This window comes from Ceratotherium simum, chromosome 21, assembly GCF_057802395.1.
Source record: "Ceratotherium simum simum isolate JZ-2026a chromosome 21, ASM5780239v1, whole genome shotgun sequence".
NCBI classification, from domain to species: domain Eukaryota; kingdom Metazoa; phylum Chordata; class Mammalia; order Perissodactyla; family Rhinocerotidae; genus Ceratotherium; species Ceratotherium simum.
In genome coordinates, this window is record NC_141920.1 from 21,632,935 (window position 1) to 21,888,707 (window position 255,773).

At 44.5% G+C, this 255,773-nt stretch overlaps 4 protein-coding genes, 1 long non-coding RNA gene, 7 other non-coding genes and 2 pseudogenes across 19 annotated transcripts; 5 read left to right on the forward strand and 9 right to left on the reverse strand.

The window, feature by feature from the left end:
* Positions 1–3,611: 3,611 nt before the first annotated feature.
* Positions 3,612–41,282, reverse strand: ARHGAP40 (Rho GTPase activating protein 40). The gene is given in 16 exon segments (XM_014787450.2): positions 3,612–4,630; positions 5,652–5,707; positions 7,139–7,308; positions 8,093–8,233; positions 10,253–10,459; positions 12,263–12,345; positions 14,238–14,397; positions 14,793–14,870; positions 15,314–15,405; positions 16,986–17,151; positions 19,476–19,627; positions 20,229–20,304; positions 20,858–21,078; positions 24,177–24,203; positions 24,206–24,378; positions 41,137–41,282. Coding segments are annotated over 16 exon segments (2,040 nt in total). The 3' UTR covers positions 3,612–4,538.
* Positions 41,283–48,894: 7,612 nt separating this feature from the next.
* Positions 48,895–53,887, reverse strand: ADIG (adipogenin). The gene is made up of 2 exons (XM_004430408.3): positions 52,797–53,887; positions 48,895–49,013 (listed from the first exon to the last, which is right to left on the reverse strand). The coding sequence occupies exons 1-2, from the start codon at positions 52,921–52,923 to the stop codon at positions 48,895–48,897; spliced, it is 246 nt and encodes an 81-aa protein (XP_004430465.1). The 5' UTR covers positions 52,924–53,887.
* A 1,432-nt stretch (positions 53,888–55,319) lies between these two features.
* RALGAPB (Ral GTPase activating protein non-catalytic subunit beta) lies at positions 55,320–145,797 on the reverse strand. Of its 5 annotated transcripts, XM_087445281.1 has the most exons (32): positions 145,540–145,796; positions 142,963–143,162; positions 141,701–141,804; positions 132,328–132,543; positions 128,537–128,739; positions 123,874–124,037; positions 122,062–122,248; positions 119,493–119,624; positions 113,906–114,084; positions 112,696–112,844; positions 112,350–112,566; positions 108,657–108,858; positions 105,136–105,303; positions 104,484–104,598; positions 103,685–103,832; positions 101,771–101,835; positions 100,422–100,551; positions 98,531–98,664; positions 93,547–93,729; positions 91,853–92,004; positions 85,651–85,838; positions 83,284–83,390; positions 81,251–81,403; positions 78,809–79,018; positions 74,272–74,430; positions 70,679–70,844; positions 68,112–68,234; positions 66,345–66,481; positions 63,532–63,640; positions 62,641–62,719; positions 59,934–60,082; positions 55,320–59,437 (listed from the first exon to the last, which is right to left on the reverse strand). In XM_087445281.1, exons 4-32 carry the CDS (start codon positions 132,511–132,513, stop codon positions 59,244–59,246), a joined length of 4,488 nt encoding a protein of 1,495 aa, XP_087301407.1. In that variant the 5' UTR covers positions 132,514–132,543; positions 141,701–141,804; positions 142,963–143,162; positions 145,540–145,796; the 3' UTR covers positions 55,320–59,243. The 5 variants fall into 5 exon arrangements, with proteins under 5 accessions (XP_087301407.1, XP_087301408.1, XP_014642939.1 ...); XM_087445282.1 differs by lacking the exon at positions 142,963–143,162; XM_014787453.2 differs by lacking the exons at positions 141,701–141,804; positions 142,963–143,162 and having other exon boundaries at positions 98,531–98,652.
* On the forward strand, positions 72,437–72,540 carry LOC147914221 (small nucleolar RNA U13). Its single transcript, XR_015555702.1, has one exon. It is a non-coding gene; the product is annotated as a small nucleolar RNA U13 (small nucleolar RNA).
* LOC147914222 (small ribosomal subunit protein uS3 pseudogene) lies at positions 93,975–98,505 on the reverse strand (annotated as a pseudogene).
* A 13,722-nt stretch (positions 145,798–159,519) lies between the features above and the next one.
* Positions 159,520–165,666, reverse strand: LOC106801774 (uncharacterized). 4 transcript variants are annotated; one of them, XR_015555591.1, is made up of 7 exons: positions 165,518–165,666; positions 164,733–164,877; positions 163,505–163,657; positions 162,841–162,920; positions 161,587–161,660; positions 159,947–160,057; positions 159,520–159,861 (listed from the first exon to the last, which is right to left on the reverse strand). It is a non-coding gene; the product is annotated as an uncharacterized LOC106801774 (long non-coding RNA). The 4 variants fall into 4 exon arrangements; XR_015555589.1 differs by having other exon boundaries at positions 161,543–161,660; XR_015555590.1 differs by having other exon boundaries at positions 161,543–161,660; positions 162,836–162,920.
* LOC147914223 (small nucleolar RNA SNORA71) lies at positions 160,789–160,922 on the reverse strand. Its single transcript, XR_015555688.1, has one exon. It is a non-coding gene; the product is annotated as a small nucleolar RNA SNORA71 (small nucleolar RNA).
* Positions 162,128–162,260, reverse strand: LOC147914224 (small nucleolar RNA SNORA71). The gene has a single exon (XR_015555693.1). It is a non-coding gene; the product is annotated as a small nucleolar RNA SNORA71 (small nucleolar RNA).
* On the reverse strand, positions 164,051–164,182 carry LOC147914225 (small nucleolar RNA SNORA71). The gene has a single exon (XR_015555690.1). It is a non-coding gene; the product is annotated as a small nucleolar RNA SNORA71 (small nucleolar RNA).
* A 7,475-nt stretch (positions 165,667–173,141) lies between the features above and the next one.
* On the forward strand, positions 173,142–184,489 carry LOC106801775 (uncharacterized). The gene is made up of 7 exons (XM_087444909.1): positions 173,142–173,197; positions 177,003–177,246; positions 177,858–178,002; positions 179,191–179,262; positions 180,980–181,055; positions 183,679–183,779; positions 183,885–184,489. The coding sequence occupies exons 1-6, from the start codon at positions 173,142–173,144 to the stop codon at positions 183,731–183,733; spliced, it is 648 nt and encodes a 215-aa protein (XP_087301035.1). The 3' UTR covers positions 183,734–183,779; positions 183,885–184,489.
* On the forward strand, positions 178,552–178,683 carry LOC147914226 (small nucleolar RNA SNORA71). The gene has a single exon (XR_015555687.1). It is a non-coding gene; the product is annotated as a small nucleolar RNA SNORA71 (small nucleolar RNA).
* On the forward strand, positions 179,834–179,966 carry LOC147914227 (small nucleolar RNA SNORA71). The gene has a single exon (XR_015555692.1). It is a non-coding gene; the product is annotated as a small nucleolar RNA SNORA71 (small nucleolar RNA).
* LOC147914228 (small nucleolar RNA SNORA71) lies at positions 181,666–181,799 on the forward strand. Its single transcript, XR_015555691.1, has one exon. It is a non-coding gene; the product is annotated as a small nucleolar RNA SNORA71 (small nucleolar RNA).
* A 12,720-nt stretch (positions 184,490–197,209) lies between the features above and the next one.
* LOC101396988 (lipopolysaccharide-binding protein-like) lies at positions 197,210–219,952 on the reverse strand (annotated as a pseudogene).
* Between the last annotated feature and the right edge of the window lie 35,821 nt (positions 219,953–255,773).

Here is a 255,773-nt window from a genome sequence, read left to right on the forward strand (position 1 = left end):
TGTGCTAACCCCACGCTGGGGCTGGTGCGGGGTCATCAATCATCATGACGAGCCCCCGGAGAGCGCCGAAGATGAATGGGAAACTGACATGTGATTAAACTAGGATCCTCCGCCGATGGCTGCCGGCCACTACGTGTGCAAAGTTTGCACTGCCAGGCCTGGGCTCCTGGCACCCGCCCAGGTGCCTGCCCCTCCTCCTGCCAAGGTTAAAGAATTGTGCCTCCACCCACACAGCTCCCTGTCATCCGGGCCCTGTTAAGGAGGGAGCGAGGGGTGCGATGGGACCAGCGCACGTGCTGGGAACCATGGGGGGAACAATATCATCGGTCACCATTCAGGCGGCCTGGCCCTTGTTAATAATTAATAGTGGTAATGAGGGCACTGAGTGAGCACTTGCTGTAGGTACTTCAGGTGCATTTCCTCATTTCGCACATCAAACCAGGGAGGTCAGAGTTAGGTCAGGTGGTGAGGGCAACAGGAGGAAACAGACAGGGGGCAAAGAGGGATTCATTTATTCATCTATCCAGCCAACAAATTTTTATTGAGCACCTACTACATACCACCATATCCACAAAAGTGAGCAAAAACCTACATGGTCTTTGTCTTCACAGGGCACAGATGATACAAAACTAATTAAATAAGAAAATTTCAGGTAATGATAAATGCTAGAAAGAAAATTAATTAAGGTGATGCGAGAGAGTAGGAGAGGAAACAAGTTCAAATGGGATGGTCAGAGAAGGCCTCTTGAGGGAAGGGACATCTGGGCTGAGACCTGGAGGTGGAAGGAGCTGTCCACGGGAATAGCGGGGGGGAGAGCATTCTAGGCAGAGAGAACAGCAAGCGTAGAAGCCCAGAAGCAGCAATGAACTTGGTGTGTCTGGGGAATTGAAAGCAGGCTCGTGAGACTGGCTCTGCAAATTGAGGGGAGTGTGGGTGAAGTGTCATCAGAGACATTAGCGAGATGGGCCTCGTGGGCCAAGGTAGGGAGTTGGGATACTATTTTAAGTGGGATGGGATCCCTCTGGAAGGTTTTCAGTAGGAAACTTTCAGTAGAATTGAATTTTTGTTTTAAAAGAGCCACTGTGGCTACGGTACAGAGGATAGATAGGAGGGCAAGAAGGGAGAGTAGTTACAAGGCGTTGAAGCCATTGAGGCTTTGCACCACCATCATCACCATCACGATCTTCATCCCCACCACCATCATCACTAACACCATCACCATCACCACCAGTATCACCACTATCACCATCATCACCACCATCATCACCATCACGATCATCATCACCTCCACCATCATCACTACCACCATCACCATCACCACCACTATCATCACCATCATCAAAGGCATCGAGATGATAGTGGCTTGGACTAGGAAAGTCATAGGAGCAAAAGAGTGAAGTGGGGGGATTGGGGTGTATTTTGGAGTGATGTCCAACAGGACCTGTAGGTGGATTGTGGGGGATAGGGAGGAATTGGGGAACAGAAGCAGCACCTCTAGCTGAATCCCATGGTATTTCCCCCACTTGGATAATCTACTCAGTCTCCCTGCTTCTGTTCTTGGCTCTCCCCTCACTAGCACCTACCAGGTCCTGATCCTGCTTCGGGTAATCATGGTGTGGCTGAGAGAGCTCTCGATTTGGAATTGGACATCCAAGCTTCTCACTCTGTGTGACTTTGAACACATGGTTTAACCTCTCTGAACTTCATTCCTTCATATGTAAAATGGGACTGTGGTAATACCGACCTCATAGGCCTGTGGGGCTAGTGCTGAGCTAAACTCATGTTTCATCCAGTCTGGGCTCTTTGATGGGGCTTCTGGGGAAACTGAGGCCACTCAAAGCTCTTAATCTGCTATAGTTTCCGAATGCCCTGCCTGGCAGTTCCAGGGTTAATGTCAACGTTCTCTTGGTTAAGGGAAACGCCTTCTTTCTGGTTCTGACTGTGTTTGTATTGTGTGAAGCAAGGAAAGAGAGAGGGAGACTGAGGAAGTGACCATCACTAAAACACTTTTAAATATGGATATTTAAGGCAAAATGCTTTGGATTTATGGTCTAAAATAATTGAGCTTGCATCTTGATACCAGATTAACCTGCATTGGAATTGAATCCTGTCACCTATTAGCCATGTGGCCAAGTAGTATTAACTTTCTGAGCCTCAGTTTTTCTGCCTTGTAAAAAGAGAATAATAATAATGCGTCTCACAAGGTTGTTGTGATAATTAGAGGAGTTAATATATGTAAAGTACCTGGTACTTAGGAAGTGCTTAGTGACTGTTAGCTGCCATCATCACTTTATCACCCAAATTAAGACACTGGATTATTGTAAAGATTAAATTTTTGAAGCTCTTGGCAACATCAGCATCATCACCAACACATCACATCACTATCACCATCATCATCATCACCATCACCGTCATCATCACCATCACTATCACCATTATCACCATCACTATCAGCATCACCACCACCATCATCACCATCACCCTTACTATCATCAGCATGTCATCATCACCATCACCATCACCATTATCATCATCACCATCAACATCACCACCATCATCATCACCACCATCACCATTATCATCATCACTATCAGCATCACCATTATCACCATCACTATCAACATCACCACCACCATCAGCAGCATCACCATTACTATCATCACTAGCATCAGCATCACAATCATCACCATCATTACCACCACCACCACCGTCAACGCCTTACAGGGTGAAGCAGGTACCATCAATGTACTACCATCTTCCCTTCAGCACTTCCGTTTCAGTGTACCACGGCCAACTTCTAATTGCCAGCGTCTGCATCTCTTTACCTGGGGGCTTTCTCTGGCTACTGGAACCCACTATGCCTGTGCTCATGCAGCTGAAGGGCCAGGGAACAAACGCCCACCCTCCTCAGATTCAGCCCTCAACCGATGACTCACAGGAGTTGATGAATAGATGTCCCTTGGGTGGGATAACTCTGATGAATATCTTCTACATTGTTTCTCAGAGTTCCCCAGTAGAATTAAGCTCTGGTTGCCCACAGTGGTAACTTGCTCCATCACGCATCCTTTTATGGGCTGCTTCCCTTTCTCTATCTTACCTCCCCACTCTCTTGTGTTTCCTGGGATCACTATTTGCACTTGAATCGTAGTCTCAGGGTCGGCTTCTGGGGGAACTCAAGTGGAGACACTGGGTCATTGTGAAGATTAAACTTGTAAAGCTCTCGGCACATATTAAGGGCTTAATAAATTCATTGTTGAATGAATGAATGAATGAACGAGGCTTCACCTGCCCCGAGGAGACAGACCCGGGATAGGGGAAAAGGGGAAGGGAGAGGCCTGGGACCTTGGAGATGAGACGGGTGGGGAAGATCCCAGAGAAGCTGTCCCTGCAGTGCCCCCATCAGCAACTGTGTCAGGACTCCATCTCTCCCTCTTCTGAGTTCTCTTCCCGGCCCCTCTGCTGGCTGCAGGTTCCAGATGTGGGCAGACCACATTGAGAAACACAGCAAGACGTTCTCATCACCAAGCTCCCATGTTAACTCCCTGGAAGGACCACACCCACTGAGAGCTGGGCTCAGGAGAAAAAAGCTTGAACAAAGTAAAAGTGACATTTAACTTGTGCCTTTAATGTTCAAACAGAATTTAAATATTGTATTACAAAATGACAAGATAGTACAAAGCAACATTTAAAACATGAGAGCTGTAGGGGCCGGCCCGGCCCGGTGGTGTAGCGGTTAAGTGCACGCGCTCCACTGTGGCGGCCCAGGGTTCACAGGTTCGGACCCCGGGCGCGCACCGATGCACCGCTTGTCAAGCCATGCTGTGGTGGCCTCCCATATAAAGTAGAGGAAGATGGGCACGGATGTTAGCCCAGGGCCAATCTTCCTCAGAAAAAAGAGGAGGATTGGCAATGAATGTTAGCTCAGGGCTGATCTTCCTCACAAAAAAAAAAAAAAAAAAACCATGAGAGCTGTAAAGGGAAGTTTTTCCTCCTTCCAGTTCTCACAGGGCTGTTCACGGCCCCAGTGTTTGATCCCCCTCCCTGAGCCCCAGTCTCCTCATCTTTCAAGGGGGCTCAGAGAGGGCAAGGGACTTGCCCAAGGCCACAGAGCTCACCTGGCGTCGTCTCCAGCACTGCCCCACTATACATTGTAGGGCCACTTTCAAAGCAGGTTTCCCGGGCGGGGGTGGGGGTGGGGGTTGGGACTTGCCTCTTGATAGAGGTGCTGCCTTTTTCACTCTCCTCAGGGCTGGGAATCACGGACAAGACTCTGTGGAGGTCCAAGCCCCCACCGTGGTGTTGTCTTCTCACAGGCACGGTGTAGGAGCCAGCTGTCCTGAGGACTGGGGAGCGCCTGGAGTGAGGGCTCTGTGATCGAGGTTCTGTGGGGACGATCTGAGAGGCATCTCAGAGAGCACGCCTTGGAGGAAGATCGAGACCTTCCCCTCAAACAGCTGTGCTCCCACGCTGGGCACACGGGTACAGAGCCCACAGGGGCAGGGGTGTGGCATCCGCGCTGCTCCTTAGAGTCCCAAGGCTTAGGTGGGGCTCCGTTTAATGACCCACTCGCCATGGGGGTTGGCACGATACAGATCAAAGAGGTAGGCATCTGGGTCCAGGCGATGCTCACCTGTGGGAAGCAGGGGCCAAGGAGGTTGAGGGTGGTGGCTGGAAGATGCTGCCACCCTGCCCAGAGCCCATCACCAGGCCAGGGCACGCCCCCCGACCCCCATCCCCCAGAGCTGTGTGAGCCTTAGCTGCTCTGGCTCACAGCCACTCCTTTCTCTGGAAAATTGACCTCCAGATGTCAGATGCCTTGCCGGGGAAGTTATGCCCCCTCCTCCAAGGCACCCCACAGCCAATGACTGACTGATGAAGAGGTAGGAAAGACCAACTCCTGGTCTCTAAAGGGAACCACCTGGATGCAATTTGCGCTCTAGAGCCCCCTTGTGGCCAAGGCTAGACTTCACCCCTTCTTCTTCCCTCCCTCCTCTTGTAAGGCTTCGCCTGAGGAGCATTCCCTCCATGCGTCGCTACTCCCTAAGCCTTGTCTTAGCCTCTGTTCCTTGGCCAGTGGTTCTCCAATGTGGTCCCCGCATCAGCAGCATCAGCAGCACCTGGGAACTTGTTAGAAATGCAGAATCTCAGCCACCTATGTTTAATAGCCCTCCAGGTGTTCTGATGCACCGCTGAAGTTTGAGAGTCACTGCTCTGGAGAACGCAGCTGAGAACAGCTGCCCATCCTTGGTTCCCACAAAGGCAGAGGACTCGCAGAGCTGGACATGTGTTTGCAGAATTCCTTAAGGAATCCACGGCCGTTGACCCAGGAGGAGGTCCACTTCGGCTGCGATGGCCCAGAGGCATCAACTGCACTGGTTTCACTGACAACTGTCACACTAAACAAGACTGTCCTCTCCATGCCTGAGGCCAGCTCCAGGCAAAACTCCAAGCTCCAGGATGGAATGCTAAGGCGTGGCACAGGCTGACCCTTGACTTCACAGCAGGGTTCCATCTGGTTTCATGCGGGACAGAGGCCTGAGGGGAAGGCTCATCCCGAGTTGGACTCTGGCCTCCCCTGGGGCCCCAGTGAACCCTCAAGGTCACAGAGCTCCCAAGGACCTGCTCGGACCCACTGCCCACCAGGGACTTACTGATGTTCCCTCCAACTTCATAGAGGAGGATGTCGACTGACTTCATGGACCCGCTGCTGCAAGACAGAGAGAAGCAAACCGCTGACCTCTCCCGGAGGCAGCGAGACCAACAACTGCTATGGACCCCAGGCCTGGAAGGGGCGGTCCTCACTGATTTTTGGTCCCAGGTGGGAGATGGACATAAGGACCCTCCTGAGGGAGCTGGGGCACAGGGGCAGGGAAGAGGCAGTTGGACCGCACTCGGGGAGGGCCGGCCATGGGTCCCCCACCACAAGACCCCTACCTGCTGGACATCAGAATGGAGGCTGCAAGGGTTGGGGGATAAGGGGTGACAGATGGGGACAGGAGCCTGCTGTGAGGGGCAAATTCTGAGTCAAGATGCATTGTGGACATTGTATAATTATGTATGAAAATTATAATTATCATATAGGTATCATATAATTATCACATGATAATTATGGATATCCTGCATTCAATTCCAGAATCTGTCCCCAATTTGCTGTGTGGCTCTGGGAAAGCCCCTTCCCCTCTCTGGGCCTTAGTTTTCCCATCTGTACAAGGAGGAACAAGACTAGACACTTGCTAAGGACCGACAGTCCAAGAGTCCTTCAAGCCAACTCCATCAAGGAGGCTCCTGAGACCTCAAGCTGTTTCTTGCATCCTGGAATAACAGGTGCATATCACCCCCACTGATCCTCTTTCAGCTGTTTGGCCATGCTACCTCAGGACCTTTGCACATGCACTTTTCTGCGCCTGGAAGCCTTACGTCATTCCCCAGAGTATACCAGGTGCCTTGTTTTACATTCACATTGTTCCCTGTATTTCTTTTTTTTTTTTTTTGTACGGAAGATTAGCCTTGAGCTAACATCCGTTGCCAATCCTCCTCTTTTTGCTGAGGAAGATTGGCCCTGGGCCAACACCCATGTCCATCTCCCTCTACTTTATATGGGACACCGCCACAGCATGGCTTGACAAGTGGTGCGTCAGTCCGCACCTGGGATCTGAACCCATGAACCCCAGGCTGCCGAAGCAGAGCGTGCGAACTTAACCACTACGCCACAGGGCCAGCCCCTGTTCCTTGTATTTCTTATAAAACCTAATACAGTTTGTAACTTGGTGTTTTCTTTGTGGCTATTTGGCTCATATCTATCTCTTCTACAGGGCTGTGAGTTTGTAAGGCCAGGGCCCCTGTCTGTTCTTTTCATTGTGATTTTAGCATTCCATATGATACCTGTCTATAGTAGGTGTTTATTAAATACCTGTGAATGAATGAATGAATGAATGATGGCTGTTATCATTATTATTTGGAGCCAAGAAGCTCTCTAAGAAGGTTGAAGAACCAGTTCTGACCGCCCCAGAAAGGGAAAGGCCAATGGCATATACAAATCCCCTTGATGGCCTTCAGCTCTAAGGTGCCGACCCACCCCTGCACCCCCTCCCTGCTCCCTGCAGGGGAGAGGCTCCTGAGTTGGGGAGGTGCCCCTTACCATGGGAGGAGGCTGTCCGTGTCCTCACTGCCCTCTTGACCCTGTGAACCGGGGCTGAGGCGCTCTGTGAACTGCCTGAGGACGTGGGCCACTTTGGTACCAGCGGTCAGGGGCACCTCCAGGGGATCTTTGATAGGCCAGGCCACCTGGATCCTTGTCACTTTGGGAGTCTGCAGAGCAAGAGAAAGATCCATACACATAGGCACACACGTGCATGCCCGGAATTCAAATGTGTGCACATTATCACACTTACATATGCACTTACGCAAATACCCACGCTAGACATGCAAGATGCACACATACACAGCAGCCGCTTGTGCACAGACTGTATCGTGTCCACATACGTGACGTCCCCTGACGTGTGCAGACACAGACACAGGCATAGAAACATACGTGTGCACATGCGTTCATACTCATACACACAACAGGAGTGCATGCAGTGCACCTACAAACACACGCATACAGTTTCATATAAATACACACCATGCACGATGCGACGCCGGTCAATTTCTCTGTTCTGGACTAACAAGGAGCCCTACCCAGGACTCCTGCCAGGAACACTCAGTATGCTTGGAAGGCCTTTCCCTTCTCCTGCCCCTTCCACGCCCCAATCACGGCACACAGCGACCCCCACTTCCCCAACCCTCGGTCAGGCGCCCAAGGGGCTGCTTAAAAATGGGGCAGGGGAGAGAGCTTGTATAAGTCCCACACCACGCCAGTTTCCCTCTTCCTCAGGCCCCTGTCATCTCCTTCGTTTCTGAGACACCGCCTCCTCGCTCGCTGTGATATGGATGGGGCGCCCCCTGGTGGCCGCAATCGGCAGCGCCGTTCCTGGCGGCCTGGTAGTGAGTACCTGGAGGATGCGAAGGCGCTGAGCCCCAGGTGCCCTCTGGCCGCCCCTGGTCTCTTTCTCCATCCCCCTGGGTCGGGGGTGGGGTGGGGGGTGGCACTCACCGCCTCGAGGCCATCCCCCGCCTTGTCCCTGTCTGCGTGTACCCTTCGCAGCCAGGTCTTGAAGCCCCCGTCGCAGAGCTGGGGGCGCTGGCCACTGCTGTCGTTCAGTTTTCGCACCTGGGCTACCAAGAAAGAGGCGACCTGGCCGGAAAGAATCAAGTTTCAGCAGGGCCATGGGCTGCTGGGCTAGAGGCAGGGTCACTGTGGCCTCTTCCCTGTCCCAGCACCCCACACAGGGCTTGGCAATATGTATTTGTTGAACTTGGGGCTGGCGCACTAGTTTGGAGTGAGGAGGGGGGCCATTTAGCCCCTAAAGAGGGCCATGAAGTAGGGGACTCTGAGAGTAGAGCCCACCCTTGGGCTTACTGGACAGTGGTGTCCCCACACAGAGGCTGCAGGGTCCTGCACCTGCTGTGGGACAGCTGCTCGTTCACACACTCAGACAGGGGTGTCCCCAAGAACACACCTGGAGTGGGCTAAGGCTCTGAGACCCCCAGCCAGCCCAGCAATGGAGAATTCCCAAAGACCCCCGGATCAAGCCATTCCCCTCTGTCGAATCAGACCCCAGCAGACGGAGTCAGGAGAATCCAGACTCTACGGACCCTGATAATAAAGAGCATGTGCCCTGGGCTCTGACAGAACTGGGTTCCATTCTGGGCTTCTCTATTCACTGGCTCTGCGATGCCTGAATGAGATAATCCATATGGCGGAAGGTGAGGGGGAATTCTTCCATTTTACTTTATCTACATCTATGTGGCCTGAAACTTTACAAGAAGGCATTTAAGCATTTCTTTAATTTTTGAAACTCCCTACAATAAAAACTATTAGAATCTAATGTATTTTAGTAGTCACATTACCTCAGAGAGCCGAAAGAGCACAGAGAAGCAAGGAACTATGGGAGTGCAGGCGTGTTCCTGTGTGGGGGAGGGGGGCTTTCAGCAGAGGAGTTGGCTCTTGAACTAGGTCTTGAAGAATGAGCAGAGGGTGCCAGGCTTCTGCCCTTTCTAAAAATGGAAGGGAATTGCAGGCAGAGTGAACTGCATAAGCAAAAACCCAGAGATGTGAAGTGCAGGGTGAGTTTGGAGAACCAGCTGGCATTTGGTGTGTTTAGAACACAAAGGAGTGCCTGGGTGTGGTGGGGGAGAAACTGGGAACAGTCAGAGAGCTTCACTTGCTGGTTTCTGGAATAAAAAAATCTATCCTGATGACTTTAAGATAGGAGGAAGGAAGAGAGGGAGAGAGGGAGAGGGAATGGATGGATGAGTGGAGGGGCAGACGGATGGGGAGGTGGATGGATTGGTTGGGGGGGTGGGTGGGTGGCTGGGTGGATGGATGGGTGGATGGATGGATGGATGGATGGATGGGTGGGTGGGTGGGTGGGTGGATGAATGGGTGGGTGGATGGGTGGTTGGGTGGATGGATGGATGGGTGGGTGGGTGGGTGGGTAGATGGGTGGGTGGGTGGATGGGTGACTAAACGGAAGGATGAAGAGAGAAATGGGAGGAGGAGGTTACGTGTTTCTAAATGAAGTGGCCCGATCAGCAGCGGTGGGCAGTGCTACCTTGCGTTCGTGGGAGTCTGGAGTGCTGGCTGGGTCTTCCCAGTGCTCCTGCTCCACCCGCAACTTTCAGCAGGCCTCGCATGCCCACACCACAGAGGGGTCTCTCCCTACTCTTGCCACTCGCCCTTGCTTTGTATTATTACTCAGGGCAAGGCTCATAGGGGTGGGAAGTGTCTTGGTTATCTGGCTCTGGCTTCTGTCTTAGGCAGGCCCTGTGCTCTGAGCCTCACGGCTGGGGCTTTTTCAGCATCATTAAATCTTTGATGTGAAGGAATTCTTTGTGGGAGCTCAGGGAACACCCATAATCTGGGGCAGACCAGATGGCAGTGCACTGATTGAGAGGTGTGGCAGTGGGGACAGAAAGTGTAGACACCTCTTGGACGCGAAGGCGGGGGGAGGAAGAAGACACCGGCCACCCATAGGACGCAACAAAGGTCCCAGAAGAGACACAACTAGGTATTCGAAAGGACGGTACCCACAATCCTGGATGGCAGGGATATCAGGGCAGCTGTACCCAGAGGAGGACAGGGCCTGTCTGTCCCTGCTACCCGGATGGACATCCCCTCCCCTCCACTCATGCTTGGCCCAGCAGCACTCACCGTCCAGAGCAGATCCTGGTAGTGCACCATCATCTGTACCACCTCAGCTGCCCCCTCTGCCAGCTGCTTCTCCTTGCCCTTGGGGAGTCTGGGGGGCCACCCTCGGTGCAGGAAGAGATTAGGGGCCATCACCGTGGAAACGTTCCACAGCGTCATCTTGTTGCGCTGCTCCCGGGCCACCACCTTCCTGAGGAATTCCAGGAGTGCCTGGGGAAGGGCACAGTACCACCCCCACATCTTAGCACATCCCCGTGCTCCCCACCTCTCCCGAACATCCTGCTGTGCAGCTTGGAGGCACTGGAAAGGAGCCGGGGATGGAACAGCTGCCTGCCGTCAGCCCACCCCAGGACCGCTCTGTGTCTCAGGTTCCTGCTCTGCAAAATGTGGCCCAAACCCTTCCCCTTCCCTGCTCCCTCAGAGCTTAACGAAGCATGCAGGTCAGACTTCAACTTCCAGGCAGAAAAGAGCCACAGCTCTGGAAAGTGGGTCTTTTCCTGGCGAACCCCAGGTCAGCTCCTTCTTTCTGGAGTCTGGATCTGCCCAAAATGCAAAGGAAAGAAAAGGGAAGCAGAGATAACGGGAAGAAAGGAGGAGGAGGATACTAGCTAGCATTTATTAAGTATGCTTTGTGTTCCTGGCCCTTTTGTTAGCGTATGTATTTATCACCTCATTTAATCCTTACACTCTACCATTGTACCCATTATACAGAGAAGGAAACTGTTGCTTGGAGAATGTGCCCAAAGCCACATAGCCAGTAAGGATGAAGGGACGGAGGGAGGGATAGAAGGATGGAAACATACATGGATGGATGGATGGATGGAAGAAGGAAGGAAGGGAGGGAGGGAGGAAGGAAGGAAGGAAGGAAGGAAGAAAAGAAGGATGGAGGGAAGGAAGGAAGGAAAGAAGGAAGGAAGGAAGGAAGGAAGGAAGGAGGGAGGGAGGGAGGGAGGGAGAGAGGGAGGGAGGAAGGAAGGAAGGAAGGAAGGAGGGAGGGACGGAGGGAGGGAGGGAAGGAAGGAAAGAAGGAGGGAGGGAGGGAGGGAAGGAAGGAAGGAAGGAGGGAGGGAGGGAAGGAGGGAAGGAGGGAGGGAAGGAAGGAAGGAAAGAGGGAGGGAAGAAGGGAGAGAGGGAAGGAAGGGCATATATTGAGTACCTGCAAAGTACCACATCTTCTACTCTGATTCCTCATGTGTTAGCTCTTGTAATTCCCGAAACAATCACACAAGATGCTATTATCATCCTCAGTTTACTGAAGAGGAAAGAGAAACTCAAAGGGGCTGTCTCTTCAACCAAAGCTGAGGCACAAGGAGTGGAGGTCCCTGGAGCCCAGCTCTACCTGGTTACAAGGCCTTCCTCGGGGCGTCCTGCGTCCACATCAGACGAGGGGTCCAGTAGACCTCCGGCCTCCTCACAGCCTCACCCTAGAGCTGCTTCTTGGGTTTGACCCAAGGACAGCCAGGAGGGCACTGGGAGCTGAACGAAGGCTGTGCCCCAGCCCCAGCCCCCAGTCCTGAGCACCCCCATAGCACATAGTGTGAGTTCCCCAAGAGAGTGTTTCTCAAACTGGTGCCCCACAGAACACCAGTGCCACGCATGCTTTCTGCAAAAGCGGGAAAGTGCTACAGACCCTAGTCCCTCTCAGAGAGTCACAAAGCCTCAGCACATCAAGGGCTCTGAGAAGTCCTGTAGGAATGAACGATCCTTAGCCTTGTTTCATTAACTCAGTGTTTACCCGTCTTATCAGGGCTCAGAGCCCTTTTCCCCATGACTCCTGTTGGCACACACAGAAGTGATGCCCAGCAGTGCCCACTCCAGTAAGCGCTAGTTCCTTTCAAGACTCATCTGCTTTCTTTAGGGAAAAGTCTCAGGAAAGACGTGGCCATCACTGTTGGTCATTCCTGCACTCAGCACCTGGCAGAGTTGTTGAATGAATGAATGAGCACATTTGGAGCCCTCACTGTGGCTGCGGGCTGAGATGACAGAGTGGAGGCAGCTCGGGGGGACTATTACCTTCAGGGCGTTTCTGTTGGGTTCCGGGAGGATCAGGATGAGCAGGTGAAGGGCCTGCAGGCGCTGCTTCAGGTCGGGGATGTCTGAGGGGAGAGGGGCACCTGGGTCTCAAGGACTCTCCCTCCCGGGGTCTCGAGGCCCCGTCTTGTGGGGGCGCAGATTCCAGAGCTGGAAAGTGCAGGGCCAGCCGGGAGATCCTTCTTCCTAGGGCCTGAGACTGTTCCCTGGGCTAGTGTCAGCTCAGACAGAGCCCCAACTAGTGCTGGTGGTGAGGTCACTCTCTATGCTGTGTGAATAAAAAGTAACACACAAGCGTGCATGCACACATGAACGCACACACGTGTCACACACACACACACAGATGCACAGAAACGCAGTGGATCGGCCATCACCCTCAGGAGGGGAGCTGGACAGCTCACTGTCCTGGAGAGAAGGTTTAAGGAAACCTTGTGTGTTCTGAGGCTTGAAAAGGAAAAGCTGTCCCACACCCGGGGTCAGGATGGCCCAGGAGAAGGGAGGTATAGGTATAGAATTCAGAGAAAGAGTTCACCAGAGCCAGACCAGACCATCAGCTGAGAGCCAGCTGGAGCCTGGAGAAGAGCTGCGTCAGGCAACACAGAGGCTGAGCACCCCGGCTTCACCCCCAGGATCCTGTGTGGCATTCATTCACTCACTCACTCACTCAACAGACATCATCAAGCACCTATTAGGTGCTATGCTCCGGTCCGGGCCCCGGGACACAGCAGTGAAGGAAACGAACAGGTCGCAGACTTGGGGAGCTTATGTTTCTGGGGAGACGACAGGCGATAAACAAGCAAAGAAATAACTAAGTATCCTCAGCCACTGCTTCACACGAAGAAAGAAATAAAGCAGGGCGTTACGATGGGCGGTCTGGGTGGGCAGCTGTCAGGTCAGGGAGGGCCTCTTTGAGGCGCTGACACTGAGCTGACATCAGAACGGCAGGAAGCAGCTGGCCAAATGTGGGGGGAAAGAGGATTTCCAGATAGAGAGAGCAGCAGGCACCGAGGCCCCGAGGAAGGGAAGAGAAAGGGACCTGTCAAAGCTGATGGTGGGGACACAGGGGAACCAGAGGAGAGGGGTCAGAGGCAGAACGGCCTGAGCACGGAGGAGGGTCCTGTGGGCCGGGCAGGGAGTGAGAGTTTATTCCAGGTGGGTTGTGGAGGGTTTCAAGCCGTGGAGTGATGTGATTTGATCTGACTTATTCGAGAAGCAAAGGCTGGAGAGGATTTCTCAGGATCCCTGCCCTGACTTGGGGATGGAAATCAGACTGCCTGAGCCCTGAAGCTTTTTGGAGAATTCAGAGAGAGAGAGAGAGAGAGAGAGAGTGTGCTGCACACCTGGGCTTCCCTCCAGGTCGCCAGTAGGCTGTCAGGCGGGTTGTTTCATTCTTTGGAGAACAATAGAAGTTACTGTGTTTGCACTCTACAGGTTGTGGAGAAGGCCGGGCAGGAACATATATACGCAGAATATAAGGAGAGATCTGTGCAAGGCATTCTGATCCGCAGACGTGCACACAGACAGATGGCATGCACACGCACGTGTGCCCACAGACACACAATTAGATGAGCCTGGTAATCTCAACCCCATGGATATCACGAAGGGAAGAAAACTGGCCCATGTGAGGACTAGTAAGGACTGTGCTGTGCAAAACTTCCCCTCCTCTTCTCCCCCGTCACACTACACACACACACTCATGCCCATACACACACTACACACACACATGCACACACACTACACACGCACACACATACACACACCCGATATGCACCATACACATGCACTCACGTGTGCGTATGCACATGTACACATGCACACGTATACACACACGCACATACACTTCCTCAAGATCACAGGGAATAGGTAGTCCTGTCTTCCCACCACTTCCCCTCTCCAAACAAGGCCAGTGGCATCAAACGCTCTTGTCCCTAAATGCAAAGGGCTGGGGCTCACTCACTGGGCACCACGGTGAAGGCCGGGAGGTACTCAGCAGTGAGCAGAGGCGCCGGCAGCTCCCGGATGAACCTTTTGAGCAAATCGGACGCATCGTTGTGATGAACGTCGTCCCAGCTAAAAAGGCCAGTGTAGAAATCTCTCTCCAGCTTTCGTTCCAGCCCCTGGAGGAAGGAAGGGCACTCATGAGAAGCTGGCCCAAGGCTCCAGTAAAAGGCGCTCCACCACTTCTCTGGGCATCAGTTTCCTCATCTGCAAAGTGGGGACAATAAGAGCTCCCACCTCCTAGGGCTGATGTGAGGATTAAACGGCCTGATGTGTATAAGGCACATAGCACAGCGTTTCACTCAGTATATGTTGGCAGTGACTCCAGGGCCCACACTCCCAAACCCTATGCTCTGTTGTGCCACCTCCATGACCCTCCTGGAATTCCACCACCCAAACAGAGACCAAAGACAGAACACAGACAGCTGGGCACTGGATTCTCTCCCAGCTTAACACACATGTGAGGGTGCTGGGAGGTGCAGCCGCGATGAAGTTGGGGAAGCCAGACTATTACCTTGACCCTGGCCTGGGATCCAGGCACCCTGAGAATGCCTTCCGTGTCCAGCCCTCGCTTCTCCAAACAGGACAGCAGCTATGAGAGAAAGAAACCAACGTTTAAACACACAATCATTGAAAAGTGGGATTCAAACCTGTGTGTTTGTCCCCGTGAAAACCAGGAAGAGGAGAGGGCTCAGAGAAGGGTCTCCCTCAAAGTAAGAATAATAGCTTTCTTGGCCACTTCCATGAGCCAGGCATTGCTCTGAGAGCTTTATTTCCATTTTTCTCATTTAATCTGTAATAAAAGGAGGATACTGTTATTATAACCCCACTTTGCAGATATTGAATGGGAGACTCATAGAAGTTCAAAAATTCATCCCAAGTCTCTGAGCCAGCAAGCATGAGAGCCAGAATTTGGACCCAGGTCTCCTGATGCTCAAGTCCACGCTCTTGTCCCCCAGGCTAGACATCTCCCAACAGTGGCACCCAGGGCCAGCCTCTCACGGGCTACATGAGCCCAATCTGGGGACAACTTACGGCTTGAAGGACCAGTGGGACCTGGGTGCTGGGGAGGGCTCTGCGGTCAGCTTCTAGCAGGGCATCGAGGGGCACGCCGAAAAGGCGAGTTTCTGCGAGAAGTCAAGAGAACGGAAGGGGAATTTCACTTCCTGGCATGACAACTGGGCTCCAACTTGCAAGCTCTCCTGGGCGGCTAGAATCAAACTCCTTTCCCCGCGTAAGGACTGAGTTCTCTGGAGGATGGCTGGGCTCAAACCTCCCCACTGCTCTCGCGCAGAACACTTGGCCTCAGCAATAAGGAAAGCATTAGATGCGTCACAGAGCAGAAAGCCTCAGCTGGGTGAAGGCATTGACAGGAAAGCCTGCTGCTGCCCCAGGGAGCACTGGGTACAATACGTCACAATGGGCTCAGTAGGGGTCTAGCTCTGCAGGGATGGCTCACGTTCCTAAGAAATGTGTTTCCCAGGCCTTCTCACTCAGCCTGCCCTGTAGTCTTCTCGGGCCAACTCCTCCTTCCAAATCTACTCTGCAATTTCCCCCTTCTCCCATCACCTGCCTACCCCTTTCTCCACTAAACCTCTATCCCCTTGTCTGCCTCATCCACCATCCTCTTGTCTTTAAAGAAACAAACAAAAATATCACAATGTGTAGTGCTGACAATGATGCAGTGAGATGAACAGTCTCGCACACTACTGAAGGGTAATATATACAAAGAATTTAAGTATATTCAAAAATAATCTAAGATGCATTCAAATTGTACATGCAGCAATAGTGATTGTGTTTTATAATAGGAAAAACGTAGAAATAATAAATGTCCACTAATAGGAAAATGGTTAAATATATTAGGATATATCCAGAAAAAGGAAAATAGTGCCCTGATTAAAAATCATGTTTTCGAAGAATGTCTAAGAGTTGTGGTAAATGATAATATTGTTCGAAGTTCATTACCCTTCCATGTATCCACACCCTTGGCCATGTGAATTTGCAACTCTTCGCATTAAAGAAGCAGAAAATACTTCCCCACTCCTTGCTAGTCAGCCAGGTGGTAGCTTTGGCCAATGGACCAGTAGCCTCCACGATGCGAGCAGAGGCTTAAAATGCATCGTGTGGTCAGTTTGTCTTCTTGTGCTTCTGCCATGGCCACGAGAACAGGGTCCAGCTCGCCTGCCGGTCCCAGGAGGATGAAAGACATGAGAAGCAGACCCAGAACCAGCCCATGGCTTGGAGCCAAGTCCAGCCGAGATGGATTCCAGCCAACTAACCTCCAGTTCACCCCCAACCATACCATCAAGAGTAAATAATTGTTGCTTTAAGTCATGAGTTTTGGGGGTGCTTGTTATGTAGCATTATTGTGGCAATAGCTGAATGATACAATAACTGGAAAGTGTCTATTGTTCTATAATATTAAGTGCAGAAAGGATATACACACACAGGGAAAAAAAGGAACAAGATAACACTAAAAGTTAATAGTGCTTATATCTGACTTGTATTTTTCCTTTTTGTATTTTTCTCTATTTCCCAAATTTCCTACAATGAGCAGGAATTGTTTTCATACATATATTTTCAAAAAATACATATACCAGGAAGAAATACAGCAGCTAAGCATGTTTTGGTGGAAGATTCCCCAGCGGCTCCCCAGATGAGGAAGCCAGGGCTTGAGCCCCAGGGTTTGAGGTCTGGGACTGCTGACCTGCGGCCTTGCGCTTCCCTGCCTTGCTCCTCTTCAGGTCCAAGCCCAGGACGTCACAGAGCGCGGTCAGCTCGATGAGGGCCAACGCGGGGATCTTCCTCATGTCCTGCGAGGACAGGTCTCCTATCCTCGTCAAGCCAAGTCTGCCTTTGGGGATCCTAAACCTCTAGGGAGGGGAGTAGAGACAGTCACTGAAGTCAAGTGTGCTGTGTGTGTGTCGAGGCTCCACCATCCCCACCCCACCCCACCCAGCCCCAGGGCGGTCAGCGAGAGGAAGAACAGAGCGCATGACAGCAAGGGCTCAACATTCCATCCCGGTTCAAGTCCAAGCTCTGCCTCTGACCGCCTGCGTCACATTCTGAGCCTCTAATTCCCCACCTGTAATCATAAAATAGTGCCTACCTCACAGAGTTTTTGTGAGGGTACAATGGGCTAATAGGTATAAAGCGCTTAGGGTGCCAGGCACATAGCGAGGCCCCAGTCAATGGAAGCTGTTTTCACTACCTGCATTCAAACCTGAGGGGCTGGAGGAGAGGGAGTGCCCCATGGGCCTCTTATCTGGTCTTTTGTGGCTCTCCCTCACCCCTTCGCGGTGCCACCACGGCTCCCATTCTCCTCTTCCTCTGAATAACAATAGAATATTAATTGAAAAATAAAAGATGCTCGACCGCGCCGTCTACAGGCCACGGTAGGGATCTGCAGGCAGCTCTGGGCATTCCTGCTGCCAATGGGTGAAAAACAGCGAGAGGGAGGAACGGATTTGTTTCCACTGCCTGGGGGACTTGACAAGATTATTCCCCAGTGTCCCGTTCGAGTGCCCTAAGAAGGGAAAGGAAGCATACTGTGCTTGTAGGTAATAATATTACGTCTATAATACAGCCTAGTGCTTGCCATATGGGCTATGGAGTCACATTTTCTGGGATCAAATTCTAACTTTACCTGTGAGTTTGGGTAAATAATTTTACCTTTCTGTGTGTCAATTTTCTCATCTGTAAAATGGTGCTAATAACAGTATCTACTTCACAGGGTTGTTGGGGAGATTAAATTACATAAAGCATATAAAACACCATGCCTGACACACAGTGAGTACTCAATAATTATATTACTGTTTTTTTAGTTTATTTACACCGACAATTACTGTCAAGGTAACAGAATGAAATTAAATCATGTATGTAAAGTTCTTGGTATAATGCCTGGTCTGTGGTAAAAGGTCAATAAGTGGTATCTTTAGATTATTAATTATTGTCATCATTCATAGTTTAATGGGGAAATCGTGTCCTCAAAGCTAGAAGATAAGATAATATTGAGCAGTAATTATCTCTGATGCTTTAGAAATAGAAAGTCATTATTTAAGAATTTTATTTGGTGTACTATGGTAATCTGAGATATCACCGGGAGAAACTAGGTACAGAATACAGGGGAACTCTGTACTACTTTTGCAACTTCTTGTGAGTCTAAAATTATTTCAGAATAAAAAGAAAAATTCTATTTGAGTTAGTGAAAGTACTTTCACACTGGAGTAGAGGTTACTGCAGGGGTGGCGACAAATTTCCTAAGCAGTAGGGAGTAATGGTCACTCGGGAGGGCTCTGGGGGCTTCGGTCCCGGCCCCAGCGTCAGCCAGCTCTGTCACTTCTCTCTGAGCTTCACTTCTCTGTTTTCTATCTGTAAAGTGGGGGTGCAATGACAGCACCCACGTCCTAGAGGGATGTAAGGAAAGAAGCCAGTGCATGCGAAGCCTCTGGAACAATGCCCGGGCCAGCGAAGCCCTCGGTGAAATGCTACCTAGGATTATCTAACCACATCAAATGTGGTCATTGAAGAACCTCTTCCTTTAATAGCAGCGACCCCTGTGAAAAACTATACCTGATGAGAGGGGTCAGAACACTGGTTACCCTGCATCAGGGGGGCTTAACTGGGAAAGGGCCTGGGGGAGCCTTCGTGGTAGTAGAAGTGGTCTATACCTTGATCTGGTGGGAGTTACACAGGGTCACACATCAAGCCGTACATGGTAAGTATTTGTGCACTTTACCATGAGTTTTACTTCAATCTTAAAAACCTAAATATAAATGATTATATCCTAATTTGGAAGGAACTATGCCAGGACAATTGCACATTTGGAAAAGAAAAAAATAAGAAGTTGGGTCTCTCTCTCACACCACACACTAAAATTAGTTTTAAAAATAGCTAGAAAAATACACATAGGTAGAGAGTTAGTTTGTTGGATGAGGGAAGACTTTCTAAGCATAAAAACAAAGAAGAGCATAAATGAAAATATTGATACTGTTGCTAGACTCTAGCTCCCTGCTCCCCACTCCCTGACATGGGCAGCCACTCACTAAATAATTGTGGGGCAAATTAAATGAACGAATGATTCAACAACTGTTGGGCTGGGTGCTGGGCAGCATGGAAGAGGTGAGGAGAGTGGGGCAGGATGTGCTGGTGCCTAAGGGTGGAGCCTGGCCCCCAGCCCTCTGGGCGGCGTCCTCACCGGCAGGGAACCCTTGCTCCAGGCACAGGCGCCACCCGGGGAGGTCACGCCCCTCTGCAGGAGCAAGGCAGCTTGTTCCGAGTAGGCAGAGTCCATGTGGAAGGCTTCCTCCCTCCCAGCCTGCGCCTGTGGCCCCTCTGGCTCTGCTGCCACTGGGGAAACAGAATAGGGAAGCAGTCAGAACTGGCTGCCTCGCTACCTCCTCCAAGCCCAGAGCCCCAGGAAGTGATTTCCCAGGCTTGTGCCCTTGCTCAGGCCCAGTAAACTCAGTAGCAGTCTCTTAAGATCAGAGCTGAGATCATGTCCCCAGGAAACAAGCTCTTAGGCTGAGCACTCAGGCCCTTTGCCCCAAGAAGTGATTTCCCAGGCTCAAGTTCAAGCCCCAGGATCAAATCAATAAGCTTAGGGCTCAGGCCCATTGCCCTAGGAAGTAATTTTCTAGCTAAGGCTCATTGCCACAGGAAGTGATTTTTTGGCTAAGGCCCATCGCCCCAGGAAGTGGTTTCCTAGCTAAGGCTCATTGCCCAGAAAGTGATTTTCCAGGCTGAGGCCCAATGGGCCTGATGGGAAAACCCCCCTCAAGGACCCAAGTTGTCCCCCCAGTGTTCCTTCCTACCGTCCTCAAGCAGGGAAGGCAAGGAACCAAGAGGAAGGGGAAATGCTTAGAGGTGTGCACCTTCTCCTCCTTCACAGAGCAGCCCCTTTGTGCTGCCTGGAGCATTCCCAGGGCCCCGGAGAATGAAGGCTGCTTACCTGGAGGAGACGTAGAAGTCCCGGAACTGAGCTGGGTCCATTTCACACCCGAGTCCCCATTCTCTGAAGTCATTTCCTGGGCAGATTGCAAGTGACAGACAATTCCCAGTGAGTTGTGTGGAAGCAGATGAAACTCACACAACCCTGCGAAGTAGGAGCAACTGAAGCCCAGAGATCTCACCCAAGATCCCATGGCTGCTCCGTGGGGGAACAGGCACTGGGACCGAGGTCTGTCTAGCTTCAATGCCTGTTATGTTCATCACAGGTTATGCCACTTCAAATCTATTCCAAGAAAGAAGATGCCCACAGCCTGTCAGGTTACAGGTGCCAGCAGGATATAGAGACGACAATAAAAAGTACTATAATTGCACTGATACCAGTTACACAGAGAGACAGAGCCTAAGCTTTCAGGGCCACCCACGGTCACACAGTAGCAACAGGCAAGTACACATTGGCGTACACAGCAGACAGACCTACCTGCCACAAGAGGACACAGAGGCATGCACGCATGTGTGCAAGCTCACGCCAACCCAGCCCTACACAGAGTCACTGCATCACTTAGGACGTGGTGGCAGCACAGAGGCCCCAGGCAGACAGGGCCTGCATTGACCCTTATGCCACTTACTTACCCCTGAATAGAAGACCCCAAAGATGTCCCTGACATCTCTGACAGGTGCCTTGTATCGTCTTCGGGCCGAGCGGGCATAGCTATCCAGCCGGCGGCACACAGCAGCCACCTGGGTCTGTGTGAGGGTGGACAGGAGCCCCTGGTGATGACTGTCCAAGCCCAGGCCTCCAAGGAGGCCCGACAGGCCTGTGTCTTGCAGCCACCGGGTTTCGGCCTCTCCTTCTGCCAACAGAGAACACCCAGATGAACACACACAGCTACACACTCTGCCACACGCACTAAACAAAGCCACGTGTAGAAACACACACTCACGTGGACGCAAGGAGCATCCCATATCTGATCATGAGACCCACCGACGCCAACCAAACTCTTCAATGGGGAGAAGATCCAACAAGACATCTGAGAATTTGGGGGTATGAATGGCGTTAACCAGGATCTGGATTTAAACCTACGCACCGCACTCCCTTGGCAACAGAGCAGGTTTGGAAACAGAGTGGAAACAGAAGAAGGGCACCTGTGTGTTCTGACTCTGGAATATAGCAAGGAACTCTCTCCGCCTCCCAAATCTAGCAGAAACCACCCCAGGGCCACGTGGGTCCAGCCGTGCAGGACGCGGGCAAGCAGTTGGGGTCCCTTTGGAAAGCCCCTCTCTATTCAAGACATTATTCATGTTGGAATAGTCCCCTCAATTGTGCTTCACACGGACACTGCCGTGGTCCTACAGCAAAACCATTAATCCAAATCATGGGGCATGTTGAGACTGCAGTCCCGGGTCCCACCTCCAGAGACTCTGCCCCAGGAGTTCAGGCCCAGGGCCTGGGAATCTGCACTTGGAAGATCCTCCCCAGATTCTGCTAATACAATGGGGTCTTCAGATCACACTTGAGAACTGGCCTGCGAGTTCTTTCCTTATTGTGGGGGAAACAGATGAAAGTTCGGGAAGGAAGTTGTACACCCGTGTGAGCGGATTGGCGGGGTGTATTCAGTTGTGCTCATTGTTGACCAAGTTAGTCAACCAGGCGCTGGTGGTTCAAAAAACCAAAACTGCTTTTCTGGCAGCCTGGGTTGTGCAGATGAGCCAGACACGGAAGTCTTTCTCCAACCTCTCCTCTCACTTGGGGACCAAACAAATGCTTTTGGGGCAGCCACAGCTTCGTGTGTCCTCCCCAGACTTGTGTCAGCTGGGGGAGGCACTGAGCCTATTGTGATGCCAGGACTTTTTCCCTCCTGCTCACCACGGGGTCGGTTGTGCAGGATCTGGTCACTAAACCGGTGTTTCCTGAAAGGCAGGCATTCACCTACCACCACATAATTCTTCTCTGTGTCTAAGGAGTCCTGTACAATTATCTACTAAATATTTCCCCTGAATCATTGGTCACATTTTTACTTAATCTATTTGAAAAGGAAACTATATCCCAACCATAAATGGAGCATCCGCCATCACCTGCCATAAGTAGAAGTTAACGGGAAAACAATGACTATATTAACATTCCTGGCTCCACGCCACCCAGAAGCTCCCTCTCTCTGTGAGTCTAAAAAAGCTCCTGTTTTCATTTAGTTGTCCCAACAGGCTTCTCCTTTTTCCACCCTGACCCCAACCCCTCTGTTTTGTTTGAAGTTAGATTGCTGGCCGTATCGTGATGCCAGGCGGCTTCCCTGCAGTGGAGGGCATCTCCTAGAACCCCTCTGCTACCACTAGAGATTTGCAGTCCACACCTGGGGATACTCCAGCAGAGACCATCAAGCCCTGGGAAGGTCTGAGTCTCCCAGGTCACCATGCGTTTTGTAAACCATGGGCTGGCACAGCTGAATTATATGCCCCACACCAAGGAGGGTTCCATGTGGAGGCCCTTTTCATTCCCTCATTCATTGAACAAGTGGGATGGAGTACGAGAATGTGCTTGGTCTGTTCTAGGCACGGAGGGTACAGTGGTGAAAAGGATAGACAATGTCCCTGGCCTCGTGCGGCTTACGTTCCAGTGAGGGAAACAGACAGATACACAAGTAAATGCACCGTGTAATGGCAGGTGACTATAAAGAAAGCAGGGCAGGGGCTAGAGAGTGAGGGGCAGGGGTGCTGTTTACAGAGGGAAGTTGGGGACGGACTTTTAGGGGAAGTGACATTTGAGTCCAGTCCTGATTGGAGAGAATAAGCCATGCAGGTCCCTGGGGGAAGAGCCCTAGATGCTGAGAGGGCAGTGAGGACAAGGCCCTGAGGCAGGAATATGGGAGGAGGCCAAGTGGTGGAAGTGGAGAGAGAGACAGGGCGGAGGAGATGGGGCAGAGGGGTGATTGTGTAAAGTCTTGTAAGCAATGACATAGTGGGGTTCCGTGTTCCCAAATTCTTGGATTCTCGCCCCACTAAGAAGTGGGGTCTAATTCCCCGCCCCTTGAAAATGGCTGGACACAGGGAAAGAGGATGCAGCGGAAGAGACGCTGCCCCTCCTCCAAAGCAGGGTCACAACGGCGAGACAGCGCCTGCCTGGTGCGCTCTCTCTGCCTCTCTGTCTCTGTCTCTCTTTCTCCCTCTCTCTCTCTCTCTTTCTGGACTCATTCTTGGAACCCAGTCGCCATGCCGTGAGAAAGCCCAGGCCACATGCAGAGGCCAGGAGTAGGTATTCCAGGTGACAGTCCCAGGTGAGGCCCAGCTGATGTCACATCCGCTGCCAGACACACGAGTGAGAAATCCTTGGAGGTGACTCCAGCCTGGCCACCATCCGACCGTAACTACATGTGAGTCCCTGGGCAAGAACTGCCTGGCTGAGCCCTGTCAACCCCTAGAACAGTGAGATCTAATAATGATGATGATGATGATGATGATTGTCACTTTACACTATTAAGTTGGGGGTGGTTTGTTACACAGTAATAGACAACGGGGACACATGGTTGTCTATTACTCTGAGAGAAATGGGGAGACATTCAGGAATTTTGAGCAGAAGACAGAATTCCACTCGACTGTTAGCTCCGTGGGGGAGATTTTGTTTTGTGTCCACTGTTGTATCCCCAGTGCCTAGAACAGTGCCGTGCAAATAAAAGGCCCTCATAAATATTTACTGTGTGGATTAATCTAAAGGTGGACATCATCTAATTTACATTAATCACATTGTTACATCTGTCTTTTAATAGACCATTTTGACTGCTTCGTGGAGGACAGACAGCAGGGAGCAAGAGTGGAGCAGGAAGCCCAGTAAAGAGGATACTGCAACAGTCCGGGCATAGATATAGCCCTTTCACGTTCTGGTTCTCGTCTGGACCTCTTACGTCTCCCCCTGTACCAGCCCCTCCCCTCTGCTCAGCAGGCCCCAGCCAGGGCGCCTCACCCTCTGGGGGCCGGCCTTCACCCCCCTGCTGTCCTCTTCCTTCAGCTCATCCCTCTGCTGGATCCGCCCCACCTCCATCCAAAAGCCATCCATGGGCGAGCTCTGCGCTGGGGACAGCCGGGGGCCGGAGCACTCAGCAAGGCGCGCTGGTGGGGGGTTCTTCTGGGGAGGCTGGTTCATTGGGCCTGAGGAGGGGCCAGAGCTGCAGCAAGCAGGGAGGGAGGAGGGAAGTCAGGCAAAGCTCTGCCCGTGATGGGGTCTGTCCTGAGGCATTGTGCTTCTCCAGAAATCTGCCTGGGGCTTCTAGGAGCTGAGCGAGCTTCCAGAGCACGTTTCTCAGGGGTGGCAGACATGTGGCCAGTCTCAGCAAATTGACCAGTTTACCCATCTCCCCGTCAGAATCACTCGGAAACCAATGATGCTGCAGAGGACGGAGAAAGGGCCAGACGGCTCTGTTCTTTCCACCTTCTTGGGCAAGGAGGACAATCTTTGACACACACGTGGTAGAGGAAACATTAATAAGAGGGAACTAAACACCAGGACAGGTGAGGACATTACAGTGCAGCCCCTGCCTCATCTCACTGAATTTTTACCCAAAATGTCCTTTATCTCCTGCCCACTCACACCACCTTATTTGGGACTCTGACTTCCACTGCCCTGGTTTTCCTGTTTATAACATGTGACCACTGCATTCCCTCCCCTCTCCAGCCAGATCCGAAGAGACCAAAAGTACCAGACCACAGAGGTACTATCATCAAACGAGCCAACCAGATTCTCTCAAGGTGCTGAACCAAGAGATTGAGGGGTCGGTGTCAGGCACATGAACTGGGAGGCTGTGTGGAAATGGGGGGGCTGAAGCAGCCAATCTTCTGAGAGGGATCCTCTCAGAAGCAGAGAGGGATCCTCTGCAGCCGTGGAGAGATGGGGGGACCTCAGCTTGCTTTTCTAGGTCCCAGTTCCAGCCTCGCCTGGTTCAGCCAGCAGCCGTGTGGTTTTCCTTAGAGCTCCGATTCCCTGCATTTTTCTTTTAATTCCCCTCTTCTGCACAAACATCTACACGCACTATTTGATTCCACTTTGTTCAAAAAATCCCAGGGCCGGCCCGGTGGCGCAAGCGGTTAAGTGCTCGTGCTCCACTGCGGCGGCCCGGGGTTCACCCCCATAAATGATATTCTGGGGCTTCAAATGAGCTTGGGGATAGAATTTCTGTGCTGCTGCCCAGAATCCTTGAGAAATGGTGGATTGGGAGCTGGGACCACATAGACCCTGAGACATATCAGCAAAACATCACAAACCGCCCTGCCACTATAGGGAAGAAATATATTCCTAAGTTCCTCAAATAGGGAAAAGTATATTCCACGAATTCTACAGATATTTGAGCTCAGTAATGATCCCAGGCAAGATTATAGAACAAATTTCTTTATTCCATCTGGAAACAGACAAAAGGCAGAGAAAACAATAAATATGGATGGTCTGAACTGCCTTGTTAAAAAAAGAGTCAATTTGGCTTTAAAAAAAAATCATCCACTGCAGCTTTTAAAAAGCACATATGCCCTAATCATCGGGGAAATGTGAATCCAAACCACAATGTGATATCACCTCACACCTGCTAGAATGGCTGTCATCAAGAAGACAAGAGATGACAAGCGTTGGCGAGGATGTGGAGAAAAGGGCAGCCTTGTGCACCGTTGGTGGGAATGCAAATTGGTGCAGCCTCAATGGAAAATAGCAGGGGGGGTCCTCAAGAAATTAAAAATAGAACTACCCTATGATCCAGCAATCTCACTAGTATTGGTATTTATCCAAAGGAAATGAAATCAGCATCTCAAAGAGATATCTGCACCCCCATGTTCATTGCAGCATTGTTTACAATAACCAAGGCATGGAAACAACCTCAGTGTCTGTCGATGAATGAATGGATCAAGAAAATGTGACATATATATACACACATACAATGGAAATCATTCAGACATATAATGAAGGAAATTTTGCCGTTTGCAACAGCATGGATGGACCTTGAAGGCATTATGCTAAATGAAGTAAGTCAGACAGAGAAATACTGTATGATCTCACTTATATGTGGAATCTAAAAAAGCCAAACTCATAGAAACAGAGAGTAGATTGGTGGTTGCCAAGGGCTGGGGGTGGGAGATAAGGGGAGATGTTGGTCAAAGGGTACGAACTTCCAGTTATGCAATGAATAAGTTCTGCGGGTCTGATGGATAGCAGAGTGACTATAATTAACGATACTGTATTGTACTCTTGAAAGTTGCTAAGAGAGTGAATCTAAATGTTCTCACCATAAAAGAAAAGAGAGAGTAATTATGTGAGGTGATGGAGATGTTAACTAACATTTTCGTGGTAATCATTTTACAGTATATATGTATCAAATCATCACGTTGCACACCTTAAACTTACACAAGCACACATAATGCAAAATAGCAAAAGTTAAAAGTAAAAACCATGGACCAAATATTGGGAAAATGCTAAGAAAAAGGACAAAGATATCAAAGATATTCTTACTTTCAGATTAAGAAACATTCTAAGGGGGAAAAAAATGTAAATCCACAAAGAACCTACGACAGTTAGGAACCTTTATGCACTTAATAGCATAGCAAAAAATAGAAACAAGAGCTGCTAGAAATGTGAGACTGACAGCAACATGCCAGCCTCATCGTTTGCCATTTCCCCACATGCACTTCGCTTTCCACTTGTGAGTTTACAGGTTCTCCAGTCTCTCTCACACCTCCATGTCTTTGCATAATCTGGCCCCTCTGCCCAGGCTGGGCTTCCCCACTCCTGGCCACCACATCCATTTTACGTGAGATCTGGCCCACTCTTGTTGCACCAGAGCCAATCTTAAAATGAGAGCTGGAAAGGGTAGGGAAGGCAAGGCTCAATGTCAGGCACATTGCAGGAGGCCATCAGCGTCGTGGGACGAGGGCAGGATAAAGGCACGTCACAACGTCACGAGTGAGTGGAGCACCGGCGTGGTGGAGAACGTGGCTGCCGTCCCAACGTCCTTTCCACTCATCCCCCGTTGTGTAGTAGCCGTGACCCCACTCCAGCCTAGTCACCGAAACAGGTTCAGGTAAGATCGGGTTAAGATCCACTGTGTGGGTGCCTGCTAACGGGTACAGCGTTTCTTTTGGGGTGACGAAAATGCTCTGAGATTGATTGTGATGGTGGCTGCACAACTCCGTGAATACACTAAAAACTGTTGGATTGTACACTTTACATGGGTGAGTTATATGGCATGTGAATTATATCTCAATAAAGCTATTATTTAAAAAAAAAGAAACAGAAAAGAACCACCATGTGCATTCCTCCAGTCACATGAATTGACTCAAGGAAGGTGAAACTCAGGACTTCTGTTGGGGATTCTGGGATATAGACAACTTGCTCTAGACGTGGCTGAAAAACAAGTCCCACAATGGGGATCCAGGCTTAGAACAAAGTGGATACCATACCCAGCAATAAAATGAAAATCTAAAAACTCCATCCTAGATGATATCATTGAGCAGTGGAATCACAAGAGGGTCACCACACAGTGCATTTTGCACGAAATATCCTCATGTGAGGAGGTAGCGTGGTTTTTAATCTATCTCCTCTTGACAGACGCTTGGGTAGTTTCCATTTGTCAATATCACAAGCTACCTTGTAATAAGCATCCTACTATTTATCACCTGTTCCTTTGTGCCGGGGTAACAGTAAAGAGAGTGCTAGAAGTGGAATTGCTGAATCAAAGGGTTTGTGAAATTTTGACACTTCTTGCCAAATTGCCTTCCTAAAAGGATTGTTCCACTGCATTTGTTTGTTGTTGCTTTTGCAGCCCGGGACAAGGTGCTGATTTTGCTCCTGTTATGTATCTGGCTTCCGTTTTGTGGGGTCCCGTGCCCTGGAGTCCCTGAGGCTGTATTTTGCCCTCAGCTTGAGACCCCACCCATAGACATCCCCCTAACTTCCAGAGGTGTGATCCAGGACCCAGGGCCAGTGTCACAGATGTACAACCTGTGCTGTCACACAGGCCCCATGCTGAGAAGGGCCTCATGCTTGGTTTAGTGCTCCGCTATTGCCATCTTGAAATGCTTAGTAATTTTTGAACAAGGGGCCCGTGTTCATTTTGCATGTGGCCTGTCCTGCCAGCACCTTACCCATAGACCCTGGCTGTGACTTTCTCCCGAGAGTAACGTCCACACACTGAGCTCGACTCCAAGCTAGAAACGCTCCCATCCCGAAACATACTCAAATGTGGTAAAGCAAAGAAATTTCAGGTCCACCAGGAAGAAATCTCATGCCCACAGGAAGAGGCAGGGCACACAGCATCTCCCCAGCAACAACTTGGCCATTTTCCCTGAGCAGAAGCTTCACTGGAGACCAATTCCCAGTTAATTATAAAATTGGCTGTTCTGCTCTATTTATTCTTTTCGAGAAAACTGCTAGTCAGTGCGCCTCCTGCGAATCCGTTTGGTACCCCATGCTGGTGCACAGCTCGGTTCCTTTAGTTGCTTTGCCATTCGCTTGGAAATTACCAGCATCTGTGTGTTTTCCTGACAATTTGAAAACTGTGGTGAGTAAACCAAAACAGAAGTCGTCGATTGTGTCACGGTTTTGACAGCTAAGCGGTGAGAGGGGAGCAGTCATTTCTTTGGGGGAACTTTCTGAGGCGATCAGACAGAGGTGCAGGGAAGAACAGAAATGAAATAAAACCCCAGAGTTCTAAAGGTGTCATTTTCCCAAGTTCACACGTTGCAGTGTGGCAACCAGTCCCCCATTTAGCCACAGAACAAAGGGAGTGCAGCACATCCACGGAATTTGTTCCGAGCTTCATCAACAGGCTGATTTTTTTGTTTGTTTCGTTTTCAATGTTTTATTGATGCCTAGCATATGCGGAAAAGTGCACACATCCTAAGTGTACGGCACAATCAACTGTCTCTAGTTGTAATTTTGTTTTTAAGCTTTTACTGAGCACTGACTGCAGGCCCACTAAGCTACAGATAACCAGAGCCACAAGTTTTGAAGTTCAGAACTTTGGCTCTAGTGTCGCACGGGCCTGACTGAATCCTCGATCTGTCATTATCTGTCATTTACTAGTGAAGTAACTTTGGGGAGCCCGTGAACCTGGCAAGTCTCCCATCCTCATATGGAGACTACGTAAGGCAGCGCAATTTAAGAGCTGCTTCGTTATCGAGCCTCTCTGTGGTCAGTTAGAGAGGTGTAGGAAGAGAGGTGTAAGAAGGCACATAAGGTGCCTGGAACAGGAAGTCCTCCGTGAGTGTTAGTTTGACAAACGTGTTGCTTCTAGGCGCTTCCCACTTAAGACTCAGACAGGACAAGCGACTTGCCCAAGGCTGCCCACTGGTGAGCAGCCTCTAGCGCCTGTCCCGCAGCGGGTGGGCAGAGCCTTCCGAGCCCCGCCTGTGGATGAAATACCACCGGGTCACATGGCCAGGGCAACCCTCCCAGCTGCTCAGAACCTCGCCGAATGCAAAGCGTTTCTCTCCCACACACACACGAGCTCATTCTCCCTCCCGGGACCTGTCCAAGCCCCCTCCTCACTCCCTGTGTGACCGTGGACCTGTCCCTTTCCCTCTCTGGGCCTCAGTTTCCATAAAATGGGAAAACACAGGTAGGGATGGGAGCTTTGCAAGAGGATCTTGAGCAAGACTCTCGCCCTTGGGGTCCAGGCAGGCCCCAAGAATTAGATGACAGTGGGGCAAAAGCAGTTGCCAAAGGGAGGGGCCAAGGAAACTCATGCTGGGCTGAGAGCCTGCTTAGAGAGGCCAAAAGCCAGGATGATCAAGGGACCAGGAATGCAGCACATCAAGAGGCCCTGGTGGAGGCATGGCCGGCCTCCTCGCCAGCTCAGCCTGGCCAAGGCTTCCCCGCACAGTGCAATGGGGCTCTTAGGCAGCCCTTGATTCCTCGCAGAGCGCCTGCCCTTGCCGTCGCCTCCCTGACTCTGATGAAACACCGACAGGTTGCAGAAAAAGGCAATGGCTGCGTGCGCAGCATTCCAGAGTTAAACAGAGGCTGCGTTCCATCCTCACGCCTTGGCATCCTGGGTGGGTGAGACATTTCACCTCCCTGAGCCTGTTTCCTCTGCAAAGCAGGGGCTAATGAGAGCTACTCTCACTGTGAGGATCATAAGAAATGTAAATAAGACAGCTGGTGAAATATCTGGCCTATACTAGGTGCAAAGAAATAGGAAGTGTTGTAATAATAATTATTATTATTAGCAGCATCACCACTATCCTCATCATGAATGTTGCAGAGACTACGAGTTAAGGAGGAGGCTCTAGTCACAAGCACAGGCCACATGGCCATAGTGACAAAGTGATCCTAACACAGGCCATGGAGTAGCTGGCACTGAGCACTAAAACCAGCACGCACTAACATTTACCACGTGCAAGGTGCTGCCCTGAACACTGTCTGGGTCCCTCAACCTGGGACCCTGGGACATTTAGGTTGGATCATTCTATGTCCTGAGGGGCTGCCCTGTGCATTGTAGGAAGTTTAGCAGCCTCCCTGGCCTCCATCCACTAGATGCCAAAAACATCCCTCCCACTTATGACAACCAAAAATGTCTTCAGACATCGCCAAACGTCCCCGGGGGGCAAACTCGCCCACATTGAGAACCACTTCTTTACGTGGAGGAACTCATGTAATCCTCACAAGCTCCTATTGTTGTTATTATCCCATTTTACAGATGAGGAAACAGAGACACATAGAAATTAAGTAACTTGTCCAAGCTCACCTGGCTAGTAAACGGCAAGACTGGACTTTGAACCCAGGAAGTCTGACTCCATAGCCCATGTTCTCAGCTACTATGCACTAAGCCCCTTGTGTAACTTCTTGTCCTTAATTCTGACTTTTTGTGGGGTTTTTTGTTGGCCAGATGCAGCTTGTGGTTGGGGAAGGAATACCGGTGGGCTGGACTCGGTCCCCGCTCTGCCTCTTCCCAGCTGCTCTGACTCTTGAAGGTTCTCCGTCTCATAAGTACTGTTGGGTAATCATAGCGAGATGGATTGAGATAAATCCCCAACGGGGCATGCTGAAGAAGCAAGAGGTGGTCGCTGTCGGGGAAAGGCCAAGCTCTGCTTTGCTGAGTGGGGAACACAGAGGCGGGTGAGAAGCTGTGAGTGAAGAGAAAGGAGAGAGAGAGGGGGATGAGTCGATTGCCAGAGAGGATTGCCACCACGGGAGGAATGGCTGTGTGGTGGGTGACGTGCACTGTCTTTTGTCTTCTCTCCGAACATTCGGGAAATCAACATTACCAGCCAGTGCTTTAGGAGTTGGGTTGTTTCAGAGGCTACACGATGAAATGCTGACACCAGTCTCTCGTTCGGCGAGGGACAAGGACCGTTGAATGCTGAAAGCTCAGAGGAACCTGGTCACACCCAGCGACAACCCTCCCTGACTTCAAAGAGGGCACAGGAGAAGGTGTGAGAAGAGAAAAACAGGGGCATCGGCCTTTCCACGCTTTGGTCCCTGGGCTGCAGGAGGAGGCTTTGTGTAGAAATGCAGAGTTATTTTTGGCCCTAGTGCTATATTTTACAGTGCTTGAAAATGTCTTCCCAACAAAGAGTCTCAAGTTGTGTTGCCCCTCTGTCATGTAAGTTAGTGTGGAAGAGCTTGAATTATTGTTCTCAATGCATTATTCCTCCCCCTCCTTAAGGCCTTTGCCCTGTGACTTTGCAGTTCCTCCCACGAGAGGCAGAGGCTACCGCCCCTCGCCCCCCACCCATTGACTTGGGCCTTGGGCACGCGATGCCCTTTGGCCAATGGAATGTTAGCAGACACAAGGCATGCCAAGGTGTGAAACATGTCTGGGTGGTGGGACTGGCCCTCTTGCACCTCCCCTCATCACGGGGAGAGCGATCCCTGGGTGGCTGCAGCCCAGGCCCCAGAATGAACACATGCGGCACAGACCAGAGCCCAACGAGCAGGAGGAGCAAGTTCAACCAGACCCACAGCTTGAAATGGAGCCCCCCAGCAGAGCCTAGGCCAGATCAGCTAACCCTCAGATGCATGAGCAGGAATAAATGAGTGCTCCTTTAATAAATGATTGCTGTTGAGTTTGGGATCATTTGTTATACAGCAATGGCTGGCAGAGACGGTTAGTGTATTACTGAACAACCCAAACAGCTTAACCAGAGGAGCAGTGGGCCCACTGTCTCCCACTCACACACATTCCCAGAGGCTAGGTGCACATGCCACATGCACACTCCATGTCCCACCCTATCCCCAACCCCCCAGTGAAATGACACATCAGGTTCTGAGTCAAGTGAAGGGTGGGAATCAGGCCTCCGAGAGCAATCTCAGGGCATAGCCAGGTGCACATAAGTGTGCCAGGGAACGTGTAGGTCCATATTCTCCCATGAACATATACATGGCCATGTGTGTCAATGTGGGCTTATGAAGGAGGGTCTCTCCACTGCTGCTCTAGGACTTGCCAGAAAGTCTGGATTCTCCATGCCCACACATGCACTTTCCCATAACTTAGCATATGGCTATGAGGTGGATGGTGCCCCTTTGGATGTAACATGTTTATGCAGTGCACAACCTGAACATCAGTACACAGCAACACTGCCATCTATGAAGCAATCCCTGTGGGGACAGGGTGGAGGCGGGTGGGAATGAGATGCTATAAAAGGCAAATCCTGTATTTACATTTTTGAGTGTCATCTTAACTGAGCTCCTAAAATCCGTATAAGGCAACAACTTTCCCCTTAAGATAAGACTGGCTCATTCCAGCCAGTGTGCTCATTCTTTGAATGGCTCAACAATGCTCACCACATTTCTTCCGCATAATAATCCTTCTAGAGCTGATCTCTGGGTTGTGGAATTTTCCAGCATGCTATTTTGTGTTATAGACAACAAGAATAAAAACATTCTGAAATATAATCGATGTAATTTAGCTTCCTGAATCAGATCTGAGGCTGGGCCAGGGAGAAAGGCACAGCTGTGGGTGCTCCCTTCTGCTGGTCAAGGTGGGTGAGAGCCAGAGAAATAGGAGACCCACTGGGCCAAGGAGCTATATTCTAGGCGTAGAGACCAGTAGTTCTCAACTCTGACTGTGCACTGGAATCGCCCAGGCAGCTTTTCAAAGTCCCAGTGCCCAGGCAATACCCCAGACCAACTGCACTGAAACCACTGGAAATGGGACCTGGGCATCCGTAATGTTCAAAGCTGCCCAGTTGATACTATTGTGCAGCCAGGGCTGGGAGGCACTGCCTGGGAGCATCATTATATGGCTAAGGTTCACAGAATTGCACAGAAGCTTTCAAAAGTGGGGTGGGAACAGATAGATTGCATTGAAATTTCACATAGCACTTCTGGGAGGGGCAGCCTGCATTTTTGAGATGGCTGGGGAAGATTAAGTTACTGCTCATGACCTCTGAGATGACAAATGTTCCCAACCAGATGATCAGGATCGACCAAGCTCCATGTGAAGTAGCAGAGTGGCCACCCCCACTGGATTTGACATTTAAAGTAGCTTGCCATCATCTGAACATGAGGAGGTCACACATTTAAAAATCCTCTAGCTCCAATTTCTCTTGGAAAAAAATCAAAAGAGATGATAGTCCTGGGGCCCCATCCCTAAGTGACAACAATTGGCTGAAGCCAAGTGGTGGCTGCCTCTTCAAATGGGCTTCCAGCTGGCAGTCCATTCCTGCAGAGCTTGCCGGAGAGGTTCTGAACGTTCCGCAGGGGTTTGAGGCTGGCCCTGATCCTTCCTTAGCACAAGGTCATTGACACTAGCTTGTCTCTGCCTGAGTCACTTAATCAGATTATTTTATACGCTGGGCAACATATAGAACTATGTTAGCCAATACGGTAGCCACCAGCCATGAGTGGCTATTGAGCACTTGAAATGTGGTCAGTATGACTGAGGAACTGAATTTTTAATTTTATTTAGTTTTAGCTAATTTAAATTTAAAACTGGATGGTTGATTCAGTTACTAGAAAACTTGGATATGCGAATCTCTCCAACTCGGGTATGTGAATCTGCTCTGTAAATTCTCAGTTCTTGCCCGAGAACTACTGAATGAGAAACTCTGGGGGTGGGGTGCAGTAATCTGGATTTTAAGAAGCCTTCCAGGTGATTCTGATGCACCCATCCAACCCACAGCTTCTGTCGGGGTGAAGCGGGGTGAACCCCTGGGGGCAGAGGCAGGTGACTGAGGTTTGGAGAAGGAGTATGGAAGAGTGGCTGTGGCAGACAGAATACTGCCCTCCCCGCAAAAAGGTGCCCAGGTCCTAACCCCCGGAATCTGTAAATATGTTATGTTATACGGCAAGGGGGGATTAAGGTTGCAGGTGGAATTACAGTTGCTAATCAGTTGACCTTGAGATGGGGAGATTATCCTGGATTATCTGGGTGGGACCAGAGTAATCACCAGAGTCCTTAAGTGGGCAAGAGGTGGGCAGAAGAGTGAAAACCACAGATGATAGCATGAGAGGGACTCACCAAGGGGACCATGGGCTGAGGAAAGCAGACAGCCTCTAGAAGTTGGAAAGTGGGTTCTCTGCAAGATTCTCCAGAAAGGAATGTAGCCCTGCCAACACCTTGATTTTAGCCCAGGGAGGAAGCCCCATTTTGGACTTCCGGCTTCCAGAACTATAAGATAATAAATTTGTGGCAATTTGTTAGGGCAGCAACTGGAGACATTTAACACAGTGGCTAAGGGTCCAGGCCCTAGAGTCAGATGGTCTGAGTTCCGGCCTGTCATCTTGATGTGTGACCGTGGGGAAGTATCTTAGTCTTCCCTCCCCCACCTGCAAAATGGGGATGACGATGGTGATAATGGTACACACAGGGTCTCGAGGATGAAGTGAAGTAATGCGTGCCCATAGTAAGTGCTCCAACAAATGGTTAAAAGCAAAACTGTGTTCCGACTAATGAGCCGCCTACAAACCATCTAAGATGGAGCAACAGCTCTGAGGGACAGAGCAGTAACCAGAGTGGGATGAGGCAGAGGAGAGAAGGTTTCCTGGAGAAGATGATGTTGGAACTCGGTTTTAAAGGAAGAGTCAATGAACGTCAGGGAGGGAATGAGATATGCAAAGCTCACAGGAAGGGAAGCAGGTTATTAAGGTGGTATGTACAAAGGAATTCCGCTGGGTGGATAGGAGCCTGCATTGGGGTGTGATGAGAATGGAGTTGGGAAGAAATAAGGGGTAGTGGGGAACATCTCCCCAAGCAAAATAAAATCCAGAAGCCATAACTGAAAACAACTGAGGTTTGCATCAAAATTTAAAACTCCTGTCTTACAAAAGACATCATAAACAAAGTCATAAGACCAGTAATCAGTTGAGAGGAAATATTTGTAACAAATGATAAAGCGTTACTATCTAGTCTATATAAAGAGTTCCTAGAAATCAATAAGGAAAAAAATACCCTCAAAAAACATCTGATGATAGAAAAGTAGACGGTAGGTACGAATGAACAGCCACTCAAGATAATGCAAATGCTCGATGTGAAAAGATGTTGAACCTCACAAGTAATTAGGGAAATACAAATTAAGACGATGAAATATTTTCAAGCATCAGATTGGCAAACACCAAAAAGATTGCCAACACCCAGGGTTGGCAAGTGTCACAAAAAAGACATTCTCACATTCTGTGAGCATCTGCTGGCCAAGCTGGGTGGAGCTGGCCATGCCTGACGGGAGGGGAGTTGGAGGGCTGGAGATCCCGGAGTTGTGGAGGGAAGCGGCCTAAGCCCTCAGTGTAGGTGGAGCCTTCTCCTGCTTCGCTGTGAAGCAAGAGAAGAAATAGGAAGGCCTGTCAGAAGGGACTTGCCTTTGCTGGTTTGTAAGCAAGAGTCAGCCAGGTTCCTCCCGCAGGCGAGGCCTGGCGAGAATTTGCCCACAAGGGCTTTTGCTGCAAAGCTGGTCGGAAGCATGAGGGCTGCAGCGTGGGCCTGGGGGTTGCAGCCCCAAGGTGGCGGTTTCATGGCGGAGATCCAGGAAGACGTGTGTCAACAACAGCAACTACTAGAATGGCACTTATTTTGCAAATAAAGCAACCTGCTCAGAGAGGTACGGTAACTTTCCCAAGGATAAGTGGAGGATTTAAGACACAAATGCAGATCTTTCTACCACTCCAAGGAGTCAGGAGGCCTGAATTCACTTCTTGCATGAAAACAAACCTGTGCTATGTGGAGTCAGCTCCTAGAGCTTCCCCTTGACGACCGGTGTCTGGCACATATGGTGTGCGCCCTACGTACCGCTCTGTGCTAAGCCCTTCACACACGTTCCTTTCATTTCATCCTCACAACAAGCCTATGAGGCAGGAACTGCCACTTGCAGCCATCTTACAGGAAAGGAAACTGAGGCTCAGAGAGGTTAAACATCTTCCCCAGAGTCCTACAGCTGGTAAGTGGTAAAGCTGGGCTTTGAGATTCAGGCTGTCCTTCTACCATTGATACATCTAAACTGCGTGTGAGTGATTTATTGGGTGCTTGGGTTCACCTATGGGGTGTGTCTGGAGGTTTCAAGGTATATGGTGTCTAGAGAGATCGATTGACATTAACCCCAACGGCAGAGACCTCAGAACGACACAGGAGCTAAATATGAGTTTAGGTGGACTTTGTAAAAGTGAATTATTCCACAAAATACCTGTGTGCAGTTGGCCAAGTCACTTAACCCACTGTTGATTAAGGGAATCTGACTGTTGCACCAGACTCGAAATGGGTCTTCCTGCCTCTCTGTCAGACACTCAGCCTGTGAAAAGATGCCCAACTGCACTAACAATAAAAGAAAGGTGAGTTAAAACAAGATACAATTAGCAAAGACTAAAAAGAGCAATAATGTCCAGTCAAGAATGTCAAGAACATAAGGAAACAAACTGGCACCCACTTAGTGAGTCTGTAATTGGGTACAACCTCCCTGGGAAACCACTTGGCAATATATTTCAAAGTTTTAAATGTATATACCTTTGGGCTCGATTTCTATTCTGGGAATTTATCATAAAGATAAGCGCACAAAGATATATGCCCAAGACAATGCAGTATAGTCTATAATAGCAACCAAAAAAATTTTTAAAAAAGGAAAAGTAAAAGAAACAATCTAAAAGTCCATCAGAGGAGGCTAGTTAACAAAAGTACAGTTCAGTCATAAAATGAAATATCATGCAGTGTTTAAAGAGAACAGTGTACATCTCTATTTCCGTGAAAAATATTATCAAGTGGGAAAGGTTGTTTCATATGGCTACAGGTAGTATAATCCAGTTCACATATATAAGTATAATTACATACATAAATTAGGTCATATATGTTTTCCATATACATATATGTAAATATATCTTTATGAAGCATAAAATCTTATAGGATCTACACTGAACTGCTCACAATTACTATTCTTGTGGGTTGGAGGCGGGAGGGGGGAGTGGATTTCACTTGCTATTTTTTGCACTTTTTATAGCAATCATGAATTAACAGAAAATATGTTTCTATTTGGGAAAGAGGATGGAGGGAATCCCATCAGAGCCATCTTGCTAGGATTGGGTTAGGCTCCTCCCAAGGCAAACACTGCATGATCCTAAGATTGAGTTCACATAGAGAGCAAACTCTGTCCCATTCACTTTACAGGAAGTTCTGTTTGATGACGGCACTGACTCCAGTCACCCCTGCTCGGACCTTTCCAATCAGCATTTGTGCATCATATCACAGTGGACCAGTCTCATATCTTCCTCTTGGACCAGCCTGTGGACATCCCAAGGACTGAGAGAACATCTTATAATCCTCATACTAAATGCCCATCATGGGACTTCACGTAGAAGCAGTGAGCATTTCGTTCATTGAGCAAATATTTCATGAGCACCTACAATGGACCAGCCTTGCACTGGGTGCTGGAGATACATGGGTGAACAGAACAGACCCAGCCTGGCATCCAAGAGCTTACGGTCCTGCTGGAATTTGTTGAATAAATAAATGACTCACAAGTGAGTGACCAGTGAGATGAATGAACTCAGAGGGTTGGGAGAACTGACCTAGTGACTTTGTGAACCGATACACAAGAGCAGTGGCTGGAGCAGACAGACCAGTCCTGTCCCAGGGAAGTGGTTTTCACATTTTTTTGACAGCGGAATCTCTTCTCAATAAACAAAAGAGAGAACAATGATATTATTGTAAACTCATTTCATAAGTTCAATTTAAAGCATTTACGGACCATACAATCTATACAATTTCGATAGACAAAAATATTTGGGATATAACACACTTGAGTACATGAGGTGTTTTTACTAGTCTTTTGATATTTAAAAAATATAATAAAAATTGAATTCAAATAAAATATTCACAGAATGCTGGAGTTTGAAAAACCACTGTTCTAGAAGTAAGAGCGTTGTTTTAAGTAACAAAAGCAATGCAACAAAATTCACTTGGTTATTCGACCAGTAAGTACTGAGCACATCCAATGGGTCAAGCATTCTTATAGTGAATTCAATACTAAAAGCCTCAGAGATCACAATGAACCAAGAGATTAAGGGAGGGCCAGGGGAGGTTAGGGGAACAGATAGGATAGGTAGGGAGGTAGATAGACAGATGGATGAATGGATAATTAGATGACAGATAGACAGATAGATAGATACATAGATACATAGACAGACAGATAGATGATAGTGTGATAGGCTGAATAGTGGCCCCCCCAAAGACGTCCACATCCTAATTTCCAGAACCTGTGAATATGTTATCTTACATGACAAAAGGGACTTTGCAGATGTGATTAAGTTAAGGATCTTGAGATGGGAAGAGTATCCTGGATTACCTGGGTGAGCCCAGTGTAATCACAAGGGTCTTTATAAGTGAAAGAGGGAGGCAGGAGGGTCAGAATCAGAGGAGGAGATGTGATGACAGAAGTGGAGGTCAGAGTCAGAGAGAGATTTGAAGATGTTTGAAGATGGAAGAGGGCCATGGGTCAGGGAAAGTGGGTGGCCTCTAGAAGCTGGAAAAGGGAAGGAAACAGATCATCCCCAGAGCCTTCAGAAGGAGCACAGCCCTGTTTTTTAGGATTTCTGACTTCCGGAACTATAAGATAATAAATTTGTGCTGTTTTAAGCCAGTAAGCTTGTGGTGATTTGTTACAACAGCAATAGGAAACTAATACAGACTAGACAGATAGACCGACAGACAGACAGATTGACTGATAGATATGCAGATAGGCACATCTTTGGCTTATCAAGATCGAATCTCAACAAAATCACATGTTCCGAGTAATTTTTGCCTGGGATGGGACAGAGTCCCCATGCACAGGAGCTCAGAGAATATGCTGAATGAATGAAATGATCTCCCTGAGTTTCCCTGCCTCTTCCCTGAGCCTAGAAGTTGTTCCCGCATCAGGGAGTTCTGTGGCTCAGTTGTTCTAGGATCAGGGTCCCCTACTCCCCAGGTCTGCTCTCCACGGTCAGGCCACGGTCAATCTTCAGGTCCTGGGGTGGAAATGAGTGGGGCAATGGGGCTCCCCTGCTGTAGGCGTGTTCTGAGCTGCAACATTTTTGGAGGGCAGTTGAGCAGGATCTATCAAGATTCTAATTATTCCTTTCAAACCTTTAATTACGCTTTTAGGAATGAGTTTTACCCACACAAATCCCCAAAGACGTCCATTGCAGTATTGCTTAAAATGGTTAAAAAAGGTGTGGTATATATATACAACAGAATACTACTCGGCCATAGAAAAGATGAAATTGTGCCATTTGCGACAACATGGATAGACCATGAGGATATTATGCTAAGCAAAATAAGTCAGACAGAGAAAGACAAACACAGCATGATTTCACTCATCTGTTGAAGATAAACAGACAAACAAACAGATAGATACCAAGAACAGATTAGTGGTTACCAGAGCGGAAGGTGTGGGGGGAGGGCGAAAGGGGTAAAGGGGCACATATGTATGGTGACGGATGTAAACTAGACTTTTGGTGGTGAACAGGAAGCAGCCTATACTGAAGCTGAAATATAATGATGTACACCTGAAATTTACACAGTGTTATAAACCAATGTGACCTCAATAAAATAATTTTTAAAAAATTGCAACCAGTCTAAATGTCTATTAGCCAGGAACTGGTTCAAATTAACCAAAGAACATCCATAAAGTTGGATTATGGGAGATCATTAAAACGAATGAGTCAGATCTATATGTTACTGGCATGTAAAGACGTCCACAACATTAATTAAGAGATAAAAGGAAGCCTAGAGGCACGTGGATAGCGTGATCCTATTTGTGTAGGACTATACAAGTATAGGTTTACATACATCAAAAAATTTTCCCAAGGTATACGCCAAAACTTTAACTGTAGTAGATTCTGGGAAATAGGCATACAAACTTTCGAACTGTTTGAATTCCTATAATAATCATATTGTAATATGCTGTAATCATAGTTGGGAAAAATTACTTTTTAAAAATTCTGGTCTGGCTGTCAGAGACACACTGAGCAGGATGGAGGGGGGACTGTTGTCACCCGAGGTGACCACACGGCCACACTGACCCAGCTGAGACTCCACAGTTTAAGGATCTGAATCCTGAGCCCCAAATCACCCCTGGGGTCCCTAATACTCTCTACATCCAGAGGAAGGGGAAACGGCACACATTGGGGGTCACTCACATCTCTACAAATCGGAAAATCAGTGACCCCGCAGGAGGCCAGCAGCAGGAGCCCAGGGTAGTGTGTGTCCCAGGAAGGGCCTGGGTTTGGGGTCCACGGACCAAGGTTTGAAATACACACCTCCACCACTCGGCAGCTGGTGACCTTGGGCCATTTACTTGCCCTCCCAGAGCTTCTGTTTCCTCATCTATAGGATGGGAGGGGAACTCCTGCTTCACAGGGATGTTGTGAGGACTGAGTGAGACGACATTCACCCCTGGCACAGAGCAGGTCCTCGACTTGGTCCCCTCACCCCTGGCCCTGAGACACCAGTGGCCCAAACCTCCCCTCTCCCATCCTGTGAAGCCTGTACCTGCAGCCCAGGTCTGCCCGGCGCCGGGCACAGCGCCCTGGTTGTCTGGCGATGCGGGCCCGCGGGATCCGGGGACACGGTGAGGCCAGGGAGAAGGGGGCCAGCCTCTCCATCTGGGCGGCAGGGAGAAGGGCAGGCTCTGCCATGGGCTGGCACCGTCGCGGCTCCCTGGTCAGCTGCAGTGCTGCTGCTGCCTCAGGGCTGACTCAATTGGCAATGAGCACAGGAGGAAGGGTGCAGGGCCTCTGTGGCACACCCAAGTCCCAGACACCCCCACGCCGGGACAAATGTCCAACCTCCTTCCGGGTGGGGCTGGCTCAGCCAGGGCCACCTGCAGGCAGACACAGACACACACACAGACACACACACTCACCTCTGAGCCCCGCCCACCCTCCTGCACCGCAGTGAAGTGGAAATGGCACCTTTAAAACCAGTCATGAAATATTATTCGTATTGCCCTTGTTATTACCTGCAGCCATCTGATTTTAAATAAAACTGAATTAATAAAGTACGTGGCTACTGTGGGTGGAAAAAAGCAGCCATGACCCACAGGTCTGGCCTGGCCACTCCCTCTGTGCCTTTGAGCAGGTCACCCGCCTTCTCTGAGCCTTGGTTTCCTCCTCTGCAAAACGAGGATGGTGACATTTGCCAGGAAACAGGAAAGTAGGCAAACAGGAGTGTGTCAAGGGTGTGAAAAGGGCAGGGCTTGGGATGGGGGAGGGGGATGCTAAGGGACCAGGAAACAGGAATAGCCAAATGTGGGGGTCCAGAAGGGCCTCCCTGGGAATTGACATTCTGCCTGGAATGTGAAGGAGTAGGAGCTCGGCATATACAAAGACGTAGAAGTGGGGCATTTAGGGACAAGTAAGGGACATTCCTGCCAGCTTCTCTGGCTTGTGTCCTACTCCCCATATCTGTTACGCACCAGGAGTCCCTCCTCTTGCTCTCTGGCCAGGAGAGAATGCCATGGTCTTCCCCCAGATTGTCCTGGCCCACCCTGCCCTCTCCTAAGTCTCTGAGTGTCAGTGACCCTCCTAGGCAGCATATTTGCCTTTACACTAAGAAGAGCAGCCCCAGGGTGCTCCTCAAGGAGGGGCCCAACTCCATGGGTCACCACGGTCTGCTCTGGCCTGGGAGAAGCAAGAACTGGAGCCCAATAACTGGAAATATTGCCCCACTGGAGCCACAGTGCCCAGGACTATGCATGGCCCTGGTATAAAAAGAAGGGACCCCACAGGACAAAGGGTCCTCAGGAGCCCCAAGTCTCAAGCTGTCACTGGCTCTCACATGCAGACTGGGGCTGTGCAGATGACCAACTGTCCACTTTTCTTGAGCCTCCTCCTGAGGAGGAGACTCTGGAAGCATGCCACCAGAAGGCTGAGTATCTGGGGCTACCATGGGTGCAGAGGTCCTCCCTCCCAAAATGTAGGGTGAACTAGGACTGAAAGTGGGTGAAAAAGCACATGGGGAGCTATAAGGAGCTTTATGGGAGAAACACAGTAGGTAGTTAATAAAGGTTGGATGGATAGATGATGGATGAATATGGATGATGGATGGATGGATAGATGGATAGATGGATGATGGATGGAGGAAGGATGGATGGATGATAGATGGAGGATGGGTGGATGGATAGATGGAGGATGGATGGATGGATAGATGGATGGATGGAGGAAGGATGGATAGACGGATGGATGGATGATGGATGGAGGAAGGATGGATGGAAGATGGATGGAGGATGGATGGAGGATGGATGGATGGATGGATGGATGGATGGATGGATGGAGGATGGAGGATGGAAGGATGGATGGATGGGTGGATGGGTGGATGGGTGGATGGGTGGATAGGTGAAAAAGTGAATGGCTGTGTATGTGAATGTATGAGAGCATGAAGGAGTGAATGAATGAATGAATCAGCGAGCCATTAGGTGAATGGGTGGATAAATAAATGAGTGAATGAATAAATGCATGCTGGAGTGAGTAAACAAGTTAGCACCTGAGTAAATGAACTTCTAGTTCAGAACAGAAAACCTAACTTGTTATCACTTCCCTTAGGTGTAGGGAACCCCTGGAAAGAAAGCAAGAAGGGAGAGAGAGTAGCCTGAATCTTGAATAAGCTGCACTTTCAAGCTTCCTTAGGAAAGTACCACCTCTTGGCTTCCTGGAGAGCCGTGTGTACTCAGAATGAAGTGTGCCCGAGCTCTGGGCAACATTCCTCAGCCCCATTGGGGCCTGTTCCAGCTCTGGAGTATCGGCCAGGCCGGTTAGGTCACAGTGGAGTGACTCAGACCTGGCAGCCCTGCACCCTGACAGCCTGCAATCCAGCCCACCCACTCAGTGTTTTTGAGATACGTTTATGCCCCTCAGACCCAGAAAGCTCCCTAGGGCTGCGTGCTGTGTGCTCAGCATTTCCTCCCTGCCTTTCTAGCCCTCCACGCATCTCCCACTGCCCACTAGAGCACTGTCCAACCCAGTGTGATGTAGTGGAATCTCAGAGGCCTGGGGCAGATCCTTAGCTCTGCCATTTAGGCTGTGTGACTTCAGACAAATGCCTTAACCTCTCTGAGTCACAGTTTCCTCATCATTTAAACGAAAATCTTGCCCGTGTCGAGGGGTGGTTGCGAGGATTCAGTGGGATAGTACATGCCGAGCACCCAAACTGCGCCTGGCACAGGATGTACACCAAGCACCTATTTCCAGGCACTCAACTTTTTCTTTTGGCAGCAATTTATGGAGCATTTATAAAGTCCCAGCCAAGCACAGTGCTCAGAGCTTACACGCATTACCACATTCAGTCCTCACGAGGAGGGTGTTAGGGGTTGAATCGTGTCCCCCTCAAAACATAGTGGACGTCCCAACCCCCAGGACCTCAGAATATGAGCTTATGTGGAAATAGGATCTCGGCAGAGGTAATCAAGTTAAAATGCAGTCATCAGGGTGGGCCCTAATCTAATGACTGGTGTTCTGATAAAAAGGGGAAATCTGGACACCGAGACAGACGCACAGAGGGAAGACAGCGTGAAGACACAGGGAGAAGCCGTGTGAAGATGGAGGCAGAGATTGGAGTGATGTTGCCACAAGCCAAGGAACATCTGGAGTTGCCAGAAGCTGGAAGAGGCAGGAAGTTCTTCCCCTGCAGGTTCAGAGGGAGCTTGGCCCTGCCGACACCTTGATTTTGGACTTCCGGCCTCCAGAACCAGGAGACAATGAATTTCTGCTGTTCTAAGCCACCCAGGCTGTGACACTTGGTTGTGGCAGCCACAGGTAACGAATGCAGAGGGATTGGCCCCATTTTGCAGATGATGACACTGAGGCTCACAGGGATGGTGGCGGGAGGGTGAGGGGCTTGTGCTTGGGATTCCAGGGTTTAGGGGTGGAACATATGGGCGTGCCTGGGGGATGTGTCGTGACAAGGGGTCCAAGACTGTCAGATGGGCCCTGCATCACTGCCCCTGCAGCTTCCCCACCTTACCCTGGTGACTGTCCTCCCAGCCTCCCTGAGCTCCTCGGGCTGGGGAGACATGCGCACTTATTGTTCTGAGTTTGCTCATGTTTCCTACATGCATCAACAGCACAACCTTAAGTTGCGTTGTTCCAGTCCAGGAAGAGCCAGGGGTATTACTGTGGATATTGAGAAACACATCTCAGGTAAGAGTCAGAAAATTGGGCCACTTCCAGGCTGTGTGACTTTGGGCAAGTTACTTAACCTCTCTGACCCTCAGTTTCCTCATCTGAAAATAGAACTACGACCCACCTTACAGGATAGTGTGGGGATCAAATAAGATAAGGCATAGGAAGCACTTAGCACTGGGGCAGGCACACAGAGGCAGGCACTCGGCTACATCTGCTGTAATGGGGATGATATCTCTCGGGAAGCCTAGTACTGGAGGATCACAGGGTGTGTTTACCAGACAGACAGACACACACGTCTCCTAACAGGACAAAACGCCAGACAGGGGCCCCAATCCATACCCTCAGAGGCCCAGGGTCTCAGCCCCCGACCCAGAGCAGGGAAGGCATCTCCGCACACTTCCCCACCAGCTGCCATCCAGAGCTGCTTACCGGCCAGGGACCCCGAGGAGCTGTCCCCCCAGCCGTCTGACACAGGTGCTCCCAGGAGCACGACCAGACGTCCTCCCCGCGGAGCCCGAGCTGCAGAGCCTCACCATGCCCACTTCCCCGCAGGGTCTGAGCTCCCCCAGGAGGCTCCTCTGGCTCCTCCAGAGTGGCTGTGGATGGGACGGGGGCTAGGGGGCTGGCCTGGCTTTTCTAGGTCAGCACAGAGGGGAACAGTGCCCCAGCAGCCCAACAGCACAGGGGGTAGCGGCCGACTTGTGCACGGGACTCCACGGAGCAGGCGGTTGGAGAAAATGCCAGACAAAGGCCAGAGAAGCTTCAGCAGCAAGGGAGGCTCGTTACCAAAAGTGTCTATTCAATGCCAGGAAAGTTCCCAGGAAAACGCAGCCTTGGCAAAAGCACATCAGCCAGAACAAAGTGTGTGTAGAGAAGGGGGAGTGTGTGTGCACTCATGTGTGTATGTGTTAGCAGATGTAGGGTAGGGCAAAGGTTGGAGAAACAGGCACTTTTATGTACACTGTTGGTGCCAACTTTTGGTAGGGCAACTTGGCAATATCTGCAATATATCAATGCACAGATCTTATATTCAACATTTTCTCCATTCGGAACTTATCCTCTAGATAGAAGCACACTTGTGTGCAAAGATATAAGTTCAAGGGTGTTTGTTGCAGCCTTGTTGGTAAGAACAGAAACCTCATCTTGCAATTTCACTGGGGCTCAGATCCCAAAGGGCAGCTCTCTATACCACACAAGGAACTCTGACTTTAGCCCAGGGACACTAGGGAGCCATAGAGGGCTTTAAGCGGTGGGGGGGACATGTTCTGATTTGTGCTTTGGATGGATGGTCCTAACAGGGCAGAAAAAGCAGAGCTGGGGAGATCAAAGGCTGGGAGACCAGCTAATAATTCAGGCTCCATTCCCTCTCCTGTGGACCTTTTAAAAGGCTCATGGTGGCTGGTGGGATGTGCGGTGGGAGAAAGAGGGGACAAAGATGATACCCAGGTGATACACAGGAGGGCTCGTCCCCTTCTCCAGCCATCAACCCTGCTGCCTCTGAGTAACAATGAGGGGCAAGGACAAGGGATTTCTTCAAAAGTCAGAGCCTTGTCTCTCCCAACACTCCAACCTGGAGAACTGGCCAGTGCATCAGGCCGGGATCTGGAGTCCTGGGGCCTAGGTTCAAATCCAACTCCACCAGTGTGACTCTGAATAAGTTACTTGATTGCTCTGTGCCTCATTTTCCTCATCTGTAAAATGGGGATAACCAAAGACCCTACCCATAGAATTCTTGTGAAGGTTAAAAATGATAACGTGTGTAAAGCACATAGAAAAGTGTCTGGGACACAGTAAGTGCTCATTAAATGGGAGCTGTTCTTATCATAACTAGGCATATGGTAGACATTCTGTAGATATTTACATAATGAATATTTGTTATTAAAATCAACCTGAAGGCTCATCATGGAGTGAGTTTGAAATTAGGGAACAAAAGTTCACAGCAAGACCCCCAGCCCTTTGAACAGATGGGAAAGTCAGGGTTCCCACAGAGCATCGGGGACACACCCGGGCCCCACAGCTTGTTGAACAAACGGACTTGGTCAGGCCCAGCAGGTTTGTCAGGGGTCTCCTGAGCACAGGAACCCCCCCATTTCTTTAATATGGACCCACAGCCTCTGGCCCAGCCCTGCCCTAGGACCTTCTCTGAATTCAGTTGGCCAACTTCTCCTCGTGTGCCTGCTTACATCGTCTTCACAGACTTGGGCTCCTCCCCAGGGGCCTGGGAAGGTCGTTGATAATGGAGACTAGCTGGGTCCTCTGGAGGCTTTCGTGTGTCCATCGATGGAGGAGATGGGTTGGGGGTCCCAGGGAAGCACCTCACTCGCCAAAGTCCTCCTCCCTCCCTGGCGAGAGTTCCCCATCCACTTCGGCCGTTGCCGCTGCCCAGCTGACTCCAGGAAAACCAAGCTGGAAACAAATGGAAGGTTGGGTCTAGTGGTGACCACGGAATGAAAGAGTGAGAGAGGGACAGATACGTGACGGGGTGGTAAGGGCTCTACACACAAAGGACAGAGTCCTTGAGTGGAGTCTGAACATCTTCTCTTACCCCACTAATTGTACACAAACAGGACAGGCTACATAATTTGTGGGGCCTTTTAAAAATGAACATATGGGGCCCCTTGTTCAAAAATTAAGAATTTCAAGACAGCAACAGCAGAACATTAAACCAAGCATGGGGCTTTTACGAACATGGGACCTTGTGGGGCTGCACAGGTTACAACCTGTGAAGCCAGCCCTGCACCCAAAACTCTGAGTGTATGCACGTGTGTGTTTTTCTGGGGAAATGGCCCACAACCAGGAAAGGTTAAGAATCAGTGTAATTGAGATTAAGTGAGGGTCCCTGCTTCTTACACCCACCTCCTTTCTCCACTCGGAAAGGCAGGGGCTCCAAGTGGTGACCGACAAGGGCACGGAGTGGGGGATTAGTGACATGTTGCATGAGCAGACTTCGGAGTAGGGCAGGCCATAGTGACTGTGGGGACAGAGAGAAGTGGACGCATGAGAGATGGAGTCTAGGACTTGCTGATGGACTGGATGTGGAGCAGGAGGAAAAGAAAGGCATGAAGGCTGACTCCCAGGTTTGTGGCTGGAGCAACTAGACCAATGAATGGTAGTGCTGTTCACAGACGTGGAGAAAAGCTGGCAGAAGATCAGGTATTGTATTTTGCTTTGTTGGGTAGCAAAAGGAATCAAGAATCCCATTCTAGTCATAAAAAGGTGTCAAGCAAACAGATAGAGCTCAGAAGGAGGACTAGAGTGAGATACACATATTTTGGGGTCAACGGCATAGAAATGGCATTTAATTCCATTGGAATGGATGAGGTCTCCTAGCTTTTCAATGGACGCTAGAGCTCTGTTACTTTGGGCAAAGTATTTCTCTGCACTGCCACTCAGAATTCTCATTTGTAAAAAGGAGATAAGAATAATATCCTCTTTGTAGGATTTTATAAATTAGCTTGTGAAAGAGAAATGCTTAGCATAGGTCTTGGTATCTATTAAGCACCCAGTGAATATCAACCATTATTATTATTATTATTATTATTAATATTATCACGTCATTCCTTCTACAAATATCTGTTGAGCCCCCATTGTGAGTCAGGCACTGCTGTGGGTGCTTTGGATACACCAATTATCGAGTATGTCAGAAGGTGGTAAGTGTTATCTATAGCAAATGAAAATGTTGAGCAGGGTAAGGGGGTCAAGAAGTAGGGGAGAGGTTGCAATATTAAAGAGGATGGTCAGGGGGCCCTACTGAAAAAGTGACATCTGAGCAAAACCTCAGAGGTGAGGGAGTACGCCAAGTGATGTCTGGGGAAGAAGGGTTCCAGGCAGATGGAACAGCCAGTACAAAGACCTTAAGGAGTGTGGTAGAAGGTGAGGTCGTAGAGGTAAAGGGTAGGGGACCCTTGTAAAGAAATCCTTCGTGGCAGAGGTGGCTGGTCTTCCAATATGGCAAAAACAGGTCTCCAACACAATGAGACAGAAGGTTCTCCAACATGGTAGACACAGCCAGCTCTCCAACATGGTGGAGGGAGCCAGCTCTCCAGCATGGCTGAGGGAACAGACCTCCAGTATGGTGGAGGCAGCCAGCCCCCCACACCATAGAAGGGCCTCACCTGGCAGAACAGGCTCACCAGCAGGGCCTCTCCTCCTCTTGGCTATGGAGTGTCTCCTCCCAGCAAAACTTGGTTGGGGCTTTGCTCCAGGGCTCCCAATCAAAGCATAAATCTGAGTCATTTTCCTCTGAATCTGTGGAGGTATGAGAGGCTTCTTGGGTGGTCAGATCTTGTCTCCTCCCCATGACCCAAAAGGAGCCCCCTGCCAGGCCTGAGTATTCCTGCAGCCTTGTCTGCGGCCAGGGGGCCAAGGCAGAATCATGACACATGGGACAGCTCTGAGACCTCGGGAAGACTTCAGTTCCTTGAATAGTGACCAGCGATCAAGAAAAAAGGTTGTCCTGTGACTCAGAAAGTGGCCATATCCACCTACTAAACAGAGAAGGACCCTAGAGGTGAGCAAATGACCTACCTGCACTGGGTGTGGTCCAGAAGTGGGTACTAAGGAGATACAAACACAACCATCAATCCATCCATCCATTTGTCCACCAGTTCATGCATTAACAAATATCTGAGTATATAAGCACAATGCTTTCCATTGCAGCACTGTTCTGTGGTGAAACACACACAAACAATAAAACACCCTGGAAACCATGTGTGTGTCCATCACAAGAGAACACAGTCTGGTTCACTGAAGTGTGGCACACTCACACTGCATGGAGACCGGGCCCATTCATCCCATGGCATGTCACGAAGCTGTCAAAATGACTGTATTAAATCTGTATCTTTCAACTTGCAGGATGTCTATGATACATTACAAGCAAGTTGCAGAGAAATTTACATGGCAAGATCCCTTTTTTTGAAAACAAAGAACACCCCACCCCCTCATTTTTTTGGAAGCCTACATGTTATTAAATGTACATGAGCTTGCTAACACGGCTGATCCAGGGAAGGCAAAGTGAGAAAGGACGGGGGGCAGGGGTTATTATTTTCTTACTATATTCTTGTTCCAGTGGTTGCAGAGAAGTAAAGGAGGCTGCATAGGGCCCTCAGATTGCAGACCAAGAGCAGGAGATAGAAAAGGCTGAGCCTCAATTTCCTCATCTGTAAAAAGGGCATAACAGCCTCTTCTCTGATGAGGGCTAACTGAGGCAGGACATACAGAACAGGCGTTCCACAAAGTTGGCAGTTACTATGAGCTAAAAACCAGTGCAATGGCTTGAAGGGACTGTTCTTTACTAGAGGTAGAGATTGTTTTTTGAACATATACTATGCGCTAAGTGTTTTACAGGCATCTTCTCACTTAATCCTGTTAACAACTTCCTGAAGGCAATCGCTGGTATTATTCGTATTCTACAGATGCGGAAGGCTCAGCAAGGTGAAACGTCCAGGGTCACAGCCAGACAGGGGTACTGCTGGACCCCATCAGCCTCCCGGCTCCACAGTTCTGCGCAGTTCCCAATGGGTGCACTTGTTTGAAGACAGGGAATTCAAAGGGAGCTTCAAATTTAACATCTCGCTCCAGGGACCACCACAAGGGAGAGCAGGACCCTCAAGAGGCATGGCCTGCTGTGTCCCCTCCTCTGTTTCAGCCCTAAACCCATCTCTTCGGAGGTTTCCCTTCTTCCTTCTGCAAATTCCTTTCCAGTTGCAAAAGGAAAACATCCTTGGCAGACCATCTTCCCCTTGAAGGGCACAATGTGGCTCCATCCTCTCTCCCCGTGTCACAGCCGGGGATGAGCGTTGTCCGCACTGCCAGCTTCCCCAGAGCTCAGCTGCCCAGGATCTGTCTTTGCCTCAGTGCCAGCCTCACCAGGCAGCTCCCTTCTCCTCCCCATTTGCTCCCCCCTCGACTTAGGGAAGCGCGAACCCTTGGGCCACATGGCACTCGCCGCTCAACTCTCTGCCTTCTGGGGCTTAAAACTGACCTGCTGAGCCAGGCCAAGAGGTCCTGGGGCGGGGCTATCAGAGCTACTCTTGTCTGCTTTTTAGACGGGATTCCAGGCCAAACTGATTCCAATAAAGAGATCCACAGCAGAAGAGAAAACCACAGAACGGGGTGTCCTGAGCCCCAGCCCCCAAACCCTGGCAGGCCCAGACCCTGGGCGTGGGCCAACTCCCGGCACAGGGACAGAACAGACACGACGATACGGAGGGTTCCAAGAAGACAGGGAGCCTGAGGGAGGACCACTTGCCTCACTTTAAGGATGGTTTCTCTTCGTTGCAGAATTAGCAAAAGGACTTATTTCAAAGTGCCTTGTGAGATGTTAATGGGTAAACAGCCTCTCAGGACTAAGTCCGAGAAGGACTTGGGCAGAGCAGGTTGTGGATGGCTTTTGAGCAGCACTCCAAGAATGAATTGCTGGAGGAGATTAATGCCTTAGACCTGAGGGAAGGTGTCTACCCACTTCCGGAGAAGCCACCCAAAGCCACTCCTACACTTCCACCCACCTGGACGAAACCGACACTGACCGGGTTATTTCTCAGCCTACAAGCACCTGCTGTGAGTGTATGCATACTGTGTGCCCTGCCCTGACGTGCATCTCTCCACAGCCCCCAAGGGGTCAGCACCATCATTGTCTCCACTTTGTAGATGAGAAAACAAAGGCTCAGAGAGGACGCGCCCAAAGTCACACAGCTGGTAGGAGGCAGAAGCAGGACTGGACATCAGACGATCGGTACTTCACAGGTGTGTGACCTTGGGCGGGTTGCTTCTCCTCTCCAAACCTCAGTTTCCTCAATTGTACGATGAGGATTACTTCACAGGGTTATTCTGAGGACTAAATGAAATAATGCACCTCAAGAGTTTAACACAAGGCCTAGTACACAGTGTTCAAAAAGCTATTATTATGAACTATGAAGAGCAAGGCTGAAATCCGGGCCCACGTCTCCCAGACTCCAGAGACACGGCTTTTACAGCCACTGCACAGACACGTGCTCTGACTTCCACCAGCCACCGGCCCAATGCCCGAGTTGTGCCCCTCAGGAAAGGCTGTGGCCCACCCCGAGAATATGAGGAGAACATGCTCTAAACAAACGTTTTCTGGAAGCTCTAGCCAGGAACTCCCAGTAACTGCACAGCCACCAGCCCCCACATTTCAGATCATGGGGCAGATTAGGGGGTGAACTGCTCACCCTGTCTCAACGCCATCTGACCAGAGCTGGCAGCACACTCAGTGCCCTCCTTGCCCAGCTGGCCAAAGGTCATGGGGCTGAGGAGCAGGAGGTGGGAAGTCAAGCGATCCCCAGAAAGAGGCCCCTCAATGAAGAGAGGGACCAGGGAGGCAGGACACCTGAGGAGCAGAGTGTCATTCCTGCCACATGGCCAGGCTGCACTCAAGGCCCATTGACCCCCAGCGTCCCTCGCGGCCAGCTCTGCCCTGCCTCCTGCTCCTCTCAGTGGCATGCTGAGCTCAGGACAAATGTCAGTTGACTTCCGTGATCCTGTGTCCCAGAGAAACCCAGATCCTCCCTGATGTGTGGTCTGAGCAGAAAACAGTATGAGCGGTCCCTTGGCACCTGTGCCGTGCCCCATCGTGCAAGTTGTTTACTGCACAAAAGCACTGAGCTGAAGAGGTGAGAGGGACTGAAATCCAGCCCATGTTCTGCTCACCGAGCCTTGTGCCCTGGCTGCATTCACAGAAGGGGCACCTTTTACTAATTCATCTGCCCAGAGGGGCTACCTTTCTGATTTGTACCAAAGACCTTATGTACTAGCAGTGGCCCTCAGGGGACACAGATGTGCACACACACATATCGCTTCCCAGGCAAACTCAGGGATTCTCTTTTGGACTCTAGGTTAAGAAACTTTAAACTACCAAATCAATCCTGTTCTCTTACAGGTGGCCGCTTGTCAACTCTGAGCCAGCAGTTCAAATGCCTGAAGGAAACCCCTCTCTCTGCAGTCGTTCCAGGACCCCTGCCCTATCTGACCCCTGCCCAGCTCCAGGATTAGGGCTCAGCCAGGGCGGCTCACCTTGGCTAAGTAAGAAGCGTAGCCAAACGATCAACAAGAACAACAGCAAGGCCACAGGCAGGCAGAGCCAGAACACCAGGAAAGAAAACGTGAGGTCGTTCACCAGTGGCACCAGAGGGTACTTCATGGTGCATGTGTGGCTAAGCGGGCCAGCCTGGGCTGGGCTAGCAAGGCTGCCCTGGGACCTGGCAGGCCGGGCCACGCTCTGCTGTCAGCCCAATTGTGACTAAGCCTGTGACGTAACAAGGAAGTCACAGTTTTCTTCAGGCGAAAGGAGAGCTGTTTTAAACAAATAGGTGAGAGCCAGGGCAGTCTGGCTGAGAACAAAGCCCAGGCTTCCAGGCAGATAGGCAGGCCTGGGTTTGAATCCCTGCTAAGACATTACGGGTTCATGTGACACCTCCTTGATCCTCTTGTAGGATGGAAATGATTCTTACCTCACCAAGCTGCTCAAAGTAGGGAAAAAAAAATGATGGGATACAAATTTCCCCCAGGTGAGTGTTCGTATATTTGAGGTCACAGATTCCTCCAGGAGCCAGTCAGCTCCCAGGTCACATAATTCAGGCTACACGTGCTCACAATTACACTTTGTGGGAGTGGTGGGGGCTGAGCAAACTCGATGGAGCTTGGTGCATCTAAAGCAGGCAGGCTGTTGTAGCTCCAGCCAGTAACTGCTATGTGGGAAATGGTCCAGTATGGCCAGATCTCCTGACTTTTCCAAGAGAGCCAAAAAAATCTGGATTTTTATGTGAAATCTCCCAATTTAAAAATGTTGAATCAAACCTTGTTAAAACATTGTTGGCTAACCAAAACAAGTCGGCTAGGCCAAATTGGGTCACTTGGCTGCCATTTAAAAACCTTCTAGTCTAACACACAGTAGGTCCTCAATAAATGACTATTACTTAACCCAGAAGCTTCTGCACCTCTCCTTATTAGGGTTTTCAGTGAGGGGCTTCTAAAACTTTAACCTTGTTCCTTTATCACCCAAGTGGGCAGAACATCCCCAATTGCCAAACTTCTCTGCCCCTCTCACTTCTGTCATGCATTCATTCACGAAGTAGTTAGTAAACTTCCATGTGCCAGGCCCCATAGCAGGAAGGAGGCTCTGGACCTCTCAAAGCCTGACAGTCCCCGAACTCGTAGGAGACTCGGGCCAGACTGTGAGCCTGATGGGTGCAGGAAGTCCACATGAGGAGCAGCTGCTGCTTGTGGAGGGGAGTCAGACAGAAGCATGGTATTCTCTACGAGGGTACTTGGACCACCTGCCTCAGTCACTGGCCCACAGGTAGGTGGGGGCTGGAGGCTACTTATGAAACCTGCCCATTCCTAAGCTCACCCTGCTCTACTGAGTCAGAACCTCCAGGGGGTGAGGCTTGGGACTCAACACGTTAATGGGCAACCAGTCTGATGAGACTTGATTTCGAGACCAGAGAATCTCATGGAGGACAGGTTGGAAAGTCAGGCAGACCCAGTTCCAGGCTCGGGGAGCAGCTGCAGGAAGTGGGTGGCAGACTTAGAGTAAGATATGGAGTGGAAGGACCCCCTTATAGGCAGACACCAGCCCAGGTAGAAACGCAAGTGGGGCCAGCCCCAGAAAGGCAAGCTGAGGCTTGGAGGGCCAGTGTGTTTAGAGGGAGTCTGAGCCCAGCTGTGAGATGACCAGAAGACCCAGAAGAGGAGGTCTGGGTAGATGGTAGTAGAATGTACATCCAAGAAGCACAATGCCCTAGTGGCCCAGAGCCAAGGCCAGGAGCTGGGTGGTCTGGGTTGGGGTTAGGGGTGATTCTTGGCACTGGGTCCTGAAGGGTCAGAAAGAGCTGAGCAGCACAGGTGGGACAGGCTTGAACACATTTTCTTGCCAGACCCCAAAACAGGGCCACTGTGCAGTCAGCCCAGGGAGAAGCTTCCCTGGCCACTAGGGCCCAGCCGGAGGTCCTATGGTGAGCAGGCAGAGCAGACGTGGACACACAACTGCAGGAGAGGCAGCTCCCAGCCCTGGCTTCAGGGCCAGGCTGGAGGGGGTGGCTTTCAGCAGAGGCACCCACCTAACTGTTTCCTCAAGTGGTAAAACCACCCCACCATGTGTAATCTAGGCAGTAAGGTGCTAATCTGGCCCCATGGAACCCTCTGCAGCCAACCCTACTCAAAGGGGTGGTAGACAGATGACCTCCTCAGCATCTCTCCCCTTTCCTGACTGGCCAGTCCTGGCAGAGCTCAGATTTTCTGCAGGCAGAGAGCACAGCTCACGTTTGTGTATTCCCAAGACAGAGAGAGCCAGCCAGCCCGTCGGCAATTGCTAGCTTCTGTAGGGTGGGCCTCTGTTGGCAGTGCTTTAATTATACAAGCTCCTTCTAGCACAGAAGGCCAAATTACTTTTAAAACTCTACAAAACCAGGGTGAAAATTCACATATCTAAATTATGAAGGGCAGCCAAAGCAGAGCCGATACCCCCAGGGAAGGGTAAATTAGGAACACCCATGCAGGAGTCAATCCCCCGGCCTATAACCAAAAGCACACACGATGTTATTAGATAAGAATCTCCTTAAAATTTAATTGACTAAATGTATTACATTCAATATTCCATGGGTTTCTTCTGGACAAAGGATCGGCATAAATACAAACAAGCCTCTGGGCCTTCTTCCCTAACCAACAAAGAGAAAACACAGGAGGCAAGGGGACACAGGGACACCTTCATATTTACATTTCGCCTTTACTTTACAGTTCAGTGCCAGAAATATTTACAGAAAATACAATAAGAAAAAGATCATGTCTTGGCAACATACCGAAATTCATACAAATTGTGTATATGAATTCAAGCAAATAATGATACTGCTTATGTTTTAGCCACAACTGCCAAGCCCTTCAAGAAAGATGTTCTTGGTCACTGCAAGAGACAAGGGCTTGGGAAACTTGGTTTGCTTCAACAAATAGTTACTGGGCGCCTACTATTTGCAAGGCACTGTGGAATCCCAAATTATACCTTTTCCCTCACCATTAAAAAAAGAAAAGCATCTGAAGAATATGAGTTGATACTCTGAGAAAAACACTATACAGTACATGGCTTCTTTAGCTACCAAGAACCCACAGTTTGATTCCACATTGAGCGGGTAGATTACCTCCAGTCTCTCCATTTCAAGAAAAGAGGCTGTCATGGAAACCCTTAAAACAGACCATCGTTTCATGTAAACATATAAATCAATTCTCTTTAGGAAGATATAACCTGAATGGGTTTTTAAATGCTGAATGGAGAACTACAGCCAGGAGGAGTGTCAAATTACCTCCAGTAGATTTTTTACCATCTACCACGAGACACGTCTTTAAGCAAGGGTGATTCCCACTTTGAGTAAAGTTCCACCTTCCAATAGAAACCACTACTCTTGGAAGACTCTGCCTTTCTAAAAATCACTCTGCAGAGCCTGATAAACGCTTCCTCAGTGTATGTAGAAAGTAACCATTCATGAAGGCCTCACACACACAACCTATAGGCAAGTGACATTACTGGCCAAAGATGCAGGTATTTTATACTTATAAATGAGTCCAGAGGAGAATGGGCTGTCTTGAAATAGAGGACCTAGAAATGGAGGACAGCATGCACGCACGTGTGTGTATACATGGCCAAGGCAGGAGGGGGTCAACCTACCACCTAACTATTCTTGTCAAAGGGCCAACGGACAGGAGGGGGTCTTAGGAGGAAGCACTGGACAAAAGAGACAGCTCGCTGAACGAGAAAAGGCAAAAGCCCTCCTCACTGTCCTCAGTGCTCCCAACCAGAGAGGAGGAGGAAAGCCCCCGTTCCCCAAATGTGAGAAGGGACTATGAGAGGCTACCTGCCTCTGTCCCTTGGGTAATGCTTTCCTTGTCACCAAATGCCACACTCATACCCCTGGTTCATCTGTCACATGCAACAACTAAACTGTTTAAGCCACAGACCAAAGTGGTCCTGGCTTCCTCCCAAAGGTTATGAACATGTGCTAGCAAATTTATCAAGTGGACTATTACAGATTATTATTAAGGACTAAATATGCTCCTCCAGCATTATTCTACTCAAAGTGATTTTTAACAAAGGCAGTTGGGTGAACTTAGTGACTACGAACTCAAACCTACACTAGTGAAAGGGTCCTTACCACACTCCCCTTTTAGGCAGATGTTATTTTGAGCAGAAGGAACCAGCACCTGACAAGTATACGTACCCCATATTCTGTTTGTGCTGTACTACACACTGGGGTTTCATGCCTTCGGGAGCTGCACAGTCCTGAATCCATCCCTCCTTCCCTAGGAGACCACAAAGTCTTCCAGATCACAAACCGCATTCAACACAGTTGTTCACTTATCAAAGCCATTAGAATTAGAAAGAGTTGCCTGAAATTAGAGCAAACTGAAGGATCAGGAAGCCTATCTCCAACACATACACCACCATACATTCTGCTGACAGTAAAACCAGGCCAAAGGTAAAAATTTTATCTGAGGAATCACACTGAGGAAGTACACCTACATCAGTTATTTTTAACCTCTGGAATGTTATGAGTTGCACACCAATTTATAGCCTTCTTTCTTCACATTTACTAGAACAAGGACCCATTTTTCCCTTGAAATGTCAATCTAGAATTTTCATGCAAGTTGTTAAACCTCACCTTATACCTGCTGAGCTACTAAAACATTTTTAGGGTAGAACTTGCTAATCTTTATCATATATCCCCCTCCCTCCATGCTACCATCTGGAAACATCAGTTTATTGCCCAGATTAAACATAAAATCAATTACTGAATAATAATATACCCTGAATGGAAACTGGAGTCATAGAAGAAGTAAGTTACCTTTACCTGAGCTTAAAACAAACATGAAGAAGAGGGTATGGCAAACTGAAAACCAAAAGCTGCTATGCCCACATTTCCTGCTCATAGATGACAAAATACATACTTCTGGAACAGAAATATCTGCAAAGGGACTTAGGTCCTACACTATCCCTCACTCCCTAATTATACTACCAAAACATCAAACCAAACAGACCACTGTAGCCCTGACCTACGGAGTCTACTGACATCAGAATTCAAGTGGGAAATCACCCCTTATATAACTGTGATCACTCCACTTTGGACTTTAAATGTCACTTATTATCTTAACATAAAATAATGTGAATAAAGAAGAAAGCACATAAGAATAGGAGAAACGAGCAGTGTATACTCTAGCACTGTAACAGGAATTCTTGTAAGGATGTTCTGGGTCTGGCCACCTTAAAACATTTATCCCTAGCAGAAAAGGAGCAGCGAGGTAACAGAAGTATTTCCAAAACCCAGGCAGGGATTTGTTGTGCCTTCAGCTGGCAAAGTCCAGAAAATATGACAACAGCCATTTCTAACAGCAGCCACCCGAGGAGGTGGTCACTAATGTTTGTCAATTATGATGAAATCCAGTAGCTCTCCGGGAGAAATCTGAATTAGGAGCATTGAGAGGCTATTTCCTGAATCCCAAATTAGAATCCTTCATAAACTCCTGCAGTTTCCTGCTTGGTCCTGAAATAAGCGACAATGAATGAAACCAAATAATTTTCAACCCTCATTGTGAATTTACTTTTCTTAACCAAGAAAATTTCTTGGTAACCAAGAAATTACCAAGGAACTACAAATATTTAATCTGTTGTTATGTCATCAAGCTAGATAATATTGGAGAGAGTGGAGGCATCACTACTGTCTCATAACTTTTAACTCCACAGACTCTATTTGTATCCCCATGAAAGGACAGGGCCATGCCTCCACTTCAGATATGTTCCTGGGCTGCCCAGAAACTTAGGCCTTCAGACAGATCTATGCAGCGATGAGAATGAAAGCTTTCTGAAATGTGCAGAGAAAATACGAAATATTTTAATGTCAGACTTCTTATCTGAGCAGAAAACATTTATGTTCTTTTCTGTCAGTTTGACAGTTGGACGACAGTTGGATAACAAAATGGACCTACGAGTGAGCAGAAAGTTGAGATTTCTTTCCTTTTCCTCCATGCTATCAACATGAGTCTTTAAATGTGCTGGAAGATTCTGAGACAGGTTTTAATTTTGAACACAACCTCCTAAAAAGTGAGGTATAAAACTATCTTCAACTTCTAATCTGCAAATTTGATATTACCAATGCACGTGTTTAACTGAGATGCATAAAAGCCTTTCTCTTCAAAAGGCTGATATTTAACTAAAATTGTCCCTTTAAAAGAAAGTTTGTGGCTAAAATGTATATCACCATTACCAGCATGAATATGATTGTGTCTGGGAGCCCATTTCACTAGAAAGCCAAAAGTCTTCTATCAAATGGGTTTATAACGTGTTTCTTCTATTCTGGTGATTAAACAGTAAGCTCTTGGGAAGTGATTTGTTTTTATTTTTACAGTGATCACCTCTCAAATTGTTTTGCTTTGATATTATAGCCCCAAACTGTAGTTCAACAATCCTAGACAGACAGTGGTCTAAGAACCGCAGTTCTTGAGTCCAACCTCCTGGAAAAGTGAAGTATAAAACTCTGGCTCCAACTGCTTGTTCCGGTACTTGTTGACAATGTCGGTGATTTTCTGTTTCCGGCGGACATGTGGTGGACTGTAGGAGTCACTCTCCAGTCTCTTTCTTCTACAAATATTAATTACAGTCTGCCTCACCATAAAACCTTGAAAACAGAGGGTTTTAAAATCAATGTGAATAACCAGTCATCTAGGTGAACTATACAGTATTCAGGAGAACTATTCTCTGCAAACTCAAACTATTTCATTCCATTTGCAAAACTCCCCATAGCCGGAGAGACAGACAGGGATTTACTAAGATAAAGCTGTCAGACAAAACACATAATGAAAGGAAAAACAGAATCAATGTCTGGTCTGACAACCCATTTCCTGCTTTGGATTACAAATAGCTATCTTCACTTCCCCATACTGGAAGTTTGTGAATTATAGTTCTAACTTGTACTTACTAGATTAGCACTGTTCAAAACAGAACAAAACATGCTTCCTTTTTAACAAAAACCGCAGCATTTTCTACATGTGGGACTTATTAAGTATTATCATCATTTCCGTACTTCTACTTCTTTTTGGTTCATAAAAATGTTAAAGAAAAAAAAAAATAAAGTGACCTTAACCGTTCCCTTCAGTCACAGATGAAGACCTTACCGAGTGCTCGCCTGCTGACAATCATCCCGTCCACAAGAGGGATGACCATGTTAAATTTTCCAGTGGCTCCTTGAATTTTTATCCGGAATAATCCAGTGTTTAAAGGGTGGATGAAGATGACAGGAACTTCTTTTTCAAGAGTGGTAGATCTGAAGGAAAAAAAACTTCTTTTTACCCCAGACACTCAAGAGTTGAAGTCTCCCATGTGTGATATAAGAACACCAAAGGGACTCATTGCCAGGCAGTGTTTGCGAAGAGCCAAGGGGTCAGTCTGCTCAAAATCCTCTTTCTGGGAGCCCATGTTGAAGTCCCCCCATCAACATCTGACCCTAAATGCCCATCACTAGGGTCAGGCTTTTTAAGCTGACAAAAAAGGGGCTAAAACCGTGCTTAGAAAACCACTGGGGACACGGAGTGGAAGGAACGGCTAGAGAAATCTGCTGTGGGGGGCTATGAATCTGCACCCAGCTATGGGACTTTCACTTAGCACTTACTTCCTCTTTCTTGTAGGGAACAAAGTGGGGCTGGCCAGAGTGCAGGGAATTCCACCACAGTCAATGCTAGCATCTCAGAGCAGAAGTGGGAGTACAGCTTAGGCCCACTACGGGAATCCCTGATATAATTTTTTTTCCAGGGGTTGGGGGAGGAGGTTGGGAGGGCCATTAATCTGGGCTGGCTGCAAGTGTCTTCCTCAGCAGAGGCGATAAATGGCTGCATCTTGGCAGAGCCAAAGCCCTCAAAGCCTCTGAACAAGTAACAGGTGCTTAAGTCAGCAAAGGTACCTTTGGAAGGCTGATTACACATCACGCATCAGGGGTGTGCCAACACATCTAGAGGTACCCATGCTACTCTGATGCTACATGTCAGCTTTTTTTTCCGGCAAGACAATGAGCTTTCTCTTCTATATAGGTAAAGCGATTTTGGCCAAAGTAATAGTGAATTAATTTTTCAAGACATTAAATAAAAATCAATCCTATACTAATTCTGTCCCAAGGAAAACTCTAACCTTTGCTAATCTACCAATAAAATAGAAATTTTACAATCTAACTGTATTAGAATTTTTGACCTAAAAAGATTAAAACAACACAACAACAAAAAACAGTACAAGATACTTAAAACTAGTTCCAACTAGACTAGACTTCTCTTCCAAACTAGTTCGAGAAAAGTCCACCTCATGAAAACTATTATAGTCTATTCAGCAAGTCAGTGTCATGGAGAAAAAATGGAAAACAGGACTGTTCTGGATTAAAACAGACTGAAAGAATTAATACCAGGTGCAAGGTCCTGGAGTGGATTCTGGTTTGAGCAAACCAGTTGGTAAAGGATATTTTTCAGGGAAAATGCAGAAATTTGAATACAAACTGGTTATTAGAAATTAAGGAATTGTTACTAACTGTATTATTGTGATAACATTATTATTGTGATAACATTATCTTTATCTATTTGAAAAGTGTTCTTAATTTTTAGAGATGTATTACTGATGTATACAGAATGTTAGGATATGTGTAATTTGCTTTAAAATACTTTAGCATAAAAAACATGAAAGTTTTAAGAATGATTTACCCTCTTCTAGAAATTTAAAAATATGATGTTAAAATGAACCATCTTTACTGACTTCATTTCTAAACAATAATCTAACAACATTAGACTAAATTCATCTTACATGCAATATGAATCAGATCATGTAAATAGAAAGGACTTACTCAAAGTTAAAATATCAAGTTTACCTTGATATTAAGGATAACTGTAATGTGGGAGATGAGATTAGCATTTGGGGTCAGAGGGCTGGGTTCTGATTGCTTTCTCCTTCATTTGCTGGATGTGTGACATTGAGGAATAACCTCTACGAGCCTATTTTATCCCATTTGTAAAATGAAGATGATAATTGTACCTTTTGAAGTTATTTTATAGTATTTGTTTAAACCAAAAACAAGCAAGCAAAAATCCTTTAAACTATAAAAGCTACACAGATACATTGTTACTATTCTTGGAATCATTTTTTTTAATCCTTTTTGTGCATGTACAGCTAAATTAGAAATCTTAACATTATAATAAAGTTGGTACAGTCATGCGCAGCATAATGACATTTTGGTCAACGACGAACTGCATATACGATGGTGGTCCCATAAGATTAGTACCATATAGCCTAGGCGTGTAGTAGGTTATACCATCTAGGTTTGTGTAAGTACACTCTTATTACGTTCACACAATGACGAAATCGTCTAACAACGCATTTCTCAGAATTTATCCCCATTGTCAAGCGATGCATGACTGTATTACATTTTACTTAGAAATATTTTTCCATTAAATAGCCCATGTGATGAGGATATTTTAACTGCTATCTATCCAGAATGTTTTGGCCAATTTAATTCCATTATTTCTATCTAACATTGCTACCCTATTATCACAGTCTTCATTAACACTTAATTGCCTCCACTTCTCCATTTTTCTTTTTGCTGCAAACAAATGGAAAACAGTATCTAATTATGTCATTTAAAAATCCTTACTCATTTGATCACCTTGTGCATTTATCTACAAACTTCTTTCTTTGATTCTTTTTCCCAATTTTGTTTATTTCTTATTGCCTTCGTCCCTTTTGTTTCATTAAAAATCTTTATTTCTTGATTAACTGCAATCAACATATAAAAAATAGGTTTCTCTATGCTTAAAGACATGCTGATAAAACTTCAAGCACATAAGAGTGTACCTCAGAGAAGTGCTACTATTTGCAGTAGTTTCCACACCAGTACTGATTTCTGTCATCAGATCTGAGAGGGGAAAATTTTCTGGAAGAAAATAATAGCATTACAATTAATATCACTCTCTTATTTCCTAAACAAATAATAGAAAATCTAATTTCCTAATCTCTTTACATAGGCAGGCAACAAATATGTGGATTGTGCTATCCTAAAATATATAATCCTAACTATTCCTCACAAATAAAAAAAAAAATTTTCCCTCAAGACACATTTTAGCTAAGTTCTTCTAAAGCAGAGAGGTTGTAGGGAACATGATCTATAGTCTTTGAGGGCTTTGGAGGGGTTGGAAAGCAACTATCACACTTTCCCCCCGACTCTGAGCTGGATGAGATTCTAGGCTAAATACGCACCTCTAATGCTCTCATGTTGCTTACATAAACATCATGAGAAACTTATCCATAGCAGAATTTCTGAGGACAAATTAATCTTTACACTAAAACGAGACAGGAGAGTTCATGGAAAAAGGGTGAGGGAAGTGCTCCCCCTGCCCATTTCCAGAGGTCCTAGGGTGACTGGGAGCTACATACAGTGGGACCAACTGACAACAAACCACAAACTGTCATACCAAGAAGAGCTCAAGATTTTGTATCCACTAGTCTCACCAAATCTTCATTACTATGAAATAAGTGCCATGAGTGTCTCCATTTAACAGACGAGTAATCTAAGGCTTAAAGAAATTAAGTGAGTAGTACAGCTGGGATTCTAATCCAGGTTTGCTCAACTCCAATCCCAGTTCTTGGCCACCATACCATGCCTATGCTGCTGCTCCCTTTAGACATTTAGCAAGTCACTGTCATTCTATTATAATTTTATTTATGGACAAAGTCCTTATACAATACCTATATCATCATAGCGTTCTACCCAGACTACAGAAACTCTTGTCTCAGGTCCAAGGGGAGGCACAGGGCGACCCTGAGGCAGCTTCTTCATTCTGGAACTAGGACTGAGCTACATGAGGCAGAGAAAAGCAGAAGAGAAGAAGAAAATAAAAGAACTGGCTTAATAAAACTACAACCATACATTCATCAAGCTGCCCAGTGACAATATCAGGTCATAGGAAATCACTTAGAAAAAAGGGTGAAATATATTTGCAAAAAAGCTCTTCTTCGGCTCCTCTGTTTATCAAGTCTCAATGTAGAAGAAGGAAATGAAGGCCTAAAATCCTCAAAGGAAAAAAAGGTAAGGAATACTGAACAATTATAACTGACATTAATAAAAATTAAATTTGCATGCAATGTCTTAATGAGAGCTTAAAAGGATTTGAGTCTATCTCCATGGCCAGAAAGCAGCAAGCTTTCCCCGTCACAGCAACATCACTGATTTGCCTAGGGATCCTAATCTCTCAAACGAGCCATTAGGAAGTTATCCCTTGTTCTCAGACGAAATGTTTTCTACTACAATTTAGGCCCCCAAAATTCCTTTTACTTGTCAGCAGAAAAAAAAAAAAAAAAGAGTTGGTTAGGTCTTTGCTATCACACACAGTTTGCTTCTGGCTTCCCTGCCCACCTAATCAGCTTTAAGTTTCTTTGGAAAGCTAGCAGGACCATGTGGCTCCCATTTAGCAAACTGGCACTCTGAGCTTCATCACTTTTAGGGGATGAAACAGAGCTGAGTTTATGCTAAAGCCCTAAACAAAGCTATGTGTACAGAAGGGAGAACCCCATACTTGAATTCTAAAAATAAAACTGCTTTATTAGCAGAGAAATATACATATCTTGACCAGATGACCAGAGACCATGGCAACCCCCCTCCCTCTTGTTTCTATTCTGGCATTCACAGAAAACGACTGTGACCAAGAGTCTTCCCCAAACTAGCTACAGATATCCAGCCACACTCAGAGACTATTTTCTTGACATCATGGCTCCTAATCAGCTTTGAATCTCTGACTTCCTCCATCTCTGACTTCCAGCCCTAGATTTAAAGGGCTCCTGTGATTATCTCAGGCCTACCTGAATAATCTTCCTATTGACTAACTCAAAGCAACCTTAGTTACATCCACAAAATTCCTTTTGCCATTATCAGGTAACATAATCACAGGATATCTCATCATATTCACAGGTTCCACCCACATGCAAGGGGAGGACATTACACAAGGGCAAGAGTCTTCGGGGGTCATCTTAGAATTCTGCCTAACACATTGACCTTTCCCCCCAAAACCTTGCTAAATAAACTCACTCAATAGATATGGTAGATTTTTAAAAATAGATTCCTCAGGGTTTTCTACATACATGATCATGCCATCTGCAAATACATACAGTTTTACTTCTTCCTTTCCAATCTTTATGCATTTTACTTCTTTTTCTGGTCTTATTTCCCTGTATAGGACCTCCACTACCATACTGAATAGAAGTGGTGAGAGCAGACATCCTTGCCTCGTCCTCTATTCAGGGGAAAAGCTTCAAGAACAATGTATAAGGTATCAGTATAACATGAGCTGTAGGTTTCTAGTAGAGCTGTTTCAGGTTGAGGAAGTTCCCTTCTATTCATAGTTTGCTTAAAGTTTTTCTCATGAATGAGCGATGAATTTTTGTCAACTGCTTTTTCTACATCTATGGAGATGATATGATTTTTTTTTAGTTAGCAGTCTGCAATAAAAACATGGTGCTTTAAGAGTTGTCATTCTTTGGATTTTAAGGAGTAACTACGCTGGCGTTCAGAAAATGAGTACGAGGGCAGCCCATCACTGACTATTAGATTTGACTAAAATCCCACATTACTACCCAACACTGACTTGTTCATCTCCTAACCATACTCTGCGAAACCTTTTGGAATACAGCAACTACGATTTTCAAAATCAGTCTACTTCAGTGAGTTTTATATAACTTTTTTCCCTAAATCAATTTTAAAGGTGAAAACCTCTCCCATATTCTTTTAGGCATATACTTATGTTAATAATAAGTATTAACAAATTTATTAACAAAAAATGTTAATAAATAATTTTCACTGTATAAGGAACCAAATTAAAATCCTGTACAATGGAAAAATGGCTTCAGTCAAGTTTACACTTCTTTCATCTTTTTTTATTATTTGTTCTAAATCAATCTTCTTACACTTATGAACTGATCCTGTACTCTTGCTATCACCAATTGGTCACTTTCCGGTAAGGATTAAGAGATAACATGAGGGGAAAACACAGATAAAGACAAAACATCCACCAAGAGGGTAAGAAAAAAATATAAAAGCAAAATGCTCTCTTCTTGTAATAGCCGCTGTGTGCCTCGCTCAGCGTATTTATTCATACACTGGGCTATTCTCCCAAATGCTACCATTTGTATATAGTCAGACTTGTTTAAGTTGAATGTTGCATGATTAAAGATGTGAAATGGATAGAACTGCTGTACTTTTAGTGGATATTTCAGGGACCAAATAAAAACCCAGGCTTGAGAAGGAATGTGTGAGAGAGCCCAGCATGGTAGCATGGTACCAGAATGGCTAAGTCAAGGAAAACAACAAAGGCTGTCTTAGAACGAACTATTTGTTGCAAACTGAAAAACAGAAAATCTTGAGAATTTGATTGGAAAAAAAAAAAGATATTAATGAATCAGTACTGTTATAATTACTCTCTGGGTTAAAGTTAGCTTTTCAGGCACGATTTTATAATTACCCCCATTTCACTACAAATTTTTGGAGATATATCAACAAAGTGACTTACCCTCTGTGAGGCATTAAGATTGTCTGTGTGATTAGGGAAAAGCTCAAGTGTCAGGGATGGCTGTTTCAGAATTCCTGGCATAAGGTCCATATTTGAATCACTATCTTGGTCCGAGATGTTACTTTCCAGTGAATCACCTATAGGTTAAAGAAAATAAATAATTATACCTACTACTTCTTTGGAGCAAAAGTGTCTAAACCAATTATATTAATAGTTTAATTTGAGTCACTTAAGCAAAGCATTGCTTCTAGAGCAAGGTTTGACAAACTTTTTCTGTAAAGGATCAGATAATAAATATTTTAGGCTTTGCTGGACATACAGGTCTCTATTGCATATTCTTCTTCATATTTTATTTACAACCCTTTACAAACGTAAAAACCGTTCTTAGTGTTCTGAATCTGGTCTCTGTGCTGTGGTTTGCCGGCTCCTGCTCTACAGGATAGCTGAGGTAAGAGTAGAAAACATCTGACTTTTCAGATGTAGAATATAATAAAAGCCATCTGTTATTCTCTGAATTACTCTGACTATATATTCAATATGTAGCACAGTGCCAAGTAGCACTGGGGCACCCCAAAGCTACAGAGGAACTGGTCTCCGTGATTAAGTATGATCTAGTTGAAGACAAGCACACAGAGAGTTATGAAAAACAAAAACAAAGGAAGACAAATGTCAAGAAACAGGAGGAGGTTGAGCTGGAGCAGGAGCACAGTTGGTACAGAGGATGTGTCATGACAGGAGGCGAAGACCCAAGTGTGGGAACTACAGTGCAAGGAAAAGGATCTAGCTCTGGGAGGACTGGGTTGGTGCAAACAGGCTGGGCCAGAGACACCAGGCAGGGACTCAGCCCACAGAGGACAGATGGAGCCTGGCTTCTGGAATTAGGGTGGCAGATTACAGCCTTGACATGAAGGCAAACAGCTGCTAAGATACTGATCTAGACCGTGGAAGGCCCCTCCTGCCAGGGACACAATTGGCCCCAGAGTATGAGATAGGGAGGGGCCTAGAGTGAGAAATCAAGAGTCCAAGTACAAAGATTAGGAGGCTGCCAAGGTGGGGCACACGAAAAGTCATTAGCCTAGAGAAGAGATCGTGAAAGTGTGATATGTAGCACCCCATCCTACAGATGGTCTCACTGAAGAAAAAGGTGAAGTTTTCTACCTACTGCCTGTCAGGCACAAAGAAACAGGCTTAATTTGCAAGAAGCAAAGGTTCTAGGCAAAATAAGACTATGAGTTCAGACAGAGAAGTAATAATCACCCCTGATCCTTAAGAACAGTCTTGATCGTCGTCTTTTCTAGGCTGCTAGAGTTTCTCCTGACTGACGTTAGAAAAATCAGCCAGATGCCATCATTAGAGTCTTCCAACTGTAGGATTCCCTGAGGTTCCATATAAAAGCTCTCACATGGAAATAGGGAAGTGGGTGTGGGCTCACTCATAAGTAAAGAAAGAAATGAATAAAGTGGAAAACAGGGCTTCTACATATTGGTTAAATAATTATAGAAAGACAAAAAATGGGTTGAAGTGGGTCTCTTTCACTATTTAAAAATTATTATCAGAGGGTCAGTCTGCTTGTCTTTAACTACTTTCCTTAAGAAAGTTAAGAGAAGCCAACATCCTGTACCTTTGCATAATCTAAAAGCTATCATGTCTTAGAAGCTGAGGAATACCTTGGAGAACTTCAGAATTTCTCCCAATGCAATAATACCGCACAAACCAGTGAATACAAAAATAGATCCTAAAACAGGACCATACGAAAAATGCTCTTACTTAAGGACTCCACAGGAGAAGGAACAACAAAAGCTATTTCCGTAAGGGCATCAGCATAATACAGCACCTTCTTCTGTCCATTGAAAATGCTAGCCCCAACATCTTCAGAGGAAATCACTTCATCTGGGAATGAGAAACACTACATTATTGCTCCAAAAAGTGGGAAAAACCAGTATCATCCTGCTTTGTGAAATTTTAACTGGTTAATAAAGGGATAATAAGTAGAAGGCAGGTTTCCAACAAGAACCAATTAGTATGTTAAGAATGAACTATAAATGTTCATTAAATGTCTTTACTCTAAATTTAAATCATAAAATCTTAATTTCATAGTTTCTCAAACTACTCTAAATCAGACCACTTCTGATCAGCAGGGCCTTTAGTTCATCTGTATGTGGCAGATTAAGGGAACAGTCTTTTTGGAAGAGGTAACAATTAAAAGGAAGAAGATCACCACGGTCCGTCTGAAGGTGGTTGGGACAGGTGTCTGTGTATGTGCTCCTGCTTTTATGGCATTCCTGTCCCTGGTCTTTCTCTACCGCTCCTCAGTTCTGCTTCTGCTCCATTTTCCCCAACGGTCAGTGATATAATATAAAAACGTACAAGCAGTTTTAGTAATGGTATTTGCTCTAAGCCAGCAAGACTGAATTAACAAAAGTAACATTCCTGAGAGCTAGTATAGTTCTCAATGAAAATGAACACAATGTCCTACCAGTAATATACTAAAGACCAACAACCTGAAAAAAAATTGGGGGAGGGGAAATGAATAAGGGGTTCTCAGGAAAGAAATAAAAATATGAAAAGATGCTGAAACTCAATCATAATTAAAAATAGAAAATTTCTCACCCAACAGATTGGAAGACACCTAAGGCTGGTGAAGATGTGGCAAACAGGAAGTTTAGACCAGAGGTTAGCAAACTTTTTCTATAAAGAATCAGGTAGTAAATAAGGCTTTGCAGACCACATGGTCTCTGCCATGACTACTCAACTCTGCCACTGTAGCATGAAAGCAGTCACAGACAATATATAAATGAGTGTGGCTGAGTTCCAATAACACTTTACTTACAGAAACAGACATGCGCTATAGTTTGCTGACTGCTGGCTGAGACACTAGGAAGGCACTTTGTATGTACTGTAGTAGACACTGTGGTTACTGCCTCACACCCACTCCACCCTCCCCTACTCTGAAGCAGGCATGAATTGCGGGTGGGACTGACCCTTCATACCAGCTCTACCTTGTCTATATCTCTCTATCAGCGTCATTCCATCTCTCTTGCCATAGCAACAGGTTCAGGGTGGTCCAATCACGGCATGTCTCAGAATTTGGGGAGTAGGGAGGTTCTGAGACCCAGCTAATCTCTTCTCTTCAGGCTAGTGTGGTATATGAATGTAAAGTCTGGATCTGCCTTTTTCGCACTGTGAGAGAAGCCAGGCTGGGGACAGAGAGCCAACACGTGGAGAGCAGAACTAAAGGAAAACTGCAGAGAAATAGAATAGGAGTGCTGCTCAAATGACAACAAAAATGTACACTCATCTCTGGAATTTTCAGTTATATAAGGCAATAAATGACCTTCAAAATCTAAGCCAGTTTGGGTCAGGTTTTCTGTTACCTGCAATGATAAGCATCCAACTCATATTTATCAAACTGAAAAATGTGCATATCCTTTATCAATTCTACTTATGGGAATTTAGTCTATAAATACAGTCAAGCACATATTAAAAGATAGGTGGAAATTAAAATTAGAGTATATCCCCAAATACTTTGATTCAGCCTTGGGTGAAATAAAAAAAAACTACAGGTCACAAGTCACAACAGTATTTAATGGGAAACCTTGATAGAGTATAATCTTGTTGACAGAAGAACTCTGATAATTCAAAGCAATGGACACAGGCATTACCCACTTCAGAGAGAACATTAACTTTCCAGTGACTTTGGGAGCCCTCAGAACAAAGAACATTAGCCAGGTGGGGCAAAGTTCTTAAGTTTAAATTTATTTCTTGCTCTGGTACTTGTTATCCTGATTATGGCTCCTCAGGAGGATTTGTAGAGATGGGCATGAATCTCTCCGAGATATTCAACTGTTTACTACAAATGTTTTTATATAATATCCCAAGAATGTAACCTTTAAGGATAGCCACAAAGTCTATAAAACACACCTGTTAATAGAAAACTGTATTTATTAGACAAAATACACTTCTCTTAGGAAACTGTATTGTTATAGATAGCCTAAATTTATTATAATATTGTTATAGAAAATGGAATGTTTACTCACACTATAAAAAAGGAACTTATTAACCCTATGATAACTAAGCCATTAATTTTATATTAATTAACTATCATTATATATACACACACACACACACACACACACACACACAGAAAATGTCTGGAAGAATACACAACTATATAAAGTGATTTCCTATGAGGTCTAGGATTAGGAGAAGGAGACTTTTCCTTTATATACCTCTGTTCGTTTGTTTTTTTAATAAGCCTACAAAACTCATAATAAAGGGGGAAAAATGAAGAGTAACAAAACAAGAAAAAAACAAATGACCATTATAAGTTTTACCTTGTTCAGGTCCTTCACCATCATCACAAGTGTTAATAGACCAACTGGTGGAAACATGTCCAGTCCAACCAGGGTGTTTGCCCACATCTACTGACCAGCCAAGGGAGAGCAAAAATTCTAGGAAATGTGGCTGAACATTTCTGGAAGACTCCACATTCTTTAGAATCTGAAATATATACCAATCATAAGCTATAATAAGCATACCAAAATAAATCTTCATAAAAATTGTTTAGCTTTGACATGTCTGACAAATCAAGTCCAAGCTCAGAATAACCTTGCGAATATACCACTTGTTAAAAACTCATGCTTTCGAGTTAAACAGATTTGGGTTCAAATGCTGGCTGGGCCTTAGGCAAGTTTCTTAACCTCACTGTTTCAGTTTCTTCATCTGTAAAGTTTGGATAATTATGACGGTTGTGAAGATTAAGTGAGATAATGCAAGTAAAACCCTTATCTCCCTCCCTAGCAAAACAATTATTGAACCAGATATGTTTGCAAAAAGTAAACAAAAAACCCTATGCCCCTGCCTTCACAGAGTTTACTATCTGATTAGTGAGAAACATTACATAGGTATGTGATTATTTAATTACAAATCTTGACAAATGCTATAAAAAGTACAAATCTATTGGAGGGGTGGCCTGGTGGCGTAGCGGTTAAGTGCACGCACTCCGCTGCGGCGGCCCAGGGTTTGGATACCAGACACGCACCAACGCACTGCTTGTCAAGCCATGCTGTAGCAGCATCCCAGATAAAGTAGAGGAAGATGGGCATGGATATTAGCCCAGAGCCAATCTTCCTCAGCAAAAAAGAGGAGGATTGGCATTGGATGTTAACTCAGGGCTGATCTTCCTCACAAAAAAAAAAAGTAAAAATCTATTAAAAATTCAATAAAGATTAGGTATAATTAACAAATGAGCATGAAAACATCCTTCTCTTAGTCCAAAGAAGAGAATGTAACCATTCCAGAAAAAAATGAAGTGACTAGACGGTTCTCTCCTCTTCACTAAGTACTAAACTTAATACCTGGGCTTTTTACTGGCCTCAGAAAGAAAAGTCCCTTGTTCTAAAACAGTGGTTCTCATGGCAGAGATTTTTCCCCCCAGGGGACATTTGGCAATGTCTGGAGACATTTTTGTTATCGCAACTGGTGGGGTGCTGCTGGTATCTCGTGAGTAGAAGCCAAAGATGCTGCTAAATGTCCTATTTACAGGACAGCTCCCATAATAAAGAATGATCTGTCCCCAAACAGCAATAGTGCTGCTCTTGAAAACCTTATGCTAAAGGAAGGAAAATCAGAAATCCTCTAAAAATTAGGGAGAGAGTAGTGTATCAAAATCACCTAGGGAATTTCTTAAACATAAGATTGTCTTAGCCCACTCTAGACCTTCAAAATCAGAATCAGCAGAGGCAGGATCCTGGAATTACTATTCTTAAAAGCTCCCCCAAATGACTGTGACGCAGCCAGTCCAGAGATCACTGATATGGTTCATACAATGCTAATCTACGTCAAGGTGTGATGAAGTCAAAATATTGGGTGTCACATTTATTACTCTCAATCCACTGGGCACCACTGCCAGGCTATCATCTCTTAAACACATTATCTCTTAAACACTTGTCTTTAGAAGTGTACCTATTTAGTGCACCCATATTCCTTCATATTCTTCTAAGTGCCAGGAAACTGATTTGACAGCCAGCTCCAGTTTTCTTCCAATTAAAATTTTTATTCAGAAGCGAAACTTTTAAATAAACAATTTCTCGATCCTTTTGTAGTTCATAAGTGTGATGATTGGGTGTTCACACTATTGTGTGAGATGTGCCTCCCACAAACCTTGCTACGATGTCAGCACATTACCTGTCTGATATAAAAAAATAAAATAAAAAATAAACAATTTCTGAAAATTTAGTCAAGATGCAATAAGTGAGTCAAAATCAACCTGCAGGCCACTGGCTGGCAGCTGGAAATTAATCTAAACCTCCCCTGTAGCTAAGGAAGGCAGGTTTCAGCCATTCTAAAGGAGGCCTCAGAATTTTCATTGTTTCCTAGTGACCCTCAGTCCCTAGAAAGCTAAGGAAACTGAACTGGCTTAAGAGTTACTTCAAGGGTTTGTGTCTTCTTTTATAGGAAGGAGAAAAATGGCCCCATTATTCTCATACGAACCATGCGTTAGACCTCCTTCAAAGCTGATCCCCAACCCCTGCAATTAACCCAATTTTGCTGAGGTTCTTCCAAAAAACTTGAGTCCACCAGTCTCATCTCTGGCTACCATCAGCCCACCAGCTTCTCCCAAGCTCCAAGCATATCGGATCCCATAATAAATTTTGTGAAGACGGAATTCTCTCTTACCTCCAGTGCCTTTATACATCCTATTACTTTGTTAGTAACAATCTGCTTCTACCTTTTTACCTATCATCAATGCATACCTCAAACACCAGCTTCAATGTCTTTTCCTCCAAGACACCTTCTTAAAATCAAGTTAAGTTTTCCTTAATTAGCATGGGTCCTATAACATTCTCCTATTAGCACACTTTACTATGGTTGTTTATTTAATCATCTGTCTTCCCCTCTAGACAGAAGTTCTAGGAAGCCAGAAACCTTGTAGATTTTGTTCATCACCCTAACTCTGGCACATAACCAATACCAGACACTTAATAAATATTTATTGATTCAATAACATGAAATGAGAAGAGCTTTCTCACAAATCAATCTCCTATTCTAGCAGCTCACTAATAATTGGAAACAGTGCTTCTAGTATAAAAAAACATTTTGTGACTTTGGTAAATTTCTTAAGGTCTGCTCAATTTGATTAGATAATGGTCTTACAGTGATTACAGTAAAATTTCAAGATCACATAGTCATAGTGCCCTACACATCTGAACACTGTATTTTACAAATCTTCCTTTGGCCCTTTCCTAGTGGCAGTTGGTAACTATCTGCTTATTCCATGTTTCAACTATTCATTTCCAACAGACACTTCAAACCTCTTGCCATTTGCTCTGTTTTCCATTCTCACCTACCTTATATTTTTCTTCATCCTTCTCCTAGTCTTTTTGTTACATGTATCCAACTGTGTTTTACTTAGTCTTCTGTTTTTATCTTTTACTTAATTTCAGGCGTTATTTTCCCCACTGCACACCACGCATTCCTCAACTGAAATTTGCCCATGAAATGACCTAAAAGGTGAGCTCCTCAAGAGGAAAGACTGTTGTTCCCTTCTATACCCTGGCACACTGAGCCACAGGGAAGATGTTTAGTAAATATTTGGTGCTGTTGTTTTACTCTTTTTAAGCAATCAGGCCTAGCTTTAGCTTTGGTGGTTAACCTTCTGTATTTTAGTTTCTTTTCTCCTCTGAATCTGAATTCCTTAAGTGGAAGAAAGACACGCTATAGCTCCTCTCTAAACCACATTCACGGAGAGTCAAAATACTCAGGACTTTTAGCATCATAGTTTTCATTAACTCAGTTTCTGAACTGGTTCACAACAAGTCTTTAAGCATCAAGTACAACTCATCTCCCACTATGGATAAGCACAAGCCATGTAAAATTTTTTATATTTATAGCATAAAAAATTATCCCCCGAATCCAGAAATCTTACCTCCTGGTTTGTTTTCTGACCTGGCTTCATATAGAAAATAAAAACTGTATCAAAGGGACGACATGGCAAGAGGTCCAGATATCCGATGTCATCAAAAAATCCAGGTATTGTAGAGTCAAGTGCAATAAGGTGAGGAGGTAGACGACTATTTGCAGGTTCCTACCACCAAAGAAAGCAAGTAGGTTATCTCTTTTCACTATTCTAATTATAAAAGCAATACTTGCTCATGGTTTAATTATCAAGTGGCAGGAACAAGCACAACCATAATCTTAAAGGAACTATATATAATATTCTTGTGTACTTCCTTTGAGTTCTTTTATTTGCCTTTTTTTGTTAAAGACAACTGAGATCATATTATGTACATAATTTTGGTTCTGATTTTCTCTATATCATACTTTCTAGAAATTTTTTGAATGCATTTTTTTCTCATTCATTGCTGGTGGGAATGCAAAATGGTTAAGACAGTTTGGCAGTTTCTTGCAAAGCTAAACATAGTCTTACCACGCAAGATAGCCGTCGCACATCCTGGTATTTACCCAAAGGAATTAAAAACTTATGCCTAACAAAAACCTGCACATAAATGTTTACAGCAACTTTATTTATAATTGTCAAAACTTAGAAGCAATCAAGATGTCTTTCTGTAAGTGATAATAAACTGTGATACACCCATACAATGGAATATTATTCAGCAATAAAAAGAAATGCGCTATCAAGTCACAAAAAGACATGGAGGGACCTTAAATGCACATTGCTAAGTGAAAGAAGCCTCAGGGCCAGCCCAGTGGCGTAGTGGTTAAGTTCACGTGCCGCGCTCTGCTTTGGTGGGCCGGGGTTCGCCAGTTCAGATCCTGGGCGTGGATCTACACACCACTCACCAAGCCATGCTGAGGTAGCATCCCACATAGAGCAACTAGAAGGATGTACAATTATGACATACAACTATCTACTGGGGCTTTGGGGAGAAAAAAAAAAAAAGAAAAAAAGGAGGAAGATTGGCAACAGATGTTAGCTCAGGGCCAATCTTCCCCCTCCCAAAAAATGTCAATGTTAAGTGAAAGGAGCCAATCTGAAAAGGTTACGTACTGTATGATTCCAACTATATGACATTCTGAAAAAGGCAAAACTATGGAGACAGTAAAAAGATCAGCGGTTGCCAGGGGTTGGGGGAGGCGGAGATGGAGGGATGAATAGGCAGAGTACAGTGGATTTTCAGGGCAGTGAAACTAATTCTGTCTAATACTGTAAGGGTGGATACACGTTATACACTTGTCAAAACCCATAGATTTGTACAACACAGAGTGAACTCCAACGTAAACTATGGACTTAACAATGCATGGATATTGGTTCATCAATTTTCACACATGTACCACACTAACACAAGATGTTAATAACAGGGGAAACTGGGGGAGTGGGGTAGGGAAGGGGAGACGGTATATGGGAGCACTCTGTACTTTCTGCTCAATTGTTCTACAAACCTAAAACTGCTTTAAAAAGAAAAATCAATTTTTTAAAATGCATTTTTTTGTTTTGTTTTCCTCTACTCCCTTATCTTCTTTGAGATCTGATCTTGCCCAACAAGATTTTGCCATCCGTGGTATTATTCAGGAAAGCATCCACTAGAGATGGCAAGGATTACTCGTTTTACATTAGCAAGGATTATGAGCCTGGTCTTCTAGTCTATTACATAACATTCCTAGCAAGGGATGGGGTAACATCCTATAACCAAAGACATTAATATTCCTGCAGTCAAACAGAAGAATATTTACACTAAGAGAAATAAGTAAAGACTACAAATAGCCTTGTGTCAATTCAGGTCAGATTTTGCCACTAAATGAATTTGCTACAAACGTACAAAAAAACTTCCGGTTTTCAGTTTTTACTTTGAAATCATGGATAATGAATTGTGGACCTGGAGCATGCTGTAATAGACCTTGTAGGGAAAAGCCTCCAAATTTTCCTTTTTTTTTTTTTAAGTAAGCTATTTCATCAGCTTGTTCTTCTGGATGATCTTCTAATCCAGGAACATAACATGCACATATTTTCTCTCAATTATTTTTTAAAGTTTTTGCCTCTAGGTTTTGTAACAGTTTGTTTGGGTAACTTTTGTCACTATCACAGCTGTAAATGGGGTATTTCTGCATCATATTTTTAACTGGCTATTACGGCTACAGTCATTAATTTGCATTTTTTTGTGTGGTGTTCTTAACACTCATTTATTTTAAACATTTTATTGATTCTCTTATAGTTGTCTAATTAGAAGTCTCATTACCTGTGAACTGTCTTCTTTCCAATGGTTTTTACCTCTTATTTAGTTTATTTTAATATTTCATTGACTTTCCTCATTTCGACATTGTAGTATAGTTATGGTAAGACATTACCAATGGAGGAAACCTCTCTGCAATTTTGTTTTTTTTTTGCAACTTTCTGTTAATCTATAATTATTTTAAAGTAAAAAAAATTTCTTTGACTAAAAAATTCTCAGTGTTAAATAGTGGTCAAGGTAGATATCCTTTGCCTCTAATTTTAACAAAGGGTGCTTCTAGTTTCTCACAGTGTGCCATTTAATGAGATCTACATTACTAGTCCTGGTTAAGTTTTTGTTTTGTTTTGTTTTTAATCAGAATGAATATTGTTCTATTGAATATTGATTTATTGTTTTACTGATTGATCTGCTAATAGGATCAAATTACTTTCTTAATAGCCTTACTAATATTTCTCAATAACTAACTCTCCTTGAGTTCCTAGAGTAAATCTTACTTGGTTGTGGAAGATAATTTGCTTAACCTGCTGCTGCATTCAGTTTTACTAGCATTCTCCTTAATATTTTTGTACATACATTCAAAAGTAAGATTGATTTATACCTTTTTTGTATGTGTGTGCTATCAGGTTTAAGTTATTAGAGAGAGATGCTAAGATTCATAAAATAAACCAGGTAACTTTCTGACTTTTTCCTATGTTCTGACACAGATGAGAAAAAAGCATGAGAATTATTTTCTTGAAAGGCTTAAAATTCTCAACTAGCATACATAACATGAATGGAAAATTACTATCTCAGAGACAGTGCTATTAGGGCTCTTCTTGTCTCCCTTCAGTCCTCAGGATATAATAATTTTCCTCTAGTATATTTTTATCTACTGCTTCTATTCTGTTCAAATTTCTCCATTAGGAATATTACTAATCATTTGTAGATTGTACCTTTGTTCCTTCTTTTTCATATTTGCCATTGTATTTCTCATTATTTTCCTCTCTCCTCACTTTTCTTCTGCATTTTAAAAGTTTTTATGTTATACTCCCCATCACCAACTCAGTTTTCTACAATGTAAAATATTTTCCATCTACATGCTTAAATCCAAAATCAGACAGCCATGTTCCCTGCTTTTCTAAAAAGTTAAATGACCTTTAATCAAGTAGATGCTAGGGAGTAAGGGCAGGGGACAACCTGTGCAATAAGTAACTTGTTGCCTGGCAATCTTCAGTTGTGCTTTTCAAAAGAAAGAGGCCTTAGTACAAACCCCAAATATACCACAAGCAAGCTATTTCACATTTTTGAGCCTCTGTCTCCAGATATGTAAAATAGGGATAGCATCACTTTCCTTATAAAATTGTTTTAAGGATAACGGAATTAGGAATAATGGCAATATTCACCTTACAGGTCTGCTTACTTTGTGTTAAGTACTACACGAAGCATCTTACATGACCACAATGAGATGGATACATTTATCATTCCCATTTTATAAATGAGGAACTAAGACTCAGAAAAGTAGGGCAACTTGCCCAAGACCATATAGCTGGTAAGTAGTGATGCCAGGACATAAACCTAGATAGTCTAGTCTGATCTTAGAAATTGGAGACCTTAGAAGTGCCTGGTTCACAAATACTTTTTCCTTTTTAAAAGTGGTATGAAAGAGCAGAGCCAATTGTAGCCCATACTTTTAGTAATAAATTTTACTAGGGGAAGATTTTAACATTCCTTTTCTAATTATCCATAGATTTCACTTATATATGTGATATGGGTCCTACATTACCCAGGAAAATTCAGAGCTGGATATATTATCAAAGCAGTCTCCCCAGAAAGAACTCTGAAAGCATTCTGGGACCAACTGTCATGGACTCACAGTAACCTATAGCACCAGAGAATTTCATTTACTTGCATGCAGAGTTAAGAGTTAACCAGGTTTTTTTTTTTTTTTTTTGGTGAGGAAGATCTGCCCTGAGCTAATATCTGCCACTCCTCCTCTTTTTTTTGCTGAAGAAGACTGGCCCTGGGCTAACATCCATGCCCATCTTCCTCTACTTTATATGGGACGCTGCCACAGTATGGCTTGACAAGCGGTGTGTCGGTGCACGCCTGGGATCCGAACTGGCGAACCCCGGGCTGCCGCAGCGGAGCGCGCACACTTAACCGCTTGTGCCACCGGGCCGGCCCCCAGGTTTTTTTTTTTTTTAATTCCTTCTATCTTCATAAAAATGTTTTGGCTATCATCAGCTGAATGTTAATTTATGAATATATTTTCTCACAAAAGTTTAGGAAAATTACCTTCAATGCTTCTAAGGACAAAAATCCAAAGTGTGAAAGGAAAAGGCGTGCTGTTTGGAATTCCTGGGCAGGAGGTGGGGGCTTACAATCTGTAATTGGATCAGGAAAATTTCTCTTCTGCAATGCTTCCTCACTTTGTTGTTCGAGGTGTATTTCATAAGCAATCTGCTGGGCCATGCCGTTCCTTAATTTTTCATGTCTCTCTTCTAACTGAAATAAACCAAATATTTCATTTTTTGGAACTATTACAAATGTAATAGGATTAATCTTAATTTTAAAATGAAAATAAAGCTACATGCAACAAAGTAAATTAAGATAATTTTCAGTGATCAACGAGTTTCAATTCAATACGCAGTATGCAACCAAGCAAACATGTTTCAAGGTTAAGACAAATACCAAAAAAAACTCCCCTATAGCCTCAACAATTGCTCCTTCCTCTCCTTGCTATAAATGAAACCATTCTCTATCTGCTTACCTTCAAGCAGGCAAGAAAAAGGGAAGAGTTGTTGCTCTCACTCCCTCTTCCACATCACTGTCTACCTTCACCCTGCAGTGACCCTCTCATGTTTTGAAGTCCTCATCCATATGGATTACTCCACTACATTCTCGGAAAACTCACCCTGACCCCTCTACTTCCCTTCTGATCCTAGTTTAAAATTCCATCTTTTTTGGTGAGCAATGATCCTTCTAACGACCGGGCTTAAATTTCTATCACTTCCTCAACCATCACAACTTTGGCCATCCATGAGCACATTTTGTACCTCAGAGGTGCTCTACTTTCAAGAGCTACAATTCTGAAATTCCCTTCTCCACTCAGAAGCCCCCTTCCTGCAGCTCTCCCACACCTTCACTCCCCGAGCTGTGCTTTCCCTTCAGTTTGAGGCATTCAATCCCTCTCTGTATTTTCCCAGGCCCTTAGCTTCCTCCTGGTTTCATCTACTTTCCAACCAAGCCTAAACCCCCAAATCTAACATCTTAATACCCTCTTTTATGCATATAAATGCCTGTGTTGTTCCTTATTCTTCCATATTCTCACCTGTCAACCTCCAACACCATTCAAATTTTTTACTTATGCCTCCAGATTCCAAGGACTTTTGAAGAAAATCAGCAGAGTAAGTTAAGTAACTTCACTACAGATGATGCTTCTTAACCTCAGCTAGGCTGCCTGGCAATTTTAAGAGCCAATTTTGATTCCCTATTTCACTGCTAAGAACTAAGATTAAAATTTACATAAGCTCCTTCAATTTCCCTCCTTTCTACCTTTAAATGTCTCTGAACTTTCACCTACTCTCTCCTCTCTCGTCTTACCCGAAGTATCTCTTTTCTAGACACAATCACATAGACTCTTGACCCTACTGCCTCCAAGGCTTTACTCTATTACTTATTTCCCCAGTCCATCTTAACAGTGTTACCAGATGCAGACCCTTCTCCACTGGATCCTTCCTTTCAACCTCTAAGCATGTTCATACTGTTCCCATCCTTGAATTAAAAAAAAAAAAAGAAAAAACTAGTCTTGCTTTCCTTAGCGAGGCTACTTCCTCACACTATTATCCAGTCTGTACCCTTCCCTTTACTGCTAACAATGTACTTTATATTCACTGCCTCTCATTAACCCTTCACTACCTAGCCCCTTATATTCTGCCCCTCACTTGAACACTCTTTTGAACCTGCTATCAAAGGTCACCTACATTTTCATGCCAAAATCCAGGGGCCTCTTCTTAGTGCTCCTTCTCCCGATCTCACTAGCACTTAATAGTGCAGGCGGCCTCCATTCCCACCCTTCTGTTCTCTCAGGCCCTGACATACCCTCTGTCCTCCACTTCTTAAAATTCTTCTCTCTTGACCTAAGATATCAATTACCTCATCTAATTACCTAAATTAATCTAAAGCTAAATAAACTTTTCCCATCTTCCCAAACCTGTCCTCTTGCTAACATCCATATTTCTTCTGTAAATGGCACTGATGTCTTCTCACTCAAGCTTGAAATGTAAAGTTCTTTGGCTCTTTTCCTTCCCTCATCAATCCGAGACTACCTGGATCTACCTCTACGATACATTCTATATATTTAAACTTCTGCTATCAGTGAGGTAGTCCTTCCTTTTCCCTGCCTGGATTGTCACAGTAGTCTCTGCAATGGTCTCCCTTTTCCAAATATCCTCCACTAGAGTCTGATCATCTCACCATACTACTGAAATTACCTAGACCAGCCCAGGCAGCTCAGCAACACCTCTCTCTAAGACATGCAGTTACTTTCAATCAGCCACAATCTATACTTGTAAGACAAGTAAGCTACATGGTAACCTCCCAGATAACAGAGATCCAGGTCATCTTATGAATCACCTCTAATAACACTAGAAGAAAGGCAGTGTTCTTGACCATGGAAGTTGTTTAAGAATGTTTATAGTCATTCCCTTAACAACAGCTAACAATAATTTTTCTTACTTCTTCAGTGACGATTTCATGCAAATCTGGAATGCTCAGATCTGCTTTCACAAAAGGAATCTTATCCACCTCTTCTGGAAATGGTCGATGTTTCACAGTATATTTAAATCCAACATCATTTTTAGGAACTGGACGAGGTTCAGGCACAAAAAGCTGTTAAAATAAAGCAAACAACATTATATTTATTACATCTGGTGCCATCTATGATGACATGTATTTCCCTGGTCTCTTAGATGCCTGTGTTTCCCTAGGATTACATAACACAGAAACTCAGTAAGAATCTGCAAATACGACTGCTAACAGTAAAGGTAAATAATCTAGTGTACTCTATTTTATTTTTAGAAAAATGTTCAACTTATTCTAGATTTTGTGACTGATAAATGGGTTGTCAACCTCTACTGCTCCAGGCCTGAATCTTCCAAATTAAGTGGTAAGACAATGCATAAGGCACTTCAGAGCTTAAGGTTCAAACTTCCTTCTTCCCCAAGTGCTCTCAATCATAATAAAGTACAAGTTCAGGCACACTGGGCATCTCTAGACAGTGAGTTCAACCTTAGCATGGCTTAACTGAAAGAGTATGGGTGCCAAATCCAATTCTTCATGGCTCCAAATCCCTGCTAATATACATTAACTGTGTGATTTCCATTTTCACATCTGAAAAATGGAAATAACCTATCACAAGATTATTCTAAGGATTAAATAAAATACATATGGCACATATTAAACCATCAACAAGTTTTAGTTCCTTTCCTGATTTCCTTCCTCCTCAATCTTTGATGCTAACTTACTGGCTTACAGTGATGCTGACAGAATGTGATCTGCATGATGCCACTAAGAAAATAGAAGTGTGCTCCTCATAGGGTGATAAACACATCTGATCTAACAGAGACATCTAAGATTTTAAATGATTTTAGATACATGCTCCAATGTTGTGGGCTTCTCTCTTAAATGCTGGTAAAATTTTATTGTCATATTTTAAAGAATTTTTAGTAACGTAAGTAAAAGCTTAACAATGTGATAAGTGAAAATAGCAGTATATAAAAATGACTCAAATTCTATTTAAGTGTTATTGTGTACAGAAAGGAAATAAGATTGGAAGGAAATCCACTAAAATATTAACAGTGGCGATCTACTTCTGGAGAGTGAGAATAAAGGTGATTTAAAATTTCTTCTTTATTATCTGAATTTTCCAACTTTCTCCCATGAGCAAATTTTATTCACATAATTATAAATGTAATGAGGAAAATAAACTGTACCAAAACACAAAAGAAGATTTTATTAAATTATACAGCATATTAAAAAAAATTATAGAGCACATTAGCAATTATACAAGAATAAATCATATGAAACAATCTGAAACTAAGTCTTATTGCCAGAGATATCAAAGGTCTGGCCAAATTTTTTTCATATATGGTGTGTACCTGAGTTTTACTATATTTAACATTGCATGAAAAAAATTGGGCCCACTGTTCAGAACAGTAGTCCTTAATCATAAGTGGACATCAGAATCATCTAGAAAACTTTTTGGAAATACACCTGCCTTGAACATGTCTTTATTTTTTTATTTTTTATTTTTTGGTGCGGAGGACTAGCCCTGAGCTAATATCCGATGCCAATCCTCCCCTTTTTTCTTGAGGAAGAGTGGCCCTGAGCTAACATCCATGCCCATCCTCCTCTACTTTATATGGGACGTCGCCATAGCATGGCTTACCAAGCAGTGCATCGGTGCACGCCCGGGATCCAAACCTGCGAACCCCGGGCCGCCGAAGCACAGCGTGCACACTTAACCGCTTGCGCCACCGGCCAGCCCCGAACATGTCTTTAAAGAGTAATTCAGTGGATCTGAATCTAGGGTCCTAAGATAATACTGATGTGAACCCACTGACTGAGAACCTGACTGGGATGAAAAATATTTATTTTATCTGTGATTTTTGTTGGAATGTTATTTAACCTTTAAATCATAACACACACACACACATGCACACACAGCCGCATTCATTCCTAGTCACTTCCCTGTAACTTCTGATGGATACCTTCTGATTTGCTTTTGCTCCTCTGGGTAAAAGGCAAAGCTGTTGTGCCCAAGCAAGTCTTCCAGACATTCCCCGGACCAGCACAGTGACAGAGGGGAAAAAATCATCTAGAATAAAATGTTGGTGTAAAAGTTTTTATTTCAGACAACCACCATTTAAAATACACCTGTTGTTCCCTGGAGAGCCTCTAATAATCAAAGTCCTAGCACAGTGTCATCCTTTGTGTACCACCTCTGTGGTTTCTGCCATATCCATGTACAATAAGAACTATTATGTTACTTTATATCAACCACTTTCTTTACTTTTTTTTGAAACAAATTTATTTTAAAAGGAAATTGCATATCTCTACTTTACATGAAAAACTATGAATTTTGGTGTGCTAATTATATATTTTTTAAACACATACTTAAAAACATAAAATAATGTTCACTAACATATCGACTAACATCCTCTCACATACCGCCAGTGGTACACATAAACATTTTTGGCAAACACTGTCATAGCAAATACTCTTTAACTTCCAATGTTAAAAATGACCTAAGTGCAGGAAGATAGACTGGGTGCTTGCAGTGCTGATGTTACATTCACCCATGCCTTTCTGTACTGCTGTCCACCATAGGCAGGCACTATTCCATCCCAGCAGAAGTTCAGGGTCAGGAGATAAAGAACTCAGGATGTACTTCCTGAGTAACCCAGATCCTTCTCATTCCCTTCTTTTGTCTCTGGTGTAACTTGTTCAAATGACTCTCTCTCACTTCTTCTGTTATTAACTATTACAATGAACTATCAAAATGTCCTTGTAAATCTATAAATTCCAATTGTTTATCTTTTTGGTAGACTTCCGATGAAATAAAATTACTTGGAATGAGAGTGGGGGAGTCCTAAAAATCTAGAGAAGGGTTGACACTTACTCCGGGAAACCCCATGGGGATACTGGAATTTTACAGACTCCTTAGCAGGTGGCTTTGGAGTAGGAGGCCAGAAGAATCATGAATAATAGGCACAAGCCAGGGAAGAGAGTCAAGCAAGCCCTAGGTGTGGAGTAGAGAAGGAAGAGGTGCCTGCAGAAAAGACGGGACCACCACGTTGGAGATGGGCAATAATAAAAGGCCCCATCTATTTCATATTAAAGTCACTATTTTACCACAACACAATGGAAACCTGTGATGGTATTCATTCATCCCTGAACTACAGGGAAATGTCTCACTTTCATTTTACGAATTTATAAGGTCCTACTCATATATACTCAACATAATTTGCATGGGACTCTAGGACCCTGTTCACCTTTGCAAAGGTAAGAAGGCAAGTCTTTAATTACTGAGAAAATCCTATCACTGTGGGGAAAGATAACAGAAAGGGACAGTATAAGGTTCAGGAAATTTGGATTCTAGTCCCTTCATACCATATACTTCTCAAGTAACCCTGGACAAGTCACATACTTTCTCTGAGCCTCAGTTTCTTCACCTGTAAATGAGGGAATTGTACACTAGGTGTTTCCCTGGGTCCCTTTATGTCCGCCGACAGGTTCTGTAATCTTCACTTTCCTTTAACTTCCCAGCAATAAGGATCTCTCTGAGAACATGCTTCCTTTACATATTGACTAATTCCAATTACCATCAGGAAAAAGTGTACTTTGAGTACTCTGGGTTACAGCAGTAATCACATACCTTGAGATGGTTTATAACTGGCATGGTCAGATCTGTATCTGAAGATGAATACTATGGTGGCAGCAAGTAGGATGGAGGTAAGGGTAAACAAATTTTGTAACTAGAAGGTGGGGGGAGGGGGGATCAGACCAGATAGGAAGCAATTGCAATAATCTAGGTAAGAAATAATAACGCCCTGCATTTGGATGTATGGGGAGGGATGCAGAGGAAAGGAAAGATTCAGTAGTCACTGGGGAGGTGGAAACTTGGCAACGAATTACGTAATGGAGTAACAGGAAGGAGCAGGCAAACATGACTCCTCAAATTTCCAACCTGTTTAGGTGGTACCAATAACCGAAAGAGAACAATGTGGGCTGAGGGGCAGGACCCAAAGTTCAAGAGGAAAGAAAGAGGGACAATAATTTTTATACACAGTAAACCACAGAAAACATCCCACTAAAATACACTTTTTATAAAACTATAGAGTTTTCTGATATTTCAGACACACATAAAGAACCTATAAAAGAGTCTCTTTAATATGTATATCCCATTATCTGACCCTCTATTTTTCAGCTATTACCCCATAGCTAGAAGTCTTTTTGACAAATGCAAAATTACTTAGAATTTGCAGTCTTTCCTTCCCTGATCTTGGGACCAGCCTGCTAGTATTGATGAACACATCGATTTAGAAGTGGACAAGGCCCAAAGTGCTGAAACTTACTCTGTTCGTTTCCAAGAGGTTGCTCCAGCATTGCCAGGATGACACTGTTATCCAGGACAAAGTACCGGAAACTATGCTTGTTTATGGTTGGCAGCCTGGAGTATTTAATCAAAGTGGTCTCATTCACCAGACTACAAGGAGAGGCAGGACCACTGGGTGAAGGAAATGCGCCAAGCAACTGCATTATACTATGGAGAATGGAAAAGATAACAGTTAATGCCCAAAGTAAAATCTTAAGTTTACCTCATTCATCAATGTGTCCTTCTGCTCCTCTGAATTTTAATTGACCACAGCCATGCCTCCACTTTATAGGTCAGATTTATTCCCTGTTGTGGATGCTGTGGTGAGCTATCCAGATTCGCCCCTCCAAGACTAAAAGATTCGTTCCCCCAGATGCAGGCAAATGGTGGCCTCAGCTTTCAGCTGAGTCCGTCTCCAGGACTTGCCCTCAGCCAACAGGAACCACTTCACCCAAGATCATAGCTTCCTCCTGGGGAGCCAACATCCAGTGAATTGCTGATGCAGGAGTATAAAGTCCCAGCCCCCTTGCTCCAACATGAGAGAACTCTGAAGGGCCAACCTAGCTCCTTTGTTAGCTCTTTGTTGCACCTGCATCACAGTTTAGTTCTTCCCTCTGCTCAATCCTGCTTCCTTCATTCCCCCATAGGGGTTGATCCTGAGAGCACTTTCCAATAAACATCTTTTTTTTTTTTTTGAGGAAGATTGGCCCTGAGCTAACATCTGATGCCAACTGTCCTCTTTTTCTTTTTTCTCTCCAAACCTCAGTACATAGTTGTATATACTAGTTGTAGGTCCTCCTAGTTCTTCTATGTGGGACGCCACCTCAGCATGGCTTGATGAGTGGTGAGTAGGTCCGTGCCCAGGATCCGAAGCAGCGAACCCCAGACCGCTGAAGCAGAACACGCGAACTTAACTGCTACACCACCCGGCCAGCCCCTCCAAAAAACTTCTTGCAAGCAAATTTCTCTCTGAGAGTCTGCTACCCAGGGAACCTGACTAACCACACTTCCAAATCATGAAGCTCCTAGAGATATATTTAAAAATTCTGTGTGCTCCAGGTTTCAGGAGTATGCTAGCTAAAGCATTCTAGACCTAGAAAAGGACCCAAAGATCAGCCAAACCCCTTTAATTTTTCAGATGAGGAAAACTCAGGCTCAGAAGAGATAAGTGACAATTAAGAGACTAGAAACCAGGGCCTGCTGCCTTCTCACTGTGTGGTCATGAGTAGATATTATCCTCATTTTACACATAAGGAACTTGATGCACTAACAGTTACATCTCACAGAACTGTAGTAATTATTAAAGGAGAATATATAAGAAAAAATGCTTTGTAAACTGGAATTCAACTGATCAAGCCTTAATATTCAGAAATGTTTATATCCATAGAGATTTCTGCATATATTCAATGAATAACAACATATATAGCACTTACCATGTGCCAGGCACTGGTCTAAGCACTTTACACACACTATTTTTAGTTATCATAACAACCCAAGTACCATTATTATTCCCATTTTACAGTGAAGAAACTATAGCACAGAGAGAAATTATCTTGTAATGAAAACATAAAAGATTTTATCTTGTGGTTTAATACCACCCGACCCTTCATATGCAACTCATTTGGAAAACTAATATCCCCAGCACTGCTTTTATCATCTCAATCCCCAGCTTGAGTGGCCTGTCCCTTTCTCTTTCATTCTAATGCTTGAACCCAAATATCTCTGATAATGGACGGCAACATTGCTCAACAGATCTTTTCCTTCCATTTTCTCTTCTCCTATGAGGATTATCATCTAAGAATTTCAAGGACCAGGAGCATTTGATAAGTTCAGGCCTAAAGATTTGTGGAAAATAGGTAAAATACCAGGAGACCAGTAATGGGAAAATGTGGCTTTGGTTTTCTAAAACGGGATAGAGATGAACGTCACACAGCATACAGACATGTGACCTTGTTGTGTTCCACGCAAGATTCTAAGACATTATCAAATAGGTTGCTGGCAAGGCAATAGGTCACTAAGATCAAATCATAGCAGCCTAACCACATTTTCTCTTCTTGATAGTGACTAAACTGGAAAGGCAGAGAAATATCTCTGAAATCAAGATGAAAGTATTTGACAGGGTATCATGATAAACTTGTAGACAAGATTTAAAATTCCCTGTGAACCTGAAGGGAAATCTCTTATGATATGCTTTGTGAGTCTATCTCTGTTGAATATTTTTATCAGTGTCTTTGATTAGGACACACAGGGCAGGCTCATTAAATCTGCAGTTGACCAAAAGTTGACCTGCAGAGTTAATATATCAGAGTAAGAGTTGGGATTCAAAGGATCGTAAAAGACTAAAAATAATGAGGTAAATCTTACATAAAGAAATTTCAGGGCCAGCCCCGTGGCTTAGCGGTTAAGTGTGCGCGCTCCGCTGCTGGCGGCCCGGGGTTCGGATCCCGGGCGTGCACCGACGCACCGCTTCTCCTGCCATGCTGAGGCCACGTCCCACACACAACAACTAGAAGGATGTGCAACTATGACACACAACTATATACTGGGGCTTTGGGGGAAAAAAAAAAGGAGGGGGATTGGCAATAGATGTTAGCTCAGAGCCGGTCTTCCTCAGCAAAAAGAGGAGGATTAGCATGGATGCTAGCTCAGGGCTGATCTTCCTCACAAAAAAAAAAAAAAGAAATAAAAAAAAAAAAAGAAATTTCAGATTTAAATGTAAAGTTCTGTATATTACATTCAAATATTCCCACACAAATAAGTACAGGATAAGAAAGACAGATGAAAGATAAATGCGGGAAAAAAAACTCAAAGATTTTAGTTGACTTAATGCAAATTACAGGTTCTCAAAAACCCAACGCAGTCTCCAATACATTTTAATGAAAATGTCTGACTCCACTGCAGATCCTACTCTACAGAGTTTAAAGGTCATCGGACCACATCTACTAGCATATTATACTCAGTAAATGATTTTTAAGAGGTACATAGTCAAGCCTACACCATTGAGGGGAGAATGACCAGGATGATAAAGGTATCTGAATCCTGTCATATGAAAAACAGCTGAAGGCACTGGGAGAAATGAATCAGAGAGAACACGAGCATTGTCTTTAGACGTTGCTACTGCTTGGAAAAAAGGATTTCACTATCAAAAGTCTGAATCAGAACCAATAGGTAAAAGTTAAAGTGGAGAGATTTCAGCTCAATGTTAACATCAAGTTTTAACAATTAAAATGAAATGGGCAACCTTGGGGATTAGAGCATCCCAAAATTAGAGGGTAAATAACTTCGTAATATGTCTTAAAGGTGACTTAAGCAGAAGAGCTGCTGAAATGACGTCCAAACATCCTAAATCTGAATTTATATTACTACACGAAAGGGAAAAAACCCAACCAGCTAATCTGCACTCCATAATTGTCTACTGTATGCTCAGCACTGTGAGCGGTGTGATGAGGGAAACATGCCTCTCTCCAGGTTGGGGAGACAACACTAGCACGTATCAAATATAACCAGTTATGATCATGACAGTATAGAATTCCATGCTGTGCAGAAGGGTCAGACTGAATGAGCATACTGGTGCAGAAAAGAGTCATCATTCAGAAGCAGAATAACCAAGTAAGGTCCCATGGAGGTAGCTCGATTTGATACGAGCACTGAACAGTGGAGGATGTGGCTGAGGGGAGAAGAGGGAAGCCCTGAAACCCAGGGGAGGCACACAGATAGGTATAAGCATGCCCAGTCCATAGCCACAAGTGGCCTGTGAGGCCCGACTATGGCAGAAGGGATGTGCTGGGAAAGATCAGATAGTTCGAGTGGGGACAGAATAACAAGGGCCTTGAAAACCAGACCAAGGAGTTCACACAACATGGCAGGAAACAGAGATCTATTCGGTTTTCAATCACTCAAGCAGGGGAATTAAAATAGTGCCTAAGAGTGATGAGTTCAGCAATAGAATGCAAGATGATCAACAGGAAGGCTAAGAGATTGAAAACAGAGAAATCAGGGGGCCAGCCTGGTGGCGTAGCAGTTAAGTGCGCGCGCTCTGCTGCTGGCGGCCCGGGCTTGGATTCCAGGGGCACACCGATGCATCGCTTGTCAGGCCATGCTGTGGCAGCGTCCCACATAAAGTGGAGGAAGATGGGCACAGATGTTAGCCCAGGGCCAGTCTTCCTCAGCAAAAAGAGGAGGATTGGCATGGATGTTAGCTCAGGGCTGATCTTCCTCACAAAAAAAAAAAAAAAAAGTTGAAAACAGGAAAATCAGGCAAGAAGTGAGAAAGGTCTAGAGGAACAAGCTATCTGAGGTCAGAGGGGATGGAGGAAATACTTTCAAAAGTAAAGTCTATTGTACTTAGTCACTGGCTTCATATGGGGAATGACAGATAAAACAGAGATAAATCAGAAAAAAAGCCAAAGTTCTATGTTTGCATAACTGGAAAACAGCAATGATACTGACATAAAGCTCTAATTGTGAGGGAACAAAGAAATTTGGTTTTGGACGTTTCATGATGACAGTACTCTTCACAGGGAACTTTTCAATACTGCAAACTGGAGATAGCCTTTGTGGACTTGCCAGCAGAGACAAGACACATGAGCCATCTAGGTAACTACTGGTTAGGCTGGGGGAAGCATCCCAGGGCTCTCTACTCATTCTGAGCACATATCTAATCCTCACTGTCAATTATATTCTCATAGGAAGGTCCCATCCAGGCTAGGACGGAGCAAACTTATTTTTGTATAATGCAGAGTTCCCAGTGAGAAATGTCCTGCCCCTTTCTCTCCACATCTGTCTTACTCTTCCAAGTACACATCAAGTCTTAGTTCTTTTATAATGCTTTTAATACTCCAGCCCACACTTGGTCTTCTCTCTGAAATTTTATTATTTCTAGTACTCATTCACATTTTTATGATTTTCTAGCTATTAGCCAAACCTCCACAAAGTCACCAAAAGCCCAGTATTAGCACAGTGAGCAGGACTAAACTAAAGCAAGTACACAAGTACACTTCTAAAACTTTACTGAATGACCTAAGCTCATGAGGAACAAAAATAAACCCAACTTTATTGTGCACACTCCAAGTTATCAACAGACCACTGAACTCATAAAAGATTCTGGGATCTTGGTAAGGGCTGACTTACATACAAATCTTCAAGCAGTCTTGCCTACCACTTTACTAAAAATACCAAGATGAGCCAACCCAGAATGACTTGACACTTCTTCCTGCTTTTATGTTTTTCTGGGTCTTCATCCACATCTATCCTTTCATAAGCCCCATCCTTCCATCTGTACTGATTCTACCTAACCTTCTCCACTTACTTTTTCCTTTCAATCCATAAATGTGCCTAAACTGCCTTCCTTCCTTCCTTCTACTCTTCTCAAAAACTCTCTCAACTCGCAGCTACTTTTTCAAGGTACCAACCTGTCTTCGTCCCTTCACTATCAAAATGCTTGAAACAGGAGTCTTCTCTGGCTGCCTTAACCACCCTGTAATCTGGCTTATAGCTCAAACTTTACCCATCCTCTAAGAGGCAGGTCCAATGTCATTTTTCCTAGGAACCTTACTTTGATTTTCCCTTATCTGGAAGTATTCATTTCCTCCTTCCAACTCTCCAGCATTTTATTTGTACCTCTTCTCTTAGAGCACTTATTTTTCCACCTAATATTACAGTTATTTGTGTTCATATCTTATCTTCCCTATTGGATAAGAAGCTCTTTGAGGGTGGTGATTGCATCTGATTTAGCTTTATGATCCTATTACCAGTAAATAAGAGGGAGTTCATAAATCTTGGATGAATGAACCTATAATATGTAATATAAATGGTGTAGCAGAAAATACAGACCACTGAGCTAGAAAGCAGGAGACCTGAGATGTGTAACCACAGACAGATCCCGACTCTGGATTTAACCATCCAAGTGAAAGGGTGGAATAAGGCTCTCCAAGATCCTTTCCAGCTCTAACATGATATGACTTGAATTAACAGCAACCAGCATTACAAAACAAGAACCCAAACTCTCGGCCCCAAGTTCCTGGTTTCTTTTGGTCCAAAAAACAAGACATCTTCTTTTTGGAGAAAAAGTATCCTAAAGGGGTTATGTCGCTTAATGCTGACAACTGGGGAGATGAAAAAACAAGGATCACAGCTAGCCCATCTAATTCCTAGGCACAATCCCTATGCAGTCACTTTCATACCATGTTAGGGTGGCTTCAGCGGCATCCTTTACCCTCATAGATGCAGGGTTTGGCTCCTTATCTCCTTTGTACTTGACCTCTTGCTCACTGTTCTTGGATTTACTTCCTGAAATACCCAGTTCCACAATCTCCAGTACTTCCTTAAGACAGTCCTAGAAGTAGGAAAGGCAGATCAGTTTTTGTAATATACCTATTTTATAAGAAGACAAGAAAATACATAAAAATGCTAATGATGGTTGTGTTTTGGTGCTGGGGCTCTAGTTTCTCATTTTCTTTAAGAGGTATATATTAATTTCATAATAATATAATAAACTTTGCCCCCCCCCCCCCCAATTCTCTTTAAAACTAAACCTGATGGGGCCAGCCTGGTGGCGCAAGCGGTTAAGTGTGCGCGCTCCGCTGCAGCGGCCCGGGGTTCACCGGTGCGGATCCGGGGCGCACACTGACGCACCACTTGGCAGGCCATGCTGTGGCGGCGTCCCATATAAAGTGGAGGAAGATGGGCGTGGATGTTAGCCCAGGGCCAGTCTTCCTCAGCAAAAAGAGGAGGATTGGCAAAAAGAGGAGGATTGGCAGATGTTAGCTCAGGGCCGATCTTCCTCACAAAAAAAAAAAACCTAAACCTTAGTGTTCAGAGAGTTAGATAATAAGTAACGATAAATTCCATTCAATTCTATCAGTCACAATTCTTGTAAAATTACCATGTACTATAAATCATGGAAGCCCAAGTGAAAGAGATGTAACAGTAATTCAGTTAAACCCTGATGGTTTAAAACATATTAGATTATCCAAAGGGAAGTTTATCATTTACTGATATTTTTAAGCAGTTTCTGGTATCATAACTTTTGAAGCCATAACGAAAATGACTAAGATTTAATCAACAGTATTATTTTAAAAACTATATAAAGCTCTCTCTAAATATTCAATGAGCCTGATATCTTTTTTTTACACTGTGAATACTTTATAAATGCCTGCCTCTGCATTAAGAAAGGTATTACATGGAACAATGGCAGGGAAAGCAGCCTAGATATCTGTGCCTACTTGAAGACGGAGAAATGTGTGTGACATGAAATTTTTTAGATATAAGCAACCTTTACAGACAAGCTGTGCTCTAGGTTTGCAGCCTGGCTATCAACTGCCCTTCTTGGTTTGGTGAAGGATGATCAAAGTGCCTACTGGCCATCTCAAGGCTACCATCCTTTCAAGAAAGAACATTCTTGATAGTTCAGATAAATTAGTCAAGACCCCATCTTTCAAAAGAACTTCTCTATGAGTTAATTTGCAAACAAATATAAGCACAATGACAGTTTTTGAGTTGTGTTCAAAAGCACAAGTGTTCTACAGAAATATAACAACTATGTTCAGTATAAAGTAGACAGTACTGTATTTAAATTTAGATATTTTTTTTTTTTAATTTTATTTATTTATTTATTTTTTCCCCCAAAGCCCCAGTAGATAGTCGTATGTCATAGCTGCACATCCTTCTAGTTGCTGTATGTGGGACGCGGCCTCAGCATGGCCAGAGAAGCGGTGCGTCGGTATGCGCCCGGGATCTGAACCCGGGCCACCAGCAGCGGAGCGTGCGCACTTAACCGCTAAGCCAGGGGGCCAGCCCTAGATATTCTCTTTTAAAAGACATTTCCCCCATATACATTTTTGTTTCTATTTACTGCTTTAAGACCTAGTAAACTAACCTTCTCATCAAGCATATCAGGGTGCTCTGTCAGCCAGACACAGAGACACTGGAAAGCTGCCACTATCATGGAGTGCAGATCCCGGGAGTGAAGAGGAGCTGGCCGACTACACTGGTACACAATGTAGCTGCATACAGAACTGATGGCTCGCTTCCGGTCTCCTGAGTCAACCATCACCTTCACCTGAGCATATTCACATGGGGAACATAGTTAGCTGGGAAATATTGCACCAATTTCAAAGTATCTGTACTGAGGCCCAGCCTTTCGGAGAATGTGACACAGCACTGGAAGCCTTGCTTTTTAAAATATTATTTATACAGAGGAACAGAATATTTCAGATGTACTATCATACAATACTCTATAAAAATAGAGGGCATTTTTCAAACTCTAAAACAGTATTTCATTTTAGCATACTTTTTCATGCCCTAAAACCTAAACTCCTGGGGTGCACCTACTCATTATTGCCAGAGATCAAAAGAACAGCTGGCAACAGAACATGTACACATTTCTTAAGCCCCCTAACCCAACCTCGCAGTAATACTCTATGGACTACAAAGATCTGTGCAGATGCTCAGACATATAATTAACATACAGCAAACTACAGATATTTCAAGTGCACAATTTGATAAATCTGGGCATAAGTATATACCTGTGAACTATCACCACAATCAAGATAGCAGACATATGCATCACCTCCCAAAATCCCCTCCTACACCTTTGTAATCCTTCTTTCTACTCCTTTTTGCCCCGTCCCTAGATTACTGCTGATCTGCTTTCTGTCACTATAGGATAACTTGCATTTTCTAAAGTTTTATATAAATAAAATCATGTGGCATTGTACTCTTTCTTTGCGGGGGCGGGGGGCGTCTGGCTTCTTTTACTCAGCATAATTATTTTGAGATTTATGCACATTCTTGTGTGTATCAACTGTTCCTTTTTTATTGCTGAGTAGTATTCCATTGTACGGCTATACCACAATTTATTTATCCAGTCACCTGATGACGGACATGTGGGTTGTTTCCAGCTCCTGAATATTACAAATAAAGCTGCTACGAACATTCATGTACAAGTCTTTATATGGATATATGCTCTCTTATCTCCTAGGACTGGAATGATTGGGTCATATGATAGACGTATGTTTAACTTTTTAAGGAACTGCCAAGCTGTTTTCTAAAATGGTTGTACCACTTAACATTCCCTTCAACAATGTATGAGAGTTCCAGTTCTTCCACATCCTCACCAACATTTGGTATAGTCAGTCTTTTAAATTTTAGCTGTCCTAATAGGTACAGAGTGGTATTTCACTGTGGTTTTAATTGCCTTTCCCTAATAACTAATGATATGGGGCATCTTTTCATGTGCTTATTTACCATCTGTATATCTTTTTTGGTAAAGTGTTCAAATCTTTTGCCCATTTTTTAACTGGGTTGTCTGCTATATTATTGAGGGCTTTTGTTGTTATTGTTGTATTGTCTTTTTAAAAGATTTTATTAAAGGTCTTTACGAAGCAACATCCAGACTCCAGATTCAGTTGCCAAGAAGACCCGGTAATGCAGTGGGGACTAGGGCTAGAGCATAGCAGGCAGCTCTGACTTCCTAACCTTCTGTCCCGAGATAGAGATGGCAGATAGTATCTCATCTTTAGAGTCAATAATGCTCACATGGTCAAGCAGGGGCTTCTTAGGGCCATTCTTTTTTTTTTTTAATTTTTTTATTTTATTTTTTCCCCCAAAGCCCCAGTAGATAGTTGTATATCATAGATGCACATCCTTCTAGTTGCCGTACGTGGGACGCAGCCTCAGCATGGACGGAGAAGCGGTGCATCGGTGCGTGCCCAGGATCCGAACCCGGGCCGCCAGCAGCGGAGCACGAGCACCTAACCGCTAAGCCCCAGGGCCAGCCCCTTAGGGCCATTCTTACTACTTGGGTCCCAGGACAGCATGATCTTCACTTCGACGCCCAGCATACCCAATCTGAGCAGCACATGGTACAGGGCAGTATCAATAGAGTAGTTAATAGAGTCCCCACTGTGGATCATCACACCATCCACAAACTTCATAGATTCAGCCCCCTGTCCTTGGAGTTTCCCTGACACTATGACCTTGTAGACCCTGGCCCCACTCTCCATAATGAACTGCAGCATCCCATAGCAGGCTCTCTACACGGCAAGCCCTCCTAGGAGTTTGTAATGGAGTGACTCTATCTGGGCAATGGCACACAGACCCACCGTGGCCACCTTTTCAGCATATAGTTCTACACAGATCCCAGGGGAGCCAAACTTCTTCTGAACTACATTGGCCAACTCCCAGACCCACTGGTCCTTCTCACCAAGAACATTCTGCATTCTGGAAGCCAAGGTAATGATTTCTGTCCTGGCTGGTATAACTCGGACCTCACCTCCAGAGTAGCCATCTTCAATAAGCCTCTGAGGAGGAACTTGTTCAGTTTAGCTCTGAAAATGCCATCAATAACAAACTTCCTCCTCTTGGAAATCTGCACCACCATACTTCTGCTGTGCATTGCCAAAAGGAAAGGCTATTATTGAGTTTTGAGAGTTCTTTCTATAATCTGGATGTAAGTCCTTCATCAAATATATGGTTTGTAAAGATTTTCTCCCAATCCGTGACTTGTCATTTCATTCTCTTAACAGTGTTTTTTGAAGAATAGTAGTTTTTAATTTTGGTGAAGTCCAATTTAATAGTTTGTTCTTCTGTGGTGTAATGCCTAAGAAATCTTTGTATAACCCAAATCTTTGTACAACCAACAAAGATTTTCTTCCACGTTTTCCTCTAGAAGTTTTAGAGTTTAGGTTTTACATTTACAATCTACAATCTACATTACAGTCTACAATCAGTTTGGGGTTAATTTTTGTACACAGTGCAAGGTGTGAGTCAAAGTCCTTTTTTTTTTTTGTATATGAGCATCTGATTGTTCCAGCACCATTTGTTGGAAAGATTATCCCTTCTCCTTTGAATTACCATTGCACCTTTGTCAAAAATCAGATGTCCATATATGTGTGGATCTATTTCTGGACTCCCTATACTATTCTATTGATCTATTTGTCCAAGCCTATTCCAATATCAGACTGCTTCGATTACTGTAGCTTTATAGTAAGTCTTTTTTTTTTTTTAAGAATGCATTAGTCCTTTAAATTTTTATTTATTTATTTATGTATTTTTTCCCCCAAAGCACCAGTAGATAGTTGTATGTCACAGTTGCACAGCCTTCCAGTCGCTGCACGTGGGACGCGGCCCCAGCATGGCCGGAGAAGCAGTGCGTCAGTGCGCGCCAGGATCCGAACCCGGGCCGCCAGCAGCAGAGCGCACGCACTTAACCACTAAGCCACGGGGCCAGCCCTATAGTAAGTCTTGAAATCGGGTTGTGTTAGCCCTTTATCTAAAAGGCTAGGGCAGCACTCCATCTAGGGCTAATTATTCCTTAATACTCAGAGTGTACTGAAGGTCACAGGAAACAGTACCTTGCTCTCAAAGACAGTGTGGTCCTGCATGTCCCATGAACGGCTGTTCTTACTTTCTGCATCAGTAACTGCTCCTCACAAAACTACGGCTATTACATCTATCCCTGAGAATCTCTGAGCTAAGCTCTAAGGGGCAGTAAGAACATCCCAGGTTTTCTTGCCTATTTCGTCTCTCATCACTTAAGTAAGTCAAAGTCTCTGCTCACCTGTGTCCCCACATCTGTAAAACGAAGGACTTGAACTCTATCATCACAGACAATATCACCTACGTGTGTATATCACCTTTTTGTCCACAAAGCGTTTTACGTATTTCATTTCATTTGAGCCTCACAACACCAGGTGTTACACGCAAGATAATCCTGCCCATTTTCCAGATAAGAAAACACTTAGACATTAGCGAGGATGTGGAGAAATTGGAACCTTCATACATCACTGGTGGGAATGTAAAGTGATTCAGTCGTTGTGGAAAAAAGTTTGGTAGCACTATTCACAATAGCCAAAAGGTGGAAACAGCCCAAATGTCCATCGATGGATGAATGGATAGACAAATTGGTGTATATAAATACAATGGAATATTATTCAGTCATAAAAGGGAAGGAAATTCTGACATATTCTACAACATAAATGAACCTTGAAAACATGCTAAGTCAAAGAAGCCAGACACAAAAGGTCACATACTGTATGATTTAATTTATATGAAATGTCCAGAATAGGTAAATTCACGGAGACAGAACACAGATTAGTGGTTGTCAGCGACTGGGGGGAGGGGATACCAGGAAGCAACTGCTTAATGGATACAAGGGCTTCTTTTTGGGGTGATGAAAGTGTTTTGGAACTAGATAGAGGTGGTGCAAGTACTAACAGCCACTGAATTGTTCACTTTAAAAAGGTTAATTTCATGTTGTGAATTTCACCTCAATAAAAAAAAGAAAATACCTGGAGAAGTGCAAATGGCCACCCAGCTCTAAGGTTCCACAAAACTGAAATAATAGCTGTGAAAGAAATTTGAAAGTATAGCCAATTTTCACTTATTTCTGATAAAGGAAGATAGAAAAGTCAAAGAGAGTCCTAAATGGCATATTTTAGGATAATCACTCTTCACAAAAAGAGCCCCTTTTCTTCCTTTACCAAAGCTATGTTTGTTTATTAAAATTAGATGATCCTATAATGACACAAAATGTCACGCTGAAAATTTAAGGGCATTATAAGCAAATACAAAATCAATAGGTATTCTATTATTATGTGCAAATAAATAAAAAGCAAGTATTGAAATGTTTTCTGCAATTTAACAGCAAAACTATCATTCATACTCTTTGAATGTATTTTAAAAAAGTAAAGTTCATTTTCTAAAGTCTCACTTGGAGGCTCATTTCTGCACACTTTGGATATAAACTATGTTTGAGTATAACCAACACTGCAATACCCACACCAAGAGGTTGTGAGAAACAGAAAAAAGAGCCATGATCCAAGGTCACTGGGCTAAAATGAAAGGACTGTCCTTCTCACCTTTGCCAGGCCAGAGAGGAGCTCTAGAGCTGCCAGCGATATGCTCATGTCTTGCCGCCACTGGGAATTGAGTCTTTGGGTGACGAGATGAATGCTGCGAATCAGGAGCCCAGCAGCTGAATCTGTATTAAGAGCTAGGATATAACCCCAATGCCACATCCCACAGGGAGGGAAAACAACTAAGCATTAGTAACGAGAAGCATAGCATTCCACCAGGCACAGACCACAGCAGCCACAGTGAGCATGAAGGGCACCCACACAGTGCTATGCTCCCCGCCCCACTGGCCTGAGCCATCAAGCCTGACTGAACAACAGTGCAAAGGGCACACACATGGGACCAGCTCCTAGCTCTCAGCTCAGGTACTTTCACACAGACATCCACTGGGATTTGGCAGTTTCAATATCATTCTTATAACAATGTAAATCTTCAAATTTCTAAATTAAAGAGTTACATTTTCAAAAAAAACAAAGAAAAGGCTATCAATTATTTCCTTGGAATTTTATAGAGGAATAAATTCAAATTTTAGAATCCCCTCAGATGCTGGGAATTATCCGAAAGCATCTGCTGAAATTATTTTCAGGGTTTAAACCATCAAAAGTCACATGTAATGCCTTTTTGAATACATTTTAATGTTTAACTCTCTAAGACTACTTTAATACTTCTAAAAGAAATTAAATAACCAAATCATTGTACTTTTATTTGGCCTCCAATTCTATATTTAAAAGTAATTACTACTTAGCTAATAATAAATTAGGACAAATTAAACTGAATTTATAAAAGAAGCTTTAGGGACATTATACCTGTCGATCCTATCAGAAAGACGGCAGTGACAACAGAAAAAGGAATGATCATTAAAGAGAGACATTCATGCGACACTAACACAAATCTGGATTTCATAGTAAAAAATATTTTACGACATTACAAGCAGAACTCACTAACACCAGTTCAAAATGCTGAAACAAACAATAATCACTTCAAACATCTATATTAGAACACATACAATAATGCCAAAATTTCTTTAGTATAAAAGTGTTTTAGAAAGCATGAAAAAACAAATTTTCACCAATAGTATACTTAAATCCACGAAGATAATAACAATTTAAATAACTTCTTTATAAATGCCATATTTAAATCTGTTGAATATCCACATAATGACCTTATGTATCTGACATGCTCAAGGATACTTATGGCAAACTTAAACCACAGAAACATGCCTGGACTCCTAGGCTCATAAACTCTCCAGATGATTAAAAAATTAAACTCACATCTGAGAGTCTAGATTTCATTCCAGTCTAGTTGGATTAACACTCACAGATTCAATACACATTAGTATATGTGTATAAAAACACAAAGGCACCCAGAAACTTACAGAACCCCTAAGGTAAGTGCCCAGGGTAAAGGACATCATTGAATAGGATGCTCTGTTGGCAAACGTTTCCTTAAATTATAGGTTTTAAACACAAAGACAGATTCTCCTCTGGGTTCCCATATAATGCATATCCCATCACCCACCCTTACCACACCGCAATAACTGATGTACTGGCCGACTCTGCCATTACACTTTGAGACACAGCCCACATCCTATTTGACTCTGTATTATCAGTACCTAGTACAGAATCCAGACATGTTTCCTAACTATCTATTATAATCTTTTGTAAAATCTTAATAAACTACCTGAAATCTAACTACTAAAAGCTATAGAGCTAAATTTAAAAGATTTGTTTTCTTTTTAATTATTTAGACTAATAGCCTCTCTATTACACTTAAATACATAAAAAATCATGAACATTAAAATTCTTTTTAAAAAATTTTTGCTTGTTTGTTTTGCATTTATGGGCATTAAAAGTTATTCTATGAACACCGAATTTTAAAAGAACAAACATGGCCTACCATAGTCTCTTAGGAGAGCTTGAGCAGGTCTTTCACTATCGGGAGTTGTGGGCTCCGTGCTTCCACCACTTGCTGAACTAATACCACTATTAGTGCGACTATGACTCTTCAGGTTATTTTCTCCACCACCCTAGTCAAATAAAAATGAATCAAACATCTGATGGCTATGACCATAGTTTACAAGTATAGATAGAGGTCAATCATTAAAAGGCATGTTGATAAAATGGAATGTGCCAACTAAACAGCACAAACTGATACACAGATAAAAATTGACAAGGGATTAAAATTGCTGTGATGTTTTTGCATAGACACCATCTACTGCAGGGTAAGAAAGGTCTGATGATTACAGGTGCCCATTCTGGGGTCTTCTTTGCTGCTGTTTATAAAGGGCAGCCCAGGACCTTTTCCATCTTCACTAGACTTCACTAGCTAATGACTCTGGGTCCTTAAAGAAATATCCTAGTGCCTCTCAAGCAAAATTCAGAACAGGAATACAATCTTAAAAAAACAAAACACAAACAAATAAGAGTAACTTTAAAATGTATTTATATCATAAAAACAAACAATAAAATACTATGGATGATATAAAGATTAACTCCTATATGTATAGGGGCTAACACAGGTGTCTGTTAAAGATTTCCTCATTTTTTTCCCATATAAACACAATTCATTATAACCAGATCAGCTGATTATTATTAGCCACCTACTGGGACGTGAATATAATTTCCTCAATAATTTGATCGCCCATCCTACATCCACCCAGCTCACTCCAGTATATTCTATTAATTTCCCCACTCCCCTGCCTCTACTCCAGGTATAGAGATCTTATCTTGAAGACAGAAGCAGGGGGCACTGGGAGTCTCTGGGAAGCTTTTTTGATTTAGAAGCACTGGTGCTTTGAGGAACCTTCAAACTTTGGTCTAGAGGGACTAGAAAGAGCTGTTGAGATGGAAAAGAATAAACTAGGTGCTTGCTTACAGCCACCACTAGATCTATCAGGAATGGAAGGAATTATGGAGTAGGGGGCTTTTCCTACACTATTCAAGCCAGCACACTAGCACAACAAAGGAAGCAAGAGCTTTAAGTAGACACTGTCCAAGAATAAAGACTGCATTTAGCTGGAATTTCTCTCATGCAAAATCTCTCAAGGACCTGACATACAGTTGATGAGCCAATGAAAGATAAGAAACCTCAAAATGTATGATATTTTAAAATAGAATCCTGAATCAATGAGCTGAATTTACAAACAAATGCCTTTAAAAATCACGACGACAGACATTTTGGAATGTAATTTACATAAAACTAGAAGTTGATATTCTCTGACAGATTACATGTGGCATACTTCTTACCATCTCCATTTGGCAACCAATGGCTTCTAAAAGTGCTGAATCTTGAACAATATTTAACATTGCCCCTGCAACAGAAAAAAAATGCATTTTATTAAATACATGACAAGAATATTAAAATGGCTAAAACATCTCAATTAACAGCAGAGATAAGAATATGATTCTAGCTGAGTATTCCTGAAATTTACATAAAATTACCAGTAAATCCAATGATTGGTCAGAAAAGATACTCTTTAGAAATGCCCTAATTCTAATCTGCCCCCAAAGTCTTAAAACTACATTTTTCTAAAATAAATTTGAAAGTCAAACTTTGCTTTATATAAAAACATGACCACTATCAGATATTTTTTAATTGCTGTGAAAGACTAGGTGTAAATATCTCAATTTCAAAGATAATACAAACTAAGAAAATATCATGGAATACTTTTAAAACCAGATTCTAATCTTTTAAAAATAAAAATAACAAAATAAAAATCACAGCTATATCTTTCTGATTGACTTCTTTTTAAGAATAACTAAAGCCACATGGTTCAGGGCTTGCCCATGGCTGCATATTCTGAAGGCAAGCCGCATGTATTTATCAAGAAACTTATAGCCCTAGAAAGGATAGGACAGAAACAATATGGTGAGCCTAGCACACTGCTTCTCATTCCCGTGGGAGAGTACTCTTTTCCACAATGAATAGAGGACAGACACAGCTTTGCCAATCTACAGCAAGAGTAACAACTGACTCTTGAACGTACATAGGGAGCTTTTTAGGACAAAAGTAAAGCAAAACTACTCTATCAACTGTAGAAATCATCTGATTTCAAGTGATATGTTATTTGAATAACCTAAAACACTACAACGTGGAGCCTCTCTCATATCGAGATCTAACCTCTGTTCCTTCAACTCTTTTCCAAAAGGAAAGGATTTACTCTTCCCTATTTATTCCACCTTCTCAGTGCATAACATACTATACTTCCTGAGCACCCACTCCAACCACTACTGCCATCACCAATTCTTTGGCCATATCATTTCCTCTCCTAGAATGAAATCCTAACTTCATTTCTGCCTATTCAAATCCTGCCCTAAAAGATACATATTAAATCCACTTCCCCCTATGAAGTCTTCCTTGCTCTTTCAGTTTCTTCTCTCTCAACACTGAAGACACTCAAAATGACATGCAATCAGCACCGCCTTCTGCTGTTATCTGACAATTTTGTGAGAGTATTCCAATCTCTGCAATGAGACTTGCTCAAGGATAAAAGCCATGCCATTCACTTCTCTAGTACTCCCCCCAGAGTACTTGTACCTAGGACCATGCCCTTGGCTTCAATGAAAAGCCAGGAGTACAGTGAGAGACAGATGCACTAATCAAGCTGAGAAGTGAAGAGGGCTTAAAATATGGCAGTGGCCATAATGATGATGAACCAATTAAGACAGAGAATCAGTACGATTAGGAGACCAACAGGAATCAATAAGGAGAATAGGAAGAAGCAGAGCAACAGCTACTCCTCAATTTCCTCTTGGCAGAGTGCTGACATGGCTTCCAGAACTAAACCCAATTCAAAATATTTTCACATGTACGTAATGGGCAGGAGGAAGAAGAGGCAGAAGTAAGGAGGGAGGAAAGGGAAGAGAATAGAGGGGAGGAGAAGCAGGGGCAACAGGGATAGAAGGAGAAAGGAAGGGCAAGAGGGTAAGAGAAAAAGAACACAAATAAAACTAAGGAAAAATGACCCACCAAGACCACTGTAACGCCTTCCTTCCCTCATCTCACCCCTTTAAATTTTTTCACATATAAATTCTGCTTCTGATTCAGAATAAGTAGAGCTATATTAGGCTTAGGTTTCTATCACTGATCCCCACATCCTCAGCAGGCCTGGGGTCAACTGTATCTGGGTTTTCACTTACAAAAAATGTGTGAACACAAACCTAATATCATTTGAGTGTTGTTGGGGTCCGTTTCCGTTTGCAAGGCACCTATTAGTATATTCACAAGTCTCAACTTCAGGGACAAAAAAGTTATTGGTTTATCATAAGAAGAGCTGTCATCATTACTAAACTTTCCTTCCAGGACCACCTACGGAAGAAACAAATGATATTTAACATCAACTGTTGTGATACACTATGCCCATGTAGGAACTGCTTGCTACAGTACACAAAGAAAAGATCAGTCTAACAAGCAAGGCTTTCAGTCTGACTAATATTAGCCACTGTGCTATGTCTGTCACTAACTCACACAACACGTTATCAGATGTCACAAGCCTTTCACCACTGAAATGGTAGGCTAAGGCATGATGGCTGACTGATAGAAGAAATACCAGAACAAATCAACTTTGTTGATTCACTCAAAATAATATGAAAAATGTTTTTAAAAACTCCTATTCCACTTTTTTTGTCTCTGTGAGGAAGATTAGCCCTGAGCTAACATCTGTTGCCAATCCTCCTCTTTTTGCTGAGGAAGACTGGCCCTGGGCTGACATCTGTGCCCATCTTCCTCTACTTTGTATGTGGGACACCTACCACAGCATGGCTTGATAAGCAGTGCATAAGTCCGTGCCCGGGATCCGAACCTGCAAACCCCGGTCCGCCAAAGCGGAACATGCGAGCTTAACCACTATGCCACTGGGCCAGACCCAAAAGCTCCTATTCCCGTTTTAAAATATAATTTGACTTGAATTAGCACACAGAACAGAATACAGACTATAAAAAAACTTTAATAAAACATTACCTCAGATTTGACTGTGCCAAAATGATGTGGGAGGGGCAACAAAGAAAGTAGGATATTAATGGAAGATCTTCTCAATTCTGTTGGATTTACATAGCTTTTGAATTTTGAGAGCTCTCTGCCAAAAAAAAAAAAAAAGCTGTTAGTATTTCCGAACTAAAGTATGTTTTTAGCTATTGCCAAATATACATTATGCCAATTTTTCACCATATAAGTACTAGGTTTGGTTCCATAAAGACTGCAGTACCTACTTTCCACTAAGTTTATATTCTGCAATTTGTATGTGTGTGTGTGAATCTCTATGTTAAACTGTTATGGAATTAAACTAGAATCGGACTGAATGATTGACTGACTGATTGACTGACTGATTTTTAAATGTAAGACCTACTCTACAAAAGTAGGATCTCTGTGCTGAGGTTGCTCTTACTCCTCTAGATCAGGCCAAAAAGGATTCAACCCACTCATGGACAAAGCAGAATGGAAGCAGTTCAGGGATGAGGTGGGTCTGGATGTTCTATACTCTTTTAATGTGGCCTGAGACTCCTTGGGCTATGAAAACAATTGGACAGGATAAATTAGGAAACTGGGGAGGCAACACCAAAACAGACCAGGCCAAACCCGACAACTGATATACTAGTACAGAATGATGGCTTACCTGTCAGGCAAAATGGTTTCAAGAGCTGAAATAAAGTAAGGAACCACAACATCAATCCCTTTCAAGTCACAGCAGAACAAAGGAGGGGAGTTTAGAATAACGCTGGCCAAGACAGGATGGCACACATAATCATTTATCTGCAAACCTTGAATTAAAAGCATGTAAAATCTAGGAAAGCAAGAAAAAAATTTTAAACAAACTGCTGATCAATTGTTTTATAATTATTAATATTTTCTACATAGTCATCTGAAAGTCTATTTCCACTCTTCATTACTAAAGGTATTACATTAATACCCTTAAAAGGTATTACTGGAGTTAGAACAATTCAGAATCAAATACACTAAGAACCAAATTATCTTTCCTAATGAAAAGAAAGAAAAGATTCACACCTATTACACCTTGAAGTTTTAAGCCTTGCAACTCAAAGTTATAGGTGCTTGCAAATGAAGCAACCGAAACAAAACAAAACAAATGGCTGCAGTAATTATCAATAAACTGGAGGAATTACTGAAGTGAATTCCACATCAGTAAAATTTTGCAGCATTTCACAATTCCTAAAAAAAACAGTGTGTGTTGTGTCTTTTTTCCCCTTCTCCATTATTTTTGGGCGGACAATGAAAGGAAGAAACCTCATTCGACCCTGCATTCATCATGATATGAAGGTCACTCTGTATAAGACTCCTTTTAGGAATATACTTGAGTATACCTTACTTTTAACCTCCACTCCTAACCCCCAATCAATTAAGTCTTCAATCTTCCATCTTTGAGAAGCAGCTACATCAGTATACTCTTCTACTACTGTAAGGCACTCTTCTCTTCTCTGTAAAACTCTTCAAAAACAACTTTCTCACCTCCTGGTCACTGCTCAACCCATTTCAATCTATCTTCTTGCCCCAGAAATCAACTAAAACCAGGTTAGCAAATAACTAATGGCCTCTCAATCACTAAATCCAGAAGACATGTCTAAGTCTACTCTGCCTTTTTAAAGCATTCAGCCCTTTGATTACTCCCTTATTCTCTCTCTATTCTTCTCTGACATCTAAGGTTATTTCCTTTAACAGATGCTCTTATTCCACTGGCCTCCTAATATTGGTGTTCCTCGGGCTGCCAACCTTAGTTCTCTAAGCTGTCTCTTCCACTAGCCTGGCTTTAAACACTACTTAAGCCACCAAATATAATCAAATCAGTCTCTAGCCCTTACCTCTCAAGTGAGCTCTAGATCTATTAGCCAAAAGTGTACTGGATACCTGACGGCAGTACTGATTACTCCAGTACTCCCTGTGCACAGTGTCTGGCACAAAGTAGGAACTTAATAAATATTTGTTGATAAATATCCCACAGGCATCTAAAATTCAACAGGTTCAACACTAAGCTCATCATTGGCCCCCTCACAAATCTGCTCTTTCGGTTGGTCACACTACCACCCATCCAGTCTTACGGGCCAGACAGAAAGCTCATGGTCACAGCCTTCTCCCTTACTACTATTGATACCATGTGGCATATCCCCCTAACCACAGTCTCCCTCCTGAGAAACGTGCCCCCACCACAAGGATACCAGCACCCCATGTGACCCACCTTCACAGCTATAGCTAACTAGACAAAAGGCAGACATCTGATTAATCAGATCATCTTTCCCAGGAATCTGAATATTAGGATTCAGAGACACTAATTGGCCCTGCTGGTCACCTAGACCAAGGCCACGGAAACTGGGAACTTAGAAGTATACTGCAGGGGCGAGCCCCAGGGCGTAGCGGTTAAGTGCGCATGTTCCGCTGCTGGCGGCCCAGGTTCAGATCCCGGGCACGCACCAAGGCACTGCTTGTCAGGCCATGCTGTGGCGGCATCCCATATAAAGTGGGGAAAGATCAGCATAGATGTTTGCTCAAGGCCAGTCTTCCTCAGCAAAAAGAGGAGGATTGGCATGGATGTTAGCTCAGGGCTGATCTTCCTCACAAAAAAAAAAAAAAAAAAAAAGGGGCCAGCCCGGTGGCGCAAGCGGTTAAGTGTGCGCTCTCCGCTGCGGCAGCCCAGGGTTCGCTGGTTCGGATCCTAGGTGCGCACTGACACAATTCTTGTCAAGCCATGCTGTGGCAGCGTCCCATATAAAGTAGAGGAAGATGGGCATGGATGTTAGCCCAGGGCCAGTCTTCCTCAGTAAAAAAAGAGAGGAGGATTGGCAGATGTTAGCTCATGGCTGATCTTCCTCACAAGAAAAAAAAAGAAGTATACTGCAATACAAGAAAATGATCTGCAGAGACGAGAAGAATGAAGCAGTTCTAGGAGGCCATGAAGACAGAGAAACAGAAAGGATGAAAGTTGTTTCGGTCCTTGAACACTTTCTAGTTCCTGGTTCCTGCCCTTTGTGAGGCCCTACTGCACATCTTGACCTTAGAATGTATTAAAAAGCCCTAGTTTCTCATGACTAATCCCCCTTTTGCTTAAGTCACACTGAGAGGGTTTTCTGTTACTTAAAGCCAAGAACCTATAAAGATATCCCTGATTAGTTCCCTGCATGTACCATTCTGTTTCATATCTACATGCTTCTGCACTTTATCCCCTCATAGAGTCAATTTAATCCTCTCTCATGAGAACCTAGTAGGTACACAGACACCTGAATGCTCTATTGATATTAACATCTCTTCACTAGCTGTGTGAATGATCAGTTGAGGAAGGCAAAATAGAGTCAAGAAAAATAGAAAGCCATTACAAGTTAATTTAGGAAAAAAGTGACAAAGCCTTAAGTGTCATGGTGGAGACAGGGTGGAGAGATTAGAAAGAGGATTAAGATTAAGCAGAAAGGCAGGAGTTGGTTGACCAAATAAAGATACAGAGGGAAAGAAGAGGAGTCTAAAATGACTCCTAGTTTCTGGCCTGAGCAACTGAAGGAATGGCAGAACCATTCACAAAGATTGGTTGAAGTCATAAATGTGGATAAGATGATCCTATCCAACTTACTAACACAGTCTAAATATTGCCCATCCTTTATAAGTCCAGCACAATCATCCAATCCTCTGTCACTATTTCCTGAACGGTCAGGGTTAAGTGTACGCTGCTTGTTCCCCTGAATGCCCACAGCACTTTATCTGTGCCTCTCCTACCCCACTTCCTATTATTTCTGGATCATTGTTACTTGTGCACATGGTTTTGCTCACTCAAGAAAATAAGCTCCTCAGAGGCAGGATTTACAGTTAACATCTCTGGACCATCTACAGTGTCTAATACTGTGCTAAAAGTTTATTAAAAAATTAGTGTGGTCCTTCCAAATCTCTCCATAATTAATAAAAGTCAAATACGATGGAATAAATAATACTTCTAAAATAAAAAAGGTCTTAAGGATCTCTATCAAATCTGATAAGGCAGGTAAAATGGAAGAATTTAACTAAAAATTTTAATTACTTACAGATATTTGCAGGTATTTCAAACCAACATTTACTTATCAATTCAGCCTACCAAGCATGCTACAACAGAGTTTCACCATCAAAACTATATAAATGGAAAAATAAACAAAAAAATTCTAAGACCTGGATAAATAAGCTGGCAGAATCTCTTCTCCAGTCTTCTTGCTACAAAAAATCCTACACAGTGTCCCACAAGCCTCAGCTCTTCCTGCTTCATAGTTATCAGGAAATTCACTTGCATCAAACATAGGATTGGAAACCATGGTGTCTGTGGACATTTGTGACCCTTTCCGTCGAAACTCCATGCTAGCTTGTGTTGTAATGGCTGGGGAGAGAAAAGGAGGGTTTTATTATATTTGTCAATATGCAAAAAGGCTCATGGGACCCTGGACACAAAGATCAAATGTTGGTGTCATTAAATAGCTACTTGAATAGAATCCAATAATGCTTTTGTTTAGCAACTATGTCGATTTTTTTTAAAAAAAGGGCTGTCTGAAATCTTCTTTGAAAATGGCTAACAATTAATTTACAATGGTATTGTCAGTTTAACAAATTCTACAAGAAGCATTTTTCTACTGAATTTTTGATAAGCAGAGTACATTTGTATATATCTGTATGTGAATACAGATATACAATACAGAATTTGGCCTTTCTATTATTTATTCTGTTTTTTTCCTCCCCCTATAGAATGATGCTTAAACATTAAGAAAAATAGCTACTGTAATTTACACATTACCCCAGACGGACATATCATAACTGAATGGGCAATCCCATGCCAGTCTGTATACTTTTGGGAGAGGGCAAGGTAAAGATGAGAAATGGGTAGGGAGGAAGAGAGAGCATTCCCACCACCCACCCAACTCCAAAACACACACCAAAGAATCGCCCCACCAAGCAAAATGAGAATGAATTTTAACAACCACAGACAGCAGCTAACTTGAGGTTGATAAATCAGAAAATTGGATTGGTAAGAAAGATTATCATGGTCATTTGTTGTCACTGAAACAGAAGCCCTTCGAAAGTTGCTTTTATTTTTAACAAGATTTCACAGTGTATTGAAAAATCACTCTGAAATCTTTTATCACTCTACATGAAATGTTTAAATTATTTTGTAATAATAGATTTAATAGAATGCAGAGTTAAGCATAAATCTTTATGCAACTTCCCATGAGCCAATTTTAGTCCTGAATAAGCTATCCAGCAATAATACATTTGAAAAACACTACATGCAGAATGCATACAAATCAAACACTAAATCTGTATAAAAATAAGCTTAAAGCTTTAAAAAAAAAAAAAGCCAAAACACAGTTAGTGCAAAATCCTGGAATTCATGACATGACCAGACTAGTGTACAGAAATAATGGGACTGATTCAGGCAGATTAATTTGCTTTTGCCAACAATCTTCCCCATTCAAAACACAGAAAAGTATTTTCCTTCCCAAGTGCAAAAACTACAAGAGACAATGACAATCAAATTTTTTAATGGAATTATGAAAGAAATAAAAACATGACTGCAATTAAGGAGAAGCTTCTGGTTCCTACTTACAAGATTTATAAGAAAGAAGAATTTGGATAAAAGATGCTGCAAGATAATAGAAATAAATGGAAACAAATCAAAGGACAGCAGTAATTATAAAATACTTTAAAGATGGTGAAATTTTACAATAAGTTAAGAAGCTTTTTAGCTTTTTAAAAGTTAGATTAAAAGCTTTATGATACCATAAGCTAGTTCAAAAACATAGGAAATTGTGCATTCAGATCCAAAATTATGATTTTTGTATCATGCAAAACAATGAACAAAGAAAATTACACAACTACAAAGAATTGAGGTTTTGAACTGCCCAGAACGTGCATTAAAATTTTAGTTCATTAACCCTTCCCAGCTCAATGTTACTTTTACAAAGCACAGTGTACTGACATGTAAATCTAAAGCTAACCAGTTCACAGAAGCGATCATTTTAAGTTAGAGGTGAACTGCATGGCAGAATTCCTTGATGGCAGCCAGTACTTAGAAAACAGACTAACAGTGTTAGTATTCCCAAACCTCCCACCACCCCTACACCTCAAGAGTGGCACCCAATAGCACTCTAACTCATTCAGCTATCTGGACACCTCCTATCTCCTGGGTAATGTAACAGCATTTCTCATCTCGGAACATGGCAGGGGGAGGAGTTTCTATCCTTTCCCCACCGAAGAAAATGGTAAGAGTTAAAAATAAGAATTTGTTGCCCACACACAATTTGAATTCTGGTTTCTACCTTTTGGCACAAGACGGTGAGCAAAGCTGTTACAAACTCCCTAGAGAGTGGGAAGATCTGTAAGTTCCCTTTAAGCAAGCCCACCAAGGATGCAGCAGGTTGAGCCATTCTGGATTCAGAGGTTTTAGTGTCAACAGCTTGATATCAAAAGTTACACTGTAAGAATTGCATCTTAATAAAAATAAAAATAAAAATATGACTGACTCATTCTAGAAACTACAATACAAATTAATAAATATAAACAGAAATCTCAAAATATAAGGCACATAAACATAAGAAAATATAAGCCGAAAATGCTTTTTAAAAGTTTTCATTTAGTCATAGATAAGTACATTTCCTTATCCATAAGTAAGCACTACTTTCAAACTTGTAAATAAAGACAATATGGAAATGGTAGAATATAAAGTGTCTGAATTTGAACAAAATAAACAAAGGAATCCCTAGACTCAACCATGCAATCTCAAATTATATTCCTGAAAATGTCTTTATATTCACAACTTTTCTAAATTATTTAAAAGATTTATAAGAACATCCAAAATAATTGTATGTGTATAATGCTAACAGACATAGACCTTAGTTCTGAAATGATGCATAATAGCTAAGAATGTATTTCTGAAAGCGGAGACCCTTGTGGCCATTATATTAGTTTTATCCTTGGAATTAACAATCTTCCTAAAGATGCATAAACTAATGCAATTAGGCATCCTTTTATCTCAAGCTATTTCCAACCCCAGTGGAAATGTGCTTTCTTACCAAACAACCAATACACTCATTGATGCATACAGCACAGTGCCTGGCACAGAGTAACTGCAGCTCAATAAACACTAGCCATTATTAGTCAGCTCTATAAGACATGTCATAAATATTCAGTACATTCTGCACTACCCCACCCTCCCATCCTGTACCCTAGCCACTACTTCCAAGTATAATGGTAAGATGACAAAAATAAATCAGATTTTATTTAGACAGAGTTTCATCATTTCTGTAATAAAATCTAAATGAAGATATCAGGGTTGAGTTATTAATTCTCCAACAGTCTTATTTAGTAACAAAGCAAATGGTATATTTGAAAGGATGCTCTTGAAATAAAGTTCTCTAGACTAAAATCTAAGAGCTTAGAGTCTTTGTGAAGCAGAAATTTTCTGATATTTATAGGTACTAATGAGTGAATGGTTGTCAAAATCTAAAAACACTCCTTGCGAATAAATTTCTGGTCAAAATCTTTAATTCTTTATATCAATATTATTATCCTGGCTGACATGAAGGTAACTTCCAGGTCACCTACTGAAAGGAATTTGATTCAACAAAAAGTGGCTAACCTGAAGTATGTCCAATAAAACCAGACAAAAGCCAAACCTCACAGAACATACATAAAAAGGACAGGTAGGAAAACTGCCAAAATTCTGTTACTTCAGCTGGAAGGGGTTAAGCACAAGACACTGGTTGGTCAGAGACAGAGAGCTTTTTAAGAAACATATTAATCTTGCAGGTAGGAAAGATTAAAAAGAAAAAAAACAAAAGGAAAAAAATGATAACATATTTCTTGAGCAATATTTACCAGTCATGCTGCTGTCTCTGTTTATCCCATTATGAAGTTTACAGTGAACAAATGCTGCATCAAATAACCATGATCCAAAGAGATTCAAGATGCTGTTAACCTTTGGTCTCTGAGGGGCAGGTAGTGGCCGGGGTTCTGAACTAGTCTGATTTGGACTTGACAGAGGAGAAGTGGAGGATGTCTGGTGCTGAACTTTCGAGGCATGAGCAGTACTAACCTATTAGAAGAACACAAGAATATATCCACACTCATGAAAAGTTTGAAAAAACAGCAGGACTTTTTAAAAAGGATGGCAGATTAAAAAGCCAACTTTATACGGCATAATAACGGTGATGAAAACTCTTACTGTGCTGGTCTTCATGGTGGCCTTATTCACAGTAACAGCCCGGTGCCTCCGGTTATGTGGTGGGGTGGTATTGACAGCAGTGCTTTGAGGCATACTTAATCTATTCACGGGTGTTGGAGGAGCACTGTCTGATCGGGGTCTGGAAATGCCTTTAAAAAAAGAAAAATGGAATTAATCTTCATAGTTCAAAATATATGGTCAGAAAAATCTTCCTCAAGCAACACCAATGAAGGCTCAGGACAGACTACAGCAGAGACGGCTAGCTGCCTCCCAATATCCATTTGCCCTTTCTCCCTGAGCTACAGAACACAAATTTTAGCTGGACATGGCTACTCAGAATAAACAACTATATTTTCAAGCCTCCCTTACAGCTAGATGTGGCCATGTTCTGACCATAGAGAAGGGGGTGACTATTGGAAGGGTCTTCCAAGGAATCTCCTTAAAAGGACCAATCAAGTGTAGACTCTCCTTCCTTCCTAATTCCTGAACAGGCTAGTTGGAACTCATTCAATCAACACAGCCCATGAGTGAGTGCACAAAGGATGGAGAGCCACAAGACTGGAAGGGCCTTGGGTCCTGAGAATAATGGAACTGCTATAGCAGCCCTGAACTGCCCAGCCCCGGGCTTAACACGTGTGAAAATAAACTACCTTGTTTAAACCACTGGTATTTTTGATTGTTATGTGGTAGCCAAACGTAGTTTGAACTAATACATTACCTATGTAATATATTAACAAGTGCACAGAGGAGGTGTTTTAGAAAATGATAAATATTAAATATCACTATCTTTCAACAGGTTAAAAAAGTTCTGACTTTTCATATTCCTAAAGTGTGAAAAAACAGTGGTTCACAAAAGGTATAATTTGCTTCCTAATGATACACATAAGAATGATACCTAACGCATTTTAATCTGTATTTTGTTACATTACTAATGAGAATAAACACTTTTGTCTTTTGTAAATCATTTATTCATATCCTTTGTCCATTTATCTACCAGTTTTATTCTTTTTCTTAGCATTGATTATTTATATAAACACAACAAAAACCCTCTAGCTACTACATTTGTTGCAAATAATTTTTCCTAGTTTGTTATTTGTAATCAGATCTGTTCATCTTTTTCTTTGGGCTTTTTGTAATAGTTTCTAAAACTAGACTCTGGAGTCATCTATATTCAGCTCTTCAAATGTCTTGCAACATACACAAAATTCACCTAAGAATGCATCCACCAGACAGCTGATTCCACGCATGGCACGAAAAAATATTTGAGGCAGATGTTTAAGGCAGGGATACTGATTCAATTCTTGTGGCATTCCGCTCACATTCAAGAACTGTTCCTGAAATTTGGGAGTAGAGCTTATAATGGCTGGATTACTCAAATCCACAGGATTACTATCAAAAAGAGAGAGAAGAATTAATTATACATTTAGAAGTTTCTTTAGCAATAAAATGCACACCACCTAATATAAGAACAGGGCTGTTTGTGCCTATTTCGTTGATTCAACGAGGAGACTGACTCTGTATTTAATAGGCTAGGGACTCAAACACCAACACTTCTTTACAGAAGATCCGCAGTGTGTTTACATGAACTTACTCTGCCTATTCAGAAAAGGAAAATCAAAATAAGACTAGAAGTTTTTAATTTTTTAAGAGTATACATGGACATTTTTCTAACATATTTGCAATTAAGCGATGGAATGGTAAAACTATGAATAAATCAACAAGAACCCCAAAAAGAATATTTTACTTTAATATTAACTTTTCGTATGTTTTAAAAACTATTTGAAAATCAGGATTAGTGTTTGTGTTCAGGTGTATGTACTAAAACCACGTATTTCAAAACAATGTATCTGGGCTCGAGTCATATTTTGCGTATAAATGATTTTATCTATTTCCGTTAAAAAACAGATTTAGGGGTCCAGCCCCGTGGCATAGTGGTTAAGTTCACGTGCTCTGCTTCGGCAGCCCAGGGTTTGCAGGTTTGGATCCCAGGCACGGACCTATGCATCGCTTATCAAGCCATGCTGTGGCAGGCATCCTACACATAAAGTAGAAGAAGATGGCCACAGATGTTAGCCCAGGGCCAATCTTCCTCAGCAAAAAGAGGAGGATTGGTAACGGATGTTAGCTCAGGGCTAATCTTCCTCACCAAAAAAAAAGAAAAAAGATTTCTATTTCTACTCAAAATGGGCTGCTTAGCTGTCTATTAAATGGCCTCTCCAATTCAAAGTAATATTGTTAATCAACCTATAGCCAGTACCTGGAAAGAATTTCTACTAGCTACAGGGCCAAAAGAACTAGGCTGAGAAATACAAATAAGTGTATTTCTCTGCCCTTTGAAATCTCGTTTTCCATCTACTCAGACTCTTAATTTCAAGTAATTGCAAGTGGGGACAGGGCAGCATGTGTGCATGTATGGAAAATGGGCTTCTAGTATTAGTACACTGTATCCATAGAACTGTAGTCCATCATGTGGGGTAGAGAAGATAAGAAGTCTCTAGTAGCATTGCCTGCTAGGGGTTGTAGTTCATCTTTCAGAAATCAGAAAAACAGGCACTAAGGTTGCAATGGACTACACTTCAGTCCAGCAGAGCTCTGCTAAATTCATGTCTATTTGATACTGAAAACTGAGGCGAGAAAGGCTTATAGCAGCTTCTCTAGATATAAACTTGAAATGATTTTACTGGCACTCAAATACTCAGAGAAAAGATTCAAGAAAATAAATAAAATTCAAAATGAGAACGGGTAACAAAGAATATGCATCAGATAACAGAACCTGCCTTCCTGCAGCTCCCAATGCCCTGCGTATCTGACACATTTGGAGAGCCTGTTAAAAATCCAGATTCCACCTAGATTTACTGAAACAGAACCTCTGAGTGGGGCCTGAAGGGCAGGTGGCCATGCACAAACAAGTCCAAGGACAAGCATTTGAGAATAGTAGCATTCAAATCAACGGCAATATTTTTTTTCCTGGAAAAAGATAAAGCATTACCATACACACAAAATTTTGGTCCCTGTCTCCCCATCATACTCAGCTCTCTTCCCAAGAAATTTGCCAATGACCATAGGAGCCCCTTCTGAGTAACCTTCATAGACCTGCCTCCCACCCAGCCACAGCTCATTTAACCAGTGGGGTAAAACGTCCAAAAGGAGTCTATCCAGATGTCTGCTAGAGACCTACAACTGATGCAGCCTAAATAACAAAAATAATTTGATCCAATTTATCCCTTGCGAGAATCCCAGCAAAGGGAAAGCCTCAGTAAACTTAAACGGTTAGAGTTGGAGAGTCACACAGCATCACAGCTATTTACAGTTATCATGGGGCTGTGTGTACCCCAAAGGCAAGAGGAAACAGGGGCTCAGGGGAAGCCTGAAGGAGAAAGAAAACAGTTTGTACGCACAAGAGAAGCAAAAAAGCCAAGAGAAAAAGAGCCAACAGATGACAGAGCAGCTTGTCCCAAGGCTGCCCTGATCCCTCCTCATCATGAGCACTGGTTGTTCACTGCTGCTTGGAGCCCGATGAGACCTCTCTATCATCACACAACTACTCCTCTTTTTCACCTGTGCTTGCTTAAGCAGGTTCCTATTCCTTCCATCCAAAAGAACCCTGACTAAAATACTCAAATCTTTCAGCTCAAGATGGAAGATCAAGCCTGAAGAGATTAGTTAATAGTAAAGAAACGGGAAAACATTATCCAAGAACTAACCCTCAAAAAAGATTCCAGGACTAGAGTTTTACTGGTGATTTATTTCAAACTCTTAAGAAACATAAAACTTTCATGCGACAGAGCATAGAAAAGGATAGGAAGTTTCTTATTCTTTTTTAAGTTACCAAAACATAAATTAGCCAAAAACTAGAACTAGAGACAATTTGGAAAAACATCAGAAGAACAGCATTCCATAACCAAGCAGAACTTTTCTCTCAGGAATGAAGGATGGCTCAATATTGCACAATAAATTAATATATCACATCAATAAGTAAAAGAAGAAAAGCCACTTAATTGCTTAAATGGATCCCAAAATACAATTTGAAAAAAAGTTCAGTACTATTCTTGATTTTATATATATTTTTAAATTTTACATTTTGTAACTGCTTAGGAAACCAGGATAATAAAAAAGAATAAACATCTACTATCAACAACCAACATACCACTCAAAAATTCATGTAGTAGAGACATTCCAATGAAAATTAGAACAAAAAAAGGATGTCAAAACAGTATCATTTTAAATCAACAGTGTTCCAGAAGTCCTGATAACTGCAGTAAAATAATATACAGAAATAATTATAACAATAATGGCAACTTTTCAAGCACCTACCACATGCTAGACAGTATACTGTTTTACACGGTTTTTCTTCAATTCTTATAACAAGATGGATACTATTATTATCCCCATTTTATAGATTAAAAAGAGACTGAGACTCAGAGAGACTACACTGTTAGCTCAAGTTCACAAAGAAAAAAGTAGTAGAACTACAACTCATGTATAGGTCTTACTGCAACCAAAGCACTTCTAATTAATCACCATGTATGAATTACTGGAAAGGAGACACGTCTTATTTGTAGATATGTGTCCATTATATTAGAAATCTCAAAAGAATCAGTGAAATACTCAGAGCTCTTTTAAATTCCCAAATATAATATACAAAAATAAAGTAAAAGATTTTCTTTACAGCAATAACCATTTACAAGATACAATAGCAGAAAAAAGTTAACCTTTCACAACATCAGCAATACCTAGGAACAATGGTAAAAGAAATATGCAGATCTTTATGAAGAAAACTACAAAACATTTCTGTAAGACATTCAAGATTCTAAAAAAGAAAAATACATGGGCCAGTCCCGTGGCTTAGTGGTTAAGTGCGCACACTCCGCTACTGGCGGCCCGGGTTCGGATCCCGGGTGCACACCTACGCACCACTTCTCTGGCCATGCTGAGGCCGCATCCCACATACAGCAACTAGAAGGATGTGCAACTATGACATACAACTACCTGCTGGGGCTTTGGGGAAAAAAAAAAGGAGGAGGATTGGCAATAGATGTTAGCTCAGAGCCAGTCTTTCCCAGCAAAAAAAAAAGAGGAGGGTTAGCATGGATGTTAGCTCAGGACTGATCTTCCTCACACACACAAAAAAAAATTAATTAAAAAATTAAAAAAGAAAAATACATACTCTTAGAAAGGCAGACGCAATATATTAAGATATCAGCTTTTCCTAAATATAAATATAGGCTTAATACAGCTCTCATCTTTGGCAGTCTGGCTAGCTGTTCACTAGTTTCTCTTTTCCTCCTACGTTGTCTTGCAATTAAGTGTGGTGTGTGTCTGAGTTCTGGCCAATGGAATATGCATAGCAGCAATTTACTTCACTTCAAGGCCTGGTCCATAAAAACCTCCCACAAAAGTTTCCTTGCTCTCTCGTCTCCACCTTCTAGCCAGATATAGAGGCTCCTGCTTATAAAGTTGAGGACCTAATAAACCCACATGTTGAAGAAGGCAGCACCTCTGCCAGCCTGTGCCCCTGAACAACCATGTAAGCAGAGCCACTCCGTACCCTAGACTTTATGAAACTTATACTGTACTAAGCCAGTAAGATTTTCAGGTTCATCTGCTAAAGCAGGACATGTTCCTTACCCTAATAAATACACAATCTAAACCCCAAAAGTTTTTGTGGGGTTTTTCTGTTTGCTTGTGTTTCGTAATTTTTCAAATTGATTCTAAAATTCATCCGAAATGTTAAACAGGTAAGAAGAGATAAAAAAAAATTCTAAGAAATGGAAAAAGGGAAAAAGACATTAGGCCTACCAAATATCAATAACTATTATAAAGTTCAAATAATTAAAAGTATGAATCTCATATAAGAATAAATGAAAAGATTAATGGAAGAATACTCAACCCAAAGACAAAACCTGGTATACATTAAAAGGAACTTAATGTCACAAAGGAAACAAAGTCAGAAGACATAAGAGGTGAATATCTACCTGACCAAGAACACAGAAAGACTTTCTAATTGTAAAGGAAATAGAACTGATCACAGAAAAAGACAGATTAAAAAAAAACCTGAAAGATGAAAAACACAAACTACAATCTGAAAAAAAAAGATAGAAAATGGTTAACATCCCTAATTTATAGAAGGTCATACAGAGTAATTTAGAATCACTAACACACAAACAGAAAAATGAGGCTAATCAAACCAGAAAGAGAAGATATGCAAAGAAATGGCTTAAGAATCACGATAGTACACAACAGAACAAAAGTTCCACAGAGCACAAAGATGGGGCTAGTAGACAGAATGGTAGGAAGTGATGAAACAGAACTGAATAGAATTACCATAAAGAAAGAGATAGCAGGAAGCAGCAATTTATCCCTCTCTGAAATTTCAGGGTGTATCCCTCAGTGAAATTTTAAACAAGGCTACTAGAGGTCCTCAGAGCCAGAGTGACTAGTCAGTGCTGGTCACAGAGAGGAGCAAGGCAGTCTTCAGTCCCCACAGAATGTGACCAAGTCCTGGGAGAAATATCATCATTCCTGCTGCCACAACAGGCAAGAGAACAAATGCTTCATCTACCCCAGGGGACAAACTCCTAGAAAGTGCAGACCAGGAGCAACTGATGATAGCCTGACCCTGCTAGGACAGGGAGAGCAGGAGGCACTTGACGGAGATGTGCGCGTGGTCCAATCTGGTTCCATCTGACGACGGTGCTTAGCAGCCACACTCTGAACTCCAGCAAGAGTTACAGCATGGTTCCTGCCCTAAGACACTTACTGGATAAAGAGCACATGAAACACTAAAATAACAGTACCTTAACATATGTAAAAAGCGAAACCATGTCTGTGCAACACACTCATTATCCATTTCAGGAGGGATCAGACTGGCATCTTCATCAGGAACTTTAAATGGAGGAAATGATGGACCATATGTAAAGCGTAGCAATCTAGAAAATAAAAAATGCACACCCCGAAGTTCATTTCCTACCAGAATGAAAGATACACTTCAGCATTAAAATATAAGAGAAAATAGATGAAATGTGTATTATATCTCATTGAAGTGAATAAGACAAATAAAAAGACTTGTTTATAAAATAGACAAACTAGAAGGGGATTTCCAGTTTTGTAGAAGATTTAAAAAAATTTTTTAAGACTTAAAAAATTTATATATTTAAATAATTAATATTCATAATTTAGCCACATATTTATATATTTATATTTTATGTTATAGAATTATGTACTATACATAATTTTATAAATTTACATATTTAAATTTCCAAATTTTAATTTATAAATTAAATATATTTACATAAATTTTAATATTATATATAGCTTTATAATATATGTAATATGCAACATACTATTTATAATATAACAATTTTATAATATATAAATTACAAATCATATAAAATTACAACATAAAATTATAAATTTTTATATTTTGTTATATAATTTACAAAAAATATTTATTTATAAACACTTACAAATAAAATAAATACTCAATTAGTTAAATAAACAGATATTTATATAATTATAAATTTAGTCATATAAAAATTATAGTATGAATAATTTATTTTTAAAAAAGTCCTCCCACTGCAAACTCCTTCAACACAATTAAGCTATAATTTATTCATAATAATATCTGCTATATAACTTTACATGAGGTTTAGAATTTATGGTGTACCTTAAAAGTAATTCAATTCCACAATTCAATTACTTAACAGTAATATTCCAAATGTATTAAAACTGTTCAAAGACCCTTGACTCAATTATTCTACATCTAGGGATTATATCTTAATGAAATAACCAGAAACACACAAAGACTATGTATAAAGTATTCATACCAACAATATTTTTGAAGTAAAACATTAAGAACAACATAAATATCAAAACAGGGAAATTACTAAATGAATTTTAATTCCATTTATATAATGAAAACCTACAAAGCCATTAAAAATATGATCTCAAGATCTATTTAAGAATGAAAAAAGGCATATATAATTAATGTGACAAGAATCAGACATCAAATGGAAAAAGCAGATAATACTATCTAGAATAATCTCAAATTGACTTTTTAAAAAAGAGAACTAAATGGAAAAAAATACATTAAAATGTTAACACTGATTATCTGTAAGTGATGGATATTTCCCCCTACATCTTCCAAATTTTCTATCATAAGCATGTATTTCTTTTATAATCAAGATAAAAAGAAGTACTATTTAAAAATAGGTTCATAATACTGACATTCACCAAGATATACCAGAATCAACAAAATATTCCAAACCTTTACCTTTTAGTTTAAATGATGATAAAGATATAAACATTTTATTAGTTTAGAAAAACACCAATCTACCTTCCAATATACAATACCACCTACAAATTATCTGTCTCCCCCCTCTACATCTTCCCCCAATCAAACCTGAATTAGATCAAGTCTCTAGATCTAACTACCAGTTGACAGGAAATACAGGGGACAGAGGAAAATGTTAACAGAACTAGGACATAAGCAGAAAAGTCCAGAATGTAAAATACTCTGTAAGACAACCCAGTTTCTTCAACAACAAAAAAACAGCAAGGAAATAAAAACGAAAGAACAGGAAGCTATAGTTTAAAATAAGGGTAAGAAACATGTCATGTCTGACATGCAATGTCTGAACCTTTGTTTTCTGATTCAATGGAATCAACTGTAAAAAGAAAAAAATTGAGACATTCAGGGAAATTTGAACATTGAATTGCTAACCGATATTAAAGAATTGTTAAACTTTTTTTAGGTGTGATAACGGTACTGTGATTATGTTTAAGAATAATCATCTTTTAGAGTTTAGGTATTAAAATACGTAGGGTTGAAATGAAAAACAAGTCTGAAAAAAATGAAGCCTAAGAGTTTACTCATAGAATAGTGATGGAATTATACATAAATGGTAAAATTATTAACATAAAAAACTGCCTACTTGCTTATAACGTAGCATGTTATAGTATGGTCCTGTTTCTGTAAAATTATGTATCAACATATATAATAGGATTTTTGGTGAACTTAACTTTTTCTGTATACCTTTGTATGGTTTGTTTTTTTAAAATGATGAATATTTTAACAATCAGAATAAGAGTAGGATTTTGGTGGGAGAAGAGTTAGGGCACAGAATTTATCTGCTTCTCCAAGATACTTGCTTAATCTGAAAGGTCTTATATTAGACAGGCGCTAGCCAAACTGCTATATCTATTTTTTAAAAGTGGCTTGATTCTGTATCTAAAGTACAGTAATAACAGACGCAGGATACAGGCTTTTTACAATGTATTCCATGAATCCCAGAAAAACACAGAACTAGGGGAAAGCTGCCTAAGGCCAGATGGATGAAGGAAAGCAAGTCAATGATGGTAACCTACCTTGAAGTAAGCGCACAGATGACCTTGCTCCACTGCTCCACCACTGCTGGGTGGTGCCTCCAGTTAGCCACCATCTCCTTGGCTGTTTTCCAATATGGAGGAGTTGGGAAGCACCGAGTACAAGCTAGTAACCAAACCTCAAAGAGAACACCAATCAACTTCTCTGCTAGATTCTCAGCAATGCCACCTTACCAATAAAAAGAAAGCACATCTTTGGTATACTTATTTTTAAAGCAAAATTTTTAATTCACTGATTTGGAGAATTGGTCAAAAAATTAAAATAAATGCAATGTTAAGTTTTGAATAGTTTGAATAAGTTTCAAATAACCATTTAACAGTAAGAATGAGAAACTATTCGTAGGCGCTCCTATGAAGGAAATCATGGATCAACCAATGATCAAGTGGAAAGTTTTCAAGTTACTCTGTTCGGTTCTTATCAAAGATAATCTTCCAGCAAGTAGGACAGGAGCACAGAGGGAAGAAGGGAAAAGATGGGTGTCTGTGATGAGTGACTGCTATGAGTCAGTTTCTGTGCCACGTATTAACACACATGACTTCACATAATCCTCACAGTAACTCTGCAGGATACGTATTTATAACACCTATTACCAATTATCAATTAAACCTATTCTGAAGATGAGAAAACTTAGGTTCAGGAAATTTAAGTAACTTGCCCAAGTTCACACAGCCAGTAAGTGAAGGGATCAGAACAAACAGCCAAGTCTTTCTACCTCCAAACTTGGTTACAAAATGCTTCAGGTATTTGAAAGCCACCCTTAAAGGGAAAGGGAGACAAAGAAGAGAGCAAAAGGACTGGTGCTGGGCAGGACAGAGCCTCAACCATGAAAACAGAGCTGTTGCTCTGTTCTGAGCCCTGGAACTAGGAAGAAAAGCAGTGGTCTGTACTCTGCATAGCTCCACAAGGCAAACTTCGGACTAGTACGAAAAGGTATAAGGATGCATATTTCAAATGAGCAAAAATAAAGTTTCAACAATAATGAGCCCCAGAAGGGGATGAACTGCCTGCTTTGTGTTGCTATGATTCCTGGCATAGGGAGTGTGTAGCAGAGTGCCAACGAATTAATGACTGGCCAGCTATCGTCAATACCAGATAGGTATTCCTATTATGGGGTCCTTTTTAACACTAAAATTCCATGATTCATTTTAGATATTTTCCTGGATACTGCATTTGTGTGAGAGCACAAGCACACTCACATGTGTGTTAGTAAAGAGACTACACAGATGAATAAGCAACATGGGAACTTGGAACTAGAATATTAACTTACAGTCTGTGTACAGGGTGCTGTAACATACAAAGCAGGGCTTCTAAAATACGCTCTAAAGTCCTATAAAATTAGAGGCTTTTTAACGGTTAGGTAATGAATGGCATACTGTCATAATTCCAAACAGAACCCTTTAAGACTTTGTAGGTTTCATTTGCCGAACAAAATATCTTCTGCAGCTATCAAGTTTTCAGAGTCTACTTTGATAACTACTTTGAATTCAGGTACACTATCTATAGGCTCTAATTTAATTAATTAGTTGTTTCTTATATAGGCTCTATCCTCATATCCTAAACAAGCTACTCTACTGCTCCTGTCATTACCAAACGTATTAACTCACTGAGTGCGTCACTGAAGGTAAAATAACTTGATATTACGCCTTTCAGGGTTTCCAATCTAAGAATTGTTACCCTTGGTTTGTCAACTGTTGTGCCAAAATTTAAATTCCCACTGAGTCTACTACTCATTGAGTTTAAAAGTGAACTATATTTGAAGCTCAGAAATAAATTAGAAAAAAAAATAAACAAACCTTGAACAGTTGGCGGGGCTAGAAGTATGTCATTAATCTGCAGAAGAAACAACAGTAAGACTTCCCAGGTTTCTCGGGCCATAATGGATGACTCACGGGCCAGTTTCTGAATGGCTCTCAGGACCTGTAAGCATAGTCGAATCTGACTGGAGCCCTGTTCCTGTCTGAAGAAGACAGACAGATATCACTGACAAGCCTTGAGGAGAGAAAGCACAGCTTAAGGACCGGCAACTTATGGATACAGCAAGCAATGGTCCAATGACACTCTCTAACAGCATCAACCAGACAGGACTAGGTACACTCTCTTCAGTTCAAAGCCACTTCTTCCCCATCATATAGTTCAGCACTCTGGGATCTCAACCTACCACTCCTATGAGAGCTTGAAAAGTTCCTGGGGTGTGTGCGGGGGGTGAGGGGGATACTAGAATGTAAGCTTCACCTCTGGATTTTCCAAGTCTAAAATGTGCCTGGCACATAACAGGCACTTAATAGGTTTCTGCTGAGTGAATGAATAATACACACAACCACTTCCGCTGCTCACGCTGAAGCAGAATGGCCTTTGTATTCTTTTTAAATTTTTTTACACACATTCACAAGAATTCTACACGTGATTTCATAGTGCTCACAGGCCCTTTGAAGCTAATGTCTGCTAGAGAAGAGCCTATGGACCCAATGGAATATCCTAACAGGTCCCCAAACCGATAGGTATGGGGGCAATTGCCTCAAAAATGAGCACTTGAAGAGGAAGACAGAAGTCCAAGCCCCAGCCCTTATTCCCACTTTCCAAAGTGGACCACCTGAGAATTTTGAGAATAGAAAAGCCACTGCATTAGCAAATGGTGAGTTGGCCTCCACAACTCCTATGTAAAACCCAAGACAAGTAACTAATATTGTTGAAATAAATCTTGTGGACAAGTTTCTATATAGTATGACTTATGTCACAAAGAACTGGTAAAAACATATCTAAATCAGAGTAGGGAATATCAGAGCCTCCTCAGAAAATCCAGAAAATGAAGTGAGTGCCCTTAGAACTCCCACTCCAACATTAGGATAGAGATTCTCAGATTCTGGGCCATGATCCAGAAAACCAGACACTTACCCTGGAGTTGCAAACAAATGACACCACTAAGTTTTCCCTAAAGAAGTAAGACCTAAACCAAAATGATGAGACATTCACCTAGGAAAAGCCAAGAGCCCCCAAGAGCAGGGAGGTGTCCCACATTCAGCTGGAGGTAAATCCAGTCCATGAGAAGTTGTGAGGCTCCAGCTTCTGTCTGTTGCTCTGGCTACTTGAAGAACAATAAGAAATTATATAATAGCCCCAAACCTCATCTAGCCATATGAGAGAAAGCCCAGATTAAGAAATAAAAATACCAATAGTGGTCCTGGGGCTGACATTCTTCCAAGCTAGCGACAACACTGCAAGCCTCCCAAACGGTAACCTAGGCCTACCCACCATTTCCAGGTACCTGCCCAGTGGCAGGAAAGGAAACATCTACTCCTTCACTCAAAAGGCCTAAACTCAGGAACAGTGTCCAAGTTTCTAAAGCTAAGAAAAACAACATAATCTTTACTAAAAAATAAACAGAAAGGTTTAAACACCAGAGATTTTTCTTTCCTCCTAATATTTTCAAAAGCAACGTGTGATCTTCAGAAAAATTGTTCTAGAACAGGGGCTGGTGAACTATGGCCCATGAGTCAAATCTGGCCTGCCATCTGTTTTTGTAAATAAAGTTTTATTGGAACACAGCTATGCTCATTCATTTATATATTGTCTATGGCTGCTTTCTCTACACCAGCAGAGCTGAGTAGTTATGACAGACACCCTATGGCCCACAAAGCCTAAAATATTTACTATCTGGCTCTTTACAAAAAAACTTTGCCAACCACTGCTTTAGAAGAATATCACGTTTTTTTTAAAGTACAGTATATCTGAGCAATGAAAACTCTAATCAATTTTAAAAGATGGTTCACTTTTCACTCAATTATGAAAATAAAAAAGAAATCAAACTGATAGACACTCTGCCTTAATCTCTAGCAAAGTGGTAAGGCAGTTTCCTCCATTTTGAGTGTCACTTTTTATAAAAACAACTAATTAAGTAAACTTGATGACTATTTTGTAAATTATCTGAATCAAATAAAAACCGAAACTTCCAATAACGGGAGATGAGATCATAACTCCCAATATTAGCACTGAAAATATTCAGCTCGCTAAGACATCATGGGCCAGGAGAACTCTAATACTCAGTTCAGTACCCTCTCAGAAGTACGCACACACACTTTTGAGAAAAGAAGCTAATTACCAAAGAGTAAAATGAACAATTTATAAGGTAGTCATGTTTCTCAAAGACAAAAGCAAAAACAAAAGCCTAATTAACTCAAATGCCATTTATTTTTTTCATCAATATAAATTAACTAAGCACTGAGAGGTAGTAGGAGTACAAAGAGCTGAGACATAGTGACAATACTACTCACAAGGCTGTCCCATGCACAAAGAAAAAGCCCAATAAATTAGTCTCCTAAATGGGATGACAAGAAAGCATTAAAATCATTACAGTAGTCCCCCTTATTTGAGGGATATGTTCCAAGACCCCAGTGGATGCCTGAAATCATGGATAGTACTATATGTACTATGTTTTTTCCTATACATACATACATACCTATGATAATATTAGGCACAGTAAGAGATTAATAACAATAACTAATAATAAAGAGAACAACTATAACAATGTACTGTAATAAAAGTTACCATACATCTTAGCAACCTCAGCATACAATTTTTTTTCTTTCATTATTAAGTTGAGAACGTTCACCTTTTCACTTAAAGGAAGCACTTTACAGCTTCTCTTTGGCATATTTGAATTACCGGTATCACCACTCCTGCACTTTGGGGTCATTAAGTAAAATAAGAGTTACTTGAACACAACCACTTCGATACCACAACAGTCGATCTGATAACCAAGATGGCTAAGTGACTAACAGGCAGGTAGCGTATACAGTGTGGATACACTGGGCAAAGGGATGATTCAGTCCTAGGCAGGACAGAGCGGAATGGCGCAAGATTTCATCATGCTACTCAGGATGGCACGCAATTTAAAACTTATGAATTGTTTATTTCTGGAATTTTCCATTTAATATTTTCAGACCTCAGTTGACCATGGGTAACTGAAACCATGGAAAGCAAAACCACGGGTAAGGGAGGACTACTGTATACCATTTTAGAAGAACCTGCTTAGCCACAAACAATATGCTAATTACTTCCAACTATTTCCTGTTATTATTTCTATTTGAAATCAATAAATATGAGCAATCAGCATTTAATTCACACCTAAGGTAATACCAGTATTGCGCCAGGTACTGGAAGCCCAAACTATATACAACCCGTTCCTGTGCTCAAATTGGTTAGAAGAGGAAATGAGACATACACATTTTAAAAGATCAGCAATAAAACAATGGAGAGATATAAGAGTGACACAGGAGCAGCCTATAGGTTCAGAGAAGGCGTGCTCATTGTGGGCCTGAACGGTCACATAAGGCTTCTCTTCACAAGGCAGAATTTAAGATGAATCAGCAAGAGTAAGATGTGGACAGCTAGGGGAGAGAGAGGAGGAGGAAGACAAAAGGGTAGGCAATGATGGGGAAGATCTTTAAGGAGTCGTAGGGGAATGTTTCATTTATGAGTCCGACCAAAGAGCAGGGCTCATGCAGAATTAGTGGCAGCTAATCTGGTTAGGGGCCAGATTACAGCAGGCACTTCACATAAGGTAAGGACTTTACACTTGTTCCTACAGACCAGAGTTCTTAATGTAGATTTTTCTTTTTTAATTCAGGTTTTCCAAAGTAATCTTCCTTCTAAACTTAAAAAGCTAAAATTTACAGAGCTTGTTTTTGGATGATTCAAAGTCCCTCAGCATCTAACAGACCAAAAGCTCTAATCAGAACTTTTCCAAAAGGAGGGAAGCCCCCTTGCCCCTTTCTCAAAAACTAGCTGAAAACAGATTTTTCTTACAGGAAATTCCTAAAAATGGGTAAGAGACTAATGCTTTCTTCTCCATTATTTTCTATATCTCCCAAATCCTTTTAAGAACATATAATTCTTTTAGAATCAGAAAAAAAAATTTAAGCACAAGTAAGGCACATGTCTTACATTATGATATTTCAGGTCTTTGCCTCAGAAGATAGGATAAAAAATCAGTAACAAACTGTCAGGAGTAATCTTTTGGCCTACTACAAATATGCCCATAATAATTTCAGTCTGCTTACTTCAATGTCTTCATTCTCTCATAGGAAGGATTCGTTTTAAGGTAGAAGACTTAGTTGCCTTTAGCTTAAGTGGAGCCAAAAATTATGACAGGCAAAAGTATGTTTTTTTGAGTGGAAGGGAAAGGGGTCACAGTATCTTAACATCCAATCGCTATCAGATCTTAGAAGCAAAGCCAAAAGCCTTTAAAATGAACACATACTTGTTAAAAATTTCTAGTAAACATTATATAAGACCACCTCTCCTATCATTCATATTAACATACTCTTTAATTGAATGAGTAATGAAAGTTACTGTTCAAACGGCTAATAACAAAATCAGCTCCTATGAAATAAAAAAGTAACATTTATGAATATTTTATTATGATCCTGATAACAGGCCAGATGAACTGGTATAGCTTACCTTGGTACAAAAAGATTTTGCAGGTGTTTTAGTATACTTTGAACATATAGATTAGGCTCTTTAATAACTGGCAATGGAATAGAATCTTTCGGCAACACTAAAGCCATAATCCAGTCTGTATATACATCAACACAATATTTTACAGTTTCTCCATCCAATGGAAGGGTCAGTCCATAGCAAATTACTTCCATGGTCCATTTTACCTAAACAAAAGAAAATACACATATAAAATTATCACACATCCCTATCTATATCTCAGTAGACTGATTTAAAATATTAACCTCTTTTATTGCCAAAAACCTCTCAATTGACACCATATTCATCTCAACATATATATCAGATTTATTCTAGAGAAAGCACTTTCCAAGTATAAGACACACTCAGACAGTATTTCCTAGAAAGACTTAAGAAGAAAATAAATTACTTATTTCTAAATATCAAGTCTATGTTGGCTTTTACCCTTGAGACTTTATTATCGTTTGCTCTGTGAAATAAAAAATAAGTACAGGCCATCTTGATTTTCCATAGAGACTGGAAGCACAGAAATAGAAAATTTTAGACATTTTTCTCCACTTAATTTGTATACAGGTACTTGTGCCATTTAGGAAATCATATACATAAATGGGATCACATTTATTTTCCAGATTATGCAATGTTAACAAACAACAAGGAGGAAGATGAACTGGTCAACTCTTATTTCGTGACTATTTTCTCTGCCAAAGAAAATAATATTTAAAATGTAAGAGGAAGAACAAAAACAGGTGAGAAGGGACTGAAGCTGGGGTAAGATCTTAACCAAGGCACTTAGCTGCACTAAAAGAGTTTCAGCCTCTCGACCCATCTCAACCACATCCTAGGGGCTAAGAGAGAACTTGCCTAAGAGACTGCTGAACCACTGCCTGCAGTCATGAAGAATGAACAAGGTGTGATAAGAAAGGGGAAACAGCCCAATTTGCAACAGAGGATGAAACTATATTCTCGATACTGCAGACCAGAAAGTTTAAGTGAATTCCAGATGAAACTCTCGGACAAATTACTAAGAAGATAATCAGTGAGCACTTATAAGGGGAAGTGTGATTACTGGAAACCAGCCTGCTCAAAAAGAACAAGTCATGCCAGACAAGCTTCATTCCTTTATTAAGAGGGCTACTATGAAGGCAGCTGACAACTGTATAATCCTGGCAGTTTACGAAGCACTTTCATAAATATCATTTAACCATCAAAATAACCCTGTGTGGAGGCCGGCCCCGTGGCTTAGCCGTTGAGTGCGCATGCTCCGCTGCTGGCGGTCCAGGTTCGGATCCCAGGCGCGCACCAACGCACTGCTTGTCCGGCCATGCTGAGGCGGCGTCCCACATACAGCAACTAGAGGGATGTGCAACTATGACATACAACTATCTACTGGGGCTTTGGGAAGAAAAAGGGAAAAAAAAAAAAAGGAGGAGGATTGGCAATAGATGTTAGCTCAGGGCCAGTCTTCCTCAGCAAAAAGAGGAGGATTGGCATGGATGTTAGCTCAGGGCTGATCTTCCTCACAAAAAAAAAAAAAGAAAAGAAAAAAAAATCATAACCCTGTATGAGAGGGTGAATTGTCCTCACTTTATAGATAAGAAAACTGAAGCTTAGCAAATTAAGCAATTTGGACCAAGTCACTGGTTTGGAAATGGTGGAACTGAAAATTTGAACGCTGGTCTCTCAACTAGAAATCTGAAGCTATTCTCGCCATGCCATTAACAGCCTTCTCTGGCAAAGGGGTATCTGGGCTTTAAGAAGAAATTTGGTCAAATGCAAGATATCCTTGCGGACAAGATGGAGACATATGGTCCAGAGGAAGGGAGAAGGGCTGGATTTAGGACTGGTCGAATCACCACATGAGAGACTAACGGTGGATTAATGTACCAAGATCATTTTGGAAGAAAATGCCCAGCGGCATGCCAAAGGCCCTGCCAAGACCTTAATTTCGGGGGAAAAAGAAAAACAGATTAATTGCTGACCATTTGTAGGTATCACAAAGCTAAAAAGGACAGCTAACTTGTTAGACAGAAATTCAGAACTCAAAAAAACATCAATAGCTTAAAACTAAAATTGAATCTAACAAGATAAATACACAGATTGAAATTGTTAAACTCAAAAACAACTACAAAGACTAAGGGTAGAAAATACATAATAGCAATATAACTAATACATAACAACAACAAACGTTACAGAAGACTTTAACAGCACAGTGAAGCTGTGACAAATTTGTGGGGGCAGGTGGGATTTAGCCACACAAGAGAAAAAATTTTAAAAGAGGTTGCAAGTCCCTAATTATCAGATGAAAGACAAAGGAGAAGATACCTTTGGTGATATCTTCACACAATGGTTTAATTGTATAATTCTAGAGGGCACTGGATTCAAGGACTATTCTCTCATATCCTTTTGAGGGTGGGAAAGGAGAATAAACAAGGGCTGCACCAGAGCACCTCTATTCACTCACGTGCCATCTCTTCCCAGGAGAAGGCAGCAAGGGATTACAGATATGCCAAGAGGAGAGAGCACCAGGGCAAGCGCTGGTCCTCAGGGGTAAGTCTCTGCTAGGGTACTCTGAAGAGAGAAAAACGCTCCTCAGAACGAAGGGCTTTGCCCTTCAGCAACCCATGGCCTACGGAGGGGAAATAAACTGCCTCTAGAGCTATAACCTTTAGTCTTACATTTAGAGTATTCTTCCATCTAGATTAAGTCTAGTCTCTCCTTCATGAGAAATCAAAAAGTAACAGAAAAAAAGGGAGGGGAGGTGTTTGAGAAATAGGTAAACCCAAAGCCTGAAGGTTGTATGAACATCCTCAAGCACAGAGACAAAGTTCTAATCCTAATCTTAGCCAGCCTTCATACTAGCAAGCTCCTATATCACTCCATTCTCAAGGCCCCTTCATGACTTCCCACTGGCAACTTAACTTCAGCCCAGTCCCTTGAACCCAAGAACAGAGGACCAGCTCCAGGCCAAGCCACTCCAAGAGCCCCCTATCTTTAGAGATAGCAAACACAACCCCATTTCCAACCACTTGGGCTCGTAGCCATACAGGCTTAGCTGTTCTGCAGCACTTTTAAACCTGGAAGTCAGGTAAGGGTAGGCAGGGATGGAGCCTCAAGCTCAGTGCTTATGTGTAGCCTGAAAATTTGACACAAGGTAGGCCTCCAGTCAGAGGCCATCTGGAGGTAAGAATGAACACCTTCCAAACACACCTCTGAATAGAAATCTAAAGACTGAGCCTAGAGCTTAAGAGAAAGGGCCTGACATTCAAGTCTCTGCCTCAGGTACATAGCTCAAGTGCAGAATTAGGTCTGGCTAGTATGGAGTCCCAGCAGCATAATGGTACAACCTATTCCTTATAACTCCCACAAATTCTGAGCCCCAAATCTCAACTCAAATAAGATGAAAATTGAGAAGTCACACTACATTGGGCAGAAATCATTAAAAAGACAACGTTAAGGGGCCAGCCCGGTGGTGCAGTAGTTAAGCTCGGCATGCTCCATTTTGGAAGCCCGGGTTTGCGGATTCAGATCCCAGACGTGGACCTACACTACTCATCAAGCCATGCTGTGGCAGCATCCCACATACAAAATAGAGGAAGATGGGCACAGATGTTAGCTCACAGCCACTCCTCCTCAAGCAAAAAGAGGAAAATTGGCAACAGGTGTTAGCTCAGGGCCAACCTTCTCCACCGAAAAAAAAAAAGACAACGTTAAATAAATTTATATTTAGTAACAAACTTATATTTTCACCCAGTAGAATGAAACGAAGAACCACTTACTTCTTTGTCGGTTTTTAACAAACTCTCACTACCAGCCGCTGAAGGGGTGCCTAAGGCCTGCCCAAGAGGATGGACCACTGCGTTTGCTACCTCTCGCCCAACACTCTCTGGATAGCTGTGCAGCACACTGGTGTGGCCCTGATCATTCTGAATCACCAAATGCAGCGACCTCCACTCCGAGTACATCGTGCCACTAAAGGACTATCCAAACGGCACCTGAAAAGACAAAACAGAAATTATATGTCAAATTATACCATTGAAAATTACTAAAAGTAAGTAAAACACAGATTTGCCCTACACGGCAAGACAAAGAAGCTGTAAATATATTGCCTCAGGAAGACTGAGAAAAAAATACATCTTAATGTTTTGAGAATGTCCTAAAATAGCCTCATGGTGAGATCTGGGAAAGCAGACCCTGGGAAACAGCTGTCCGAGCACCCCCTCAAAACAGCCTTCAGAAGCCCTGGAATGGAGCTGAGGCAGATAGCTACTATGCAGGGGGATAAAATGATCAGATGCGGTGCACTCATGGCATGAGGGAATCTTCCTCATTTTATGTTCCAGGATAGAAAAAGTCAGAAGAATGGAGTGCCCTAAGTGGGAAAGGGAAACAAAGGAAGAGTTTACTCTAAGACTCAGATTTTTCAATCAACAGTTTCCGAATACCTATTACACGCTAGAAATGTACCCCTGTAATTTCCCACCACTGTCCTCAAAGCAGACATAAAATTCTTTGAGAATATTTCATTCCCTGCAGTAGTGGCACACAAACTTCTGGTAATGGAACACCTGGAAGTCACAGTGTCCTTCAGAAAACACATTAAGAGCTGCCACTTACTGAGCATTTACTACATGCTACTCATGCATTCATCAAAACAACTCTATGAATATTAAGTAACGTTATCCCTATTTCACAGATGGAAAAACTGAGGCATAGAGAGGTTTGCTTCTTACCTGAGGCTTCAGAGGTGTAACATCGTGGAGCTGGGTTTTGAACCTACATCTGTTGGGCTCCAGGGACCATGCTCTTAACCACAGCAAGTACTGCCTCTCCCTATCCTATACACATTCTCCATGACATGTACTGCTCCTCCCTATGCTGTATATGCTCCATGAAATGATATCTATGTCTACCATGCAAATGAGAAATTTTAGCCACAGAAAACATATCTGTATGAATGCAATGGAAATATTATAATCATAAATGCCATACTCATGAAGAAAATCAAGGATAGTTAGCCCTTTCCAATTCAATTCTGTTAACTTCCATTTTCTACTTGCTCTGAAATCTGTTTGCCTAGCCAGCAGAGTTTAAGCAAAATACACGGGTATACTTAATCTTTAAAAAGTTCTATCCCTTAAGCAACTTTTTCTTCAAACTGGGAAGAGACTAGCATCGTGTAATTTTATCTTGGAAAACCTCATTCCAGCTCAACAAGTATCAGTGTTTTTCAAGATATGACGTTTGAGAATCACAGGCCTACAGAATAAAGATCAACTTCCTTAGCATGAAAGTCAAAGTCATTCACAGACTGGTCCCAAACTACCTTTCTTTCTCCTTTCCATACAGAGGAACCTACCACCTTCCCTCCCTGCTCCTGTGTACCCTCCTCCTATCCTATTCAATCTTTCCAGCTTCTTTGAAGTCTGAAGCACTCTGGGCCCAGGCACCTTTCAGTGACCCTATGAGGTTTGATGTCCTCCTCCTCTGCACCAAGAGGCCCTAAAAATGGAAAGGCAGGAAGGATGGACCTGCATCGAACAAGGCACCTACAATTTGAAGGGATGGTAGATGCAACTGACTATTAAAATTGCCAGAGTTTCCCCAGGATTTATGAAGAATCCCCCCAAGGATACCCTGGTGCCCCCCATAAATAAGCACTATCAAAAATGTAAGGGGAAAAGGAAAAGCTCTGATAGGGATCCATCCTCATCAGATGACAACTTATTCCCACACTACACATTTTTTCTCACCTTTTTTTATTAACATACACATACACACATACATACATATATGTCATGCATATTTATATAGTATACAATACAGTATAATATATATACACACACTATATATAAATAGTCTCCTACATAAATACACGAGAATATTATACTACATGTGTTTTTGTTTTGTTTTAGTGTAGTTTTTTACCCTTTTCATTTTTTGGCTTCAGTTTCTGTCCAAATAGTTCACTCCCCTGGATAGGTAATCCATCTTAACAACCTCACATTTCCTCTTGTATTTTGCTCCACCCTAACTCAATCATATTAAAATAATTTATATACATGCATAGCTAGGTTTGTATACTTTTCTATATATTGTTTTTTTTCCCAATCAAGAGTATCTCGTGAGTAGCCTTCCAATTAATAATACTCGTTTTTAATGGCTGTGTAATATTCCATGACATGGGCATGGCATAATTTATTCAACCAGTTTCCTAATGATGTGCATTTACTTCATTTTCCACTTTTTTGTCACCAGGAAATAATGATGCAATAAACATGGTTGTTCATATATCCTTGAGCAGTGGCATTTTAATTTCTATGGAACAAGTTTCAAAGAGTGAAACTGTTGGTTAAAGGGTATATATATTTTTAATGTTAATAGGTCAGATTTCTTCCCAAAAAAGCTGTAATAACTCTCACTGACATTAGGAATGGACGAGAGCCCTTCCTCCCTCTCACCCACAGCCTCCTGCCATGAATCAGCTTCCTTCTTTCCTTCCTTTCTTTGCCAGTTTGATAGGTAGGAAGTGAAATTTCATTGTTCTAGCCAAATATTTGCCTTTATTTTATAGCTTCTGGTTTTGAATCTGGCTTAGATGATTTCTCCCTCCCATCTCCTTTATCAGCGTTCTCCAAATTGTGGGTCATGAAACAAATGTAACGGGTAATATTTTTGTTTAATCATGTGGAATAGGATATTAAACAATAGGATATACAATAAAGGCATCAGACACAGTAAAGGTAAGCAATGTTCTGTGACACCTGTTTCACTTTTTATATATGCATATGTGCTGGGTCACAGTGTAAAATACATTTATTATGGGTCTAGGCCCAAAAATCTGAAAATCTATCAGACCTACTTCTATAAGTGGTGTAGACAAGGTCCAACTGTATTTTCTTCCAGATGTATAGTCAGTTGTGCCAGCATTATCTGTTAAAAATACATCCTTTTCCACTGAACTACCAATTTTGTCATATATTAAATTCTCATTTATATAGGAATCTATTTACAAATCTGTTCTGTTTAACTATTTGTCTATTCTTATGCTAATACCATAGTGATTTAAACTCAGTGGCTTTATAGAATGTTTTAATAACCGGAAAAGAAGCCCCCTCCACCCCTACTACTCTTTTTCAAACCTTTACTGACTATTCTCAGGCATTTATTCTTCTATATAAAATTTAAGATGATTTTATCCAATTAAAGAAAAAGATAAAACTTTGCTAGAATTCTAATTGAAATTGTTTATTCCACCTTCCCAGCCTTCTTCAACTGCCACTTTCCCACACACATACCCCCCTCCCACAAGCTATGGCCACAAAGAACTACTTGTGATCGCTCAAACCCAACAAGTTTTTTCAAACCCTGTATTACTGCTCATGCTACTCCCACTGACTGAACCGCCATTCCCCATCTTGATCCACCTCATGAAGGACTCATCCTTCAAGGCACAGCACAAATGTCCTCTCTTTGGTAAAACTTTTCTTGACTCCTCAAATCACCCCTCCTGCCTGCTGAGTGCCTATTACAGGCTGTTCATATCAAGCTGCACATTAGCTTATCCATTAGCTGTGTGAAGATATCTTCACCACAAGTGTGTCAACCTTTTGTGAGTGGAAACCTCACTTCCTGAATCTTCAGTTCCTGAATCTTCAGCTCCTGGCACACACTGGATACTGGATAAATGTTTCAGGATGTCAAGGTTTACCAATGGGAGAAAGGAACATGTTAAAAGGTGTTCCCTTTATTCCACTCAAGTATGTACAAAATTTTGCATGCTGTGTAAAATAAAAACTGAAAAATGTCCATTTGTTTTAAACTAATTAGTAGTAAAAACAAAAAATAGTTGGATGGTTTCCAAATATTTAAGGAATATTTAATTAATATTTAGTGTCCTTTCCAAACAACACATTGTTGGAGAAAAAAATGTTTTAAGAAAAAAAAAGAACAAGAAAGCTCTCAAACACCACTGTACTCATAAGAATCATCAACGTGGCTTCGATTTAAAATACAGACTCCAAGGCCCCATCCCTAGAAACCTCAATTCTGTAAGTCTGGATTGGGGCCTGGGAATCTGCATTTTTAAGAAACAGCTACCACCCCTCCCAATTATGGCGTAAAGACAAGAGTATCATTCTTTAAAAAACACTGTGAAAGACCAATCAAAACAGATTTTAATAGCTCTTAAATTCTTCTTAAAAACTACAAAGTTTTTAAATGTAAGAAATTTTAATTCTTTAAATGTATTAATGTTTAAATGATTAAATGTAAGAAAATGAAATAAATGCTTTCAAGAAACAGGTAAAGTAGAATACTATAGAAAGGATACATCAAAAAAGTTGAATTAAAATATTAAAATATATGTAACAGAAAAAACATGCTAAATTTTAACAAAATACATATAAAACAAAAACATTAAGACAAAGATGTGCATTATAATTACAGGCAAATTAAATAAAACAATGAAGAGAAAATAAACTTTGGAAACAAACATGAAGAAATCAAAGAAGGGGGCCGGCTCCGTGGCTTAGCGGTTAAGGGCGTGCGCTCTGATGCTGGCGGCCCGGGTTCGGATCCCGGGCGCGCCCCAGGGCACCGCTTCTCCGTCCAGCGCGGGGCCGGGTCCCACGTACAGCAACTAGAAGGATGTGAACCTACGACATACAACTGTCTACTGGGGCTTTGGGGGGAAAACAATGAATAAATAAAATCTTTAAAAAAAAAAAAAAAAAAAAGAAATCAAAGAAACACAAAGTAAAGCAACTAAGGTATCATTTTGTACCTATTAAACTAACAAAAGAAGCGATAAAAACTCAATTCTGATTAGGAGGTAAGGCCAACAGAACACACTCAAGAGTTTAGGGCAACGGTTTTCAATAGAAAAGAACTGCCCCCTAGGGGGCATTTTGGAAATACTAAGTGCACTTTTAGTTAACACAATGATTGCGGTGTGCTATTGGTATTTATGGGCAGAGTCAGGAAATCCAGACATCCTGCAATGCAGGAGACAGTCCTCACAATGAACAATTAGGCTACATTTCACAGGACTTTCAAATGTCTGCCAGAAATTCATCCTGTTATTAATTGCCTAAGCCTAAAAATCTAAGTCCATTTTACACATAAATACAAAATATTTTGTGCTATTCTAATATATACTGAATTTTCAGTAATGCAATTAATCAGGTAAATTGAGGAAAGATTGAACATTTTTATGTATAGACTCTTACCATAACAAGAATTGTTCAGTTTCAGAAAAACCACATCACCAAAGGCGATGCCACTTGTGGTATCTGAGTTGCCAATACTACACACTGCTGTCAGGAACACTATCACAAGAACTACATATATACTTATTTATCCTTTACTTCAAAATGTCAAATATAAAGAAAAAGTGCCACATTATTGTCTTACTTCTCAACTTATAAGTAGACTCAAGCATCTGACTACTACATTATGTCCTCTAGTATAGCTGTACCTGAGCAATTTTATTGAAATACTAATTTTATTGGAAGGATAGTAATTTATGTTTTTCATTTCTTATCCTTAAAGAGTTTCAGAGATTTTTTTAAAATTCTATGCATTGATAGGTTATATATTATCTGTTAATTTCAAGATAATAAAGTGGTCATTATCAAATATTAGGTCTGAGAAGGTTGAAAACCACCAGTCTAGGAAACAAACATGCAGTACGTAGTTAAGTGGGTAGAGCGGGTGCTGCGGCAAACTAGAGAATACAGGCTCTCTTTAAACGGCACAGCCACTACTCAGCCCTAGCCAACTATTATCTTGAAGGAATGTAGACCCAGTGTTACCAGGTAATCCAATGTTTCAGGAGACACAGAAAATCTGGACATTTCTGTGAAGCATCCTAGTCACGTACCGCATAACGATGTTTTGGTCAATGATAGACCGCATATACGACAGTGGTCCCATAAGATTAGTACCATATAGCCTAGGTGTGCAGTAGGCTATACTGTCTAGGTTTGTGTTAGTACACTCTACAGTGTTCACACAACAAAATTGCCTAACGATGCATTTCTCAGAACATACCCATGTCTTTAAGCAATGCATGACTGCGCTCTTTAAATGCTGGCAACTAATTCAAGTTTTAAAAAGCCCAAGTGTGGGCTAAAAAGAACTCATCTGTGGGTCAACTGATGCCTCTGATCAAAGATAACGGCATATGCTAGTTTTGGTACCTGAATTAGCACGATTCTTGCGGGGGAGGGAGGGAGGCATATGCTATAGCTATTGCTGCTCTGGAAGTCACCCCAACCCACCTGTGCTCCAGGGGCTGCCCTTATAACCCAACTATGGAGATCCTATAACTTCATTTTGTTTCATTTTTGTTGCTGTTAGGGGAAAAAAAAGATGAGGGTAGAGTGTAGTGTGACAGATGTGGCCAAGGACGAGCCCAGTTTCGTCCTTGGCCAGCCTACTCTTGAACACACAAATAAAAACCTCCTCTTGCTGTTGCAGCTCAGCCTGTCCAAAGCAACAAGTCCAGAGATCTCAGAGAACATTAATACTTTCAGGAACCAGAACTGCTGCACAGCCTAGGTCCTCCTGGGCAAGGATGTTCATATCTGCATCAACCCCTCGGGACAGCACCATGGCAGAACCTTGTTGAGCCTTGATCGCTAGTCCACTTGCCGTGGAGTTGTTTGTAGCTTTATCCCATCAATAAACTGGCACACTTGTGCTGATGCCATTTTTCTCACCATTCATCCAAGGATAGCATGAATATTTTGCCAATACATAGCAGGAGACACAGTAACATCAGGTGCCCTGACCCAGTAATACCACTTAATTTATCCTTATAAAACAACTCAATAGAAAAATGCACAAGACATTCACTGTAGTACTGTACATAAGATGGGGAAGTAGGCATATTAACTGTCCATCAATAACGGGATAACTTCATAATTAGGGCATATTAACTCTATATATACTATAATGTAGCCATTCAACATAGAGATTAGAAGCATGAAAACATATAGAAGACTGGTTAAGAGTCAGGGCTCTGAAACTAGACTTCTTAGATTCAAATCCCAGCTCCACCACCTGCAAGCTGGGAAACCTTGCAAAAGTTACTCTACCTCTGTGTCCGAGCATCCTCATCTGTACAATGGGGAAAATAGCCTACTTCAGTGTAGTTGTGGTGATTAGAGAATCAATATATGTAAGATGTTTGGAACATGTCCTAATGGAAGCAAGCAATCAATAAACAATAGCTATTATATGGAGGGAGAAAAAATATATATCATGATTACAACTAGATAAACATATATACGTGACTAAAGATTAGAAAGATCACAGAGAATTGCAAGTAGTTTTAACTGAGTGGTAGAACTGTACAATTTGATGTAATAAGTTTTTATTAACAGATCTTCATGTCATAGAACTGATAAGTATATATCAGCATCCTCAGTATACATATGAACACTGAGACACTGGCAGGAACCACCAAGTTGATTTATTCAATAAATAGTTATTAACCATCTACTATGTACAATGCAGTGTTAAGATCACGAAGGAGACAGAAATACAAGTTAGAAAGTTAAAGAGCCAAATGCCATTTAAAAAAAAAGCTATAGGCAAGCTATTGTGGAAGTTCAGAGGACAAAAGATTACTTTTGATTGAAACAAGGGCTGAGCTGGAAAACAACAGGACAAGATCAGGGAAGACTTTAGCATATGGGGCATATGACTTGGGTATTCAAGGAAGGTTACAATTTTAACAGAGATAAGGAAATTGAGTGGATTGAGAGTAAGCAGGGGCAGGTGGAAAAGAAAAGAAAAATATATAAGAGGAAGGGTGCTTGCTTCCAGTAGCAAAAAACAGCACCAGAAACTCAAAACCCAGAGTAGCAGAAAAGAAAGCTTTATATGTAGAAGGTGGTAAGGTTTCAAAGATAAGAAGTGACCAATTTCGAAGGACTATGAATACTAGGATTGGAGATTTGTAATTAATTTAGTTAAAAACTGGTGGCAGAGAATGAAAGTTCAACTTTATCAAAGGAATCATACAACAGGAACTGAATTCCTATTAAAGAAGTTTGATGGAAGTGTCCAAGACAGGCTGAAGAGACAGTAGAAAAGCAAACTCCAGTGTGGCTAATAATTGAGGAGGAGGAGGTGGAAAGGATGGGGGCGAGGCAGGGAGGGTTGGGCACTGCAGTGAGATATGAAGACACAGCTATAGTCAGATGATTAAGGGTTCTGACTGCTATGTTAAGTATCCCATGAGTCTCCTCCCCAGATAGGCTCTGTCAACCAGAGCTGCTAGCAGAGAAGTCTCCACCTTCAATGCTCCAGAAGTAAATAGGAGGAGGGGGAAGAAGATGAAACTACGCCCCTACAGATTACTTAATTTCCTTCCCAACTCTACATGTACCCATTTTCTAGGTAATCTCTCTGGAGGTTTCTATTATCAGATGATTGTGTGCTGGGTAACAGCTTATGGCTTGCAGGTACTACCGCAGAGTAACATGAAGGTTTGGTCTAATTGACAAATTACCAAAACGATCAATACAGTGGTGGACACACTAAGACCACAGCCTGACATTAATTACATCAATTGATTCAACCAATATTTATTACATGCCTTCTATACATCAAGCACATGTAGTAGCAAATAAACATCATTCCCGTTCCCAAGGAGCTTCAACTCTAACTACAGAGAACAGATTTTAAAACTTCATAAAGTAAATCCAAACATCAGTTATTTCATTAAAAAAACATTTATTAAACACCTGCTACATGTCAGGTGTTATCCGAGGATGTAGGTACGAAGATACAAACAGGACACAATGGCTGTCCAAGACAAGGTTTCATGGTGAGGAAGACAAGAGAAATCCATGACACCACAGTACAATAGTATTCAACATGATAACTGACATGATGAGGTATGAAGACAGCATCATACAACAGAAAAACCACTGGAGATCTTGCTTGATAACAGTGTACCTTTGTATAATCAATCATTTTCAAAGAGCTTTCACATGCTACTTCATTTTATTCCAATAACAAGCCTGGAAAGTTAAGTAAGACACTAAGTCACCAGCCACCAGGTGAGGAAACAAAGTAAGACGATGACTTGCTCAGGGTCACATCAAGTAACAATAGAGCTGGGACAAGAAACTCTACCTCTTGCCTCGAAGTCCAATGCTCTTTTCTTTTGTTCTGACTCCATACCTCACCACATGACCTTGGACAAATCACTTGGCATTTCTTTGTCATAGTTTCCTCATCTGTAAAACAGGGAAAATATCTACAGTACCTAGCTAAAGCGACTTGGGAGAATGATCAAATAAAGCAACATAGGTCAACATACTTTGAGATGTACAAATGCAAGGTACACATTGTCAGGCATGCCTTGTTTCTCTTAGGAAAAATAGAGTACAGAGTGCCAAAACACTGAGTAAATAAATGAACCGTGCTGGATTTTAAGGCACACAAGTGCACCCAAGGTCATCAATATAACTTTATGACTAATAAAGGCAAAAAGGACTATAGTTCATATTTCTATTGTAGTCCTATTGACCCTACAAGGCAAATATCAATCAAGTTTGGCCAAAAAGGAATGTATTCACCTATGCACCAGATTCTAACTGTTAGGGATCCTACCAAACACCTGAATTACAAGACAGACAGACAGGTTCTGCCTGCATTCCTCCCCAAAAGTAGAAACAGGTAGTTTTTAGTAGTCTATCCAAAAAAATATGAATACCCTGTCTGCACCCCTGCAGCACCACAACAGTTCTCATCTTTCATGCCTCAACCGATTCTGTCCAATACAGTAGCCACATCCACACGTAACTACTTCCTTAGTTACACTAGTCACATTTCAAGTACTCAATAGTCACATGTGGCTAGTGGGTATATTGGACAGCACAAATATAGACAGTTCCACCATTGTGGAAAATTCTATTTGGCAGAGCTGCCTTAGATACGATTACTTTTATTACAACCCTGACTAGACTACAGACTCCTTGAGGACAGGGGCTGTGTCTTATTTACCTTGGTGTCCCCAGTTTGTATCGCAAAGTACACGACATACACCAAGCACTCACTATACACCTGAGTAACTCAAACATAGCAGACTACTCTGTCCACCTCCCTCATCTCCAACACACATACACACACACACACACACAAAACAACAACAACAACAAACACGACATCCTCTCACGAGTGGAACGGAACATTGCAACCAGAGGAAGGAGGCCTGCTTTCTAGTCCTAGATGTGCTAGAAGCCAACCATGTATTCTTGGGCAAGTTATCTACTTTCTTCATCTATATAAACTTAGAATTAAACTCCATGTACCTTAATTCTGAAACTTTAATCATCTTGCACCAAAGGAAATCATTCTATCTAAAAGGCCTTTACACACGTCAGAGAACATACCTGCTACCACCGACGGATATCTCAAATTAAACAGAATCCATCTCTAGCTCTCAGGCTATCATGATTAGTCGCTTCTGGTCTTCAACTGAGTATGTGGAATTTTTCACCTTTACTTTGGAGATCAACTAGATTTAAACCTCAGGCTTCAAGATTGAGTTTCTTCCACGTGCTAAGGCCAGAACTGGATACTCTATCCATATCTGATCAGAGAAACATGGGCAAGTTTCCTGAATATCTGAATTTAACATGAATTGTTCCATCAGTTTCTATATTAGCCTCAGCCTAAAAATTGAGAAAACAGTACAAAACTGAACCAAGAAAACCTTTCTATAACAATCCTCATGGTGTAAAGAATGTCATTACATGAAATGTGTATGTTTTTATTCAAGCCACATACTTCACCACATTTAATTGCTTTAAAAAAATCATTATTGTTCAAAAACCTTCATAAGGACCTCCACACACATACTCACTTTTATAAACCTTACACAATTTTAAGACCAGCCAAGCACAAATATAATCTGAATTATTGCCCTGCCTGCTTTTAAAACTTGTAAAAAGGTTGGGCAATAGCAGTTCAGGCATTCTGCAATAAATATATACTAAGTTTGTCAATTCCTCTGACATCAAGGTTTTAATCTTCATTAAGTGCTTCTTCTGTCATCTCTCTTGGTGAATAGGATGAATACCAATAGCAATTCTATTAGTATTTACCAAGTACCAACAGAGCAATAACATGTAGTGGATGACAACTAAACATTTTGTTGGATAATGAGGTGGGGAACATACGCAAAGTCCTAAGGGCAATAAAAAGGTTTCCACTACAGAATTGTGTCTGATTGTGATAAAATCAGACATTAAAAATCAACCAATGTTGACTGCACATAGTTAGTCCTACATAGTGCCTTGCCAGTGGTAAGAACTTAATGTGTTTGTTCAACTACTGGATGGATAAATTAATGAACCTAACTAGAGATTTCCAAGCAAAAAGAACAAAACTCTATAGGCTAAGAACTACCAAACATCTTCTGCAAAAATGGAAATAGAGAAAAATCTGTTCGCAGGTTGAAGTTTATGACATAAAAAGGACTCAAATATTCTATTCCGTAAAAGCTTTATATGTCAAAGCACTGAAAGGAGTACAGAGATGAAGAAAACATGGTTCAAGTTGCTCATAATCTAGTAGAAGAGACAGAAATGCGACACAGAAAAATAACTGGTAAATTCCATTATGATGTTAAAGAGCAAACAGGAAAGACCCAAGGTGGTTGAGGGCCACAGACAGACGCATCTTGAATGTTGGGAATGCTGGGATTCATGCAGCCAGAGACGGGAAGAAAAGGATATGTGGATGGGTGTAAGGCAGACAGAAGTGTGTGCGTTTGGGGGGAGCGGAGAGAAAGCATGGAAAATAGTCTAGGCAGAGGAACAGCATATGCAAAGAAGACCCAGAGGTTAAGAGACACTACACCCATGCGTACTGTATATTCAGGAAAATTGCAAACAGTTTTGCATGAGATGTATACACTTTAAAAGGTCCAGCTGACTCAGAAATACTGCAGAGAAAGTTACTTCCCACAACCAACAGGCTTTCACAAGGGGTAGTACTCAGTGGGCCTAAGGAAAAGATCCCTGCGGGTGGAACTTTTATTTTTAACAAAGTCTGATGCTTCTCCTACACTTAAGCTGGAGAAACACTGAAACATCTTTTGAGATGCAGAATTACCTACTGTAGCAGTCCCAAACTTTGCTGCACACTGAAATCACGTGGGGATCTTTAAAAAATACTAATGTCTGGCTTCCACCCCACCCCGACCCCCCCCCACCCCCCCACCAAACATCCTGATTTAATTGGTCTGGGTGTGCTACCCGGCACAGGGAATCTTTAAAAGCTGCCCCAGTTGATTTTAACGTGCAGCAAAGTTGGAGAGCCACTGACCTAATTGTTAAGCACTTGAATCTGGAGTTAGACTGTCTGGGTTCAAGTTACCAGCCTCGTGACCTTAAGCAAGTAAGACCTCTAACCGCTCAGGGCCTCAGCTGCCTCGTCAGTAAAATGGGGATGATAATCCCACCTTGCAGGGTTATTGTGAAGTTAGACGTGGTGACCGTAACGGCCTGGCACAATGCCCGGCGTATAGTAAGCGCTTAACAAGGGCTGGCTGTTTAGTCCCATTATTAACTCTTGCTCGCCCGAGTGTCAGTGTGCAATGGGCAGCATCGTCCCCACAGGGCGGCAGCAACTCGACCAACCTTCCTGCTGGACCAAATTCCTCGCCGGAGTTGTCGAGCTCCGCTACAGACCCGCCTCCTCCCCCAGGTGCCAGGAGAGAGCTTCGCCCGGCCGGGGCAGCTCCCAAGGGCTAGACCGGGCCTGAACAGACCCTATAGAAGCTGCCGACACCAAGGCCAAGCTCCCCGGACCCCGTGGGTCCCCCCAAAAATGCAGAGATATGCTTCCGAAGGCCGGGCCCTTGGAGCACCCGGGGCCGAGAAGCAAGGCTTAGCCGTCCCGGGACCGCCCGGAGGGGAGGGGCGGGGAGGGTCCCGCCGCGACGGGGAGGGCCGCCCGCTTACCTGAGGCGACGGGCGGGGCCCGCATCGCTGGGGCGGGCGCCGCCGCTGCCGCCGCCGCCGGCCGCACTCGGCCTTCCGCCTCACGCCACCGGCGCCATAGGGCCGGCGCTTTCGCTGCCCGGGCCAGCTGTCCTCAGGCGGTGGGTCCGTCCACCCGTCAACGACTCTCCGAGGACGCCTGGGGACGACGAAGGCCGGTCGGGCCGGCCGGCTGCGCTCTGCTCAGGCAACTTCCGACTGCCAGGGGCGGCAGCGTCAAATAACTCCCCGAGCCGAGTGGATCACTGCGCGTGCGCGGCGCGCCGGATCAGAGCTTTCTGTGGGTCCGAAGCGGCGGCGGCAAATAATTCCCGAGGCACGGAGCCGGAAGCTGCGCGTGCGCAGATATCCCAGATCGCCGCGCGGGGTAGATTCCCTCCTTCCTTTCCGGATCAAGTGGAGGGGGAGGAGTGAAGTGACGGGTGTGTCTACCTCGTCGCGATACAGCCAAGGAGGCGCTCCACCTGCGTCCCTATGAATCAACCCGGACTCCTGTGTTCGGTGCGGACGGAGTAGGGGTGTTCTCTGCAGTATTATGGCTCTCACCCAGGTTCTAGGAATTTCTCACATCCCACCGTTACAGCACCCTTCCTTTGAAATGTTGGCCTTTACCCGCCGCCCCCTTACTACCTGGGCAGAGCATTAATTATGAGCAATGCTCAAATCCAAGCCAGGTGTGGGTTACAAAGATGAATCAGACATCAGATTCAGAGCCTGTCATTAAGGAGCTAGGTCTGATAAGACCTTAATAGTAATAATAATAGCAAGAGATACCAGTTTGGGCACCTACAATGCACCACACATTTTGTAAACAGTACCACTTTCAATATTTTGGTTTCAGCCTCAACGGAGAAAATAATAAATACCATTAGAGAGGTACAGCTCAAGTGCCTTGGGAGTGTGAAGGAGGAAACTTGGGCTGAGAGGAAAGAGGAAGGAGGACCTGGCCTTGAGACCGTCCATGATTTTCAGAGGAGGGGATCAGGGTGCTGAGTAGTGCTGAAAGCACGGTTATCTGAAAAGGGCAAAATGGAGCAAAGAAGATGCTGACTCCTTACCTTCAGTTAGAAGAGACCGTGAAGGAAGGAGTGACAAGGGAACTGGTATCTTCATAGAAAGAATAAGAGAGGAGTGTTTCCTCAAGACCTTGTCTCTCCACACCTGCCAGCCCCCAGGAAAGTAGCTAGAGGAGAGAAGAGGAAAAACAAGAATGTTCCGGGACAGGAACAGGGCTATATCCAGGACACTTTGTGGATCGAAGCAATACATTTCAATTAAATGCAATGTGACAAATACTGTAAGAGGCTCACTCACTATTTATTCCAACCGCTTATCCCTTGCCTTTCTACACTACAGAGGCTGGAAAGCAAAGCACACAGTTCCCAACCTCTCTTGCATCTAGGGGCGGCAATGAGACAAAGTTCTGGCCAATAAGATGTAGGCAGAAGTCCCAAGGGAGAGCTTCCCTTCCAGCATAAAAGGGAAGTCTTTGGAGAAGTTTCTGACCTTCACGTTTCCCCACTTCATGCTTTGAACTGAGGCACAACGCCTGGAGGTGCAGTAGCCATCTTGAGATCATGAGGAGGACTGCGCTAAGGGAAGTGGAACAGAAAGCCCCCAGATGCCTGGTTCTTTAGGACATACCCAGCAGCGGCACAAAGCCTGGACTGCCTGCCTTTTTTATGAGGGGGGGAAAATATCTTATTTACACCACAATTTGTTGGGTTACCTCTTACTTTCAACTAGACTCATTCCTGACATGATAAATACTGAACACCTGTAATATATCAGACAGGTAAGGGGCTGATAATGGGGGTGACAAGTTGGAAGAGCAACGGGTGATGGAAATTGGAAAAGTGACAGACATAGAGGACTGGGAAACTGTCTAAAAGCTCTTGGGGAGATGACAAAAATACATCTGTCTCCCACCTGGTGACTGTAATTCATTCCTAGAAATTCTGTCTCTAAGTGAGAAGCTGTTAAATGAAAAAATGTGTATGTCCATTAATTTTAATGGGAAAAATATGTGTTCAGTTCTAACCCAAGACACTTAAATATGTTTAACAGTAAAAAATATATCAATGGAACAATACAAACAAAAATCATGTAAGCAATAAATAATTTTAAGTTAAGAATATGGCTTTTACATAAAATGTAAAGTATAAGGACTGTTGTACTGACTAGAAAGACAAGATTTAATATTCAGTGGGGGTTGAGGGAGGAAAGATGCAAACGAGTTATTCTTTAAACGTGATATTATAGTTCTGCACCTTTTTCTTTACCAATTTTTTAAGATTTTTGAGGGCTTCACTTAAACCAACATAAAAATAAAGCTTTAACACACAAGAAACACCTTGAGGGAAAATTAAAGACTAAACATCAGAACACTTTGAAACATGTGGGAAAAGTGTGCACAGACGATAGACTGAAGAGACATATGAAATGCTATATAGAGTAAAACATTAGGTATTCTCCAAATACAGTGCCTAATTCAAATTTGTTCCACATCGTAATTTCTACCTAGAAACATAGAATAAATTGGGGGAATGTCTTCATCTGAAATTGTAATGTCAAAGTATCACTTTGTATCATGTACTTATTTACTGTGTTAAAAGGAATAATGAGGGCTTGTCCCCTGGTGTAGTGGTTAAATTCGCGTGCTCCGCTTCAGCAGCCTGGGGGGTCGCGGGTTCTGATCTTGGGCACGGACATGCGCATTGCTTGTCAAGCCGTGCTGTGGCAGTCATCCCACACATGGGGTGGAGGAAGTTGGGCACAGATATTAGCCCAGGGCCAGTCTTCCTCAGCAAAAGGGGGAGGATTGGCAACAGTTGTTAGGTCAGGGCTAATCTTCCTCACAAAAGAAAAAAAAAGGGCGTTGCACTTGAAAGAGGAAAAAATGGAGCAGTTGTATTAACCTTTTGTGGCAGACTTTTTTCCAATATAGATATAACCCATCCCACGGTTCTTCTTACAGTGTAACAAACACTCTTCCCCCTGAGAGATGGGATCCATGTTCCCTCCCCTTAAGTCTAGTTGAGGACTGTGACTGTTCTGGCCAACAGGGCAGAAGTAATGCTTTTTGACTTCTTGGGCTAGGTCATAAAGAGGATACACTTCCACCCAGCTTACCCCATTTGCAGTGCTCACCCTTGAATCCAGCCACCATGTTGGGAGGAAGCCCAGGCCACATGAAGAGACCATGTGGAGGTATTCCAGCTGAAAACCTGAGCTAAGGGCTCAGCTGACAACATCAATGGCCAGACATGTGAGTGAGGAAGCCTTCAGATGATTCCAGTTCCCAGGCTTCAAGCCAACCCATCTGACACCAAGCAGAGCAGAGACAAGCTAACCCTGTGAGCCCAGTCCGAATAACAGATTCATGAGCAAAATAAATATTGTCATTGTTTTGAGCCAGTAAGTTTGGGGGTAAATTGTATGCAATCATAGTAGCTGGAACACTTTTCAAGAGCTATAGTTGAGAAAAGTTAACTGAATAGCTGCATGAGAGGTCTGTTGTCTGTACCCAATTTTTCTCTCTTTTTCTTTCTTTTTTAATTGTGCAGAACTAGCTTGGGACAGATAACAGTTGAGAAGACCCACTTCTGTTTGTCCTGAACCTAACACAATACTGGCATAGTATAGGTACTCAGCGAACATGTGTTGGTTGGGTGGGGAGGTGAATGGATGCTGGATGGAAGGTTCATTGGCTGAGCATTGAACCCACTTTCTTGCTGCTACTGTTACGTCTTAGTGAATAATATCCAGTGGCTCGTGGTAGTAATATCGTTAGACCTAGGTAAGAGGTCCCCTGCCCCAGATGCTGTGCCTCAAGGAGTACTGCACTTTGGATTGTTATTCTTCAAAATTTTCTAAGTACCCTTCCAAGGCCAACAATGCCATCTTGGTAGGGTGCACCAATCCAGACTAGGCCCCACATGGGTCTTGTTTGCCAGAAATTTCTACCTTGAAATTTTCTAAGGCTCACTCCAGTGGTTAGGACTGGCCAGAACCAGAAGTGCCATCCAGGCGAGGTGACCCAGTCCCAGACCAAGTCCGTCCCTTGTGGGTTTCATTCTCTGTTTCTTCTCTTTGAAGAGCTCTTCAACCCTCAATCCTCCAGCCCTCTCTCACTTATGTGTAGGGTTGACCAGATGCCCTGAGGAGCTCCAGGACTCATGTTTTGGAATCATACTGGACGTCATGTGCCAGTATGATGGCCATGCTCTGGTTCCAGGAGGACAGCATGGCAAGGAACTCACTCTTGCTAGCTGGTGTGGTATTTCTTTCACCAGCTTGTGTGAGATTGGGCTGCCAAAATGGTGTTGGCATGCTGATTTGGTTGACTCTCACTCACATTGAAACCAGGGTGAGTTCAAGACTCTTAGCTACCAACAGACCACTGCGGACACTTGGGCTTGACATGACACCCAACGCCTGGGCGTTGGCTCGTACCTTTCTGCTCAGACGACAGTGCCACTCTGACCTGCTGCAGCAGGGGTGTTGGGGGAAAGGGGCTGCAGGCACTCTTTACTCTGTGTACTCCGCAGTCCCTTCCCCAGCTGGCCCCCAGGACAGTCCCTCACCCTCTTTGGCAGGAGAGGCCATGCCTATCTCCTCCAGGGACTTTTGAGACATTGTTCCACAATGCAGTGTCCTCTTCCCATTGGTATACTTTCTTGCCTCCAATCGATGTGATGACATGGTGCTCTTATCTGTCTTAAGCCATAGAGAATAAGGGATGGCTATATCGTGTATGAATGGGACTTCTCTTCTCACTCTGCTCACAGGCCCCTTTCCTGAGCAACCTGTGATGGTGGCATGTGCAAGGCAGGAGTGTGGTCAACATTGAAAACAGTCACACTTCAGAAATGCAGTAGTTATGGCCTAAAAGTCTCAAGATGTGATTGGAAGTTGTGTTGGTCTATGTTTATGAAACAATATTCCAAATGGTAAATTTAAAGTGACCAGAAAATAATTATCATTCACATTTTCCAGCATACTCTGGTAAGATTTGTATTTGTAGTTCTCATCAATGAGGCACAGGAAAAATCTTTGAGTCATTGGAAGCTAGTACACAGGGACTACCCAGGGATGATACAGCATCGTGAGTAATGATATACCCAGCATTAAATAAATGTATTAGAGAACTACAAAGTTAAAAAGATCTATATTGCTTCAATACTAACAGGTTCCAAACAGCATACATTTTTTCTGCAGTGGGAAATATGAAGTTAAACAAGAATGGTATATTTTACAATAAAAAACATGAAGAGATGGCTCCTGGACTTGAACAGGAAGGGATGGTGTCTGGATACTACCAAGAATCTTCATGTGCATTGATAGGACAATAAATAAAGTCCCAGTACCTCTTCTCTACCCGTTATTCTAAATCTCCGTCAATAAGTCACTGTACTCCTCATGGGCCTATGAATTTTGTAATACATTTTTAAGCAAATTGTACATATATAGACAAGGGCCATGCAAAAAAATATTTGCCCAAGGCCTTGCACATACTAGGACAGCCTTGGCTGGTGTCCTCCTCTTCACCCTATAGCCTCCTCCAGCTCCCCTTAGCTCCCTTCCTCTACTCTTGAGAGCACCATTTTCCAGGCAGTCATAATTGACAACCTGTGCCCCCACTGGCTCATGACCCAGAATGTCCCCTCCAATTAAAAGATCCAATTCACAAATATACTTCTTCTCCTGCCTGGAGGGAGTGTGCCTGCTTTTTTATTTTTAATACCAGGAAGTAAACTTAGTGACCAACAAGCAAGCCACCGAGAATGGACTGTTGTCTGAATGCCAAGAGTTAAGGCTGTCACAACGTGTTTCTTTTGAGACCTCAACATGCTGCCTGTTTGCTGGAATCCCTAGTTAAGTAGGCCAGTGTCATAGATGGGAAGGTCAACCCGGATAAGCAGAATGCCCACGGTGCCTCATGCAGGCCCTCCATGGTATACCTTAGGGACTGGCCGTTTGGGGCAAGTTAAGGAAAAAACTTGGGCTTTTAGCCAGGATGCACTGGTGACAGAAACCTAACTTAAGCTAAAAAAAAAAAAAAAAAAAAGAAATATTTATTGGAAAGCTTAGGTAATCAAATGATGGGGAGAGCAGAGGTCAAGCTGTGCCTCCAAGACAACAAACACCAGGGACTAGAATCCCACTGGGACTCCCTGCCCTGCATCTCTGCCTCTTGCTGTGTATGAACTTCTGACTTCACACTCACTCTAGTTTTTGCATACAGTGAGAGACACACGCTGGGTTTATCCTGGGGCACATCTCCATGCATCTTGCACTGAGGGTAGGAAGGGCTGCCACATATGGTCGTGCACTGTACAACTCGTGGGAGCCATTCACATCATAGTCTATAGTTGGGAAGCAGAGATGCTGGGGATGCTTGATTGAACCAATGCCATGGAAAATGCTGGACTTAAAAGGATGGGTTTTCCTAGCACATCCTTCTCTGGCTGGACAAGGGTGGCCCTTGACCAGCCCATTCCAAGGGAGTTCAGGGAATCCCACCCTAATGCTAATAAAGCTGCCAGGAAATAGCTCAAATGCAGCGGTTCTGTGAAGCTTTGTATTCCCAGGCTTGACTCACATCAAGCAGAAGAGAGTTAAACCTGTAACAGCAGATACACGTACAGGGTCTTTTAGAAATGGTGAGAGGTTTACAGGGAGTGTGGTACCTTCTGAAAAAGGCAGCACTTAATGGCAACACTTGTGACATAGAGCAGACAAACTTCAGTTACCTAGAAATTAAAGAAAAAAAAAGGTTTAAACTATATTCTTGTGTGACTTGTTTTACTATAGAAAACCTGTCTGTCTTGGATTTGGACAGGACAGTATTTTTTTTTTTAATTATAAAACTCTTGCCCCAGACAAAAAAGTGTTTCTAGCAGATCTAAATTATTCCTAACATAAAGCCTGGTTTCCTTCAACACCTGTGACAGATATCACAAATGCAGCTTATTTCACAAAGCTAGGGCGAGGAAAACATCTCATTCTTTTTCTGTGTAGAATCTAATATAATCTCTTCTGTGCTTCCACTGTTCTGAACTGGTGGGCCATTCATCTCAGTGGTTGCAGGGGTTCTGATGCTCTGAGGGTTCTGCTAACGTCCTGGAGGAGTGCCAAAGACCAAACACTGGGGAGAAACCCTCTGACTCCTGTCTACACTGGGCAGTGCAGGTAAGTCTCCTTGTGACGAGTTTCATGCTCCATTACTGGTGGGAAATTCCCAACGAAAGTATCTGAGGTTATAAACATCTCCTATGTACTGCTTAGCTGCATTCCACGAGTTTTGATATATAGTATTTTCATTATCATTCAAGTCTAAGTATTCTCTAAAGTTTGTTCTGTTTTTATGTGTCTTTCTGTTGTAGGCACATATTGTAGTCTGATACTGATGCACTGGTGTTTGAGAATTGCTTCGCAGCCTACAACGTGATGAACGTTTGCAAATGCTCCAACGTGCTTGAGAAAAATATATACTCTCTCACTGTTTGGCAAAGATTTCTAAATATGTTTTCTAAAATATCTATTAAAATCAAACCTATATTCCAAAGACTAGAGTATGGAAAGGGAAAAATAGTAACTTGACAGTGGAGAAGTCTGGTCTGGCAGTCACCACATTAACCAGGTAATCAAAGTTAATATCATTGGTGATAAGTCATGTTGATATCACGTGCCCCCTGATGTGATGTGATGAGAGGGGCACTTCACCTCTGTGATATTCTTCCCCAAAACCCATAACCCAAGTCTAATCATGAGAAAACAGCAGAAAAACCCAAATTGAGAGACATTCTACAAAATACCTTACCAACACTCTTCAAAACTGTCAAGTCCATGAAAAACAAGGAAAGACTGAGAAACTGTTTCAGATTGGGGGAGATTAAGGAGACTTGATGACAAAATGTAATGTGGTATTCTGGATTGGATCCAGAAAATGGACGAAAGTGGGGAAACTGGTGTAACCCAAATAGAGTCTAGAGTTCACTTAATAGTAATGTACCAACATTAATTTCTTAATTTTGACAAATGTACCATGGTTACATAAGGTGCTTATTAGGGGAAGCTGGGTGAAGGGCGTATGGGAATGCTCTGTACTAGGTTTTTAACATTTCTGTAAATCTAAAATTATTCCAAAATAAAAGGTTTATTTTAAGAAGTCAAGCTATTACCTGTATTGTTCAAACCTCCTAGTAAAAAAAAAGGTGTGTGTGTGGGGGGGGTCTGCTTCCACTTCTCTAAAAACTTCTACCTTTGAGCCTTCAATCCCAAAGTCCCCAAGACAAGAAAACAAACACTAAACTTGGCCATCCTCTTGATATGTTGCAGAAGAACTTTTAATAAATAATAATAGGGGTCAATAATTTAACAATGAATCAGGGCATCTGCTATACCAAGAGTTTTCACACATCACTGTTTAATCTTCACCACATCCCTCGAAAGGAGGTAACTGAGGCCCAGAGAAGTTGAAACTTGTCACCCAAGTCACCCGGCTGGGTTTGACCAGGTCTGTGTGACTCCGAAGCCAGTGCTCTTATACCCCTCCGGGCTGCTGCCCTAATCCTCAGGGCCGCATGCCATCCACACTGGCCATCTTGGAGCTCCTCCCCGCATCCCCCAAGCTGCTTTTGCACTTGGACCACTCCTCCTTTGCCCAGTTAATTCTGCTTCCTCGGGGAGACCCTCTCTGACCCCCAAGAGGTCAGGTGTCCCTGTTTAGTCTCGCAGCAACTTCATTTGGTGTCCATAGCGTTTCTTACTCTTTTTAATGATTTCTTCATTTGTAGGTTACTTGTTTATCATGAGGGGACTGTGAGCTGATAACTGTCTGTGTTCACTGGTGTGTGTTCCCAGTGCTTAGCACAGAGGCTGGCACTTAGTAGGTGCTCAACAAACAAGTAGTGACAGACTGAATGAACAAACTCTGGGCACACTAAGGTTGTCTCCAGTAGGCGGGGCTTGTGCTGGAGAAGCACTATGGACTTGGCATCCTGCCTCCAGAAGGCTCTGGAACATGAAGTGAGACTCCATCAGGTACACCTGGTATATACCCAGCCCCACTCTGCCAAGATGGGGAAGAGGAATACCAGAGAATGGGGGACCCAGGCTGCAGCAGATTCTTTCAGCCCCTACAAGATGCAGCAGCCTTCCTGTAAAGGAGGCATCCTCGCATCACTCTCCTTTCATGGAATTAGCCTTGAAGCCCTCATCATCTAGGTCTATGCTGTCCAATAATGTAGCCACCAGCCACATGAGGCTACTGAACATTCGAAATGTGGCTAGTCTAAACCGAGATGTGCTATAAGTGTAAATATACACCAAATTTCAAAGACTTAGTTTGGGAAAAAAATGTAAAATATTTCATTAATAATTTTTTACATTGATTATATGTTGACATGACAATTTATTTTATGTAGTAGGTTAAATAAAATATATTACTAAAATGTATTTTATCTGCTTCTTTTTAGTTCTTTAATGTGGCTACTAGGAAAATTTTAAATTATATATGTAGGTTGCATTATGTTTCTATTGGACAGTGCTCTTTTGGACTATAAGACCCACGAGGCCCTTCAGTTTTGTTCAGAGCTGTATGCCCAGCATAGAGCAAGGCCCAGCACATAATGACTGTTCTGTAAATACCCAGAGTGTGAATTAACAGAATTTATTATCTATATACTTGTATGTGATCCCCTTGAAGGCAGAAATTTTCTTATTCATCATTGTATCCCTATTCTCAACACAGTGCCTAATAAATATTTTTTGAATGGACAAATGAACCTTCATTCTTTCAGCTTTCTGTTCTCCTGGCTTGATTCTGCTATATAACTCCCACCAGCTGCTTCACCAGGGCCTCTGGTACCATGCACTGATTTTCTAATGGGATCATGGCTCTTCATAACCCTAATCCTGGTTTTCGGGCCACCTAGGTAATACCCTACAAAGGTTTCCTCAAGCTCAGAAGACCTAGGATGACTCTTGCTTCAGACATAACAGTAATGAGAGGGACAAGATATTTTGGCGTTAGCTGAAACAAGCCTCTTTTCTCTGTACATCTCAGGTTCACAAGTTCAATCCTCAAGACTGTTGATTAAGTTGGGGAATATTTTAGGAAGACTGGATAATAGGCAATAATTTGAAGCAGATGGAGGGAATAGTAAAATATCCTAATTTCCAGTACAAACAAGCATCTGACAGCCTGGTATGCTCATGCTATTTATGAAATCAGCCTGCAACATTTTTCACTACTTAATACTCCAGGAAATGGAAAACCAGCTGAGCCACTCATTAGAAGTGAGACAGGTCCCTTCATTTTTCTGAGACTGGGTTTCCTCATTTATAAAATGGAGGATAATTAAATCTACCTCACTGGGTTGTTGTGAAGATTAAATGAGGTAATTATATATGCAGGCTTACTTAGTACAGTGTATGGCATTTAATAAAATTCAATCAATGGTAGCGATGATTAACACCAGCCCCACTGGGATGTCTGCAAATTAGCAAAGAAGAAGGTATTCATGTTATCACGTTAAGAGATGAGTCTGTCATAATGACATTTTGTATTTGTTCTTCATTTTGACTATCAACATGCTAGATGTGCTCATCAAATAAAAATAGCCGACATTTACTGAGCACTCAGTATGAGGCAGGAACTGTGTTACGCATTTAACATGCATCATCTTATTTAATCCTTACTATTTGAGGTAGGTGCAATTCTGATGGTCAAACTACAGAGCCAGAAACTGAGGCTCAAGGGGGCTAAAGAACGTGCTCCAAGCCCCATAGAAACTAGGGAACATCAGAATTCAACAGGCTCTTAATGATTTCACTAGGCTGCTTCCCAATACAGGCAGAGTTAGGTGTCCTGGTGACATGACAGTCGTAGTCATAGGGGCGGAGGGGCCTCAGTGAGCTATTCCTCATGCACACTGTCAAGGCCACCACTGGCTTTATTCCTCATCCTTAAATGATGATTAGCTCTTTGCATGTGTCAGTCACTATGCTGGTAAGTAACACCATTTAGACTATTATGAGCAGAGATTCATTTAGCTCCCTCTAGTAACGGCACAGTGGTGGTGAATGTAAGGTCTCTTATAGAGAAAAGGAAGACAAGAATTTTGGTCACTTGGCCACACCTTATAAAAATTCAGGGAAAACTGAACTCTCAGCCGTCGTGGCAAGTCTGAGTGCTGCTCATAGCCAAGCCTTGTGGAGTATGAACATGATTTGGAAATTGGAATATCATCCTCCCCCCATAAGAGTTCTAGAAATGGTTCTCTCACCTGCAACAGGAGCTCAATGCTCTGCACCTTTCGACTCTGCTGTTAAAGAAACTCAATTCCTCTGTCCCTTCCTGTTTCTATTCCTATAACCAATTACTCAGGCTCTTAACATATTCAGAACTTCCCAAGAGAAAAACCTTCCCGGTTTGGTTACCACTGCTCTTGATCCTAGACCAAGGTCATGAGTTAGGCCTATCAAGGTCACGGGTTAGGCCTGCCCTTGAGTGACTGTGCTTAGTCCACCAAGCTGTGATTGTGGGGGGGGAGGGCTGCAGAGCTGACAGGTGCAGAGCCTGCCCTCATGGCATGCACAGCCTGGTCTGACTAGCTAATCCCAACTTGATCTGGCTCCACCCTCACCACATAGCAGACGTTCATAGTCAGGTGCAGCCCTGCAGTGGCCTTGGAGGCCTCTTGTCTGCCCGTTCCCTGAGTCCTTCTCTAGCATACTACACGTTTTAGTATTTGGTTTATGGTATGTCTTTGACGTCTAAAATGTGAGCACCATAAAGGCGGGGGTTCACTCTTTTGCCTTTTGTTTACCAGTTCCTAGAATTGTGCCTGCACATAACTGGCCCTTGATATGAATGAAGGAGAGGCAGGGAATCCAGTCTGGGGGGAGGTTTAGCCAATGAAGGCTTCCGGAAGGAAGTGACACCAGCTGTCAGGGGAGCGTCTGAAATGGAGGATGCACACAGGCCAGGGAAAGGAGAGCATGTTCAAGAACTTTAAGTAGTAGTGTGGCTGGGGCCTATGGTGCTTGTGGGGAGTGAGGCACGAGATGAGGGTGGACAGGCAGACCACGGGCAGTGAGGAGGGCCCTGCATGTCACCCTTTGAGAATGGGAACTCCATGCGAGGGTGGCAGAGGGCAGGGGAGGGCAGACCTAACAGGCTGGGCCAGGGCTGAGGATCATTTACAATCGGAAAGTGAACAAGTTAATGATTGAGAAGAGCTGTCCTTCACTGAGTGCTTATCGTGGGCCAGGGGCTGTGATAAGCACCTCTCATGCCTTACTTCACTGACCCCCACATCCAGTCATTATGCTGGATGCCATGGAAACAGGGCAAGCAATGAGTGAAACCTTCACCAATTGACCATCTGGCTGATTAGGAAGGAAACTTGGGTGACCTTGGGTGGAGCCACAGTAAGTGATCCCTCCTCTAGAGCTGAGACTCCCCTGCCCGCCCCTATTTCACCAGCCACGGCCCTCTCGCCTCTTCCCTTCCCAGCACTCCGCCATTGTCCCCTCCTATAGGGCGAAAGGACATCAGGGACCCCCAGGATACAGGACTGAGGTGAGGGTCAAGAAAACTGTGAGAGAATAAACAGAATAAAGGGGATGTGAACGAGGTACGGATGCTGCTACTGAAAGCTGACGGGAAACTGCTGAGCAATGAGTGGACGGTATTGTTGAAGAGAGAGGTCTGCGCATGTCAAGGCAACAAGCAACTGGAAAACTTCACTGAAAAGGAAGAAGCTTTGGCCATGTTGGGAAATGCATTCGTTTCTCACTAGGGGACTAGGGCCATGGTTGGATGAACTGGCACAGAGGAGCTGGAGTAGGTGGGAGATCTTCAAAAAGCAAATGGGAGATGTCGGATGGTTCCTGGGGAGGAGTTAAGGAGAAATAAAGACCTCTGCTGGAACTGGTGGGCAGAGGAGGCCCTTCAGCTCCCAAGAGCGCCTCCCACTGAGAGGCCATCAAGGTGCTGAACTCACGCAGGCGGGCCTGACCACCTGCTCTCTACCTCAGCCCCTCAAGGTGATTTCAATCTCAATGAAAGGAAAGGACAATCAACCCCTCCCTCTCCACCACGGCCTTTGTGAGCGTTTTTCTATGTGGACTGCACCTGCAAAATGAGGACAGAGAGTTGGGCTGGCCCCGTGGCTTAGCAGTTAAGTGCGCGCTCCCCTGCTGGCGCCCCAACACACCGCTTCTCCGGCCATGCTGAGGCCGCGTCCCACATACAGCAACTAGAAGGATGTGCAACTATGACATACAACTATCTACTGGGGCTTTCTATGTGGACTGCACCTGCAAAATGAGGACAGAGTAACGCATGCCCACAGGGTGGTGAAGCACGTCATTGCCAATGTTGTTACTGAATGTAATTCCCAAAGAGCAAATCCACCTCACGATAACAGTAACAGGAACACCAATTCCTGGCCTTTGCCTACCACAGCCCCTGAGTTCTCCCAAGGGCAGCTGTTCCTCGTACACCCCACTCCCACCCTTGCTCAAAACCATCGCCCTAAATCCACCCAGTGTGCTTTCACCCCCAGAGCTCAGGGCCCTCCTGCCTTCCTCGAGGACTTCAGCCACTGACTCTCTAAGTCCACCCCACCTTCATCCTCTTTTCCAAAGCCCCGGCCCAAATGTCCCTCAGCCAACTCAATTCTAACAGTTCCCTCCTCTCCTAAACCTGAACTCCTCAGAAGCACTTGGGATTGTTCAACCCCTAATCTAAATTCCTCATCCCACCTCCTAGCCCCTAGGTCAAGGCTTTGCAGTGTGCTAAGTGGGAAGTCTTAATGAATGAAAACTGGAAGATCTGCCCTGTGACCCACTTTCTCTACATCAGCCCTGCCAGCACATGGAGGTATTGGCTTAAAAAAATAAGAAAAACACAAAAACAAGCAGGAAGGCAGTTACAAGATTTATTGGGGGGCAAGAGGACAAGGATGCACAGCACAGAAAACTCTCGGTTCTAAAAATTTACACCAGAGTACGCAGGGGGACACAGAGGCCACTGGATGACCTGGCCCAGATGAAAGGAAACCAGTCTTCTTGGTCCACGACACTCTGTGACACTGCTGGGGAAGGGCAGAGCCAGCTCTGGACATAATCCCTGAGACCCCACTCACGCTGAGGGAAAAGTCCTCCTCTGTCGTGCTGAGGCAACAGGGTAAGAAGGTCTGGCAAGGCATCACGTGGCAGCATCACTCTTCACTCTGCTGCAGTGTCCACGATCAACCCCAAAATAACCTACCAGAGAAAGTCAACAAGGCCAGCAGCTTGGCATTTCCATCTCAGAAACGCAGGCCCACTTAGCCCCTCGGCATTAACTCACCGCAAGGAGGCCTCCCCAGGAGAGCTCGACCCAGGTCAGCATCCTGAGAGGGCGAGTGCCTCCACCGCCTTGAGGCTTCCTCCAACAATGTCCAGACCCACAGCAGTGCCCCTAGAATGACGAGGAGGCCACAGAGCAGGGGGTCATGATGAGTGTTTGGTCTCCAATGTTATCTCATCTCTCTTCAAGCTGACATCAGTGAGAATGCCCCCAATTAATCAGGGATGAGTTGCCAGGTTTTTTTCCACACTAAACCCCGCTCAAAAGAGAATCTCAATGCTCCCAGAGAAGAGTCAAAATGAACACGGCCTTAAAAAAACAGGCCTTTTCAGGGCAACACAGCAGACGCGGTAACTGACAGAGCTCCTCCCACTGAGGCCCCAGCCAACATGTTGGGAGGGAAGGACGCCACCTCAGCAGCTGGCCCCCCACACTGTCATTACCTGCCTGCACATCCATCTCACGCCGGTGCTCATGAGGCACTCATGCTCACTCAGCTTCCAAGTCGTCCTCATGTTGCTGCCCCCTCTCGAATACCTTCCTATCGCCTATCACATCCCACCCCTTCAAAGGCCTGCCCGGGTCCACCACCTCCAAAAAGCTGCCTCCCTTTGAAAATCTTATACCATCCAACACTGCACTTAATCATTATGCATAATTCATCCTGGCCCCTTACACCCCCTAAGGTACCTAAACCTTGACACAGACATAGCCCGGCTCGGGTAACAGGAGGCCAAGCCAAGAAAGGCCAAGCTAAGAAGTCTCCTGTCATTGACTCTCGCCCAGCAGCCCACAGTGCCTGCCCTTCCACAGAGTGGAAAGCACTGCTGGAGAGGCGGGCGTGTGCGAAAGCGCCAGCATTTGAAAGGGACGGGTGTGGACCCTCCAAATACGGGAAACTGCTTTCAACAATTCCTCTCCCTGCATTAGCAACGACCAGAGCACAGACAGCCCGTGATCACTTTTGAATGCAGGTGTGTACAAGGGCAGAGAGAGATCTAGGAAGAGAAGCAGGCGCCAGCAGCCTGAAGAATAAGTTGAGTCTGGGAAAACAACCCAGCCGAGCACAGGACCCCGGGAATGGCCATTCTTTCCTGCGAAAGCCCCATAGAACCTCCCTGCCAGTCAAAGAGAAGCCACTTAGGGCAAAAACATTGGGAAAATATTAAGGTTGAAAACGATAGGAATCATGTGGGTGTAAGTACCACAAAAGTCACCTCTCATAGCTTTGTTTTTCAAATGAAGAAAAGAAGGTTCTGAATAGGTCACTGGCTAAAATAGCAGCAGAAGGGGGTTCAAACCCAGCACAGTAGTCTCTGATGCCTAGGTCCACCCGTTTTCCATGACAATAGGCTTCTGCTGACACTCCAGGGAGGGAGGGCAGATACCCCAGACAGTTCTCATTACCCAAAGGGGACTCCGGAGGCCCCAGCCCTGCAGCAGCTGCTGAAGACATGTGAAGGGCCAGAAGTGATCTAGGTTGCCTGGGGCTGGGGTGGTGACTGAATCTGGGGACTCGTGGACGATACCTTCATCTCAACTCTCAGCTCCCCTACATCTTTACCGAAAGCCCATGGGATACAAACATGACTATACCGGATGCAAGGAACTCCAGAGAATGGACCCTCTAGAGATCTTACGTCAAGAACACTGAGGTCTAGAATGTTCCTGACATGACAACTCCCGTGATCGCCTCCGCACACAATGGATTCATCTGAAATAGAAAGAAGCCACGAATGAGCACCTGACTTCTCCCTGCTCACAGCAGGCCACAGTCGGCATCAGGAAAGGGCTTAGCACGGTAGTTACCAGTTAGTAAGCATTCCACAGACGTCAGCTGTTATTATTTCCAGAACAGACCCACTATTTCCTCATAAAAAGGATGGTAGTTAACTCTAAAGAGGGAGACAGTGGGTGGCCCATGGTAGGGTGGCCAACACTGATTAACATGTAATTAATCAGTGACAGGCTGAAAAGGATGCCAAGGCCAGGTGTGTGGGAGTGTGCCACGGCTGACTCACAGCAACTGAGTTGGGCATGAAGAGGGAACTTAAGCAACACACATAACCTGGTTCCCAACAGCAGGGGCAGGAAGTGAAAGCCCCAACAACGACACCAATGCACATACGACAGCCCCCAAGGCCCTGGAGGCCCAAGGTGTGTGTAGAGGAGAAGGAGGAATGTGGAAAAGCTCCCGGAACTGGAAGGTAAAGATGTGGACCCTCCAAACACGGGACAACCCTTTCTATGTTTCCTCTGCCTGCACTACCAATGAGCAGGACCTGGGCGGCCATGATCACTTCCAAATGCAGGGGCAGAAAAGGACAGAGGGCTTGCTGAAAAAGGAGGCAACGGCAGAGGTCTGGAGGAGTCAGTCTGACCGAGCACAGGACCCAGTAATTGCTTCTAATCCTGCAAAAAAATTCCTTCAGCTCGGCCCAGACAGGAGAGGAACGGGAGGACACCTCTGAAAGAAAAGTGATGGAGTTCTTAGGTTGTAAAAGACCAAGGCTACGTGATCCTAAGAAAAATGGCCTCATTGTATTCCTGCTTTCTGAAGGATGAAACCCGGGGATAAGAGAAGGTCCCAAAGCTAAGAGGAGGCAGAGAAGCGACTGGGACCCGGTACAGGTGAATATGCCAAAATCCTTCCTGCTTTCGATTCAGACATTCTAATGCCAACATATCAATCTGAGGAAGGGCTCCCTAAGGGCTCTCAGAACCAAGCAATAAAGACGAACCAGATGCATTCTCAAAGGCCACAGAGGGTAAAACTGAGGGCCAGGACAAAGCCACGCTCATGTCTCCTCTACTTCCCAGAGAACATCACACCCAGGGAACCTGCATGCACCTGTGGGATGCAAAGCCCCAGATCTCCAGAGGACAGACCTCACCTCGGGAGCACTGTGGTCCAGCTGCTTCCTGACACGATGGAGACACCTCTCAAGGGCCCTTCTGTACCGAGCTGCCTCCTCTGCAATAAACAAGAAGCCCTGGATAAGCAATCTAGATGTCACCTGGACACCACACGTCCTGGGAGGCACACACAGAGTATATGGCACCGTAGCTAGCTGTTTCACAAATGTGGGCTGTTGTTACTAACCCAGAAGCCGCACCATTTTCTCATGAACAGGAAAGAAGTTTACAGCTCCACATGGGACAATAGATCATCTGTGGCAAAGAGGGTTTTTCAGATCATCTTTCATGCAAACTCTGATGAAACTGAAGAGGTTCTGGAAGCCGGATCTTGAACAGGATGTAAAATCCAGGACAGGTGGGAGTGGGCAGCACTGGACAGGCAGTGCCCAGCATGCATGAGGAGGGCATGGGGCAGCAGGACCTCAGGTCACCTGTGAAGGTGAGGTCTGGTTTCTATTTATACCAGCCTGGTCCAATTTCAGTACTGCTCTGGTTCCTGCCACCAGAACCGCAGGCCATGGGCAAAGTCCTCCCGTGGTGGCCGGGGCTCCATCTCATGCCAAGGGGCCTCCAATGGATAAGTACTTCAAGGGATAAGAGCAATTCCAAGAGGAGGGAACATAGAGTAAGCACCCTCACCTCCACCTGGCTGGCTGGCTCATGTGTAGTCTTTCTCAGATCTTCCATGTGATGAGCCATGCCACCTTACAAGATGTGTCTCTCCTTTTCTTCTCTCCTGCTGTGCATTTGTTCCGCAGCTCCTGAACGCTGGACACCTGCCAGGCGCTGGGCCTAAGGAGAGGTGAGACTAAGACACTGACCTCAAGATCAGAGCCGAGAGGGGCAAAAAGACAAGAAAACCAACAATTTCCATAAAGTATGATTAGTGCCCTCATCTCACGTCAAGCCACTTCCCAGACTATATCACACCAGGAAACATGCTCGACTAAGGACCTGGAAAAGGGAGAGAAGGGAGGCAGAAGTGGCTTCCTGGAGGGAAGCCCTTGGAGAGAAATAACCCAGTTAGTGGCTCCACAACTAGCCCCTCGCTCCTTGAGACACAGCCCATGCTTTATCCTCCTTTTTTAAAGCCTCACAGAAACCAGCATTGAGCCTCACACACAGAGTGCTTAATAAGCTGGACCTGGGTGACGGGGGGGCATCTAAAAGGTGGGAGGGAGCAGGTGTGGGAAAGCGCCAGGGTCTGGAAGGGACGGGTGGACCCTCCAGACACGGAGAAAGGCTTTCAGCACTTCCTCTCCCTGCACCATCAATGACCAGGGCACAGGCAGCCCACCGTCACTTTCGAATGCAGGGGCAGAAACGGGCAGAAGGCGAGCCAGGAAGAGAAGCCCCTGGTAGCCCACTACCCGCCCGGGCAGAGGAAGCGGCCCAGCCAGGCCCGAACCCCGAGCTCTATCATCGCTTCATATCAAGATGCCATCTCCCACCATCAACAGACTCCCCAGGAAGAGCAACTTCTGGTAAAAATGCCTCAATTGTTCATTCACCCCACAAATACCACCTGAGTACCTACTATGTGCCAGGCACTGTGGGCTCAAAAACAGAGAAAAACACAGCCGAGGCCTCTGTCCTTCCAGAGCTCTTGCAGTTTCCCTACTTGAAGAACAGGAGAGCTCAGGAGAATGAAGAAACTTACCCAGGGTCACACGCTAATGAGGGGCTGAGTCAGGATCTGAGCCCAGGCCTTTCTGAGCCCACACCCAGCCCCATCTTCTCCACCAGGCCCCTCCTGCACAACGCCTTTGTAAGCTCTCAGAACCCTGAGCCCCAGGACCACCCCCTCTGCGGGGCGGCAGGAAGGCACCAGCCCCTGCTCAAGGGGCTCAGGAGCAGCAGCCCTTACCCAGGGGACAGCCTCCTCCCTGGACACAGCGGGGCAGCAGGCAGTGCAGAGCAGGGTCCTGCAGGAGAGACGGGGGCGCTGGCTGATGCAGAGCCCGCAGAGCCGTCCAGGGAAGAGTCTTCCTCCGTCTCGAGAGCCGCAGAGCCTAGGCAGGGACAAGCATGGGGAAGGGGCTTTAGCGAAAGCAGGGGGCAGGAATCCAGACTCTGCCCCTCGGGGGCCCTGGGAGCGTCCTGAATTTAAGGCTCCGTCAACCGGTCTGTAAAATGGAGGTTTTAACACTTTCCTTTAAACGTTATGGAGAGAAAATGAGTTAAGGGTCTTTGCAGGAACCGACGAGCGGCCTTGGGGGATTAAATGCCAGGAGTCGGAGGAGGAGGTGGGCGGTGAGGATCGGGGGGCTCTGGCGCCCCTCCGGCCCGGGTTCACACCCGGCTCCGCACGACGCCCCGCGGGACCTCGGGCCACGCGTCGCCGAACCCGTTTCTCGCCATCAGGGGACAAGTCCTCCCACCGGGAGGTGAGGGCGGGGGCCGGACGCCCGCCGGCTCCAGAGCAGCGTCGGCCGACCCCACAGGCCCGTTTCTCGAGGGCACGAATCCCGAGAGGTCTACTCGGGCGGAGGGGGCGGGCAGGGAACCGGGAGCGGGCCGGGGCTCGGAGATGACCTCCAGCCGCTCTCCCCTCGGGACCTCAGTTTCTCCTCCTGTGGGGGCAGGGGGTCGCAGCACGGGCCCTGAAGGCCGCCGGAGGGTCCTGTGCGACGTGGTCCCGCAGTGACTCACCCAGGGCGCCAGGACTGTCGGCGGCGGGGTCAGAGGGGACGACGCGGGAAGCTACGGGATAGTTCGGGACAACTCGGGACAGGAGCCCCAAGATCAGGACACGCCCTCCACCCGCCGGCGGAAATGCAGCTGGCGTGCGGGCTGCGGCCTGGAGCCGCGTCTCCCTGGGCTGAACCCGCGCAAGCTGTCCCTTTGCGCCCCCTAGTGGATTGGAGCTGAAAATCTGACCTGCCAAATATCCACGCATCCCTCCATCTTCCCATCATCCCACACATGCATCCATCATTTATCCAGAAAACATGTATAGAGCACCAGCTTGCTTATCCATCCATCCACCCCCCCACCCACCCACCCATCCATTTATCCTCTCATCAATCGGTTCATCTAGATTCCCAGCCATCCAGCAAAATCTACTGAGCAGCCACTTCGTATCAGGGACTGGGCGAAGCATTGGAAATATAATAAAGAAGGCAGATGTGGTTCCTGACTTTGTTGGTTGTATTCTAGCAGCGATAATAAAAAAATGAGTCAGCAAACGCAATTATTAAAAATCATGACAAGTGCTACAAAGGAAATGGGCAAGATGGTATAACGGACAATAACAGTGGGAACCTACTTAGCCAGTGTGGACCTCTCTGAAGAAATGATATTTAATCTAAAACCTGATGGAAAAGAAGGAGCCAGCCATGAGAAGATGGGCAGATTATATTCAGGAATATATGTAAAAAGTAAAACAATGTGAAGATGTTAAGTTCACGGAGGCAGGGCAACAGCGTTTGTCATAGTATGAATCTGTCTCTGCAGTGCCCCCCCATGAACACTACAGGGGAGGACAATTATAATGTCAAATAATGACTAATATTTTTTGAGCACACACAATATTTCAGGCATTTTGATCCATTTAATCATTATACCAATCTTACAAGGTAAACGCTGTTATTATCCATTTTGCTGATGAGGAAACAAAAGCTCAGAAAGTTTAATTAACTTGTCCAAGGTCATGCAGTTAATATGTGTTAAGAACTATGCATGGTCTGAGAGTTAACCCTATTTTCGAGCTAACGAGTTAGCCTGTTATGGTTTCGTGGATGCTGGCAGAGGACGTGAAATTCCTGTGTCAGAGTCCCAGGACTTCATTACTCATGGTAAAGCAAAGAGAGCTTCATGTTCATGTTGGCTCTTATGCCTCACATTCCCATGGGGGTGGCATAGGGCCCATGAGGAATGCCTGCACACACAGTGTGTTACAGTGTTACAGGAGAGGCACACTGAGCTTGCAGAGTTCAACATCTTTAAAGCAAACAGAAGTAAGCCGCCTTTTAGTCTGGGAGGAGACTTTATCTCATCCTTCAAGGTTGCTCACTGCAAAACATATCGTTAAGAAATGGCCCAGGTAAAGAGCAGCCATGGCCTTACATTCTTGGCATACCCAGCAGGAATGTGCATAGATGCTCAGGGCCCATGGTAGACTGCCTTTCCTAACAGTAGGTGTCAGAGTCAAAATTCAAACCAGAAAGCAGTCTTAAGAGCAATTTAATAGGTGCTTGAAAATGTGTTTGATTTAATTTCTATTACTGATCAGAAAAGTTTATTTTGGACTAAAAGGATATTTTCATCATGTGATACAGACCATCATCAGCCAACATTATATTTCATGGTGAAACTTTAAAGGCACTCTCGGAAAAACTAGGACCAACAAACCGCCTATTCTCATATGAATTTGGGTATTAAATGGCTAGGACATCTGTAGTTTTGAGCTATCTACTCCTTCTCCCTGATTTTCTTGTGGCATTTACTCTTCCTGTTGAATTCAGTCTTGTTGGGAATGTCAATGATGATCTCCTGCCTTCCCCTGACAAAGAATTCGACGTGGGACCACAGTTGGGAAAATTATACTTCTTCCTTGATTTTGTATCTCGAGTGTGGGGAAGCGTGGATCCTAAAGGAGCTTGGAGGCTAGCTGTGGAGCTATGAGTAGAGTCAGCCTTCAATAAAGGGGGCTTCTTGAAGATGGTGTACCTTGGTGGGGTTTTGAAAGACTCAAATAGAAAGGAGGAATAGGAAGATGTTCAGGGAAAGGGAGGAAGAGGAAGACTCAGAAGCTAAAGTGGGGGAAGGGCTAGGGGAGTGGATGCGTGTGTTGATATGTGAAGAAGTTAGGGGCTGGATGGCGTAGAATCTGGACATCTCAGTGCATGGCCTGTAATAGATGATCTTCAAATGTTGAGACAAGAGAAGAGAGAGACATTCTCATTGTTGCAACAGGAGCGGGACTCAGTTCTGAAATGTAAGAAAAATTCCATGTGTCCCGGTCTGCTCTTGTCTCCTGAGGGCTTGAAAAATGAGAAAAAGGACAGCTGAATTGATCCAAATAAAGTAAAATCAGTGAAATAACAAGAACAGAAACTAAAATGGTAGAAATGAGCATAACCATATTTAGAGCAACATGACTAAACAATTCTAGGAATGAGAAAGGGGACATAGTACAGTCAGAGCAGAAAGTAGAAAGAGAACAATGTTTGACTTTTCCTTATAAAATTTAAAATTTAAATAAAGGGAATACTTCCTAGAAAATATTTAACAAAATTGTCTTAAGGAAAAATAGAAAACCTGAATAATCTTATAACACTTTTAAAAATTGAACTAGTAGTTAACAACCTTCCCACAAAGAAAACATCATAGGGGCCGGCCCCGTGGCTTAGCGGTTAAGTGCGCGTGCTCCGCTACAGGAGGCCTGGGTTCGGATCCCGGGAGCGCACCGACGCACCGCTTGTCCGGCCATGCTGAGGCCACGTCCCACATGCAGCAACTAGAAGGATGTGCAGCTATGACATACAACTATCTACTGGGGCTTTGGGGGAAAAAAAGGAGGAGGATTGGCAATAGATGTTAGCTCAGAGCCGGTCTTCCTCAGCAAAAAGAGGAGGATTAGCACGGATGTTAGCTCAGGGCTGATCTTCCTCACAAAAAAAAAATAATAAAAAGAAAACATCATAGCTGGGTGTCTTTATAGGTAAGTTCTACAAAGCTTTTCAGCCTTAACAGTCTCCCAGATAATAGAAAAAGAGGGAACAGTTCTCAGTTCACATAATAACCATGATCTGTAAACTAGACAAAGTCAATAAAAGAAAAGTAAATTACAGGCCAATTCACTCTTGAATGGAGATGTAAACATCCTAAAAAAATATTGGCAAATTTCAGGTGGAAGCAGTCTTGGTCAATGGTGACAGGTGGACATAGGACCCAGCTCAGATTCGGCCACCTTCAGGCTCCTCCTTCCTTCCACTGCTGCTACAGGCCCTCCCCACTGCCTCACTGTGTAGGGCCTGCCCAGTGAGCTCACCCGGGAAGCAGCGGGGTCTTGGCTGAGCATCCTGAGCACAGGCAAACCACAGAGACTCTGAGGGGTGACCTGTGCATACTCAACACCTCCCAACCCCCCCATGAGAGGAGAGACCTCTGACAGGGGTGACTCCTCCCAGAGCTACGAAAAGGGTGGAAGCGCCTATCCTTTAGCTGGGAGAGTAAACTTGAGAATTGAGAGTTTGAGTATCAGAGGTCATAGAGCGAAGGGCTGAATTTCTCAGAAGGCCCCTCTACTTCTCGCAAACCTTTCTCTTGTTCTAATAGACCTGCACAGGTTTCCCTGTCCCAGGGTTAATTATCTTCTGCTTGACCTCATGAAGCTTGGGGGAAAAAATTCCCCCAAAATGTTGCCCTTCAGAGACAGTCACAATGGTCTTTATTAGAAGGACCCACCATTTAGGGATTAGAATGGGGATTTTTGAAACCTTCCTCAGGATGGTTGAACATAGAGTCACTCTGCTGTACCAGAGGACATGCTAGGAAAACATCAAGTGTTTTCTGTGTTCAGCCAAGCATCCTCAACACCTCTGCTTCTCAACCAGAGACTAGGACTATCATGTGAATAGTCCTTCCATGAGTTGGGCAGTGCACAACCTACACAACCATATGTAGCAGTTCTGCCTACCCTCAGTGGAAGAGAGTTGGAGATGTGCTTCAGGGCAAACTCAGCACATGTTCCCCCACTGTATGCAAGAAACAGAGGGAATGTGAAGTCAGAAGTCCACACACGGAGAGAGGTGGAGACGCAGGACAGGGAGTCGGTGCAATTCCAGTTCCTGGTGTTTGTTGTCTTGGAGCCCCAGCTCCACCTCTGCCCTCCCCCTTGTTTGATTACATAAGCTTTCTAATAGTGTTTTGTTTTGTTTTGTTTAGCATAAGTTAAGTTTCCATCACCAACACTCCAGCTAAAATTCTGAGTCTTGTGCTTAACTTGCCCCAAATGGTCAGCTGTTAAGATAGTCCATGGGGGGTTTGGCTGTTGCGTGAGGCACTGCGGGCATTTTGCTTGTCCAGGTTGACTTTCCCATCTACTACACTGGCCTACCTGGCTAGGGATTCCAGCAAACAGGGAAGCTTGTTGAGCTTTGGAAATAAATGTGTTGTCATAGCCTTTGTTCCTGGCATTCAGACAACAGGTCTTTCTTGGTGGCTTTCCCTTATTTGCCAGTCAGCTGATGTGTCTGCTGACATTAAAAACAAAACAAAACTGCAGTACATATGCTCTCTGCAAGAGCCAGAAGGGATGTGTGTTTCAAGTGGGTCTTTTGCCAGGAGGGGATGTGTTGGGGGCCTACCTAGGGAGGAATAGGCTAGTGATTAGGTCTGCCTGGACCACGGCTCTCTCAGGAGTGGGCCTGGGGGGCCTGAGGAGGCTGTGGGGAGAAGAGGAGCCACCAGCCACTGGGAGCCACTGGTCATCAAGACAGAACAGTAGCCACAAAAACAGAGCAGGGGCACTGAAGAGCCAATGAACCTTCTATTCATTCGTTCAACACATGGTAATTGAGCACTTCCACTCTACGTGGCACTGTGCTAGTGGGTGTGCTCAACAGTGTCAACCACAGCCTGATTCTGCAGGAAATTGAAAAAGGAATAACAACAACAGAAACTACTACCCAAATAATTCCCCGAACAACTGTTCAGTTAATGTATTTTCCCCACAAAGGCACTTGAAAAGCTATGCTACTTTTCTAATAACTGCTCGGTTTTTTTTCGTTGTTGTTTTTTATTTTTTTGCATAATGACTGGAAAGTAAAGGGATGAATGAGAGAAACCCATAGTGTCTGCCTTCTTCCAAGCTTAGAGTCTAACATAACAATCTAGCAATAGCAAATAAGGTTTGTCCCATGAATGCAAGCATGGTTTACATTGGGAAGTCTAGTAGTATATCACAACAGAATGTCAAAAGTGTGGTAAATATCACAAGAGTTTGGAGGGAGACAGATATTACAGGTTAGATTGTGTCCCCCAAAAAGATACATTGAAGTCCTGACACCTAGTACCTGGGAATGCGACCTTATTTGGAAATAGAGTCCGTGCAGATGTAATTAATATGTAAATTAAGATGAGGTCATGTGTCAGTAGGGAAGGCCCTTAATCCAACATGATTGGTGTCCTTATAAGTGAGGAGAAAGACACACAGGGAGAATGCCATGTGACTTCAGAGGCAGAGATTAGAGGGATGCAGCTGTAAGCTAAGGAACACCAAGGATTTATGGCTACCACCAGAAGCCAGAAAGAGGCAAGGAAGGATCCTACCCAGAGTTTCAGAGGGAGCATGGTCCTGCTGACATGTTGATTTCGGACTTCTAGCCTCCAGAACAGTGAGAGAATAGATTTGTCATTTTAAGCCACCCGGTATGTAGTACTTTGTTATGGCAGCCCTGGGAAACTAACACAACAGACATACTTACGATTTTTCTCTACCACATTTTAGCTGTAGTAGCAAGTTAGTTAATCTTTCTGAACCTCAGTTTTTCAACTTTAAAATAGATAAAATACGCAAAATGGTGCAGTTGCTATGGTAAATAGTATGGCAATTGCTCAAAAAATTAAAAATAGCGTTACCATATGATCCAGCAATTCCACTTTTGGGTATATTCTCAAAACAATTGAAAGCAGGGTCTTAAAGAGATATTTGTCCACTCATGTTCATAGCAGTACTATTCACAATAGCCAAAAGGTGGAAGCAACTCAAGTTTCCGTCCACGGATGAATTGATAAACAAAATATGGTATACACATACAATGGAATATTATACAGCCTTTAAAGGGAGCAAATTCTAACATATGCTACAACATGGATGAACCTTAACAACATTATGCTAAGTGAAATAAGCCAGTCACAAAAAGACAAATACTGTATGATTCCACTTATTTGAGCTACTCAGAGGGGTCAAATTCAGACAGAAAGTAGAATGGTGGTTACCAGGGGCTAGAGGAGGGGAGAAATGGGGAGTAGCTGTTTAATGAAAAGAGTTCTGGAGATTGGTTGCACAACAATGTGAATGTACTTGACACTACTGTACTGAATATTTAAAAATGGGTAAGATGGTAAATTTTATGTTATGTGCATTTTACCACAATTAAAAAATTTAAAATAAAAAATGTAAAATAATACATTGAAATGCAGTACCATAAGCGCTTTTTTGAAAAATAGCTCTTGGCTTATAGTAAGCTAGTTTAATAAATTTTAGTTACCATCATTATTACCATTATTTGATAGAAATTAATATCCCTTAATAACTTTAAACAACGCTTGGAATTCTAGAAATAGAATATACGTCTTAAACTGTCAGCCAATATCATACATAATGGTGGAATCATAGACGCATTTTTCTATTTTTATCCTGGAAGTCCCAGAAACATAGCCAGGCATGTCCAATGCCCTTGGCCAGTTCATCTTAAGAGTGATGAACTGATGTGGTCAGCTGGTATGAAGAAAGATAATGAGCCAAAATCAAATATCACTATCTTGGAATGCCCAAATATTCAGGCAAGCAAGTTAACCATTCTCAAGCCAGGAAAGTTTAGGTAATTAGCCACAAATATCTCAGGTATTAAGTTAGCAAGGAAGGTCCAAAGTTGTTCAGGGAAGCCCAAGTTACTTAGCTAAGATCATCCAGATTCGTTAGTCAGGAAGTTTATTTTCAAGGATTGTCCACCATGGATAGAAAGAAAGTCCAATGTCACCAGCCAAGGTTATCAGTCTTCAGCTAGGACTCTGGTCCCCCAGGGCCCAGCCCTGCCAGGTTCTGAAGGGCTCGCCTCTTCTCGTGCCTGTCTCCGTGGCAGAGGCCTGCACTGTTTATACCTTCATTGAGCCCACATTGATCCCTTCTCCAGAACCAGTAGCCTTCAGCCCAGGACAAGAATGAACCAGAAGTAAGACTAGTGATGGAGAGGCTGTGGGGGTCAGAAGACCCAGCTAGGTGACCCCGGGAGAAGGAGGTGCTGAGACCTAGGTGGGAGCTGACCCTGGTGGGAGACCCTCTGTCTCATCTAAGTCTTCCGGAGCATTCAGTGAGTGCCTTGGGCTGCTGGAGACCCCAAAACAGGCCAAGACCCAGGCCACGGGGCAGTTCAGGAAGAGCCGTCCTGCCTGAGAGGGTCTTGGCAGGGCTGGACCGGCCAAGCCTTCCATCAGGCCTCAGTCCCAACCTGCAGGAGCCTGAGCTCATTCCTCCCGAAAGATGCAGTAACAGAGGAGCAGTAAGCAACAGAGGAGGAGGATGGACAGACACAGCAAGACCTGCAGCATGGCGGTCATTTTTAGTGTGGGCACCGAGCCTGGAGCTCCTGCAGGCCTCACTGGGTCAGATGCTGACTTCCAGACTAGACCCTGGGCATCATCTCCTTGGAACAGTCTGTCCAGCCAGCTGCGACTTCATCTCCCCTAGGGAAGGGGCTCCACACGGGGCTCTCTCAGCCATTGTGAGCTCACAAACTCCAGGACGGTGGAAGGTTGGCCTTCCAGCCACACCTCAATCCTTTATTAATGCGATCAGTACACGGAAAGCAGGTATGTAATCATATGGTGTGTAATCCATGGTATGTAACCAGAAAAAATTTTTTGCCTGTTTCTTTAGACTTTCTAAATAAAAGTGTCTTGTCCCTGCCCCTAGAAGAATATCAGGCAGGCCTCAGAACTTTTCTGATCATTCTTAGGTAATAAGTCTTGTAATTACTAAAAACGGGGAAACAATTTCCATTCAATTATTTTAAATGTCCAGTATAATGTATTAATCACGTTTTCAAGGATCATTTGTAGGTAAGGCTTCTCTCCTCTCCACCAGCTGGGGCCAAGCATAGGGTGGGCTGCTGTCACCTGGGAGCGAACGAGAGCCTTCTGTCTTTATTTATCCAAATGTGTCTCTCTTCACTAGAAGTTTCTGCCCCCTCACCCACTCCCAGCACCTCCAGGATCAAACCAGATGGAATAAAGAGAAAATGGAGTACTGTTGCAAGAGGGCCGTGTCATCTCCAAGCTGAGCACATAGTTAACATTGAGTCTTCTCTCTCGGCCTCTATTTCAGGGGTTGATCGGAGACCTCCCTCTCAGAGCCCTTTGGCTGCACCCCTAGTGACGTGAACAGGTCCTCTTCTTGTGATCCCCTCACCATATCAGGCTCCCTCTTGGGCGGGACCTCTTGGGTAGCAAGCGGACATTCCTACCACAGATTCTATACCTGCTGAAGGAGATGAGGAACCATTGACTGAGAAGTGGGTTGGGTACCAGTCACCTGGGCTACTCAACTCCAGATGACATATATCAAGTTCCCGCATGTTCCTGTTGAAGCTCCCTTTACTCTCCCTCTTGGGGGCAGTGGGTGGGACTATTTTAAGAAATAGAACTCATAATTCCCCCTCTTTTTAATGTCAAAGTCTGAATTGTTAACATCCTCAAATTAGAAGAGAGGATTCAGAGTCACAAACAACTCTTTTTTAGTTATTTTCTTCCTACATTCTGCATCTGGTCCAACATCTTCTTCGGAAGGCAGCTGCCATTTTACCGGGTGGAACCCTCAAAAATTGCCAATATTCAACCATTTTTTAATGACCACAATAGCAGTTTGATTTTGTTCAGCAGTTCATTCCTATTTCTTGGTGCCTCCTTGGTGCCTTGGCTGAAATGTCCTTCTTAACATCCTGTTACACTAACGATTAACAAGCATCAACCACATCTCTTAGATGGCCAGCCTCCTCTAGGCCCTGGGGATGCAGAAATGAACTGGCCCAGATCCCCTCCAAGGTGTCATGGCAGCAAAGGGTGCAGGAGAATCATCTAGGTTTGAATCGTGGCTCTGTCCCTTCCCAGCCTTCTAAGGTCGCTGCCTTTGCCTTAATTTCCAGCTCAGGACAATGAGGCCCCCAACCTGAGTGGTGCAGGATGTCCGCCCCTCCTAGGGTGTCCCAGGCTAATGGACGGGGGGCTGTGGAAGGGACATGCTCTCAGCCTCTTGCTTGCTGCTTCTCTCCTCTGGCTCTAAAGGGCTGATCAAAGCTGGATGGCCTTAGCGATGAACAGCAGCCACCAGCCACGTGTGGCTACAGAGCACTAGAAAAGTAGTCAATCAAAATTGCAATGCGCTGTCTGTATGAAACATGCACCGGATTCCAAAGACGTTGTACAAAGAAAAAGAATAGTAAATACCTCATCAATAATTTAAAAATATTGATTACATGCTGAAATGATAATATTTTGGTTATATTGGGTGAAATAAAATATATTATTAAAACTAATTTCACCTTTTTTGGTATCTTTTTAATATGGCTCCCAGAAAATTGAAAACTACATTCATGGCTGGCATTATATTTCTTTCTTTTTTTTTTTTTTTTGGTCAGGAAGATCAGCCCTGAGCTAACATCCATGCTAATCCTCCTCTTTTTGCTGAGGAAGACCGGCTCTGAGCTAACATCTATTGCCAATCCTCCTCCTTTTTTTTCCCCAAAGCTCCAGTAGATAGTTGTATGTCAGTTGCACATCCTTCTAGTTGCTGTATGTGGGACGTGGCCTCAGTATGGCCGGAGAAGCGGTGCGTCGGTGTGCACCCAGGATCCGAACCTGGGCCGCCAGCAGCGGAGCGCGTGCACTTAACTGCTAAGCCACGGGGCTGGCCCTGGCGTTATATTTCTACTGGACAGCGCTGCCTTAGACTTTTCAAACACAGCACACCCTCTCTGCCTCATAAATAATCCCCCAGTGTCTGCACAGCGACAGAAGTCCTTGGCTTTCTCAGAAATACTAAAGCATAGCAACTACCATGCCTTAGACCTTTGCCCTGGGCTATGCTCTTGATAGGAATCATTTCACTTAACTCTCATAGCAATGCTATAAGACAGGAGCTATGACTCTGCCTCCTTTTCAGGAAAGGAAAAGTAAGGCTAGACGGCGACATTAGGTCATCTAGTCAAGGTCACATGGAAAGTAAGAGCAAGAGGCAGGGGAGGACACCAGGGCTGTGTGGCCACAGTGTGCATACCTAACCCCTTTGTCCAGTGTCTTCACAGCCACAGCATCCCATGGCCCCTCCCCATCACAAAGACCCTCAAAGTTCTCACAGTCTTAGAATCCCACGGGCTCCTCTGGTACAGAATATGGAGTATTTTCACCCTCAGAGACCCCCATTGCCCGCTTGGCAGCATCGGTCAGTCCTGGATTTCCACATTGTGCTGACCTACTGAGTGCCAGGAATCTGACCCAGGCTCTCCCTCCTTAGGCTGTTTACTCCTCAGAGTGTGGGCCGAGTTACTGGCAGGGCTGCCTCAGGTCCCAGAAGCACACCTGGCCCAGGATGCAGGCAGTGCTAATGCTTGTGAAGTTTGGAGGCTGTGAATCCCCTCTCAAGCCTGTCTGCAGTGTGCTGTCGGGAGCATGGGACCTCTGTCTGTCTTCTCTGCCACCATGCAAATCTGATCAAGTCCCTTCTGCTTCAAGGACTCATTCACCTGTGGAGCGAAGTTTAGCAAAGCATCTGCCTACTCTCTAGGCTTATCTTCTTGTCACCCTCACGTTCCAGTTACAGGTCATCGGAACAATATTTTAGTCCGGCGATGTCCAAATAAATGGCCAGAATTCACTCATTTGTTCAGTTGTGCCGGCCACTAACCTAGGTACTGTGAACACTGTGGTCGATCGGATAAGATCTCTATTGTCAAAACTAAACACAATCAGGGCCGGCCCCGTGGCTTAGCGGTTAAGTGCGTGCGCTCCGCTGCCGGCGGCCCGGGTTCGGATCCCGGGTGCGCACCGAGGCACCACTCCTCCAGCCATGCTGAGGCCGCGTCCCACATACAGCAACTAGAAGGATGTGCAGCTATGACAGACAACTATGTACTGGGGCTTTGGGGGAAAAATAAATAAATAAAATCTTTAAAAAAAAAAAAAAAAAAAAAAAAACTAAACACAATCAACATGAGCTCTTGCTAATAACAGCTCCTCACATGGAAGAGTAACAATTCCTACAGATTAATGACAAATCAGCGACAACAAACAGAACAAACAGAAAAGCAAAACGAGTGAGGGAACGTTATTTCCAAAATCCCAGACTGCTTTTGGAAATTATCCCAAGTCGTCCACAGTCAGAAGTTGAGCGCCATTCCACCAGGGGGCGCCGCAGGACTGGTCGCGCGGGATCAGCCCCAGGAGACGTCGCTCTAGGCCGCAGGTCGCGCCTCAGCTGCACTTCCGGCGACGCTGGGCCCGGGGAGAGGGTTCCTGCGCTTGTGGCCACCGTCCCAGTCTTTGTACGCCGTGTCGCGGCCTTCTACGGCATCCTGCAGAATCCTCGGACATCCGACCCTTTTCGTACTGTTGCCTATGTCTCCACCGCTGTCCCAGTCCACTCGGTCGTGGCGCCCTGGGTGAGTCCACTGGGGCGAGTGCTGGGCACGTGCTCTGCGCCTCCTCTATAAAGAGAAACTGAGGCCCCAAGGGGAGAGCGGCTGGAGGTCATCTCCGAGCCCCGGCCCGCTCCCGGTTCCCTGCCCGCCCCCTCCGCCCGAGTAGACCTCTCGGGATTCGTGCCCTCGAGAAACGGGCCTGTGGGGTCGGCCGACGCTGCTCTGGAGCCGGCGGGCGTCCGGCCCCCGCCCTCACCTCCCGGTGGGAGGACTTGTCCCCTGATGGCGAGAAACGGGTTCGGCGACGCGTGGCCCGAGGTCCCGCGGGGCGTCGTGCGGAGCCGGGTGTGAACCCGGGCCGGAGGGGCGCCAGAGCCCCCCGATCCTCACCGCCCACCTCCTCCTCCGACTCCTGGCATTTAATCCCCCAAGGCCGCTCGTCGGTTCCTGCAAAGACCCTTAACTCGTTTTCTCTCCATAACGTTTAAAGGAAAGTGTTAAAACCTCCATTTTACAGACGGGTTGACTGAGCCTTAAATTCAGGACGCTCCCAGGGCCCCCGAGGGGCGGAGTCTGGATTCCTGCCCCCTGCTTTTCGCTAAAGCCCCTTCCTCATGCTTGTCCCTGCCTAGGCTCTGCGGCTCTCGAGACGGAGGAAGACTCTTCCCTGGACGGCTCTGCGGGCTCTGCATCAGCCAGCGCCCCCGTCTCTCCTGCAGGACCCTGCTCTGCACTGCCTGCTGCCCCGCTGTGTCCAGGGAGGAGGCTGTCCCCTGGGTAAGGGCTGCTGCTCCTGAGCCCCTTGAGCAGGGGCTGGTGCCTTCCTGCCGCCCCGCAGAGGGGGTGGTCCTGGGGCTCAGGGTTCTGAGAGCTTACAAAGGCGTTGTGCAGGAGGGGCCTGGTGGAGAAGATGGGGCTGGGTGTGGGCTCAGAAAGGCCTGGGCTCAGATCCTGACTCAGCCCCTCATTAGCGTGTGACCCTGGGTAAGTTTCTTCATTCTCCTGAGCTCTCCTGTTCTTCAAGTAGGGAAACTGCAAGAGCTCTGGAAGGACAGAGGCCTCGGCTGTGTTTTTCTCTGTTTTTGAGCCCACAGTGCCTGGCACATAGTAGGTACTCAGTTGGTATTTGTGGGGTGAATGAACAATTGAGGCATTTTTACCGGAAGTTGCTCTTCCTGGGGAGTCTGTTGATGGTGGGAGATGGCATCTTGATATGAAGCGATGATAGAGCTCGGGGTTCGGCCCGGCTGGGCCGCTTCCTCTGCCCGGGCGGATAGTGGGCTACCAGGGGCTTCTCTTCCTGGCTCGCCTTCTGCCCGTTTCTGCCCCTGCATTCGAAAGTGACGGTGGGCTGCCTGTGCCCTGGTCATTGATGGTGCAGGGAGAGGAAGTGCTGAAAGCCTTTCCCCGTGTCTGGAGGGTCCACCCGTCCCTTCCAGACCCTGGCGCTTTCCCACACCTGCTCCCGCCTTGTAGATGACCCCCCCGTCACCTGGGGTCTTACTGAGTGCTCTCTGTGCCTTGCTCCTTCTGGTTTGTGTGAGGCTTTCAGAAAGGAGAAGGAGAGAGGGTCCTGCCTCAGGGACTGTGTGGGTTCACTGTGGAGCCACAGCTGTGGTCTTCTGGCACTGGTCTCCTGTTTCAGCAGCCCTGAGTCCTTTTCTGCCCCCGTGTGAAGTGATGACAGGCCGCCTGTGTCCTGGTCATTGGTAATGCAGGCAAAGGAAAAGTTGGAAGGTTCTCCTTATATTCAGGGGATCCATACTTGTCCTTTCCAAACGGAACAGGCTTAGGTGACCTGGTAGTGATGGAGCATGAGGTGGACTGAGGATGGAGGGAGACAGGCTGTCAGTGCATTCACCTCCTCAGACCCAGATTTCCTGTTGGTGAGCATAATGGTTTCCTGGATGTGCTCTAAGCAGTGCCAAGTGGGCCCATCACGTGCTGGCTTCTTGTTCCCTGCAGGAATGTCATGTGATTGCTGTTCCCTGTGCGTGAGAGGTGTCCTTGGGGAGAGCCTGGATGGTGAAGTCCCAGGTAGGTGGCGTCCTGCCCGGTTCTCTAGATCTCCAGTTTGTGCAGGCTGCGAGGCCAGAGGTGTTGAGGTGATGAGGTGTGGGGGGAAAGAGTGCAGGAAAAGGCTGCTTCCCAGTGCTCCCCCCTTTGACTCCTTGAGCCGGCAAGCCGTGGTCTGGGCCTGCTTCTGAGAGCCTCCACTGAAGGCCGCTGCGATGTTGAGAGGAAAACAGCCATGTGCTGGAATAATGAGCAGAGGGCTTCATTTTAGAGTCAAACCCAGATTCATATCCAGTGAGCAGCTGCATGCTCTTCTGTGAGCCTGAGAGAGAATCCTGTCACATGTTCAGTATTGGTGCCACTCACACCCAATCTCTCAGCGCCCGAGGATTCTCAGCATTTCTGCTGTTAGTCTTCCCTTTAGCTCCTGGCAGGGAGTGGTAAATAATCTCTGAAAACCGGGGGTAGCTTCTGTAATCTTAGGCTGTCAGTCTGATCAGTGACCCGTCTGCTGGTCTGTTCCTAGTTCAGGCCCCTTCCCAGGATGCTGGCAATGGCCTCTCTGCTCGGCTCACTCACTGCCCGTGTCTGCCCCTGCATTCGAAAGTGACGGTGGCCTGCCTGTGCCCTGGTCATTGATGGTGCAGGGAGAGGAAGTGCTGAACGCCTTTCCCCGTGTCTGGAGGGCCCGTCCTGTCCCTTCCAGACCCTGGAGCTTTCGTACACGCCCTTCTTCCTACGGGTTTGTGTGACTTCTGGTATCTGGCACTGTGCGGCTTGCTGGGTGCCCCTTTGCCAAGCAGGGCCCTGCCCCAGGGAGTTTATGTTTATGGGCTGATGGTCACTCCCCTCCTGGGGGCTTTCTCGGCCTCCACATCGGCCTCCACATCGCACCCCTTCCCACATCCTCAGCCCCGCCTCAGCATAATCACACCTGGAGATTGGGGACGTGCTTATCCTGCCCCCTGTGCTGTGTGCTTGAGGGCAGGGCCTCTGTCTTGTTTTGCATTGTGCCTGGTGTCTGACATGGAGCACCTGGACAAAAAAAAAAAACAAAACGAGGAGATGGAGATGACACCTGGTTGTGAGGTGGTAGGGCTCAGCCCGTTGTGGAGTGTCCCCGGGGGGAGTGCTCTTGAGCACGCCCACCTGCCCTGGCTGAGGCAGTCTCCTTTTCTTTTCCCACTAGAGTGTTGTTTCTCTGTTGAAGGATAGACTTAGTATAGTCCACCTTGAGTCCTGGCCGTGGGCAGGGCCCATGGTCCACCTGGGGGGATTTTCCTTCTGCCCTTAGATTCAGGGGCAGGGACTAGTAGTAGTTGAGCTGGGCAAAGCACAGTATGGTTGAGGATACATATGTGAGCAGGTCTTACTGCTTATTGCCAGATGGTAGACGTGGGGCCCTCTCACCACCTGTTAGTCCATGCTGGTTGCTGCCAGTCAGCCATGGCACGCTCCCAAAAACCTGGCCTTGGCATCCTTTTAACATAGACTGAGTAACAACAAATTGATCACAGTTGGTGCATAGAATAAGATGGATGTTACTTCTGTCACAGATGATCTGCAGATGCCTTGCTAGAGTTAAGTTGTTCTTGTCCTGAGACAGTAGTGTGGCTGTTCAGGTACCAGTAGTAACAGCCCGCATTTGTGGGTGCTGTAATCTGCCAGCCACTGTGCCCAGTGCCCTCTGCCCACCAGGGCCTACTGTGAGTGCCCAGTCATGGCTTGTCTCTTGCAGATGGGTCTGCGGTGCAGAGGCTTCATGGCAGGCGTCATCTTCATATCAGCCAGGCGCTCCACCGTGGAGCCCCGAGGTGAGGTTTTGGACCATTCTCTGGAATTTTGTGGGGGGGGGGGGTTGTGCCTGTAAAGTCACGTACATGTTCCCTTGGGCTTGGATGATAATGTGAGGGGAAGTGAGGTGGAAGGTGAAGGTGGCATCCCGTGAGTTCCCGGTTGTGTCCCTGCTGTGGGGCAGTCCCTCACATGCCTACAGGGGAGAGGCCCCTAGAAACCCGTTGGGTAGAGGGCTCCCTGGGCGTCTCCCTTCCAAGTCCTGGAGTGCCAGTGCATGCTGTGATGGAAAGCATGTGGATTTAGCCTGTCCAGCTCTGTGACCTATTCTCAAACTCCACTTGTTCACCTGAAAAGCAAAGCTGGGATAGCGATGAAGGTTTTTAAAAAATTTTTCATGGTGGTGTCATGACCACGTGATCCTGATCTTTTCCAACCCAAAAGCATTTTGGTTTTTATGCTGAAAGTGTCTTGACCCCCCCATGGCACAGAGGTTTTATGGGGACTTGGCCGGGCACATCAGAAGCTGCTGGGGCTCTCTGGCTGGGCTGCTCTCCCCGCTCAGGCCAGGCCCCAGGCGCCTGGCACCAGCCTCCCGTCCTTCCTGGCTGTCTTTCTGTCCGTTTCTACCCCTGCATTCGAAAGTGATGGTGGGCTGCCTGTGCCCTGGTCATTGATGGTGCAGGGAGAGGAAGTGCTGAAAGAGGTTTTCCCCGTGTTTGGAGGGGCCACCCGTCCCTTCCAAACCCTGGAGCTTTCACACACTAGCCTTTTTCCCCTGTCCTTCCCGTCAGAGCTTGGGCCTTTGCTGGCGGCCATGTCATATGATGAGTGGGCTGGCCCCCTGAGTTGTGGGGGTTCACTTTGTCTTTTCAAGTTCAGGGTCCTCTTGTCAGGAACCAATCTGTACATTTACATTTGAATGTCACGCTGGAATAAGTTTAGATAGTGCTGAAGGGCACATGTGAGCATGTAAATCCTGGGTTCTGCTTTATGAATTTATAGGAGTGGAGGATAATCCATAATAATCCATTATTCAAGACAGCTTGTGACTTGAAGCCCTGTTTCTGTGTTGTCTTTGCTCCTTTAGTCTGTTGAGCACAATGTGTTGCTTCTCCAGGAGTCATTAGTAATGTTGAATAAATGGAGAAAGAAACATAAAGGTGGGGGCAGATGTAGGGGCAAAGAGGGGTTCTGTCAATTCTGAATCAACGAAAGTGTTCGTTTGTCACTGTCTACCAGCAGCCCGAGGGGTTTTCTTGTCAGTAACTGATGAGAGAGGAGCACATTGACTTAATCAACCTGTTTGTAGCCCTCCTTTCACTGACTTTTACTCTGTGCCTTTGTGGGTTCTCTTGAAAGGGGTGCCCCCAGGGGTATACTAGAAGAGAAATTCTCAGGCCTGTGGATCTTTGAAATCTGTTTGTAGACTCAAGACTCCTTAGCTTGCTTTCTGGTTCACGTTCATGAGAAGACTGTGTTGCTGCCTGGGCTCCCAGCCATGTAGTCAGCCATCAACAGATAGGCTGACCTTCTGCCTTTCATTCTGGGTGCCGCAGAGGTGTTCCGTGGGAGGCAGAAACCGTGTGACGGAGCCTTCACATCGTAGACTCAGAAGATGCAACATGGTGCCCCCGAGAGGCTTGTCTTGGCTCCCACGTAACAGATGAGGTGAGGTCAAGGTATCCATCCCACTGATCCTTGTCTTTTGGTCTGAGGGCTCCTGTCTGGTTCCCAAGTCCTCTTCCGTCTACATTCAGGTCTCTCGTATTTGAGGATGGGATCCTGTTTTGTCAGATGTTTTTGTTCCCATCTCGTGAGATGTGAAGGCAGTGAGAATAATATATGTGAACCTGGTACCTGGTACTCAGTAGCCATCTAATAAACCTACGATCTCCCTGGTCTTTCAGACCTGCCCTCTGCCCTTTTTGCACCAGAGGCTTGTCCTGTCCCATAGCCTAGTTCCTGGTCCTGGGGTTCCTCAGTCAGGATGGAGGGTTTAATGGACAACGGTGACCATTTTGAAAAGACAGTTTATCTTCCCCACCCCAGACTGGGTAATTCAAACCTCTGGGTGTAGAGTCATGTGGATTGTGTTGGAGTTCACTTGTGTAGTGTCCTCAAGCACTGATAAGGTTTTCTCGTTTATCCTTAAATGGGCCTGGCAGTCTTGATCTTCAGAAATCTGGGCACCTAACACGTCTTGCTGGAAGTTTGTCTTTCACTTGCTTTTCTTGGCTGTGTCATATTAAGTGGATCTTTGCAGAATAGAATGACAGCTGCTGGGGCCTTGTGACAGACTAGGCAGATGAGTAATGACAGTGTGGTAGGAGAGCTGCTGAGGATGGTGGTCCGTCCCTTTGATCAAGGTGCAGTGGGACCTCAGTGTCAAAGCCCCTGACATTGAGCACTGAGCTGTCTTCCTGTGGATTACTCTATCTGGTCGTGAACTGCTTGAAAGGAAATGATTTATTATAAAAACGAGACTTTTAAGATGTTTTTCCTTTATTGCCCTTTCTATTCTGGTGATAGCTAATTTGGCGTGCATAAACTGGGATCTGGTTGATTGGGACCCTCTCTATGATGTCACTTGGGAAGATGACCCTGGAGGCAAAATGCTAGTATGTGTCGTCTCCCTCCTAGGTCAGCCTTACATCTGGAGACTGTTGAAGGAAGTCCCAAGGCCATGAGTCCGTGACCCTTGGGATGACTTGGGATCTGGGTTTGCTGATATTTCTCCCAAGGTGAGTTAATGCTAAGGGCTGAAACCTACAGCCAGAGGGTAAACTGGTTTGCGTTTGTGCAGATGGGAACTCCAAACCATTGGTCTCACCTGTCCTTTTTTTCAGGCTCTCTTGGTGGTGTTCATGGACACCAGAGGGGCAGAGAGTGGAGATTGAGGTCACCACATGAAGTGTCGTCAGAGCTCCTCCTCATTGTCTGCTCAGAGCATCATGGAACAACCGTTCACTCTGTGTGAGAGATCAGAGGGAAAGCACTGGAACTGGGGGCTTGGGGTCCACTTCAACTGGCTCTGAGTCTTGACCACAGTACCCTTTAGAGGGCCATGGACAGGAAAGGCCAGCCCCGTGTCCCTGTGACACGCCTGGGATGACTTTATTTTTTATTTTTTTGTGAGGAAGATCAGCCCTGAGCTAACATCCATGCCAATCCTCCTATTTTTGCTGAGGAAGACTGGCCCTGGGCTAACATCTGTGCCCATCTTCCTCCACTTTATATGGGACGCCGCCACAGCATTGCTTGACAAGCGGTGCGATGGGGCGCGCCCAGGATCCGAACCCAGGCCACCAGCAGCGGAGCACGCACACTTAACCGCCATGCCACCAGGCCGGCGCCTAGGATGACTTTAATAACCAAGAATTTTTCTCTTGAATTTGTAGCCGCTCATCGCTTTCCTCTTTGCCCACTCATTCAATAAACCTTGCAAACTTGCCTCACCTGCCTTTTAAATCAGTAACAGCCACATGCCAGCAAGGCTGGGCATGGAGAAAGTGGGTCACAGGCCAGATCTTGTCTTCACTCCTTGAGCCTTTCCTCTCGCGCTCCTGAGGCTTGGCATGTAGGCTGTTATTTGAGGTGTTCACTTAGGACCAGGAGGTGAGCAAGTGCTGGTAGTTGGCTCAGATTTAGGACCCATGCCAGTTGAAGGCGTGGAGAGAGAGTCAGGCCAGAGCTTTGAAAAGGTGGCTGGTAACAGGGTGGCCTGGAGTGAGACAAGTGCTGATGGCATTGAGGATGCTGGGGGCCCTGGAGTTCTGGGGCCTGGCTCAAGAGTAAATGCCTGCTTGTGTGACTGGCTGTCCTAGTTTGCCTGGGATTGTGGGGTTTCCCAGGGCGTGGGACTTTTCACTGCTAAAACCAGGAAAGTCCCAGGCAAACTGGGACAAGTTGGTCAACTTATTTGGGGTGTAAAATACATGGTGTCAACTTGAGAGGACAGGTTACCGAGTTAGGCGGGAGCAGGATAAATGCGGAGCAGCTGCCATTGGTGGACCTTGGGAGTGTCCTCAAGGTCAGGTTCTTGGAGATGATTGGGGTAAAGTTAATAATTGCAACAAATGTGATGATGTGCAAAGGATGTGTGTGCATGAACTTTTAAATCCCCATTTTATAGATGGAGGGGGAGAGGTCTCTATGGGGAAATATGTCCCAAAGGCTGTGATGAAAGGCTAGACTTAATTGTCCTGTTTCTCCATGTGAAATTGAAACCACCTGCAGACACAGGCCAGTACTTAACAAGTGTGCGTGGAGACATCAGGCACTAGGTCATGTCTGCCCCGGGCGATGCTGCGGCGTGTGAAGCAGGAGCCATCCCAGGTCTTCAGGACCTGAGGAAATCTGAGAAGAGTATAACAGGGTGACCCAGGAATCAGGCTTAAGGTCATGGAGGCATGATCCTTGCCGGGAAATGTGCAGGTTACTAGAGGGCTTGGCAGAGCAGCTGGTGGGAGATTGCGTAGCAGAATCGAGAGCCAGGGGTGTGGAGCGCTGGATAGAGTGAAGGTTCATTCGTTAAAAAAATTAAGCATTTATTTTTGAGCCAGACACCATTCTAGAAATGGGGGTACAATGGTGAATAAGACAGTTTGTGCCCTCCAGGGGATCACCGGTAAGTATATAGGTAATGTGTTGTTCATACACCAAATGCATATGGGACGTGCACTACTGCTGGGCCCTGCTGCTGGTGTTGGGGATACAGCCCGGAGCCAAACGGGGTGCCTCCTGGACCTTATTTAGAACTGCTGTCCATTATGGTCAGCCACCAGCCACGTGTGGCCGTTTAAATTGATTTTCCACCAGCCAGATTTCAAGTGCTCCATAGCCACAAGTGGCTGTCGTGTTGGACAGCGCAGGTGCGTGGAATATTTCCATCATTGCAAGAAGGTGAGACAGCACTGATCTAGAAGATAAGGAGCTGAAGGCTAATTGGCATTAAAGAGTGTTGCTGGGACGCGTTTACGGAAAGGCTGTCATCTGAGGAGTCCAAGGAGGGCTGGTGTGCCTGGTGCCGCATCCCTGCTGATTGGGGTAGTTATGAGCGTGTGGGGTGGACAAAGCTGGGACAGTAGCTTGGAGGGGTGTGAGGTCACTGGCTTTGGAGTTGCACAGACATGGGATCTAACCCAGCTGGGTGACATGAGGCAAGTTTCCATCACCCGACCTCACTTTCCTCTTGTAAAATGAGAGCCACACCTCTGTAGGAACATGGTGAGGTGAGAATTAAACAGGCTGATGGATATAAAAGTCTGTGTGGTGTGTGCCTTCAGAAAGTGTTGAATAATTGATAGCTGTTACTATTATTTATTAAAGGTTCCTCTGCACCATACCAAGATCAATCTTTTTTGTTGTTTTTTTTGGTCTTGGAGGCTTTCAGGGTATAGCCCCTAATGCTGAAGTTTCCAGGAAAGCAAAAATAGTTCCTCTCCTTTTACAATATAAGATTTGTATAATGCAATGATTAGTAGATATTTAGAAACATTTACCCCCAAATTAGGATATATACTTTTCTCAAGCATATAAAGAGCATTTATACTTTCTATGTTCCGGGTTATAAATACCGAAGAATCAGAGTCATACAGACTGTATTTGTGCTGCAATATAATTAAGGACATAACAACAAAACAAAAACGTTTGAAAAAATGCTTATATTTGGGAAATTTAAAACATGTCTTAACTCATTAAAGATACCATAAGGGGAATTAGAGAATACCTATAACTGAATGATAATGATAATTTCTATGTACCAAAACTTGGGGGATGTACCTAAAGAAGTTCTTAAGGAGAAGTCCATGCCTCACGTGCTTAGAATAGAAGAAAGGCTGAACTTTAATAAGTAATAAAAAAGAGAAAATAGAAGTAATGAGAATAAAAATTAGAGCAGAAACCAAAGCAGAAGCCAAAAATACAATAATGAAGATCAACATGGCTAAAAGTTGGTTTGTTTGAAAAGATATGAAACTGGTGAAAAATAATTTTAGGAAGGGAAATGGACATAGGACAGAGCTGAGATTAAAAAGTTAGAGAATAATATAGATTACTTTTTGCCTATAAAAATTTAAACTTTGACAACATGAACATGTTTCTAGGAAACATCAAACAAAATTGCCTCAAGGAGAAATGGAAAACTTGAATAGTCTGATAAAACCCGCAAGGGACGTTGTTCAACAGTCAGATTTATTTGCCTGTTGTAACATGAACTTTTTTTGTCATTGTTAAAGCTGTGTCTTTTTTTTTTTTTTTTTTTTTTTTTTTTTGCTGAGGAAGATTCGCCTTGAGCTAACATCTGTGCCAGTCTTCCTCTATTTTGTATGTGGGTTGCTGCCACAGTATGGCCGCGACTGAGTGGTGTAGGTCTGCACCTGGGAACCGAACCCGGGCAGCCGAAGCAGAGCGTGCTGAACTTACTTAACTGCTAGGCTGCGGGGCTGGCCCCCAAACAGCTGTGACTTTCTGACCAGAGAACTCTTTGATCCGTTGTTGAATAGACATACAACCAAAATGTACATTCCTGTTGTTAGGGAAAATGGAATACGCTCCATTTGGAGGAGTGTAAAGGGGCCCTGAGGCTTTGGCTTCAGACTGTCTCTGTAGTTTTGTCAGAATTCAGTTGTAGACAAGGACGTGCACGAGAAACATCATCAGTCAGGCCTTTAAAATTTCCCCTCGGATGTTGGTTTAAGATTGCAGCCATTCACCCCTGCTAAGGTGCTGAGACTGAACAGCTCCCACTAATGTAGTAATCAGTGGAAGAGGGAAGAACAATTTCTGAGCATGTAGTGAGGGATTACTTAGGGGTAAGAACTGAAGACACTGGCAAACTGGTAGCTCTGGGTTTATATCATACTGTGTACTATGATTGTCACTGATAGCATATTGAAACCTTGAAACAAAATCACCATGTAGACAGTGCACCAGTCTTTTTGCTTGGACATGAATGTTTTTTTTAATTTGAAAAGTACAAAATTGTTGAAATGTTTTTATATTAACATAGTTTATATATACATAATTAACTCAGGGAGATGGAACTTCTCTTTTGTCTGTTTTGTGGTTTTTATCCTAAATTTGGTAAACAAGAGCTGTCACAATTTTGAGTTGGTTAAAACTTGGAGAATGCTAAAATCTAATTTTATCTTTCATTCTTGTTAAGATAAAGAAGCAAATCTTTGTTGACTGGTGGCCACTCAAGGAAACCCAAAGATAGCTCAGGCATGAAAGACATTTTAACCATTTTATTATTCTGAATTTGGGAAAGGAAAAGTCAGGAAGAACTGTCAGAGGAGACAAAATATGAACATGGCACGATTTTTAAATGTCATAAGAAGTTATTACAGACAATTTTTTAAAAATCACAGCAAAAAGTAAATGTGGCTATTTAGAAACTTAACATTTTAAAAAAATAAGAAACTTTTTGTTAAAATGAATCAAGAGTATACCGGATGTATAGTTAGCAGAATAATTTGTTGATAAAAAGAAGTCTCTGGTCACAGAATAAAAATCATTTTACAAAAAGAAAAACACAAATTCTAATTTTTTTGTGTGTACCAACCATGTAACAATGTGCAGTAAAGGATTTATAAACATTTTTCTTTATGAATAAATTCATTGAGCCAACTTTGTCAAAAAGTTACAACATAGTTCTTTGTTTTTAAAAAACATTGTAGGTATTATAACCCAAGTCAAAAAATTTTTACTAAAAATTTTACATTTACAGTATAACTTTAATTTTTTAATTATCATTTTTATTTAGAGACTTTTAAAAATGAATCTTAATGTACATTTATATGTATGTGTTTAGACATGTACAAATACATAACTATGTAAATAGATGATAAAATTAAAGCTCTTCACTTTAACTTCAAAATATAATTAACCTTATATTAAATAAAACAATGTACATATCATAGTGAATTTACCATCATCGTAAACTGTCCTAATTCCCTTAAACAAACTACATGTATTATCTTGTATACATACTTGCATTTCCCTATAATTATACCTAATATATCTTAATCATTTTTGTTAATTACCATCATTAGCAAAATAAACACCCTTTGTTTTCTCTAGATGCAGAGAAAACTAAAAGACAAGAAAATGAGAACCATCTAGCTATTCTCCATTAGCATACATTTAATATTATTATATATTTTAAACACATCACCCAAAGCGATTTGTATGTCCAGTTAATTTATTGCCATTTTAAACGTATAAGAATAAAGATAAATTAAAACTAGATAGGGTGGGGCCAGCCCCGTGGCGTAGTGGTTAAGCGCGCGAGTTCCGCTACTGGCGGCCTGGGTTCGGATCCTGGGCGCGCACCGGCGCACCACTTGTCAGGCCATGCTGTGGCGGCGTCCCACATAAAGTGGAGAAAGATCGGCATGGATGTTAGCTCAGGGCTGATACTCCTCACACACAAAAAGAACTAGATATAGTGACCAAAATTTAGACATTTTTTAACTTAGAAATTGTCCAATATCCAAAAATTATTCATTGACTCAAACATTTGCCTAAGGTTTTTTTAAAAAGTGAGGATCTGAAAATTACAATTTTAGCTAAAAATTATATCATTATGATTGGTAGTGCTATAAAGATGTTAACGAGATTGAAACCCCTGGAGGGCTTCAGCTTGAGTTGTGGCAGAAGGGCATCTCTCTCCTAATTGGAAAGTCTGTGCCCTGTAGTCCGTAAAGGACTTTAAAGGCCTTAAAGGGTGACAATATGACTGTCCCTTCTTTTAAATACGCTGAGTCCTGTACTGGGGGAGAAACAGGAATCAGGCAGATAGAGATCAAAATGTCGGCTTTATTATAAGGACTAGATGGAGGAGGCAGCTTAGCTCTGCACGCACCATTGGGAGGGCTCCCTAATACCCAATACCCCCTGACTGCAGGCTGTGCCCACTGCCAACCAGGGACAGGTCTTACGTGAGACCCAACAGGCTTCTTGAGGAAGACTTGCCTTTCTGTGACTGGCCCAGCAAACTGAGGCACCCAGCGATCAGGGAGATGTGCTGAGCTCTTAAAATAAAACTGTCCGTTTTAGATCACAGATTTCAGCTAAAAATTATCCAAGAATTCTGATGACCAGCCAGTGAGGGAAATCCTGAAGGGGCTGAGTCATGCAGACTCAAGGCTTTCCAAACCCATCAATGAAAGAAGTCAGAAGAGGGAGCTCCAGAGACGGGCCAAGCCCTTTTTTTTGGGGTTTTTTTTTTTTGGGGGGGGGAGTGAGGAAGATTGGCCCTGAGCCAACATCCGTTCCCAATCTTCCTCTTTTTGCTCGAGGAAGATTGTCCTCTATTTTGTATATGGGATGCCACCACAGCATGGCTTGACTAGCGATGTGCACGTCTGTGCCCAGGATCCAAACCTGTGAACCTTGGGCCACTGCAGCAGAGTGTGCGCACTTAACTGCTATGTCACTGGGCTGGCCCCACCAAGCCCTTTTTCCAGAGCTTCAGAAAGGTACCTGCAGGAATGGAGGAGGGGAGAGAAGATGGGTGGCTGCACAGGTTCTTTGAGAGGACTCTTGCTGAACTGTCCCCGAAGGATTAGGGTTTGAAGTAAGTGCTAAGGGAGGCAGAAATGGTCAAAGCAGAAAATTCGCCCATTGTCTTGGAAGGGGATGGGGGATGTTGCAGTTCTCCACACAGTAATGACAAGATCCCTCACAAATCTCCCTTCTCCCTGAGGTGACAGATGGTGACAGACCTCTGATGAGGTGAGGTGTCAGAGGAAATGATCTTGGGCAAGAAACTCTCATGCCCAAGCCTGGCTTGGAAAGGCAGGAATTCCCGCCTTCAGGGGACAGTGTGGACTCACTGGACAGGGAGTTTATCAGCACAGAACAGAGTAGGCTGGAGACCAGCGCGGCTCCGCAATGTTCAGGACTAGGGAACACCCCCAGGACCTTTACATGTCCCTGAGGGAATAAGGAAACCCAGGAACAATGGAGGAAGAATTTCCCAATAGCTCAATGAATGGGGCACAGAAGAGATTGTTTGATTTAGCCAAGTAAAGGAAGGAGACATTTCTCACCCTAGTTTTGTGGAATAAGATGCATTGCTGATACTCGTAGGAGGTGTTGAAGGAAACAAGGCTTTACATCTAGATGCTGTCTTCTTTGGCCAATATCCCGACAGCTGTTGGGGAGTCTCTGTAATAGAAAATGTTGTCCTCCCCAAATCAAGGCAGATAGCTTTTTAAAAAAAATTTACAATGAAAAAGTTTACTTTTATAAATATAGCTTTGACAATTAAAAAATCTCCAAGTATCTTTGAGGCTTGTGTGCTTCAGTGGCACAAATGTTGTAGTCAAGGGGTTTGCTTCCTGGAGAGCCCCCACACTTCTTGTGAAACCTTCTAGATTTCTATTAGGCCTACACGGGTTTGGCTCTCAGCAAGTCTGGCTATCTTCTCCTTAATGAGGGTAAATCTAGGGAATGGAAAACTCCACAGGGGCTTTGCTCTTAAGATCTTCTCCAGTGGCTTTATTAGTGAGACCAGCCACTTAAGGGTTAGGGATTTTCTGTCTTCCTCCAACGTGGGCTAACAGGGCCATCCTTCACCAGAGGGGGATATACTGGGAGAACATCTTCTTTCCTTTGTCAGTGGTTCTCAACAGAGTGCTATTTTACCCATGTCAGGGGGACTTTTGGCAATGTCTGGAGACATTTTTGGTTGCCACAATTGTGGGTTTGTGTGTGTGCTGCTGACATCTAGTGGGTAGAGGCCTAGGAGCTGCTAAACATCCTACAACAAAAAAGGACAGCCCCCTACCACAAAGAATTATCTGGCCCCAAATGTCCATAGTGCTGAGGTTGAGAAACCGTGGTTTAGATCAAGCATTTTCTATGGCATCTCCCAGCATCATTACATCTCAACCGTAGACCATGACGTGAATGGCGCTCCCAAGAGCTGTGCAAGGCACAGCCTGCACCGCCGTATGTGGCAGTCCTGCACAGCCACAGGAGAAGATGGGTGGAGGTGTGCCTTGAGGGTAAGCCTGGCACTGTGCTCCATAGGAGGAAGAGGGAGTGGGTGTAAGAGAAGGGCGTACACACACACACAGGCAGAGCTGCAGTCCTAGTAAAATTCCAATCCCTGGTCCTTACTGTCTTGGAGGCCCAGGTCTTCCCTTGCCCTTCCACTAGTTTGCCCACATGAACTTTCTGATCAAGTCTTCTATTATCTGCATAAGCCCAGTCAAGCTGGGTGTCTGTCACCTACAACTCAAAGCATCATAGCTAAAAGGCTGAATCTTTTTTGAAGCTTGTCAGACATCACCACTTAGTATTAGCGTATTCTGTTACGGGCCCGGCCCTTGCATGAGGCCCAACAGATGTTGCACTTTTTTGTTTGTTTGTCTATTAAAGTTGTACTTCTTTAGGAGACTTGCCTGCTTGTGACACGGGCCTACCTAACCCAGGAGTCCAGCAATCAAAGTGACACCCGGAACTCTTTAAATAAGTGTGTGTCAGCATTTGCTTACAGTTTTCAGACAACAGTCCATTCTCAGAGGCTCGGCCTTATTTGTCAATCTGCATACATGTCTGCTGACATTAAAAATAGAACAGCAGGCACACTTCCTGCCAGTGGGAAAAGAGGTAGGGGTGTGTGTGTGTGTGTGTGTGTCTGTGTCTGTGTCTTGGGCCTTTCTGATTGGAGGAGGCATGCTTCTACCTGGAAGACCCAGGAAAGCAGCCAGGGTTGTCTAATGACCTTGCCCAGGAAAACCCATGAGGAATGGAGGAGCCTGTTGCTGCCAGAAGATGCAGAAACAGAGAAGGAGGGGGCTGAGGAAGAGGGTGGACAGTTTTTATACTAAGTTTCTCTGAAACAGCCCATGAGTAGGGCAATAGAGTAGATACAATAATCTGCAGGAAAAATCGTAACTTTCCCTGCTAGTTAACTGAGCATACCAGGATAATATTTGGCTCTGGTTCACTGTCTTTCACTGTCCTTGCTGCCCATCTCACTTCTTCACTCTTAGGCACCTTAGATTTTCCTGGCCAAGGTCATCAGACTTCCCTGGCTAATTTCCTGGGCCTTTCAAGATAAAAACAGGATATATATATGATTTCACCATAAATATGATGTTGGTTGATGGTTTAAGATGGATTTTTTTAAATTTGAAAATTTGTCATTCTACTTGTAGTGTATTAAGAGATTTTTAATAATTAGGAATGACTGATGATGGTGATGGTGATGATAACTATAATTTATTGATCTGGCTTAGTATGAGCCAAGAATTTCCCAGAGCACTTTACATACTTTATTTCAATCTCTTATTTTCCCTATGTCATGACATCAAATGACATGTACAACTAAGTTATTCTACGTGTTGAATGTGGAGCAGGATGCTTTGGGTGCCATGGTGATTGGCCACTGCTTGTGCTGTTTTAAAGCTGAGGAATCTGGGGTTTGGAGAAGTTTAGTAAATTGCAGAGAGAGCAAAGAGGTGATGGAGCCACCATTCTAAAGCAGCTCAGACTTGCCCCAAGTCTGTGCTCTTTATTACTCTTGTGACCAGGTATGATATGTTAGTAAATCTCCTAATTGTAAACCAGACTTGCATTCACAGTATAAATCCCATTTGTTCTTGGTGGATTATTCTTTTAGACCAGGGGTTGGTAAACTATGGCCCACCGCTCAAATCTAGCCTGCTGCCTGTTTTTGTAAAGTTTTATTGGAACACAGCCACACTCACTCATTTACTGTCTGTGGCTGTTCTCTGCTACAATGGCAGCGTTGAGTAGTTGTGACAGAGACAGTATGTGTGGCAAAGCCTAAAAGATTTACTATCTGGCCCTCTACAGAAAAAGTTTGCTGGCCCGTTTTTGGGTGTAAGCTTATGAAGGCAGAGACCGTGCAATTTTCTCACTTACTCTTTGATCCCTCCTGCCACAGCACCAACGCTGGAGGCAGGAGCCAAGGCACGCAAATCATCAGGAAATTGGAATCAAGGTTTGTTGAATAAATGTGTAACCACTACAGAGGTTGGATGGTCTGTGGTCTCATCTCAGTAAGTATTACACACCAGGGAAGTGGCAAAACAAGGCTTTGAGCCCACTTCTGTCTGACTCTTGCTCCCGTAACCAAGACATCAAGTGACACATACAACTAAGTTGTTCTACATGTTTAATGCTGAGCAGGATGCTTTGGGCTACATGGTGGCTGGACACTGCTGCTGCTGTTTTCCTTTACCGAAGTTTATTCTAACGACAGACAGGTAAGGAGTCGAGAGTGAGCTCCCCAGATTAAGGCTGAGGACAGCTGCAAAGAGAATATATAGGGACAGAGAGGAGGAGGGGGAGGAGAAAGGTGGGGAAGGTGTCCAGTGATCTGGCGTGTCTTTAGGTGCCATAGGCTCACTGGTGACTAGTGTCCCTGGGGACAGGGGGTGCTCATGGGAGAGGAGGCAGAATGGCTGCAGCCTCTGGACCTCCACAAGGGCACGGGCAGGTCCAGCTGTGGTGTCGTCTACTCCCCAGCCACAGTTGCTCCTCCTCCTCAATCTTCAGCCTTATCAATGTTGGCCCCTAAGAGCAAGAAGTTCTGGAGAGAAGGCAAGAGGGACAGAGGAGAAGGATCACTTTCTCAGCTGAACAGGATAGGAGCTTCCTGAAAGGGAAGCCTGTACTGAGAGAGACAAGCTCCCACTGGAACCAAAAACCAGGTCAGGGCGATCACCAACCCTGAGGCCTTGGAGGCCTTTATAAAGCACCGTCCTATCAGCTGCCTGCCCCCAGGGATTTATCCGCATTTCCCGATCTTCTGATTTCTGGAAGACATCCATGAATGTCACTTTCCTCCTCCAAAACTTTTTTCTCCCAGGAGAACAATGCACACGTGGATGCTGCCTAGTTTACCCTCCTCACATAATTATTTTATGAGGATGTAGTTCTGGATTACCTTGGAGTAAGAACATATTATGAACAGTGAACATATTATGAACATATTATGAACACTGGCAAACTAGTACCTCTGGATTTATATCATAACATGTACAATGATTGTCCTTGTCGCCCCTGATAGGTTTGTTCCACTAGAAGGCATGTGGCATCAACTTTTCTCCAGGACCATCCCTTGCTACTGTGGGTGAGAAGGCTGGCCAGTGGCCCAGTGGGGACTCGCCCACCCCTGAGGAGATTCTGGGCTTGTTCAGGTGGCCCCTATCAACCCAGAAGTGGTGCATCTAATCTGATGGCTTTGCACGCTCTCCTCCTGTCATACGTGGCCGAAGGGCCTCGCACATCGCAGATGCTCAATTAATGTGTTTGAACTGAATTATTGGGAACTGAGCTATTCTACATGAAGCCAAGATCCCACATAATTAAAACCTGCCATTTATACTCCAAAATTTAAAACCCAAATTTTTTTCCTATAAAAATTAGGTCCAGGATATAAATGGGAGTCAGGGGCTCCCCCTAGTCTCCACCAGCCCTGAAGCAGCCCTCCCAGGAGTCTTAGAACTCCCCACCCAGCCCCCACTTGTCACTGACCTTGTGGATTTGGAGCTCCACGCTGGTGAGGGAGGTGTCCTGTGACAGAGGGAGCGGGAAGCCCTCCTCAAGCTTTGCTGAAAGATAAATAGAGGTGCGCTGGACAGAGAAGACAGGGGAGGTGCGAAGACACAGAACATTGCATTTGCAGCTGGTCAATGAGAGAGTGGGCTGCTTTGAAACATAGGCTATTGGATTCAGGGGTGTTTTTGGGGGGGTGTAGGGGAGTAGGGGGCACGTAGAGTCAAATGCTTGGGAAATGCAGCCTCTTCAGGAGTGGCAGCCTCTTGGGCTTCTATGCCCCTTCGAGAGCCCTCCATCATCCACCACCCAAAGTGGCCAGGGCTGGGCCATGCAGTGTTTATATCCAGGGACTCATCCCCGAGGACCACCATCTCCTCCACTTTCTCTTTTCCAGGCCAATTTCGTGGCTCTTATCTCTTGGTCATAAAAGGCAGATCAAGTGAGGCCAGTGGGAGAGGGCCCTGGCATGGGAGGAGGCCGGCTGGGTTCTCAGGCAGCCAAGCACTACTTCTATCAAGGTCACCCGGCAAGATAGTGACCGAACCTGGCCCAGAACCCAGGTGTGCTAACTCCAGGTATTCTCCATGGTGCTACCTGGAATGCTCCTCCTCCTTTGGCCTAACTCCTTGTGCTTTGGGACTCCACTCAGCCCTCACCTCCTGGAATTCTAGACTGACCTCTAGGTCATGTTCAGTGTCTCCTCCTAGCTCCTGCAGCCCCTATGCTTCCTTCTATTATGGCATCTATCAAATGGTGTTGTCATTGCCTGTTACATGTCTGCCTTCCCAACAAAGTGTGAACTCCGTGAGGGCCAGGATCATGGACTGCCAGTAAGTACCCCAGCCAGCACAGAAAGAGGCTCAACTTGTTGAATGAATGAACCATCAATCCTACAGCAAGAGTAGAATTCAGCTTTTGCATGGGGGCCGTCAGCAGCAGCTCTTCTTACCACTGAGAGAGGGATAGGTGACGTGGAACGCATAGAAATTGAGGATGGTTTCCATCAAATCCACCTGGAGCAGGGAAGCAGCCAGAGCAAAGGGGTCAGATAAGATATGAATAAAAATAAAAGTCCAAGGGCAGAACGTGTGGCCCCCACCTCTGGAAACATCAACATGTCAACCCATTTATGAAATAGAGGTTGACTGTGACTATCACCATTCCAGATCAACAGCTCCTTATTCACAATGCCCCAAAACCCAGACCTCTGAACTTCATTCTTCACTAGTGCATACAAGCTCATTTTATGGCAAAGCATGACCTGAACCATCATGGGGCTATTTAGTGTTTCTTTGTTCCTCTTTGTGTGCACCTTTTTAAATTTCATTGCAGAAATATTAAGGTGTTTGATTATAGAGTGCTGCCCCAGAGCCTGCTGGAAGTGTTATATAACATATGGTGTGTGCCCCATATTACCTCTCAAAAATTCTCAGTTCTGAAACCCATCAGTCCTAAGGGCTTTGGATAAGGGATTATGCACCTGGGCCACTATTATTACCATAGTGAACATATATTGAGACGTTAGTATGTGTGAGACATTTCATCAAAGGGTCTTATGAATTCATTGCCCCATTTCATATTATAGCCCCCATTTGAGGTAGATGCTATTATTATTTCTATTTTACAGTCAAGGAAACTGAGGCTGAGAAAGGTTAAGTGATTTGCCCAAGGTCACACAGCTAGCACGTGGCAGAGCTGGTATAAGAGCCCAGATCTGTCTTCCTCCAAAGCTCATGCTCTTTAATGTCCATGTACTGCCACCCGTTAGCCCTCAGGCAGTGCCCTTCTTGGGGTCAACTTTCAGATGTGGTGTCCCATTTTCTGCAAGACTGCAGTGCATCTCAATCTGGGCCTTCGTCGCTTCTCCTGGAGCCCCATGAAGGCCTGCTTGGAAAAGACATTCAAGAAACTCTAAGAGAAAACAACTCACATTGATGAAACCGATGTTGGAGTGTTTCAGTTCCAATTTCAGCTTACTGTGTGGAGAGAGAAGCATGGGTCACCGCAGGCCACGGCTGGTACTTTTTTGCAGTCACCCCACTGGGGTGTGTAGTGCTCACGGGCAAGGGCATTTCTGGTTCTGGGCACCCAAGGGTTCCTCTGCAATGTGGTGCTTGTGGGCTTACAGCTTTAAGCATGCACTGAGATTTAAGAAGAAGCGGCTTTGTTCACAAGAGCTTTGCTGAGCATCTTTGATAACTTGAAGAAATGATGATACTATAAATATTAACAGGAAAAAGTGGAATATAAGAAGTAATGCACTGTATGTCTCCAGTTATATAAAAATGTATCCAAAAAGACTGGAAGGAAACATGAAACTATTAATAGCCATAGTCTATGTGGCAAGGTTATGGGTGATTTTGTTTGTTTTTTAATACCTTTATAATTTCCAATGTTTTCTTGCCATGAGCATGCATTATTTTTATAATATGGGCATAGACAATAAAAATGGAAATGAAGGGGCCGGCCCCGTGGCATAGCACTTGTGTGCGCGCGCTCTGCTGCTGGCAGCCCGGGTTCAGATCCCGGGTGCGCACCGACGCACTGCTTGTCAGGCCATGCTGTGGCGGCGTCCCACATAAAGTGGAGGAAGATCGGCAGGGGTGTTAGCTCAGGGCCAGTCTTCCTCAGCAAAAAGCGGGGGATTGGCATGGATGTTAGCTCAGGGCTGATCTTCCTCACACACACAAAAAAAGGAAATGAGAGGCACCACAAATGATGCTGGCGTGCAGCTGGCACCCAATGGCATGAGGGAAGGTAGAGGGACTCAGGGTCCCTCAATTGCTGTCACTACACAAGCTGAACCCCCATTTCCCCCATAGATCCCCCTCCTAATAGGCTTTCCTCTTGACTGCTGACCTGGTTCTCTTGTTCAGGGATTCTAATTAGCCTGGACAGATATCTTTGCTTTCTGCTCATGCGCAGAGTGGTTTTGATAATTCCTTGATGAAATCATCATGTGAGAGCCTCTCAAATCCTCGTCACTTTGCTGTATCCTCCTAGTCTGAGCCCTTTGCTGTGCTCCCAGACACTGCAGAGACCTCCAAGCCAAGTCTACGCATCAACTCAAGTTCCAGGACCTCCAAAAGCCCCAAATGCTCACCATTAGCTTCTCTTTTTAAAGACCTCTTGAGATGTTCACTTTAATGGAGTCAGAGCATCTGTGAGCCATCAGGCATCTAACCCTAAGGCCGGGAATTAGTTCCTCTGATGAACTCATTGCACCTGTACCTCAGCAGGGAGCAGCACCCAGAGTGGGTGAGACGTGACACACAGGCAAGGGCTCTGGAAAGAGGACACTACCAGGGCAAGGGCCAGCCCCAGCAGGTGGTATAGTCCCTCCTGCCTAAAGCTCGAACTCCTCATTGATTCACTGGTGAAATAAATACTTGCCTATTGATTGGGTATCTGGGCAGTGGAGCAGTGAGCAGTGGCTTGGGGGCACCTTCAATTCTCCGTCCAAAATCTCCTCCACTTTTTATTTATTTATTTTTTTTGGTGAGGAAGATTGGCCCTGAGCTAACATCCATTGCCGATCCTCCTCTTTTTACTGAGGAAGATTGGCCCTGGGCTAACATTTGTGCCCATCTTTCTCTACTTTATATGTGAGACGCCTGCCACAGCATGGCTTGATAAGCAGTGCGTAGGTCCGCGTCCGGGATCCGAACCCGGGAACCCGGGAACCCGGGGCTGCTGAAGCAGAGTATGCAAACTTAACCATTATGCCACCAGGCTGGCCCCACCTCCACTTTTTGATGTGTAATATTGACAGTTTTTCTCAATCTTATATGTAAAGTCCTTGAAACACGGCTTCAAGCCCCACCTTCTCCAATTAGACTATCGTTCCTAAGTACCCATTTTGCACAAGTTCCAGCTCCTCCATTGATGCCTGAAACGGGGAAGTGAGGAGCCCAAAGCGATAGGGGACCTGAAAGTAAACTCTGCTGCTTGGCAACTTTTCTCGGCTTCTGGCTTTTCCCCTGAGGCATTGTCAATATGCCTTCTCCAGAGGGGCATCCAGATTAAAGAATGAGCCAGCCCCATGGAGATCTCTGTTTCCAAGGGTCAACCCCAGCCCTTTCAGTGAACCAGGACAGATGCTCGGATCACCCATCCCACCCCGTTTCTTCCCCCCACCCAAGGCCTCTTACCTTCTCAAGGTCAGTGAAGCAATAATCCTGCTGGAGGTCACACTGATGGTGGCAGAGACGCTGGTTCCCTAGAAAAACAAAAGGGGATGACCCAGACTCTCAGCCCATGTAAGCATCCTGTTGGTTCCCAGTCCAGAAGACAGATCTCCAGAAAGAGAAACCACAGCCAGACGTGGGACTATGGATGAAAAGCAGCAACCCAAGGCTTACAGACTGAGGCTGCAGGATGTTGGTGGCTCCACAGGCGACTTTGAGAAAGGTGAGCTGAGGTTTCAGAGGTCTCCCTCTTAATGGAAGCATCAAGAAGGGGGAATAAGCCCAAACTAAAGACACAGAGAATTCAAATAGGGAGACCATTTGCATATAAGCATGACTGAGCTTCGGACCAGGCTACCAAGAGAAATTCAGAGAGTCCGTGACCCCTAGGGACAGTTAAAGTGTCACTAACTGACACTTGTGTTTGAAGATGAAGCCTGGCCTGCCGAGGGGCGGGGTTGAACCAGGTGACTGAATCTGGAGGCCCTGTAAAGCCTGTCCCATCTATGATGGTTAGCTATTTTACCTGAATCCACTTCCTCTTACCAGGAGGTGAGCTCTTACCTGCAACACCTGAGTGAGCGCTTGTGGTGGCATCACTGAACAGCTCCACTTTGAAACCTAATTGATGTCCCAGAGGCTTGTGGTAGGAAAAAGGGAACACTATTTGTGTCCCAAAGGACAGAAGGCTGGCTTCGCTTAGGCATGGAGAAGGTCAGCATCAGTTTGAACAGTGACCAAGAAGTACTGAAGATGGACAAGGAAGGTCCTGTGGCAGAGCCTGCTATGTGTTTACCAAGACTCACTTCTTTGTCACCTGGGCACCCAGCTGGACTACATTTCCCAGCCTCCTTTGCAGTTAGGTGTGGCCATGTGACTGAGTTCTGGCCAATAGAATGTGGGCATAAATGATGTGTGTTACTTTCAGACCTTGTCTTGGATTTCCCAGCCTCCAGAACTGTGAGAAATAAATTTCTGTTGTTTAAGCCACCCAGTCTATGATATTTTGTTATGGCAGCCGGAGCTGACTAAGACAGCACTTGAAAAATATTGTGCCACTTCCTTCTGGCCACCATGGTTTCTGGTGAAAAACGTGCTGCCAGTGGAATAGTTTTTCCCCTATAGATAAGGTGTCATCTTTTCCTGGTCGCTTTCAAGATTTTTTTTCTTTTTTTTTTTTTTGTGAGGAAGATGAGCCCTGAGCTAACATCCATGCTAATCCTCCTCTTTTTGCTGAGGAAGACCCGCTCTGAGCTAACATCTATTGCCAATCCTCCTCCTTTTTTTTCCCCCCCAAAGCCCCAGTAGATAGTTGTATGTCATAGTTGCACATCCTTCTAGTTGCTGTACGTGGGATGAGGCCTCAGCATGGCCGGAGAAGTGGTGCGTCGGTGTACGCCTGGGATCAGAACCCGGGCCACCAGTAGCAGAGCGCGCTCACTTAACTGCTAAGCCACGGGGCCGGCCCCCAAGATTTTTTCTTTATCTTTAGTTTTCAGAAATTTAATTCTTATGTGTCTTGGCATAGATTTCTTTGGATTTGTCCTGTTTGGAGTGTGCCCAGCTCCTTGAATCTGTATATTTATGTCTCTTGCTAAATTTGGGAAATTTTCAGCCATTATTTATTTGAATACTTTTTCAGCCCTCCCACTTTCTCTCTCCTGAGACTCTGATGACATGAATATTAGATCTTTTGTTATAGTCCCACAGGTCCCTGAGGCTCCTTTTTTTTTTTTCCAGTCTATTTTTGTCTCTGTTGTTCAGATTGGGTAATTCTATTGTTTTATCTTCTAGTTCACTTATTCTTTTCTCTGTTCCACTGATACACCCCAGCAGGGGTGTTGGGGCACTCTGTTACAACCTTATGAAAATGGAAGTCTAGGCTCCCCAGTCAGCCTTCACTGACATGGGTGTGTTAAGGGCCAGTTTTTTTTCTCATGTTGGGCTGCAGTAGAGCTGTTATTATCTAAAAGTTTTCTATCTTACTAGGCTGCCTTTTTTCTGGTCTTTTGGCTAGAGAGAGGAGACTTGTTGGGGCTTTTTTTTTTTTTTTTGTCTGTGCCTGTTGGTGTTTCTGGGCTGCTGACTTCATCAGCCCCAAACTGGAATATGTAGGGCAAAAAGAAAACCTAGGGTACTCATAACCATGTTGTTCCTTAGGTCCTGAAGTCCCTAGCTGATCTGCCTTCTTCTCTCTGCCATTCAGAGTCTTCTTGTGTTTGTTTTATTTATAACATCCAGGGTTTTTAGTTGTACTTAGCAGGAGGAAAAGGGAAATGTACATCTACTCCATCTTCTCAGAAGTGGAAGTGCTTTGCCCATTTTTAAATTAGGTTATTTGTCTTTTTTATGACTGAGTTGTAAGAGTTCTTTATATATTTTGGATACAAATCCCTTGTCAGATAGATGATCTGCAGATATTTTCTCCCATTCTTTGGATTGTCTTTTCACTTTCTTGAATGGTGTCCTTTGAAGCATAAAAGTCCTTAATTTTGATGAGGTCCAACTTATTTTTTATTTTGTTGCTTGTGCTTTTGATTCATATCTAAGAAGGCTTTGCTAACCCAAGGACATGAAAAATTACTACTATGTTTTTTCTAAGAGTTCTATAGTTTAAGCTCTCACATTTAGGTCTATGATATATTTGGAGTAATTTTTGTGTATGGTGTAAGGAAGGGGTCCAGTTTCATTCTTTTGCATGTGAATATCCAGTTGCCCGAGCACCATTTCTTGAAAGTCTATTCTTCCACATTTAATTTTCTTGGTCCCCTTGTTGAAAATCAATTGACTATAAACATGGAGATTAATTTTTGAATTTTCTTTTTTTAAAATTATTTATTTATTTATTTATTTATTTCCCCGAAAGCCCCAGTAGATAGTTGTATGTCATAGTTTCACATCCTTCTAGTTGCTGTATGTGGGACTTGGCCTCAGCATGGCTGGAGAAGCGGTGTGTCGGTGTGCACCCAGGATCCGAACCCGGGCCACCAGCAGCAGAGCGCGCGCACTTAACTGCTAAGCCATGGGGCCGGCCCCCTATTTCTGGATTTTCGATTCTATTCCATTGATCTACATATCTATCCTTGCACCAGTACCCCACTATCTTGATTATTATAGCCTTATAGTAAGTTTTGAAATAGAGAAGTATGAGTTCTACAACTTTACTTTTCTTTTTCAAGATCACTTTAGCTATTCTGGGTCTCTTGAATTTACATATGAATTTTAGGATCAGCTTGTCAGCTGGCAAAAATGCCAGCTGGGATTCTGATAGGGGTTGTGTTGAATCTGTAACTCATTTTGGAGAATACTGCTATCTTAAGAATTCTTTAAATTTTATACTTTCTTTAAAAAGGTAATTTGGGCCGGCCCCGTGGCTTAGCGGTTAAGTGCGCGTGCTCTGCTACTGGCGGCCCGGGTTCAGATCCTGGGTGCACACCGACGCACCGCTTCTCCTGCCATGCTGAGGCCACGTCCCACATACAGCAACTAGAAGGATGTGCAACTGTGACATACAACTATCTACTGGGCTTTGGGGAAAAAAAGGAGGAGGATTGGCAATAGATGTTAGCTCAGAGCCGGTCTTCCTCAGCAAAAAGAGGAGGATTAGCACGGATGTTAGCTCAGGGCTGATCTTCCTCACAAATAAAATAAAATAAAATAAAAAATAAAAAGGTAATTTGATGATTTTTATTTAAAACAATTTAAGTAGGGTTATGCTTTATATTAAACAAATTTTTATAGCAAACATAACAGTGAGAAAGCTAAAATCTTCCAACTCAGCTGGAGCAAATGACTTTTAAGGTTCCTGGCAACTCTGACAGTATATGATTTGATTAACTGTGCCCTTGGGAAGCCTGGCTGTTCAGACCAGGAATGCAAGGCCCACTCATACCGTGGAAATAAATAGCCTCCAGCATCTATCAGCTGTGTAGTCTCCCAGTTCTTCAGCTGAAGGTGAGCAGAGAGAGGGGCTTACACCCATGGCAAGCACGGCCCTTTGCTGCCCTGGCCAGGATCAGACTTACTGCCCTGAGCTGGAAGAGTGGCTTGCGGTCAGAGGAGTTGGGCGGGAGGGCGAAGGCCTGGATGTCCATCACGGGCGTGAGGGTCACATTCCCAGGGGTGAACATCAGGAATGGAGCTGATTCAGACGATATCTCAAGCTCTAGCTCCATGTTGGGGTAGAACTTGGCCAGCTGGAGAAAGAGGGCAAAGACTCAAGGGAGGGCAGGAGACAGGCAGAGGGACCCTGAGCTATACTGGGGGTGCCAGATGGGCAGCGCTCCAAGGCGCAAATCTCCAAGGTCCCTAAACCAGCAGTGGAGCAATCACAGGATTTTAATAGACAGTTGTTGTGGTTGGAAAGGGCACTTTGATAAAGTGATAAAGGGGATGGGTGAGACACCCCAATGGGCATGCTCCAATAACAGTGGATGGTCACCACAATGCCTTCTATGCAGTCCAGCTTGTGCTGACTAGCGTGCAAGTTTGAGGCCGGAGCTGAATGTCCTGGTTGAAGAGAGGGGAGGCTGAGTGCTCTTCTCCACTCTGCTCCCACCACTTCTCAGATATGCTCTACACAGACATCACACCAATATCGATTGTTGGCCTAGCCCCGAATTAGGAGCCTGCCCAACGTGCCCCCGTTTGTGTCCTGGAAGGAACCTGTGTATTTGTGCTGGTTGAGTTTTGTTCTCCCATTTGATCCTCCCAGCAACCCATATGTACTACTATTCATATGACAAATGAGGAAACTGAGGCCCAACAGGATCGAGTTCCCAAGAGAGAAAACAGAAGACCCCGGATTCAAACCCAGGCAATCTGATTCCAGATCCTGCGTCGTTATGCCACAAGGAGTCAGAAGTGATGGGAATTTTGTACAAAAAAGTTAATTTAGTAATTTTTATCTTTACCCACTGCTCTAACAGGTAAGCTGTTTGTCTGGAGAAAGTTGATGCCCAGCTCATCCATGTCCAAATACCATCTCCACACGTGGCCGAGGCCAAGGGGCTTGTCTTGTCCTTTGTGGTAAGTGGGCAGAGGCTTACCTGGGGAATCACGGCCCAGAGTGAGTGGGTGTTCAGGGAGATCGCAGAGTCCAGGGGGATCTGCAGCAGAAGAAGTAGGAAGCCACTTGTGAAGCAGGACACTGCAGTAGTCAGGGATGTGGACTCTGAGGTCTGACAGCTTGAGTTCAAATACTCCTTCCGCCATCTTTTAGCTGACTGATGGTTGGCAAGCTTTGCTAGGCTCTTCATCTGTAAAATGGGGATGATAATAATAGCACTTATCGTCTAGGGCGTGAGAGGATTAAATGAGATACATGGGTCAAGCACCAAGTGCAGTGCCTGGAACATGGTAAGGACTTAAATGTCCATTATTGTTATTTATTATTTCTCAAGATGCTCCCACAAAGGGCCAACAAGAGCCGAGAGCCACCACAGTCTGGATTTAATGTGCCTCCAGAGATGGCTCCCCAAAACTCCCTTTCTAGCAATCTCTTATGGTGCCATTCTCCACCCAGCCCTATTACTTGCTGATCTTTCAGATGGTGGATGCTGCCTACATCTGTCCAGAGCCCACCTTCCTTGATCTCTCCTCCTCAAGATCCCCACTCTACCTGGGCTGCTCCTATAGCACTTGGCATAGTGCTCAGCTGCGGAGGGGCGCTGCTCAGACCTCCCTTCAAGGGGATCAGCTTCGAGGAGGGCAGTTGGCTGACAGCCCCCTGCTGCCTCCCATTCGGGCCCCACCCCATTCACGATGACAGCCCCCAGCCCCCGACCGAGCGTGGCAGGGGCGGTAAACCTGGACAAGTTGGTCAGATCACTGCTGGGATTCCAGGTGGTCAGTTAAGACAATGAGCCAAACTGAAAGTCACGATTAAGCCTTTATTCACTTACTGCCATGGTGTAAGCAAGAAGCTCAACTGGAAAGGGCACCGCCCCCCTCAGTGTCCCATTTTTCCCGGGGGCATGGCACCTGCGAGGGTCAGATGTATCAGCAGCAGATGGAGGATCATCTTATTGCCAAGGGAGCTCTAACAAAAGGCTCCTGCTGTTTTATGGACCCAGGGGGAGGAGGGGGAGGAGAAGGGGAGGGGCCCGGAGTAGAAAAGCACTGAGTACCAAGTCAGCCTGGAGAAAACTGTCATCATGGTCTCCAGTGAGGGGTCTCAGCAGAGGCACCTGAACACGTCTCAGCTGAGGTTCTCCCTCTCCTCCCATCCATACGGAGGCCTCTGAACGGAGGGGTCTAGTCCAGGAATGCAGATATGCAGAAGAGCACGGCCAGCCCGGGGTGAGGGCGGGGCTTGAGTCCTTCACTGCAGCTCCCTCCAGAGGCTGACAAGCGCCAGCCATGCACCGGGTCTGGTCTGGCGAGACCACCAGGGAAAGCCTGTGTAATTGCTCGTGGTCGGGTCTGAAAGATCACACACAGGCTTTTAGCCTGGAGCTGGACTCCTCAAATTTCTGCCTGATATGGCCCTCCTCTAATAAGCCAGCTTTGCTCTGTGGCTCCCCATCAGCTTGGCTGAGACTTTCTCAGAGCTATGCAGCAGCACTTCAATGCAATCTGCCTTCCCGCCTGCTCTCCCTTCACAGGTATCAGTACTGCATCGCAGTCTGAGGGCTCTCCCCACCTACTCCTCCCTCTCTCCTTCACCCTTCACAGGTGTCCTAGCAAATCTCTTACGAGTCTAATGCCGTCTTGGCATCCGCTTCTCAGAGGACCTGATATGACCAGACACCAGAGTCTGTCTTATTTTTTAAAGTACTGTTAATAATAGCTAATACATATTATGTGTCAGACACCAAGCTCTTTATAATCTCTCATATAATCCCTGGGGAATAGGCATGATTGGGGTCTACATGCACAGACAGGGAAACTGAGGCACAGCCTGGATTTGAACCCATCTTTGGCAGGCTCCAAATTCCACATTCTTCCCCCGGCTCCTTAGAACACCCACAGGGGGTCTACAGTCCCACTTGACGCTCTCTCCAGCGACTCCCAGCCTCCTCCCCTCCCCGACTCACATACTCATTTTGGATGATGAACTTCATGCGCCCAGCCTGGTGGTAAACCCTACTGGCCGTGTTGAAGACATATTCAGATACTGCAAGGTAGATCATGCCGTCATGTTCCTGGGGCAGCCTAACGGGCGGAGCATTGAAGGGGACTGGGGAGTGCCAGCGTCGGCCAAAGAATTCACCCTGGAGACAGAAGGACATATCAGCCACCTAAGGTTCCTACCAGAGACGGTGTCAGGCAGAGGCCTCCAAAGCCTGCCTGGGAGAGGTCTCCTATGCGCTGGGTGCTGGCTGGATTGGCAGTTCTTCTTCAGAACGTGGGGCCAGGGATCCTGAAAGATTCCTTCTGGCCCCACAACATCTAGGCCCTGACAGCTGCCTGAAATCCCCCTATTACAGAATGGTCCCTTTGGATGGGGAGGTCTGTCCTGTATTCTCCCAGGCTCAGGACGCAGGAGAGGAAGCCCAGCCTGGTGGTGAAAAGCATGGACTCTGGAGCTTAACTGTATGGATTTGAATCCTAGTCTGCCACTTACTAGCTCTAGGACCTTGGGCAAATCACCAACTTCCTTGTGCCTCAATTTTCTCACATGTAAAATGGGAATGATGCTAATAGTTTCTACTTCATAGAGGAGGTATGAAATTTAAATAAGTTAATATCTGTACAAATACTCAGAACAGCATCTGGCACATAGTAAGAGCATATAAGCATTAGTTAAATAAATAAAATTGGAGGAAAGTAGCACTCCAGGGCCTGGCTTAACCCACAGGAAGGCTGTGGACAGGACAGGAATCAAGACGAGGTGTATTGGTTTCCTATTGCTGCTGTAACGAATTACCATAATCTTAGTGGCTTAAAACAGCATAGATTTATGTGTGTCCTTTCCGTTTCTGGAGGTCAGAAGCCTAAACTCAAGGTCGTTGGCCTGCGCTCCTTCTGGAGGCTTCAAGGGCTAATCTACTTCCCTCCCTTTTCCACCTTCTGGGGCCATCTGTGTTCCTTGTCTTGTGGTCCCTCCCCCACGTCACCCTCACCTCTTGCTTCGCTCCAGCCTCTTGCTTCCATGGTCACACTGCCTTCTGTCTCTTATCTCCTGCATCCCTCTTATAAGAATCCCTATAATTACAACGGGCCCAGCCGGATAATCCCGCCATCTCAGGATCCTTAATTGAATCATACTTGCAAAGTCCCTTTTGCCTTATAAGGTAACATTTACAGATTCCTAGGATTAGGACATGGACATTTTAGGGAGCCATTCTTCAGTCAACTATAGGGGTGAGACGGGTAGTAATAATAGTGCTGCCTTATATGTGTGCTGTGTGCCAGGCATCTGCTAAGCACTTTATACACATCTCAATTCCTTTAGAAACTTTGTAGGGTAAGACTATTATCATTCCAATTCAATAGAGGCTCAGAGGGGTTAAGTAATTCTCCCAAGGTTCCCCAGCACATAAGCGGTAGAGCCAGGATTTGAGCTCAGGGCTTCTGGGCTCCAGACAGATTTACCTTGTTGTCTCAGAGACCCTGTCTTAGGTGTCGCTCTGCAGTGCCAAGCACCACAACTTTCCCCTGTGGGCACTGGCCAGGGATGTGGACTGACAGGCAGATGGACTGGAGAAAGAGGGTAGAAGCCAACTATGGCAGGTAGAACTGAATTTCTGCCAGCCTTCAGCTCTAAGGCCCTTTCTCCACAGCCCCTTACCTTGAAGGGAGTGTCCAGGCATTGGGAGGTCACCTGGGGAGCTCCTACTAGACTGTAGTCAATGCCAGCAACCTGATCAATCATCCAGGTGACTACGGAACAGGAAAGAGACAGCATTATGAACAGGGTAGCCAAACACAGTTGTGTGAGTTGTGCACTGCACAACTCCAGGGAGCTCCTTTCACATGGAATGTAACCTTTGGAGTATGGAAATAGGGCTGGGGCTGATCCATGGTACCTTCAGTCACAAAAAGAGTTTATTCACTCATTCATTCATTTGTTCACTCATTCATTCATCCATTCAATATTTATTGAGCACCTGCTATATGCCAGGTGCAATGCAAGAGGCTAATAAAACAGCTGAGTGAGATAGTCAAAGTGCCTGTCCTCATGGAGCTGACAATCCAGAGGGGAAAAAGACAATCAAATACTTGAGCAGATAAATTGCAACTCTGTTAGGTAGCATAAGTCCATAGGATGATGCCAGCCATAAAACAGGGGTAAAGTGAGGGGCGGCAACTTGATGAGGACAGGGAGCCAGAGGAGGTGTTGCCTGGGCTGAGATCTGAAGGAGGAGGAGGTGTTGACTGGGTGAAGGGGGTTGGATGTGGGGGAAGGACATTCCCGGCAGAGGGAACGACATGTGCAAAGATCTTGCAGCAGTGAGGAGCGCGGCGTATTAGAGGAACTAATAGGGACCAGAGTGGCTGGCCGAGTCGCCCTGAGCAAGATGAAGCTGGGGACAGTGGTGTGGTGTGGTGGTCAGGGCCAGGCCATGCAAGGCCTTGGCACCCGCAGCTGGGCTCAGTATTCTGAGAGTCCGAGGAGTCTTTGATGGACTTCAAGAGGGGGAGACCTGACCTGACGTGTGATTGTGAAAGGTTCCCGTGGCAGCCAGAGGGGCGGGCCGGGAGGGCCCCAGCCTACACGGGAGCTCAGAGCACCCCTGTGTTGTTCAAGCAGCCAGTACAGAGCCAACACGTGATCCTCCCACGTATCTGTAACCCTCTGCCCGGCTCGTGCTCCCAGCGGGTTTCTGAGTCACCACCCTCGATGGCCTTACTCCGCCACCTCCAGAGAACAGACCCCAAGAGAGGTGGTCACCCCATATCCAGCTCTGTAGGATGGAGAGATACTTGATGGCGAAACTCTCCCAGGGCTCTCGGGAGATGATGGTGATGGTTCCAGGGGTCCTGGGTACCAGGGCATCTTTCTGCACCCAGAGGAGTGAGAGGGGCTCCAAACCTGGCAGAGTCCGGAGATAGGGCTCCAGGTGTGAGGCTGTTGACGTCCTGACGATTTCGCAGATCTGCTGAATGTGGGTGAGAAAGCCAGGTGAGTCCTCCACCTCTCTCCTTGGCAATGCCCCCACCCGCTTCCCCACCACCACTCCGGGAACCTGGGTTATATCCCCACCCCACAGGTAGGTGTGTGAGGGGAGGGAGAGTATGGGGAAAAGGGAGAAGAGACCACTACCCATCAACACACACACTTGGACACGGCCCCATTTGGGCTGGCCTCTCACACAGGGAGACCCAGCTTAAGTTCCTAGACTTTTGTGGAACCTACATTAAAAGTGGATGGTGGTCAAGTCAGCACGGCCCTGGGATCTGCTGTTGTCGTGGTCCTCAGTTCAATGTCTCCGTGGCTAAGTGGCAAGTAGTGCAGTACATAATGTATTTATTAGAGAGCAGAGGGGACAAGCAGAAGAGCATCAGGTGCAGGAGGCAGGGCTTGAATCAGAGGCTCCACCACCCATCCCCAGCCCCTTTGCCTCCTCTTCCTACTCGGGTTACTTGGCATCTGGGAATAAGGGATCTGTAAAGAGCATGGTACCTGGCCTGCAGGCAGTACTGACTAGGGCCACCAGAGGGCCCCCAAGCAAAGCCAGAAGGAGGGTTCCCAGGAGAATTCCATTCCTCAGTCGGCCAGCAGCCTAGTCCTCCGTAAATCAAGAATGTCAGCTGGGGAGATCCTAGAAGCCTCCAGTCTCATGATTTCCTAACTTCAGCTATTCCTACACCATCTCTATGACTTTGCCTTTCTCACCTATTAAGCTATTTAATATTTTTTTTTACGCCAAGTGGCCTTTTAAAAATTACATACGTTTAACAAAAAATACAGAAACTTTATATCACTCTTTGGAAAACTGGTATCCCTCAGCATAAACAGAATATAAGTGGGAAAAAGAATACAAGGAATTGGAAAAATGTTCTGGAAGTCTGGCTAGACACCATTGCCTACTTAGATAATGCCCCTTTTCTGTTAAAGAAAAGTGTTCAGGGCACCTTAGCCCCAAATTGTGCTTCCCCTTTGACATAAGAAGACGGAGAAAAAGGACAGCAAGGGGAATCACCTGTTCATTCGATCATCCTGCATAGTTTAATACTGAGGCTTCACATCACTTAAAATCAACTCTCCTTTTGGGGGAAGTTTCCCACTTTGGGAACCATTGTTTTGTGCAAACTCCAAGGCAGCCTGGGTCAAGTGGGCCTGACCTGGCCTGTCCTGGAGCCCAGGGTAAGGGCAGTGCGCTACCCAGGCAGCCAGCCCTTCTGGGGCCTGAATCCGTCCACCCCAAGTCCCTCGGTCAGAGGTCCTGTTTCTGCAGAGCCACCTGGGGCTTTGCACTCACAGCCCCGTGGAGGCTGAAGTCATTGACCACATCCTCCGAAACTGCCCTTTCCTTGGGCTCAGCCTCTCTGGCATCTCCCCCATTCCCTCCTGGACACATGGTATCCAGATTTTTCTGGCCCATGCCTGCTATATTTGTAGGGCAGAGACCACAACTTGCCTCTGGCCTCAGCCTGCTGCACAGGGCTATTGGAGCATAAATGGCGATGAAAATAACCTCGTCCCATTTGCCCAGCTCTTCTTCTCTACCAGGCACTAGTATATGTATATGACATATATACGACTAATATGTATACATGTATGTATACACATATGTATATATGACATATGGTCTATACACCATATGTCACATGCACCATGACATATATGTATATGTCATATGGTCCTCACAACAGCCCTGCAAGGCAGATACTATGATTATTCCTATTTTATAGACAAGAATCCTAAGCCCAGAGAGGTTAAGCCAGTTAACTAAGGCCTCACAGCCAGCAAAGTGTCAGAACTGGGGTTTAAACCTAAAGTGTCTGACTGCAGAGCTCATGCACTCAACAGTGAAGATTCAAGGAGGTGAAACCCAGTTGGGAAATGACTCTGAAACAGTAATAATGGTGAGTGCTCTAAACACACCCTGTGGGCCAGGCACTCTGTGTAGTTATCTAATCAAATCCTCGCCAACCCCCTTCAAGGAAGGGGTCATTGTACCCATTTTACAAATGAGGAGACTGAGGCTCCAGGGGGGATCTATCAACTTGCCCAAAGATAGATACACAGAGGATAAATGGAAAAGGCATCTTTTTGCTTCGAAGACCAAGGTTTTTCCAGAGGTGAGAGATACTAAGCGCCAACCCCACTGCTGCTCGCAATATGGTGCATTTTTTGAGGGGAGGAGGTAGTCTGATTTAAGAAACATTTTCCTCTCCTCAAGGTGACAAAGATATCCTAGGTTTTCTCCTAAAAAGTTTTAGATTTGTTTTGGCATTTAAATCCTTAGACCACCTGGAGTAGATTTTTGTGTATGGTGTGAGGGAGGGATCCAAAGTCACTTCTCCATATCTCCCTAATATTATCTACAACTAGATACTGAACACTTTGTCAGTTCCAAATGCCAATTTAGCATACGTGGTCCTACAAACTGGGGAAAGCCTTGAAGTTTGCCCTTGCAACACGAATGAATTTGCTAAGCAAATTCAGTGACAACGGTACTTAAGAGACCAGGCTGTTTCCAAATCTCAAATACGTACATGCCAATGATCCTTGTGTTAACTACAGATCTGCTTATCCTTTTGTTTACCTTTTGTTCCAAGCTATCTTTGAAATAGATTTCCATTGTTTCACGGGAGAAGTTCAGGATCCAGCTGGAGAAAAGAGGAAAGAGGGTCAGGATCCACTTCATGATTAACCGAGACTCCCAAGAGGAGTGCTACTCATGAATCTGACCTTTCCCCATGCTATCCCAAGATGGCACCCAGCCGTTTAAATGTCATCCAAGGGAGGGTGACCCATAGTGTTTTCCTGAGTCAGAAATGTAAGTGGGAGTAGGCTAGTTAGGGTTGGGGTGTTAACTATGTGCCTCTGTGGTTTTAACTTCTCCAGCATCCTCTCCTTCCTTAAAATCCACTTCTTCCCCATTTCTAGTCCTTGTGGTTCAGTGGGACTAACCCTACTCCTACTCCCAGGTCTAAGGGTGGGTCCTAGACCCTGGCGCAGCCAATAAGAATCCATGATGATTGGTCCAGGGATGGGCACGTGACCCCACATCGACCAATGAGAGCTTTTCCTAGGACTTCCTCCCCCTCCTCCACACACTGTACAGGAAAGGCTGCTCCCCCTTTGCTGAGATGGCGGCGCTAATGGCCCAGGAAGCCTGGAGCTTCTGGGCACCATCTTTGCCGCTCTGAGAGTGGGGGACCCTGCCTGAGAATGAAGCAGACCCAGGACACAGGGAGGTTCCTGGTGACATTGGTCAAACACCTGGATCCAGACCCAGCTTTGGATTCACGCCATGGACTTTTCAGGTGTATGTGAGCCAGTCAAGTCCATTCTTAACGCTGAAACACCTGAGTTGAATTTTTATAACTTGCGATTTCAAGGAGGCTGGTGCGTTTAGAGGTCAGAAGTCTTGAGGACTGTTCGGGGAGGGGGAAAAGGTGGACCGAGAAGGATAGGAACGGGTATGAATAGACTATTCAGAAAAAATGAAATACGTGGTTCTTAAACACATAGCAAGATGCTCAACATCACAAGATAAACACCAATTAAAACTGAGGTTCCTTCAGCTTTCAGATTGGCAAAAAGCTAACCCTTTGATAATCTGCCGTGTTGCCAATAGTGTGAGGAAACAGAGGCTTTCACATCCTGCTAGTGGGAGTGGAAGCTGGCAAACCCCTTGGAGGGCAATTTGTTAGTATGTATTAAAATTACAAAATGCACATACCATTTTAAGAATTTATTCTATAATTTATTTGCTCAGGTGCAAAATGCTGTTATGCACAAGGTTATCCTTCGTAGCATCGTTTGTAGCAGCGAAAGACTGGAAGAAAAGCCCCCAAACTAAAAGTCTACCAATAGCAGACTAATTATATATATTTTAGTGTCTTCATATAATGGAGTCCTTTGAAAAGGAAACTCTTGTGTTCTGATGTGGAAGGGCTTATAAATACATTGTTAAGTGAGAATAGCTAGGGAAATAATACTGTATATAGCACGCTACCACTTGTGTAAAAAATAAAAGAGAAAAATATCCAAGTGTGCGGGCATAGACTTTCTCAGGAATGATACGTAAGGCACTTAACAATGGTTGCTTCTGGCAAGGAAAACTGGCTGGGGGGACCAGAGTGGAGAGAGATTTTTTTCACTCTGTTTCCTTTTGCATTTTTTGAATTTTGAACTATGCAGACGAATTACCCACTCAAAAACATTTAAATTTCTTTAAGGTATAAGAAGGGGAATAAAGGCCTATTCTTTATGCCCTCCAAAATCCACCAAATAACTTACCTGGCAGCTTAGCAATTAGTCATTCACTCACTCACTCACTCATTCGACAGACGTTTACTGAGCCCCTCCTACACGCCAAGCACTGAGTTAGGTGCTGAGGGGCCAGTGGTGAATCACCTCACAGAGCTCACGATGTGAGTCTAACCCACTTCGGGTGGAGCTGCCCGCTGAGAGCCTCTGCCAACCTCAGACCCCGCTCCATGAGAACGTGGCCCAGAACAGGGCGTTCCACATATGTGCTCCCCTGGGGGTGAGGGTGAGAGGTGGTGGGAAATAAGTGAACTAAGTTAGTGGGATTACATCTGGTAAAATTCTTTCTCCCATCAAATTTTCTTTGCCATTCGATTCTTGCTAATTGAATGATTAGTGATGCATATTGGAAATGTCTGTGTCTTATAAATTCGTGCGGGAACATCAGACACAAGTGCTTCCTGGGGTTCTACAGAAAGCTTCCTGAACTTTCTGGGGCTCTGTCCCTTGAGCAAGCCTGGGACTCATGCCTCACTTAACCTTGGCCGCTGGATGGGCCTGAGGGACCCTGGCCATAGAGACCATGGCCGGGGTCCCCGACAGCTGTGGTTGGGATGTTGCTTCCAGAAAAGTCTGCCCCCTCTGACATCTATGGGTACTCCTCCAACAACAAGTCAAAGTATAAAAGATGGAAGCAGTAGGCGACATTCCGTGGGTCGCAGACCACATAAAGTCATCCCGGAGCTGTTGCCCAAATTCAATCCTGCTGCCTAAATATGCCTAAAAGCGCTCTTTCCCCTGCCTCCACTGCCATCCCCTGCCTGGGCATCATTGGCTCTCGTCTGGACGTCTGCCTCTGCCTCCTCTCTGGTCTCCCTCTGCCCTGTCTAATCTCTTCTAAAGGAAGTGAGCTTTCAAAAAAGCAAATCTGATTGTATCACTGCCCTTCTTAAAATCCTCCGATGGCTTCTCACTGCCTAACTTTAGGATAGAGACTAGAGTTTGGCTCCTGCCTACTCCCTTCAGTTCTTCTAATTACTTACTTTCCCTCCAAGTGCACTGACCTTTTTTTACTTCCTGGAAAGCACAGGCTTTTTCATGCCTCAGGATCTTTGCACATGCTTCTCCTTTTGCCAGAAAAGCTCTACCCCCCTCCCCTTTGGTTAGAATTCAAGGCTCGTTTCAGATAGCCTTCCTTTGAAGAAACTGTCCCTGCTCCAAGGGCTAGGTAAACCCGTAGAGACTGCCATCCACCCTGGAGACTGCCATCCACCCTGGAGATTGCCATCATGCATTCGAGATTCCCCAAGCATCCCCTCCAGGCAAGTCACTTTGGTAGGCTGGGTTGCCGTTAAAGACAATCTTGCCCAGGAGTCAGGAAACTTTTTCTTAAAGATCCAGATAGTAAATAATTTTGGCATTGCATGTCCTGTGTCTCTGTCGCAGCGACTCAACAACGCTGTTGTGGTACTAGAGCAGCCAGAGACAAAAGGTAAACAAATGAGCGTGGCTGTGTTCCAACAAGACTTTATTTATAGGAACAGGTGGGAGACTGCATTTGGCCCACAGGCCTTGGTTCACTGACCTCTGATCTTGATGGATTGTAAATCTTGCTCTCATGCCCCGTCAGGGACATCCCCTGGGTGATCTGGTTGCCCAGGCAGCTCTGACAATCTCCAGCGAGTGTCTGGGGTCACTTACCTTCGGGGTCCGGAAATGTTAATGCTGATGTGGCCAAATGAGTTGTCGCAGTGGGCCACAGAGGCAGTGGGTCGTCCAGACTGGTCCTTGCCCAAGTTCAGAGAAACTGAGATGGAAACACCATCCACACTCAGATCAAAAGTTCCATTTAGGATGCTGGTTGGGAGAAATGAGAAGCAAATGGTGTACAACCAATTACCTCCAGGAAGAGGAGCAAGAAGAACACAGACCCAGATTTGTCTTCCGGTTCCCCACTGACCAGCTGGGTATCCTGTCTGAGCCTCAACTAACCATTAACTAAAATAGCCAGTGTGTATTGAGGATTTGCTATGTGCCAGGCACACTGCTAAATGCCTTACATCTGTTATTTTATTTAATCCACAACTGCGTCTATGAGGTGGGTTGTTATTAACCCCCTTTTATGGATAATAAAACTGAGGCTTAGGGATAGTCAGATCTGGGTCCATTATAGACTGGATGTTTAAGAATCCAGAAATGGAAGTCCAGGGTGGGAGGACATGCGCTTGCCCAAAGCTGAGAGACATTCTAAGCTAAGTGTGACTCACATGAAAGCCGTTGTCACCTTCCAGTTCCCGCTGATAGACATGTCGTTATTGGACAGGGAGGCTGGGACACCCTGCCCTGGGCGTAGACTCAGATCGAGTTCCTGAGCTTCAACTGACGGACCATCAGGCTAGGGAAGGAAGGCAGACTATCAGACCCAGAAAAACTAGGAGCACATCAGTCCTCTGAATGAGTGCCCAGAGTCCCCTCCCGCCTCTCACACTCTCTTGCAAATGTATAGACCTAAACCACAAAGGACAAGCAAATCATCTCATTCACATCCTTCAAGGTCTGCTCAGGATCCTCCAGGAAGCCTTTCCCACCTTCCAAGACCGAAGATCTTCCTCTCTCCTTTGACACCCCCCTACCCCCGGTAGCTGCTCCTGTCTAGCCTGCTCACTCGACCTTCACCGCCGCGGGGACCCTGTGAGCTGGCTTTGCACTGTATCCTGTCTCCACAGCTGGGGCCCGGGCTCTTCCAGGAAACAGTGTCCCCTCTGTCCTCCCCACACTTCAAATACAAACAAGGGCTCACAGTTTAGATCTGAGACCACCTGCTGGTGACCTGTGGGCCATATTTATGATAGACTGTAGACATGCTGTTCTTTTTTTGTGTGTGTGAGGAATATCAGCCCTGAGCTAACATCTGCCAATCCTCCTTTCTATTTTTTTTTTGCTGAGGAAGACTGGCCCTGGGCTAACATCTGTGCCTATCTTCCTCCACTTTACATGGGACGCCACCGCAGCATGGCTTGACAAGCGGTGCATTGGTGCGCCCCCGGGATCCGAACTGGCGAACCCTGGGCCTCCACAGCAGAGTGCGTGCACTTAACTGCTTGTGCCACCGGGCTGGCTCCTGCTTTTCTTTTCTAATAGCCTTTTAAAAAATTTGAATCAGTTGCCAACATTTTAAAATTGAGAAATTTCACACTAAAAAATGTGAAGGAAAAAAAAACTAGATTTCTGGTTTCTCTCGAAAAAAATCAAAAGACAATACTCATATTCCCTTGCAGCGTCAGTCAACTGCAGGTGGGCAGCAGCTGCCCCCTTTATATGGGGCAGGTGCCCTCCAGGTAAACATCGCACTGGTCATTTGCCTGTTTGCTCTCAGGTCCATTCCCCGTCCTTCCCTTGCTCTGACCTATATTGGATGGGACTGACCTGTGCAAACATTTCCCAGGATCCTTTGCAACTGGCTTCTAGTTAGGATTGGCAAATAGGAAGCAGTGGGGGGAGGTGAGTGAATGGGAAAAGGGGAGAAGCCAGGGTATTTCTTCTTCTCTCTCTGCCTTGCGTTGTGTCTTTGGCAGTGGTTCCATTTCCACATTGGGGCCAGCTCCTGCTAGACAACCCCTCCCTTCATGATCCTAGCTGCCACCTAGAGGCCATAGCTCCTGTGCTCTGTTGATATCTCCTCTTTTTACCTCTCCAGCTCTAGGGATGTTAGCAACTTTTTGTTGTTACTAATGTCTGGGTTGCTTCACTATTCCCTGTTTGGCTTTTCAGCTCTTCTGACATGTTTGAAGCAAATTCCCTGTATTAAATTCCCTCCGTTGACATTCCTGGTGTGGGTTCTGCTTTCCTGGATGGTCCCTGTTGGATATAGTCACCCTGCCTGGTACACTCATCTACATTACTCACTCCCCTGTGGCCATTTGAGTTTGTGGTGTCAGATCCACACTCATTACTTCACTCAACAAACATCCACTGAGATCCTGCTCTGTCAGACCTGGTTCCAGGCACGGAGGCCACAGAGATTCAAAACTCTGTCCCTGCTCTTGAAGAATTCACAGTTGGTGGCAGATCTGGATGTGTTAACAGACCACAGTAACCTACTGTGAACACCAGGTGCAAGGGGTGCTCTAGGGCTGTGGGAAGGGGCATTGCCCTCTAAGTGGCATAGCCTGGATATTTTGTGTCTGTGTGTGTGCAAATTTAAAATAGCTCCTCTTTGCCCACTGCCTCCAGGAAATTGCCTGAGTATTAGGGAGGATTCCAAGAAGCAGCCTTTTCTATCAGTGGTAGATAAATGCACCCCAAGGACATGTTCTGGACACTGAGGAGGCTGGAAGGAAAATCCACGCACCCAAGGAATGGATGAAAAAAGAGCACAGGGTGAGGGCTTCAAGATTGAGTGTGTGCAAGCTAGAGGGACATTGAGATCAGTCAAGTCTCACGGGGAGGGAGATGAGGAAGCAGGGCTTGTCGCCGGGGACTAGAAGCTCCTTGCTTTATTCCTCACTGGGGACATGTGTGGATGCTATCCTCAAGAGGCAGTCTGAAAATGAAATGCGAATAGGTTCCAGAAAGATTTAAAGTCCTTGATTACAGACCCTTAACAGGCTCTGGAGGGATGGTTGGTATATCTCAAGCAGGTCCCTAATCTGGGCAATCAAGAGAGTAGCCAGGAGACCTTGGCAGAGCAAAAATCCAGGGATAGTCTCTGCAGGACTGACATAGGGGCTGGTAAATGGTTTCTAAGTGTCTCTCTCCCATCCTGATGATTCAAGAAACACATAGAACCTTCCAGAAGCCCCACAAGAGCTGGTCATGATCCCTCTGCCATTAGTCCAAGTGAGGATCCCATGTTTATTGCCCTCCCCCATGACCCTAGGCCCCCCCATTCTTCCTCCTCTGCTGCCCCTGTGGTGTAGAACGGAGACCTCATCTGTTAGACTCAGCTCACTCTTCCAAACCAACCGACTTGGAAGCTTCCTGGGATATCAGTGAACTCGATGGTGGACAGCTCCTTCTGCAGGGTGGCTACTACACATTCTTGGGCTGCCGGCGAATAGAGGGAGTTAGCTCATTGAATGGAAGGTAGCTAAACATAACAGTTGAGTAGCTGGGCTTTTGAATAACATGAGCTGAGATTGAAGGCAGGATTTGCCACTTGTATTGATGTAATCCCAAGCTAGTCACTTAAATTCCTTGAGCCTCAGTTCCCTCATCTGTAAAATGGTAATAATAGTAATGATACCAACCTGAGCCTGGAATTGAATTATATCATTAACTCAAAATGTCAGGTAAATGACAATCATTGTTATTTATTCATTCCACAAGATCGTGGAAACAGTGATGGAATACAGTGGGGCTTTTGAGGAATCATTTCCTGCAGTGTGGTCAAACCTTAGGGTTTCCACTGTCTTGAGCAGTTATGTTAACAATGCAGATTCCCAGGCCCAACGGCAGTCAATCTTGGATGGATCTCTAGAATCTGTATTTGTTTGTCCCAGCCATTCTCATGTGGGTGGTCCACAGACCACCCTCGGAAAAATGCCAATCTAGTCCTCTCTTAAGCCTCTGATATTCAAGATGAGGAAACTGGAGCCCAGAGGGTGACATAGCCAAGGCTTCTAATCCAGGCAGTGGCAGAACCCCAGCCTGTGATTCCTAATGCTGGTTACCACACCACTCTGGTGGGCACCAGTGGGCACCAGAGGAATGACCAAACCCCCTTACCATATTTCAGGCCTTTTCTGGTGATCCTGGCCACGAACCCAGGATTAGATGCCCCTTCTCAAAACCTGGAGACCTCTGCCAGCAGCAGTAGGACCACTACCACACATTATGGTCTGGCCATCATCCCGTCCTCAGCTCCTTCCTGGGCAGAGGTTGGTCAGTCTCTTTGTAGGAGCCTCCCTTACTGAAGATGACAGCAGAGGCTGAGATGCTTATAAATCCAGGGGCCAGATGAGGAGCTGAGCCAGCTGGGAGGGAGGGCGGGGAAGATTCAAGGCTTTGGGGCAGCCCAATTTCCAGCAACTTGAGACAGGGAGAAGGTTGCTTGTGAAGTCGTTTGAGGTTTATTTCTGGCCTGAGAGAAGCGGAAGTGGTGCCACAACCTCCAACCTCTTCTTCCAAGCACTGCTGCCCAAGGAGCCTCCGTGCAACACCGTTCTCTAGCCGAACACCCTCCGTTCATCCCCTGTTATCTACAGACTGAAATCTCAGCACCCAGCCCGGCAGCGAAGGCTGTCACAAGTTGGCTGCCACAAACCTCTCCAACCAGACCTTCCACAGCCCCAGCCTGCCCGAGCCTGCGCTCTGGCTCTGCTGATATCCGCTGTCCTCCACTTACATCGTGCAGGACCATCTCGGGTCAGGCCACAAACACGACGAGTGGATTCCGCAGCTCTAGGCTCCAGACGCTTTCAGATTTTCTCTTGCTGACGTTCTCTTAATAAAGTTAATCAACTATATTAACGTATAATTTATATGCAATAAAATTCACACATTTTAAGTGTACAGTTCAATGAACCTTTACACATGTATACACCCATGTAGCACATCGTAATCAAGATAAAAAACATTTCCATCACCCCAAGAAGTTCTCTCATGCCTCTTCCCAATCTCCTTCCCCATCTCCTATCCCAGAAAACCACTGATCTGCTTTTTCTTACCATGGATTCATTTTGCCTGTTCTAGAACTTCATGTAAATGGAATCATCCAGCGTGTTCTTTTCTGTCTGGCTTCTTTCATGCCGCATTATGTTCTTGAGACTAACCCATGTTTTGTGTATCAACAATTCATTCCTTTTTATTGCTGGGTATTATTCCACACAATAGCTAGACCAATCTTTTTATTTTATTTGTATTGTATTTTTAATTTTCTTCAAATAGGAAATATGTTCACATAGTTCAAACATCGATCAATAATAAAAAGATGTACAGTTAAAAATCTCTCTCATCCCTCTTTTGCATCTTCCCAGTTCCTCTCTCCTCCCCGTCAAATCGACATAAAATTCTCCTGGGATAAGTGCAAGGAGACAGAAGATACTTTGAGAGCTTATGTTCTAGGGGCTATGGGAGCACAGAAAGGGAGCAATTAAGACAATGGAGGTGCTAGACCTTGGTTTTGAAGTATGTGTAGGAGTTTGGCAAACAGACATAGGGAAGTTATGCTATGTAGAGAGAACAGCACAAACTAAGTCATGGAAGCCTGAGAGAGCACTGCACATTCCAGAAGGCACAAAGAATTGTGGGAGAGTACAGGGTGAGGGGTGAAGATGGAGGAGAGAGTGGCGGAAGAGGAGGCACCACACGGGCAGGAATCTCCTCTTGAAGGGCTTTGTTAACCCGTCCTTGTTGAAGTATGAACATGGGATAGTTTTAATTTTCCAGTAATGGATACTCTTATGCTGTGTTAAATTCTTTTTCCCTGGAGAGGGACTCCCTTCATGACATCTCAGTCCCGATTCAAACATTTCAGTCCTGTTTGGTTTAATCTAAGACTTGGTCCTGTCCGTGTAGAACCTCAATCTCATCTTCTACCTAATGTTTTCCCTCTACCCCCATGGAGGCTTCCTTAGGCTCTCATGGCTTGGAGCAAGCAAGCCCGTGTATGTGTGTGCACGGGTGTGTGTGTGCACATGTGTGTGTGTGTGGGTACATGTGCACGTAGAGGTGGTCTTCTCTTTCACGTACCCCTCCCTCTTCCCCGCTCTGTTCCTGTGAGGGAGAGGGAGGGGAGGCCACCTGGGTGAGTTGGAAGTCCTCTTTGTTCATCTCAGTGGTGATGAAGTGACCCTTGTTGAGGGTCATCACCACTGACCGAGTTTGATGTCTGTCAGCTCAGGGTGGGTAGACAGAGGTCCCCATAATCCCTGTCAATGAGGGACTCAATTCCAAGCAGCTACGCTAGGCAAGGATCGGCCCTTGGGAGAATCATCCTCTAGCCCCAATTTCATGTCCTCGACTCTAGGCCTGTGGCCATAACTGAGTCTAGTTTTCCTTCCCTCTAGAAGATGGGATGTCAGGGAGGTGGTCCTTGTCCCTTCTTCGACTGCCCATAGCACAATTGTGTCCCTCATCAATGTTCTTTTCCAGCAAGCCCTGGACTCAGCTGATAGCCAACCAGGAAATGGGATGTCAGTCTCTGCTTGTTGCAGAGTTCCTACATTTCTTTTTTTTTTTGTGAGGAAGATCAGCCCTGAGCTAACATCCATGCCAATCCTCCTCTTTTTTTTTTGCTGAGGAAGACTGGCCCTGGGCTAACATCCGTGCCCATCTTCCTCCACTTTATGTGGGACGCGGCCTCAGCACAGCCTGATAAGCGGTGCGTCGGTGTGCGCCTGAGATCCGAACCTGGGCCGCCAGCAGTAGATCGCACGCACTTAACCGCTACGCCATGGGGCTGGCCCCAGAGTTCCTACATTCTAGGAGCGGTTCTACTGGGGGCCCTTCTGCCTTGGCTTTGTTTAGGGGAACCAGTCAAGACTCCTTTCCCCTCTCTCATAAGATGGTGTGGGGAAGGGATAGCTGAGTCTTTCCTTACAAGAAGGAAATGGTTGAATCAGGAGAGTGACCAGGTTGGTTTGGGTTCTACCCAGAGGTCCAGCGGCAGTTGGAGGATGAAGGCCTGCATTAAAGATGCCCACAGTGTTGGACTCCACAATGATTTTGGGGACAGCACATACTGCCTGAATTAGTTTGCTAGGGCTGCCGTAAGAGGGTACCACAAGCTGGGTGGCTTAAATAACAAAAGTTTATTTTCTCGCAGTTCCAGAGGCTAGACGTCTGAGACTGAGGTGTTGGCGGCAGTGGCTCCTTCTCAGGGCTGTGAGGGAGAATCTGGTACAGTCCTCTCCCCTCCTTCTGGTGGTTTGTGGGCCATCTATGGCATTCTTTGGCTAGTAAACGCACCACCCCGAATTCTGCATTTGTCTTCACATGGCGTTCTCCCTTTGTTCATGTCTGACTCCAAATTTCCCCTTTTTATAAGGAATTCAGTCATATTGGATTAGCGGTAACCCTAATGACCTTTTTTATCTAATTATGTCTGCATTGACCCTATTTCCAAATAAAGTCACATTCTGAGGTATGGGGGACTAGGACTTCAACATATGAATTTGAAGGGGACAGAATTCAACCCACAACAGTGTTCCATCAGCTGTAAGGAGTGAGGATGGCAGTCGAAGTCATGGTGATGCTGAAATTTGAGTCAAGATCTTGTGTGACTTTTCTTCCATGAGCCTGTATCCCACACCCCAAATGGGCATACTACTACCGACCTTGCGGGGTTCCTGTGGGGATCAAATAAGATAACGTTTGGAAGTGCACTGAGTGCCTGGTACCTGCTGAGCCAGGGCAGTAAGGTCGTCTGTGTCAGGGGCCATCCGCTGAGCTGGCCTCCTGAGATACCACATTTGCTGGAAACATGGAACTGTAGTAGAGAAAAACGCCCAGTTGTGACTCTCACTTCTCCCTTGGCAGACACTTGAGATCAGGGCCAGGAAATTGGAAGCTCTTGCTTCAGAACTCAGGGGTTAAAGCTCCTCAGAAGCTCTGGGCTGAAAACGTGCCTTTGAGACATTTTTACAGGTGCTGTCCTCTCCGTCAGGCCCCCACGGCTCTAGAACACGTTTGATTTAGTGTTCCCTTTGCCATCTCATCCCCAGATTGGTCTCCCCACTGCCCTCGCCCCAATCCCTCTTCTCCCAAGGACAGGGAGCTCACTCCAGTCTGTGAACACCCATGGGTGGCCTAGCCTTGGCATTTTTGCTTCTCCCCCTGGGTGGGACCACCTGACCTGTATCTTGGGTCCACCTTAGGCCTGCACAGATCTTGACTTGCAGCGGGGGTATTGTCTGTCATTGGTCCTTTATCCAGGCTCAATTCTATCGTGTGCTTCTTCCAGGACTGGGCTGAAGCTCTGGCTTGCCTGATTAAGAATATCTTCATATGGGCTGACCTAGTGGCGTAGTGGTTAAGTGCGCGCACTCCGCTTCGGTGGCCCGGGGTTCGTGGGTTTGGATCCGGGGCGCGCACCGATGCACCGTTTGTCAAGCCATACTGTGGCGGCGTCCCATATAAAGTAGAGGAAGATGAGCACGGATGTTAGCCCAGGGCCAGTCTTCCTCAGAAAAAAGAGAATTGGCATCGAATGTTAGCTCAGGGCTAATCTTCCTCACACACACACAAAAATCTTCATAGGCAATATTGGTACATGGTAAAAAATAGTCTATATGGTACAAAAGGGTGAAAATAACTTTTTCTTCCACCCCTGTCCCCAGTCCTCCATCTCCGTTTCCCAGAGGCAGTATCTTTCTCATCCTTCCAGAGTAGTTTGTGATCACAGAAGCACGCATGGTAACACAAGTTCTCTACGTCTTACTTTTTGCACTTAATAGAGCTTGGAGATGGTTTCATATCAGCACATGCAGATCTGGCTCATCTATTTTAACGACTGTAGAGTATTCCATTATATGGGCATTCTCAATTTATTTAACCCATCTCCTTTTGATGGACATTTGGATTAGTTCCATTCTTGCCATGACCATTTATACTGCAAATAATATCATTGTGCAAATGTATTTGTGTGCAGGTGTGACTATGTCTGTGGGAATTATTCTTAGAGGCAAATATCCTGGCTGGCAGGCCATTTGCATTTACAAGTTTTGCTAGATTTTTGCTATATTTCCTTCTAACAAGTTGAACTCATTCACATCTGTCTTGCTCCTTCTGGGAAGGGCTGGTAGCTTTCCCTCTGAAACTTGTGCCAGGAGCTAGAACCCACTTCTCATTTGTAGCCCATGAATATGTCTATTTCCTGCCCACATGGACCACTTTTTTTCCCCTTTAAAAAATATTTGGTGCTATTCTGTCAAAAACACATGCTGAAATACATTTACCATAAGACAGTCTTTCTTATCTTGTTTACAACTGTTTACATACCTCCCAACACACTATCTGACATGTAGTAGGCACTCAACAAATATTTGATAAATGAATGAGTGAATGAATTGGTGAAGGGAGATTGATAAAATTAAGACCTTGACTTTTCATCTCGCACACTCAAGTGTGCAAAATGAAGAAACATTGTGTAGTAGAGCCAATTGGCTGCTTAACCCAAAGTCATTTTCCTGCAAGCAAAGCCTGGGTTTTGTTCGTGTCCACTCCTCCCCCATGTGAGTCTAGTAAATTCTGACTTGTCTAAGTTAGTCAATACCATTCCATTGCCAGCGATTAGCTTAGAAGAGGCATATGACCCAATTCTGGCCACTGATAGATGTAGAAGTCCCCTGAGGAAGATTTCCTAACTGACAATAAATCAGCTGCATGGGGAGACATAGCCTCTCTTTTGCTGGAGGTTGTCATGTCAGTTTGTGATACCTGGAACTGTGGCAGCCATCTTGGGATAGTGAGAGGAGCCAGCCAAGGACAGACTGACAGGTGGAGGATGGCAGAGCAGAAAGAGAAAGAAGCTATGTCTTTGGTTAAATATGAAGCCACTGAATAAGCCAGACCTGTAGCTGCTGACTGTGGTACTTGCTCTTATGTGAGATAATAATTTATTATCATTTTCTCTTACTTGCAGCCAAAAGCATCCTAAATGAAACCTATTACCTTGATAAGTTATAAAACTCACATACCTGAAGTGCATTTACAATGCAAACTAGGGACACTGGAAATGCCAGAAGCCTTGTGTTGTGAATTTGTTTTGCCTAATCAACAGGGGGAAAAACAAAAACAAAAGTACTATATATGTATTGTTGAAAAATTGGCAATATGAGCAAGCACAAAAGGAATACAAGATTTCCATTTCTTTATCATCAAAGGTAAGCATTTTCAACATTTTGAAACATATCTTTCCTGTATTCTTTCTCTATCTCTGTTTCTTTACATATGAAGTAAATATATATAATAGTAAAATATAGTGGCAATTATCTAGTTTTTTTTTTTTTTTAATAAGCATAAATGTTTTTTTCTCTGCCGTCAGCCTTTGATAGTGTGATTTTGGATGGTTGGTGCATTTTTGGGACGTGCTCTGCTGGATTTCCTGTTGCAGCACCTTGCCCTCCAGTTAGGGATGTCTAGTTGCTTTGCCTTCCACGTCTCTGGTTGTGGATATTCTAAAGGATGGTGACCAAATGTGGTGAGCCTGTGTTTCTCAAAGTGTGGTCCTCTAGTCACTGCGATAAAAATCACCCAAAGACTACTTTAAAATGCAGATTTCAGGAGCCCACCACAGCCACACTAAAGCAAACCCTATGGGTGGGGCTCAGGAATCTGCAACTGTAACCAGCCCTCCAGGTGATTCTGATGCACACTGAAGTGTAAGACCCATACTTCTCACCTCTGATCACTTTCCAGGTGAAACTTGCCCACTCACAGCCTGAGTTGGGACGCCTCTTCCCTGTCCATCTTGGGTGGGTTAGGTTTTAAGCCAGTCTCTCCCTCTCCTGGCTTGTACCACTCTTTGTCACCCTTCTATAAAGAGTTGCTCCATACCCTAGGGAATCTCGAGCCATCATACTCTGTTCTATGATCAGAATTCTACTTGACAGCTCTTTCCTCTTTCCCTTCAACTGCTACTTGCTGGCGCCAGTTCTGACTCTAGAACTGTCAAGAAAAGCCTAATCCCTTTCCCATACAACTTTGCATTCATTCATTCTCTCCTTTGTTCATTCGATACAAATGCAGCATGTACCTACCCTGTGCCAGGCGTTGTGCTGGAGCTAAGACATAGTGGTGAGTGAGACTGTTCCCAAGGCTGACTGCTACTCATCTGTCAGGTTCCAACTTAAGCTGGAATGACTGTACCTAAATGGGCCCCCCACCTCCATGCCACCATCATCATTCTCTGCTTCAGCACCCTCTTCGTTCCTTAATTTGTTTTACCTTCGTTCTTGAAGGATACTTTTGCTGGATATAGAATCTGGTTTTTCCTTTCAATGCTTTAAAGGTGTTGTTACACTGTTTTATGGCCTCCATTATTTCTGACAACAAGTCATTGATCATCCAAGTCACTGTTCCCCTATATGTAACATTTTCCTCTAACTTCTACCAAAATTTTCTCTTAAACTTTGGTTTTCAGCAGTTGTATTATGATGGGCCTAATGATAGTTTTCTTTATATTGATCCTGCTTAGAATTAGTTGAACTTTTTGAACCTGCAATTTTATATCTTTCACCAAATTTGAGAAAATTTTGGCCATTATTTTTTCAAATATTTTTTTCTGCCTTGTTCACTCTCTTGCTCTTTCTGGGACTCTAGTTACATGTGAGTTGGATCTTTTGATGTTGTTCCATAGGTTCCTGGTGCTCAGTTTATTACTTTTCAGTCTTTTCTCTCTCTTTTCTTCAGATTCAATACTTTCTATTGAGTTTGCTCACTCTTTCTTTTCTTTTTTCTACCACCTTCAATCTGCTGTTAAAGATATCCAGCGAATTTTAAAATTTCAGGTATTGTAAGTTTTTATTATTATTTATTTTTATTTATTTATTTTGTGAGGAAGATCAGCCCTGAGCTAACATCCATGCTAATCCTCCTCTTTTTGCTGAGGAAGACTGGCTCTGAGCTAACATCTATTGCCAATCCTCCTCTTTTTTTTTTCCCCAAAGCCCCAGTAGCTAGTTGTATGTCATAGTTGCACATCCTTCTAGTTAGTGTATGTGGGACTTGGCCTCAGCATGGCAGGAGAAGCAGTGCGTCGGTGCGCGCCCGGGATCCGAACCCCGGACTGCCAGTAGCGGAGCGCGTGCACTTAACCTCTAAGCCATGGGGCTGGCCCTATTTTTATTTTTTAAAATTTTTTTTTGTGAGGAAGACTAGCCCTGAGCTAACATCCAATGCCAGTCCTCTTTTTACTGAGAAAGACTGGCCCTGGGCTAACATCCGTGCCCATCTTCCTCTACCTCATATGGGACTCCGCCACAGCATGGCCTGACAAGTGCTGTGTCAGTGCACGCCAGGGATCTGAACCCGCAAACCCCGGGCCGCTGAAGCGGAGTGTGCACACTTAACTGCGGCGCCACCAGACTGGCCCTTGGATATTGTAAGTTTTTAGATGTTGGATTTCCATTTGGTTCTTTTTTGAGGTTTTTATATTTCTGCTGAAATGTTCTATTTGTTCATACATCATACGCATATTACCCTTATGTCCTTGAGCATAGTTACAATAGTTACTTTAAAATCCTTGTCTGGGCCGGCCCCGTGGCTTAGCGGTTAAGTGTGCGCGCTCCGCTGCTGGCGGCCCCGGGTTCGGATCCCGGGTGCGCACCAACGCACCGCTTCTCCTGCCATGCTGAGGCCACGTCCCACATACAGCAACTAGAAGGATGTGCAGCTATGACATACAACTATCTACTGGGGCTTTGGGGAGAAAAAGGAGGAGGATTGGCAATAGATGTTAGCTCAGAGCCGGTCTTCCTCAGCCAAAAGAGGAGGATTAGCATGGATGTTAGCTCAGGGCTCATCTTCCTCACAAAAAAAAAAAAAAAAATCCTTGTCTGCTAATTCCAACAGTTGGATCCTCTGGGTGTTGGTCTCTTTTGATTGTCTTTTATCTTGAGTATAGGTTGTATTTTTCCATTTTTCACATATTGAGTAATTTAGGATGTATCCTAGACACTGTGAATGATATGAAAACTAGAGATTTTGTTATATTCCTCTGAAGAGTATTGATTTTTTTTTTTTAAAGTGTGCAGTTATTTTGGTTTTTCTTAAATGGAAACCTTGGTCTCCTCTGTGCTGGGAAGCAGCTGAAATCTCAGTTCAGTTATTTTAGCCATAATTGGGCTGTTTAGAGTCTGCATTGTGCATGCACATCTCAGGAGTTAGCCAGAGGTTTAGGCAGAGTTTATACACAGAATTTGAGACTTCTCCCTTTCCGAGAGTTTTCTTCCCTCACTTTCAGCCACTAAACTGCCACAAACTCTGACTCCAGGTTCTTCAAACCAGCAAGACTGTGGCCTTTCCTTAAATTAAAAGCCACAAAAAATGAGAAACTCACTTAGTGCTGATTCCTTATTCAAGTTTTAACTCCCCTCTAGCATCTCCCTGCTTTGGATTGCTATGCAGTGCCTTCAGCTAGTTGCTTTTCCCATTCTGTCCAGTGTTTAGAGTCGTTATATAAGGGAGGGTGGTCTGGTAGTTGCTGCTTGGCCAACACTTGATGAAGAAGAATCACCATTTTCTTCCTTGCACTTTATATTTTTAAATTTATTTTTGATTATTTTAATTGTCTGCCCTCCCAACAGACTATAAGTTTCTTGGGGGCAGATGGGAAAGGTACTGTATCAAGTTTGTTCATAAGTGTATCTCCAACTCATTGGTACAGAGCACATGCTAGGAGCTCAATATATGTTTGTTGAATGTATTAATGAAGGTAGTCACAGTCCTTACCTTCATGGAACATACAGTCCATCAGAAAGACAGATATTAAACAAATAATTACAAGGTTGGAAAAGGGAAACATGGAGTTAAATAAAATAAATAAGGATGACTAACAATACTGTGTGCCAGGCATTGTGCTCAGTGCTTGACAAGCATCATTTCATTTAATCCTCATTGTTATCTTATAAGGTAGTTGCCTTCGTTTCCTAGAGCTGCCATAAAAAAATTACTGAAACTAGATGCCTTAAGACAACAGAAATTTATTCTTTCACAGTTATGGAGGCTAGAAATCCAAAATCAAGGTGTCAGCAGCAAGGTTCCTTCTGGGGGCTCTGAACGGGAATCGGTTCCAGGCCTCTCTCCTAGCTTTTGGTAGCTTTCAGCATTCTTTGGCTTGTAAATGGCATTCTTCTTGTGTCTTCAGATCATCTTCCCTCTATGCGTGTCTGTCTCCATGTCCGAATTTCCCCTTTTTTTAAGGACATAGTCATATTGGATTAGGGCCCACCCTAATGTCCTCATCTTAACTCGATCATCTGCAAAGACCCTATTTCCAAATAAGGTTATATTTGCAAGTACTGGAGATTAGGACTTCAACATCTTTTGGGGGGACATAATTCAACCCATAATAATATGTGGTGTAGGAAAATTTTCCTCCTGTTTAAAATGCAAAAAATAAAATTATATATAGATAGTATTTTATTTATATATAATACTTATATTATTTTATTTTGGTTTATTTTTATTTAACACCTCTATCTATCTGTCTATCTATCTATATGTTGAAGGACCTTTCCTTGGACTTTTTCTTGTTCCTTTCAGCCTTAAAACAAGATGGAACAGAACCCGCTGAAATGCTTCTCATCAACCCTCCTTTCTCCATCCTGGCCACAAGAGAGACTGCTATGTGGTTGGCTAAAACCTTCCTTGGATTTGTCAGCCCAAGAGGAAAATGAAGGTGATCTTAGCAAACCTGTGTTAGCTCAATCTAACCTACAAAGGCCTGGAGAAGGCCAGGCAAGGGGACATGTTTAGCAGTGAAGAGGGTCATGTGACGTGCAGAGGACACCAGTTCTGCCACATTCAGTGTGGGACCTGGAGAAATCAAATCCCCTCTATAAACGTTTGCATTCGTCTATAAATTCCGGATGATAATAGCGACCTCCCAGGGTTGTGGCAGAGGAGGGAGGTGGAAGTGTTGAGTCCCAAAGAAAGAGACATTGGAAATTGCAACGTTCTTACAAAGGCAAGGAAGAGTAGGGGCATGGGATCTTAACAACTGTTGGGTTATCTTTTCCTGGTTGGTTTTCCCCTGCCAACTATTGTGGTTGCCAGAGAGGAGTTGCTTGTGTGTGTTTATCTGCACAGCATGTTGCAGTTCCTCCTCGGTGGGGCGGATGGAGCTTTTTTGGCTCTCCCTGCCCTGCAGACCAAGCAGGGGGCTTTCAGGGGAGAGCGCTTCCTCTTCCTCCCAGCAGCATTGGAAGTCACCTGGGGCAGATGTAGGAAACAGTGGACCCAAGGCAATTGCAGGACAAGAGAACTGGACTGGGAATTCACAGTTGTGGTTGGGCACCTGCTGCTCCAAGGAAGTTCTTATGAACATATCTGGGTCCCGTCTTAGAGCAGATAGTTTCGTGGGGCTGGGGCTGGTCTTGGGCAGCAAAATTTTAAAAAGCTAAACAATGTGGATGTTACCCAGAGTTAGCGATGAGTGGCCAAATGCACACACTGTTACTGGAGTATAAATTTAACATTTCAGAGGAGCATAGTGGATTGAATAGTGTCCCCCCAAAATTCATGTTGGAACCTCAGACTATGACCTTATTTGGAAATAGGGTCTTTGCAGATGTAATTAAGGTAAGAATCCAGATGAGATTATGCTGGACTAGGTTGGGCCCAAAATCCAGTGAGAGTATCCTTGTAAGAAGAGGAGAGGACATACAGAGAGACACATTGGGAAGAGAGCCGTGTGAAGATGGAGGCAGACATTGGAGTGATGCTGTCACAAGCCAAGGAATACCAGGAGCCACCAGAAGCTGGAGGAGGCAAGAAGTACCCTCCCCTAGAGTCTTTGGAAGGATTGTAGCCCTGCTGACACCTTGGTTTCAGACCTCTGGCTTCCAGAACTGTGAAAGAATAAATTTTTGCTGTTGTAAGTCATCAAGTTTGTGGTAATTTGTTACAGCAGCTCTAGGAAGCTAATACGGAGGGCAATTTGATAATATTTATTTAAGTTTAAGATACTTTGACTCATTAATTCCACTTTCAAGAGATTCTTTTAAGGATATTCTCTCATATCTGCACCAACATATATGTACGAGGAGGCACTGGTCTGGAAATGGGGGTGAAAATTTGCATACTATAATTCAACTATACAAGAATGTAACTTTGGTAGCTAAACTAAATATAGTGAAATGTTAACAATCTGGCAATCTTGGTGAAAGATATATGGGAGATTTTTGTTCTATTTTTGCAAGTTTTCTGTGAGTTTTAAGTTATTTCAAAATAAAAAGCTACCAAAACATAAAGTTACATATTAATTGACATTCTACTGTAATGAAGAGCATTTCCTTCTTATTTGCTCACTTATCTATTCACATCAATGTGAACTCATGGATCTTTATTTTATTCAATGGGTTATAATTCACTAATATCATTATTTATTTTGATGCTCAGATTATCCCAGATTCACCCAGTGGGAGTCCATTCAAGTTGGGTCACATATCCTTTTTATGTGTCTCCATCATTATTTGAGCACTTCCTTACTTTCTGGTGCAGGAAGATATTTCAGGCTCATCTTGTACTTTTCCTTCCTCAGCTTTGGTATCAGTCACTTCCCCAAGGAGCCTGGTTCCTTTTAGTGGAGAATGGTATTTAGAAATCAAGATCTAGATAGTAGGTGTGCTCATTGCACTCAAAAAGATATTATGCAACTCCTGATATGATGCTAGTAGAAGTAAGTACAGACACCTATGAGTATTTTTTGCCACAAACTCAAATCTAAATCTGACCAGCCTCTAAATGTTATCAAGACAGTTTAGTTTACAGAAAATACAAGGGAAAGGAAATATGTTCAATGACCCCACAGGGACATAGTTAGAAAAATAAAATATGTGAGAAATTCTGCAGGAGAAATGGTCTGGTTTCTTCAACCAAAAAATGGAAAAGAAAAAAAGTAGATATAGGGGACATTTCGAGACTTAAGAGACTTAAGAGAGCTTGTTTGGATTCTGGTACAAATAAACCGCGTAGGAAGAAATATTGACGAGACAATTGGGGAAATGTGAACAGTGACTGGATATTTTGATGATATTAGTGAATTAGTATTATATTTTAAGGTATGATAACGGTATTGTGGTTATGTAAAAAATTCTTACTTTTTAGAGACTCATACTGAACTACTTATGGATGAATGTCCAGGAGTTCAAGGTCTTCTTTAAAATAATCCAGCGGCAGGAATGGGGAGTGGGCAGGGGCTAGATGAATTGAGAGTGGCCATAAGTTAGTTGCTGAAGCTGGGTAACAGGTCCATAGGACTTTATTATAATATTCTTTCTATGCTAATAGATCTTGAGGTTTTTCATATTAAAAAAAGGTTTTTTTAAAAGTTTCCAGCTACCCGCTCAATTCTTGGCTTCTAGCTTGTGTAAGTCAGTGTCAGGAAGCAGGGGACACATTTAAGTTAGGACAATTCAAGGAGGGTTTATTTACAAAGGGACTGTTTTCAAAGGCATGGGCGAGGTGTAGAGGAGCCCCAAGGGACAGCACAGGAACCTGGAGTTAGTGACAGCTGAACTGTTATACCCCCAGGCACGAAAGGAGAAGGGAGGAAGCAGTTACCAGAACTGGAAGAAGAGAGTTGTATAGAGGCCTCCTGTAGAGGGTACTCCACTCATCTTCCTCCCCCCATCTCCTGCCAAATGCACTTGGAAGCCAGACGGTAGAGATCCCATTGATGTGGTCGGTACAGATCAGCATTCCTGGGCACAGAGCAGGGTGGAGAAGAAGGGCAAATAGAAAATTGATGGCCACAGCAAAACTCTTACTCATACAGGGCGTTGGGGACCAAGATAAAGAGTTTGGACATTGTTCTGTTAATGAAGAATTTAAAGCAGACAAGCCTGATGAGCTGGTTAATAATTTTAAACAATCGGTCTGGCTGTTAAATGGCGAGTAGATTGGAGAAGGCTGAATGTGAAGTAGGAAGCCCTATGAAGAGAGTATTTGACCTGGGGAGGGATTGACGGTGTGTCGGATTAGGGTGGCAGGGTAGATAGGGCCTCTGATGTGTTGGGTATGTGGGTGAGCAGAGAGGGGAATCAAGGAAAACTCTTGCTTTTTTTTGGCTTAGGCCATGCAAGATTGGGGTTCCATTCATTACTGAACCAAAGTGGGTTTGCTTCCTGGTGAGTTAAAATCAGACTCTCCACCAGAACTAGTTGTCACACAAAGTAAAGTGTATTTGCAGCAAATAGGAGACCATGCAGAATCATTGCCAAAGTCACGACCCTCCCAGAGCATGGGGCTTTATTTCGGATGTACGTATTTGTTCAGTTGTACGTATTTGGGTTGGCTGGCATGTGGTTCAGTTGAGTGACACTGTCAAGCAGACATTTAGATATATGAGGGCAGAGGAATGATCTGGGGTGAAGATATAAATCTGAGAGTCTTTTGTATTTGGATTCCATTTAAAGCCTGCTGGATTAAAGTGGCTGGATAGTCTCCACTGACTTCTCCAGATCTACCCTCCACCCTTCTCCACCTTGTCTATGCCCTCGGGGGCTGACGTCTCTAGATGCATTAGTTGGACTTCGTTGTCCTCAAGCTTCAGGTTGGATTCAGACAATGGGAGGAACTGATGGAAGACCAGAGTATGAGGTAAAAATGAGGCCGGGCAGTGGCTGTGTTCCTCTCCCCAAGGCCATAATTCCTGTTGGAGAGCCCCTGTCCCATGGTTAGGACTCTTTCCAGTAAAGCTCCTTCAAGTCTAGGGGTCAGAAAAGCTTTCAGCTATTGCTAGACCTTGGTGTTTCATCATTTCTTTTTGGTCCTCTTATCCTCACCCACACCTTTATAAACTCCACACCTTATAAAAGCCCCTTTGGGTCAGCCATCTGCTTCCTGCCAGGTCCTTGATGGTAATAACATGGGACAGATGAGGTCAAGACGCAACACTTTCAGTTATAAAATTGGGACAGTCTTGGGAAAACTTGGACAGTTGATTACCCCTGCCCAGGTCACCCAAGAAGGGAATGAAGAGATAGACAAGAGTCAGGACTAAGCCTTGAGGCACTGCCACATTTGGGAGCCCAGGAAAAGAGGCAGAGCCAATAAAGGAGACTGTGCAGGAACGACCTGTGATATAAGAAGAGACTTGGAGTATGAAGATGTAAGTGAGCATAAGTGAGGCCATCTTTTTTTTTATTTCCCCAAAGCCCCAGTAGATAGTTGTATGTTGTAGCTGCACATCCTTCTAGTTGCTGTATGTGCGATGCGGCCTCAGCATGGCCGGAGAAGCAGTGCATCGGTGCACGCCCGGGATCCGAACCCAGGCCTCCAGCAGCAGAGCGCATGCACCTAACCGCCAAGCCAGGGGGCTGGCCCAGTGAGGCCATCTTGTTAGACTAAATGGCTCCAGCCCCTCCTCTGTGTGACTACTTGCTGTTCTGCACGTGCTCTAAAAAATTCACATGCTCTCCTGATTTATGGCCTCAGCTTACATATGTGCTCCCCATTAGCTTGATAAATTAAAAACTTTGTTCTATGAGTTTCTCTCCAGGAACAGGCTGACCACAGGTGGGAAACACTCCTACAAGGTATCCATCACAGCTGACAGAAGAATGGAACAGTGTGATGCCTGGAGCCCATCATGCCTGGAGACCAACATCCCTGGACCCCCTCCTTACTGCCCATTTTCCCTATATAACTGCCTCAAGATTCTGTAATCTTGGAAGATGGGTTTTTGAGACATTAGTCACCTGTCTTCTGATTTGCCGGCTAGTCTAATTAAACTTCGTTTCTCGATCTCTAACTCTTTATGATTAATTGGCTCAGATCACGGCAAGCAGAGGGAGCCCGTTGCTTGGTATCAAAGAGTCACAGAAGTTGAGAGAGGAGAGTACTTCAAAGAGGACCAATGGTCAACCATGTTGAATGCTACTGAGTAGCTTGGTAAGATGAAGTCAGGGAAATGACCACTGGGTTTGGCAGCAAGGCTTTGGTGATCCTCACAAGTGCCAAATGGGATAAGTTGAAGAGGGAAATGGAGGTAAGAAAGTTGAGATGGTAGTGTGAGTAACAACTCTTTCAGAAGATTTTGATGAGATGAGAAGCAGGGAAATGGGATGGTAGCTGGAAGGGGAGGTTTTATTTATTTTTCATTGAGACTGGAAACACCATGTCTGTTTGCTGCTGGAGTGATCCTGCACAGAGGAAGAAATCAATGAATCAGGAGGGGGAAGGAACAAAGTCCTGGAGAAAACGAGGAGGATCCGAAACTCAAGTGGAGAAGTTGAAAGAGAAGGTCTTTGAAAGAGAAATGTCTTAGTCCATTCTGCTGCTATAACAAAAATACCATAGACTGGGTGGATGAAACAACTGTTTATTTCTCACAGTTCTGTAGGCTGGGAAGTCCAAGATCAAGGTGCTAGCAGATTCGGGGTCTGGTGGGGACCTGCTTTCTGGTTCATGGCCATCTTCTTGCTGTGTCCTTGCATGGTGGAAGGGACAAGTGAGCTCTCTGGGGTCCCTTTTATAAGGGCACTAATCCCGTTCATGAGGGCTCCACCTTCATGACCTAATCACCTCCCAAAGGCCTCACCTCCTAGTACCATTACTTTGGGGGTGAGGATTTCAACATATGAATTTTGGGGGGGACACAAACATTCAGTCCATTGCAAGTAGGAACACTCCTATTGTAAGTGACCAGATGGATGACAGAGAGCACTAGTACAGATGCAGGAAGCCTTGTAAATTTGATAGCAAGAATTTGAGGATGTTCCCTACAAGTTTCTTCTTCTTTCTAAAGAACTACGAGGTGAGATAATGAACTGTTGAGTCTTTATGCTGAATTGTTGTCCTTCACGTTGCCCATAATATCCAGGCTGTGAAGTGAGTCAACCTTTTGTTCACCCCCCATATCCTTGAACACTGACATTCAAGTTCATCCTGACCCAGTCCTTATGAAATAACAGCACCTATAACCACATCTGCCTTCCAAGGAGGTGGCTTGCATTCAATAGAAAACACTGATTATGTGAGTTTGGCAGTAGACATTGGACATAACTGAACTTATTTATATTGTGAAGGGGGGAATTAGAATTTCAGAAGGGTAGGAGTTGAAATGTAGAGGAGGGAGGGGACCAGAGAGGAACCAAAATGAAGAGGGGGATGAGTGAGGTGAAAGGGTCAAAGAAAACTCAGGTTGCGGGTTGCCCAAAGGGACGTTTCAGAATGGCAATGCTGAATGTGGGTTTGGACATTTTTTTCTGGGTGGCGCATTCTACGATCCCCTCTTGATGGCCCTTAACTCTTTGGTAAGTTCTGAGGTACTTGTTGTTGCTAGTGCTGTTGACTCCTAGTGACCATGTGTCCAGCAGAGCGGAACCCTGCCTGGTCTTTTTATGCCATCCTCTATCTTCCAGCGCTATATCAGATAATGCTCTGCTATTCACAGGGCTTTCATGGCCATTTTTTTGGAAGTGGGTGGCCAAGTCCTTCTTCCTAGTCTGTCTAGTCTGGAAGCTCTGCTGAAACCTGTCCACCATGGGTGACCCTGCAGGTATTTGAAATACCTGTGGCGTAGCTTTCAGCATCACAGCCACATGCAGCCGCCACGGTGTGACAATTGACAGATGGGTGGTGTGGTTCCCTGACCAGGAAATGGACCCGGGCCATGGTCATGAGAGCACCGAATCTTAACCAGTAAACCACCACGGCTGGCTTCTGAGGTATTTAGAAATCTTTATTTTAGGACTCCTTTGGTGAAATCTGGTGAAGGACCTGCATTTTTTTAAATTTAATTTTTTATTATGGTAATATATATAACATAAAATTAACTATTTTAACCATTTTAAGTGTATAGTTCAGTGACATTAAGTACATTCACATTGTTGTGCAACCATCACCACCATCCATCTCCAGAACTTTTTCGCCATCCTACACTGAAACTCTGTATCCACTAAACAATAACTCCCCAATCCCCACTCTCCCCAGCCCCTGGTAACCAGTGTCCTGTCTCTATAGCTTTGACTTCTAGGTACCTCATATAAGTGGAATCATGTGTCTGGCTTATTTCATTTAGCATAATGTCTTCAAGGTTCATCCATGTTGTAGCATGTGTCAGAATTTCATTCCTTTTTAAGGCTGAATAATATTCCATAGTATGTATATACCCCTGCAATATTGTGATTTATTAGAAAAATATATATTTGGTCATTCAGACAACCAAAATATATCTCTCATAAATATTTGGTCTTTATCCATGGTTCCTGGTTCATAGCTCCCAAAACCCTTGAAATTTCCTAAGTGTTGAGAGTGATAAAGGTGTCTTTTTTTACATTAACGAGGTGACTTTTTGAAAGTACCTAAGGATGGGGGCTGGTTGCCAGTGGAGCCAACCATGAGATTAGAGATTTGGAACTTTCTGTACCACCCACTGCCCTCTGGGGAGGGGAGAGGGACTGCAGATTGAGTTCAATCATCAATGGTCAATGATTTAATCAATCATGTCTCTGTAATGAAGCCTCCATAAAACCCCAAAAGGATGGGGTTCAGAGAGCTTCTGGGCTGGTGACCAAGGGGAGATTTGGAGAGAGTGGCACACTAGGAGAGAGCATGGTTCACACTAGGAGAAAGCACTATGCCCTTTCCCCATACCTTGCCCTACACATCTCTTCCATCTGGATGTTCTTCTGTATCTTTTATCATATCCCTTTATAATAAACGGGTAATCCGGTAAGTAAAACGTTTCTCTGAGTACTGTGAGTCATTGTAGCAAATTAATCGAACCAAAGGAGGGGGTCGTTGGAACCTCCAATTTGTAGCTGGTCAGTCAGAAGCGCAGGTAACAATCTGGGCTTGTGATTGGCATACGAAGTGGAGGGCAGTCTTGGGGTACTGAGCCCTCAATCTGTGAAATCTGATGCTGTCTCTGGGTGGATAGTGTCAAAATTGAGTTGAGTTCTCGGACATCCTGCTGATGTCAGAGAATTGCTTGTTGGTGTAGGAAAGCATCCATACACACACACACACACACACACACACACACACACATTGGAATCAGGTCCTGGAACCCCAAAAGAACCACATTTTGTTTATTCATTCGTACACTGATGGACGTTTGGGTTGTTTCTGCCTTTTGGCTATTGTGAATAATGCTGCTATGAATATTGATGTATAAATATCTGAGTCCCTGCTTTCAATTCTTTTGGACATACACCCATCAGTGAGATTGCTGGATCAAATGGTAATTCTATCTTTAATTTTTTGAGAAACCAAGGAGCTGCATTTTATGTTTATAATTGAGGCTATAAGTGTGGCACCACTGGATACAGAGGAAGCCAGAATAGATGCTCACACAATACAAATTGTTTGAATAAGTGACAATCTCAGTCGACCAGGAATTTTCCAGACTCTTAGGGAGGAGATTTCACTTCCAAAGACATTGGAAGTTGGGGGCAGAAGTATTCGGCTAATTTTTCCAGATGTCCCAGATGAATTCTGGACAACACACACCAGGCTCAAGGTGTTCATTTATATCTATAATCAATTCACTTAAATAGGCTTTAAAGCAACTTACAAAAGTAATAACACTACAATAAGCTGAAAATAGGTAAAGAAATCTGTCTAAAGAAAATAAGGTTAGAAGAGCGAGGTGAGATTGGAAGAAAAGTTAACATATAAAAGGTTACTAGAGATAAATGCTGAGCTTCCCTGCAGCCAAAGTGAAGTGGTAAACAAGACTTACATATTGCATGGGAAAAAATATACAGTTGCTCATAAGAAGTAAAGCATTTCTTGGTTGCATGCCTGAGAGACATTTTCCCCCTGGCACTCACAAGGAGGACACAATTGATGTAGGAGTGATGTCTTCCATTACATCACTACATAGACCAAGGAGTTTCCCATAAGCCTCTGTGGATCGGTTGTGGGCATATGCTCAAGGAAACTTTAGCAGGAAAGGGAACTGCAGGAGGGACCAATAATTCACTTTTAGTCAAGCAATCAGTACATCTTGCTTGCCTAGAAGTGAGGGGAGATGAAAAATGTAGGAAGTAATCTCTGACATCTTCCCAGTTATAGGCTGAAGTTTTCCCCAAGGCTGCTTGGGGGAAAGTGTAGATGTCCTTTCCCTTAAAGAAGGAGGAAATAGAAGAGAAATGAGAAGTGTGGAAACATCTGGACTATTTGGGCTTAGCTGGAGTGAGGAAGAATAAAGATATAATTGGGAGTCACAAAAGACAAGCCTGCTACATTTTTGACCTTGGAGGATTGAGGAAGGAGAGGAGAACAGAGAAGCAGGAGGCAAAAGGCTAAGATGGGTGTCCTAATTTCTCTTCTCTGGACTTTGGCTTGGAGGGGAGAAGGTGCATTAGAGGGAACACTGAGGACAAGGAGAGAAATCAGTGACTGCTTGCAATTTAACACCTCAAAGAGGCCACCTCTTGGACTGTCCTCTGTCCTAGCAGTAGTATAGTCACGACAGCTGGACAACTGGTGTGGTCAGGCAGAGGGAGGTGTCTAAGTTAGCTAGAGCTGTCGTAACAAATACCATAGACTGGGTGGCTTACACAACAGAATTTATTTTCTCATGGTTCTGGAGGCTGGGAAGTCCAAGATCAAGGTGCCAGCCAATTCGGTTTCTGGTGAGGGCTCTCTTCCTGGCTTGCAGATGGTTGCCTTCTTGCTGTGTCCTCACATGGTGGAGAGAGACACAGAGTGTGGCCTCTCTGATGTCTCTTCTGATAAGGACACTAATCTTACTGGGTTAGGGATCCACTCTGATGACCTCATTTAACCTTAGTTACTTCCTTACTCCAAATACAGTCACAGTGGGGCTTAGGTTTTAACATGAATTTGGGAAGGACACAATTCAGTCCATAGCGGGAGGTCTTGGAATTTAATTTCCCTGAGATGCCCTGGGGTCCTGAGTGGTCTAAGCAGACCCAGAGGTGACTGAGGGGCTGGCTGGAGAGCTTGCTAGAAGGGTTCATAGTACCAGAGTGAGGTACCAGATCTGCCCTCTGCTTAATCCAGCACGTGCCATGGTGAATTGCTGGCACTTGGCAAATGTTCATTGAAAGAATCAGCTGTGACTTCTTGTCAAGTGGATGAGTGTCCCCAGTTCTTCAGACTTTAGGAGTCACCCTTTCCCTGAACATCCGCCCCCAGCTCCTCAGGAAATCCTTTTGAGTCCCGAGAAAATGGTGATGTGTTCCAACAGATCCATCCTGCAGCTGTCCGTTGTGTTTTCCTGTGAATGGCCCCATTGCCCCAGGCCTCTTTGTGATCACCTATGGCCACTCTCTAACCTCCTCTCCCAACTGCTGTTCTTTTTCTAAGCCATTTTGCTCAAACAGCCTTGTGATTAGCTAAGGCTGGCTCCAGGACAGCACAGACTCCAAACTCTGGCCTGGTCCTGTTTCTGCCTCAGAAGTGTGTGTTGCCATGGCCTCAGATGGCCATCAATGTGTCTACCAGGCCACCCAGGCAGGCCTGCTCTCAGTTGTTCAGCTGGGAGAATGTGACAATTTCCTGGAGCTTGATAATCTATCTTTCTTGGTGATCCACCAAGGGGGCTCACAACCTCGCTGGGGGACTTAGATGGAATCCCAGGGGTTCCTGAGAAGGTGTTGGTTTATAAGGGAGAAAGGGTGGGAGAAGACAGGGAAGAAGAAAAGATGGTGGGAAGCGAGAGGAGATGGAAAGAGGAAAAGTTATGACAACTTAACCCAACTGAACTCAAACTCGAATATGCATCCAAATCACCTAGTTGGCTAGTTAAAGCACGGCTTGTTGGGCCCCACCCCAGAGTTTCTGATTCGGCAGGTTTGGGAACCAAGACTTCTCAGGTCTACCAAATTCCCAGGTCGTGCTGCTGCTGCTGCTGCTCAGGAGACCACACTCGAGGACCCCTGACTTCATCCCAAACCAGCTTGGATACAGTGTCTTGCTCCTCACGATGGGTAGGCGTATCTGCTCCTTCCAAAATATCCTTGCAGCCGACAGCCAAGGCGGTCTGTTTGTTCATAAAATAGCAAGATGTCCAACAAACCTCTAAAGAAGCTAATGAGCAACTTGGATCCAGCTCTTTATTGTCTGTCAGAGGAAAGGCATCCGTGCCTGGTGACGAGGCTTTGGTTGCTCTGCCGGGCCCTGCAGCTGGAATAAAGCACCTCGTCACCTAGCTGGTAAAGGCCTTATTTGACGGTATTGGACCAGAAAGCCTAACCAATCACATTCTCCTGAATAGCATCTACCTACACCCCACTAAAATGGGGGCGCACTGGATGGTTTCTGCTCTCAGAAACCCATTTATTTCCCTCTTGGTGGTGTGGAGGACCCGAGAGGGTGTGTGTCCCGCATAGTGCAAAGGCCTGGACGTGATCACCACTCCTCCCATTCACCCATTCCATCAGCATATAGTAGCACCTGCATAGTCTGTCCCTGAACTGTGGGAGCACGGGGGAAATGAGGAAACACATCCAGGATCTGCTTCAAGGCTAGGCCTGTGACAGCTCCAAGCTGGGCACAGAGTGAGGCCTCAAGAACTGTCAGCCTTGATTACCATGGGTGTGATTAAGAAAAGAGAGTCCCAATCCTGGTCTGGTATAGAAGGCTCTTGCTTGATGCAATTCATGACTTCCTTCTGGGAGGAAATTAGCATTCCTGATAAATGCTTCAGCAATTTTCTGATAAACTTTAACAAGATTAAAACCTCTTTGGGGAAATCAGCTACCCAAACACTCAGCTGATTATCAGACTTTCTTTGTCTTGTATTCAGTTTAATAGTGATTATTCAACCCTTCTATATTTCTGTGAAACGTCCCCAATAAAAGGGAACTGTGACTTGGCTTTGTGGCAAGATTGAAATTAAACTTTGACACATGCTCATAACTAATTTATCTGAAAAAATTTAAAACGGTCATTATGGAGATAGGACATGGGAACGGTAGCTAACATTTATTAAGTACTTGCTGCTTGCCAGATGTTATATGAAAGCTTCTGTATAGCTCAGCTCATCGACTCTTCATAATGAGTGCAGTTATAGCAGCTCAGCTTTACTTATAAGATGCTCAGAGGGGTGAGGTGACTTGCCCAAGATCACACAGCCAGTAAATGTCAGAGTCGAGTTTTGAATCCAGGCCTGTCTGAATTCAGAGCTGGAGCCAGCAATAGCTACACTCTTCTGCCTCTGCCAAAGGAATTATAGCAGGAGATGGAGAGTAGGATAGTCTCTGAGAGAGGGACAGGTGCTAAAGGAAACAACAGGCCCAAGATGGAGTCACTTATGCCAAGCCCCACCAAGATTTAACACTTAATCTAATTGCAGTTTCCGCCTCTCCTGGGAGGGGAATTTTAAACCAATCATCTGGAATTTCCCCAGCAACATTAGTGAGGTGATCTGCCTGATAAGATCCCTGCCTTTCCCTGAGGGAAGGTGACCTGCCTGAAATAATCCACTCTTTCAAATTCTTTGTCCCACCCTCTTTCTTCCTGTAAAAACCTTCCATTTTGTACAACTCCTGGGAGCTCTTTTCTACTTGTTAGGTGGGATGCTGCCCGATTCATGAATAAAGCCAATTAGATCTTTAAATTTACTGGTTGACTTTTTGTTCTTTAACACAGGTATAGGGTTGTGGGACTGCAGAGGAGGGAGAGGGCACCCCCCCCCCCGAGGTAGAGGGCTTGGGAGAGAACCACGGGGAAGAGGTGGCCCAGCCCCAAAGAGGAGATGGGGAGGGACATGGAGACAGTGAGAAGGGCAGCCAGTAGCAAGCACACGGGCAGAGGCAGAAACCAGGCCCAGGCGTGTGTGGAAGAGATTGTGGAGTTCACTCTGGCGGCCGAAGGAGTGGTCCCCAGTCCTTTCAACAACGAGAACCCCGCCATCTAGTGCTGTGGACTCTCCGTGCTGCTGGTTGGATTTTTATGACTCTGGATTCGGAGAGTTCATCCCACCTCCATCGCTTATGAGCTGTGTGACCTTGGGCAGGTCACTTCACCTCTCTGAGGTGAAGGTTTCCTCATCTGAAAATTGGGGGTAATAATAATAGCATCTCTCGCATAAGATTGCTGTGAGGATTAAATGAGGTAAACCATGAAAATTATTAGCATAAGCCTGGCATCTACTAAAGGCTCCATAAAAAGGTGAAGTGTGACTGTTTTAGTGTGTAACTGAACTCATGGTGGCATTATGTCACTATTTTCTCAGGAGGGCTGTGAAAAAAAATTTTATCTTCTTATTTTAGTGTAATTTCAGACTGTTAGAAAAGTTGCCAAAACAGTACAAAGAATTCCTAAACACTAAGATTATTTCCCTCCTGAACTAGTTGCAAGTCAGATGCAGACTTGATGGCCCTTTACCCCTGAATACGTCACCGTGTATTCCCTAAAAGCAAGGACATTTTCTTATATAGTCACAATACAATGATCAAAATCATGAAATTGACATTGATACAACACTATTATCTGCAGACTATATTCAGATTTTGTCAATTGTTGCATAATGTCCTACCTAGCAAAAGAAAATCTTGGATTATATACTGCATTTAGTTGCTGTGTCTCTCTAGTCTCCTTGAGTTGGTAAGAGTTCCCGAGTTTCTTTATCTCTCATGATCTTGACATTTTTGAAGAGTATGGGCCAGTCACTCGCTTTGGGTTTGTCTGGTGTTTCCTCATGACTAGATTCAGGTTGGGTGTTTTGGGCAGGAGAACATCTCAGCGCATCACGTCATTGTGAACATTTTTGTTCACAACCTTAAAACAGGGTCCCCTCGTGGGAAGGGGTGGGGAGCACTGGACCGCCTGCACTAGAATCCCCTGAGGGACTTGATAAACATGCAGACACTGCCAGTACCCCTGAGAGTCGGCTAGGAATCTGCGTGGTTAACTAGCATCGTAGGTGACCAATAATTCACATTCACGTAGCATATTCCAAGATACAGCCAGTAGATGGCGCTGCAGCCTGCACTTTCAATGCAGCTTCTGCATTTCTGAAAAGATCGAACTGTGATGCTTTCTGTGAATTCAAGCTAACATCCAAGAGATCTTGGCTGCTTAAGCTGCCTGCCTCCTGCTCTCCCTTTCTGTCCCTTCAGAATGACTTCTCTTGATGCCACAGGACCTTAAAGGGGTCAGAACTCACTTGGATGATCCTAAGCCAGAGATGACCTACTCTTCTGGGTGAGAGACGCCTCCCCACGTTTCTGAAGAGCTAGTCGGGAACTGTTAAAATAATAATAGTAATAATACCCCCAACCGGCCTTTACTGAGAGTTTACTGTGTGCCAGACACTAGGACAAGCACAACCCACTCACTTTCTCATGTGACGCTCACAACAAACCTCTGAGGAGGGGATTTTTACAGACAAAGCAACCTGCTCAAAGTCACACAGCAAGTCACTGTCATCACCTCCTGGTTCTGTCTTGGCTGGAACTTGTGCTCGATTTAGAGGAGGGAAGGGGAGCAATAATGGCTGCATCGCAGGCACATGCTCGAGAGCTCTGGGGGCGTCCTGAGAAAGGAGGGCATGCTCTTCCCTGCCTGTGGGGGCCGGGGTGACTGGGTGGGGAGCTGCAAGGGACAGACACTGGGTCAGTCCCCCTGTAAAGGGTGGCTCAGATGGTCAGGGAGGCAGAAACGACATGGGTCACAGCACGTGAGGGCCAGCAGGACTGCTGTCCAGCAGACTTGAGAGGCTGGAGGGACTGGGGTGCTTTCAAAGACTGGGGGATACTGTGTAATGCCCACTACTGAGCAAATCATACTTGTTGAATTTGTTTTCACATATTTAACCCTTTTCTAATAAATTACATTGAGGGGGAATTTTCAAGGGAAGGGATCCATGGTGTCTGGGAGGGTGGTGTGAAATGAGCCTAGAGACATGGGCAGTGGGGATTTTCACCGATGAGTGTGGTCAAGAGAAGCGTCCTAGGAAACAGAGCAGTTTGGCGCTCTGGAAGGCATCCTTATCAATATATGTTGCTGTTGAGGCAGACATTGCCAGTTGCTTATGCAACACCATCTCCCCTTCTCCCTTATTAACAGAACCCTGGGTTAGTTGAGGGGGCCACAAGAGCTACCTTTCCCAGCACTGGCAGCCAGTCCTGGCCAGTGAGCTGTGAGCCAACGATGCTGGGTGGATGCATTAGTCTGGATCCAATCAGGAGTCAAAAACTGCATGGTAATTTGAATAGGGAGAGTTTAATATAAAGAATTATTAACTATAACAGGGGATTGCAGTAATGAGGGATTGGCTGGTATGAAGTAAAGAGAACTCTGAAGAGTACAGGACTGGCAGATATGAGGAGCGCCACTACTCTTAGGGTTGAGATAGGGCTCCCCGCTCCCCATTTTCTTCCCCCAGGGCTGAGACCCAGACTTCGTTGGAGAGAGCACAGCTGTGGTTCACTGGATGGCAGAGAAGTCACTGTGGTCTGAGCTGGTGGAACTTGCTGGAAATATGTCCTCTGGAACTTTTCAGAAAACTGCCCTCTATAGTGTCAGGGAAAGCTATTCACAGGGCGGTGTCTCAGTGGAGGCATTCCGCTACAAAATCGCCAAAGGTGGGGATGCTGGGGGAAGCTACTCACCTCTTGGTACTGCTGGCTTCCATGCACTGCTGGAACTGGGTGCTGGAGTAGCTGCCTGCCCTGTAGGAGGCTGCTGAGTGAGCACGCCTGAGCCAGGAAGGGGTGGGCTCCTGGGAAAACCCTTTAAAAGGGATTAGATTTGGCTAGATTGTCCCTTTTGCACTTTGGTCTTCTCTTTCTTCCTGCCCGGAACAAGGTCCTGATGGCTGCTGCCACAACGTTCCTCTTGTGAGCATGAGGAAGGAAGAGGGCCTTATTTTCAGGATGTGGAGAGAAAAGCTAGAAGGAGCCTGGATACCTGATGTCCTGGTGGTGCTGCCCTATATGTATAATTGATATATAAATTGTGTGAGTTTAAGGTATACAATGTGATAATTTGATATACATATATATTGTGAAATGATTACCACAATAAGGTTGGTTAACACATCCATCGCCTCACATAATTACCATTTTTGTGTGTGTGTGGTGAGAACATTTAAGATCTACTCTTAACAACTTTTTTTTTCTTTTTGTGAGGAAGATCAGCCCTGAGCTAACATCCATGCTAATCCTCCTCTTCTTGCTGAGGAAGACCGGCTCTGAGCTAACATCTATTGCCAATCGTCCTCCTTTTTCTCCCCAAAACCCCAGTAGATAGTTGTATGTCATAGCTGCACATCCTTCTAGTTGCTGTATGTGGGACGTGGCCTCAGCATGGCCGGACAAGCAGTGCGTCGGTGCGCGCCTGGGATCTGAACCTGGGCCGCCAGTAGCGGAGCACGTGCACTTAACTGCTAAGCCACGGGGCCGGCCCAGCAACTTTTGAGTATACAGTATAGTATTGGGTTAACTATAGTCACCATGCTGTACATTAGATCCGCAGAACTTATACATCTTATATTTGAAAGTTTGTACGCTTTGACCAACATCTCTCCACTTCCCCTACTCCTCAGTCCCTGACAACCAACATTCTACTCTGTTTCAATGAGTTTGACTTTTTAAAATTCCACATATAAGTGAGATCATACAGTATTTGTCTTTCTCTGTCTGACTTATTTTCCTTAGCATAATGCCCTCAAGCTTCATCCATGTCGTTGCAAATGGCAGGATACCTTCTTTTTTTATGGCCAAGTAATATTCCACTATATATATATATATATATATATATATATATAATTTTCTTTATCCATTCATCCATCAATGGACACAAGTTGTTTCCACATCTTAGCTATTGTGAATAATGTTGCAATGAACATGGGGGTGCAGATATCTCTTCATGAGACTGATTTCATTTCCTTCAGATATATACCCAGAAGGGAGATAGCTGTATCACATGGTAGTTCTATTTATAATTTTGGGGGACACTCCATACTGTTTTCCATAGTGGCTGCACTAATTTACATTCCTATCAAGATGCACAAGGGTTCCCTTTTCTCCATATCCTTGCTAACACTTATCTCTTGTCTCTTTGATAATCCTGGCCTGCCTTTCTTCATACTCCTCCTTATGAGAGAGAAAAACAAATCCCCACCTTGACTGAGACACTTCTATTTGGGTTTTAGGTTCCCTGCAGTTGAATTTATTCCTAGCTGAGAGAACTATGTTTAATCAAAGACTCCACTGGGCATGACTATCATGAGATCACTTCAGCCAATGAACAGAAATCATGTGAAATCACTTTTCATAATTTAAACACGTTGACTTTCTTAGGTGACAGGTAGGTAGTCATTATAAGAACAGTAAGTGTTTCTGAGCATTTATTTACCTAATATTTTAAAAACTTTTTATTGAAGTCTAACACACATAGAAAAATGCACAAATCATATGTTGCACAGCTCAAAGAATTTCCACAAGGTGAACACAAATATGTAACCACCCAGATCAAGAAACAAAACATTACTTGCTCTCTAGAAGCCTCCCGCTCCACCCCATTCTCCTTTCCAGTCACCACTTCTGCAAGGGAAACAACTATCCTGACTTCTAATAACATGGATTAGTGCTGCCTGTTTTGAAACTTTACATAAATGGCATCATATAGTATATAATCTCTTGTGCCTGGCTTCTTTGTCTCAACATGATGTTTGTGACACTTATCTATGTTGTTGCCAAGCTTAGATCCTGAGGAGCAGCTGGAGGGAAGTGGTGTGAGGTGGACAGGCATTGCTTGCCACTAGTGTGTGCAGGGAGGAAGCCCAGCTGGAAGATGCTCTGGGTGCAGATATCCATGGCCAGGCTGAGCAGCTGATAGCCTATCACATTCATCAGGAAGTCTGTCTGCAACTTAACACACAGATCCAAGGTCCTGGGGGCCGGAAGAACATTCTTTAGACAACAGCTATCATTTGGACTCATAAATCTCTTGAATTCTCAAGAGATCATTGTGACAATCCTTCTCCCCTACACTCGCCCCCCCGCCCCCCCCATCTTTAGGCCTTTACATGATCATAAACAGGTAGGACCTCTTCTTTTCAAAAATCTCCGTGAATCAATAGTCTACAAATTAAACTATACATTTTAGAAAGTTTGGATGAAATCTTGTCTACATCCCTCTTGCTGTGATATATTTATTTTGTAACTCTCTCATCCAAACCTATCACTCTACAATTTACCTCCTAAATAGAAGAATGTGAGGCTGGACCTGCTGCCGCTATCTTATCATCACAGTGAAAGAGGCTGTGTGATACTGAAGCCATCCCAGGGGATGCAGGAGCAGAGGAAAAAGAAACTAAGCCCTGAAGACTTCATCTGAGCCCCTGAATCTAACGGAACCTGAAGTCCGACTACTCCTGGACTTTCCAGTTACACGAGCCATAAAATTCTCTTTTTTGCTACAGCCAGTTTGGCTGGTTTTCTGTGACTTGCTCTTGGAGAACTAGCCCTGCCTGGCACATGAGGTGAAGAGGCGAAGAGAGCAGCAGAAATAGCAAACACTTGGATTTCAAGGAGCCCTGGATCTGGTCCCGACTATCTGACTGTCGGACCTTTTGCAATTGAGTCATCATCTCTAGGTCTCATTTGCAAAATGGAGCGGTCACCCGGGACACCCACTCCCTGGCTGAAATTCTATGAATTTTATCATCATGGTCAATTTTTCATAAGAGTTTCCTTGATTGAAAGCAGCTGGAAGGAGGGACTTGTAGATGTGTTGGATATTATAGTGAGTGTCTGCCCAGTACCCTTTCCTGGAATGGCAAATTGTTTTACTTTGGGAGCCTGCTCCTGCTCCGTTCCGTGTGATCCCCAGGAGACTGCCAGTCAAGGGCCTCCTCCCTGGCCCTCCCCTAACGGGGATGGCTGTGTGACCCAAGCCAGGCCAGTCAGGCTGTGTCTCTTGTGAACGGGAGACTTGATGGAAGACACACGAAGATAGAAAATGGAGCTCAGATGTTCCCAGTGGGGGCCCTGTGGGGACTGTCCACGATTGTTGATAAACTCCTGCTGTTGAGGTTCTTGGAGCCGCCATGGTCTTTGTTTTCTCCAGGCTTGGCTGTGCAGCTGTTCCTTCCACAAGTTTCTCTGTTTTGGCTCAAGATAGGCAGACTTAGCCTTCATAGTTTATGCCCATTGAACCCTACAGATGCATTCCAAAGTGTCTAAGATGGGCACCCTCCCTTTACACGAGTGTTACGTCTCACATAATTAAAAACATAGATAATTTTAGGCTAACCCTGACAAAGAATGGTCAGAATTTCTGTTTACCAACTGAAATGGCACCAACATGTGTTAAGTGCACAAACACAATTCATCTCTGCTCACTAGCTTTACCGATTTGTGATCCTTGAGGACCTTTTGATTTGGGGGGAATTTACGTGACTTTATATTTTGGGTGTATAATTTGACTTAATTATTACATATAATAATATTCCAAATGTGCACAATTCACATAAATTCACATAAAATGCCCCGCATTTTATAGGGCACATATACTATGAGGCATAAATCCAACCTTTGTAAATAAAGTTTTATTGGAACACAGCTACACCTATTTGTCTGCACACTGTCTACACCTGCTTCCGTGCTGCAGCAGCGGAGTGGAGTAAGAGCGACAGAGACCATGTGGGATACACAGTCTAAATACTTACTATCTGGCACTTTGCAGAAAATATTTGCCAGATCTCGATCCGGGGAACTGAGCCCACTTGGCAAATTAACGTTCTTTTCCAGGTAGATCAGACATCCTAAGTTCTGTCCTCAGTACGTAAAAAGAGTCCAACTCGCTATCGACCAGCCCTTCGAGACATGTTCACTATACTGCATAGTGATGTTTTCTGCCTTTTTCTGTGTGTCTGTGATATTCACAGTAAAAAACACACATGCGAGAGACATTTAAGAGGCTAAATGAGAGATGAGCAAGGTGAAACTGGATAAACCTTGTTGTGATAGACTGCATTACTTGTTCAAAACATCTGCAGCCACCCCATACTAGCCTTTCCTACTAGTCCTTCCCTCTCAGGCCATCCTTGCAGGAGGATCCTATTTCCCATGAAGTTGACATCAGGTTCGGCCATGAGACTTTCTTTGGCCAATGAAATGTGAGTGGAAGTGGCTTGTGCCACCCCTGAACGGAAGCTTTCAGAGCAATGGGATGGTTTCATCGGTTCTTTTCCCTCTGCTAGGATATATCTCCAGCAATGTCCCAGATAACAGCTGCTCCTGCAGCCCAGATCTCAGAATGAAAAGGACCTGGAGCAGAGCTGCAGCTGACATGTAATGTGAGTGAGAAATAAGGCATTGTGATGGCAAGCCACTAAGATCTTGGAGTTGTTTGTTCTGCAGCATAAACTGGTGAAACCTGACGAATACACGTGAAGAATGTTTTCTTTCATAATTGCCAGTTAAAGTAAATAGAAGATTCCTCTGGGACAATACCAACTGCTATAGATAAGGAGAGGAAGCAAAGGAGACAAATAATACATAGCCTTCAGCTTCTACTTTGTAAATTAACTTTGGGATCAACTAGCAAAATTGGGGTAGGGTGCACTCTGGCCAGTATTCATGGCGAAATAGACTTTCTGAATGGTCAAGTGTCAGGTAATTTTAAGCGTCTAGGCTTTTTTATGAGAACAAATAATGTAACAAATAAATGTTTTGTAAAAGACAGACTATGAGGAGGTAAAAATTATAGTTAAAGAAAGAATGAATAACTTCCTTATTCAAAGGAAAAGGGAAAGAGTCATAAAAATATTAGCTGGACATCAGAAGGTCTGTGCTTACAAATTTGTTACAGGATCAGGAGAAGGAATAAAAAGAATAAAATGAAAAGAGAAAGAGAAAACGTTAAAGGAAAAGCAAAGAAAATTTGAGAATACTGTTTATATACAACTCAGCAACTGTTTATATACAACAACCCTGGTGTTGCTCAGGAATATTATTAAACCAATAAGGCCTGGTTGCTGCTCACCCAGAGGCCACACAGAGTTGCCTGTGTGAGAAGCAGTTGGGAGCATCTCTCTGCCCCTGTGACTTATGATTTGAAGCCAGTGTCCTCTCTCAGCGCATCCTAACACGCCTTGTCTGTGCTCATCAGCAGGCACACGGGCTTCCCACTGAATTCCAGCTTCAGAATGACCTTTGAGATGTCCCCAGGGATCCACAAAGTTAATAGCTTTTATTTTGAGTCAGACACTTCAACACATAGTCTCTCAATTTAGTGAGGATCCAGCTATCGGCTTTTATGCAATGTGGCAACAGAGAGGAGCGGTTGGCTTGGACGGGCATGAGGAGGGTGAGAGCCCTTGACGACCCTCTCCCACACCTCTCAGCTGAACAGCAGCAGTGACAGAATGTCGGAGCTAATAACAGAAGAACATGCCATCTATAATGAATTTGGCAGGTCTGAGCAAATCCGCAAGAGTGTCTTGCAGACGCACAGAGATATCTGCACACATTTAAGGAAGTCACTGCCTATCCCCCAGATATTAAGTAGGTGCAGGCTTCTTAACAGTAAGTGAGAGGATCCAGAAGGGTCTGGCCAACATCTTTACTTGGAAAGATGAAGACTCAGGGCAGAGGTGGACTCAAGAGAGTTGGGGAAGGTCACACCTCAGGCCTGTCTACAAGCCCTGGGATGGTGGGACCTGGGTTGTGGGGAGGACCCAGTAACCTTAACACCCTTATTTTCTCTGAGTTGGCTCCCAACCCAAACCAACAACCTGAGGGCTAGGTGAGGAGAGAGAGGTGGGAACAACACTCTGACAGCACCCTTGCACAATGCTAGCTGAGTAGAGAGAAATAAATGGAACCACACTGGACAAAGGGCTTTACCATGAGCCACAGGTCACAAAGAGATTCAGAGGATCTGAATCAAATGGCTAATCAGGTTGACATAAGAGAGAATATTGCATTGTGTATCCTGCAAACAGACAACATACCTTCCATGACAGCGTTTACAAAACTGACCATGGCTGTAAAGAAGATATCAACACCTTTCCCTAAAATAGAAATAGTTGAGACCTCTTTGACCACCAAATAATAAACCCAGAAATTAAAACAAAAGTAGAAATGAGACAAAACTCCAACCACATGGAAAATTTAAAACCCCTTCCTCAAAATTTAAAACTCCATTTGGGAACAAAAAGAAGTCAAAATTGCAAGTTCAAACCAGACTGGGGGAAAAAAAAAGACACTGTGTCAAAAGCAATGAGATACAGCTAAAACCATATTGAAAGGAAAATTTAGTCTTAAACACTTACATTTCTGAAAAAGAAAAACAAAGATAAATGAATCAAGCATTCAACCCAGGAAGATACAAAATGAGCAACAAAATGAACCTAAGAGAAGAAGGACAGAGTGAAAACAAAGCAGAAATTAATGAATCAGAAAAGAAAACAAAGGTGGAAATGATGAATTGAAAAGCTGATTCATTATGGAAAAAAAAACCCCACATAGCAAAATAGCTAAGCCGCTAGCTAGACTAATCAAGGGGAAAAGCACATACAGAGGAGATGCAATTAGGAAGGAGAAATGAAAGATAAGCACGCTAAGAGAACATTTTAATATGTATTTTTTAATTACATAAATCATGCACGGAAACATATGCATTAGAAACAAAAGTCAAATAAGAGATAAAAATAGAGCGAAAAGTTAAAGCCCTCTGTATCAGTCTGCTAGGGCTGCCATACAAAATACCACAGACTGGGTGGTTTAGACAACAGAAATTTATTTTCTCTCAGTTCTGGAGGCTGGAAGTCTAAGACCAAGGTGTTGGCAGGGTTGGTTTCTTCTGAGGCCTCTCTCCATGGCTTGCAGATGGCTGCCCTCTCGCTGCCTCTTCACATGGTCATCCCTCTGTACAAGTGCCCCTGGTGTCTCTTTGTGTGTCCAAATTTCCTCTTCTTGTAAGGACATCAGCCGATTTGATTAGGGCCCACCCTAACAGCCTCGTTGTAACTTAATCACCTGTTAAATGTCCTATATCTCCAAATCCAGTCACATTCTGAGGTATCTGGGGTTAGGGCTTCACCATATGAATTTTGGGGGGTCATAATTCAGCTCATAATGCCCTCTTTCATCTTTTCCCCCTCAAGTCCCACCTCTCTCCCCAGAAGTAACACGATTAACCAGGCCCTCCCACGACATTTGTGGGGCCCAGGGCAAGAGTCAAACCGAGGCCCACGTGCTGTAAGTCTACATATTTTTTGTAAATCCAGCTAACAAACAGTTAAATAAAAATGTTTTATCTGCCTATCTGGACAAAAATACCTTTATACTGACCTGAAAACCAGGTCCAGATTTAGAATTCCTGGACTCTGTAGAGTTCCTTGCCAGAATGTGGCAGGGGGGCCTCCCTTCTCTTCCCACGCTGGGCTCTGTCTACACCATGAGGGCCTCACGCACACGTGTATGGAGATGGCAACCTGCACGTCCGAGTTCCTACACACCCTCTTCAGACAGCGCCCCCTGGTTACTGGCTAGGCCTGGCAGTGGTCCGAGCAGTGGCGAGCCCCATCCACAGGAGAGTGTACCTGGGGCGAGGTCCCACAGACCCCGGAAGCCTGGTCTAGAAGGAAGGCTCAGCCTCCAGACGGGCTCATCCCCTGCTGGGGGGGTGCGTCTGGAGGGAGCTTGAGCAGGCCCCTCTGGAGTGCGAGTCCAAGGCAGAGGCCCCTCTCGCTCAGGTCTAAGGGTAATATTGCTAAAACCAATTACTAGTGGGTATCTTTTCAGACCATTTTATATATAAAAAAATGAGATTCTAATTCCAAAATAAAAGTTTACTTTAAAAAGTAGATTCTGTATTTTCTGAGACTTGCCTTTTTTCTCCCATTGTATCTTTTAGATATTTCCATGTCAGCATACATAGATTTACTTTATTTTCTTTGTTACATGATATTATACAGTAGAAAGGTAAGGGGGAAAACAGGAATTATAAAAGCCTATTTAACACAATGCAACGTTAATCCGCTTGAAAATTAGGATGATCTGAAACCAAAATAAACTTAAAAAAATACAAATTACCAAAATTGACTTAAGAAGAAATAGAAAACCTAAACAGACTAATAACCATGGAAGTAGATGAGGAAGTTGTCTGAGAGAACTCCACAGTTTCTTTCAAATCTATGACAGGTAATTCCAGAGCTCTTCAAACTCTTCCAGAGTGTAAAGAAATAAGGAAAACTGCCCAGCTATTTTTATGAAGGGCACCAATATTGCTGTGGATTGAATTGTGTCCTCCTCCCAATTTCATATGTTAAAGCCCTAACACCCACTGTGATGGTATTGGGAGAGGGGCCCCTGGGAGGTGGTTAGATTTAGATGAGGTCATGGGGGTGGAGCCCTCATGATGGGATTAGTGCCCTTGTAAGAAGAGACACAGAGAGATCTCCCTTTCCCTCCTCCATGTTAAAACACAGCAAGACAACGGCCATCTGCAAGCCAGGAATTGGACCCTAGGGAGGAACTGAATTGTCTAGCACCTTGATCTTGGACTTCTCAGCCTCCGAAATTATGAAACATAAATTTCTGTTGTTTAAGCCACCCAGTCTGTGGTATTTTGTTATATGGCCCGAGCTGACTAAGACAAATAGCAAAACCTTACAAAGCAGCAGAAAGAAATTCATAGACTAATTTCATCTATGAATATTGAAGCAGAACTTCTCTATGAAAGATTAAGTATAATCCAGTAATATAGTTCAAGAATAACAAACTATAGCCAAATCGTGGGAGGTTGTCACACAGTAATCAGTCATGTCAGTCATATTTCTATATATTACCAATGAACAACTGGAACGGAAATTAAAAAGACAATGCCATTTATAATAGCTTTATAAAACGTAATGCTTAGGTATAAATCTAACCAAACATGTCCAGGATCTATATGATAAAACCTATGAAATGTTAAGAAATCAAAGAGTTAAATAAATGGAGAGACTGGCTGTGTTCATGGATTGGATGATTCAACATAACAAAGATGACATTTCTCCCCAAATTTATTTATAGATTTAACATAATTCCTATCAAAGTTCCAGCAAGATTTTGTGTGTGTGTGAG

Coding starts and splice junctions, on each gene's coding strand:
- LOC106801775 (XM_087444909.1), top strand. CDS start 173,142: ATGGCGGTCATTTTTAGTGTGGGCACCGAGCCTGGAGCTCCTGCAGGC. Junction 177,247..177,857: donor ACTCGGTCGTGGCGCCCTGG/GTGAGTCCACTG, acceptor GTCCCTGCCTAG/GCTCTGCGGCTCTCGAGACG. Junction 178,003..179,190: donor GGGAGGAGGCTGTCCCCTGG/GTAAGGGCTGCT, acceptor TGTTCCCTGCAG/GAATGTCATGTGATTGCTGT.
- RALGAPB (XM_004430409.3), bottom strand. CDS start 132,513: ATGTACTCGGAGTGGAGGTCGCTGCATTTGGTGATTCAGAATGATCAG. Junction 108,859..112,349: donor CAGAGACAGCAGCATGACTG/GTAAATATTGCT, acceptor TTCTCTCCCCAG/CCATTACAACACAAGCTAGC. Junction 63,641..66,344: donor ATCTTAATGCCTCACAGAGG/GTAAGTCACTTT, acceptor TGCCTCATGTAG/CTCAGTCCTAGTTCCAGAAT.
- ADIG (XM_004430408.3), bottom strand. CDS start 52,923: ATGAAGTACCCTCTGGTGCCACTGGTGAACGACCTCACGTTTTCTTTC. Junction 49,014..52,796: donor ACGCTTCTTACTTAGCCAAG/GTGAGCCGCCCT, acceptor ATACCTCCACAG/ATTCAGAGGAAAATGACTCA.